Source organism: Canis lupus, chromosome 2 (genome assembly GCF_003254725.2).
Source record: "Canis lupus dingo isolate Sandy chromosome 2, ASM325472v2, whole genome shotgun sequence".
In the NCBI taxonomy this organism is placed as follows: Eukaryota; Metazoa; Chordata; class Mammalia; order Carnivora; family Canidae; genus Canis; species Canis lupus.
This window is the reverse complement of record NC_064244.1, coordinates 7,970,775-8,229,533: the sequence shown is the minus strand read 5'-3', so window position 1 is coordinate 8,229,533 and position 258,759 is coordinate 7,970,775. Positions and strand designations below refer to the sequence as shown.

The window sequence follows — 258,759 nt, the reverse complement described above, 5'->3', positions numbered from 1 at the left end:
TTTTTGAGGCTTAAAATTGTGAATTCAATTTCCATAATTGTTAGAAGGCTGTTCAAAAATCATTTATATCTTATTAAGTTGTGTTTGTGGGACACCTGGGTGGCTCAGCTGTTGAGCGTCTGCCTTCGGCCCAGGGCGTGATCCTAGAGACCCCGGATGGAGTCCCACGTTAGGCTCCCTGCATGCAGCCTGCTTCTCCCTCTCGATCCCGGGACCCCAGGATCATGACCCCAGCCAAAGGCAGGCACTAAGTCACTGAGTCACCAAGGGATCCCTCTGCTTGCTGGTTTTATGTCTAGTTGTTCTATTAATTGTTGAGAGTGAGATATTGAAGTTTCTGACTACAAATTGAATTTGTCTTTCTCCTTTTAGCCTTGTCAGTTTTTGCTTCACATTTTGCAGCTTTGTTGTTTGGTGCATGCTACACATTTAGGATTACTCCATCTTTTTGGTGGAATGACCCTTTTATCATTATATAATGTTCCCCTTTGGCTTTGGTAATTTTCTTTGTTAAATCTACTTAGTCTGATACTAATGTATATATGAAATATCTTTTCTATCCTTTTACTTTCAACCTATTTATCCTCTTATATTTGAAGTAAGTTTCTTATAAACAGCAAATAGTTTGGTCATTTATTAATTCACTCTTCCAATATCTGTCTTTTCATTGTTTTTAAAACACCATTTATATTCAATGCAATTAGTTGATATGTTGGGGGTTAATATTACTATTTTATTTTTTGTTTTCTATTTGTTCTCTCTGCTTTTCATTTCTCAATTTTTCCCCATGTGAATTACTTGAAAACATTTTAAAATTTTGTTTTGATTTTTCTATATAGTGTTTTTGAGTATATCTTCTTCTGTAGTTTCTTTAGTTATTCTCTAGGCATTATATTTAATAATTAGGTGTCATCATTACCAGGCCAAGTGAAGTATAGAATTTTTACCTCTCTTTATATTCCTTCACCTTCCCTTGTTTATAACATGTAGTTGATTCTTATTATCATAGTATTTAAGTTTTATAAGGTCTCTATGAACACTAAATTAGCAAATACTAAATCACTGCTCCTAGGGGAAATACAAAGTTAAATTCCTTAAGGCCTCAGGTTACATTTTCATCAACTGACCAATACATAACTGTTTTATGTATGTTTCCATTTAAAGACATCTTATTTAATATATATTGTTGATTCAGTAACATTGAACTCTTGGCTGACAGCACTATAACTCATGCCTGAATGAAGCTTATCTAACAAATGTATAGTCTCCATAAAGCACATTACAGCCTTTTTGCACTTTGGAACGTGAAACAAAACTTTAGCATTATACTTGGAGGCCATTTTAAATAGCAAATTCATAAATAAAAAGCACAAAAATGTCACACTAGGTAGATGGAGAAAACATTTGTATACAGCATGAGAGTTGAAAAGGAGAGTGTCACTTTGTTTGACCTCAGCTTTAAACATGTATGTTGATGACTCAAATTTGCAGCCAGTCAGCACTTGTCTGCAAATACTATACAAATTAATTAACAAATTTTAATAAGACTATGAATTTGCAAATATAGAATCTGTAAACAATGAGGATATATGTAATTGTTTTAAATATTTTTTCGATGTATATATAGAATCACATCAGACAGTGCTATGATTTTTGATAAAATCATAAAACAATTTGGAAAACTCAAGAAGATAAGAAAAGCTTACTGTATTTATTTGCATTTTTGCTTACTTAGTTCTTCCTTACTAATGTTCCAAGTTTCTTTCTTTTATCATTTCTTTTTTGTTTAGAGAGTTTTTCTCTCCATCCTTTTAGGGTAGGTCAGCTGGTGATAGATTCTTTTTGTTTTCTTTAATCTGAGAATGTCTCGATTTCCTCTTCATTCCTCAGGAATATCTTTGCTGGGTGTAGGATTTGAGGTTGTCAATTCTTTTCTTTCAGCACTTGAAAAATGTATCATTTCCTTCAGACTTCCGTGGTGTCTGATAAGAAATTTGTTGCTGTTTGAATAGTTTCCCCCAACTGTAAAATGTTATTTTTCTTTGGCGATTTTCAAGGTTTTTATCTGCCCAAGTTTTCGGAAGTTTAATTATGAAATGTCTTGGCATGAATTTCTTTGAGTTTATCTCTTTTGGGGTTGATTCAGCTTCTTGAATTTGTAGCGTTATGTTTCCTTCCAGATTTAGGAAGTTTTCAACCATTATTTCTTCAAGAACATTTTTAACCCAAACTTCTTCCTCTTTTCCTTTTGAAATCCAATGACATGAATATTGGATAGTGCCACAGGTCTGAGTCTCTTTTAGTTTTTTTCTCTGTTGTTCAGATTGGATAATTTTTAATGTACCATCTTTCAGTTCACTAATTCTTTCCTCTTTCCTCTCCAAGCTGTTGTTGAGTCCATCCCTTGGGCTTATTATTTAGTTATTGTATAAATTTCAGTTCTAAAACTTCCATTTGGCTCTTCTTTATTATCTTCTGACTCTTTTCTAGACTTCCTATTTTTCTTGCTAAGGCTTTCTGTTTTTTTCATTTCAATGCATTCGTAATTGTTTTTGAAGGATTTTTGCTGTGGCTAATTTAAAATATTTGTTAAGTAATTCCAATATCTCTGTCACTTGATGGGGATAATCATTGATTGCCTTTTCACATTCAGTTTGTGATCTTCTTTATGGGGAGGAGTATTATGGTAACAGCAGACCTCTCCATAGAGACCTGGCAGGCCAGAAAGGGCTGGCAGGATATATTCAGGGTCCTAAATGAGAAAAACTTGCAACCAAGAATACTTTATCCAGCAAGGCTCTCATTCAGAATGGAAGGAGAGATAAAGAGCTTCCAAGACAGGCAGGAACTGAAAGAATATGTGACCTCCAAACCAGCTCTGCAAGAAATTTTAAGAGGGACTCTCAAAATTCCCCTTTAAGAAGAAGTCCAGTGGAACAATCCACAAAAACAGGGACTGAATAGGTATCATAATGACACTAAACTCATATCTTTCAATAGTAACTCTGAGCATGAACGGGCTTAATGACCCCATCAAAAGGCACAGGGTGTCAGACTAGATAAAAAAGTAGGACCCATCTATTTGCTGTCTACAAGAGACTCATTTTAGACAGAAGTACACCTACAGCCTGAAAATAAAAGGTTGGAGAACCGTTTGCCATTCGAATGGTCCTCAAAAGAAAGCAGGGGTAGCCATCCTTATATCAGATAAACTAAAATTTACCCTGAAGACTGTATAGTGAGAGATGAAGAAGGACACTATATCATACTTAAAGGATCTATCCAACAGGAGAACTTAACAATCATCAGTATATATGCCCCAAATGTGGGAGCTGCCAAATATATCAATCAATTAATAACCAAAGTTAAGACATACTTAGATAATAATACACTTATACTTGGTGACTTCAATCTAGCGCTTTCTACACTCGGTAGGTCTTCTAAACACAACATCTCCAAAGAAACAAGAGCTTTAAATGATACACTGGACCAGATGGATTTCACAGATATCTACAGAACTTTACATCCAAACTCAACTGAATACACATTCTTCTCAAGTGCACATGGAACTTTCTCCAGAATAGACCACATACTGGGTCACAAATTAGGTCTGAACTGATACCAAAAGATTGGGATCGTCCCCTGCGTATTCATCATCTCATTATGATGCCTTGAAATTAGAACTAAATCACAACAAGAAGTTTGGAAGGACTTCAAACACGTGGAGGTTAAGGACCATCTTGCTAAAAGATGAAAGGGTCAACCAGGAAATTAAGGAAGAATTAAAAAGATTCATGGAAACTAATGAGAATGAAGATACAACCGTTCAGTTTGTGATCTTCTTGGTTCTTGGTATGATGGAGATTTTTGATTGAAATACGGACATTTTTGTATAGTGTTAGGAGTCTCTGGATCTTATTTAAATGTATTTTAATTGGCAGTTTCTGACAGTTCTCTGGAAAGAAAAGAAGAAACAGTACCATATTGCTGCTAGGTGGAGGTAGCAGCCCAGATTCCCCATTGGGCCTCTGCTGGCTTCAGCGCAGGGAGACTCTTTGTTACCCCTGAGCTGGGATGGGAGTTCTGGCGCCCCATGTGGACTGCATGGACACTGCAGTAGGGCTGGCCTTACCGTTGAGCCAGGGTGAAATTTCTGACTCTTCATTAGGCCTCTGATATCTCCCTCAGTGGGATATATGCATATGTTTTAAATATATATATATATATACACATTTATCTCTAGAAAAAAGACATGATTAAATTTCCTTGATGAATTCCTAAACTTTTCATTTCTATCATCTCCTTTTTGATAAATTCTTTTATTTATAGTAAGTCTCTTTGCTATCCGGGCCTGGCAACTGCCCAGATGCTCTGCCTTCACCCATGGTGCATTTTTATATGCACAGCTACCGTTTTCTCCTATCTTTATTCCAGTATTTTCTGCTTCCTTTGCTCCTCCTCTATTTTTTGGCTTCTCATTGTTACCTTTTGAATGTTTGTCTGTTTTTGAGTGCTCTTTTCAGAGTACTTTGCCTTTAAAATAAACAACAACCAAGGAGGGGGTTTAGTTAAAGTGATGAAAGTATAAGTCAGTGCATCTCGATCTGAGGCATTGAGATCGAGTTCAGGGGCCATCTCAAGTTGACCATGGAAAGGTCAATAGGAGAGACTGGGTAAGGAGCTGATTCTGAAGGCAGAAACCCCTTTCCTCTGATAAACATGGCTAGAAGTATCTTAAAGGATCATCAAAGGCTGGTCTTGTTCATGGTATTTTAGAAACTGACATGTTAACAGCTGATAGCATGATCTCTAATTTCACTTTTGCAAATTTTATTCATGGACATCTTTACCCCCTTGTCGATCTCTGGGATTCTCAGAAGTATCCTTTCATTTAATGTCCCATCCCCCTGTTCTGCACATTCTTGGGCTTCTGGCTGGCCAAATAGGATTTGAGTGATTGATTAGCAAGTTTTACTAATGATTTCGATTAACTTTTTTTGTTAAGCGCATAATTATCTTTTCTTGGTAGTTAGGATTTAGTCACAGTATTCATACTTGACATAATTTTGGATAAAGATTACCCCAGTTAAACTCAAGTATATTTATAATTTTCAAATGATTACAGAACAATTTATCCAAACCTACAGTACTTCTGTCTTCTGAGGGAAAAAACTGTTTTGTTTTATTTTAAATTATGTAGTAGCTTTTGTTTATGAAAGATTACTATTAACACAGGGTGTTGGTTTTAAAAATAATGTTTTCTAACAAATTTTTCTGGATAAAATTGGTAATTGGTCTCAGTCTAAGATACAGTAACCTTTTCTTTGGAGAGGCATTTGAATGAGTTGGCCTTTTGGATCCATTTATTAAATTAATCTCTTTTCAGGATCCTAATCATGGCATATCTGGCATCTGAAAAAAAAGAGTAAAGTGTTCCTGTCCACTTATGTTCACAGACCCCAGTAAAGCATATTTGTGGACCATGGCATTCAGCTGGTGTCTGAGCAGGTCTCCTTTTATCCCCTTAGCAAAATGGTTATCTGGATTTATCCAGGTCAACAGAGGAGTGAGGCTGAGCGGGGCTTTAGCTGATCCTTCTTTGAGTATGTGGGCAGCTGTGTGGCTCCCTGAGCCCTTGCTGAGAAGAGCGGAAGCACCAGAGCACCTCCCCGGGGTGTGGTAGTGACAGCCCCTTCTCTGGCTGCCGGGATGGAAAGGAGCGGCTGCACTTTGGAGAGTGTGCATTCTTTCAGCCACGTTCTTTTGCAAGCTCGCTCTTGGAGGCACTAATGATGAGTGTGAACTGCTCTCTAGAACTACTTTAAGGTCATCCTAATTGGCTACTTTGTGTTATAAAGCCTTTCAAAGAGACTAACTACATATTCTTTTGCTCACAGCTGCATATTAATAATGCTTCCTTTGGAATTTGATTAAAGCAGCATCAACTCTGATATTTGTATGATTTGATAGTGGTTACAGAATGATCTAAAGTGAAGCTCCCAGCATGACACAATTCCCCCAGCAACCGAGTGGGGCTGGTGGGTGGAGGGATGGGCTTTGGCACTGACCACTCCCATGTATCTGCTCTGCAGCCACCTGGCTGTTGTGGATGGCAGCTCATGGGCAGGTGAGGGAGCCACGGCCAGGGGGACTCATCCCCATCGGCAGTAATGCTGCTGCCTAAACACTTACACTCCCTCCAGCTTGGTTTTCCCACAGACACTGCTGTCTGGGACTGCTGATAGGCCAAAGAGGGCTGGAGGTCATCAATCCGGAGACTGCTCTTTATTATTAAAGGATCAACACGTCTTAAGGCACACGTCCATGGGACGCTAGTGAACTGAGTCTCAGGGAGACAAGGGTTGTCCTTCTCTTTTAAATTTAAATTAGCAAAACCAAACACACAGAGCAGTGATGGGGGGGTGGTGGTGGTGTGTCTTTCCTATATTCTAATTCTAAATTTGGAACGGAAAATATTGAATGAGGAAGCACCTCTTGCTCTTCACACTCAAGCTGCTGTGTAATAGAGGAGTCTGTCTGCAGACAAATGGGCACCTCAGGAACTCAACCCTGCGTCGGCCCCACACCATGGAGCACTTACACCAAACGGCACCGAGCCTGAGCCAAGCCTGGCGTGACTATCAGGAATTAGCACTCTTATCCTAAATTAAGCTCCTCAACATACAATTATCCATCCCACACATTGAACCTATCTCCAAGGTAAATGTTTCTGCTCAGCTAACGCTGGTTCACAGTATAAAAACAATCCTCCTCCCTCTGCTCCCACCCTCATCTCCCTCACCACCACCAGGCTCGCGGTGAGGCCTTGCTGGGTACTGGGTGCTGGGTGCTGGGTGCCAGGTGCTTTGGGCCGGGTTGCCCTCACATTTTTACTGTGGAGATCACAAAACACTAAAAGTGGGCCTGGGAGAGTGTTGGCTGTGCCTCTTCTCCCCCTTTTTTTCTTTCTTTCCATAAATGGAGGGAAAGGTGTTAGGATTTGCTAAGAGCACTAAAATTGTATGGAAGAGGGGAAAAGCTAGGGAACCCTTCAGTTGAAACACCTCCCAATGTTACCAAAGGAAAAAAAAAAGGCTTCATAAAATTAATGGCTGGCTGGTTTATCTCCAGATGCATATTGCTGATGAGATGATGAGACTGTTCTGAAAATTTGACTACAAGGACTAATTGCAAGTATCTGTTCCAAATCCAGGGAGATTAGGTTTCTGGGAGTCTGCAGGAGTATCATAGCAGCTTCCCCATTTAGTTATTGTAATAACGTTGCACATCTATAGCAGAGGAAGAGAAGAACAGAGGCCGACAATTCACCCTGAAGAAACAATAGAGCAAAATGGCCAGTGAACACAGAAGCATGGGTTCAGACAAATTGATAGGCCTAAAATTCAAATGAAAGCAATCTATTTCTGTCTATCAAGTTTGCAAAGATCTAAGAAACAGTCATAGCCCGTGTTGGCAAAGAGTGCTGAGGAGCTGCTAGAATGAGATACCCTGGTTTTGCTTCTTGGCTCTACCTCTTACTAGCAAAGGGGACTCAGGCATGTCACTTATTTTCTCCAGGACTATTTCCCTTCTGTAAGATGCAGATAATATTAGTAAGCATCTCATAGGGGGCTTAAGAGATTTCAGTGAAATGATGCTTATAAAGTGCTTAGTATAGCATCTGACACATAGTAAGTGCTCAATTAATATTAGAATTCTAATGATTGTTATTGGAAGCTAGAAACCCAATACACTGATGGGGAGTATAAACTGGCAAAACCTTAAATAATAATAAAAACTTGACATATATGTGAAGTTTTAATACCCTTAATAATGGGTATACATCTGAGTTAGGCACTACACTTCTAGAAATCTATTTGGAGGAAACGAGACACAATAATATGATTACAAGGATATCATTCATGGTATATATATTTTTATAATGACAAAATGGAAGTAATTTTAAATACCTAACAGTAAGGAAGTGGTTAAAATTAGGGTTTGCACACCTACTAGAGTTTCAGTCAGGTCTCTCTAAGAGCTGCAGAGCATGATATTTTTGAGGACTATTTAATGGCTGAGAGGAAATAATACTATGTGAAAATAATGGGTTTCAATAGTCAGTGAGACTGCTTGTGATTTGTAGCTTTTATTAATACTTATTTGTAATTTTAAATTTGTAATCAGTCAACAAATACTTTTTGGGCATCTGCTGCCTATTGGGCACTACAGTGGGTACCATGGATAAGGTAGTGGATAAAGCAGAGTGCTGCCCTCCTGGGACTTCTGGTCTCTCAACTGAAAATGTATTCCTTTTATAACAAGGAAGACTATTAGTAAAATAAAAGAGGAAACTATATTAGTTGGCTAGGGTTGCCATAACAAAGTACCACAGGTTAGGTGGCTTAGACAGCAGAAATGATTTTTCTCACAGTCCCATAGACTTGCAGCCTGAGATCAAGGTACCGAGAGGGTTAGTTTTATTCCGAGGCCTCTTTCCTGGGCTTGCAGGTAGCCATCGTCTCCCCGTGTCTTCAGCTGGCCTTTCCTCTGTAACTGTGTCCAAATCTCCTCTTCTTATAAGGCCACCGGTCAGAATGGAGTAGTGTCCACTCCGGGGACTTCACTTAACTTAATTACCTCCTGAAAGATCTTATCTTCAATGACAGTCATATTCCAAGGTACTAGTGGTTAGGACTTCAACATAGGGACTTGGGTAGGGAAGACAATTCAGCTCATCATAGAAACCATCTGATAATATTTCTTGTCTGGCAATTACTCTTTTGAGTTATATGGTAAAGCAACCATGTGCCTCTTCCTTTTCCTTTCAGCGGGGACATTGTTAGCCTCTTTGGAGAGCCTCTTCAGGAAGATTAAGAACACATACCTCTCTTTGAAAGCCTCGCATGGGCAGCTGTGGAGATTTTAGTTTAGCAGAAGGTGACCTCAGATGGGAAGTCCTAAACCATCTGTAGATGATTATGATGTTATGGAGACATTCAGGGATTTCCTTGGCACTTCAAGTTTGAGTGAACTTTAAGTATGAACTTGAGACTTCTGTGAGTCCAGGGTCCCTACCTCAGCCCAGAACTAAGCCTTCCACATGGACCGCCCAGGGAGGACTTCCTGAGGGTGGTGTCCCAATGTCTAACCAGATTCAGATGCATAGTCTGAAAATGAAATAATCTTCTGGGTGTGGCAAGGGCCATCCAAGGAGAATGAGTCATTGATGAAGAACAGTAAAACTGGAAGCTTCTTTTATTATATAAATCCAAATTTACTTTCGCTAAAAGAGAGATGAACAAAAGAGGGGATAGAAGTTTGTTTTCAGCTGGAGGATGATCACAGTGTAAGATTAATATAGATGTGGAAGTGAACCTATAGTCATCAAGTTCATCCCCTTGTTTTAAAGGTTGGGAAACTGACCCACCGGAGCCACCTATGTTTGCCACAGGTCACATGTACGATGGGCAGCAAAGGCTGATGGGCTGATCTCAAGTTCAAGGATCTCAGTCTTGATCCAGTGACATTTCTGATACTATGACGGTTGGAGGGAGCACATGTGCTGGAAGAAATGACGGACCAGCTACAGACTGATAGGCACTCTGAGTGCTTTCTCTGGTCTCCTGTTATTGTTGTTCTTTTACCTTCAAAATAAAAGTTAGATAATATGACCCCTTTTAACACTAACCTCCCACAAGTCTTCCATGGGTGTCACTCATCCGACATTCAAGCCAACAGAGTTGGTAGGTGGGTATGGATGTATTTGCCAGAGAATGATTCCAGCACACTAACGCAAGAAACCTTAGGATCATGTCTTGTCTAAGGAAGACTGAGAATCTGGAGGTTAAATAAAAAAACAACCCCCCCCCAAACAAAAAAACAAAATAACAAAACCACACACACAACTTATAAATTTGGAAAACAAACGATAGCAGTTTTCAATCTTGTGTTTGCTGCCACTTACTTTAGAGAGTGAGCTTCTACTCTACCTCACTTCTCACATAGTGATTAAATGCTGATTCATTTCATTTGCTTTTTCAGATTCCTGCAATGCAATTCTTACCTTTATAAGTAAAACATCTTCATCCCATTTTCTTCTCCTCTTGCAATGCTAAGCTATAGTTTTCAGGGTGCCAGATGTCAAGGGATTGATGAAAGTTATTTTAGCTTCACTTTTTGATTAGTTTTTAATTTTTTTTCCTTCCTTTTTCTTTGTGTTCTCTTCAGTGTGTGATTAGATTTGTTTTCAAAAGGTGGAACCTTAGCAAAATTTTCATTAGCATTCCCCATGCACACTTTAATTAAATAAAGGAAACTCATGCTTTGCTTAAGCCATCAAAGAAATGAAAAGTAGAGTCTAATGCTAAACATGCTTGTACTATGCATGAATTTAACCAAACCCCCTTCTCCAATAAGAACAGAAAGAAGGCCATAGACAACACCTACTCACAGAAAAATTCATAAGTAGCATGGTTCCAAGACTGTTTCCAATTATCTCATGTCCTTTTTGGTTTTAAAGGACAAAGATCTAGATGAGGAGTTGTACCTTCCTGGATGAAACAGAGCATTAATTGCTGACATTTTTACATGCTGCTGTAGAGTGTACGTGAGGTGTAATGCATATATTTCTACAAGGTTCCTATGTCAATTGTACAATTTTTACCTGAGGTTTTTGTACTAGTTCTTTTACTAAATTGCTGCCAATTTCATTTATTTTACAAAAGTTGAAATTTCTTTATTTTTTATTTTTATGATAGTCACACACACACACACAGAGAGGCAGAGACACAGGCAGAGGGAGAAGCAGGCTCCATGCACTGGGAGCCCGACGTGGGATTCGATCCCGGGTCTCCAGGATCGCGCCCTGGGCCAAAGGCAGGCGCTAAACCGCTGCGCCACCCAGGGATCCAAAAGTTGAAATTTCAACCATTAGGCATTCCCTCAAATATACGGAAACCTAATAAAATGTATTTTACTTGTCAAACCATCTCTTATCATGCATAGTGATTATGGAAATAGGGTTCTGAGATTTTCAGCTTCTTTTTTATTTCAGCAACGAGAGGACTAGCTATTTTATTTTGATATGAACTCTCATTTTCTATGACTTTAAATGAACATAATACATTGCTGTGGTATCAGATCCAAGACCTATGTTTTGAGTTACCTTCACATGATCACTTTAAAAAAATTACTTTAAAAAAATCTTTCATTTTTGTGTTCTTTTGGCCAATGTGACTTAGAAATTTCTCAGATTGGTGAGTAAATCTTAAAATAACTCTCCCATGTGCCAAAGAACAAAATCTTACAAAAACTGCCTGTTGGTTTGCTGTGGTTCCTTGACAAAGAATCTTGAACTAACCAGGAGTCCAGTGAGAGCTGAAAAGAATTGGCAGTCATAGCACATGACCCCTGTCCCTAGTCCTAACTCTTTCCACCTCCTGTTGTAGGCCTCCAGCACCTTGTTCTTGCAAGTGTTGGCCATGGAACTCAAGAAGTGAAGTAAGAGCAATTGAAATGTCCACGGAGGGGGTTCCTCAAAGAGTTAAAAATAGATCTGCCCTATGACCCAGCAATTGCACTGCTGGGGATTTACCCCAAAGATACAGATGCAGTGAAACACCAGAACACTTGCAGCCCAATGTTTATAGCAGCAATGTTCCCAATAGCTAAACTGTGGAAGGAGCCTCGGTGTCCATCGAAAGATGAATGGATAAAGAAGATGTGGTCTATGTATACAATGGAATATTCCTCAGCCATTAGAAACGACGACTACCCACCATTTGCTTTGACGTGGATGGAGCTGGAGGGTATTAGGCTGAGTGAAATAAGTCAATTGGAAAAGGACAAACATTATATGGTCTCATTCATTTGGGGAATATAAAAATTAGTGAAAGGGAATAAAGGGAAAGGAGAGAAAATGAGTGAAAATATCAGTGAGAAAAAAAAATATCAGTGAGGGTGACAAAACATGAGAGACACCTAACTCTGGGAAATGAACAAGGGGTAGTGGAAAGGGAGGTGGGCAGGGGGTTGGGGTGATTGAGTGATGGGCATTGAGGGGGGCACTTGGCGGGATGAGCACTGGGTGTTATGCTAAATGTTGGCAAATTGAACTCCAATAAAAAAATTTTTAAAGGGATCCCTGGGTGGCGCAGCGGTTTAGCGCCTGCCTTTGGCCCAGGGCGTGATCCTGGAGACCCGGGATCGAATCCCACGTCGGGCTCCCGGTGCATGGAGCCTGCTTCTCCCTCTGCCTGTGTTTCTGCCTCTCTCTCTCTCTTTCTGTGTGACTCTCATAAAAAAAAAAAATTTAAAAATGAAATGTCCACAGAGCAAAGAGTGGATGGGACCCCATCTAAATCAGTTCACAATGATTGCATATTATGACCTGAAAGTAATTCACTAATTCATAATGAGAAATCACTGTCAGAGAGATTTGAAATACTTAGAATCTACAAGTCCTTCTCCTTGCACAGACTGACATGGGAAATCAAATAATAATTACAGAATTGCTACGTGAGTATGGAATTAGAAACTGAGGAGTTAATGGCATCTTGCTAAAAGAGTTGAATGTATCCATTTCATAAAAGGATGCTCTTACTAATGGGACCACAATATGTGAAGTCCATTAGCTAACTCTCCTTTATCCCTGGATATGCGTGGATAGGCATTCTACCATTTACCTTAGTGACTCACCTTTTTCTATGTTTCCTAACTGACCAGTTCCTTTAATGATTTATACATTCTTTATTTAGACATATCAATACATTTAATCGTATCATGGTGAAATTAGCCCAGCCCAGGAGCCATGTTGTCTCCTTAAAATGATGGTCATTCATCCATCAAATATTTATAGAGTGTCTCCTGTGTGCCAGGGCTTGTATTTCGCATTAGGCATATATCAGTGAGTGAAGACAAACAAGTTATACAGTCTTGTGGGGGGAAATAACTAAACAAACAATGATAGTCATGTGTGCAGGTGTTACAGAAGGAAAAGAGCAGGACCTCTGTGAAGAAGGTGGTCTGGCAGGAGCTGGCTCTCTTTGTCATTGAGCTTAACACATACCCATGGCTGAGGATTCACAAAAACTGAAGGTGAATTAGAAAGTAGGACAATTGTAGACCTGGATGCTGTTTCATGCCAACTCTGGAAGTCACCCAATTAACAATGCATATCAGCTACAAAATGGCACCTACCTTTCTTCCACCTACTGAATCTCCCTAGAATCTCTTTGTGGTCCATCTTGGGGCATGGCTTTCAGACCAGACTGCCACCTATTTCTCTTGAAACCTTTTTCTGGGATCAGTTCTTGAAAGCATAGGAACTCGTGGGAAATTAATTCTAGGTAGCATCATCTGGCCTCTGCAGCATGGGGCTTCATCCAAGTGTAGAACTTCTAGGAGAAGAAGCCAAAAACTTTGAGCAGCTGTTGCTCAGGACTGGCATGTGTAGAACGAGTGTTGGTTGGCCCATAGCAACCAGAACTTGGTAGCAAAATGGGCTGTGAGGCAGTATATCTGAGGGAATCTGAAGTGCCTCATAAAATATGGCTATCTGTTGGGAAAGTTCAATAAAATTATACATAAAGGTATCTTTAAGTCTGAATGGAATTTTTAAAAAATGATTCTATTTATTCATGACACACACACACACACACACACACACACACGCAGAGAGAGAGAAGCAGGCTCCATGCAGAGAGCCCAATGCGGGACTTGATCTTGGGACTCCAGGATCACACCCTAAGCTGAAGGTAGATGCTCAACCACTGAGTCACCCTGGCATGCCTGAATGGGAAATGTTTTAAAACTGAGTCAGAAGACTTTGAAAAGTTTATTTTTGTTGGGTAAAGAAACATGACATTTTAGAAGCCTGTCAACTGAAGCTTATAGTTCTTATGTATTGACTCTAAAATTTTTTGTATGATATTTTGCAAATTTGGGTACTTTATCACTAAAGTTTTTAATATACATATACAATTTACATCACCGATGAAACAAGGGTGAGTTTGATGAAACAAGGTAGTGCTTCACTAAAATTGAGAACTATAATTCTAAAAGCTGGTTCTGGATGAGACTAACATTTCACTCAGCTTCTTAAATATTTTTATTTTATTTTTTTAAAGATTTTATTTATTCATGAGAGATGCAGAGAGAGAGAGGCAGAGACATAAGCAGAGTAAGAAGCAGTCTAGTCTCCCTGTGGGGAGCCTGATGTGGGACTCAATCCCAGTACCCCGGGTTCACATCTGAGCCAAAGGCAGATGCTCGACCACTGAGCCATCTCGGCACCCCTTAAATGTTTTATTAATAAAAGTTAATGTTAGAATTATTCCTGTCGATTATAATGACTGGTAGTGGGGAGGGGAGAGATGAAACTTGATCATAATGTTCCTTTGTGGTTTGAAATAGTACTTTATATTATTTTTAAATCAATGAATTATCAATTAGTCAATTTTCATGACTTTCTTGTGGGGTTTAGATCAATTTGAATTTCTTGGCTAACTTTGAGTGAAAACGAGCCATGTGGTACTTTTAGAAAACTAGACTAGAGATGATCACAGGCAGCTTCACAAAGGAGAAAATGGTGGTCTATAGCCATCCTTTGTCTCCATTTCAACACTCACAAAAACTTTTTTAAAAAATAAATTTATTTTTTATTGGTGTTCAATTTGTCAACATATAGAATAACACCCAGTGCTCATCCCGTCAAGTGCCCCCCTCAGTGCCCGTCACCCAGTCACCCCCACCCCCCACCCACCTCCCCTTCCACCACCCCTACTTCATTTCCCAGAGTTAGGAGTCTCTCATGTTCTGTCTCCCTTTCTGATATTTCCCACTTATTTTTTCTCCTTTCCCTTTTATTCCCTTTCACTATTTTTTATATTCCCCAAATGAATGAGAACATATAATGTTTGTCCTTCTCCGACTGGCTTACTTCACTCAGCATAATACCCTCCAGTTCCATCCACATCGAAGCAAATGGTGGGTATTTGTCTTTTCTAATGGCTGAGGAACATTCCATTGTATACATAAACCACATCTTCTTTATCCATTCATCTTTCGATGGACACCGAAGCTCCTTCCACAGTTTGGCTATTGTGGACATTGCTGCTAGAAACATCGGGGTGCAGGTGTCCCGGCGTTTCATTGCATCTGTATCTTTGGGGTAAATCCACAGCAGTGCAATTGCTGGGTCGTAGGGCAGGTCTATTTTTAACTCTTTGAGGAACCTCCACACAGTTTTCCAGAGTGGCTGCACCAGTTCCCATTCCCACCAACAGTGTAAGAGGGTTCCCCTTTCTCCACATCCTCTCCAACATTTGTGGTTTCCTGCCTTGTTAATTTTCCCCATTCTCACTGGTGTGAGGTGGTATCTCATTGTAGTTTTGATTTGTATTTCCCTGATGGCAAGTGATGCAGAGCATTTTCTCATGTGCATGTTGGCCATGTCTACGTCTTCCTCTGTGAGATTTCTCTTCATGTCTTTTTCCCATTTCATGATTGGATTGTTCGTTTCTTTGGTGTTGAGTTTAATAAGTTCTTTATAGATCTTGGAAACTAGCCCTTTATCTGATACGTCATTTGCAAATATCTTCTCCCATTCTGTAGGTTGTCTTTTAGTTTTGCTGACTGTATCCTTTGCTGTGCAAAAGCTTCTTATCTTGATGAAGTCCCAATAGTTCATTTTTGCTTTCATTTCTTTTGCCTTCATGGATGTATCTTGCAAGAAGTTACTGTTGCCGAGTTCTAAAAGGGTGTTGCCTGTGTTCTCCTCTAGGATTTTGATGGAATCTTGTCTCACTTTTAGATTTTTCATCCATTTTGAGTTTGTCTTTGTGTATGGTGCAAGAGAGTGGTCTAGTTTCATTCTTCTGCATGTGGATGTCCAATTTTCCAAGCACCATTTATTGAAGAGACTGTCTTTCTTCCAATGGATAGTCTTTCCTCCTTTATCGAATATTAGTTGACCATAAAGTTGAGGGTCCACTTCTGGGTTCTCTATTCTGTTCCATTGATCTATGTGTCTGTTTTTGTGCCAGTACCACACTGTCTTGATGACCACAGCTTTGTAGTACAACCTGAAATCTGGCATTGTGATGCCCCCAGCTATGGTTTTCTTTTTTAAAATTCCCCTGGCTATTCGGGGTCTTTTCTGATTCCACACAAATTTTAAAATTATTTGTTCCAACTCTCTGAAGAAAGTCCATGGTATTTTCATAGGGATTGTGTTAAACGTGTAAATTGCCCTGGGTAACATTGACATTTTCACAATATTAATTCTGCCACTCCATGAGCATGGAATATTTTTCCAGCTCTTTGTGTCTACCTCAATGTCTTTCAGAAGTGTTCTATGGTTTTTAGGGTATAGATCCTTTACCTCTTTGGTTAGGTTTATTCCTAGTTATCTTATGCTTTTGGGTGCAATTGTAAATGGGATTGACTCCTTAATTTCTCTTTCTTCAGTCTCATTGTTAGTGCACAGAAATGCCACTGACTTCTGGGCATTGATTTTGTATCCTGACACACTACCAAATTGCTGTATGAGTTCTAGCAATCTTGGGGTGGAGTGTTTTGGGTTTTCTTTTCTTTTTTTTTGTTCTTTGTTTTGGGTTTTCTATGTAGAGTATCATGTCATCGGTGAAGAGGGAGAGTTTGACTTCTTCTTTGCCAATTTGAATGCCTTTTATGTCCTTTTGTTGTCTGATTGCTGAGGCTAGGACTTCCAGTACTATGATGAATAGCAGTGGTGAGAGTGGACATCCCTGTCTTGTTCCTGATCTTAGGGGAAAGGCTCCCAGTGCTTCCCCATTGAGAATGATATTTGCTGTGGGCTTTTCGTAGATGGCTTTTAAGATGTTGAGCAATGTTCCCTCTATCCCTACACTCTGAAGAGTTTTGATCAGGAATGGATGCTGTATTTTGTCAAATGCTTTCTCTGCATCTAATGAGAGGATCATATGGTTCTTGGTTTTTCTATTGCTGATATGATGAATCACATTGATTGTTTTACGAGTGTTGAACCAGCCTTGTGTCCCAGGAATAAATCTCACTTGGTCATGGTGAATAATTTTCTTTTTTTTTTTTTTAATAATTTTCTTAATGTACCGTTGGATCCTATTGGCTAGTATCTTGTTGAGAATTTTTGCATCTGTGTTCATCAGGGATATTGGTCTGTAATTCTCCTTTTTGGTGGGGTCTTTGTCTGGTTTTGGAATTAAGGTGATGCTGGCCTCATAGAACGAGTTTGGAAGTACTCCATCTCTTTCTATCTTTCCAAACAGCTTTAGTAGAATAGGTATGGTTTCTTTTTTTAAACGTTTGATAGAATTCCCCTGGGAAGCCATCTGGCCCTAGACTTTTGTGTCTTGGGAGGTTTTTGATGACTGCTTCAATTTCCTCCCCAGTTATAGGCTTGTTCAGGCTTTCTATTTCTTCCTGTTCCAGTTTTGGTAGTTTGTGGCTTTCCAGGAATGCGTCCATTTCTTCTAGATTGCCTAATTTATTGGCGTATAGCTGTTCATAATATGTGTTTAAAATCATTTGTGTTTCCTTGCTGTTGGTAGTGATCTCTCCTTTCTCATTCATGATTTTATTAATTTGAGTCTTTTCTCTCTTCTTTTTAATAAGGCTGGCTAATGGTTTATCTATCTTATTAATTCTTTCAAAGAACCAACTCCTGGTTTTGTTGATCTGTTCCACAGTTCTTGTGGTCTTGATTTCATTAAGTTCTGCTCGAATCTTTATTAACTCTCTTCTTCTGTTGGGTGTAGGATGTATTTGCTGTTTTTTCTCTAGCTCCTTTAGGTGTAAGGTTAGCTTTTGTATTTGAGTTCTTTCCAGTTTTTGGATAGCTGCTTGTATTGTGATGTTTTTCCCCTCAGGACTGCTTTTGCTGTATCCCAACGATTTTGAATGGTTGTATCTTCATTCTCATTAGTTTCCATGAATCTTTTTAATTCTTCCTTAATTTCCTGGTTGACCCTTTCATCTTTTAGCAAGATGGTCCTTAACCTCCACATGTTTGAAGTCCTTCCAAACTTCTTGTTGTGATTTAGTTCTAATTTCAAGGCATTATGGTCTGAGAATACACAGGGGACAATCCCAATCTTTTGGTATCAGTTCAGACCTGATTTGTGACTCAATATGTGGTCTATTCTGGAGAAAGTTCCATGTGCACTTGAGAAGAATGTGTATTCAGTTGAGTTTGGATGTAAAGTTCTGTAGATATCTGTGAAATCCATCTGGTCCAGTGTATCATTTAAAGCTCTTGTTTCTTTGGAGATGTTGTGCTTAGAAGACCTACCGAGTGTAGAAAGCGCTAGATTGAAGTCACCAAGTATAAGTGTATTATTATCTAAGTATGTCTTAACTTTGGTTATTAATTGATTGATATATTTGGCAGCTCCCACATTCGGGGCATATATATTGATGATTGTTAAGTCCTCCTGTTGGATAGATCCTTTAAGTATGAAACAGTGTCCCTCTTCATCTCTCACTACAGTCTTCGGGATAAATTTTAGTTTATCTGATATAAGGATGGCTGCTCCTGCTCTCTTTCGAGGACCATTTGAATGGTAAATGGTTCTCCAACCTTTTATTTTCAGGCTGTAGGTGTCCTTTTGTCTAAAATGAGTCTCTTGTAGACAGCAAATAGATGGGTCCTGCTTTTTTATCCAGTCTGAAACCCTGAGCCTTTTGATGGGGTCATTAAGCCCATTCACGTTCAGAGTTACTATTGAAAGATATGAATTTAGTGTCATCATGATATCTATTCAGTCCTTGTTTTTTGTGGATTGTTCCACTGAACTTCTTCTTAAAGGGGAGTTTTGAGAGTCCCCCTTAAAATTTCTTTCAGAGCTGGTTTGGAGGTCACATATTCTTTCATTTTCTGCCTGTCTTGGAAGCTCTTTATCTCTCCTTCCATTCTGAATGAGAGCCTTGCTGGATAAAGTATTCTTGGCTGCATGTTCTTCTCATTTAGGACCCTGAATATGTCCTGCCAGCCCCTTCTGGCCTGCCAGGTCTCTGTGGAGAGGTCTGCTGTTAATCTGATATTTCTCCCCATATAAGTTAGGGATCTCTTGTCTCTTGCTGCTTTAAGGATCTTCTCTTTGTCTTTGGAATTTGCAAGCTTCACTATTAAATGTCGAGGTGTTGAACTGTTTTTGTTGATTTTAGGGGGGGATCTCTCTATTTCCTGGATCTGAATGTCTGTTTCCCTTCCCAGATTAGGAAGGTTTTCAGCTATGATTTGTTCAAATACATATTCTTGACCTCTGTCCCTTTCGGCGCCCTCAGGAACCCCAATTAAACATAGATTTTTCTTCCTCAGGCTGTCACTTATTTCCCTTAATCTATCCTCATGATCCTTTAATTGTTTGTCTCTTTTTTCCTCAGTTTCCTTCTTTGCCATCAACTTGTCTTCTATGTCACTCACTTGTTCTTCTACCCCGTTAACCCTCGTCGTTAGGACCCCTAGTTTGGGTTGCATCTCATTTAATTGATTTTTAATTTCTGCCTGATTAGATCTAAATTCTGCAGTCATGAAGTCTCTTGAGTCCTTTATGCTTTTTTCTAGAGCCACCAGTAGCTTTATAATAGTGCTTCTCAATTGGCTTTCTGACATTGAATTGTAATCCAAATTTTGTAACTCTGTGGGAGAGAGGACTGTTTCTGATTTTTTCTTTTGGGGTCAGGTTTTCCTTCTAGTCATTTTGCTCAGTGCAGAGTGGCCAAAAGCAAGTTGTATTGGGAAAAGGAGAGAAAGAGAGAAGAGAAAGATGGAAAGAAAAAGAAAAAAAGAAAAGAAAAGAGAAGAAAAAAGGGGGGGAGCAAACAGAAATTAAAAAACAAACAAACAAACAAAAACAAAAAAAAAAAACCAAGCTGGAGTATCCTCTGATTCTGTATACTGTAAATCCCTCAACTTCCCCTGGAACTTCCTTTTTTTTTTTTTTATGATAGTCACAGAGAGAGAGAGAGAGAGGCAGAGACACAGGCAGAGGGAGAAGCAGGCTCCATGCACCGGGAGCCCGATATGGGATTCGATCCCGGGTCTCCAGGATCGTGCCCTGGGCCAAAGGCAGGCGCCAAACCGCTGCGCCACCCAGGGATCCCCCCCCGGAACTTTCCAGTGCTGCTTGGTCAATAACTTGTTTTGCCCCTGTCCGTCTAGCTGGTCTTCTGGGGGAGGGGCCTGTTGTGCTGATTTTCTGGTGTTAGCACTTGGGGGAGCTGCTCAGCACCCCGCCTGGTGCAGGGCTCAGTGGGGGTTGTTTACCCCGTGAGGCCCCAGGAGGAAAACCCCAGTGGCGGCGGCCAGCTCTGGAGCCCTGGAGTCAGCTCCCGCAGTAACTCCGGAGCTCTGGGTCTGCAGGGGCCTGGAGGCTCCAGGGCGGGCAGCTGATCTGCTCAGCTCGGGGCAGGAGCGTCCTCGCTGTCCTGGGCCCTCCCGGCCTCTGTCTGTCCGGGGGAGGGGCGGGGGGAGGCCGGGTCCTGGGCTGTGTCCCGGCGCCCTGTGCTCCTGGGCCTGCACTGTTGGAATCGCGCTCCTGCCTCCGCCCGAGCCCCTCCGAGCTGCTCCGGGTCCCGCCGTGCGCTGCAGCCCTTAGGGAGCTCGGGGCACTCTCCCGGGGCGCAGGTGTCTGTTAGTGTCCCCGGGAGCCCGAGGGCATCCCCGCCCTCCTGGGTCCTGCTCCCCCTCCCTGCGAGCCCCTTTCCGCCCGGGAAGGTCGGTGCTGCTCCTGCTTCTCTGGGACGGGGCCCTCCTGTCCTGGGGACACTCGCCCTGGCCTTAGCCCGGCTCCTCGCGGGGCCCCTCCCCCTTGGAGGCCTTTTGTTTCTTTATTTCTTTTTCCCCGTCTTCCTACCTTGATAGAAGCGCGAACTCTTCTCACTGTAGCTTTCCAGCTGTTCTCTCTTTAAATCTCAGGCCGAATTCGTAGATTTTCAGGATGATTTGAAGGTTATCTAGGTAATTTGGTGGGGACAGGTGACTTGGGGACCCTACTCTTCCGCCATCTTGCCCCTATTCCACAAAAACTCTTCAGATATTAGACAAGACTCTTTATACTTTAAGTGACAGAAATCTGACTTGAAGTATCTTAAGCTAAAAAAAAAAAAAAAATCTATCAGCTCTTTAATGGAATTCTAGAAGATTTCCCATGTGGCTGAATTCAGAGACCAAGTGATATTGTTCAATCTCCCCATCTCTACCTCTTATGAACATGTTAACTATTTCTACCAAATCCATCCTGAGATGTGCTCAGCCCTAAAACCCCTCACTGAGCATTGTCAGGGGATAGGATGTTTCAGTTGACCAATATTGAGTAAGATGGTTGTCTATCCCACTGTGTAATAATGAATTAACTTTGCCCAAAGAGAGATCTGGCTTTTGTCTTGGCCCTTGGGACGTGATCTCTAAACCCTTAGAATTTTGAAGTGATGGGGGTGTCTTTGTTATCTTTGGTAGGCTCCTTGCACCACATCTGATGGTTTATTTTAATGAGGTGATCAAAGTGAAGGGATGGCCACACTATAAAAAGACCAACCATTTGATGAGAAGGTTGTGGCTTGAAGCCATGAGATAGCAGCTTAAAATCAGGGGGAGGGTGGTGGTTAGAAATTGAATTTAACCATGTGGACAATGAGTCAATCAGTCATGCCTAAGTAATGAAATCCTGCTGAAAAGGAGACCAAAGCTTGAGTGAGTTTCCCTGGTTGGCAATATTCTTTAACTGTTGTAACATTTTGATGCTGGAAGTGTAATATATCCCCGGGGATGATAGAAGTTTCATATTTAGAACTGTCTCACACTTCACCTTCTGCATCTCTGGTTCTAATTTGTATCATTTTACTATAATAAAACCATACTTCTAGTAAACTGAGGATGGCCATGGAAGCCCTTAAATTTGTAGTCAGCTGGTCTGAAGTGAGGTTTGCCTTGGGAAACTCTGAACTTCTGGCTCTCAAGTGAGGACAGGCTTGTGTGGACTGCTCCTTCAGACTTTAAAGTTTGGCCTTCTCATTGTAGTTGGTGTCAGAAGTTTTGAGGAGACTTGGTAGTACTCTAGAGGATTGTGCTCTCAACCTTGGGTTTGTCTACCTATGGTACCTACCAGTGCAGAATGGCAGTTTCTGAAAGGAAAAATGCTGGGTAAACAAAAAAGAAGAAGCAAAACAAAATAAATTAAAAACAAAAACAAATGCCCAATTAACTCCCTTTTTAATGTGCCCCATCACTGCCCAAAATACAGTACCTATAACAATGCCCTGTGGCTACAGTTATGGATTGAATACAAATGTATTCCTCCCAAATCCATATATTGAAGCCCTAGCCCTCAGTATGGTGGTATTTTGAGATTGGCTTTTGGGAGCAATTAGGTTTAGATGAGGGGATGAGAATGGGACTCCTATAGTAGGATTAATGTTCTTATAAGAAGAGAGAAAGAAATCAGAGCTCTATCTCCCTGCCATGTAAGGTCTTAGAAAGAAGGTGGCTGTCTACCATCCAAGAAGCAGTCCTTATCAGAAATTGAATCTGTTGACACTTTGATCTTGGACCTCCAGCCTTCAGAACCACGAGGAACAAATGTCTGTTGTTTAAGTCACCAGGCCTGTGGTATTTTGTAACAGCAGCCCAAGGCAACTAAAACAGCTACTGAGACCTTTCAGGAAATACTTACCCAAACCTGTAACCTTTGACAGCACTCTATGTTTTGTACCTTCCCTAATGACCAGTCTTAAAATAAAAATTTGAGTTAAGTTGCTAGTTACTGATAATGAATTAATATGCTACCTTTCTTCTAACATTTGCTTTTGAAAGTCATTGAGTTTTTAACCTAAATCACAGAGTCATCTAGAATGTAAGCTTCAAGAGGGCAAGGAGTTAGAAAGCTGTCTGGTGTCAGAGTGGTCAATGAAGACAATGAGACAAACACTCAAGCCTTTATTTACTTACTGTAATAGTGTCAGCAAAAGACCACAAAGATAAAGAAGGTGCTGGCTTCCCCACTGTTCATTGTACTCATAAATGGAGCTGGGCGAGCACCAAATAAATCCACACTCTTGAGGGAGCACTGAGCCCTAGGTTCCCACCATTTATGGAAGGAGGAATTAGAGGCAGGAAAAGGAGAAGAGCAAGGAGTGGAAAAGTACTGAGTGTGAGTCAGAGTGGAGGAAGAGGTCTTCCAGTACCCTCCCGGCCATCAGGAGGTTCCCTGGGAAGCCTGCCAGGCTAAAACCTTATAATTAGCTATGGTCAGGCCTGAAAGATCACATGTAGGATTTTGGCTTGAAGTGGGACTCCTCAGGACCCTTGGCTGTTTGCTCCCTAATGCATCATCAGTACCTAAGGCAGAGCTAGGCACAGAGAAGGCACTCAGTAAATTGTTATTTTTATAGCTGACAGCATAGAGCCACTGAAGAAGCTCCGGGAGCTCTTCCATTGGCCCTAATGTCACTGAATGTTAGAGCACCTGTCTCCAAAATTGATGAGCTCCAGGAACACATCAGATGCCCAGTCCAACCAGGTCTCCAACACAGCAGTGAACACTGGAACCGTGACATGTGGTTCAAAGTAGAAAAGAGAAAAGAGCTGGCAAGAGAAAAAAAATGTGAAGAAATGAATGGATGGTTACTGGAGGTTTGGGGAAGTGCTCTTTTGTGCTTGTTGCATGAAAAATGTAGCTTTAGAATTCTAAACTCTCATGTGAGGAAAGCAAATTAGGTTGCAAAATTTATAACAACTCCCTGCACCTTCTGCCATTTGGCTTTTGAGCTCATTCACAGTATAATGGTCATGATGCACTTTGTTCCCAGAGGTCACCAGAAGAATGCTCTTCCTGTTTTGGATTATAGCATATTCTCATTTAAGATGGGCCTATCCTGATCTTTGCATGCTGCTCCCCCATCTGTCCTTCCAGTTTGTGCATTTGCCCAAACCCAGAGCCATAATTCACCACTCCATAATGTGGGATGTCTGTGGTGCTCAGCCTTAGCTCACTAAACTGAAAGGATCAAAGAAACTAAACTTTTCTAAACAAGAAAAGCCTGCTCTGTTGAATGCTTCTTGGAAATTTGCATATTTTCATTTCTTCGCCTTATAAATTATTACCAGGAAGTTAAATCTTTGTAGTCTATAAACAATATGATGAAGTGCAATTTTTTCCCCCTCTAATGGATTTGTTTTTAAAGAAACAGAGCTTGGATTCAAATATTTCAAAGATGTTTGCCATGATCCTGTGTTATTTAAAACTCATTCATTAAACATCTGATGAATAGGTCTATTACATTTTTTTAAAGCTGATTGAATGCTCATTTTGGAAGGATGGGATGAATTATCACACAATGATTTCATTTCAATACATCTTTGTAGGTGTCCAGTGTTATATGGAATTGAATCACAATGTGCTCTACAAATTGACAGGCCAGCAATCATTATTTTTCATATAAAAGCAGGATTCTATCTTTAATCTCATCATATTTTCAGTGGTAGAAGAGATGGAGGTGGTGAAGCATTATTATTTTTCCCCGTACAGAAAATTATGCCACAAAATAAATCATGTTCAGGGCTGTCATAATGGCCGCAACAGTTATAGTGACAGAAAAAAAGACTAGTGACAGCTACCCTTCAGTGCACAATGAAATAGTGAACAATTTGTTAAATATCCCTGGAGTCAATTAAACTGGCATATGATCAGTTTGGTGGCTGCCAAGCCTCAGTGGGAGCCAATTAGAATTCACCAAAAATGAAAATGGATGAATCTGGAAAAACAGTGTTAGATTTATGGGAGAAAGCAAACAAGTCATTGAGCCAAGAATAATGTTGGTGAGCATCCTCTGAAGAATATTGGTAAACAGAGGACTCTATAGTTGTTCCATGTTTACAGTGTTTTGCATATTTCTTCTGTAATATTTTAAGCCATTACTGCAAAGGAATTAAATTAGTTGGATTTAGCCTACACAACATGAGAGAACCATTCTGCAAATTGCAGCCATTATTAATTTTGTTCCAGAAGCAGCCTTGCATGAAACATTAGAGTGATTTTTCTTTTCTTTTTGCATTTAAACTACAGATAAACACTGCAGATTGCTCTAGATGAATGCTATGGGGACACTAAAGACTGTCTGACAATTTCTTTTAAAGTCAGATACTTGATTGTGAAAGATGTTCGAACAATCTAATGATGTATGTTCATTAGTTCACCGCCATCAAGGCGAGTTACTACTCCATATCTCTGATACTGACCATGTTTTTGCGGTCGTGATTGAGTTGTTGAAGGAGAAACACTCCACGGAGTGCTCTCGACTGTGTCCATACCAGCACCAACTTTAAATATCATTGGCTTACTCAGCAGCATCAAAGCCCACAAAGCGAATAGGTTAGATCCATCCCAGAGACTTTTCTCCAGCAGTAAATGGATTTGCCCTCTTTAGAGCAGGCAGCGGAGTTCCAACACAATTATTCTTATTGGAACAGACTAAGGAATTTACTTCAAATGAGGTTGCTGGTTGTCCTGTGGAAACTGTGTCAGAATAAATATCCAGCTACTCTTCAGAGGCATAATTTGTTCATTCTCCCATGAAACATTTGTGCCACATGAGCTGTATATAGCCAACTTTGTTTAGATGGAGGAAAAAGTCTTTCACTGTAGCCAACCTCGTATATAGCTCAGGTAGGGTCCCATTTTCATGAAAGCAGTCTAACATTCGGTTCTTTGCAAGGAGCCATTTCCATACGCCAGATGTCCTGAAGCAATAACCCTTTGTTACTTGTTCACAATCAGTTTTATTAAGGGAAAAATTCCAAGTGACAGATGTCACCAGTGAATGTCCACATCAGTTTAATGAAGACGTGGCTTTGAAATGCATCATTGTAGGGTAATTCTTTAAATGGAAAGCCTGTACTGTTACAATTTGACAAGATAGGATACTTTGTAGATTTACAGGAATAGGTACAGACAATTTGTCATGTGGCAGAGCATATACTTTATCCTTCTTTGACTCCAAACCTTCCTAAATTTAAGATAGTGCTTGAATATAATGACTACTCAGGAGGTACTTAATAACGAAAGAGATGATGACTATGGCCCAGTGCTTTTTATGGGGTTGTTTGGCAGCTGAAGGCCAAAACTGGGGTGCCTGGCATATACCATAATAAGTAGGAACAGGATGGGATGTGCTATTAAGAGCCAGCAAAACTTATGAAAGTGAAAACTCATTCATTCTTTTTAAATACAGTGTGTGCCTACTAGGTATAAAATATTAGGATAGAAATTCCAAGTGATATCGAGTTACTCTGTGATAACTTGAATTTCTTGATGTGGCTTAGGCTATGGATGGTGGTGTCTCCTTTCTTTGTATTGAAACTTCAGGTCTTCCAACTATAAGTTTCCAGTTAACAGAAGGTCTTGATATTACATATTAATATTATATAACAATCTGGAAATGCAGTGTTTAGTGGTTAGCTGTGCCTAAAGTGGAGCCCTTTGGCAGGGCTTCTTCCACCAGACTCAAGGTTAGATAATAGAGGACCCAAGGGTAGTAAAAATGACCTTGGAAGCATTTACATAGGTCATTCCTAACAGCAACACCAGTATCTGTATTGAAAGCAACCAGCAAGGGCACTTAATGCTTATTCCTTGTCCATTGACTCTGTTTGGAAATGTCAACACCATTTTGTATTTGTCTGAGAGAGTCTCCGTTTGTATATGTCAAGCTGGGACACACTCTTCAGGACCTCATAAAGTAATGCTCCTTGTCAGAGACATGTGCCCTAATATCCTGGACTTGACTGTTCAAGAGGACTTGAGTGTGAAGTGGTCATTTAGAAACAGGTCCAATCGTTCTTCTCTTTGTGTGCCTTGCTCCGGTAACACAGGTGTTTCTATCTTTTGGTAGAGACTACTCTTTTCCCTTAGACATCCTAATCTTTTAAACATTTAACATATTAAACTGAAGGCTACAGTTGAGCCTGTTCTTTCATTGGTAGCAGGGATAATAGTGGAACAGAGCTGGTTGGGAATATCTCCTTTTCAAAAGTATGGCTCTTTTCTTTTCTTTTCTTTTCTTTTCTTTTCTTTTCTTTTCTTTTCTTTTCTTTTCTTTTCTTTTCTTTCTTTTCTTTTCTTTTCTTTTCTTTTCTTTTCTTTTCTTTTCTTTTCTTTCTTTCTTCTTTTCTTTTCTTTTTTCCCCCCATTTGGTATTTGATTAAATCAGTGCTTCCAATTTATCAGCATATCGGCAAAGCCAGTCAATTTTTGCCAGGGCCACTCCATCTTCTAGTAAAGTCTCTAGGACAAAAGAGAAGATTTATCATGAGAAGATTATAAAGGTTCACTTTGACATTTCAAGGGAGACTGATTATATGTATTCTTTTCATGAGATGCTGAAAAGCTATGTGAATATCAGCTATGCCCAAGGAACTACCAGATCTTGATGTTAGACTATTGGATCTCACAATTAGGGGAAAGGTTTACTTTTCAGATTGCTCTGATCTGAATATTTGCTCCCCTCCCATTCATATATTGAAACCTAACCCTCAAAGTGATGATATTAGGAGGTGGGGCCTTTATGGGGCGGTGCTTAGGTCATGAGATCTCTTATAAAAGTGACCCAAGAGAGAGCTAGCTTGCCCCTTCCACTATGTGAATTTACAGTGAAAAGGTGTCATCTGTGAATCAGGCAGTGGGTTCTCACCAAACACCAAATCTGCTGGCGCTGTGATCTTGGACTTCCCACATTGCAGAACTCTGAGAACTGAGTATTTGTTGTTTAAAAACCACGCACTTTATAGCTTTTTTGTGGTAACCCCAAACTGACTAAGATGCTTCATAGGATTCCTAGCATGTTGTAAATAAACAGAATTTAGAAAAAATATTTTACTTATTTGAGAGAGAGAAAGAGAGAGAATGAACACGGTTAGAGGCAGAGGGAGAAGAAGAGGGAGAAGCAGAGTCCATGCTGAGCAGGGAGCCCGATGCAGGGCTTGATCCCAGGACCCAGAGATCAGGATCTGAGCTGAAGGCAGACGCTTGATGGACTGAGTCACTCAGGTTCCCAAATGAACAGAATTTTGAAAGCTTTAAGCACATTTATAATATACTGATAATTGGGAAAGTGAATATTCTTTACAATTTGTTGTTGTTGTTTAGAGAGAGAGGGGAGAGGCAAAGGGAGAGAGAGAATCCCAAGCAGACTCCATACCCACGGAGCCCAACCAGGAGCATATTCTCACAACCCTGAGATCATGATCTGAGCAGAAATCAAGAATCAAATGCATAACTGACTGAGCCACCCTGGTGCCACTAAACTCTTTTCCTTAATGTTTTTCTGAATCTCTAAATATCTTCCTGTGCAAAGAAATCATTTGCTTTCAAGACTGGGGCTCCATCGGTTATATAAGAATATATGTTATTTACTATTGTTTACCATGTAAAAAATTAACATGTGAAAGTTCATGTATAATTAGTTAGAAATTATTTATTCAATAGCATTCATCTCCTGGGAGGTTCTAGGTGCTTCTGTGTTGCCAGGTCACTGACAAATCACTGCAGTTTCTCCAAGTAGCCTATATGAATCCACAGAACCTTCCAGATAAAGACCCAGCAGGCCTATCAAGAGGATGATGTCACATTGTAATTGTGCAATCTTGCAGCAGAGGGCAAGTTAAAAGGCATCCTGGACCTTACTAGGAGATCTGTTTCTGAAACCCTGACAAATCTGAATTTGGTAGCAAAAGGGGGGGCAGGTGGTAAAGAAAACTGTCAATTTAAAAAAAGGATTGTGTAACCATATTGGGGGAATGGAGAATTAAGAATGCTGTTAAAGAGAGTGCCTTTTTTTTTTTTTAAAGCATCAAATGAGCATGAGTCACAAAGTCTTAAGTATACTACTCATTGACAATAAATCTCTTGTAAGTAAATATGTAATGAAAAGGTGCTCATTTGGAGGAAAGTTGATGGCAAACTTCATAATGGAGACATTAAATTCATACCACAGTAACTCATGCCCTGTGATACGATACAATAGGACTCTGCATCCTCTGTGAAGTAATCTTGTCTCCAAAAATGCAACCTGAATCTAATCAATTTTCTAGACCTGACATTCTGTTACAGGAAATAGGAGGAGAGAAGAACCAGTCAGTTGACATGATGAGGAAGCAACTGGCCACGTTTAGAATGTGTGACATTCCGAGGATATATGTATGACTCAGCTTCTCTAGCAAACTAATGGCACAAATAAAGGGAGGGAGAGAGGGGTGTGGTTGTAAGATTGAAACATTTAACATATTAATTAAATGCTGTGTGTGGACCTTGTGTTGAATGTGATAAAAAAAATAATCCAACTGTAAAAAAAAGATATTTTTTGAGACAATCAGAGAAATTCAAATATCGTTCGGGTTTAAATGCAATTATGGAAATTATTGTTAAAGTTATTATCTGTGATAATGGCAAGGTATTTGTTTTTTGCTGCAGTATGTTACAACAAATCCCAGATATTGTGTTATTTTATATCTAACACTATAGTATGTATTTCTAACTAACAAGGCCTCCCTCTCTATTTTTAAAAAAGAAACATAACAGGGATGGAGGGAATGAAGCATATATAGCACAATGTTCATTATGGCTGAAGTTAGGTATGTGTAGGTTTATTACATTATACTCTCTATCTTTGACTATTTGAAAATTTCCATAATAAAAACCATAAAAGGGGCACCTGGGTAGCTTAGTTGGTTAAACCTCCAACTCTTGATTTGGGCTCAGGTCCTGTTATCAGGGTTGTGGGATAGAGCCCTGCATCAGGCTTTATGCAGGGCACGGATCCAGCTTGGAATTCTCTCTCTCTGTGGGAGACCTCGGCCACTCCTCCTCCACTCACATGCGCTCTCTCTTAAAAAAAAAAAAGAAAGAAAGAAAGAAAAAAGGGGCCAAAAATAAAAAAACTGAAAGAAAAAAGGGGTGTTTAGGTGGCTCAGTCAGTTAAGTGTCTGCCTTCGGCTCAGGTCATGATCCCAGCATCCTGGAAATGAGCCCTGCATTAGGTTCCCTGCTCAGCTGGGGAATCTGCTTCTCCTTCTCCCTCTGCCTTCCACCTCCCTCCCTACACATGCACCCATGCGCTCTCTCTCTCTCAAATAAATGAATAAAATCTTAAAAAAAAAAAAAGAAAACAGAAAAAAAGAAAAGAAAAGAAAAATGGTTTTGGATAATAGAAAATATTCTATAGGCAGCAATTTATCAGGGCAATATTTATTTTTCAGCTAAACCCTTACATTTCCATTAGCTTATTCCCACTTCTGCATGAAGGGATATTCTGCTAAAATAACAGTTACAGCTATCATTCCATGGGTGCCAATCACAGTAACAGACTTCACATTTCTGACGCTCTGAGAAATTACATAATTCATCTGAAACCAAAATCTTTTAGGTATGACAATGCATTGCTCTCCTGTCCAAAAATCCTAAGAAAAGCCATAGCCTCTGCAGTTTGTGCAGTGTACAGATTTGTGCGACAGCCATTAATAATATCAAGAATGCTTAAGACAGAAGGGAGAAGAAATGGGTAGGAAATATCAGAAAGGGAGACAGAACATGAGAGACTCCTAACTCTGGGAAACGAACTAGGGGTGGTGGAAGGGGAGGAGGGTGGGGGGTGGGGGTGACTGGGTGACGGGCACTTAGGGGGGCACTTGACGGGATGAGCACTGGCTGTTATTCTGTATGTTGGCAAATTGAACACCAATAAAAATAAATTTATTATTAAAAAAAAAAGAATGCTTAAGACACGAGATGTCACTCTTAGGGCTAGACTTTGGGTAGCTGCCGATAATGAGACAAAACTCTTTGCAATGACATATTAATGACAGTGCCAGAAAGTCACCAAACCAGCACTTCTCAGTGAGGAGCACATGATTAAAGAATGTGAGTTGAAGATGGAGAAGGGGGAACAGACAACGAAATAGGGCAGTGAGGACAGCATTCTGGCTCCATTGTTCTCGGCCAAGGTCTTAACCAAGAGAGAACAGATGGGTAGCTAATCGCACAAACAGGCTGGACTTTTACTTAAATTATTTGTAATTTGCTGCCTATCTTTGTGGCAAAATAAATAGGTTTAATTACTTTCAAACCAAACTTTTATATATTTTTATTTGAAGACTCTCTTCAGTTTTTATTAAGGACAGTATCTGGATCAGGTGGACTTAATCCATAGATGTAGTCAACTTGTGAGTGCTGTAGGAGGTAGATTAAGTGATAATCACACTTCCAAAAAAGCTCCCAAATTGGAACAGTGTTTCAAAGAACCAACAGTTACACTTGCATTAGAGCAACACACAGACTCATCAGATTGCTTATTCTTATCATCAATAATCAATATAACCATCACAACACAGGCAATTCAGACATATCTGCCTTACTTAACTACTGCAAAGACAATCTAAATTATGTAACTCTTACCATTTAAAAACCAATGCTTTTTTTAAGATTTTATTTATTTATTCATGAGAGACACAGAGAGGCAGAGACATGGACAGAGGGAGAAGCAGGCTCCCTGTGGGGAGTCCGATGTAGGACTCGATCCCAGGACCCCATGATCACACCCTGAGCCAAAGGCAGACACTCAACCACTGAGCCACCCAGGTGCCCCAAAAGCCAATGTTTAATTACACTTGTGATACATGAGTATATTCTCCCTCCCCAAATCCAAAACACTACTACTGGCAAAGCAAAAATTAAACATTTATCCTGGGGTTATAAAGGAATTCTTCCTGAATAGATCTCCACAAGTAAAGGAAAGCAATTAATTCAAATGAGCTTACTTTTTGCAGCCACTGAAGGGAAGTGTTAAGGATGAGTCCCCTGGAATTTTCCCAGTTTTCTGTTTGCTTCCATGAGGGAGCCTGGCCATGTGTTGCATTAGTTAACAACTCATGTCTGAGGCTCACTATAAGGAATTTCAGGGGTCATGGAGTTTATCGGCCATCTGGAAGCAAGACCAGCAGGGATTCCATTTCTCAGGGGATTTGGCAATGGCATACACTTAAAAAAAGACCATGGAGATATTTTCTGTTTTGTTTGTATAAGATTATTTCTCTTTCTGCAGATTCTATAATCAGAATAGTATCCATTCTACTACTTAAAAAAAAAAAAAACAGTAACATTTTCTGTGTCATGATTCTAAAACATATTTTTAGCTTTGTTTTTGTTATCTTTTCCTGTAGGGCTCCCATTAGAGTATGCCAATGAGATGAAAAACAAAATTAAAAGCTGTTCTGAGAAATGAGAAATTAAGATTCTTAGAGGCGGGTTTTTTTCATGTAGAAGAAAAAATGCAAATTTGAGGTTACTTTCATTATTGCTCTTCAAAAAATCACAAATAGCTTTTAATTTTCCCTCTTTTTCTTTTTTAAGTAGTTCAGACAGTCTTATTTTAAAATAACCTTCAGTTTAGAAAAAAATGCAATGTGAAACTTCAGTATGGCAGAGAAATCTGGATAAATGCATAGGGCACTTATTCCCTGGGGAGTTGGGAGACTAGGCTTAACTCCTATATCTGAATTACCAGTGGGGTTTTTTTTTTTTCTTCATACTGTGTTTGCTTAGTAAGAGCAATGCAGAATTTGAGGGGTTGAAGGTGAGGACAGTGGTCCTTTTTCTACAGAAAGTGGTTTAGTCTGCATTTTGTCAGAAATGTTGAGAGATTCTCAAATGAGTAAACATGTGTCTAGATTCCTTCTCCTCTTCTTTTCTTTTTTTGAGAAATGCTATTGAACACCTGAACTCACTTACTCACTTCACACCAAAGATGCTGAAATAAGCCAGGTACTTGTCTCCACCCCACTCCCACCAGCAAAATTTGAGACAATGAGGACCAATCACATACTCTCATTGGAACTTTGAATTAAGAGCAACTGGCACATAAAAAGCAGGACATTTCCAGTTCCCAACAGCACTGGCACCTTGGCCATGCTCAGTGTCCAGAGCTGGGAAGAGGGACCCATATGAATTTCTGGGCCTGGATTTCTGGCCTTGCTAGACGATTTTGGGAGCTACTTAATGTGCTTCTGACACATTGGTTTTCTGCTTCCGTCACTCAGAGTAGGTTTCTATTGTTAAGAAAGCAATCCTCATTGACCCAGGCTCTTTCAGAGATTTGGACCTCAAGATAGTCAAGTGAACCAAAGCACAGAAGCATTTATTTGAGGGTGGGAGCGGCCTTTCTAACATCTGACCTTCTTTCCTGCATCAAATTTCTCTCAGGACACCTTCCTCAACTAAGTACCCCAAAGGAGAATGATGTAATCGCCAACACTTCTCAAGGAACAGAGTCAAAGGGGCATAATTTCAAAGAAGATTAATGGCACTCTTTCCAACCCTTTCAACATTGGTTGAATTCTTCTTCTTTCTTAGCGAGTGGTAGTTCTGGAAAAGGTAGCCATGTCTTGAAGTAGGATGTTGGAGTTCACTTAACTAAGCCTTGTCAAAGACAAACTTGTCAGTAGCTGATAGTTACCTTTTCCTGATCCCTTTCCACCCACCCGCTGAATCCACTTATGGGTGGTGAAAAGTAGCAACCTGGAGCTATGGAGGCCTATTACCTGCTAAGGCATTCTGAGACGGAGCCTCTGAAAATGAGAATATAATTTATCAAGCAGTGTGTGTTCAATGATTCAGAAAGATCCATATGTGCTTTTGTTTCAGCCACTCTAATGAGAATGTGTCAACTTCAGTTATATTCTTCTATTATCAGGCTCACTCCTGACTAAAGCAGAGTGGCTGCTTTCCAGAGAGGCATGTTCTTATTGCAAGGATATGCTAGCTTTGCAGAGAGGCTTCCTTCATCATATGGGATCCTCAGGTTAGGACTGAGCCCCCTTCACTTGTCAAAAACCAGTATTTTATTTCTAGAAGGAATTTGACAACATTCAGCATCATTATCCACCACTGATTTTTAGAAAGGAAAGAAGAAAGTCTAAGGCAATATCTTCAAGAGTGGGTGATTCTGAGGGGTGTGGGATGGGCTGAAGCCAGAGGCCGAGACAAAACAAGATGTCATATTGTTTAACAGACCAAAAGAAAATGACATTTCTTCCAGTTCCCTGCTGAAATGAAGGTCAAGTCTTCCGGTATGGAGACAACTGGTGTCCCAAGGGGACAGAATATTTTACAGTTACAGGAATGTGTTGTCCATCAAGTAGATGTTGAGATACATGAACGGCCAAGGATTAGTATAAATGTGCCACCGAGGGAAAATGATCCTCGCCCGAATTCAGCAAAAACCCAGACGCTTTTGTATCAAAAGAGAAACCCTGAGGATAAAAACGGAAATTTAGTGTGAAGCAAATAATCCTTTTTTTTTTTTTCCCCAACTCAATACCCCATCTGCCTTAAGGGTGAAAAACGCATAAGAGTCTCCATGGCAGCAGAAACTAAAGCAGGGGTTTGTCCTTAAATAGCTCAATGTGCTCTACGTGGGGGCAGAGCCTAATGCTTTATTTGTGACGATGGTCACTTAAGGGTGGAGAATATATAAAGATGTAAGATGAGGTGATCAGTAGGAGCTCCTCAGAATCTATTTCTATGGCATCTCTTGGGGTGTCTGAAACCAAGATTCTTTACCCGATGCTGTGGGATGAGATTTTCATGCTGACTTCTTCCCAGGCAGTTTGCAATGGACAATCTGCAAATCAAAGATGCATCTTCACGCATTTGCTTTGTTTTACTGTTTGGTGGTGATCTCTGTATGAATCACCAGTCTCAGGAAACTTCACTAACAACTGTCAGCCCTCTTGAGGACAACACAGAAGACAGCAAAAACGGAATCCTCCTCGGAAAAAAGTAATCTCATGGATTCTTGGATGGAAATGCCATCTGTAACTTCCTCCATCCCTCTCTTTTGAGTGATATCTGCATGTTCATTGACTAGTTTCTAGTGTTTATGGTTTCAAAACATGCTGATGTAGTCTTGAGACTGTTGGCAGTTTTAGCAACTTACTAGAATTTTGACAGAGTCCGCTCATTCACCCTTTTATGTCCAAATAATAATAAATAGTACTATATACTAATTGTCAACTGTGTGCCAGTCACCGAGCTGGGTGCTTTATGTACGTTATCCTTAATTTTTATAACAAACCATCTCTCATTTTAAGGATTATGGAACTGTGGTATCGAGATTAGCTAAGTAATTTCTGCACACCAGCTGTCTTCTTGTTTGCGATGATATTTGTTTGGTTTCGTTGCATGAGTTCAGGGGGAGTCTTGCTGGCATTGCAGGTTGATTAACGCATGCTGCTGGTATTTCGCTTCTTCATGCACATCTTCCTGCCATGTCAGTAACACCTCATTCGATTTTGTAATTGTTTCTGATCCTTTTCAAGTTAAAGCGGCTTATGTCTCCCTTTAGCAGGGTATCAAAGTTGGCTGCTGGCAGTTGATAGGCATTATCAGAGGCTGCAGATCAAAGATGCTTCATCAAATAGAGTGTGCTTTGGCTCCCAGAGATCAAGTAACTTGGGTATTCCTTTCCATCACAGCGATGAGACGTTAGTAAGAATTAACTAATTTGCTGTCTATAAATGGGTGTCTTTGACTCAAAGCCTTAAAACTATGCTAATGTTGCCTATTATCTATTTGAAACCTTCTACTGAAGGTTCCAGAAACCTTAAAAATGTATTGCCTTTGAGCACACAAAATTGTCCTTTTCTTAAAATACTAGGTTTGTTAAGAATGCACATACATTACTTAGATTTCTTTAAAATTTACCAACATGCTGTCAAATAAAAGAATACATATATGACATGTTTAAACCAAGAATTCTTAAATATGGATACAAAATGAGCATCCTGGGAAAGAACTATAAGATTTTTAAATAAGATTTCCCAAAACGATTATAAAATTTATCAAAGTATATTCTTTGGGACACTAACCCCCCAAGTTGTTCTTTGGAAACAGGAAGTTAAATGGTCATATAAAGCTGGGACACAGCACATGCTTTATTTCTTCTTTGGAGAGTCACAATGCATATTAGCATGTTGTAATTTGTGGCCCTTTGCAGTAGGAAATCTGTGCTTTCCTCAAACCCATTTTTTTCCTCAAATGCACTTGACCATGGAAGATTTTATCGGATCATTTACTTTTAACATTCCTTGGACCATGCTTTGGGATATGCTAGACAGTGAAAATGGAAAGAAAGAGACAAGTTTAAGCTTTTCAAATGTGGAGTCTTCTACCAGAGAGATTTTGAGAATGCTGATTCCTGCAGTCAAGTTTCTTGAAGGTTCAAGACTATGAAAGAAATTTTTGGGTTCTTCAGCAGGGGCAAATTTGTACTGATATGCCCATGGTCAGCTCTGGGCCACCTTCCAACAGCCTGGTGTGTAATGGACCAGTTCCCCATCCCACTCTATCTCCACTCCTTGATGACACTCTCTGCAACTAGAAAGGGGATCCTGTGTCCACTCTCCTCCCCCAACCACATGCAAGAGAGAGGACAAGTTCTGTGAAAACTGGATAATCCACCCCTATACATATTTTTTTATAAGAAATTTGGTGCACGAGAGTTTTTTTTTTTTATCAAAGTACTAGACATATATACTGTTTTCTTAATGGAAAAATAATACTTTTGTGTTTTAAGAATCAGGATCCTGATCTAGGATCAGTCTTAAGGTCAGTTTCTATGCATTGATTTCTTTAGATCTATTGAACAAGAAAGGAATTCATATCTGTCATAATCCATTGCCTTATATTTGTTTTGAAGGTGACTACTGCATTTCATGTCTCATATGCTTTGCCACACCCTGTTATAGCACTCTTAGGAATTTTCCAGGTAGATCATGGCCCTTTTATACTGGTCAGGCCTGCTCCTGAAAAGGAGCTACGTCAGTTTTCATTAGTGCTTTTGCTCATTTAACAAGCAACCAAGTGGAAAAGGTGCAGGGCAGAGTATAGGGAAGCACAGGATGGCTCTATTGTCAATAGATCAACAACTTGAACTTTAAAAGAGATCTCCTGTCTTTCGACTGTCCTTAGAGGGAGCAGATTGGATCAGGGCTTCATTTGTTTGGATTTTCAGGCCGTGGCCTCTGACCAGCTTCCTGGCAGGACCTTAGTCAGCTTTCAGTTTTTCCAGCAGGTTTTCCCAAAGAGGACTTTCTAGTCTGGATGACCACACTGTCACCCTTGTTGAGGTGGAATCTGGAAAGACATTCATGGACCTGTGGAATCTCATTCAGCCTAATGTACTTGGAAATGAATTCACTTGTCAGAGAACAATTGACAAAAGAAAGAAAAATGTCGATTAAATTTTGGGTCTATAAAAAGCTGCTCTTAATCACTTCTTAAAATAGCAGTGCTCCATTTGATCATTGAACCCAGAAATGTGCAGGCCTGAAATTTGGTCAGCCTTGTTTCAAAGACATGCCTATAAAGTCTGTGCAGCACTTCACTACCTACGACAAAGCAAAACAACAACAACAAACAAATCAAATGCACACACACACATACACACCAATTCACTAGAATAAAAAAGTATTTTACTTCCTAAGCCCATCCCTATGATTCTAGTATTATTTGGGAATAAAACTAGCTTTTTCTCCAGTGAAAATGTTTTTTTAAAGGGTATTTTTTGGCATTTGGGGAAATCTCCAGCCCACAGATAGTCAGGCCTGTGGTATCACATCTGTGTCTTCATGTGTGTCAGTCTTAGGAGATATTCATTGAACACCTCTATCAGTGAGGATTACAAAGTGTGACCCAAGCCTGAAGGGGCCTCCACTGTCATTTCTACATGGCCAAATTAATCAGTTCCATCAATGGTCTCTTGCTTGGGTGGAAAGAAGAAACTGGAAATCTGCTAAAGCTAGGATGACTGTTGAGGTTATCGGGTAGAGAGATAAATGGATAGATAGATGATAGATAAATAGATATTAATACATAAATAAACAATAGGGCATGAGAAGAAATTTGTTGCAAGTCAAGTGTCTTGGGGAATAGATTTGACCATAGAAAGTAGCTTACAGGATGCTTCTAAGAGCACTTGGAATCAATCTCCTTGGAAGAGAAGTAACGGCAGCAATGGAGAAGCTGGTTTGTAAAACTTTGATATTGGGGTGATCCTTCAGTGTTGAGCCAGTTGGAGCCAGGGCACTGTCCCTTCACACTATGTTGGTCAGTCATTGGATTGATCTGTCCTGAAGGGCGAGGTGGCTTGTTAGCTGCTGCCATTGCCAAGGGGCCTGAGAGCAGAAGCCAGCAGATCACCCAGCCCTTGGTCCTGGAGGGAGTGTCCACTACAAAACTCTGCAGTTATCTTTCGTAACTCAGCAGTAACTCAGTTAATGACCCTAGGGAATCAGAGCTCTGTTATTTTCAAGAAATATTCATGACTCAGGAGAAGCTGTGGCTCCCCAGGGTCAACGGTACTGTTTTCTACAAATTGGGGACAAGCTCTGCCACAACCACAACTTCTGCTCACCTGAGGGGTAAGAAAGCACTATTTAGGTTGGGAAGAGTTTGGTCAATGATACCCCAGCCTTGGCCTTAGTATTCTCTCTCTGCTGCTATGCTACCACACGCCTCCACCATGACACCTTGTCTTCTCCCCTCTACTTCACTTTTTTTTTTTTCTACTTCACTTTCTCCCATTGCCCCACAGACTCTTTAAGGCACACTTTTTTTTTTTTTTTTTTTTTTTGCGTATTTAACACTATTTTATTTTTAATAATTTTTTGTATATGAACATTCCTTTGATAACTTTTGTATTATATTTCACCCTCGGTAATGAAATTCTGACAATGAAGAATGTGTTGAACTTTTTCTTTTGTTATCATGAAAAACAGCATGCGTAGAACTGAAATGCAAACGGAGGGCCAGGCTTTGAACCTGGCCCCTCCACTCAACTGTGGTGTCAATTGGGCAGGTTGTTCCCTCTCTGGGCCTCAGTTTCTTCATCTGTAAAAGAGAGATAACAACGGCACTGTTCAGAAATTATAATAGGTTTTTCACAAAACAAGTTCTTAGAATGAAATGAGTTATTTGTGAAGTGCTTAGGATAGTACCTGGTAGATAGTAAACACTATAGCAATATGTTCTTACTACAAAGTAAATTAAAATACTCTAGGCATGCTATCCATATTTTTTTATCTGGGTAAGGTGGGGTTTGGAAGTCAGAGGACAGGTTTAACATTGTTAAGCGCCTGGGGTGCCTGGCTGGTGCAGTTGGTTAAGCATCTGACTCTTGGTTTCGACTCAGGTGGTGATCTCGGGGTGCTGGAATCTAGCCCCATGTCCAGCTCAGCAGAGATGCTGCTTGAGTTTCTCCCTCTTCCTCTGCCCCTCCCCCCACTCACACAGCCTCTCTCTGTCTCTGAAATAAATGAATCTTAAAACAAACGAACATTGTTAAGCGCCTAAATGCCAGAAACCACTAAGGCACACAGATTGCTTTACCTAATCCTCATGATAGCCCTGTGATGCAGATATTATTCCCCTTTTACAGATGAAAAAAATTATGATTTGCAGAATTTAGGTTGTCCACTGTCATGGAGCTGGTAAGCGGTGAGCTGGAATTTAAACGCAAGATGACCTGGCATTCATATCTTGCTTTGTTCTATTTTTGCTTGGTTCCTCCTATCCCATTCCCACTCCATGTTTAAGATACCCCCTCACAGTGGCTTTCCATTTTGCAGTGACAAAAATTGATGTACTCAGAAGTGATACAAACCAGAACTTCTAACTCCCATGAGAATTTCCCCTGAAACTGTTAGTTTCATTTTGTTTCTGCTGCAACGTGAAACAAAGAGTAATGGCATGAAAAATATGACTTGACAACATCATTTATCGCATAATTTTTCCCATATTATGAACTTTCCCCCTAAAACAATGCCCTTTATGGCAAAAAGATTAGCTTACTTTTGTCCTATTGTTAACTGCAAAAATTATGCGTTAGCTTTTGGGATTTATTTGTATTCAAAGAATTCATGAGCAAATATTCCTACACAGAAGCAAATTCAAAACTGAGAAGATTAATTCATAATAAGTCAAATTTTGATGCTAAAATAGTTTGATCTGAGATTACCATTGACTACAAATTGCCATCTGTGCTTACTTGTTAAAGATGTCAAGTGTAATTAATTCAGTGGACCCACTATTTGACAACCTCTGTTAGTGGGATCTGCAAAATACATACTGTATGTTAATTTTCAAATTAAACCTGCCAAGGGGTTGTTGGCTTTGTGAAAGTAACTGCTTTCCTCATTTGACCAAACTTCGAAATTCCCATAAGGGGAAAAGATAATTTATTAAAGACTACTGTGTGCCAAGCACTGTGCTAAGTACTTTTACCCATATTAACCTTATTCATCTTCCATGAATTCCTGTAAGGGGCAGCTATTACCTCCTTCAGTGAAGAAAAAAAAAAAAGGCCCAGAAAGCTTTTTTATAGACCCTATATGATGTGAGAACTCTTATTCTATGTGCAAGACTCATTGTAACAGATCTGTGCAGACCAAATTTCCCTTTCCATGTTCTAGGGGGAAGCAGCAGAAGACAAAGAGAAAAAAGGGAATCACTTTACCACCCAGGTGTCTCAATCACCACCAGTGTTTGAAGCTCTGAGAACTCCTCAAGGGGCTGTGTCCTTACCTGAGGGCTAAAAGGGAGAACCTGGTAGATTGATTTTGTTCATGCTTGGTTAGGGAGGAAACATCATCTTGGGTGGAGGCAACAGGTAGTGGGAAGGAGGAAAGATTCTGGTTGGCTACTGCTGGTGAACAGTATTAGAAACAAGGCATTGGTCAAAGTCATAATAGTAAAGAGAAAGACTTGACCCAGAAAATTGACCCTGAAACTCTGTATCTCTTCCCCCAAACGTTGACCTAAGGCATTGCCTCATTTCCTCATTTCCTGCCTGTCTCGCCATTAGTCTTGCCTCCCCTAGCCTCCACACTTACAGAAGCTTCCATGTGTCCTGGGCTGGAGAAGCTCTCACCACGGGCTGACCTCAGATGGGAGAATGGACAAATGAAGAGGATGGTCTCATCCCACCTCAGCATGGGAATAAAGTGCATTTCTGACACCTCAGCTTGAAACAGAATTTATTTCTCATGATATAACTGTAAGAAAGCTTACTGTAACTAAACTCTAGCAATAGTTTGTGAGAAATGGGTCATTTTGTTAGTTGGTTGGTTTTTAAGGAACTGTCTTGAGGACTTAACCGTGAACAACAACATTTCTCTAAAAAACAATATCTTCCCATTTACTAAAAAATTATTTTTAAAAACATTTTAAACAAAAATCTTAAGATGGGACCAGCTTAAAGTTAAAGAGCAATGGATAGTCAAAAGAATCTAACAATTTTCCCCAAATTGGAATGGAACAACTAACAAATGAAATTAGAAATGGCTCATGAAAGAAGATACTAAAATTGACCAAAATGGAGCAAGAAGCTTGTTTTACTTTAAAACAATTAAGTAATTTACAAAATACATTAATGCTCGAATTTACTTTGTTGTTTACTAGCCTTTATCTCAGATAATACGTATTTATCATAAAATAAAATGCATATATATGAATTTATTTTACTAGTTTCTTTCTCTTCTTCTTTTTTTTTTTTTTTGAAAGAGTACACACATTAGTGGGGGAGGAGCAGAGGGCGAGAAAAAGAGAATCTTAAGGAGGCTCTAAGCTCCGTGCAGAACCAGATGCAGGGCTTGATCTCATGACCCTGAGATCATGACCTGAGCTGAAATCAAGAGTCGGATGCTTAACCAACTGACCCACCCAGGTGCCCCACTAATTTATTTTCATTTAAAATTTTATGTATTTTCACAAGACGCATATATATAAATGTGTCCTACAATTTTTTTTTCTGAAACAGATTTATACTGCATTAAATATTGTGTCCAATTTTTCAAGTTAAAAATAGAGATCAAGCCCTCTACTTCTTATAGCCTTGCAATATCTCATTGTACTCTAGCTTTTGTTATTTTCAGTATTGTCTGAATCTGTGCTAAGTAGGGTTTTCTTCTGTATTTCTATTTCTGGACTTCTATATTTTTATTGGACCTTAAATTTATGTATGATCACAAACTAACAGAAAATAAATCCTTGCTTACCTTCTAGGCAAGGTATGGTAGCTAAGGAAATGCTTGCTGTTTCTTTAATATTTTTCTACATAATTGGATCTATTTTAGCAGTCTGAGTTATTGCAGCTATTATAAACTGAACAATGGAGGAAGGCCAATTATTCCAAAGCTGCACTTAATGGCTGCTCACCTAGCACAGATATCTCTCTTCAAAATCAACTGCAATGCAACATGCATTTTCTGAAGAATTCAAGAGGCAAGCTCATCAACACCATTAAATAGGATCATTTTGAGGTCTAGTGGCAGACATTAAGAATCTTGGACCATCTGTACTCTTATCCTGCTTCTTTGAGTTCTTGGGCAGTTACACTCTTGATTGTATTTTAAAAGTAATACAGATTGATGGTTAGGAACTATGTCAAATAATTTTTGTTCATAAAATCTTCTATATGAGCAAGGTATGTTCTCACATGTCCTGTGTTTTCCCAAAATAAGCCTGAAAATTGGCTTGCGCAAACAGCCAAAGTATTAGAGGAAATGTGCCAAGGTTAAAATCCAAATGAAAGGTACTAGTTGAAAGAGACTGGGAAATTAGGCAATAAAACTCAGTTTAGAAATAGCAAGTGAATAACATAAGCTAGTAATATGGCCTCTATGTGTCTAGGGGTGATGCCACTAAAGCAAACCTGACACCTAACAGCTCCCAGGCTATTTGATGGACTCCTCCTCTTTGCCTTAAGAAAAATAGTCACTGAAGGGATATTTGTTTTCAGCACCTCCCTACTTTATGTCATCTACCATCATCATTCACCTCAACATCTTGCTTCAATTTCTTGAGTACTTGGGATCCCTCCCTTCCTTACACCCTTCCTGGCTAGTGTCCCACATCACCAATCTTTCCAGCCTCATCCCCACCAAAATATGTCTGCATGTATTCACTTCCTTGAAAGCATGTCTCCCATTGAGTTAGCACAGCATGACTTGGGAATCAGATAGGCCTGAATTCAAATTCTTCTTGGATAATTAACTGTAAGAACTTAGGAGAAGTATCTATGAGCATCAGTATGTTCATAAGTGAAATGGGTATAACAAAAAGAGTTCCTAATAAGGTTATTGTGAGGATTAAATCATACAGCATATTTAAAGTGGCTAATATGATATTTGAAAAACAGTAGGGCCCAATAAATGAAAGCTATTACACCTGACTTGATGATTCACAGTAAAAGGGAAAAAAAACTTTCATATTAGTGAAAAATCTAGGAAAAGAATACACAAATACTCTATAAAAATTATAAAACTTTATTGGGACATATTGAGGAAAATCTAAATAAATGAGGTGATATGCCACATAAAGGGATTAGAAGTCAATATACTAAATATTTGAACTTTTCCCAATTCAAACTATATTCAATACAATACTAAGAAAAATCTCAATAGACTGATTTTCATCTTCATATTGACCAGTGATATTAACGTTTATGAAGAAATTTTAAAAATCCCAAGAATGTTTGAGACACTCCTAGAGTAGGATAACAAGGGAAGATGATTTATTTTGCCAAATACTAAAACTTGTGAGGCTGTGGCAATTATGACTGTGTAGTATTGTTACAGATAAATAGACCAAGGGAAGAGAATAGGGGTACCTAAGACAGATTCGTGTATATATTGATATACACGTGTATGACAAAGGAAATGTTTTAGAGCAATTGAGGAAATGACTTCTTATTAACTGATGCTAAGATAACTAGGTATCTAAGTGGGAACAATGAAAAAAGACCCCTTCCTCACACCACATACAAAAATCAACTTCAAGTGGGTGGTAACCTTAAATGTGAAAGAAGAAAATTTTAAATGTTTACATATTTAGAAATATATTCAGGGCATTGGGCAGTATTTAAAAATATGATAGAGAAAGAAAAGATTGTAATGACATTAAAGTAATTAAGCTCATGAAAAGACACCATTTTAAAGAGTGTGGAAATAAATATCAGCCACAGAATGAGATGATATTTGCAACACATAATCCACAAAGAACTTGTATCTCCATCCACAAGCCCATCAGAAAAAAAAAAGAGATAACCCAATTAAAAAATGAGAAAAAGATTTGAATAAGTGCTTCACCAAAATGAAATCCAAACAACTAATAAGAATAAGCAAAGATGTTTAAGTTCACCAATTACCAGGCAGTACAAGTTAAATCATCATAAACAGAAAGCCAACGTCACACACACCAGAGTGGCAAATAAAAAATCTGATAAAAACAAGTGTTGGCTGAGATGTAGAAGAATGAGAGCTGTCATGCACTGTTGGTGGGAGTAGAAATTAGTATAATTACTTTGGGATATAGTTTGCATTTTTAAAAGAGATTTTATTTATTTATTCATGAGAGAGAGAGAGAGAGAGAGGCAGAGACACAGGCAGAGGGAGAAGCAGGCTCCATGCAGGGAGCCCGACGTGGGATTCGATCCCGGGTCTCCAGGATCACGCCCTGGGCTGAAGGCAGCGCTAAACCGCTGAGCCACCCAAACTGCCCTGCATTTTCTAATTAAATTGGAGCTACACATAACTCATGATACAACAGTCCCATTTCTGGGTATATCCCTGGAGAAATACATGCATTTGCATATCAGAAGATATGCATAAGAATGTTCTAAGCAAAATTTTGATAATAGTCTTAAATTTTCCATTTAAGTTTTAAAATGGCCATACCATTAAGTGGATGAATAAATTGTGGTATGTACATTATCACACTGAAATTCTTATAACATAAAAAAAAGTTAGAGCTCGTTTTGGTGGAAGTACCCTACAACCACAAGATTGATCAAAAGAAGCAGAGCAGCGAAGAATGTATACAGTATATTCTTCTGATATATATTCTGACATAAAATTGAAAACAGAGAAAACGATACTTCATAAGCATGAAACTTTAAAGAAAAACCATGAGAGCCAGGTCAGAATTGCTGTAAGAATCGGGGCAGTGGTTACGTCTAAAAAGAGAAAGAGGGTTTCAATTAGGAAGGGACACAGTGGAGGCTTCAGAGGAGCAATCAGTATTTCATTTTATATCTTGGACATTGGATACCAGCATATTTGCTACATATTACACTGTGTATTTGAATGTTTTTGCATTCTTCTGTATGTGTGTCATATGTCAAAATAAAAACATTATGCCCACCCCAAAAGAGAATCATGTTGGTATTATTTTAGACTCCAAAATAAAGCAGTTATTATTCAGCCTCTGTGTTTTGAAACATAAAGCCAATGTCATGCTGACATCTTGAGCAGCCTTCCACCTGTCATTGGCAAGCTGTATTTAATGTTAATAAGATAACTTACGTAAATGAAAAACATACTATGTCCCAGGCAATGCGCTCAGGGTCCAGGACACATTAGCTGAATTAATCCTCTCAGCAACCCTGTGAGGTTAAGTGCTATTATAATTTTATAGGTAAGAGTAATGCATGGTCATCAGGGAAGTATTCGTGGAGAGCCTCACTCAGATTGAAAAAATGGCAGAGGTGAAGTCCGACTCAGGTCGGTTTGTCCAGGAGGCATGCTGAGCTACTGTCCTGTGGTACACCCTTGTTAACACAAGACATTGTCATTCACTGCAAAGTCTCAGACATAACCAGACGGCAACTCCACAGAGATGCTTCCTACAGCTTGGCATTCATGCATCCCACAGGCACCTATGTGCCGAGCTCCACGTTGGGCTGTGTGGCTACACGGAGGGAAGGGACACCAGCCTTACCCTCAGGGAGTCTTGGTCCAGAAAGGGTATCAGAGAAGTAAACAAATAAACAAAATCAGTAGTTTATGGGAGCTCTAATAGGGTGAGGACAAATAGGGCTGGAAGAAGAAAATAGGCAAAAGTTAGAGGAAACTCTTTTAACTGACCTATAGCCTTTTAGCCAACCAACTATCCTTCTTTATGATCTGCTCCTTTACTTATCTCTAACTACTTTGAAGTTAAAACTCTGTCCTATCACTTGTTTTTTCACTGGACTCCAGCTTTTCCCATTCTTTGTCTTAGAAAGTTCGATTTTTTTGGATTCCTCTCTGCCCACCCTCCTGCCGCCCTTCCTTGCTCTATACACTTCATCCTTACCTTCCCCCCACCCCTCCTCTGCTTCTTCCTCCTCCTCACCTTCTTTTGGTTTCTCTCTTTTTTATAATTGAATTTTATTTAAATTCAATTAATTATCATATAGTGTATTATTCATTTCAGAGGTAGAGGTCAGTGATTCATCAGTTGTGTATAACACCCAGTGCTCATTCCATCACGTGCCCTCCTTAATGCCAGTCACCTTTCTGTGTAGACCTCTCAATCTGCAACACCCCTCCCCCCCTTGGATGTGAGCATTCCCTTTCTGATATTCCTCCACATTTCATTTAGGCATTTTTTGGAGTGTATAGCATATTTGATTTTGTATTATAATTATTTATGAGCATGTGTTGTTTCCCCTGCTAGAGTGCAAGCTCTTCCAGTGCAGAGACCATGATTAATTTTGCTTTGTGTTTGTCCACAGCCTTGCCTGAATAGAAATGGGCACTCAACCAGAGCTTAGAGGTGTTCGGAAGCAAGCTGACCAAAGTTTTGGAGGTTGGATGGGTCTTTTGGTGTCATGAGTTGTATAACAATAACAACTTACAGTACTTTAACATGTTAAGACATTTTTAGTTGGGACAAATGAAATCAACAAAAAGAGATGCAACTATAAACCAAACACTACTGCTGTATTTTCTCCTTTTGCAAAAAAAAATTATTTATGAGGAAACATAGCTGAGTTTTCACATGTGTAGATTAGGTCAATGGGTGATTAGAATTTAGAGCATAAAAGATATAAAAGACCATATTACTTTATGTTTATAATTGCTTCATTTTTGCTTAATGATGTTGAATACAATCATTAAAATCCTTTCAGTATTTTGGTTTGGAAATTTCTTCTATTTTTGTTTCTTAGTGGATCTCTCATCATTTCTTTATTACAGCTTTTTCTGTGGTTTTTCTCTCTTGGAAAGAATTTCCAGCTACTAGACCTATAGCGTAGTTGGGAATTTAATGAAAATCTATGAAAGTTTGATTACTATCAGAGACCTTTCCTTGAAGTTTCTTTATGTTTGTAAATGTTTAATGTTAAATGATCCCTAGGGAACTCCACTGCATAGCTACCTAGAAGTTCAATTTAAGATACTCAAGTTAACCACATTAGAGGCATACATCCAAAGGAGAGTGAATCACAGAAAAGATGCAATTTTTAGGATGTTAGTCTCAATTCCAAATTCCTCCTCTTGCTGATAGTGTCTGAGAGTGTCTGACTCTCTCTGGGATCGTTTGAGTTACCCCCCCCCCGCCCAGGCTGTGGCTCTGATCTTTCCTTTCACCATCTCTTGACATATAAGGCTGTTGTCCTTGTGACAGCATAGATCAAAACTGGCCTCTACCTGTTGGTTGAGGATTTTTCCAGGGACATACTTGGAGTGCCTCGCTAGTGGGTATTTAATGTGAGGAAGTACATAGAGAGAGGAAGGACAGGCAGGAGCCCTAGCTCTGGACTTCATGGCAAAAAAGGAGCATTGTCAGGATGCAGCATCACTCCCGTGGCTGTCCCAGCAGTAGCAGGTGTCTGCTGCTTCATATACATTTCTGCAGTGGCCGCCAAGTGTTTTGACTTATTCAGCAATGAAAAATTTTGAACATGCTTTCCCCAATATACGTATTTTTTTAAAGATTTAAAAATTTATTTATTTGAGAAAGAGCAGGCAAAGCAGGGGGAGGATTGGAGGGGAACGGAGAGGAAGGGGGAAAGAATCCCAAGCAGACTCTCTGCCCTCACTGTGGGGCCTCACCTAGGGTTTGATCTCAAGACCCTGAGATCATGACCTGAACTGAAACCAAGAGTCAGATGCTCAACCAACTGAGCCACCCACATGCTCCAATATACGTATTTATGAAAATGTACATAAATAAGAACAATGAAGAAACAATAAGATAAAGAAGTGTAAATAGGTGCTCTAAATTTTCTTTTAATGCCTCAGTGGTTTCTCTTGTAAACTTCACCTTGGACATCATTGCTTGTTTAGGGGTATCTCCATGGTTAGGGTATCTCAGCTACCATCTGTTTCTTTTGCTACTCCTGCTGCTAATAGCTAACTTTCTTCTTTGTTATGACTTCTCCTTACTGTGCTCTCTGTGTCTCTCCACTTTTGCTTTGCCTACTTTGGTGCTGATTCCCTCTGTCTGTGTCATGCACAAACTTCCTAAGAAACAGATCCAGGAGGGCCCATCAATCGCTGTGCTGTGAAGAGCTCTCTTGACAGAGTTTTCTTTCCAGGCCCTGGGAGAACTGCTTACCAGCCTAGAAAGCTCTGTGAATTGTGTGGTCAGCTCTGGTCCAGCCATCTATGGGCAGCAGTACTATATTTTAGAATGAGGGCCATAGGAGGGGGCCATGGGTGTGATATTCGCTGATGGGAACTACGTACTGTTCCATTTAAGATGGTGGTGCCCCTCTCCTCAGAGCCTCACAGAGTGTGGGTCACTCTAGGGTTGCTGGTTATGCATCTTAGTTTAATTCTTTCTTTCTTGTATGGTCTTCTCCAAACACCCCTGAGCCCCTCAACTTCAGAGCCACAATTTATATACTAAGGCCACAGTGAAAAGGCCCTGCTACTTCTGTCTTCTAATGTCTCCAGTAAAGAAACATTCATTTAACCCACTCTTTATTAATGAAAGTCCCTGTATTGAGGAAAGAAACAATGAGTTTTCAGTACAATGCGGCATATCTTAGGGTGAATCCTCCTTTCATAATGAACTGAATGGTTCCCAGGAAGTATAGGTGTGATTTTTTGCTCACCTCTTCCACCATGTTGGAGAATTTCAAATCTAGAACCAGCTGATAGCAATAATTTGTCTGGGTACTCTTGTTTCCTGGAGCCCATTGACATTTGTCTAGATTGTAACCATGGCACTGGGCAAAATGTGCTTATTTGTCCCTTGTGCCTTGGAGGCCAAGAAGATAAGGCTGCTTCTGGGCCTCACTCTACTTGTGCAAAGTGGCATACAATGAAGGCTAAGAGCGAGGGCTTTGCATAATCATAATTCATAATCTAAGGTTGGCCACATCGTCACACTGTGATGTGAACAAATCATTTAATTTCTTTGTACCTTGGTTTCCTCCTCTGTAAAATGGCAATCATGATAGAGCTGCCTCATAGTATTATTGTGAGGAATAGTTGAGTCAGTCTATAAATGTTTTGTATACTTAGCATTCAGTAAATTCAGGTTTTTATTTTCTAAAAGGAATAATATATAGCTGACCCTTAAACAATGCAGGTACTAGGGACACAGATCCTCTGTGCTATCAGACATCCATGTATAACTATTGATTTTCCCAAAACCTAATAACTTAGAGCCTACTGTTGATCAGAAAAGCCTTACTAATAAAATAATCTACTAACACATATTTTGTATGTTATATGTATTATATACTGCATTCTTACAATAAAGCAAGCTAGGGAAAAGCATGTTATTAAGAAAATTGTAAGGAAGAGAAAATATGTTTACAGCCCTGTGCTGTATTTATTGAAAAAAATCCATGTACAATTGGACTCACAGAGTTCAAACTCATGTTGTTCAAAGGTCAATTGTATTTTCCATGATTTTTCAGACTAGTGGGGCTTATTACACTTCTTGCTGAAACAATTGAAGATGAACAAAGTGGACAAATGGGTTTCATTACCTATGAAATGCATGAACAGCAAGCCCGTGTCTATCTCAGTCACTACTCTGTCCTCAGTACTGAACCCCATTTCTGATGCCATGTGGACACTCAATAAATATTAGCTATTGGTAGAAAATGTTAGAAAATATAACTACATAAAAATGAGCACCCTTAAAGGGATTTCAATACGTTTTTATTTGTTAAAAGAGAATGTAGTGATGCTCATAGACTCTAGGAACATATATCAATGATCATTTCTGCTTCTTGAAGACTTCCTCCTCCCCCAGCCAGTGTCTTATGTATGCCTCATAAAATCCTCAAAGGTAGGTATTAGGAATCACATTGTCCATGGGAAACTGGTCTTCACAGGGTTTGTGACCTTCATGGAGGTTTCAGGGCATTAAGTGGTATAAAAAGAATTTGAACCAGGACCCCATGGGTGGTTCTGAAATCTGTGTCTTTTCTGCTGCTCTGTTTTCATAGCAGTGAGGACAGCTCAGGGGAAGAACTACCACCCAGGACCTTAAACGTCTAAAAACTTGGGAGTGAGGAGCCACTCTGGGATATAGAGTTCTCAGGTTTTCCCAGATGTGTCACCTAAACCACCCATTATCATTCAGTTCCTAAATTGGTCATGAGAAACTGGTGTTTATCTGATTAGAATTAAGAGAGAGATCAATTACTAAATTCAAGTGTTAGATGAACTTTTCACCATAGATATGTCTTATTTGATATTTCTTACTTTAAAAAAATGCAGAATCCAGTTGACGTATTATGCAAGAAGGATCAAGAAATCAAAGATAGATATTTGGGAGCCAGGGGATCAAGAAATCAAAGATAGATATTTGCAGAGAGTGTGGAATGGGGCAATTAATTTCAAGCTTTTCTTATCATTGCAAAAAGAGTTAATGCCTACTTACCTTCTAAACCAAAGGGGAATTTGCAGGAAGCATTACTTAATGCTTAAAAATTGGTTTTTAAATAATTAAGATAAATGCTAAAAATAGCTAGGCAATAAACCTCTTTTAAATATTTTACCATAGTATATTGCTAACATGACTTACATTCAGACTGTGTCCTGATTTGGGTATTTTGTGTTTCTACAGTTTACTTTGTAGATCACTAATCAAAATTGAATAGTGACTATGCCTAATTATGTTGATATGTTTTCACAGGCCACAAAGAGAATGACAATTTTAGAAATAAATGCTTTTGTTCTGAACGAATTCTCTCTGAAATAATTTGTTGCTTAGATGAGTAATTTGTTGAGATAGTTATGATATAAAGGGGTTACAACCAGAAGTAATGAAGTGAAATGAAATGAAACAGCAGAAAACTTGGGACAAATACCAAGAAAATATAAGGTTTTAAACATTTAGAATGAATGAAAGCCTTTTTGGGGAACAGGCAAAGTCCTGGGTATTTATATTGCTAAGCTCCAAAATGACTGAGTCTGTTTATTCAGCAGGAAATATTCCACTGCTTCCTAAATACCATTCAAGAATATTATCAAGCACATTTCTAACATTATCTCTTAGATCCTGAGCAGGTTAGACTTTGGTGTCTGTGAGTAAACAAGTAGTTATTTCCCAAAGTAATTTTATTTAGAAGTATAAATTATCCTATTCTATCTACTGGGAGGGATGGGGATTTTTTATCTTTAATTATCACCTCTTCTGTTATGGGAATGGAGAACTGAAGGTGGGAAACAACCTCTCTGGGTGAATCTGCTCAGCGTTCTCTTTTTGGGAATTGTTAAGTGACATAAACACAAACCTCCAACCCAGATCATAATACGGTCATATTCGATTCACCTGGGCATTTTTCTGAGCATCAGGAATTTTTCTACATTTCCTAGCAGTTCTACAGAGCAGCTGAGATGGCAAACCACTGCCAGAACAGCTGAGATCTACATCCCAACTCTTACCTGCAGTACAAATCTCCCTCTACTCTTCTGATTCAACTGAGTCTCTGATGACTGCCTCTGTGGTTTTGCCTCAACTCAAGGAAAATGGCCTATAAAACGTCTACTAAGGTTCTTAATTGTGATGGGTTAATTTTATGTGTTGATTTGACCGGGTCATGGTTGCCCAGATTAGACATAGTTCATGGATGTGCCTATGAGGGTGCATTTGTGTTGGCTGGATTCAGTAGAGTCCTCCTCAAGTGGTTGGGCTTTATTCAGTCTTTGAGGAATTGAATGAAACAGAGGCAGAGGAAGGAAGAATGTGTCTCCCTTTTTTCCTGCTTCATCATTTGATCTGGTGCATATCATCTCATATCCTCCTGCCTTCTAACTAGGATTTATGCCATTGGGTCTCCTGATCCTAAAGACTTTGGTCTTGGACTGAATTACACCACCAAATTTCCTGAGTCTCTGGCTTATCAGTTCCATATTGTGGAACTTATTATCCTTAATAATTACATAAGTCAATTCTTCCTTTTATATATATCTCCTGTTGATTGCTTCTGTATCTCTGGAGAACCCTGACCGATACAGTAATGCTTTTAAATTCATTCACACCTTGGGTAATCTGATAAAAGCAATAAATTCTCTCCCAGGAAAATGCACATTATCTTGGATACAATTCAAGAATATTTTAGAACTCCAGAATCTCATCCCTATAAACCCAAATTAAAGTCCCTGTTTTACCTAGATAGTGCCTGAAACCAGATGTCCCATTCTTATCTAATCAGAGTTGTTGCCTCTGAAGCCTGCACTTGAGCCTTGGAGACTACGAAATTGTCATGTCCTTTCACAAAGAAGCAGGAGAGACTACTAATGAAGCCCAATGCCGAACTTCACTGATGTGGCTGTTCAAATACTATCCAGAACCCTAGAGGTACAGACACAAAACTAAAATTCAATATCAGAACAGAATTGCAAAAATGCAGCCCCATAAATGTTACATAAAAATACCATGGGATCATTTGCTTTGTTCTGGTTATCAGTACCAATCTTAGCAGCAGAGCAGATGGGATTAATTTAATTGGTTTATTGGTTCTCACCCCTGCAACCAGAAGACAGTAAATGAATGCTACTGGGGCCACTGTGGAAATAGCCACAAAATCAACACATGTTCTCTGTGGTTAACCTGCTGCAGCTCTAGGGCATGCCAGATTCACTGCAGAATGTCTAACCACATGCTCTTGGAGCTTGTGACTCCAATGAGATGACCACATCTCTAAAGTGTTCATCATTTGTCAGGAATCCCAATGTCTGCATCTACTTCCAAGCACTTTTTAAAAATTGTTTCTTCCTTATTAAAGGGCTTAATTTTTCTTAAAATTTTCTTAAAATTTAAGAAACTAAAATAAATAAATAAATAAAATTTAAGAAACTAGACAATAAGTACATACAGATTTGTCTTATGCCAATTTGAACACATTTTAGAATTGAGCAAGAAGCATTTGAAACTGGATTATTTTGTTTTATAAGTTGCTCAATAGAGAAATATGGTTTGAATCATAGCTGCTCCAAGTACTTGCCTGAACTGGTATTTTTTCCCATTGCAAAGAGGAAAGAAATTATGTTATCTTTAATCCAACCATAAAATGTTCATTGGTCCGTTTATTTGAAACATTTAATTTTTTTGTTTTTGTCTACCCTACTACTTAGCAGTACTCAAAGTTAGAAAATTCAGCTGAAATGAATGATAATCTAAAAGAAATTGGCTCAATAAAGAAAAATTTTAGGTCATTAACTATAGTAGATAGTGAAAGACGAATATCAACAAGTCTCAAAAGGCAATAGATCCAATTTATGGATGAATTCTGCAAAACTGTCAAGTAACAGATAATTAATATTTTAAACTATTGAAGAGTATTTAAAAAGAAAAAGAGATGTTTCCTTATTTACTCTGTATAGCTAATATAAGCGTGGTTTCAAAATTGGACAGGCATGGCATTCAAATAAAAAGAATTACAATCCAGGGATCCCTGGGTGGCGCAGCGGTTTGGCGCTTGCCTTTGGCCCAGGGCGCGGTCCTGGAGACCCGGGATCGAATCCCACATCGGGCTCCCGGTGCATGGAGCCTGCTTCTCCGGTGCATGGAGCCTGCTTCTCCCTCTGCCTATGTCTCTCTCTCTCTCTCTCTTCTCTCTCTGTGACTATCATAAATAAATAAAAATTAAAAAAAAAAAGGGAACATCTAAAAAAAAACCAATTTGAAAATACAGATGCAAATACAAAAGGTATTAAGAAATCAAGTCCAATAGTATTTTAAAAATGCATGCTGACCAAGTAAGTTTCATCTCATGAATAGAAAGGTGGTTCAACATTAGTATACCTATTAATCTAATTCATGATATAACAAATGAAAAGAGAGACCAAATTCAAACCTCAATCATGATGCTGATTGTGTGAAACAAGATAAAATGAATAGAAGGGAACTTCCTTGAATTCCCAAATTAACCTAATGATGAAATATTAAAACCCATTTTCACTATAATTGGCAAAAAGATGAGAAAAACCACTGTCATTGACACTATTCAATATTTTTTGGCCATTCTAATTATTGGAATAAATCAAGAAAAATTCAAGGAAATGATCTGGAAAACTATTAGGACTTATAAGAGAATTACAAATGTGGATAAAAACAAGAACCTACAATTTGATGGCGCCTACAATTACCAATTAAAAATGTAATGAATAAAATAATGTTTTTACAATTAGCAACTCATCTTTAAAATACCAGATAAGAAACGTTAGAACTATATGAATAAAATGAAAAAAAAATGTATAGGACATAAGTCAAGGCACATATATATCATTATATATATATATATATATATATATATATATATATATATATATAATAGTCACATCAAGGCATATCAAGGAATCTATCTATCTATCTGTCTTCTGGATGGGAATATCCAACACTACAAATACATCAAATCTACCTCAAATTTATTGATTAATGAACATGACACTAATCAAAATTCCATCCAAATTTGTTAAAAATTTGAAGTTTATTCTAAATATCACATGAAAGAGAAAAATGTACAAGAGTAACAGAGACATTTATGGAAAAGAAGAACAGAGAAAAGGTGGATCTTCCCTGCCAGACAGGAAAACATGCCTAGTAAAGCTATAATAGATATACCAGTGAGGCAATGCATAGAAATAGACACAGCAATCAATGAAACACAGGAATCCTAAGACAGACTCCTCCTGTGAATATGGGATTTACTTTTGATATAGGTCGCAGTTCAAATATGAGGTAAAAAGTAAGCAAGTTAATAAATAGTTACTGGATAATTTCCCACACATCTGAAAAAATATAAAGGTATAAAGTCCATAGATTTACAAGTGAGGGATTTAAGAAGAAAACAAAATCCCTCTTGGAAGGCAATTTGTCACTCTGGATAAAAATGAGAAAACAAAATTACAAAGCAAAATTCTAAAATTATTAGAAGGAAATATAGGAAAAATCTTTTTTAAAAAGATTTCATTTATTTATTTTAGAGAAAGAGTGCATGTGCACATGCATGTGGGAGGGGGCAGAGGGAGAGGAAAAGGTGGTGGGAGAAAGAATACCAAGTAGATGCCACACTGAACACAGAACTCAGGTGGGGCTTAATCTCATGACCTCCAGATTCTGGGACCATCGCCTTAGCTGAAACCAAGAGTTGGATGCTAAAAAGACTGAACACCCCAGGAAATGCTTTTTAAGTAGGTTCCATGCCCAACACAAAGCCCATTATGGGGCTTGAATCCAGGACTCCAAAATCAAGACCTGAGCTGAGATCAAGAGTTGGATGCTTAATCCACTGAGCCATCCCAGCACCTTGAAAAATGTTTTCATAATATTGAGTTGAGATTGGCCTTCCTAAACAAGACAAAAATTTTAGAAACACAAAGTCAAATCAGAGAATCTCTTCTTAAAAATTAATATAAAAAAGACAGTATAAGTAGAATTAAAATATGAGCAGTAAGCCTGAGAAAATATTGGGGCACTGGGTGGCTCAGTCAGTTAAGCATCTGCCTTCTGCTGGGGTCATGATGCTGGTGTCTTGGGATGGAACCCTGCATTGGCTCCCAGCTCAGTGGAGAGTCTGCTTCTCCCTCTTCCCCCTACTTATACTCTCTGTCTTTCACTTTATTTCTCTCAAATAAATAAACAAAATCTTTAAAAAATGTTAAGACTGAGAAAATATTTACAGCATATTTAATAGGTAAAGATTACTATCCAGGACATGTAAAGAGAATATATAAATCAATAAAGAAAACTCAAAGTAGTTGAAAGATGTGAGCAATTCATGGAAGTGAAGATAAAAAGGGATAAATGAAAAGATTCTTAATGTCACAGGCAATCAAGAAAATACAGATAAAACCTTAAGATATGTTTTAATGGGGATCCCTGTGTGGCTCAGCGGTTTAGCGCCTGCCTTTGGCACAGGGCGTGATCCCAGAGTCCCGGGATCCAGTCCCACGTCGGGCTCCCTGCATGGAGCCTGCTTCTCCCTCTATCTGTGTCTCTGCCTCTCTCTCTCTCTCATGAATAAAAAAATAAAATCTTAAAAAAAGAAAAGATACTTTTTAACTATCAAACTGTCCAAATTGAAGAAAATGCTTGTCTGCACTATTTGGCGAGGACGCGGGAAAATATACATTTACTATAAACTGTAGGTGAAAGAATAACTCGATATAGTTATTTCTGGGATTTAAGTCTTTGGGAATATTTACACTTAGATGTAGAAACATATGTACAAAGATATTCCGGTATTGTTTTTTAAAAAGCTTAAAAAATTGGAAATAATCTAAATCTTCAGCAAAACATGGTATTTCTGCTACTATTGAATACTATATGGCCTTTAAAAACAACACTAGAAATCATCAAGTCACAAAATATATAGCTAGTAGATCCCATTTTTAAATCTTCCACCATCTAAACATCTCTGTGTGTCTGGATGGATGAATGTTGGTGTACACTTTCATAGGAAAGGTTTAAGAAGGATGTATTAAGTATCGACGACCAATACTATGTCATGAGCAGAAAAGAGGGAAGAAGAAATGTTACATTTTCTTCATTTATTTTTATTTCATTGTGGTTTTTAATAGAGAGAGCATATTCATATATTAAGTAATAAAATATAAACATAAAATAACATTCTATAAAAAATTTTAATCATACTACATAGTATGATGTCCAGGAATTCCTATTCTTTCTTGAGACTATAGATACTCTTGACTACCTGGCAGCAAAACAAAAGTGCTTAATCTTCCTCTATATGACAAAATCTTTAGGTTAAGTGGCAAAGGACAAGCTTAGATCCAGAGTGAAAGGTGAGACATGAACTGGGAGAAGATATTCACAATGCATATATTTGACTAAGGACTTGTATCCAGAATCGATTAAAAAGTTAAATGGAAAACTCCTATTAATCAATAAGAATTAAAATAAATGGAAGAAACACATCTAGAATGACAGATTAAGGCTCTCCAAAAATCTTCTCCTCTATTAGAGCAGGCAGATAAAAATTGTCAAAATAAAACTTTTTTTCAGAACTCTAGAAAGTAGTTAAAGGCTTACACGAATCCAAGAAGCAACCAAAGACATCACAAAAAAAGAAAACTATGGATAAATATACTTTATAATATTGACACAAAATCCTCAAGAAAATATAAGCAAACACATAAAATTGAACATAAAAAATAAAATAAAAGCAATACATAAAATGAATTATAAACCATAACCAAGTGGGTTGATCCCAGGAATGCAAGGTTGACTTAACAGACAAAAATCAACCAATGTAAAACACCAAAGTAATACAATAAAAGAGCAAGAATCACATTTTCTTAATAGAAACAAACAAACAAAAAAGCATTTGACAAAATTCAATGCCTTTTCATGATGGAAACACTCAAATACTCAATACACTAGAAGTAGAAGGAAATTTCCTGAAACTTATAAAATCCACCTATGAAAACATCACAGCTTAACACTTTTTTTTAAATTTTTATTTATTTATGATAGTCACAGAGAGAGAGAGAGAGAGGCAGAGACACAGGCAGAGGGAGAAGCAGGCTCCATGCACCGGGAGCCCGACGTGGGATTCGATCCCAGGTCTCCAGGATCGCGCCCTGGGCCAAAGGCAGGCGCCAAACCGCTGCGCCACCCAGGGATCCCCACAGCTTAACACTTAATAGTGAAAAACTGAATTCTTTCTCCTTTAGATTAGGAACAAGACAAGAATATCCATTTTTATCACTTCTGTTCAACACTGTATTAAAGGTTCTAGCCACTGCATTTAGGTAAGAAAAGACTCCAAAAGCCATCCAGATTAGAATGGAAAAAAATGAAACTGTCTCTATACATAGATGACACAAGCTTACATGGAGAAAATCCTAAGGAGTTGCACACACACAATGTTAGTACTAGTAAACAGCTAGTTTGAAAGATATAAGCTACAGAAACAATATGCAAAAGTCAATTGTATTTCTATTCGTTAGCATTGAAAAATCTGACAATGAAATTGGGAAAACAATTCGACTTACAAAAGAATAAAATTTTTAGGAATAAATTTAACAGAAGAAATGTAACATTTGTACAATTGAATCTCAAAATCTTGTTGAAAGAAATTAAAGAAGACTTAAACAGAAAGACATCCTATGCTTATGGATTAGAAGTTTTAATAGTCAGATGGCAATATTTCCTAAATTAATCTACAGATTCAACACAATCGCTACCAAAATCCTAGCTATTTTTTTTTTTTACCAGAAATTACCAAACTAAACCTAAAATTCATATGGAAATTCCAGGAATCTAGAATAGCCAAAACAATCTTGAAAAAGTTGGAAGACATTTCAAAACTGATCTAATTACTACTATAATCAAGAAAATGGGGCACTAGCATAAGGTAGGCATATAGATTAATAGAGTAAATTGAGAGCATAGAAATAAACCCTTATATTTATGGTAAATCAATCTTTTTTTAAAGATTTTATTTATTTATTCATGAGAGGCACAGAGAGAGACAGAGAGAGAGAGAGAGAGAGAGGCAGAGACACAGGTAGAGGGAGAAGCAGGCTCCATGCAGGGAGCCTGACGTGGGACTCGATCCCGGGTCTCGAGGATCACACTCTGGGCTGAAGGCAGTGCCAAACTGCTGAGCCACCGGGGCTACCCGTAAATCAATCTTTGATAAGAATACTAAGAAAATTCAAGAGAGAAAGAACAGCTTTTTCAACAATTGGAGTTGTAGCAACTCTATATTCATAAAATAATGACCCTTGGACCCCATTATACTTTATACAAAAATTAACTCACAATGGATCATAGAACGAAAACTTCAAAATTCTTACCAGAAAACTTGGGAGTAAATTTTAAGATCTTATATTATGCAATAGTTTCTTAGACATAATAACCAAGGCATAGATGACAAAAGGAAGACTGAATAAATTGGACTACATAAAAATGAAAAACTTCTGTGTGTCAAAGGTCACTATCAAGTTAAGTGAAAAGACAAACCACAGAATAGGAGAAAAACATTTACAAATCATTTATCCACCTGTATAGACATGCTGATGTATTATGTATATATAAATATACATAAATATCTAAATACATATATTATCTGTTAACATATAGATATCTTTTATAACTCAACAGTGAAAAGAAAAACAATCCAAGTTAAAAATGGCCAAAGAATTTAAATAGACATTTCTATCAAGAAGGTACACAAATGGTCACTAAGCTCATGGGAAGATGTTCAAATCATTAGTCAATGAGGAAAGAAAAGTGAAAATCACAATGAGATACCAGTTCAAACTCGCTAGGATAGCATACCTTTTTTAAAAATTTTTATTTATTTATTTATTTATTTATTTATTTATTTATTTATTTATTTAACCTTTTTTTTTTTTTTTTTTTTTTTTTTTTAAATAGGCAATAACAAGTGCTGATGAGCACACAGGAAGAATGGACAGTCCATTCATTGCTTGCATTTTTACATTATTTATTTATTTATTTGAGAGATAAAGCAGGAACCGGGAGAGGGGCAGAAGGAGAGGGAGTAGCAGACTGCCCACTGAGCAGGGGACTTGGAAGGAGTACTTGGCGGGGCAGGAGGTGGGGGGGGGGGGGGGGCGGCGGCGCTCCATCCCAGGACCTTGGAATCATGACCTGAGCTGAAGGAAGGTGTTTAACCGACAGAGCCACCTAGGTTCCCCTGCTAGTGGTAATTTAAGACAGTGCAGTTGCTTTGGAAGTTTGGCAGTTCCCCAAAATGGTAAACACATAGTTACCATAGGACCCAGCAATTTTTTGCTGGGTATATATCCAAGAGAACTGAAAACATATGTTCATTTAAAAACATGTATACAAATGTCCATAGCAGTATCATTAACAGCCAAAAAGAGGAAACAATCCAAATATCCCTACATTTTTAAAAAATGTAACATGTTCTTTCTCTTCAACCAGGTGGTGGAGCAGCCGCAGAGATACAGATCTTTAGAAAGACCTTGACAGGCAAGACCATCACCCGCAAGGTCCAGACCAGTGACACCATTGAGAACTTCAAAGCTAAAATCCAAGGCAGGGAGAGCATCTTACCTAATCAGCAACTTATTATTATTATTATTATTATTATTATTATTATTATTAATTTTTATTTTGAGGAAACAGTTGGAGAATGTCCGTGCACTCAGGCTATAATATCCAGAGAGTCCACCCTGCACTTGGGGCTTTGCCTGTGGAGTAGCACCCCTCAGCCTCCCTCCGCCAGCTCACCTAGAGATACAACTGCAACAAGATGATCTGCCCTAAGTGTCATGCTCACTGTCAACTGCCACAAGAAGTAAGGCCATACTGGCAACTTGCACCCCAAGAAGAAAGTCAAATAAACCCCCCCATCTACTTTTCTTTTGCCCACAGGAGGAGTGAGCCTCAAGGCCCAAAAGGGCTTTAATAAAGTTTCTCTTTCATTGAAAAAAAACATGTGGCATAACCTGATAAGATAATATTTTCAACAATAAAAAGGAATAAAATATGACTGCATGGTACAATATGGTTGAACTTTGAAGATACATTTGGTAAAAAAAAAAAAAAATCCCCCCCAAAACTAGTCACAAAGTGTCACACATTGCATAATTTAAAAAAAAATATGAGTGTCTGGAATATGACTATAGACTGAATGTAAATCACTGGTTGCCAGGGGCTGGGGGTGTGGGTAGGCAGTGACTACTAATGGGAATACAGTTTCTTTTGGGAGTGATAAAAATGCTCTGAAATTAGATGATGCTGATAATCGTAGAACTCTGTAATATACCAACACTCAATGGGTTTGTACCTTAAACACCGTGATATTTATAGTATGTGCATTAAGTCTCAATAAAGCTATTATTTTAAAAATGGGCAAAAGACTTTCACAGGCACTTTCTAAAAGAGCATATCTAACTGAGGGTAAGCATGTAAGAAGAAGCTCAACATCATTAGTCATGGAGAAAATTAAAATTAAAACCACAACAAGATACCACGACACACCCACTAGAATGGTTAAAATTAAAAAGATTGACAACACCCAGTTTGGCAACAACATGAACCAACTGGAACCCTCATACATTGCTGGTGGGAGTGCAAATTGGTACAAACACTTTGGAAGATAGAATTCTGTACTCAACTAAATAGATACCTACCTTCAGATTCCTAGTAATTCTACTGCAAAGTGAGTATCCAACGGATATTAGGAGAAATTTCTACAAAAAGACATGTACAAAAATATTCAGAGTGGGTTTTGGGGGGGCTCCCTTTTACCACTCTCCTCCTAGTTCCCTCATTCCTCAGGCCCTGTCAACTACTTTCCTAATCCTTTCCATGAGTTTGACTTTTTTTAGATTCCACATATAAATGATGCTATATCTGGTATATTTCAGTAAGTAGAATTGCCCACCAGTTTTATCCATGTTGTCACAAATGACAGGATTTCTTTTTTATTTTAAGAACTGAGTAATATTCTATATATATTTAAAATATCACATTTTCTTTATCCATTCATAGGCCAATGGACACTGAGGTTGTTTCCATACTTTGGCTATGTGAATAATGCTGCAGTGAACAAGAGTGCAGATAATCTCTTCAAGGTAGTGATTTTGTTTCCTTTGGATATATACTCAGAAATGGAAGTGCTGGATCATATGGTAGTTTTGTTTTCAGTTTCTTCAGGAACATCCACACTGTTGACTATAGTGATTGTACCAGTCTACACTCCCACCAACAATATATGAGGGTTCCCTTTTCTCTACATCCTTGCCAGCATTTGCTCTTCCTTGTCTTCTTGATAATAGACATTTTAACTGCTGTGAGGGGATGATATCTCATTGTGGTTTGGATTTGCATTTCCCTGATCAGTGGTGTTGAGCTCCTCTTGTACCTGTTGACATTTTGTATGTCTTTGCTAGTCAGGTGCTTTGCCATTTCTTCATTAGGTTATTAGGCTTTTAAATTAACCTTTTATCAGGTATGTGGCTTGCAAACATTTTCTCTCTTTCCAGAGGTTGTAGAAGCTCTATAGTTTGATTTAGTCCCACTTGTCTATTTTACTTCTGCTACCTTTGTTTTTGGTGTCAAATCCAGCAAAAGGACACCTGCACCCCAATGTTCATAGCAGCAATGTCCACAATAGCCAAACTGTGGAAGGAGCCATGATGTCCTTCGACAGATGAATGGATAAAGAAGATGTGATATATATACAAATTTCATATGTATGAAAATTACTCAGCCAACAGAAAGGATGAATACCTACCATTTGCTTTGATGTGGGTTGAACTGGAGAGTATTATGCTGAGTGAAATAAGTCAGTTGGAGAAAAACAATCATCATATGATTTCATTCATATGCGGAATATAAGAAATAGTAAAAGGGATTATAATGGAAAGGTGGGACACTGAATGGGGAAAAATTAGAGGGAGAGACAAACCATGAAAGACTTAACTCTGGGAAACAAACAAAGGGTTGCAGAAGGGGAGGAGGGTGGGAGGATGGGGTAACTTGGGTGATGAGCACTGAGGAGGGCACTTGATGGGATAAGTACTGGGTGTTATATGTGGGCAAATTGAATTTATTACTTATTAATTTTTTAAAGAGATTTTTGTCTATTTATTCATGAGAGACACACGGAGGCAGAGACACAGGCAGAGGGAGAAGCAGGCTCCCTGTGGGGAGCCCGATGAGGGACTCAATCCCAGGACCCTGGGATCATGCCCTGAGCCGAAGGCAGACACTCAACTGCTGAGTCACCCAGGTGTCCTGGCAAATTGAATTTAAATAAAAAAATTTTTTTTGAAAGTATTGCTAAGACCAATGTCAACTAGTTTAGCCCTTATGTTTTCTTTTATAAGGTTTATAGTTTCAGGTTTACATTTAAGTCTTTTTGGATTGATTTTTATGTATGGGCCCAAGGGCAGGGGGTCCAGTTCCATTCTTCTGTGTGTCCAGTTTTCCCAACACCATTTATTGAAGGGACTGTCCAGAACAGCTAGACATTCTTTCCTGATTTTTTTCCCCAAAAGACAGAAATCATAATTTAATTTTGTAAGCTCTCCTAATTTTTAAATGTTGAAACTATATCATATTTGGTTTTAAAATCACTCTTCATAACTAACAAAGCATATTGGCATGTTCCATTCGGGTCCATGGACACCCATTTTGCAGCATGTGCGTGACACTATTCTTGTCCTCTTTTCTGGGGTTGAGTAATTATAATAGATTTCTGGATAAATGCTTATTTAAAATGACTTTGTAAGTAGCTACTTTACGATAATATATAATTAGTAAAATTCAACACTGAGAGTTTTAGTTCAGTAAGGATGACATAAAATTAACAGGTAATCCATTTGTCTGGGAGTTAATCTATTGTGGAGCAAAGTAATATTCTTTCTTTTGTGAAAAATTGTAGTAAAATATGATGTATTCTTAGAAGCATTACTGGCAAGTGAAATAGGGAATAAGAAGGAATAATAAGATAGGAATGCCTCTAAAATAATAGCACATAGAGAATATGAGAAAAAATAGGTCTAATGACAGGAAGTCAGACTTGTAAAAAGCATATGAATATATAATCTCCTGAACACAATAAAATACTAATTCTTTCTTGTTTTTCCTGATTTCATTTAAAAATATTGCAGTTTTCTCTGAAGTAGGTTGTAGTTTCCGTGTGTGTATAAATACAGCAGACCTGGCAATCACAATATATTTAACAGGTAGAATTTACTATCTGATAAGGTGTAAAAAGCTCTCCAGGGTCACAGTTCAAGGAAGTAATTGAGTCTGGGGTAAGCAGAAGCCTCTAGGGTGAGGCTGAGGTGGACTTGGACTGAATTCAAAATTGAGCAAAACTTGTAGGTGCTGAGAAAGATGGATGAGGCGAACTGTTGAAAAATAGTGAGGCTGCAAGGCTAATGAAACTTACTTCTAATTATAAGAAAGTGAGCCAATCCTTTTTGTGTTTGAGTGGCAGACAGAACACATTTGACAAGAGGAAAATGTTGGGTTCCATCACTCAAACATTAGTGGGTGAATGTAAAGGCTCTAAGGCTCTAATCGACAGTGCTCTGTATGATTACCTATAGAAATGAAATTGCCCTATTTAAGTGACTGTACTACTTTATGACTGTATTTTTCTACACTTAAACTTTTGGGTAAGTCATAATATAGAATGCTAATTAATGTTTTTCTCCAAATCACCATTGTTCACCTAATTTACTTTATCTATACTGACTTTAACTACCACAATATTCTTCTGTGTCTTTAATCTCTTCTTGTCATGAATTTGCCTATCCCTGAATCAGCATCTAATTCTTTAAATTTTTGTAGTTTTACAATATATGATAAAGTCTTTTCCATCTTTTTCAAATATATCTTTGCTCATTTCAAGTTGTTCTTTTTTAAAAAAAGATTTTATTTATTTATTCATGAGAGAGAGAGAGAGGAAGAGACACAGGCAGAGGGAGAAGCAGGTTCCATGCAGGGAGCCTGAAGTGGGACTCAATGCCGGGTCTCCAGGATCACGCCCTGGGCTAAAGGCAGTGCTAAACCGCTGAGCCATCGGGCTGCCCTCAAGTTGTTCTTCAAGTAGAATCTTAGCATCACTTTTTAAAGCTCTAAATAGATTTTGTTTGGAATTACAAATGAGATTGTATTATATTTATAAAGTGCTGCCAAGGATAGCAGAACCAGAGCAGGTATGGAGGATGTTCATATGGTGCGGAGTCTGGAGTGGGTTATCAGGGCCCAACTAGGATAAAGAGGGAAACCATGGAGAACTGTCTCTTTGTATTAGTTGTCAAAGCCTGAGTACGGCTTGGAGGACAACCACAAAGGTGGGGACAGCCCAGTGGGGAAATCAAGACGCCCTGGTTCATATCTATGGCATTCCTGCTAAGGATGCATAACTTGAGTTCAATCACTAGGAAACATCAGAGAAGGCCAAATTGAGTTACATTCTACAAAACAACTAGCCTGTAGTCTTCTAAAGTATCAAGGTCATGAAAGTCAAAGGAATACTAAGGAACTGTTAAGAGTGAAGGAGATTAAGAGACATAATTAAGTGACATGCATGATTCTGAACTGGATATTTTTGTGGCAAAAGATTGTTGAGACAACTGATGAAACTTGATTATGGGGTTTAACAATTAGATGGCAGTACCACATCAGTAATAATTTCCTTATTTGGCGGGATGAGCACTGAGTGTTATGCTAAATGTTGGCAAATTGAACTCCAATAAAAATATTTTTTAAAATAATTTCCTTATTTGAATGATTGTATTGCCATTCTGTAAAGCCTCCTTGTTTGTAGGAAACACACATTAGAGTCTTAGATGATAGGGAAACAGGGAAAGCAATTTACTTCAAATAATTTGGAAAAAAATAAGTTTTCCGTAACTACACGATTACTTCAAAAACAATTTTTCAAACAGGAAACAATTATGCACTGACAATAAATTTATAGATTAAATTGAAAGAGAACTCAATGTTTTCAATGTTTTCAAGATTGAATTTTCCCATCTAGGAACATCTAATATATTTCCATTAATTCAATTTTTGTGTGTGTGTTTTGATTCTATGTTGTTCAGGAAATTATTGTTTCTTTGGCATAGGCTTTGATTATATTTTTTCTTAGGCATTTTTAAAAAAGATTTTATTTACTCATTCATGAGAGAAGCAGAGACACAAGCAGAGGCTGGAGAAGCAGGCTCCATGCAAGGAGCCCGATGTGGAACTCCATCCCGGGAACCCGGGATCACGCCCTGAGCCAAAGGCAGATGCTCAATCGCTGAGCCACTCAGGCATCCCATTCTGAGGCATTTTTATAATGGTTTTTGCTATTGTGAATTTGTGAATGCAGTTTTTTCTCCACCCTCCTCTTTTTTATGCTGACACATAAAAAATCTATCGAGATTTATGTTTATTCTTACTTCTGACCTTTTATTCTATTCTATTTTCAGTTGTTTCCCTTGTATTTTCTTAGTAATAAATCACATATCTACAAATAATTTTGGTTTTATCTCTTTATTTTATGAATTTTTACCTTATTTATTTTCTTCTCTTATTGCTAGTAATTCTAGAACAAAATAGCAGATAGTCTTAAAAGCTGATATGCTTGTCTTAATATGCTCAGTGGGGGTGCCACTGTTTTACTCTGAACTATGGTTTTACTACTTGTTTTTAATACATACTCTTTATTACATTAAGGGAATGTCTTCTTATTCCTTAATTTGTGAAGATTTTTTTCCCCCTAAGGATTGGGTATTGAATTTTATCAAGTTTTTTTGTGACAATATTCATATGATTTTTCTCACTTAACTCATTTGAGTAATGAGTTGCCTCAGCAGATTTCCTAAAGTTGAGTGACTAATAAATCCTTAGAAAAAATTCAACTTTGGAATTAATATAATGTTGGATCTATTACTTTATTTTTATTTTAAGGTTTTATTTGTTTTTTCATGAGAGACACACCGAGAGAGGCAGAGACATAGGCAGAGGGAGAAGCAGGGTCCCTGTGGGGAAATTGATGCAGGATCTGATTCCAGGACCCAGGGATCACACCCTGAGCTGAAGGCCGATGCTCAACCACTGAGCCACCCAGGTGTCCCTATAATGTTGGATTTAATGTGGTAATGTTCTATATAAGATTTTACAACTATATTTTAAAAAATATATTGGTGCTCATTTGTTCATGTCTATTACATTCTTGTACATCTTTAACTTTAGAGCAATGGAAACCTCATAAAATTTACTGGGGAACATTCCAGTGTTTCTGTCTTTTATAAATGCACAGATAACATAGAATGTGATCAAACCTTCAAGGAATAGAGGGAACTTGTCTATAAAGCATGTAGGTCTATTGTCTTTTCTTTTCCATATCACTATTATTATTTTCTAACCTTTTTGGTTTCTTTCTTAGTTATTATGCTTCATTAATTTGCTGGGCTTTTGAGTCAATTTTGGTATTTTACATTCTCTTATAAAATTATCTCTTTATTATGTGTATTCTTTGCTCTGATGATTTGAAAGCTACGTGTCCAATTTTTTTCTATTACTGGTTATCTTTATGTTAAAAATATATTTAAATTAAAGTTCTCTGTCATTCTCAAGAACAAAATAATGTCTATATGCTTTTCCCACTCTGACTTTCTCTCCTTCCCCAAAAAGCTGTAAGTTAGCATGTTTTATGCTGTGCCTCCTTTAGTCCTTTCTTAGATTCTGTCTAAGTAACTCTAGGTTATTTTAAAATATTATACGTTTTTCCATGAACAATGTTTATAATTGCTTTACCCTTTACAACCATAATTATTATTATTTTTTTAATTTTATTTCTTGGGGTGCTTGAGTGGAGCTCAGTCAGTTAAGCTCCTACCTTCAGCTCAGATCATGATCCCAAGTTCTTGGGATCAGGCCCCACATTGGGCTCCCTGTTCAGCAGACAGTCTGCTTCTCCCTCTCCTTCTGTCCCTCTCCACTGCTTATGTTCACTCTCTCTCCCCCCTGTCTCTCTTTCTCAAAAATAAATAAATAAAATCTTTTTAAAAATTAAAATAATAAAAATTTTATTTTTTTCAACATCAAGTAATAAAAGAATATATTCTAATTGTGATTCAGTCTTTATGCATGAAACTAGTCTTCCTTCATTACCACTGACAATGCCACTTCCTTTCAAAGAAGTTATTGCTGTTACGAATCTGGTTTATATTCTTTCAAGTATATGATGACGTATGCCATTTATACTCAAACCGCGTGTTGCATGTGCAATATTTAGAATAAATAGTTTAATATGGCACAAATTACTACATAACTCTCTTTAAAAAAACTTTCCAACATATATTAGAGATTTTTTTTGTGTTAGAATTTATTACAAGCCTCTTTTTGAACAGGCACAAGTGTAGATCTAGAGTCATATAATAATTGCACTTTAACTCAGGCAATAGAAAATACATTAGGTTTTCCAAACATTAAAGGATTTAATGTAGAAATAAGTTCTTGATAAAATTATTGTAAGTGCTAAAGATGTGGAAATCAGGATATTCCACTGGAACTTTGACTTCCATTTTGACCACTGCTGATGTGATCCCACCATTAGATGATTGCTGCTGTTACCTGCTACCGTCACCGCTGTCCAGTGACTAGACAGGCATGATGAAGTTTGTAACTCACTTACCCTTAACTGTGTGCATGTCTGTCCACACTGTTGCAGAAAAATGGCAGAACTCCTTCTGCCTTTAAAAAAGCTCATGAAATTCCATTGGCAGAACCAAATTTATACCCAGAATCCTAGCAGTAAGAGAATCTGAGGAATGTAGTTAGCTTTCTAATACTTCCAAATAAGGAAAAAGGATGAACTAGGAGTTAAGAGAGTCAAGCCAATCTATCACAGAGTAAATCTTTGCCTACCCAATATCTATAAACAAGTTTTTATGCATATGGAGCCTTCCAGGCAGTCACAATAGCAACAACTTACTCTTATCTAACATGCAAATCTGCCCCATACCAGTAAAACTCTCTTCCCAAAGAAAAGGCACAAATCTCATTAAATGCTCTATCTACCCCTGAAGACGTTCAGTCCTTTTCTAGTTCAATCACATACCCATCTTGGTATCCAGTAACCTCAAAACTAAATTAGAGTTAACCATCACCTCATAGATGTAGAAGTGAAAAGGAGAAGAGAAAATAGAAAATTGGTTAATACATACAAATACACACTTAATAAAGCAAGCAGGAAAAATAGGTATCCCTGAATGTCCTCCAGTCCTGTAACAGGCCAGAAAAACATAACTGGTATTTATTTCTTTGTCCACTACCAATCTTATGGGTCATTTTGCCTTCAGTCATCCGCTCGATGTTCTATATCTTAGTGGGGTGACTCTGAGACTTCCTTCCATAAATGCCTGAGTTTTGTCCATGTTGTGCTCCTGTGGTCCTCCATTAATCTTTAGTATTGGATATAGAAGTATTAGGAGACACCCCCAGGGGATTCTCTGGGTTATAAATACTCCTTCCTGCCCTTAATATGTACCAGTATCTATTTGTGCTTGATAAACAAGGTCAATCACTCAAGCTAGAGCAGCAAATCCCTTCTTTGTCTTTGTTCTTGTTCAGTAACAAAAACATCCAAAGGTGGCCAGCTGGCTAACTCATCTTTTAGTTCAGTGAAATCATTGTCGTGTCATATAGGTGAAAATATATATCCATTGGGAAATAAGAAATTTAGGCCAGCAGAGCTCAAAATCATGGCAAAGAGAGGTAAACATTTTGCAAGTGAGTTTTATAATAGAAAGAGGAACCACTCACACTTGACCCTCTTGATTCTCTGACCCTCATATTTTATTGACAGGGGAATCTGCACCATATTATAAGACTGTCCCCAATATTACAGGAAGTTATCTTTTAGCTGAGGCATAAATTAGTTTTCAATGGACCATCTCACCATTGTATAAAGTGTTGGGATACAGAGTTAAGATCCATAAATCTTGGAAAAATAAGTCCATTGTCACATTTAAAAATACATATATAAAATAAATTCCTTAGTCAGAAGGAATATCATGTGAAATACTATGACAATGAAAATCACATGCAGTAAGATCATGGATGATGATTTGTAGCAAAAGCACTTGGACAGAGAAAGAAAATCCATATCCAGAATTCGATTATTTTCTGAGTTATATATGAGGCTAGACCCAAGCAGGTTATGAGGAAAAATTCATAAACTTCACTTGCTCACTGCCCACTCACAGATTGAATAGTCAGCTGGCACTCAGAGGTATGACCATACCAGATGTAAGAATATTTAAACACTTCTGTATGATTAGTAAATAGTACTTCCAGGGCTTTTTCTCTGAACTCCTTGGCTGCCTCAGCTCCTCCTTTCAGATCAAGGCAGTAGGATGAGGAAAGGCATAAAAACTGATCTGCTTTTGATTTTGTTATAATTGTCTTAGGGACCAAAAAAAGATGCAGGTAAGAACCTTCACTTTTGTTCATATACTATCCCTGGCATTCCAAATTCAACTTTGATAGAAACCTTCTCCTTAATGAGTAATAGCTACTGCAGCTTTTCCTGCTCTACATGTATATATTGCAAATACATAGTACTCCTTCACTATATTTAGTTTGATAAGTTAAAATGTCTTAAATTAAACTTTGATTTGAAACTTTTTCCCTGTGAGTTCCAATTTGAGACTGAAGTTCAGGACTCAACTTCAGCTTGTCTTGGATTTGTCCTATCCCATGTTAAGGAGCTTATGGAAAGGTTAGGGCAGTGCCTCTTACTTACCTGACTCCAGGGCAATAGACACCGATGGGTTGGTAGTGATTTTGTCTCACTATATCCCTCCCTGCTTTCACTGGCCATTCTTCTCTGAGAAGTTCTTAGTCCTTGCACAGATGCTGGCATCGTACTCTGGTTTATATCAGAGTCCTGGAGTTTGTTCTTCTATATAGCTCCCTCCCCCCAGTGGAAAAGTAGAAGGAAGGAATCAGATGGAAAGGTTCAGGCTGCAATGTTTGCCTCAAAAAAAACTCTAATGCAGCAGCAGCACCAGAGTAGCACAGTTGGTGAAGCAATCACTCTTGATTTCAGCTCAGGTCTTGAACTCATGGTGATGAGTTCAAGCCCTATGTTGAACTCCAACGTAGGGTGGACCCTGCTTAAAAAAAAAAAAAAAAAATGTCGGGATCCCTGGGTGGCGCAGCGGTTTAGCGCCTGCCTTTGGCCCAGGGCGTGATCCTGGAGACCCGGGATCGAATCCCACGTCGGGCTCCTGGTGCATGGAGCCTGCTTCTCCCTCTGCCTGTGTCTCTGCCTCTCTCTCTCTCTCTCTCTCTCTCTGTGACTACCATAAATAAATAAAAAAATTTTTAAAAAAATGTCTCTAATGAAGTTTCTTTAAAAACCCTACTATTTAGGGGTGCCTGGGTGGCACAGTTGGTTGGGTGACCAATAATTGGTTTCCATTCAAGTCATGATCTCAGAGTCATGAGATCAAGCCCCACTTTGGGCTCAAAGCTCAATATGAAGTCTGTTTGAGATTCTCTCTCCCTCTCCCTCAGCCCCTCTTGCTCATGCTGTCTCTCCCTAAAATAAATAAATAAATCTTTAAAAAACTTTAATATTTATTCTGATTATAAAAATAATATATGGTCATTTAAAACTGATACCATACAAAAATATATGAGAAGTGAGATTCTCTTTTATTCTCACACCCCTCTTCCAGTGATAACCATTAGTATTAACTTTGTATTTTATGCACACATATATATACACATATGCATGTATGTATACTAGACCATAATAATTTATTAGTATTTTTATTAAAAGAAGTATTAGTATGCATTTTTAAAAATTTAATAGTATGTTTATTAATTTATCCTTCACAGATCATCTTATTCATCTTATTCTTTTTGGCAGCGAGTGGTATAGTATTCCACAGCTGGTCTGCATCATAATTTATTTAATCAATGCAATAGAATGGATATTTAGTAGCTTATATGTTGTGACTTTTTATATCTATGCACCTATGTGATGATTTTTAAAAGTAGAAATTTCATCTTTTCTTCCTTGGATCTTGGACTCTTTACAAAAGTTTGCAAAATATAGAGACCACCTAAACTTATGGATTCACCAATGCATTTGGAAAGTTGGACTTGCTGTTGAGTGTTAATTCAGAATCATTTCCAAGCAAAGCAAAACAGGCTTCTCCGTTTTTGTTTGGAGAGGAAGGAATTGGAGCATGTAGTGTTGGTAAATGTAGTTTGTGTACAATTGTTCCTTAAATAAATGTGTGACATAGAATGCTTTCTAAAGAATTAATGTATCTGTAAGGCACATTTAAAATAGCCTTTATTTTTGTCTTTAAAGACAATAAAAGTAATCTGCATAATGATATTTTAACTGAATACCCCCCGACACACACACACTGACACATACCCCCCCCCCCCACACACACACACATACCAGTTGCAACTGCTTGAATTGGAGAGGTCTTTATACTCTATTTGTGATAACTTTAAGTTTTTTAGTCACTGAACCATTCTATCATCAATTTTCATTTCTTTTTATTTTACTTTGAGGTGGACTGGTTCCAAGCTGACTAAATCACACATTTAAAATAATTAAAAGTTTCATACTGCAGAAGAAAAATATACTCTTTCTTCCACCTTGGTGTGTGTCCTTTTCTCCATTCATTTATCACCATAATGCTGAAAAATAGTAAACCAAAGTAGTGTCAAACCTTCTTGCCTCAAACATCCAAGATGAAACTCTTGAGTCTACAGGTTCCTGTGTATGGAGCCTATAGTCTCAGCAAAGACACTGAAACAACTAAGTGTTTTTGAAACTATATTTACAGATAATGTTTATATGTTTATATAATTGTAATATTTTAAAAAGAGTACTTCACGCTAGAAACGTGGGTCTATACAAACAATAACCAAGGTGAAGGAGAGAAGTGCTATGCACTGCTAAAGGCAAACTCATCTTATTTGAAGACAGATGGCAATGTCCATGATATTAATGAGGTCACACTAGCTTGTGAATTCTCTTCTCTTGCCATCTACACTCCTCCCCTTCCCATCTCCATAAACTGCTCTTGTAGCTACATTGCACTCATATTTATTTCTCTAATTTTAGGTGATGGAGACTCTGGAATTTCTCAGCACAAAGAATTAAGTGGTGGTTATTGTGGGGGAAGAACTGGAAGCTGGATTTATAGTGTTCTTTACAAAAATTTGAGAATTTATTATGTTAAAGAATGCCTTTCTCCACCTGCAATCCAATAATACCATGGCTTTTATTTTATTTTATTTTTATTTTATTAAATATTTTATTTATTTATTTGAGAGGGAGAGAGACAGCACAAGTGAAGGGGAGGGCTAAAGGGAGAGGAAGAAGCAGACTACCCACTGAGCAGGGAGCCCCATGTGGGGCTCAATCCCAAGACCCCAAGATCATAACCTGAGCCAAAGGCAGATGCTTAACCAACTGAGCCACCCAGGCCCAATATCATTGCATTTATTTATTTATTTATTTATTTATTTATTTATTTATTTATACCATTGCTTTTAGAGTAGAAAAGGAACTTAGAATCCTCTCTGATCTCTTACTTCATACATGAGACTGAGGCCCAAGAGCTGCAGCTAATTGCCCAGTCTCACAGCTAGCTAGTCTCCTGCTTCTTATTCCAGTTTGGTATTTATGAAGTATACTCAAAGTGATAAATAATTACCACAAACTTGATATTTGGTTTAGGAAATTGGCTTCATACTTACACTTTAATGTTGCTATTCTTGATTTTTATTTACTGGTAAATTTAGGATTCCACTTTAAATGAAGAATGAAGTCATGCAGCCAAGACCTGACTTAGGGGGCTACAGATTTGAAAAAAATTACTTGTTTCCTGTTTCTCTCTGCAACTTCTCTTGAAATTTTCCTAAAATAGCATTGCAGTTGAATGTCCAAGTGTTCTTTCTACTGCATGACAATTTAATCATTTGGATGCACTAAAAACAAAGTTTCAGCAAAGATAATTAGGGAGTTTATTGTAGGTTCTTTTTTAAAAGTGTTGAAGAAGATTTTCTAGGGAGAAGCTGTAATAAGCTTGAAGGTAGGATGATCGCTTTATCTATAATGACAGTTTAATTTGTGATTATGTGTGGATATTTGGAAAGACTGTCGTGATGGTATCTAAAAGCCCTTCTCGCAGTATAATGTTCCACCTCCCCATTTGTACATTTTCTTAGTCTTTACTTTTACCCAAACAGAAAAACACACGGGTGCCTTAAAAGTACACTCACCACCACACAAAGGTTCCATGCTTATTTGCAACAACACCAAAATTGCTTGTGGAAGTAGATCTCCACATGATAATATGCGTTGGATGTTAGAGTGAGTGGTGTCTCATAGAAATGCTTGTTGTATTTCTGTGTGTGTGCAAAGGTCCAGAGATATGAGAAACCTTGGCCCTTTCAAAAAAAGTGCAAAATTTTTAGTAAAAGTGAGCAGTGCTGTCCAAGAGAACTTTCTTCAGTGATGGAAATATTTTACTCCAATGCAGTAACCACTTGTTAACCATGATAACAGTAGTCCCATGTGGTTACTAGGTGCTTGAAAAATGGATAGTATAACTAAGCAACTGGATTTTAATTAATTTAATTTTTATTCATTTACATTTATATAGCCATGTGTGGCTAGTGGGTACCATGTTGGTCAGTGTAGTTCTAGATCATAAAGGAATGGATGAGAGTAAGAAGTGATGAAGGTAGAATAAGCCATGATAGGAAGTACGGCTTTTGTCCTCTAGGTAAAAGAAGAACTGAATGGCTGATGGCTCAGGGACCTAATGTTGGCATGAAAAAATAAGCTCACTGGCATGGGTAGAGAGCTTGGCCATGGACTACAACACCTCACAGCCTGGGATGAGAGGAAATGGGGCCAGGGTGGTTGTGAGAAAAGCTACCATTTACAGAGGCAAGGGGAAGGGAAGGAAAATTTAAGGCAAGTTATACAGATTCATTTGTTCCCAAGTAGCAAGAGACCAGTTTGTCTACTGAACTTCAGGGAATGAAAGATGAGCAGAATGCTTGGAAGATATGAAGATGAAAGTAGTGTTAGTTTGAAATATCACTTGGGACTGACCAAGTGATATATAAATAATGGGATTTCCTGGTGGCAAGACTGATGATGACAGCACTGGCTTTAAATGACTCCCATCTGCAGTTACACTAGGGTTTGGTATTCATCTGGGTATGAAATGGAAGAAAGTGTATTGGAGTAGGAATCTAGGAATGTAGCCCCAAGCAGCTCCTGCAAAAGGCCTGGGATACAAGAAAATTGAATTAAGCTGGTGAGGGAGTGCTTCAGATAATAATTTGAGGTCCTGAAAGACATAGAAGACTAAGTTAGAGCAAAAACTAGAAGATGAGAGTTGAAGACTTCAGAGGCATGCTTATAGATAACCACAAGATCCATAGTGTGGCCATGGTGATATAAGGCTGAAAAGGATTAGTGAAAGTTACTGGAGTTGAGGTGCTGAGGAGCATCTACATTAAAAGTAAACAATATGGCAAGACTTTGGATAGAAAACAAGGCTTTAATCCACATGTAATTAATAAGTGAGAGAAGTTAAAAAAATAGAGAAGTTATCAAGACCTCAGAAATAGGGCTGGTGGAGAAGCAGTGTTCCTCAGAGTAGCAACACATTTCAGTTAAGGAAGGAGATGAAGTGTTCACCAAGTTAACAATGTCAGGGAGTTTATTTAATGGATATGGAGATTCAAGAGGGGCTGTGGGTTATATAGCAGTGAGGGGACCAGTAAGAGGTAGGAGAAATGATAGCAGAGGGACACGAGCGTGGTCTTTTCATAGTGTGACAAATTTGATAGTAGATACATAGTCATTTTTGCTGATTTTGGAATTTTAGGGAAAAAAAACAGAATTTAGACCCTCCCCAGGTAGACATTGAGTCAAACAGCCTTCGCCACAGGCACAGGATGAAGATGTCTAGAATTTTACTTTTTTTTCTCATCCAGAACAGGGCTATGCATTCAGAGAAGGAGGGTATAACATAAGAGGTTTGTTGATCTGCTTTTCTGACCATCTTTAGGAAGAATAAATTCTCCTTAGTCTCAGATGATTCAGGTGTGACTGCTTACCTGAAAGAGAAGGATAGATTACATTACCTTACAAGTGTTTTTACATTCCAATGATTCTGTGAATCTAAGCTAAATTATCTTAGATTCATAAATATTGTAAACATAGCAGAATATTTTTTGAGGGCTCATGGTGACCTTATTTTATAAACTTAAAATCAGAACACACGATCCAGCAGTAGATGTTTTCCAATCTCTAAATTGAATAATATTAAACCACACTTGGTTAAACATTGAATGCACTGGCTTTGTAGAAAAGAAAAAAAATAAATGTATACTGGAATTGTCCCAGAAAAGTCTAAGATATATGACTACTATGCTTACAAGTGAGAATAATTTATCAGGTGGGTATTTCAGTAACTATACCTTTTTGGATCTAGTTTAACAAACTCTGATCTAGGGCACAGAATGTCCCAGTGAGGTTCCAATGAAGTTTTCCCAACCCAAGGAATGAAAGATATAACTTTAATTGAATGATTTAGACTTTTCTTCTCTACTTCAAGCCCCTCTGGTCTTACCTTTCTTCTGTTTTTCCAAGTATCCCTGCCTTATACAGTTTCCTTGTTTTATTTTACTGCTGAGAAACATTATCTCACTTAAAATGTGGAAGCCAGTGAGAGTAAGTTGGCTTTGTTTGCAGTACTGTAAACTCAAGGAAAATTCCTTCTTCTGCAAATGATAAAGAATTCTCAGCATGTTTAGCCACAGCTAATTCTATTCCTTTGGGTGTAGTGTGATATCGTACATTGGAACATTTTAAGAGCATTACCCAGCTAAGCAATAAACATGCTTTTAAGGGCTTATAGGTAGTATGCTGACTCAAAGCAGAAATAATATTTTAAGTTGCTACATTCTCATTCATTCTTTCTAAAGACCCATGTAGGCTTTTCAAGGTCTTTTGCCCCCTTTGTGACAGTTTGCTTATACAAGAGACATCTCAGAATTCAGTTTGTTTTATGATCTGAAAACAGAACAAATCAAAAACAGACAAGAAAACCTCAGTATATATTTGAAATTTCTTGAGGTGAAGACTTCTCAGTCCAGGGATCAAGGTCAGCCTTTTTTTACTGGTGACATACCTAGAGGCACCTATGAGCTATGGCTGGGACTTATCCACACTGCAGAAACCACTTTTTGGTGACAAGAACTTTGGTTGAGCTTATGGGAACTGGAGGAAAAGGAAAATAAAGGAGTGAGAAGAGGACGAGAGGAAAGATACCTCATTAGAGTTGAAGGTGCAAGTGCCTTGATGAGTTGAAGTAGGTAAGGTCAGAGCTAGACTAGGGGTTTCTGAGATTAAGAACATGGGAACAGAAAGGAATTTTCCATAACTTCTAGAATCTGAGGTAAAAAGATGCTTAAAATACATATTCTTGAAAACTTGGGAGCTTTTTCTGAAAGTTCCCACATACTAAAAACAGGAGTTAGGAGCTATATAGTCCATGAGAACCTTGTAAAAGAGTCTCTGAACCTCATATCATGATCCAAGTTAGTATTATTACAGTTATATGGTAGACTAGATATGTTAAAATCTTGCAACAACAGATCACTTAAAATACCAGGAGATTTTTATTTTTGAAAAAAAATCATATCAAAGGAAATGTCAAGAAAAGCACTGCGGTCAGGGACAAGGTGAGAAAGCCAGTCCTAGGAGAGCAGGGATTGCTGAAACTGCTACAATCACCAGGAACATCTAGACAGCCTCGTGCTTAGCACTTTGCTGAAAAGAGGTTTAGGAACTGTTACTACCTAAGAAAAACAAGAAGAAATTAAATCTAGAAGACTCAGCAAGGAAACTGTCTCAGCCTCAATTAGGAGTGGGGATGAAAAAGAATCTCCCTCAAGATTTCAAGGTCTCCAGCCATGAGGAGGGGTTTCAGTTTTGAACTTGTACTATTTGTGTGATGTATAAAATCGCAAGATAAAAGGGACCCTGGTTAGACATGGCCTCACATGACCTCAGAAAATAAAGTCAAATTCTTCTTCTAGGTATGCACCCTCCACCTAGGACATTCACTCCCAAAAAGGGAGTTCCCACAACTATGAGCCCTTAAACACACACACACATACATAGGCAAAAACAAGCCAACATGAATGAGTTAGCAGAAATAACACACAAAAAACTGCACCCACAAAGAATTATCAGAGGCAATAAAGCAGCTAGGCTCAATACTTTTAAAGAAATGAAAGAGTAACTTTTTTTTTTTTAAGTAAGCTCCACAACCAGCATGGAGCCCAATGTGGGGCTTGAACTCATGACTCCAAGGTCAAGACCTGAGCCGAAATCAAGAGTTGAGTGCTTAACTGACTGAGCCACCCAGGCTCCCCAAAAGAGTAACTTTTTAAAACGAGTAAGGAAAGAGAGGTTGTACAATGATCAGCCAGATTAGAAGAAGAACCAGACTGCAATTTGAGAAATGAGAAGAGTCATATTTAAAGGAGTCACTTGGGGGGGTGGGGGGTGAATGGGTGATGGGCACTGAGGGGGGCACTTGACGGGATGAGCACTGGGTGTTATTCTGTATGTTGGCAAATTGAACACCAATAAAAAACAAATTTATTATTAAAAAATAATAAAATAAATAAGTCACTTGGGATGCCTGGGTGGCTCAGTCAGTTAAACATCTGTCTTCAGCTGGGGTAATGATCTCAGGGTCCTGGGATCAAGCCTGGCATAGGGCTCCCTGCTCTGTGGGAAGCCTGCTTCTTCCTCTCCTTCTGCCTGCTGCTCCCCTTGCTTGTGCTCTCTGTCAAATAAATAAAATCTTAAAAAAAAAAAAAAAAGAGAAGTGCTTACTGGAATGGCTAGATCACCAAATAGACATAGCTGAAGAGAAAATTCTGAGGAATACATGTTATTAAAACAGTAGAAAATATGAAAGGAGGGTCAAAATTCCTGATAGTTTTCCAGGGTTGTTGCAAAACATATCTCCAGTCCAGAAGACCAACAACACATCTCTACCTAGATAAATAGAAAGAAATTCAAACCTAAACTCATCTTAGTGAAACTGCAGAACACAAAAAATAAGGAGAAGCAGTTAAGAACTGCCAGAGGGAAAAAAGGCAATTTACCCAAGAAGGAATAATATGCAGAAGGAAGTCCGAGTCCTCCACAGCAGCGATGGGGACTGCAGACAGCAGAATATTAAAATTTGAAAGTACAGACAGAAAGCAGCTGTAAGACAAGAATTGCGTTCCTTGAAAAATTATCTTTCACAAACAAGAGGGAAATATTTTCCGTATAAGAAGTCAGGGAGGATTTACCACCAACAAATTTTCACTTATAGAACTTGCCAAGGATGTTTTTCAAGTGGAAGGAAGAGATCACCAAAAGGACATTTGAGCTATAGGGAAAATGTCACATGAATGAAATCATAAATATATCTCTAAATCTACTCAATATTAAGAGTGTAAAGCAAGAATGCTTAATTTGTGGGGTTCATGATAACAATATAGAGTTAAAAGACTGGACAAAAAAATTTAATGTCAGCTGGGGGATGGGTTGGCAACAGTAGGAAATAAAATAAATCTCTGTGTGTAATTTAGAAAGTGGGCAAATATATCCACTAAAAATTACAACACCTCTAAAAATATATGTATATGCCTATTATAACAGACTATAAATATGTGAAGGAAAAATTAGCAGAACTATAAGAATAAAGTGACATTTACAACTGCACAGTAGAGAATTTTAACATACCTCTCATTATTTATAGATCATGAATTACAGCAAAAAATATAGAAACTTGAACAACACAATTAGTAAGCTTGATTCAATGGACAATATGAAATTCAGTTAAAGAATACAAGTAGTCTTGGGGCACCTGGCTGGTTCAGTGGTTGAGTGTCTGCCTTTGGCTCAGGTCTTTATCCTAGGGTCCTGGGATGGAGTCCCACAGAGAGCCTGTTTCTCCCTCTGCCTCTCTCTCTGTGTCCTTCATGAATAAGTAAAATCTTAAAAAAATATGAATATTCTCTAACAGCATGGACATTTACAAATTGATCACATACTAAGGCATAAAACAAGTCTCAATGAATTTTATTTTTTTATTCTTTTATTAAGGAATTTATTTATTTATTTATTTATTTATTTATTTATGAGAGTAGAGTAAGCAAGTGAGAACACGAGTGGGAAGGAAGGGGCAGAGGAAGAGGAAGAGAGAAAAGTAGACTCCTCACTGAGCCGGGAACCCAATGCAGGACTTCAATCCCAGGTCTGTGGGATCATGACCTGAGCAGAAGGCAGACACTTAACTGATTGAGCCACCCAGGTTCCTTATTTTATTTTATTTTATTTTATTTTATTTTATTTTATTTTATTCACTTTATTTTTAAAGATTTATTTATTTATTTGAGGAGAGGGAGGGACAGAGAGAGGGAGAGAGAGAATCTCCAGCGGATTCTCTGCTGAACATGGAGTTCAACATGGAGCTCAATCTCAGGACACTAAGATCATGACCTGAAAAAAATCAAGAGTCAAACGATTATTCAACTGAGCCATCAAGTCCCCCCTCAATGAATTTTAATAAGCGGTTATTATATAGACCACATTCTCTGACCATGTTAAATTAACAGTTAATAACAAAAAATGAGTTAAAAATCTCAATGTATTTGGAAATCTTAAATAACTCAATAACTCATGGATCAAAGATGGATAAAATGTAAATAAAAAATACTTAGAAACTAAATGATATGAAAACATCATATATTGAAACTTGGACGATGCAACCAAAGAAGGCTTCAAAGGATATTTATAGCCAAAAAAATGTATATAAGAAAAGGAGACAGTTAAAAATTAATTCAATTTCCAATTTCAAAAGTCAGGAAATGCAATAACAGATGGAGGCAGTAAAGGTAAAAGCAAGAATCAATGAAAAAGAAAACAAAGATACAGTAGAAAGAATCAAAAAAGTGAAATGTCAGATGTCTAAAAAATAAAAACAGAAATCTCATTAAAGAAAAGGGACACAATTAGAGAGAGATACAATAAAGATAGAGAAGGCAGGACAATACCACCAATAATATTTTTTCCAATAAATTTTTAAATCAGATGAAATGGAAAAGTTCCTAGAAAAATATAACTTACTACAAGTGGGTATTAAAGAGATTAAAGCAATTACTAAAACTCTCCTCAGAATCAGAACGGTTTTTAGATGAGCTCTATCAAACATTTCGGAAACAGACCATTCCAACCTTTTATTAACTGTCTCAGATACCAGGAGGCGAAAGGACGATACTCCCAAATTCATTCCGTGAGCCCAGTTTAGCCTTGTATCCAAACAAGATATGAACAATAAATAAGTATATTTGTGAAAATAAAACAAATAAAAGACAACAGAATTAAAAAGCTAGATGACGATGGTATGTAAGCTTTGAGTTCCTGGACTAAAGCATCCTAAGCCTTTATATTATTCAGTATGCTTAAAGATACTGATAACTGTTAGAGTTTTAAATGTAAGATGTTAGGGGCACCTGGGTGACTCAGTCAGTTAAGCTTCCAACTCTTGATTTAGACTCAGGTCATGATCTCAGGGTCTTGAGATCAAGCCCTATACTGGGCTTTGTACTCAGTATGGAAACTGTTTCAGATTCTTCCTCCCTCTCCCTCTGCCTCTCTCCCTGGTCATATGCTCTCTCTCTAAATAAATAAATAAATAAATAAATAAATAAATAAATAAATAAATAAATAAAACCTGTAAAAAAATGTAAGCATGTTAAAATTTCAGGGACAACTACTTGAAGACTAGAAATAAATATGTACCTTCTGGATCATTGTAGGGGAGAAAAAAATGAAATGAAGAGAAAAAAATCAACTCAGAAGACTAGAAAGAAAAAAGGTGAACTTTAGAAAAAAAATGGATAAAATAAGACAGAAGAAATAAAGCCAAATATATTTAGAACCACAATAAAGGTTAAAAGCCTAGATTGATAGTCTAATTTTCAAAAAGTCCATCTGTATATTGTTTACAAATAAAAGTTGATGGAGGTTTTCTTCACCTGGCTTAACTGTCCTAAACTATCTTAATTATGTCTACTCTGCATACTTCAGGTGCCTAACATAATAGAAATTCATAGATGTCTGAGCTAACAAATGTCACAGAAGTCAGAATTAATTTGCCTCCAAGTTTCTTGGAGACCTTCAGAGCCATGTTTTTATTTCATCAGTCACTGTCTTGAGAGTGTGAGATATTTTAGGTCAGCCTGCAGTTCTTTGAGAAGTCTCTCTGGATCTAAAAAAATTGACCACTTGACCAAATACTTGTACAAAGCTCTTCACTGTTACAACACCATGGATCTTGGCATAGGACTTCAGCCTCAAGATGTTATTCTAGGACCTTTTCTGAGGACCGAATTCTTTCTTGGAGAGCCTAAGGGCTGACTTTACTAAAATCCGATTCCACATTTTCTGTCTGCAGTGACATTTAGTTATGTCAATTTTATAATGTCAGGACCAATCTGATTATACAGGCTGGTCGTCAGCTGTCTAGGGCAGCAAAATATTACTGGCATTAAAGTGCTGGGTGACTATTTATGTTGGCAGAAAAAAAATTCTTTTTGAAAGACCACAAAAAAGAAAATAGAGTTGAAAAGAAAACTTTAAAATATAGGAGTTCCTATGCCTTTGCTTCCTTTAAAGAATAAAAGCTGTATGAAGAAGCAGGTCTGAAACTTGAGAATCATGCTGTGCTTCCTTCCTTCCCCAGAAGGAAACTCACAGGGCCAGCTCTAGACCTAGGAAGATTTGAAAAACAGAAAACAGCTTCCCTTTTCTCCAAAAAACATTATTCTGCAGACTGCCACTCTGACATTTTTATGATAGCCAATGGCTGTTAAAAATGTTTAAATTCTCTTTTTATCAAAGTTTAAAAACTGCAAAGCGCATGGGGTTTTAAAAAAAATTAACACAACCCATAAAAAAGAGTTGGCCTAATACCTGAATTGGGTTTCTTAAAAGCACCCTGTTCATTTTTTTTCAGCTCTTTCTTCCAAGAATTACCTATATAACTCTAAATACTACTTTCACTTAGATTTTTCAGTTTTACACATTGTCTGTTGACTTTTTTTTGTTTTTATAATTTTTTTTAATTTTATTTATTTATGAGAATGCACAGAGAGGAGAGAGAGAGAGACAGAGAGGCAGGCAGAGGGAGAAGCAGGCTCCATGCACCGGGAGCCCGATGTGGGATTCGATCCCGGGTCTCCAGGATCGCACCCTGGGCCAAAGGCAGGCGCCAAACCGCTGCGCCACCCAGGGATCCCTTTTGACTTTTTTTGTATGAACAATGAGCATTTGGAACTCTTATGCGATCACTCCCAGCTTCCTCTTTCCTCTATCCACACAATATGCTTATATAACACTTTTTAATGAAATCAGTAATCAATATTACATTTCAATGGCTGTGAAAGTTTTATTTTACTGCTGAGCAAAATCTGGTTCTATGATTGTATTTTCTTTTTCTTCAAACTTTCCATTTTCCTTGGAATTGACACTGCCTCATTTTTATTTGCTAGATTATTTTTCATGTTCCTATCACAAATCCATTTCAAACTCTTCACAAGATTGATTATACCTGTGCTACTATTTTAAATACTTTCCGATGTGGTAAAACATTGCAGGTAGTCTATCAAGTCCAATTTGCTTCCCCCTGGAAATGTATTTCTTGAATCCTTCTATTCTCCTCTTCTAATCTGGTTAGTGTGATCTGGCTTATTGCAGAGATGGCATCCTAGGACTCCCCCTTCCTTCACTTCTGTATTAGATCCCCTGTTGCCTTAGATTTGCTCTCATTGTTTTTCATATTTACTCTCTGATTTTGCTATGTGACATCATCCTGTAGCTTCCTGAGGTAAAGTGCATGGGAACTGCCAGGTACTCAGATGTCTAAAAATGTGTTTATATTACCTTTGTACTTTTGATAGGTTGACTGGATATGGAGTCTAATTTGTTTTTCAGAATTTTGGAGATGGCTCCATTGTCCTCTAGCCTCTAATGTCTCTAATAAGAAGTCTATTGTCAAAAAAAAAGTCTAAAGTCATTCTGATTTTTTAGTCTTTGAAGGCAACTAGTCATTTTTCTCTGGAAACTTTTGGAGCTTTAAGAAAATCTCTGGTGCTTTTTCAATTTGTAACAACATGCTTTGCTTAGTTCTTTTGTTACTCATTTTGCTGGGCTTATCATTTCAATGCTAGGAAATTATCTTGAATTTTTTATTGGCCAAATGTCTTCTTCTTCTGAAGGCAGGCACTAAACCGCTGAGCCACCTGGGCTGTCATCGTCGTCTTCTTCTTCTTCTTCTTCTTCTTCTTCTTTTGCTTGTTTTCTTGTTTTGGATTGTGGTTGTTCTTCTTTCCTATATCATCTATTATTTAGATGCAGAATTTTGAATTACTTATGTAGTTTTCCAAAATTTTTCATGTTTTATATACTTTTTTCTTAGGGTCTATATTCTGGGAGGTATTCCTCAATTTATCTTCTAGCTCTTCTGATATTTTTAATTTTGTTGACTGTGTTTTGTTTTCCAAGGATTATTTATTTTTCTCTAGTTGTCTTTTATTATTATTATTTTAAAAGATTTATTTATTTTAGAAAGAGAGAAAGTGTGCATGAGCAGGAAGACGGGCAGAGAGAGAGGGAGAGAATCTCAAGCAGACTTCCCTGAAGTCCAGTGGGGGTAGGGCTTGATCTCATGACCCTAAGACCATGACCTGAGTCAAAACCAAGAATCCAATGCTAACTGACTGAGTAACCCAGGCATCCCTATTATTATTTTTTTTTATCAAGTCAATATCTTCTCAAAGCTATCTGTGGATATTAAATGCAGGCTTAAACTTTTTTTTCAACTTTCTGCATTGTTTTGTTTCTCCTGAATGCCAATGGCTTCTTGGATGTCTCTTTATATTAAGAAGCTATTTGGAATATATGTGTGTGCAGGTAGGACATATCTACTAGGGCGTCATGCAAGCTGCATAGCATAGGCCCCGCTCCTGCAGTGAGTAGTATCAAATGTCAGTATATGCAAATTTTTCCCTCATCCTCCACTCAATCTTTTTATATCTCAAGAGAAGAGAATTATCTAGTCTCCAGCCTTGGGGAATATGCCTAGTTGCCTGCATTCTTGGAGTTGAGTCATGGAGAAGTGGTGGGTGTCTCAATATTCAGTATATAGATTTTTAAATTTTATTTTTAAATTTATATACAGTAGCATTCACTTTTTTTGGTTTATAGTTTTATGAGTTTTGACAAATGCAAAGAGTCACAAACCACTGCCACAGTAGAAATAGAACAGTTTCATCATCCTACAAAATACCCTCATGCTTGCCCTTTGTAATCAATCTCTCCTCCAAGCCCTAACCATTAGCAACCATTGATCTCTTCAACATTCCTAAGATTTTGCTTTGGCAGAATATCATATTCATGGAATCATTCATTTTTCACCTTTCTTGTCTAGTTTTTGGCATTATGCATTTGCGATTCATCCATCCTATTACACACATTAGCAGTTCGTTTTTTTTCACTGACTAGTATTCCATTATATGGATGTATCACTGATTGTTCATCCAATCCCTTGTTGAAGGACATTTAGATTGGTTCTAGTGTTTGGTGATTATAAATAAAGCTTCTATAAACATTTGCCTACAGGTCTATGTATGAAAATTTTCATTTAAATCCCACCCTCTAGAAGTAAGATCATATGGTAAATGTATATTTAACTTGTAAAAACCTAACAACTTTTTTCAAAGTGGGTGTACTTTTTTGCATTTTCATTAGCAATGAATGAGTTCCAGTTGCTCCACAATCTCACCAGAACTGGCATTAAATTTTGTTTGTTTTTAAAGTCATTCTGTTAGGTGGATAGTGATATCACATAGTTGTTTTAATTTACATTTCCCTAATGGTGCTGATGACTAATGGTGCTGATCATCTTTTCACATGCCTACTTGCAATCTATATATCTTATTTGGTAGAATAGCTTTTGAAACACTTTGCCCTTGTTTCCTAGGATGTTTGTTTCCTTCTTGTTGAATTTTGAGACTTTTTCATGTATTCTGGATGTATCACTGTTTTTTTCAGATATCTGGTTTGCAAATATTTTCTCCCAGTCTGTGACTTGTTTTTTCATTCTTTTGATAGTGGCTTTCACAGAGCATAAGTTCTTAATTTTAGTGAGGTGCAATTCATCAATTTTTTCTTATATAAATTGTGCCTTTAGTGTTATATCTAAGATTTCTTTGCCTACTCAATGTCATAAACATTTTCTTCTGTATTTTCTTATGCAAGTTTTGTTTTCCTACATGCATTGAGATCTATAACCCACATTGAATTAATTTTTGTAAAGATGTGAAGCATAGGACAGTATTTATTTTTTCATACATGTATGTCTAATTTTTCTAGCAATATTTTTGAAAAGATGATTCTTTCATCATTGGATTTCCTTACCCCTTGGTCAAAATAAATTGACCATATTTGTATGAGTCTATTTCTGGACTTTATGTCTTATTCCATTCATCATTCCTTGAACCAATATCTCACTGTTTTGTTGGTTTAGTGAAATTTAAGGTCAGATAGTATGTGGCCTCCAACTTTGTTCTGCTTCTTCAAAATTGTTGTGGTCCTTCTCTTTCCTTCTCTCCACAGAAATTTTATTTTTTTTAAAGATTTTATGTATTTATTCATGAGAGACACAGAGAGAGAGGCAGAGACATAGAGGGAGAGGCAGGCTCCTTGCAGGGATCCCGATGTGGGACTCGATCCTGAACTGGGAACACACCCTGAGCCAAAGGCAGATGCTCAACCGCTGAGCCACCAAGCATCCCTCTCCACAGAAATTTTAAGTCATCTTGTTGATATCAACATAAATTCCTCTTGGGTTTTGATTGGGATTGCAGTTTAAATATTTGTGGAGGATATGTGTAAGATATCTCTCAGAGGCTCTTAGATATAGTTGAGAACATTTTACAACAGAGTCCTAAATCAGCATGTGTTTCCAACAAACTTTGACTTGTGACCCCTGCTTCTAGTCACGATGGAGTAACAGGAATTATTTCCTGGTAGGAACAATGACAACAAAAAAATCTAGAAAAGTATATTAGACAAAGGATTCCAAGAAATTGTACATCAAAGAATGAAAAGTAGTTTCCCCTGAGAAGTGGGAAACAAATGGGGTGAGCATTATGCATGACAGAGTTCAGTATCTGGGGATATGAAGTCTGCTAAAGTTTGTAGAATAAAATACCAGGAGGGAAATGCTGGACTGAGAGAGAAGTCCAGAGATCTCCAGATGTTACCTTTTTAATATTTTTCTGGGTACTGATAAACACCTGCATGTGGGAAAACTACTCTAAGCAGGGGAAAGGACCACTTAAAAAGATTAAAATGAATGTACTTAGTGTTTACATTGGGCCTAAAATAGTACCTGTTGCTACCAGCCAACATGGAAAAACTCAATTCTGGGAGAAATGATAGAGTGCTCAGGATGCTCCTGCCTAAGAATTTGGGTAAATAATTAGGCTTAGATTAGCACTACTCTGAACCTGCCTAACAAATCAGAAAGTCCAGATCCAAACAAATATAACAGTTTTGTTATAACTTAACTGCATCCAAGAACAAAGCTTAAGGAGATTTATAGGCATACAAAAATATCCAGTACCCAACAAGATAAAATTCTTAACTCTTGGCATCAAATCAAAAATTACCAAGCATGCATAGAAGCAGGAAAATATGACTCATAATGAGGATAAAAACCTGAACCAATCAAAGTGGACCCAGAACTGAAACAGATGCTAGAATTAGCAGACAAAGACGTTAAGACAGTTATTATATCTGTATGCCAGATGTTCAAAGAGCTGGAGGAAAGATTGAACAAGTAGAGACATGATATAAATAAAAAGCCTAAATCATACTTCTGAGATGATAACTAAAATCTCAGAGAAGAAAAAGTCACTGATAAAACTATTGGCAACTTAGACATTGCAAAAGAAATAATTATTAAACTTGATGACACGGCAATAGAAACTAGGCAAAATGAAAAACAGACAAAAACCAAAACCAAAAAACAAAACAAGAATAAGAGTCACTAAGATATGGAATCATTCCAATATTTCAATATGTGAACTTGAAGTTTACAGGAGAAAGAACAGTGAGGTTGAGACAGAAAATATTTGAAAAAATAATGACTGTAAGTTTTTCAAATTTGATGAAAGTTAAAACCCATATGTTTGAGATGACCAACGAATGGCAAACAAACAAACAAAAAAACAAATGAACACAGTAACAAAAACGACATCAAAGCACATAAAATCACATTCAAACCATGAAAAGGACAAAATATCAAGAGGGGCCAGAGGGGTAAAAAAGACATGGCAAGTAGAGAGAAATAAAGATAAAGATTGCAGCAGATTATTTATTTATTTATTTATTTATTTATTTATTTATTTATTTATTTTTACAAAAACAATACAAGAGGAAAGGCAGTGGAGCAACATCTGGAAAGTTTATTGGAAGAAAAACTGTCAACTGAGAATTCTATACTCAGTAAAAATAACTTTTCAGTTCACACATAAAGTAGAGTTTTTCAGATATACAAAGGCTAGGGACACTTGGGTGGCTCAGGGGTTGAGCCTCTGCCTTTGGCTCAGGTCATGGTCCCAGGATCCTGGGATCCAGTCCCACATCAGGCTTTCTGCAGGGAGCCTGCTTCTCTCTCTGCCTGTGTCTCTGCCTCTCTTTGTGTCTCTCATGAATAAATAAATAAAATTAAAAAAAAGATATACAAAAGCTGATAAAATTCATTATCAACAGAGACACAATACAAGAGATATTAAATGAAGTCCTTTAGACAGAATGAAAGCACCAGATGGAAATATGGTTATACACAAAGGAATGAACATTGGAAATAGTAACTAAAAGGACTTTTTCCTGTTTACTTAAATATCTGTGAAGGATATTTGACTATTTACACAAAAACAATAACAAGGTATTATGAAGTTTAAAGCATATGTAGAGGGCAGCCTGGGTGGCTCAGCAGTTTAGCGCTGCCTTCAGCCCAGGGCATGATACTGGAGACCCGGGATCGAGTCCCACGTTGGGCTCCCTGCATGGAGCCTGCTATTCCCTCTACCTGTGTCTCTGCCTCTCTCTCTCTCTCTCTCTCTCTCTCTCTCTCTCTGTGTGTCTCTCATGAATAAATAAACAAAATCTTAAAAAAAATAAAACATAGTAGATATAAAACATATGATTGCAACAGCACAAAAGACAGGTTGGCTGAAATGGAAGTATACTGCTACTGTCCTTTTATGACATGTGATGTGATATAACATCACTCAAAGTTAAGGATAAGCTAAAGGTGTATACTGAAGATAAGTTAAAAATGAGTACTAAAGTTCCTAAAGCAACTACTTAAATTACAAAATGAAGAGTAAAGGAGATAAAATAGAACTATAAAACTATTTTATTAATTCAAAAATATGAGTAATGAAGAAAATGAGAACAAACAGATGGGACACGTAACAAGATGATAAATTTAAATCTCACCATATAACTAATCACATAAAATTAAAGGGTTTAAAAACTTCAGTTAAAAGGCAGAGACTTTCAGAATGGCCAAAAAGCATGACCTAACTACTGGCTGCCTACAAGAAACCTACTTTAAATATATTACAGTTAAGAGTAAAGAAATGGAAAAGGATATACCATGCTAATATTAATCTAAAGACAGCTGGAGTGGTTTATTAATATCAGACAAAGTAGACCTCAGAAAAAAAGAATATTATGTTGGATAAATGATAATTTCACAAGGATAAAAACTTTAATTCATCAAGAGGACATGAAAATCCTAAAATTTTATGTACCTAGTATAAAAGCTTCAAAGTATATGAAGCAAAAAACTTACAGAACTGATTGGTGAAAGAGACAAATCCACAACTGCAATCAGATAATTAAATCTAACTGATAGGATAAGTAGACAAAATACTACTAAGGATGTATAACATTTGAATAACACTATAAATCAACCTGATCTAATTGATATTTATAGAAAACTTTAACAGCAATAGAAGGCACAGTTGTTTTAAATGCATATGGAACATTTACCAGGACAGATTGAGTTTTGGACCATAAAAAAGTCTCAACAAGTTCTCAGACCACAGTGGAATTAAGTTAGAAATCCATAACTGGAAGTTTCTGGAAAATTCTGAATATTTAGGTACTGCATAACATACTTCTAAATAACCCATGGGTTAATTAAGATATCAAAAAGAAATCAGTAAGTATTTCTTAAGTAAGTGAGTAACAGAAAATATCAAACTATGTGGGATACTATTCAAGCAGTAATTAGAGGGTGATTTATAGCACTAAATGTCTATATTATTACATAATACAATTCTCAAATCATTGAGCTCAGTTTCCACTTTAAGAAACTAGAAAAAGAGCAAATTAAACCCAAAGTAAACAGAATATAGGACATGATTAAAGATTAGAATGGAAAACAAAGAAACAATATAAAAAATCAGTGAAACAAAAAACTGATTCTTTGAAAAAAAATAAAATTGACAGCCTTATTTATTAGAAACAAAAAGGAGAAGACAAAAGTTACTTGTATCAGGAATAAAAAAGGAGACATAATTGCAGATTTTACAGGTAACAAGTGGATAGTAAAGAAATATTATGAAGACCTTTATGTCAATAAATTTGACAATGTTGAAGAAATGAACAAATCCTTTGAAAGACACAAAGCACTAAAGCTCTCACTCAAGAAAAGAAGTCAGATAACCTGAATAGCCCTATAACTGTCAAAGTTATTGAATGTATAGCTAAAATCCTCCCTTAAAAGAAAAATCTTATTTTCATTGGTACATTTTACTAAACATTTGGGGAAAAAAACAATACCAAATCTCTATGAACTCTTCCAGAAAATTGAAGCAGAGGGCATACTTTCCATCTAATTCTATGTGGATGACATGCCCTTGTACCAAAACCAGACAAATGTGTTACAAGAAAAAAAAAAAAAGAAAACAATATACCTAGTGGACATAGATGTAAAATTATTAACCAGACTAGCAAATCAACTGAACAAGGTATATTTATTTAAAAATATATTGTGACCAAGTGAGGCTTATCCCAGGAATACAATGGTTGGTTTAACATTTGAAAATCTATCAATATAATTCATAATATTAACAAGCTGAGAAAGAAATGTCATCTGAATATCTCAATATACACAGAAAAAATATTTGGGGAAATTCCATTTCTGATTGAAATTTTTTTCTTAACTTGGTAAAAGGCATATATGACAAATCTGTAGCTGATATCACCCTGAGTGGTGAAGGACTGAATGCTTTCCCCCTAAGATTAGAAACAAGGCAAGAATGTGCAATCTCACTACTTCAGCAGATCATTACATGGAGTTTCTAGCCAGTGCAACCAGGCAAGGAAAAGAAATACAAGGCATCAAGATCAGCAAGGAAGAAGTAAAACTGTTTTTATTCACATATGGCATGATTGTCTATGGGGAGAGTTTGAGGAAAATGCATAGAGAAGTTACTGGAACTAATAACAACTTAGAAAATTTGCAAGATACAACATCAATATACAAAAGTCAATGTGTTTCTGCATATTAGCAATGAGCTATTAGAAACTGAAATGAAAAAAATATCATTATGGCAGTATCAAAATTATGAAAGATTTGGGATTGAGTCTGACAAGCAAAGTGCAAGATTACAAACCATGCTAAGAAGAATTTGAGGTAGATTGATTGATTGATTTGGTAGATTTAAGTAAAAGGTATATTGTGCCCATGTGTTAAAAGACTTAAAACTGATCAGATACCCATTCTCTTCAAATTGATCTATAGATTCAACATAATCCCAGTGTAGAAGGGCAAGGTCTGGGCTAACATTCCACTAACACTTTTAAGCCACATCGTAGAATTGGCTAGAGGAGAAATATAGCCATTGTTGCCACTGCACTTGAAAAGACTTGCCTTGCAATCTCAGCTTCTGCTAAAAGCCAAAAGTCTTTGCCATCTCTCTCTCTAGTAAATTGGATGCTCTGCACAGAGGTGGTTTCTCATGCTGCTTACTTCTGGACTGAAGTCCCCTTGAGGGTGTAACAGACTACTGACACCAAGTTACTTGCTTGTGCTCTAGCTGCAAAGGAGGTTGAACAAGTGAGATACCCACATATTTAATCTCAAAAAGGTGAAACTCACAAAGTGGAACATTTCCCCAAATTAGAAAGGTGTTGGAAAGTGTTGGGAAACCAGAAACATGACATATGTCCCATATATAGGCCAAATACTAAAAATAATCAACATAAAATAATTGGACTTTAGCTGTATTTTTAAAAGTAACTACCTACATTAGAAGTATGGGAATCCTTTCGTTAGTCGTCAAGGCAAGAAAAGCCTGTATTTTGATCCAGGATGTATGTTCATCTCCACTTCCAAAAATGTGGATGCAGGTGGCAGTCAGAAAGACAAAATATAAGAAAAAAGACATAGCCTAAGGGATGTGGAAAGTCATCATCAAAAATCTAAGAAGGAATGACCTATTTCCTTTTGCCGGATCTGCATTGTTTTCCAGGGAGTCATAGAGACAGTGGGGACCAGGGATCATATGCAATTAGCCCATGATCAGACATGTAAATCTTGTATATCTATCAGTGAGCCCTACCTTGAATCCTGAAGCTTAGGTAAAGGAAGTGCGGGAAATGAAGTTTGTGGCTTTCCAGCATCTCCAACTCTTTGGGGGTGGGATGATGAATGAGTGAGTCAATGAACAGTACTAGCCACCAGTGGCCAAGAGGAAACTCATACAGATGCTCACTCCATTCTAAGAGAGAGGAGGTGTCTAATGGAGCTGGGCTGCAGCAAGGAAGGGGTCATTTTGAGAACCATAAACGTCTATCATTCAGATGATTCACTCACACCCCATCATCTTGTGTCAGCTACTTGGAAAGAATTCTAATAGAAATGAATGAGCCGTTTCACGGAACCGTTTCTAACTCCCTAAGCAAATGGAACAGCGCTGCTATGAGCCTCAGTACTGAGGTGCATATACATGAGGGAGGGAACTTTCCTTCAATGGAAACACAGCAGAAGTAGGATTGACTATGAATACGATTGGCAAGAGGGAGCACCAGCTCTATCCACTGTGGCAGCATGGCAAACCTGACGCAAGAGGCCAGCTAAGTGGAAGAGCACACCACGGGGAGGTGGCTCTCATGCCATCAACAGCAGTTCAGAGGGCACATCCCCGGTCCCCTGGACCACCCAGGAACCAGACAAGAGGGAAACCACATGTTTCTCAAGGTAGCTGAGAGTAGCTTTTCATGAATATAGCTTAGCAATGATTGGGGTATAGAGGGTTAGGGGCTGCTGATTAAAAGTGATAGGAAGATAGATTCATGCTTCAGGAGCCCTGAACAAGTCTTCTGCCTTTTTATGCACCCTTGGATGAAGAGGAGGAAGGGGAGGAAGGACCAGGGATGGAAAAGTACTGACTCAGAGTTGAGAAGAATGCCTTGGTCAAGGTTCCCATAAGGAGGTTTCTAAATGGAGGTGTTTATGCTGGGAATACAGATGAGGGTGGGCATGGCTGGGCCTTGGGGACCCCGAATCTTGGATTGCAACTGCTTCTGGAAAACTGAAATGCAGTGGCTGTGTCACCAAGACTGGTGTGGAGAGGATAGCTTCCCCTCCACAGGACCTGCCAGGCAAAGCCTTGGTAATCTCTCCTTGGCCCTGGAAGATCCCATGTAGGATTGTGGCCTGGAGCTGGACTCCTCAGGACGATGCAAGGAATGCTCTTTAGGTGGAGGACTGGAGTCTTGTAATAGAGTGTGGGGGTGGGATTATATAAATGCTCTATATGTGTGTGTGTGTGTGTGTGTGTGTGTGTGTGCCTATTAAGTCTCCACTTTTATGGTGGCCTGGACAAACAGATTACATATTTTTAGATTACATCCACTTAAAGCTATATAAAAAACTTTTTTTTAAGCCAAGAGGCTTTTTTAAAGCCAAGACTTACCCATAAAGAAATGTACTATTCTTCAAAGCTTACTTGCTTATTGTTCTCCAAGACTGCCAATAATGCCTTAAGTTATAACAGGGATGTTAACAATGACTCTGGTGCCTGAATTTTTCTTCTAGAACTTCTGAAATCCTTTTAAAACAACAAAAACAACAACAAGAAACAGGTGAGGGGAAAAGCCCCAAGAGCCAAGCACTAACTCTTCTGGAAACATGTCCAAAGAGGTGGCCCATGAAGCAGGTAGTCACCTTCTTCCCAGCTTTGGGTATTTCTGCTAGCAGAGAAAGTCACAGAAATTACCATTTCCCTGCATGGGCAGTCTTTTGTTTTCTGAATATCCAGAAAGAGCTGCACCAGTTCAACAGAGGTAGAACATATTTTTGAACTCATCACTCCTGTGGCATCCTCAGAGGTCATGCCTGGCCTAGAAGTTTGGTTTGGTATTTTTTTTACATGGGATTTCTGGAATCTTAGGTCGGTTAGAACTTTTTCCTCTAGATCACCAAGGATTTGGTGAGCCCTTAATTCTGGACACTGAGTCACTGTTTCTCAAAATATCTGAAGTACTTTCTGTTTCTCCATCCCTCTTGTAAGTAGACCTCCGGGATGCAAGTTTAAATTCAAGCTGGAACATGTTTCACCTTAAACCCACCTACCTCTGCCACTATAAATATTTCTCCATGGATATATTTTTTCCTGCCCAGGACTGAGTAGCATATAGCCTCCGATGGTGTTTTAAGTAAGAATATACATAGTTTAAAACTTCAGAAGCTTTTGCTATAGAACAGGTACAGTCACTGTACACTTCTTCTTTAATCATTTTAATGGGTATGTTCCAGAGGGCATTTTGACTTGCATTTCTCATTTGCCATGGTGTTTTACACACGTTTCAGGATTAGGTCAAGACAGCTTTTTATTATTAAAAAATTTTTTCTTTTTTAAGCAGCTGCAAGTGAAAACATACACACCTAATGATTATTTTGGTGGATTGGATAATGTTTCAAATGATAAGATCTTCCAAAGTCAGCTCCGTGTACTGTAAAAATCAATGGGTTTTGCTCTGCTGGAGAGAACTCAGAGAGCCAGGATTGCTGCATACAGACTCGGGGGCTGTGCCAGAGGCTCTCAGCTCTGTGGCCAGCCAGCGGTTCTTTCTGGGAACTATGCCTTAGGTATTTCTGTGGCAGTGTCAAAGGGATTTTTACTATATGATGCTATATCCAATTAATGCAGAAGACTAAAAATACAGCCTGAGACACTGGAATTTTTGATGGCAGAAGTCTCTGGCCAGGGTTCCCATTTTGGCACATTAGAATAACATTACTGCCTTAGAAGAAAGCCCCTGGGTACAAAGTGAGAAAGGCAGGGAGCTCCCTCTTCTTAGGTAGTCAAATTATGCGAGGTTTTCCATTTTATGTGGTACTGCTCTTTCAACACCGTATATTTTCAAATGCCATGGGTATTTTTGGGTTCAGAACCTGTCTGCCTAATGATTGAAGCTGGGGGGCTAACTTAATTACCTCAACCTGGCAAATTTGTTGCAGGAAGATATTGGCAGTTGCTGCTTACTGCAAACCAAGAGGTATTTATCAATTGTGTTTTCCCCAGTTTTTTTTTTTTTTTTGTTTCCTCTTTTCCTCTGAGTTTGAAAATGGGAGGCAGTTAACTGTTTTTGCCAAAAGTCAGACTAATTTTCTGGTTGCTGTTGAATTAGACAGTGAAACCTCAACCCACTTAGCTATGGCCGTTGGTAGTTACCAGTGGCTAAAGCTTACATGAATGCCCCAAGGCCGTAGATTTCTTCCAATAGGTGAGTGTGGCAATCTATAACTCTCATGCTCTCCTTTATGCTCTCCTTTATGTGGGGCAAATTATACACTCCCATCTTCTTGCTCAAGGTACTCCTTTAGGACACAGAAATCTTTTTTTTTTTCTTTTTAAGATTTATTTATTTATTTATTTATTTATTTATTTATTTATTTATTTATTTATAAGAGATACCGAGACAGAGGTAGGGACACAGGCAGAGGGAGAAGCCAACTCTCTACAGGGAGCCAGTTGCAGGACTTGATCTCAGGACCCCAGCATCACGACCTGAGCCAAAGGCAGATGCTCAATCACTGAGCCCTCAGGCATCCCAGGACACATTTATCTTAGCCATACTTAATGCTGGCTGGGTTTTGGGGAGGAAAAGGCTGAAAAGGAGATTACTTTGAATAGTTTGCAACATGAATACAACTTGAGTATCACCCTGCCATTTCTGTATCTTAGAGGTGGGTGGAGGAAAATCACAGGTGCATCTCTCTGCCAGAATATATAGGAACATATTTTTGGAAGATTGTATAATGTAGTGCCCATTATACCATTGGTTTCATGAGATAATTATGAAGCACTAAAGTAAATCAGCATACTCAATTGGTTGAATATGTTAACATTCTAATTTTGTATAGAGGGTGATTACTGTTATTATTATTTATAAAGTACTTTAAGTATACATAATGCTTTATAAACACGTAGGCAGAGGAGGGCTCTGCTCAAAGGTACCTAAGTTCTAATTGCTTGCATTAGACAATCTAAATGAAAAAAAGAAACAATAAAAACAACAACAAAAAAAACTACTCTGTGCAAAAGCAGGAGGAGACCAAGCAGAAAATGGGGTTAAAGAAATAAGTGCTCTAGAAGGACTGAAGGATAAAAGCAAGTGTACTTTCGGACTTTGATTGAAGCTGCTCCATGCCATTCAGGGAGAATCAAAGCACTGTAAGACATCCACTTAAAAGGACTTCCTGGCGCCTCTTAAGAAATTCTAATTGGCTCCTATAAATTCAGTCCTCCCTACTTGTCCAGGTACAAACTCAAAGCATAGCCCACAGGGAGTCACATGGAAAGCAGGAAAAGATATCAGATGGTAGCCTCTTTGAGGGCAGGAACCAAGTCTGGTAAGTGCTTGACCTTCTAAATCTATTCTCTTGACCAAGATTTTTCTTGACTTGATACCAGTGATGGGAAAAATAAAAACTTTAGCTCGCAGCATTGTGTCCACACAGAAGCAAATCTATATATAAAAGCACCCCTTATAAGGGCTACCCTTTGAGGAAGCCCTCCCCAAAATTTGAACTGAAAACAACAAACTGACTTTTTACTATTTCTCATTAGGTTGTATAATGTGACAAAAATGTTCTTTGGTGTCAATACAGTCCTTTTAGGATGAGTAGTCCATAATTTATGAAAAAAGCAGATCTAGGGGATGGTCTAAATACTGTTTGAATAGCTTTAGTAAAGTAACATGATAACATATGAACACATGTGTAAGTTAAATGTTGTAATATTTTAAAATAAAATAACACCAGCCAATTCCAGTTTTTAATCACAAAATTATTGTTAATTTGCAATAGTACTTTAGGAATACTACTTATAAATATATCATGTTAATGACTTGTTTTGGCTATGACATTTTTGAAATTTGAATTTATCAGTTTAGGACTTTAACTTTTTAAAAGAAATCAGCCACTTAGATTTTATCTTTGAACTTTACTAGGATTAGAAGTTACTATACAAAGCTATACAGTTCAAATACAAATATATCATGAGGCATAAAATATTAAGAGTAAATCCAAGTCCTGAGAGAAGTTACAGGAAAATGCGAGTGTTTTATACCAATTTTTACTACATCCTGATAACAAATGTTTACACTTTTTTGGTGCTTCCTTTATTATCAGCTATTTTAGGCTCTTTATATCTTTTAAAAAATATATTAAATAATTAGACAGATTTGTTAAAATTATTTTGACCATAATCTCTCTTTATAAACATATATAATAGAAATATACATGATATATGTGTTAACCGGTTTTTTAGGTAAGCCCTATGTGAAATAATTTTTTTCATTTTTTTAGGTTTTTATTTCAATCCCAGTTAGTTAACATACAGTGTTATATTAATTTCAGATATACAATATAGTGATTCAACACTTTCATACTGCACCCTGTGCTCATCATGACAAATGCACTTCTTAATCCCCATTACCTGTCCCCCCGGCCCCCTCTGGTAACCATCAGTTTGTTCTCTATAGTGAAGAGTCTGTTTATTGCTTTGTCTTTCTCCTCTTATTTTCGCCCCTTTGCTCATTTATTTTATTACTTAAATTCCACATATGAGTAAAATCATATGGTAATTGTCTTTCTCTGACTTATTTTGCTCACATTATACTCTCTAGCTCTATCCAGGTCCTTGCAAATGGTTAAGTTTTCATTCCTTTTTATGGTTGAGTAATATTTCATTTCATACACAAATACACACACACACATATACCACATCTTTATCCACTCATCAATCACTGGACATTTGGGGTACTTTCATATCTTGGCTATTATAAATAATGCTGTAATAAACATAGGGGTGCATGTATCCCTTTTAATTAGTGTTCTTTATTGTCTGGGTAAATGCCCAGCAGTGTTATTCCTGGGCCATAAGGCAGTTGTATTTTTAACTTTTTTAACCTCCATACCATTTTCCTATGTGAAATGATTTTAATCTTCATTCATGTCCCCTTTTCCCCCTTTCCTTTTCTTCCTTTCTTCTTCTTTCTCCTTTTTTTTGGGGCGGGGGGAGTTGCTGCAGAAAATGAGAAAATGAGAAGTTGAATCAGTTGAATCCTATAAATTCCAGAACTTGTTTTGCTCTGGAGATGGCTTCCTGGAAAACAGAATTATGAGTCTCCATAGTTTTGCCAACATGTATTTGAGAAAAGGTTTTGTTTAGAGGCTTTAATGGGTACAGAGTGTGTGATAAAAAGCTGCTTTTAAAAAGTGCTCCCTCTGAAAACCCCCTAACAGAGGCGTTCTGACTCCTAATAGAGCTATTCCTTTTTTGCAAACATGATATTTCATAAACATGATATTTTGACGCTATAATAGCTATGGACTGATGTATATGTGTATATAATTTTCCACCTGGTTCCTGGACTGTGCCTGGTAATTGAACTGCCTGGCCATAGGTATTTTGTGTTTGAGAGCATGGTCACAGAAACATTGGCCTGCAGCCTATTGGGCCATATTGGCAGTGTCTGGACCAGTGTGAGCTGTCCTTGCACTGATTAGGGCTTGCAAAGTCCAGGTCAAGTTGAGCTAACAGTTCTTAACTTATCAGAAATGCACGCACCCAACTTAAATGATTTGCTGCATTCTGACCTATGGGAAAAATATTTGTAATGCACTTTGGACAGTGCTTCTGCCTTCAAACACCAAACTTTTAAAACATGTAAATGTCAGTTGACAAACCTGAAAATATTTTTATAGATAAGATCAGCAAATAATGTTTCTCTGGACCATTTAACCCCAACTCAGTCATTGACAGTTATCTTTTTAAGAAGTGATTTTTTCCCCTTTCCTCTCCTTTTCATTTCATATATAAATATATATGTATAAATATATATAAAAGATAGATATAGATATAGATAGCGTATATTTTGTTTCACATAGCCGGCGCGAGAACACTTTAAAACACTTAGGTTTTCAATGTAGTTATTTTATACTCTTTAAAAGACAATTAATTCAATCAACATGTATTTATTAAGTGCCTGTCATTTACCAGGCACTGTGTTGCCTCCTATGAAAAGACAAAATTCCTGCTCTGAAGGAGATTTTGAATTTAGAAAAGAGACAGACCTGCAAACAGCCAATCACATTAGAATGTGAAAAAAAGTTATCCTGGAGCTGTGAACAGAATATAATAGGAAATCAAGGAAGGAGTACTTAGGCCTGCCACATTAAATAGCCATTACTTACTTTGCTCTGTCAGCCAGCTGTCATACTTATTAAGATAGCATTACTAATTAGCTGTTGACATTGAACACTTGGAAGCAAAATTGTGCCCCAACTTAGAAGGTTCATACATACCAGTGTGGCTGCCACTTTACAATCTTGTTTTCAAACCATTCCTTTGTCAATGACTTGCTTATTCCCACACTGTTAATCTGAATTAACATTTTTAGGAACAGTGATTCCTGCTGAGGAATCACTGTTTCTGAAACTTGCATAATTAGGATCTACTTATGTAACTGCTTTGTGATGACAGGGTGTTTTCAAACTTATATTAAAAAAAAAAATAAGGATGATTGCAAGAGGACCTAGAAGCTGATACCCTATGTCCTTCTCTGAAAATTTCCTGTTCTTTTAATTAGGAACAATACTGCATTTTTACTTATTTTAATTATTCTATTGATTAAATCCAACTAGTAGTTTAGAATATCCATGTATTGTCGGATTAGCTAGAATTCTAATTTTCAAATATAGGAATTCCTGGGACTCTTAAATCGAAGTCAGGAGACCAAGATCTCAAACTTTCTTCTATTCTGTTGAGCTTCCATTTCAGTTTCAGGAATGCAATGAAACTTTCTGCTGCTTCGACCAGAGCTGATCCTAATTCTAGGAGCTTTAAGAAGCTGAAGTTAAAAAGTATTTGTGGACAGAGGATCTTTTTCTCCCATTCTGTTTACTTCCCGCTTCCCACCCTTCACCCTTCCCGTTTTAAACAAGTAATTTTAATGAAGACGAGGCATCTGAGAAATCAGTGTTCGGGAAGGAAGACGCCTGCGTTAAAAATCACTGCCACTCAACTGGGGCAGAATTGCTGGCTGCTCCTGCGGTCACTGCAGTGCGCACCTGACAACTCGCTCCGACAGCGGATCCGGCCGCGGCGGGAGCGCATTGCACATTTTGCTCCAGCCGGGAGGCGGCGGGCGGCGGGCACTCGGGCAGGGTACAACCTCGCGGTGCAGAGCTCGGCAAGCGCACGGAACCAGGCACCCTGCCCCAAAGATAGCTGGGTCGCTGCTAAGGGACAAACGCTCCAGGGACAACTTCAGCCATCCCAGAACCTCTTGAAGATCCCTCATGTGGTTCCTCTGCAGAAATTGTCTTCTATTTTTGATCCCCAGGAGAACTTCAGAGAACCAGGAAAGTTGGGTGGCGACGACTTAAGGTCTCTTTCAAGAGTAAGGATTTGGAGTGTGGCCGACTCAAACTGTGGCCTAACCCTGATGATCTCTAGGCCCTCTGCGCAAAGTTCTGACCATCGCATCCTCAGACCCAGAACCCAAGGCCAGGGTATCGAGCATCTAGAGCCCAGCCTGGGCCTTGACCCCCTTCTCTGGTCCCGGGTGCCTTGGTCCAGCTGTGGCGGAAACTCCCCTCTCCCCGTCCCCCCCCCCCCCCCCCCCCCGGTTCACGCGGGGCAGAAAATTAGATGGGTAAGGCCCGGTCCTCTGGATCCTTTTGCAGCAACTTCTCAATACACGGCGGCCGCGGGCTGAATGTCTGAGCAGAGTAGGCGACAGGCACCCTTGGCGGACCCAGGCGGACTCCTTCCTAGGACCTCTTGGCGGGAGTGGAGGACCCTGAGAAGACCCTTTCCATCCCCATGCGCCTCCTTCCTACTGGGGTGAAAATCAACCCTCCCGCACGGTTTACTCCTCTCTGCCTCCTAAGCCTCCAGCGCAGCTTTTTAAGGGCGTCCAGAGCATCCTGCAACTTTGGGGAAAGAGAGTGCCTAACTCCCGCTCTCCCAGGGTCCCTATCGCGTTAATCCGTTTCCTTCGGTAGCCTCCAAACTCGAGGAGGGTAGCATCCTCGCCCCAACCTGGAAGCGAGCGCCCCCGGCTGTTCGCGGCAGCCCCTCGGCGCCTGTTTGCAGGGAGCTCGGCTTCTGGCTGGTCGCAGATCCAGCTGCGGTTCCGACCAGTTCCCCAGCCTCGCGAGGCACACGCGCGCGTGCACACACACGCGCTCACACTCCCGCTCACACTCTCGCGTCCTCGCTCCCGCACCCCACCCTCCGAGCCGCTCCTCCGCGGGGGGGGGGGGGGTTGGGGTGACGTCAGGACTGCAGTCCCGAGGAGAGCGGCTGGAGAGGGTTGCGCGCTCCTCGCCTAGGAAGCTGGAGGCGCACTCGGGCAGGCGCCGCTCCCGCGCTCCTCCCTCTCCTCTGCACCCGCTGTCACGCTGCCCGCCCGCGGGGGAGCATCGCGAGCCTCCAGGTGAATTGAAAGTCGTTTCCGGGGGAGGCCGGAGAGGGTGCTGCAGTCCTGGCATGCCCTGAAACTGCAACTCGGACCGAAACGACCCGGCGGAGGAGCGGGCGCGCGGCGCCGTGCGCAGCCTCCCCGGGCTGCTGGAGGCGGCCGCTGCACAGCTCGCCGCGGGGCGCGGCGGCCGCACCTCCGCCCCGGGACTCCGGCCCCGGCGCCGTCGCCCGGGAGAGACCCCCAGCCCTGCGCATTTCGCAGCTGCGCTGGTGCGGGGAATGCGAGCGCGGTGGCCCCGGGTCGCCGCGGAGCAGCTGCGCGCGCGAGAGAGAGGCGAGGCGAGGGGGCGGCAGGCTCGGCCCGAAGTAAGTGCAGCAGAAGTTTGCGTCGGTTTCCCCGCCGCTCCCTGGAGCGAGTGGGAGGCACTTCTCCTCCCCTCGTTCTCCGAGGATGCGGAGGGCACACTTACGAGGCAGTCTCGCCCGGGAGGGAAAGTGAGCGTTGCCCGAGGGGGCGAGCGCCCCGGGGGGGTAAAGGCAGGGAGGGTCTCCGACCGGGCGAGGGGTGCCAGAGGGGGAGACCCCAGCGGGGCCCCGGGACGCGAACGGAGCCCGACCCGGGAGCTCTCGAGGGGGGTGGGCGGGGAGCGTGCAGGTGGAGGTAGTCACGACCTCCTCTGGTGACCTTGGCGCCCCCCCCCCCCCAGCGGCGAGCCGGGGGTTGTCAGAGGTCGCCGACAGCGCGACGCGGACCTCGCGTGGCTTCTCCCCGGGGCTGCGCCCAGGCCGTCGCGCTCCCGGACGCCGGACGACCGCGCAGGAGGAGCGAGCAGCGGCGCGAGGCGGCGACGCTGGAGGGCGGGGGCGCCGGCGAGTCCGGACCCGGCGCTCGGGGAGACGAGGTCTGAGGTCTTGCGCGACGCTCCGGCCCCGACGGACGAGCCCCGGGTCGAGGGAGGAGGCGGGGGTGCAGCTTCAGGTCGCGGCAGTGGCCTTGCGCGCCTCGGGGGCCCCGGGTGGCGGCGCCCGTCCTTGCGCGGCTCCTCGGAGGGCGAGCGCGCCTGCAGCAGGCTGGCCCCCGGCTGCTCCCCCAGGCCCCGGGCCCGCCGCCGCCCCCCAGCTCCGCAGGCTCTTCCCGCCGCAGCCGGGCTGCCCGACACCCGAGCGTGCAGCTCGCTCGTTCCCGGGGCACGTTCAGCTCTTTTGGGCTCTCTCTTCGCTAACCGGGCTCCCGGAGGAGCTTCTATCCTTTAACCTACCCAACTTCTAATGGGAAGAAAAGTTCACGGAAGCCGCGCGCCTGCCACGGAGCAGAGCCCCGCAGAGGGCGCGGGGGGCGGGGGGGGGGGGCGCCGAGGGCCGGCTCGCCACCCCCCTTCTCACCTGGGGGGGATCTCAGGGAATTTTATGCGAAACGTGCAGCGATTATTCCGGGAAGGCAACGAAGGCATCTTCTTCCAGAGTAGGAGTGTCTGTGCCCAGGAAACCGGTATCCAGCTTCTGGTACCTAGGGCAGATCGACTTTGGAGGAAGAAGGAGATGGTTGATTAAATCTCAGCTTTTAAAAAATCATTCACGATGCATCCCGATTTCCCAATTTCATTTACTCAGATTCATTCATTTATTCATGCAAAAACATTTTATGGGGCTCAGTATGTGCCAGGCATTGGGTTAGATGCCAGGGCGACAGAAACAACTGACTGTGGTTCCAGGACTCAGAGAGCTCACGGTCTGTAAGATCAGTGGTCAGGAAAGAAGATGGGAAAAATACATGTCCTACAGGGAAGGGCAGGTGCTACCTGGTTTTCACCACAGCGACTCACTCTCGGCTCAGGAACTGGAGATCAGGATCTGCTAGGTTTCATCCTCCCTGAAGGCAGGGTCACTATATCTTTCACGTTTGACGCTCAGAGGCCAACACTGTGCCAGCCACATAGTAGGTCATCACCAAAGTCTGTTAAGTGAATGGATGAAGAGATAAATTATGCATAGTGAAAAGTGTCTTTTAAAAAATATTTTTTAAAATTTATTTATTCATGAGAGACACAAAAAGAGAGGCAGACATAGGCTGGGGGAGAAGCAGGCTCCCTGTGGGGAGCCTGATGCGGGACTTGATTCCAGGACTCTGGGATCACGCCCTGACGTGAAGGCAGATGCTCAACCACTGAGCCACCCAGGTGCCCCTACTACTGACCTTTTGACCAGTAGTAAAAGGTCAAAGGTTTTGTGGGGGTAACTGAAGCCTTGGAAAGTGAACCTATGTGTTTTCTACTTTAACCCAATGGAAATTAGCAGGACCCAACTCAGTGTTCTCTCTCTGAAATACATGCATCTCTGTAGATATTTGGATTATAAGTTTTTTAGAGCAAAACCTCGGTTAATTACCATATGGAGGCCATGCTGCCATGTTTGTGTGGATATGTTGGTGATTTGGATGTGTCTAGAACAGATTGATGAAGGCATACTTTATAATTACCAAAATAATTCCTTCAAATGTCTTATAATATTTTGCTACTTAATATGCACATTTCTACTCCTGTATTTTAGCCATATTTAATTTAAATTTGATTAAAATGTTTATATATAGATTTTACCAATGAAGATTAAACACGTATGCAGAGTCTCCTTGGGCTAAAGTAATTGAACTCATTACACAGGTAGAAGGTGATAAATTCCCAGGTGAGTGATAAGGGTTTTATCTCCATTAATTTAATTTTATTACTTTTACCAGGAGACTAAAACTTCATATTTTTTCATTATGTGTGCAACAGAGTTACTCTTTTTAAAACCAGTATTTGTCAACAGTAATAATAATTTGGCAATTTGAGTCAAGAGTTTATAGGCAATAATCCTGGATTTAGTTATTGGAACCTTTGTAGTGCTATGGAGTTCCAGAATTTTTATAAACCCCATTTTCTCTACTTATGAAACAAGATTATTTTACTTAAATGATTTAATTAGACATTTAAAAACAAAATATGTCGGGACACCAGGGTAGCTCAGAGGTTGAGCATCTGCCTTCAGCCCAGGGTGGGTCCTGGGACCGAGTTCTGCTTTGGACTATCCTTGAGGAGCCTGTTTCTCCCCCTGCCTGTGTCTCTGCCACTCTCTCTGTGTCTCTCATGAATAAATAAACCATCTTTTTTAAAAAATCAGAATATGTTAATGTAGAGTATGTTATTTTTAGACATTGTAATCCGTGGTTTATGTCATTAATTTAGTATACCAACACTGACAACCAATTTGTAATTAATAAATAGAAAATACCCATATTTTCCATTATTAGGTATTTTGAAGATGTTTTGGGATATTATCAAAGTTCTAGGAAGACTATTGTGATTGTGGACAATGTACGGTGATTAAGAACTGTATTTTAGACATGAATATAAATGAATACTTTAAAAGGTAGCTAAATGTTAAGATTCTTTAACCAAACACTGAACTGTTTCTTTTGTTGTGGATATTTGACGTGAATTATTATTATAATTGCACTGTTAGATCAAATGACTCTTTCAATGACTCTTGCAGATTTGACAAGGAGTCCATTCTAGAGGGCAGGACTTTATTTTGGGAATGTAGTTAGGGTTAACCTTAATGCTGAGGTTATAGGAGTGTGAGGTCATTAATTACTGAGTTTAGAAATTATCTAGCTTTGTTTTTGCAGGTGAGAAAGCTGGGGCCTAGAAAGGTGAAGGATGTAAATCTCCCAGGATCACATTCACATGCAGAAGAGTCCCAATATAGTGTCCATTGTAGGCTTGACAAGGAGTCACGCCCTCGGGGCACCGAAGCACAGGGGCAGTTTAATGGATCTGCTATCTTTGGATTTCCTCTTTCCTCTTTCCAGCTCGCATCCTCTCTTCTGTCCCAAGTCTGAGAGGGGGTCCCACCTGCTAACCTCCTCCTCTCTCTGTTCCTGCTGCTTTTCCAGGAGCAGTGAAGGACTTGGTCAGGGGTCCAGGTCCATGACTTCCAGCCTCACACACAGGTCTCAATCCAGGCAGAACTGTGGTGTAAGTGAAGTTTGGATTGGGTGCTTCCCACATATACTTTTCTACATTTTGATACCACTGAACATCACAGGATCATAGTTTCAGAGCCAGAAGGGGCTTTGGAAATCATTTGGTCTTTACATTGATTGTCTTATAGAGGAGGGCACTCTAGCCTGGAAAAGGTTCTGTGACAGTCCATTACAGCCATTGTGCAGGACTTCGTGAATCGAGCTCTGATTCTCCTTGGCTGTTGTGTTCTGTCCCCACTGAATGGCACTGGTTGGTGTTTTATCACTCCATTAACATAAGGGTGTGGGCTCCCGAGAGAGACAACTTGCATTTACTTTATTACACTGTCTCTCATCAGCTCTGCAACCATGGGCAAATACTTAAATTCTCAACATCTTTATTTATTAGCAAATTTTTGTTTTGTTTTGTAAATAGGTATGAATGTTTGCATAATGATCTGTTTACTGCTTCTGCTTTAGGTTGTAAGCTTCATAAGAAAAGGAACAAGTGTTTCTTACTTGCTGCATGTCCTAGACAAAGCACACTGTTTGGCATACAATAAACACTTAGTAAACATTTGTTGAAAAAAGGAATGAATGAAGGAGTGAGTAGTGAGTATATAATGACAGAGTGAAGGAGGGAGATGTCCCTTGGGTAGACATCTTTTTCCTTTTTTTAGATTTATTTATTTATTTATTTATTTATTTATTTATTTATTTATTCTTGAGAGACACAGAGAGAGAGAGGAGAGGCAGAGACACAGGCAGAGGGAGAGAAGCAGGCCTGGAGCCCGACGTGGGACTCGATCCCAGGTCTCCAGGATCACGCCCTGGGCCGAAGGTGGCACCAAACCGTTGAGCGACCCGGGCTGCCCTAGAACTGGAATTCTTAATATGAGAGCCATGTCCTTGTAAGGATTCTAAATGTAGAATACTGTTCTCTTTGCATATCTCTTTCTAGATAGGTGGGACCCTGAAATGCCCCTTCCCTGAGCCTACTTCTCTCCATCACTCCTTCTTTCAGCAGATAACAGATCCATTTTCCTGGCAGCTTGGGCCAAAAACTCTGGAGTCATCTTTGACTCCTCTTTCTTTCCCAGCCAGCATTTAGTGCATTCACAAATCTTGCAGCTGTCCCTTCAAGATACATTCGAAATCTGACCAGTCCTCACCACCTGCCTTGCTTCCTGCCTAGACAAGCCTCTATGATTTCTCACCTGGATTACTGCAGTGGCTCCTCACTTTCTCTGCTTCTGTTCTTGCCCCACCCCAAATTCTAGGTTCCCCACATAGCCAGAGCAATATTACCAACACCAAAGTCAGGTCACACTACTCCTCTGCTTACATTTTACATCCTCCCATCTTACCCTTACATTTCATTACACCTTCCTATTTCTTTCAGAGTAAAGAATATAATCCAGCCCCATCTAGCACTCCTGATTTCTCCTGCTTCTCCACAATCACTATGTTTCTGCCATACTGTTCGATGTCCTTCCGGTCTTCCTGTTCCTACAAGGTAACACATATGCTCTCTCTTAAGCAACTTTGAACTTGTTCTACCCTTTGGAATGCCCTCCCCTAAACACCTGCTTGGCACTCTTTCACTCCCTTCAATTTTTTTTTTTTTGAGAGAAAGAGAGCACCACAGGGGCACCAGAGCACATGGGTGGCGTGGAGGGGGGGGTGGCTGACAGGGTGGCAGAGGGAGAGGAGAGCGAGAATCTTTAAGCAGGCTTCACCTCAGCAGGGAGCCTTTCCTGGGGCTTGACCTCACAACCCCAAGATCATGACCTGAGCCGAAATCAAGAGTCAGTTGCTTAACAGACTGAGCCACCCATGCTCCCCTTCAAATTTTTTCTTAAATTCCTCTTCTCAGTAAGGCTTCTCTTGGCTACCCTATTTAAGATTACACCCCTCTAACTTCCAAATCCCTCTCTCTTGTTCTAATTTCCCTTTTAGCTCTTGTGACTATAAATACTGTATATCCTATCCAAGTATGATTTGTGTTTCTCTGTGCACCTGGCATATAGTACATGCTTAATTAGTGTAAGACATTATTCTTATGGTGTCATCTATGGTCTCTTGGCCTTTTAGTCTCTCCTTTGACCAGGATTGTGGTCAGGGGCAGAATTTTGCCAGGATCTTTAGCTGTTATATTTGGAAATGACCTTGAAGGAATCCCAATGGTTGTTTACATCTGCTGCTAGAAATAATTAGGACATAAAATGCAGTTATCTCTCTAAGATATGGCCTAATCATTTCCATGAAATACCTTTTGACCTGGGGCTTCTGGAAGGTTGCTGCTGTAAGGTCCATCCTTAGGGCGACAGTATCACATTTTATCATGATGTCCATGAAAGTCCTTTCTAAATGGGGCAAGGGTCTTCTTCCCCTAAGGGATCACACTGTATTTCTTTCTTTCTTTTTTTTAAAGATTTATTTATTTATTTATTTATTTATTTATTTATTTATTTATTTATTTATGAGAGAGAGAGAGGCAGAGACACAGGAGGAGGGAGAAGCAGGCTCCATGCCGGGAGCCTGATGTGGGACTCGATCCTGGGACAAAGGCAGGCGCTAAACCGCTGAGCTACCCAGGGATCCCCACACTGTATTTCTTAAATGGCATTGTCTATGGGAGGCTGGGGAACGTGGCATTCCAGGAGTCAAGAGTGGAGGTCAGGGCTAAATTGGAAAACAGAGCTGTTTCTGGAACATTATTTCTTAATGGATTCACTTACTGAAGTCAGGATTAAGAACATGAGCAGGAACAGAGAGGGACTTTGTAGATCATCAGTTGACCACCCAGGTTGCATTTTCACTGCTTTTCCTTTTCTTGTCTCTTGCTACTGGGTTTTCTTCTTGCTTGTTTTAACATCACTATTCTTATTGGTTGTCCTCCTGAGGAGGAATTATGAAGCCCTATCAATTAACCAATGGGACATTATGTGAAAAAATAATAATTAAATAAAATGATCCCTGTAAAGCTATCCCCAGGGCTGGGAACAGCCTGTGCTAAATAACACTCCTTAATTGCTTAATAATAGTCTGTACCCGTTTAATGCACTGTTGACTGAACTGATGGGATGTTTTTATGGGTTCACAGTTCACAGGATACTGTGAGCGGATATAACACCTATATGTTAAAGTTGGGTACACTATTATATTTCTGCAAAATTACCATACTAAACTCTGCAACTTGTAATCCCTCCTAGCTCAGAGTAGTCTTGAGCTCAGGGCAACTTGTGAAGTTGACTTAACAGGCAGTATTTTTGGTCCTAAGTGCTCATAATTGTTTTACTTTAACAGAGAAAAATGTTGTGTTGTGCCCATTTTTTGCTCTAGAAATAGAAAGAGAGCCTTGGGTTTAGTGCTTGTAGGTTACCAGTTCTGTTCTTAGCACTCTCTGTGACCTTGTCCAATTTACATTAGTTTAGAGTTGCCTTTCTGGAGCCAGGAAAAGTTACCACAGCAGCAAAAATGGAGCCAACAACTTGAACTATAGCCGTGAGAAATCCATTTTCTTATAACTATAAAAGATGCAGCCAAAGCAACTCTTTAGGGGAGACTGTGTATGTGTGTGTGTGTGTGTGTGTGTGTGTGTGTGTGTGTTGCCAGGGTTGGGGGTGGTGGTGGTGGTGGTTCGAACTGAAGGATAGAAACTCAAACTATCATCACAATGAAAATAGGGAGTGACTTTTAGCTTTTCAAACAACTAGTATACACATAATTTTTTACCTCGTTTACAAACACATTTTGTTCTGAATGGTTTTTGTAAATAGATTGTTTAGAAATATTCTTCTCATAGAAATGTTGCTAGATGTGGAATTTAGGTTCCCAGATGCCTTGGGAAAAGCCTATTTAATTCATTGTAGAGTGTTAAGAAATGATACTATGTTTGATTTTTTACATGGGAAAATGAGTATTAATTTTTAATTACCAAAATCCTTATTTCTTCATATTACACCATGGAGATCTAAGTTGGCATTTTTGTAAGGAGTCTCTCTCTTGACTCCATACAGATTTGTTCAACAGAACAATGTGGGGTCAGGGGTGCCAGTCCCCAGGCATCAAATATCTGCCTATAACTTTTGACTCCCCCGAAACTTAACTAATAGCCTGCTGATCGATGGAAGCCATATCGATAACATAAAGCCAATTAATATATATGTTTTATGTTATATGTATTATATACTGTATTCTTATAATAAAGGAAGCTAGAGAAAAGAAAATGTTCTTAAGGAAATTATAAGGAAGAGAAAATACACTTACAGTATACTGTACTGTACAAAATCCGTGTATAAGGGGACCCAAGAGTTCAAACCCACATTGTCCAGGGGTCAACCGTGTATTTTGTTATTTACAAACTCTTGAAAATAAGTTTGTAAAATCATGTTAAATTAACAGCATAAATAAATAAAATGCATATCAACATTAAGTATGTAGACATCATTGAGAATTAAGATTTGTGTAAGGCAAATATCAGTGCTGATGTGGGGAGTTAGGATGTTCTAGTTTCCCACACTGAGACCTCTGCTGTGACCCCATTCTACATAAGATGAGGGGGCTTTGTTGAAAACTCTGAGAATTCTGATGCCAGTTTTCTCAATTGCACCTGTGTCCTTCTCATCACCAGATGTAGATGTACCTTGTAGAAGACACAAAACATTTATCCTTTTCTCTTTACTTCGTCCTCCTTCCCTCTGTTCTGCAGTGTTCCCCTCCTTCCTTTTGGCTTCATTTGCTGATAAAACCTCAGCCTTCTGGTCGTTCAAGTACGGTTATGCAAAGTGGTAAATGCCCACCCTCTAGTGGTGATCAGGAAATCTTCCCTTCCCTTTGCCTCCCCATCTACCCCCAGCTTTATTGAGATGTAATGGACGTAACATTGTGTAAGTTTCAGATGTACAGAGTATACCATCTTCATCATGTCACATAACTACCATTTCTTTTTTGTGGTAAGAACCACAGAATAGACTCTCTTAGCAATCCATTGCCTGGGTTAATGCCAGGAGCTTGTTTTTACCTACTGCAGTCTTGGCAGTGGCTGGGTCTTTAACCTCACAGCAGCTTCCAGAGACTTGGGCCTGGAGATTCTTCTGGCAGATGCATGAGTATCTGAGTGTCCCAGAATAGCAGGGGCGGGGGGCAGGAGGATCAGAGATAGTCATTGTGAAACTCTAAGGTTTCTTTCGAGGACCCCAAACATTGCCCTATGTACTTCCCTATCTATTCCACTTCTAGTTTTGTACCATGATATCCTACAGACAAATTCCCAATGGACCAGAAAGTAGGTTCAGAGCCTCTTCTTTACCCTCTCTTTTCTGAAAGTATAGAGGGGATAAGATTTTCAGAAGGTTTCATTTAAAAGTGTGCTGGGTCTCTGGAAGAGGGAAAATTGTAATTAGTTTTACTATAGTCAACGTCACCATGCCATCAACTGGCTCACAGAACTCATGAAAATTTAATAATTAGCTCTCACGTATCTGTACAAGCTGGCTTCCACAGTCTGCTCTTCTTATTATGAACAATGATGTTTAAAAAAAGGATATAACTTTTCTTCTTGTCTTCTAATCACCCTCCACCCTGCATGCTTGCCTTTTTCACTCAATGAATCAGAATAAAATTATATAGATCCAAGAGTCATCATATTTGTTTTATAAAGGTTCAGATAGTAAATAAATATATTGGATTTTGCAGCCCACATTTGGTTTTTGGTCACATACTCTTTTTTTTTTTTTAAACAACTCTTTGAAAATGTAAAAACTGTTCTAAACTACAGGGCAGGGCAAAAACAAAAATACACTGAAGGTTAGATTGGGCCTGTGGATCTTAGTTCGCTGACCCCTGGAGTAAATGATCAGGATATATCTTTGGAAATTTTAATTTAAGAAGTTTGAAATTTATAATTTATAATATATAATTTAAAATGATATATATTACAAATTGTATTATATATATTTCAAAGAAAAAGTCCAGACTGGGTGAAGTTATCCTGAACATTTTACTGGAGGACAGTAAATGGGGTTTACTGGGGTCTCTGTTGGAAGAATGAGGTCTCTGGGAATTGAGGGCGGGCAGAGGTGAGGACACACACTGAAGATGGTGAGCCCTGATAAATAAGGAAGAGCATGGCTTCAGGGAATGTTTTTTTTTTCTTCTTTCTTTAAAAAAAAAAACAACAGTTTTATTGAGATATAATTCATATAATATAAAATTCATCCATGTAAAGTATACAATTCAATTTTTTTTTTTTTACTGAATTCATAGGATTCGTGGTCACCACGATCTCATTTTAGAACATTTCCATCTCCCCAGAAAGAAACTCATACTATTTGCCATTCCCTTCCTACTTGCCTGCCTGCTGTGCCAGCTCCTGGAAGCCATGTACCTATTTTTAGTCTCTGTGGATTTGTCTATTCCTGACACTTCGTGTGAATGGAATCATAAATAGGTGGCCTTTTGTGATTGGCTTCTTTCACTTAGTATAATGTTTTCAAGGTTGATCCATGTTGTATCAGCACTTTATTTCTTTTTATTGCCAAATAATAGTCCATTACGTGGATAGATCGCATTTTATTTACCCGTTCGTCAGTTGATGGATATTGGGGTTGTTTCCAATTTTTGGCTATTACAAACTATGCTGTTAGGAAGAGTTGTGAGCAAGTCTTTGTGTGGATATACATTTTCATTTCTCTTGGGTGGATATCTAGGAGGGGAGTTGTTGAGTGCTATGATAACTTAGGTTTAGCATTTTGAGGAACTGGCAAACTGGTTTCCAAAAAGGCTGCATCTTTTTACATTCTCACCAGTGGTATAGGAGGGTTCCCTTTTCTCCATATTCTCGCCAACACTTGGCTTTTGTTTTTGATTACAGTCATCCTAATGGATGGGAAGTGTATCTCATTGTGGTTTTGATTTGCATTTCCTTAATGGATAATGTTGAAGGATAAATGTCTATTCAAATACATTGTCCATTTTTAAAAAAGATTTATTTATTTATGTATTTGAGAGAGAGAAAGAGAGAACATGTGCATGTAAGGGTGAATAGAAAAGGTGGGCAGAAGGAAGCAGACTCCCCACTGAGCGCGGAGCTTGATGCTGGATCCAGGCTCCATCCCACAACAGACCTCAATCCAGACCTGAGCTGAAATCAAGAATCAGATGCTCAATTGACTACACCACCCAGGTGCCTCACATGGTACATTTTGAAATAGAGTTGTCAGATATATGATTTGCAATATTTTCTCCTTTTATGTGGGTTGTCTTTTCACTTTAATGATGGTTTAGTTGGCGGCACAGAAATTGTGATATTTTGATTAAGTACAATTTATCTATTTTTTCTTTTGTCACACAAATCCAAATTCAGTAACATTCATTCTTATGTTTTCTTTTAAGTGTTTTGTAGTTCTAGCTCTTGCTTAATTTAGGTCCAATACATTTTGAGTTAATTTTTGTGTATGGTGTGAGGATAGCATCCAACTTTATTCTTTTGTATGTAGATATCCAGTTGTCCCAGCATTGTTTGTTGAAGAGTTGAATTGTCTTGGCATCCTTGCTAAAATCAATTGAACATAAACAGGGGGGTTATTTCTGGACTTTTAGTTTTATTGCATTTACCCATCTATATGTCTATTTTTATGTCAATGCCACATTGTCTTGAATACTGTGGGTTTGTAGTAAATTCGAATTGGAAAGTGTGAGTCCTCCACCTTGCTCCTTATTTCTCAAGATTGTTTTGGCTATATGAGTCCTTTGAATTTCCATATAAATTTTAGGATCTGTTTGTCAAATTCTGCTAAAATAGCTAGTGGGGATTTTGGTAGGAACTATGTTAAATCTGTAGATAGATCTGAGGAGTAATACCATCGAAACAATACTAATTCTTCTGACACATGAACACAGAGTGGGTTTCCATTTATTTCGGTCTTAATTTTTTCATCAATGTTTTGTAGTTTTAAAAGCATAATTATTACACCTATTTGTTAAATTACTCTTTAGTATTTTTTCCTTTCCATTCTGATTATTTGCTTTCTTCCTCTCCCCCTTCCTCATTTTCTCCCTCTTTTCCTCTCTTCTTTCCTTCCTCCCTCCCTTCCTCTCTTTCTTCCTTCCTTCTTTCTCTGTTGCCCTGGCTAGAGCCTGCAGAACAATACTAAATAGGGGGGTGAAATTGGATATGCTTTTCTTGTTTCTGATCTTAGGGGGAAAGCATTCAGTCTTCACCATTAAAATAATGATATCCATGGGTTTTGCATAGATGCCTTTTATCAGGTTGAAGAAGTTCCTTTTCTCTTCCTGGTTTGTTGAGTGTTTCCATTATAAAATGGTACTTTTTCTGTATTTATTGAGATGATCATACGATTTTTGTTATTTATTCTATTAAAGTGATATATTACATTAATTAGATGCTAAGCCAAAGTTACATTCCTGGGATAAATTCCACTTGGTCCTGTTGTACAACCCTTTTTATATGTTGTTGCATTTAGTTTGATGGCATTTTTAAGGGTTTTCATGTCTATATTCACAGGGGATATTGGTCTGTAATTTTCTTTCCTAGTGATATGTTCATCTCATTTGGGTATCAGTGTAATAGTGGCTTCTTTCCTGTTCTTCATTCTCTATACTGCTATTCTAGCCACTTGAGGGACTAGCACAAATGCCAAGATGAGAAGAGGAGGGAGTCAGGAATGTTGCGGATCCCAGGCAGCAGCATGGATATTAGGAAGAGAACCCTTACAGGACTTTGCAATGTTACATTTAAGGGACTGGAGAACTTCCACCAGGAATTTGGATGTGCTTAAACTAGAGAAAAGGGCTGTGTGGATCCTCCCTAAGAGAGCTGGGTTCTTTTGGGAGTAGATGTGTGGGTTTTCCCTGAAGCTGTTCCACCGGCAGTGGGGGAAAATACCTAGAGAAAAAGAAACTTTGGTCCACCCGAAATGCCATTCTTTCTTTTGTGATGGACAAACGTTTACCTGTTCTTCAAAGACTGTCTCCAATATTTCTTCTCTGTGAAACTTCAAGTTGGTTATGGAACACTTACATAGCATTTATTATGCCTGCCTAGCCCTTCATGCTATGTCTATATAGCTTTTATTGTGCCTAAAGTACTATCATGATTTCTGTTTAACACACAGCAATATGAAGCATGGAGAGATTAGTCACCAAGAGGTGGCCTGGATCCACAGACCCATGCTTAGCCACTTCGCTGTGTGGCTTCTTGCTGGGAGTCCTCTGTGTAGAATTACCGACTCCTCTTGCTTTCAGTGACCTTTGTTATAGCACTTGGCAGATGGTGTGAAGAGCTGATTTCTTAAATGTTTTTCTGTGAACAAATTGAAGGCAGGAACTGTGTATTGTTTATTTTCATGTCTTCAGGGTTGGGCACAGAATAGATGCAGAATGAGGGAATGAATGATGAGCATGAAGGAATGAATGATGTCTGAGGGAATAAGAAAGTAAAGTAGCAGGAGTGGAATGGGGCCTTCTGTTAACCTTCTGCAGCCTGCATTTTTTCTAGGCCAAAGAATCCCTGAGCTGCATTATTATTCAGGCCAGTGTAATTTCTGGCTTTGCCATCATATTGTTTTAGAGTTTCCATTAATGCTTTGTTGTGTCCTAATCAAATAATGCTATTCTGAGTAAAACAGATGATGAAGCTCCTGCTCTGGCAGGTATTATGCTCTTTAAACACAGTCGCTCTGTTGTCACCAAGGACATTTCTGCATCTGATATTGATTTAAATATTCAGTTATGAATGTCATGAAGACGACTTTATTTATAACTAATGAGGATTGTATTGGCTGAAGGAACTGGCAATGTGAACAATGGAGTGCATGCTTCTTAATTCCCTGTGAATGAATAGAATAGCCTCGTTGATCAGCATTCACAAGGCTTTTTGTTTTGTATGGAGAGAAAATTGAAAAATATTGGGTGTTATGATTTTACTGTATTTTAGCATCAAATAGTAAAAGTATTTTTGGAGAATTCATTATATTTTGCAGATGATTCATGCTGTGTTGAACTCTCACTGAAATCTAGATTTATACAGGTGTGTCTTGATTTTGAGAAGTTTGTTTTATGAAACCTGAATTGCAGAATAGATACATTAGAAACAAAGTCTGTCACAAGAGCATGTTTGGGTAGTTCATCAAACAAATATCTATGGAGTGGGTGTAATGAGTTTAGGGGACGGGGTCACCATCTACTCTTCTCATTCTCCAGGATTCTGATCAATAATGCAAACCAACCCTGGCAAGATTGCTAGCCAGATGGAAAAGATGAATAAGAATTTTTGTCTGTATAATCTTCAGTGCAGAGTTTTGTGAACTCTATCTAAGAGTCTGTGCCTTAGGCTTCATTCAAAGTGGGACTTTTTACTCCTACTCTTTATTGAGAATTGGGCCCACAAACTCAATGTGCTTGCAGAGGGCAGAAGGGACTAGATATTCAAAGCAGGCCCTGGTACCACCTGCTTGGACGTGGAAGAGGCTGGCAGGCTGCTTCCAGAGGAAGATATGGCCAAATCATGCCCCCACTCCCTTACCCTGCCCAGTGTCCACATCCTAATTCCCAAAAGCTGTGAATATTTTACCTTACATGGTGAAAGAGACTTTGTGGATGTGATTATATTAAAGATCTTGAAGAGAGGGATATTATCCTGGGTTATCCAGGTGGGCACACTATAATTACAAGGCTCCTTATAAGAGGGAGCAAGAGGGTCACAAAGATGTGATGACAGAAGCAGTGGAGAGCCACAGGTTGTGGATGTGGACCATCTCCAGGAGATGGAAAAGGCAGGGAAGCAAATTCTTTCTTAGAGCCTCCAGAAGTAACACAGCCCTTCCAACACCCTGATTTAGCCTCATGAGACTTCTGACCTATAGAACTCTAAGATAAGTTCTGTTGTTTTAAGCCACTCACTTTGTGGTTATATTTTTACAGTAGCAATAAAAAACGAATACAGAAGGTTGGGGGGGGTGCTGTCCAGGTGTGCTTACCACACGGAAGAAGAAACAAGGAAGAGCCCTCTGGGTCCAAGTGAAAGATGAGGTACTGGGACACCTGGATGTCTCTGTGTTTGAGCATCTGCCTTTGGCTCAGGGTGTGATCCTGGGGTCCTGGGATTGAGTCCCGCACTAGGCTCCCCATGAGGAGCCAGCTTCTCCCTCTGCCTATGTCTCTGCCTCTCTCTCTCTGTCTCTCATGAATAAATAAGTAAATTTTTTTAAAATAAAAGGATGAAGTACCCCTACTTGCTAGTGAAACATTGTCCAATTAATAGCAAGCTTCAACAGATCAAACCAACCACTTCTCTCCTGGGGAAGAGTGAGGGAGAAAATGGAAGCTGATTAAGACATCCCAGTGGGGACAAGTTTAACTCCAGGAATTAGAGATTTACATGACCAGTGGAAGATGGGAGAGCCACACCCAGGACAATTACTTTCAGGAAATCTGGAAATGTAGATCTCTGGGTCAAGCATCACTTCTGTTGTCTGCGGATGCCCATGAGCATACCTCTGGCTGCCATCTAAAAGCAGTATCTTGAACCTTCCAAGTTTCACATGAGGTCCTCTCGATGGTGAACTTTTCATGAGGGCTTTGCAGGTCATGGAGAAGTGTAGTGTCTAGACTCTACTCCTCTAAAGCTCAAGGGCTGAACCATACAGGGTTATTAACACTACCTGGCACAGAAGGTGATCGCAAAATGGTGGCAGAAGTTGTTTGCTTCTCTATAGTTTGAGGGAAGAACATGGAAAAAAGGGTTTAAACATCCGTTCCTTCATTCCCTGGTTTCTTTGTTCTCTTGACCTGTTGAGGTGGGGCTGTAGTCACCATTATGGGGCTGAGGAATGAATGGGCTGGCAAATTCTTTGTTATTGCAGAGCTGTGCAGTAAACCCCTGTTCTGAAGAGAAGAGGTGGATGTGAAATTGAATGCTAGTGGATAAATGTAAAATGATTGTGTTGTAATGTAACTGCAACTTAACCAGGTATCTATTTTGAACCTACATTATTTCAAGGGCATTTTTCTTTGAAGCTTTTAACAAATAATTGAAGCCAAATTAATATTCATTGCAAATGTCAGAAGCAGTTGAATTTTATTTTCATAGGGCCTTTGAACTTATGTGTTTACTGTGAAAGATCAAATGTTATGCCATTTTTCTACTTTTTAAAAATTTGATGAAGTTGTACATGTAACCATAATCTAACTATTAAAAGTTATAAATACCATTTAATTAAATAATGCATGCCTTATTTCTTACTACTCTCAATCGAGTATTTTCAGAATAATTTGCATATTACCTATTCAATCTTTAATTGCCTCTTAAGAGTTAGATTTGCTCCTGGTATGCCAAAAGCAGCAGAGAGGGGTGCTTGGGGTGGAGTGTGGCAGGCAAGCATTTGGTTCTATGTAATCTCAGAGGATGAAGGTAGGGAGCAGCCAAAGTTAGCAACAGGAGATCAGTAGGAATCTACAAATTAAGGGGGAAGGGGAACCAAGTCAAGCCAAGGTTTCCAACTGTGATCTAACGGTTTGGAAAAGAGTGAGAGAGGGATATGTCATGGATTAATTGACATAGCAAATGGTAGGAGTGCAGAGAGCCAGTTGCTAGGGCATTACTGAATAATACTGTTTGAAGCTATCGTAGTTTGGACTGCCTTTACTAGCTCAGATACTCGGGGGTTGCTCTTGCTAGCCCATCGGGCACAGGTTCTGGTCTGTAAAACTGTATTCATTTGGCTTTTTGCTCCTGGTTATCAAACTGAATCATTTCTCCATTTCTAAGACCAGAAGGCCAATATCAAGAGCTGTTGGTTTCCATTCATGGTCACTAATCATTTCAGTTTTATTATATCACCAGAAATTTTGTTTTTGTACTTCCAGCAGATTAGTTTGATTCCTACCCAGGCAGACTATCACAGACCAGAAGGCAGATCCAAATACCGTTCTTCTCTAAAAATACATCAATCAGCAAACATTTTAAAAGCCCTTTTCCTGTTTACTAGCATCATAGGAATGGTCATTTCAATAATCATGACCATTCTACAGATCGTGTTTTCAGTTAATTGGGAAGTTCTGCTCTTCTATGGTCTAATTATTAAGTTTTTGCCTAATTTTTCTCTGTCTAGGAGCTTGTGTTGATTTGCATGGTGATATTTTTGTCATGATCATCATTAGCAGTAGGAGTTATTCTTACACAAGATGGCTGTTAAAACTCTTCAGTATCTCTAATAAAGTCTTTAATTCCCACTAGAATATATATGTCATTCTGGAGTTGAAAAGATTCTAAAAAATAGTCAATTTAGATTATTCTAGTCCTGAGCAAAATTAATGCTTCATGATCTCCGGTACTTATAGGCAATTTCCTTTATATCCTTGGCTTCAAACTTACTCTCAGATCTATTCAGCTTAGAGTTTTCTTCCAAAACCAGACCTGCGTATACACTGATTATTAGGTACCCTATCTGCCTGTGTCACAGGCATCTCATCCGTAATACATACAAATTGGAAATATCACTCCTTCTTCCATTTCTCCAGATCTACTTCCCATTCTATATTTGCTTACCCAGAGATAGATATCAATTAGTTGTCCAAGTCAGGTATCTGCATTTATCTTAGATTTTTTTTCTTTGACCTTATCCAAAAATATAACCAGTAGCTGAGACCCATCAATTAAGGTGTGGGGTGGTTCTTCTATTCCTAGGGTAGCTTCTTCTCCTATGCTTTCACAAGATAGGGAAGCACTTCTATTATGATAGTTATTTTATTATATTGTAACTGTTATTTGCATGTCTGTCTCTTGCTTTTGATAATAGAGGAGAGAGGCGAGGTCTCTTCATTTTTATCCCTTTGGTGGTTAGCTCAATATTTGTTTAGTCAATGAAGTGAGTGAAAGAGTAAATAAATTTGATGAAAGTACTATGACCAGAGTTTGAGTTTGTACATATAATGTCCTAAATAATTTATTTATGATGAGCCTGTGATTTCTTATTTTACCTTACTTCCTCTTTACTATTGAATATTGTACGACTTAATGGTAAAAGTTTTAATATTGGAGTCTCTTCGATGTAGCTATAAGGTTTTACATTTATTTTATGCTTCACAATGTAAAGTTTCAAATATATACCAGGGAGTATTAAAATGACCATGAAGCAGATGGCTATCATGTAACTTTGGGAATTTCATTTTCTCTCATCTGTAGACATGATCTTCACAAAAAATAAGGTAGAATTGATTCTAAAGGAAGTAATCCCATTACCCAAATTTTATGTTAAATTTGCCCGTGAGAAAAAAACAAAGCTTACATGACACTATAACTTTTACAACATTTTATTTAGAGGATAAATGACATTACTAAGTTCACCAAAATGACTTTTGAAGGACATGATCTTTTTTAAAAAAGTTTTATTTTAAAGGGAAACACTTTCCCTCAGTTTGCAAGTTAATGGCTGTATTTTTACTTTAACAGTGGTAAAAAAGCAGAAATTGTGGCACAAATGTTACAAATAGTATGTTTCTGTTTTGAAAGGCACTACTGTTCTTTTCATTTCTTAGATAAGCTTTTATGGGAGCATTCTGACTAATGCCATATATAAGCAATTTATGCTTATACTTCCATTAGATGAGAATGTATCATTAAAATATATGAATTAGTAGATTTGTCCACACAAAATACAGCAAAAGTATGCTCAGGGCATTTGGAAAGTTTCTCCTTATGAAATAAATGAACAATAACTTTATCTAAATCCATGTAAAACAGAACTCTGATGTACAATATAGGGCTTAGCTTGATCATCAAATTCCCTTGGTATTGGATTCTTACACATACATTTTGTAGTGGTTCTAAATAGGTAAACTCATCATCCTTTTTTGCTAGGCATCCCTTGTGCTAAATCGACTCTGTATGTAAAAATTTTGGATTACAAATTACATTAAAACAAATTCAGTATACACAATTAGGATTTCCTGCATTTACAGGGTAAACCTGATTTATCTTTTTTTTTCTCCTTGTCAAGTGGTTTTATTTTTATTTTTTTATTTTTTGTATATTTTTTGTTGGAGTTCGATTTGCCAAAATATAGCATGACACCCAGGGCTTATCCCTTCAAGTGCCCCCCTCAGTGCCCGTCACCCAATCACCCCCACCTCCCGCCCTCCTCCCCTTCCACCACTTCTAGTTCGTTTCCCAGAGTTAGGAGTCTCTCATGGTCTATCTCCCTCACTGATATTTCTCATTCATTTTCTCTCCTTTCCCCTTTATTCCCTTTCACTATTCTTTATATTCCCCAAATGAATGAGACCATATGATGTTTGTCCTTCTCCGATTGACTTCCTTCACTCAGCATAATACTCTCCAGGTCCCTCCAAGTGGAAGCAAATGGTGGGTATTTGTCGTTTCTAATGGCTGAGTAATATTCCATTGTATACATAAACCACATCTTCTTTATCCATTCATCTTTCGATGGACACCGAGGCTCCTTCCACAGTTTGGCTATTGTGGACATTGCTGCTATAAACATCGGGGTGCAGGTGTCCTGGCTTTTCACTGCATCTGTATCTTTGGGGTAAATCCCCAGCAGTGCCATTGCTGGGTCGTAGGGCAGTTCTATTTTTAACTCTTTGAGGAATCTCCACACAGTTTTCCAGAGTGGCTGTACCAGTTCCCATTCCCACCAACAGTGCAAGAGGGTCCGCCCCTTTCTCCACATCCTCTCTGACATTTGTTGTTTCCTGTCTTGTTAATTTTCCTCATTTTCACTGGTGTGAGGTGGTATCTCATTGTGGTTTTGATTTGTATTTCCCTGATGGCCAGTGATGCGGAGCATTTTCTCATGTGCATGTTGGCCATGTCTATGTCTTCCTCTGTGAAGTTTCTGTTCATGATTTTTGCCCATTTCATGATTGGATTGCTTGTTTCTTTGCTGTTGAGTTTAATAAGTTCTTTATAGATCTTGGATACTAGCCCTTTATCTGATATATCATTTGCATGCTTTGTCTCTTTTTGAATAAAATGAAATTTGCTGGACCTTCCCAAGTATTACATTTACAACCAACTTCTCCATCTGAAGATTGTTTCATCCTCATCTCCAGTATGGACCAACATTAAACACAGAATATTGCACAGTCAATGGGGGGAAGCTGTAAGTCAATAGGGGAAAGTGATTTAGTTTACTAGGAGCATCTTTTTTTGTATCTGCATGATGTAAATTGAAGGGTATTTATAAAGACATAAATACAAAGTGACATGTGGCTTTTTTAAAAAAAATCTTTGACATAATCCATAGCTCTTTAAGGTCCTTATTTTTCATTTTCTTCACATTTTCAACTTCTCATATGTAAGGTCTGTTTATACTTGTCATTGTCCCTGTGCCTGTCATGGTGTATATTCATGTTTGACCCCCTTTTTTTTTTTTAAGGAGGGTAGAGGAAGAGAGAAGGAGAGAGTGTGTGTGTGCCCAGGAGCATGGTTGGGAAGAGGCAGAGAGAGAGGGAAGGAGAGACAGAATCTCGAGCAGACTCCCAGCTGAGCCCTCTCTGAGGCAGGGCTGATTCCCACAACCCCAAGACCATGACCTCTGAGAGGAAATCAAGAGTCCACAGCTTAACCAACTGAGCCATCCAGGCACTCCACATGATTCACCCATCATAAAAACACAAACATGCACAAACACACGTTAAACAAATAAACAAAAACCATGCATGAAAATAGCATTTTCCTTAAATACTAAACTCATTGTCTACTTTGCCCTTCTTTTTACAACCTGTCTTTTTGAGAGAGTTGCCTGCACTTGCGGTCTTTACCTCTTTACCTTATCTCCAGGTTTCTCTGAACTCAGAATGCTTCTTGGTATTAAGAAATACTTGGCTACCCCTGTGCCAGTGCATTTTTAAAGGAAGTACATTGGATTTTGCTTTTATATACATATATTATATGTATATATATTTTTTTCCTCTAAATTCAGCTTTCAGGAGGACTTGTTAATATATAGTAGCTAATAAGAGCTGATTTTTTAAAAGATTTTTTATTTATTCATGAGAGAGAGAGAGAGAGAGAGGCAGAAACACAGGCAGAGGGAGAAGCAGGCTCCATGCAGGGAGCCTGACATATGGGACTCGATCTCAGGTCTCCAGGTCACGCCCTGGACTGAAGGTGGCACTAAACCGCTGAGCCACCCAGGCTGCCCCTAAGATCTGATTTTTATTGAGCACTTAGTATAGTCCAGATAGAGTACTAAACTCTTGTCATGGATTGTATAAGCTATGCATCACAACCATGTGATGAGGCAAGAATTTTGCCTCCTGATTACTGAGGGAAAATGAAGCCCAGCAAGTTGTGCTGATGCTTTCAAGCACAACAGTAAAGGTCACCCTAAGATCACCCTAACCTTGAATGATTATAGATTGCTGGAAAGATACCAAATAAGGTTAGAGCTCTAAAAATCACAAGTCCATTTGGGAGTGGGATGGCTGGAGGTGCTGATTTCTTTATGTTCTTACGTTCTTCCTCTAGGTTTTAAGTCTGAGCAATAAAGATATGTACAATGAGAGTGGAAACAGGAGTAAGAAGACAGTGACCCTAAGATGAGATTAGCATACAGAATGTATGCTGTGAAATCTTCCTCCTCAGAGATGTAGGTCATAAAATTGGGCTCTGAGCTCATTAGCAGCCAATGTAAAGGTAAAAGCATCATCGGTGACATGATTCACTGTGTTTACAATCTAAAAGCAAACCAGTTGTGCAGGAACAGTGCAGCTAATCTTGATAATGAGACCCGGATCCTCATAGCAATGATCATAGCGGATTACATATAAATCCTATTAAAATATGTGTGTCTTCTTAAAACATTTTTCCTATGGGTTTCTTAACTTTCTGGAGCTGGTTTTAGTGTCATTTAGAGTCATTATGGTCAGGGTTTCCTGTTGGTTAGCATAAATCCTCTTTTTTTTCTCCCATTTTAGCCTCATCAGGGTATGATTCAGTAGGTGCACAATAAACTCAAGTGTCTGTCCCTCCTCACCTTGTATCCTCATAGCGTGGTGCCAGTAGTTAACATAAGTGACTGCCTCTGAAATGGCCCTTCATCTATTAAATATCTTTGTACCTAGGAAAACAGTTTTCTTTTTCAAAATATTTATTTAAAAAAATTTTTTAAAATTTATTTACAATAGTCACACACACAGAGAGAGAGGCAGAGACATAGGCAGAGGGAGAAGCAGGCTCCATGCACCGGGAACCTGACGTGGGATTCAATCCTGGGTCTCCAGGATCGCGCCCTGAGCCAAAGGCAGGCGCTAAACCGCTGCGCCACCCAGGGATCCCCCTTTTTCAAAATATTTAAATGTGGTTTATAGGATAGCAGAAAATATCCTGAAAAGCCATTTGTTTATAAGCAAGTTTTGTGTCACAGGGAAATATTTTATGATTCAGGATTTGTCTCAAGTTTGTTTTTTCCATGTTTAAATAATTCTTTTTGCTTGCTTTGTTATTCATCATAAGCTTAAAGCAGTTTTAAAATCGCATTATTTTTTAGTTACTGATAAATCCTTTATCTTGGGAGAAGAGTATGTAGGTGGGGAAGCATCAAGACTAGTCGGATGTGGAAAAAATATACAGAGATGGAAAGCAAGGAAAAATCTATACTTTTTTTTAAAACTGATATCTGTTTAGTGAAAGAAGATAAATGATAGGATTTCTCTTTGTTAAAAAGGACTATATTCTTTACAATATTTTCTTCTAGAAATATCTGGGTTTACATAGATGAAGTATCTATTGAATAAGTCAATTTGGAGCATCTAGGGAGGTGTATCAGGAGCCATATAACCTGGAGAGAAAGAGAGAGAAGGAAGGAAGGAAAACAAGCAAGCAAAATGCAAACTTAATTAAAAGGAAGGCCTTCCATTCAATTTAATTTAGTTAGAATGTGTACGCAAGATAAGTGCTTGTGCTTGATGACTCCTCCAAAAGCTAAACATAGAATTACCATATATCCTTACAATTCCACTCCTAAGTACATACCCAAAAGAACTGAAAACAAGTATTCAAACAAGTACATGTATTTGCACAGGTGTGTGCAAACAACAGAATACTACTCAGCCATAATAAGGAGCGAGGTGGTGATAAATTCTACAGCATGATGAACCTCCAGAACATTATGGTAAGAAGCCAGACCCAAAAGCTTATATATTGAATAACTTTATTTAAAGGAAATAGATAAATCCATAGAGATCAAACACAGATTGGTGGTTGCCATGGACTGAGGAGAAGAATAATGGGAAGAAATTGCTTAATGGATAAGAGGTTTTACTTTGAGATGAGGGAAATATTTTGCAACTAGTTAGAGGTGGTGATTGTACAACATTGTGGATGTACTAAATTTCACTAAATTACTCACTTTAAAATGGTTAACTTTATGTTATGTGAAGTTTGCCTCATTAAATCAAGAAATAGCTGCATATACATATTATGTGGAAATGAGGAGATAGGTAAACACCAGTTCAAATAGCTGAGAAATTCAAAAGTGTTTGCCTCCAGGACAGAAGAGTGTTGATTTGGGAAAAGGATGAGAGGATGTCATGATATTTTTTGTTTGTAAACTTTGCAATAGCATTTAACCCATTTAACCAATGTGTGTGACTTGATAAAATAAAATTAAAATTTTAAAGAGGCATTGCTTACCAAGATTTACAATAACATACAGTAAACAACAATAAAATATCTGGATCCCAGAGAAGTGTTGAATAAAGAAACCAATTGGAATACCAAGAGTTATTTTTAAAAATCTTTTTTGTGAGAATGAGCTCTGTGCTGTATTTTGAGGTCCAGCTGACTAGAGGGATGAAAAGAATGGCCTGGGGCAACAGGAGGTGAGACCGGCCGAGGGACTGGCTGAAGTATTGTAGCATCACAGAAAGGACTTCCCCAGAGATGAAAGTAGAGGTCACAGGAATCCAGAAAACCTGTTAGCTCCTTTCCACTTTTTTTTTTTTTTTTACCTGCCCTAAACACTTCTCTTTGCCTTCAATTTTCCATTTGGTTAAACAAAAAAGGATATTGGAGTTTCAAAGCTACCTCTTGGAGATACTATGAGAATACTCTGTTCTGGGATAGGAAAAGCCATCCTAAATTTCAGAGATAAAGATTCAATATAAGTATATTAGCCACTTTAAGCCTAGAATTATTATTATACTAACATTCACAGGTCAACCATATAGAAATGGCTCATGTTCTCTAAGGGATGAAAAACCTGAGAGTCTAGGTTTTGCTTAGAAAATTAAAATGAAAAGGTATGAATTCCACTGACACCTTTTTAACTTATCAAAGACCCTAGGAATATTTTTGGATTCAGGGTATTAATAATAGCTTCTATGCACACAATTTTGTATAGGCTTTTGTTGTCTTTAAGCCCTAGTTTTTAAGGCCCATTAAAAAATCATTTTTAGAATGAAATATGTGAGAATTTCATAAAACATCTGGGAAATTAGCCAGTTTCCCTGAGGGAGTGCCCTTGAAAAGTCAGATAGAACTTCCAAATTGCCATCAGAACCCACTCCTTCATCCCATCCTGACCACTTCTGCCCAAAAAGTGCAATCACTAGGCAAATTGGAAAGTGGGTTAGGGCTTCCTGTTCCCAGTATTATTTTAATTTAATGTCTTAGAGTTGTCACCTTTCACCTGCCTGCCTCTGATAGACCCCATGCACTGCACAGCATGTGGGTAAAATAATAGGTAAAACATTATTATTATCTGTTGGAGTCAGGGTCACTCTTATAAATAACATCTTTTAATCCCTTTTTTTTTTTTAAACCATGATGAAATCCTGCTATTGCTGTCACTGCTGGGGTATGCTACTCCTTTCCAATGCTTATAAAAGTAAATAAAGGTAAATCAATAATCACTGCTGTTTCTTACCTAAACCAATCCAAACCAACGAAGGTAATTAAAAATGTTCTCTTAGTATGTTTACCTTTAGTATAAGTAAGGTGTTAAAAATTTCAAGAAAAATTTCCTCATTTAGGCATCAGAGTGTTTGTTTGCCTTTGGGGACAATAGGAGAAATGTAGTGTAAACCCACCTGTTCAGAGTTGAAGAGAAATCAACCCTGATACCTAAACACATACAATGGGTGCTTCTAATAAAATTTTTGGAATTTTTCTTTTGCATTAAATCAGATACACAAGGTTTCTTTTTTTTTTTTTGATACACAAGGTTTCTTATATTTTCTTTTATTATTCTTGTTTCTATTCAGATTTCCTATCTTTTTTGCTTTAAAAATATTTTGCTATTGCAACCCAAGTGTCCATTGACAGATGAATGGATAAACAAAACATGGTAAACACACACACAAACACACATACACACACGCTCACACTAGAATATTATTTTTTAAAAGGAAGAGAATTCTGACACGTGCTACCATAGGCATGATCCTTGAGGACATTATGCTAAGTGAAAGATGCAAGTTACCAAAAAAAAAAAAAAATCAAATATTATGAGGCACCTTGAGTAGTCAGATTCACAGAGACAGGAGTAGAATGGTAGTTGCCATGGCCTGGGGGGAGAGAGTTTGGGGAGTTAGTGTTTAACAGGTACAGTGTATCAGCTTTGTCAGATGAAAAGAGTTGTGGGTTAAATGGTGGCGATGAGAACCCAACACTGTGAAGGTACTTAATGCTACTGAACAATACACTTAAAATGGTTAAGATGGTGCGAGTGCCTGAGTGGCACAGTCATTAAGTGTCTGACTCTTGGTTTCTGCTTAGGTCATGATCTCAGGGTATTGAGAGCAAGCCCCACATTGGACTCTGAGCTCAGTATGGAGTCTGCTTGAGATTCTCTCTCCCTCTGCCTGTCCTTCTCATGTGCTCTCTCTCTTTCTCTCTCACTCTCTAAAAAAAAAAAAAGAATAAATCTTTTAAAAAATGGTTTAGATGGTAAATTATGTTGTGTATTTTACAATTCAAATTATATATAAATTACAATATGTTATATGTATTAATAGCTTTTGTTCTTTCCATTAAATCTATTATTAGCTCTTGGAATAGGATAACTCATTGTCATGTTAAAGAAAAAGCTTCTTAATATTTATTATTCATTATCTTAAAATTAAACTGGATAAAAATATTTTCCAAATGTATCTAGCTTCTGAAGTATGGTCTATTTATAGTCTTGATTTTTGGGATGTGCTAGCCTTTGCAGGAGCAGACCGTATGTGATGCAATATGCTTTTGCTCTGTTTTCTCTTTAAAATTTCTCCTTTCGTTTTCACAATTGTCAATGAGGAAACTTTTATCAATGAAGACTCTGAGGCTCAAAGAAATTAAGTAACTTACTCCAAGTCATTCACAGTGCCGCAGCCAGGTCTTGAGCTAAGTCTGTGTAATGAGAAGCTTTGGACTGCGTGGAATGGAAATCCCAAATGAAAAAGGCTTCAATGAGTAGATACTATAGTTCATATATTACAGTTCCTGATGGGCAGGTTTCTGGTCCTGTATCTTGGGTCTAGATGTTCCTCTGTTCCTTGCTTAATTCTGCCCTCCCATTGTGTTTGGCACAATTCTCTATCTGTGGCCAATCGCCAATGGATTCTTGAGGGATCATCACACAGATCTCGTTGGCCAGGATGGATTCACATGCCCATTTTTAGACTGGTCACTGGCCAGCAGAAACTGATGAACTTGTTATAATTTGGGGTCAAGTTGGGATGCCTGGGTGGCGCAGCAGTTGAGCATCTGCCTAATCCTGGGGATTAGTCCTGCATTGGGTCCCCATGGGATGCCTGCTTCCTCCTCTGCCTATGTCTCTGCCTCTCTCTCTGTGTCGCTCATGAATAAATAAATAAAATCTTAAAAAAACTTGGGTCAAGTGGATATTGAGGAATCCACCACCAAGACCATTAGCCTGTTTGATTTTCAGGGTCCGTGTCACTTTCTTAGGCTATTGATATCTTTGATCTCTTTATGCACTGAATGGCCCTAAACTTTTTTGCTTTTTTATGATTGTGTCTGGTTGACTAGTTTCTAACTCTTGCTGTCACTGTAAACTGCTGCTACCAGTTTGTCAGTGCACCTGTTCCCAGCAGTATCGCCCTTCCCCCTCTGATTATTTAATTATCTGCTTCTTAGCTGGTGTGTCCTAGGAAAATGAAAAAAAAAAGTCACCTTATTAGGGCTTTATGTACAAATTTAAAAATAGACAAATAGTAATGGCACATTGGTCTCTTCTAAGACAAAAATATGTGAACTTTAATGCATGTAACTTGCATTATCACTTTTTGCTGTTCACATTCATTTTTGCACATTTTAAAAAATATTTTATTTATTCATGAGAGACACACAGAGAGAGGCAGCGACACAGGCAGGGGGAGAAGCAGGCTCCATGCAGGGAGCCCAATGCAGGACTCGATCCCAGGACCCCGGGGTCATGCCCCAAGCCGAAGGCAGACACTCAACCCCTGAGCCACCCAGGCATCCCCATTTTTGCACATTTAATCCTGCTTTGTAGGTTTCTCAACAGTCAATATTGGCTAATGAGTAACTTCTGTGAATTTTATAAATTATACAAAAGAGAACATAATACTTATACATTTTTAAAACTTGTTTTTTAAAGATTTCACTTATTTATTTGAGAGAGACACAGAGCATGAGCCAGGTGGAAGGGCAGAGGCAGAGGGAGAAGTAGACTCCCCACAGAGTGGGAGCCCAATGTGGGACTGGATCCCAGGACCCTGAGATCATGACCTGAGCTGAAGGCAGATACTTAACAAACTGAGCCACCCAGGTGTCCCAATACTTGTACATTTTTTACACAGAATTAGTAGAATTAGAATTTTTAGCATTCTTTTAAAAAATTTATTTATTTGACAGAGAGAAAGAACCAGAGAACACAAGTGGGGGGAATGGCAGGGAGAACAGGAGAAGCAGGCTCCCCGCTGAGCAGGGAGCCTGATGCAGGGCTTGATGCAGGGCTCCATTCCAGGACCCTGGGATCGTGACCTGAGCCAAAGGCAGACGCTTAAGGACTGAACCACCTTGGTACGCCAGTTTTTAGTATTCTTAAAATGCTGTTCAAGCTTCTTTTTTTTTCACAGTGTTATTAGATTGATTGACTGTAGGGGAAGATTTATTTATTATAGGGGAAGATAAGGTTGAATGGTATGGAAGAAGCTGATTGTGGAAGATTTTTATTGCCATATTGGGTAACTTAGCAGATTCTCTTCAATTTTACTCCTAAGTAAATATCCTTAAGGGAGGAAGAGAATGAAGTCACACTACCAAACTTGGGTTCAAAATGGTGGATAAAATTAATAAAGAAATACTTCCTTGAATTCATATAAATGGTTAAAAAAAGCCCATCAAAATTTATTTAAGCCCTTGTGTTGCAACTTAAAAATTTATCTAATTTTGTATTCCCCTCCATAATATGTGTGTAATTATTTTAATATGAGTTATGCTTTGATTACTTGTCATTGAGTTAATTGATGCACCAGAAAGACATGCTGTGTTTATCTGATGACTTTGCCTGCAGACTGTCCCACATCCAGGAGAACTTGCACGTCTGGCCATGACCTTGGTCCTGAGTGGAAGTTGAAGCCCTCCAAGTCTGGTCTTCCAACTACTAAAGCCATTGTGTCTGCCTCACTTTTACACAGTGGGATCCCTCTTATACCCAGTATTTTACACCAGCTTTTCTCACAAAGTGCTTACCTCCAGCCTGCTGACATTACCGGTCTTCTTTCCCTCTTATGTCTTCCACTATAACTGCTTTGATGTTTCTGGCAGTTTTCTACCCTTCTGAACTTTGGATTTTGACTCTAGCTACCCTGCTGTCTGCACCCTGACTCAGCCCATGCGGGAGAACAGTACTGAACACGGAAGGTTTTCATAAAATAGTGTGACTGAGTCTGAGTCTTTCTGGAAACTTGCCCTGAGAATGGTCTGTGAGAAGCGCTTAAATGGGCAATAGTATAGTCAGGGACACCCGTTAAAAGACATATAGAAAGCCTCTTTGGCAGGAAGGCTGGCATGATTTGGTGTCTGTTCTATGTAAAGACTATGGAGACCCTGTGAACTAAGACTTGAGTCAGACTTTTTCCCTCTTTAGATTAAAGACGGTCATGTGGGTGAAATGTTGATCCATGTGAAAGGTGTAGTATTTCCCTATGTTTAACTTTATGATTGCAATCATATATGGGATCTATGAGAATAAGACATAATTAAATATAACTTAACAAATGAGCTAGTTTCCCCCTTTCTTCCAAGTAGAATAAAATTAAGAACACTGTAGTTAATGGAATAATTACTGTCCACCACTGATTAGAGTGAATTCTTTGGTTCGGAACAATAAATGTCATTCTGCTTACATACAGGGCTTGTTTATTCATTGAACTTTTGACTTACGGAAACTAGCATTTTACTGTAATAAACACTCGGTTACATCTGTTATAAATTGAACACAACTGGTTATTCCAAGAATAGTGTTCCAACTCTAAACCAAAATTATAAGCAGCTGTCTGCTAATAGATAGGCACATTAACTTCCCACCTTTGTGTCCTGTTATTTAAAAATGTGTATACCTCAAAAAGTCAAGTTCAAATGGATGTACTTTCTTATTTGAGAAATATGTTTTAGGGGTTCATGTTCTTTTCTTTGCTCCCTCTGAAAAAATGAATCATTCTGTGTGGAGAGAAAAAGGCCGTTGCAACTTTTTTTCTTTGTGTTGTCCTTTTATATGAATTCAAGGAAATATTTCTCTATTAATTTTATCCACCATTCTAACTAAATTTAACTTTCTTTCTGTTTTTTAATTCTTACAAAATTTAAATTCACTTTGTTAGGTGATTTAAATTCACTTTGTTAGGTTTTCTTTTTTTTAGTATTTATTTTTTTTTGGTGTTTGCTTTTCTTTAGTACCAACTTGGATAATATTCCTACAACTTTGGGGAAGGTAAAACTAATTTGTTTGTAAATGATAAGCCTGATATTTAAGCATTAGTTTTTCATTTTCTTTTTTTTTTTTTTTTTTTTTTTTTTTTTTTTTTTTTTTTTTTTTATTTATTTTTATTGGTGTTCAATTTACTAACATACAGAATAACACCCAGTGCCCGTCACCCATTCACTCCCACCCCCCGCCCTCCTCCCCAGTTTTTCATTTTCTTATTAACTTTCTTAAATGATAAAAGAAATAAAATATGAAAATCTTGGAATGTAGAGAAAAGTAAAAAATTACTTATAGTGTTATCAACCCAACAAAACTATTGTTATAATTCTGGAATATTTAGTTACATGACTTTTTATAGGCTTGTTTCTTTTTAAAAGAATGGTTGTCATCTTGATGTGTATACATCCTTATATTTTTTTCATCCAAGGTTTATACACATTGCTTTTTTTGTTATATAATGTTCAAAACTTTCCATTTTTTATGCCTCTGAGGAGATAGATGTATGATGGTTTTCTTAATATTTTTTATATTGTTTAATTTACTTTTCACTATGATGAATAAACTATAAAATAAAGATTAGCAAAGGTAAGATATTCTTAAAGTAATAATATTTTCAGATGCTAAAATGTCTTGATAATTGACTTTTCAATAGTATACTAGTATATTAAACTTCTAGGATTTTAAGTGTATAATAGAATTATAACTATACAATAGCTGATAATTTAATTGGGAGTAATATGTGTCTTCAAGAGGCAATTTTCTGGATTTTAGGTGAGACTGAATCTTTTTCCAAGTTTATTTTCATGGTGCATTTGGTCTTTTGTAAATTGTTCTTTGGTACCTGACAACTTATCTACTGCGTTTCTAACATTTGTCTTGTTTATCTGTATATTAACTGACTGCTCCTTATCATGCTAAGAAGTATAAAATTTTTCTTTCAAATGTTTTTTTTCATGTAGCACTTGATACATAAAAAATATTGGAGCACACATGTAGGTTATAAAAATAAATCTATGTTATTATATTACCTTGGTAACTGGAACCACGCAGCTTACCGCTTACCTGGAATCCAGCTTAACCAGAACATCAGCATTCAACTTAATGGAATCGTAGCCCAGTAAATCCACTGGTGTGTTCTTTTTAGCCTTTTTTTCATTGGTAAGCTCCAGTCTTTGGGATTTATTGTTCTCTTAGACTAAGTCAGAAGAAATAGAAAATCTGAACAGTTTGATTACTAATAATGAAATTGAATCAGTTATCAAAAACTCTCGGGGCCCCTAGATAGTGCAGTCAGTTAAGCATCTGACTCTTGGTTTTGGTCCAGAGCATGATTTTGGGATTATGGGACCAAGCTCTGCAATGGGCTCCAAGCTCAGCAAGGAGTCTACTAAAGTTTCTCTTTCCCCCTCCCTCTGTCTCTCTGCTCTCTCTCCCTCTCAAATAAATAAAGAAATCTTAAAAACAAAATGCAAGAAACAAAAACTCCAAACAAATGTCAAAGACCTGATGACTTCACATGTGAATTCCACCAACCATTTAAAAAAGAGTATCTATTTTTTCAAACTTTTCAAAAAACTCTAAGAGGATGGAATGCTTCCAAATTCATTCTATGAGGCCAGTGTTACCCTGAGACCAAAAACCTGGGCAACACCACAGAAAAAAAAAAGTATAGGCCAATATCACTGATGAACATAGATACAAATATTATCAATAGTGTATTAAAGGAATCGTATGCCATAATCAAATGAAATTTATTCAAGGATGCAAGCATGACTCAATATTTACAAATCAATCAATGTAATACATCACATTAGTAAAATGAGAGATAAATATATGATCATCTTAATAGATCCAGAGAAAGAATTTAACAAAATTCAACATCAATTTATGATAAAAACTCAACAAAGTGGGTATAGGGGGAATATATCTCACCATAATAAAGACCAAACATGACAAACCCACAGCTAATATGATACTCAAAGATGAAAAACTGAAAGCATTTCCTTTAAGATCAGTAACAAGACACGAATGCACATTCTTGCCTCTTTTATTCAACATAGTATTGAAAGTTCTGACCACAGCAATCAGATAAGAAAAAGAAATAAATGGCATCCAAATCAGTGAAGAAGGCGTAAAACCATCAGTATTTGCAGATGACATGATACTATATATAGAAAACCCTAAAGACTTCACCAAAAAACTATTAAAACTAATAAATGAATTCAGTAAAGGCACAGGACACAAAATTAAAATACAGAAATCTGTTTCTATAATGAATCATCAGAAAGAGAAATTAAGAAAACAATCCCATTTATAAAGGCATCAAAAAGAATAAAATAATTATGAATACATTAAACCAAGGAGATGAAAGACTTGCACATTGAAGTTATTTTTAAAGTTTTGTCACATATGTTTGCATTTTAAGCAATATTTTGTTTACTTTTGCTTTTTCTAGTTTTTAAAAAATTGTATCCCACTCTATGCAACTTGGTACTTCTGCAATATGATATTTCTATGAATTATCTGTGTTGTTGCATTTAGATATAGTATATCCATATTTATCCTGATAAATTTTTGGTTGAAAGAATATACTACAATTTATTCATCTGTTCTCTGGTTGATGAGCATCTGAGTTTTTTTCCAGTTTGTTACTATTATAGATAATCCTTCTATGAATGCTGCTGTAGGCGTCTACTAATGTGCACATGCAAGAATTTTTTAAAGTGTGTTCCTGAGAACAGATATACTTACTGGGTTACGGGGTATGAAGAGCTTCAGTTTTAATGTTAAGGTTGCATTTTTTTAAAAAGACTTTATTTATTTATTCATGAGAGAAACAGAGAGAGAGAGAGGCAGAGACACGGGCAGAGGGGGAAGCAGGCTCCATGCAGGGAGCCTGATGTGGGACTCAATCCCAGGTCCCCAGGATCACGCCCTGGGCTGAAGGTGGCGCTAAACCGCTGAGCCACCCGGGCTGCCCAAGGTTGCATTGGTTTTTGAAGTGACATACCATTTTAATTTTCCCAGGGATTTCTAAGAGTTTTTATTGACCTGCATCCTTTCCTGTGCTTTGTATTGTTATACTTTCAGTTTTTTATAAATATATGGAAGTAAAATGGTACATTGTTATCATTTTAAAATTATATTTTCCTGATTACTAATCAGACTGAGCATCTTCTTATTAGTTTATTTATCATTTGTAGTCCCTCTTCTGTGAAATGCCTGTTGTGTCTTTTGCCTATTTTTCTCCTGTATTATTTGCTTTATTCTCATTGGGTTCAAGGAATTTAAAAAATATGAATACTATTTCTTTGATGGTTATATGTGTATATAGTCTTCTTCCAGTGTTTGGCTTGTCTTTTTACTTTCTTTATGATATCTTTTAAAAAAAAGTTTGAGTTATAATTAACATACAATAAGCTGAACATATTTTAAATGTGCAACTAAATAAAATTTGACATCTGCATACATATGAAACCATGAACACAATCAAGATAGTGAATTTATTCAGCATTCCCAAAAGTTTCCTTGTACCTTTTAGTAATCCTTTTCTCTTGTTTCCTACACTCCCATCTCCATTGATCTACTTTCTGTCACTGTAGATTAATTTAGATTTTTTAGAGTTTTATACAAATGGAAGCATACAGTGTGTATTCTGTTTTGTCTGGCTCCATTCACTCAACACAATTATTTTGGATTCATTCATGTTATTGCATATATAGTTAATTCATTTTTATTACTGAATAATATTTAGTTCTATGGGTATGATACAATTTGTTTATCCATTCCCCCCCCCTTTTAGGAGATTTTGTTTATTTATTTATTTGAGAGAGAGAGAGAGCATGTGCATGAACGGCAGTGGGGGAAGGGCAGAGAGAGAGGGAGAAGCAGACTCCCCCCCCTGAGCAGGGAGTTCCACCGGGGCTAAACGTGGATGCTTTACTGACTGAGCCACCCAGGTGCTCCTGTTCGTACCCCTTTTGTTGTATATTTGCATTGTTTCCATTTGTAGGCTATGAAAACCAAAGCCATTCATAAAAGCCTGTGAGTAAACTTGTGTTTTTTTTTTTTTTTCTCTTGGCATACCTAGCAGTAGAATGGTTCGGTGTATGATCCATGTACATTTAAATTTTAAGAGAGTGTCCAACTGTTTTCCAAAGTAGTTGGACATTTTACAATCCAAATAGCATTGTATGAAGTTTTCTTCATGGTATCCTTCTATGAATAGAAGTTCTGAATTTTAAGGTAGTTGAATGTATTGATAATTTCTTTTTTTTTTTTTAAAGATTTTATTTATTTATTCATGAGAGACTCAGAGAGAGAGGCAGAGACATAGGCAGAGGGAGAAGCAGGCTCCCCGTGGGGACCCCAATGCAGTACTCGATCCCAGGATGCCAGGATCATGCCCTGAGCCGAGGCAGATATTTGCTTTACCACTGAACCACCCAGGTGTCCCTATACTGATAATTTCTTTCATTACCTCTTTTTTTCATGTTATTTAAGAAGTTCTTCCTTACCCGAGACCATAGTTATATTCTCCTATATGTTTAAGTTTTTTAGGTTTTGACTTTTGAATTCAAGTCTTTAATCCTTTGGTGTGGTGAGGGTGCTGTGATATGGAATCCATTTTATTTTTCCCATGTGGAAAAAGTTGTCTTAGCACCAGATATCAAACATCTATTCTTTCTCTTATGATGTTTAATGCCACCTCTGCCATACATCACATTTTTATGTATGAGAGGCTCTAGAGTGTCATCTCTGTTCTATTTCATTTTCTATCCCATCAGTGCCACACTATGGTGTTCAATCACTACAGTTTTATGATAAGTTCTAAGATCTGGTAGTGAAAATCTTTTTACTTTTTTTGTCTTTCAAGGGCTGTTCTTGCTTTTTACTCTTCCATATGCAGTCTGGAATCAACTTCCCAAGTAGTATTAAAAAATCTCTGGGATTTTTTAATTCTGATGGAATTGCATTTAATTCAAAGTTCAATTTGAGAAGAAATGAAATTTTTAAAAAATTGAGTATTCTGACCCAGGACATGACATTTCTTTCTCTTTGAGTCTTTAGTGTCTTTCAAAAGAGTTTTATATTTTTCCATGCATGTTTTGCACATATTTGTTAGGTTTATTCCAAAATTTTATATATTGAAGGGAGGTAGTCTCTTTTAAGTTCTACTAGCACTTACATTAACATTTTAAGGACAATTTAGTTTCTTGCTTTTCATTTTTCCCTCCCATTATCTACTCCCTCAGTGTGCACCCAGATTTATCCTCCTATGAATTTAATCTGGAAGTTAACACACAAAAAACTAAATCTTTTGGAATAACATGTCCTTTTTTTTCCAATAAATGTATGTTTTGCATTGTATTCAGTTACCATAATTGTAATAATTAAGATATTTGTTAGACTGTATTTTTTCCTCATAACTATTATGTATTTATTGAATTATCTCTAGGCAGTTAACCAGTTTTTATAGTACTGATAGTTATTTCTATTAAATGCCTTCAGTTTTTGAACTTACAGTTTTATTAGCCTCTTGCTGAGCTGGACTACATCATCATTCAATTTTTGTAAAAAACTTATTGGGTGGTAAATTTATTTTTCATCTTCTAGCTGGTATTTTTTATAACATTCTTCATTTACAGGTGTAATTATTTAACAGATGTTATCCTAACATGAATAGCACATAGATATTTATAAAATTCCTAAATCATAAACTTTCCTCCTCCATGTGCTATAAACTGCCTTGTAGTCTGGCATTTATTATTATAGAGGAGATATTGGAAGAGAAACTGTAGTTGGTTTTTGTCCTCCAGTTTGGTTGATTTTAGGACTCCTTAAAATTTTTTCTAAGTTCTAAATTTTTATGAGGCCATGTAATAATATTTATTTCTACTTGTTAAGTTTCTCTAGAAGATGTTAAACTATCAATTTCTGATGTCAAGTTTGCTTTTTTAGCTCTGGAATATTTTATCCTCTCCTACTTCTTATTATTGCTTCTCATCTATACATTTATTCTTATACTGGTGGGTTTTCTGTCTAAGATTTGTCCTTCGAGTATGCCATTCTCTTTCTGCATGTATTTTTTTACAACTTTATTCATTTTGGCCTTTATTTGGGGGATGCTTCTCAAGTTTATTCTCTATGGTATGAATTGATTTTATGTATATCTACTGATTTTATTTCAGTTACTATATATTTAATTTTGCTATGTTTGTTTCTTATTTCAAATAGTTCTTATTTAATACATTCTTTTATCATATTGGGCTCAAAAAAACAGATGCTCTTAAAAATGTTTTTCTGCTTCTTAAAGTATGCGTATGAGACAGAGCAGGAGGAGGCAATAGAGGATTTTTCTTTAAGCCATATACTTTGCTTTTTCTTTTCTCAGGCAAGAGAAATTTACAGATAGATAATTGATTAATTTAGCATATATTAATTGCATATATTTATTGAGCACCTACTATATACCAGATACAGTTCCAGGCACTAGGGATATAGTGGTGAACAAAATACGCACACACACACACACATACACACACAAACACAAATCTCCACTCTCATAGAGGTTATAATCTACCGAGGAGACCCAAGGAATAAGCAAACCAATAAAGCATTTATACATCAATGGAGAGATGTGATCTAGAGAAAAATAAAGTGAAAAACAGCATGGAGGGTGCATTTGGGCTGCTTGGAAACTAAGAAGGTAAAGATATTTGGGGGAGAGGATTGGAGGTGGAAAAAGCTGCTAGTCCAAAAGCCTTCAGCAGGAGCATGCATGGTGTATATGAGGACTGACAAGATTGCAGAGGTGGGCACCTGGGTGGCTCAATAGGTTAAGTGTCTGCCTTCAACTCAGGTCATGATCCTGGGGTCCTGGGATAGAGCCCCGAATCAGTCTCTCTGCTTGGCGGGAAGTCTGCTTTTCCCTCTCGCTTTGCCCCTCCCCCTGCTCATGCTCAATCTCTCAAATAAATAAATAAAATGTTAAAAAAAAAAAGAATGCCAAGGTGACTTAAGTTGAATGAATGAGGAGCCTAGTAGCAAAAGTGAAGTCACGAAGGCACCAGAGACCAATCACACAGGGCTCCTTGGATTTGACTTTTGTCTTCATGAGATGGGCATGTAGCTGAGATTTGACAACAGAAACGTGACATGATTTTACCTTTTATTTTCTTTTTTATCAGGATCACTCTGGCTTCTGGATTGGACACTGACTGCAAAGGTCAGAAGACCAGCTGAGAGACTGCTACTGTGGCCCAGGTAGGAATGCTGGTGACTTGGGCCAGGTGGTAGTGGTGAAGTGCCAGGTCTAGTTCAATTTTTTATATATTTTGAAGCAGAGCCAACATGATTGGCTGAAGCTTTGAATGTCAGGTGGGAAGAGTGAAGAGTTAAGGATAAGTTCAAGGCTATTTGCCTGAGAAGTGAAATGGAGTTGCCACCTCTGAGCAGAAGATACAGAGAGAAGATCAGATCTGGGAAGATAAGCGCTTCTTGTTTTATATGTAATAGGTTTGAGATGCCTCTTGAATATGTTAGTGGAGCTGACATGTAGAAAATTAGACACCCCAGTGTGAAGTTCAGGGGAGAGGTCAGTCTAGAGAAATGACTTGAGAGTTATCTGTGGATGACTTGTCTCTAAAACTGTGATTCTGGATGACTCCAAAGGGAGAACTGTAGATAAAGAAGTATGCTGGCATTTTCACCTGTTTAATTCACTTTTGAGTTTGCCTTTTTGATCTTTACTTCTTTCTGCCATTGTCCTAGAGGATTGGCTTTAGGACTTCTCCTGCATTTGTGAGCATGTTGGATTGCTTTGTTTCATTCATTTTGTGAACATAGAAGGTCCATCTGGGTCTGTGTGGGAGCAGATACAGAGTGGGAGGTTTGTGCTCACCTCATCTTTACTGAGTGCAAAAATTTTCTTCTAGACCTAAAGGTTGTGTGCAGGTTGATATAGAAAACCTTGGTCGTACCTGGGATAAAAGAGACATTTATTGCATCCTGTTTTGTTTTACTAGAGATGAGTTTCCCACTCCTTCAGTTCGGTTGCCTAGCACATTGTCCAGCCCAGCTCTGTTGCTCTTCAGCTAACAGACCATGGGGGTGAGCACTGCACTCAGGCCTAGGTAGTCCTTGTATTCCTGAACAAGGTATGTGGTGGACATATAGGCCCCTTGAGTCATTCCTGGGATTGATGCAAGGCTGTTGGAAGAAAGAAATCCTCTTTCCACTGGAATTACTTAATGAATACAGTCCTGGAATTGACAGCTATTACTCCCCTGCTTCATAAAGGGAACATATTTACAGCAGGAGAGAATACAGCTTTTGCAAAGAGGAAAAGCCAGGCAAGAGATGGGAGAGAAAATGTGCCCTAATAACATTGTTTAAAGATCCTTCCCTGAGCAATATCTGAAAACACTGTTGGATGACTGCTTACTTGCTTGCTTCTTTCCTTTCTCTTCCCTCTCCTTCCTTCCTTTCCTCTCTCCTTCCCTCTCTTCCTTCCTTTCTTCTTCCTGGAATATGCTTCTTGACTTTCTGTGTATTTGGAATTGGAATAGTTCTAATTTCATGCCTGCTCGATCCTTCAGGCAATCCTCAGGCACAGGTGTGGGAAATAAAGGTCCTTACAAATGGTTCATTGCATGAAAGAAAGCACGTTCAGATGCTTAGCTAAACTCTTTTTTCTGTATCTCAGGGATGCCATCACTAAGTAGTTTCAGGATAGGTTTTTCTGTAGGCACACAGGCTGGGCACACAGAGCCAGCTCTGGGCACCTTGAGCTGCCAGCCAAGACTGGAATGTGGGTCAGTGGTGAATGAGTTTGCCAAAGTCCTTTCTCCCTTGTTTTTATTTTAGTGGAGGAGGCAGATATCAAACAAATTAATGTAATTTAAATAATAAAACAGAAAAGGGATAGAGAGCTCAGGCTCAATTATGGATAGGATGGGCCACTCTCAGGCAATGTCTTCAAATATCATAGAAGCAAAGTAAATGTGTGATCATGTGGTGATCTGGAAGGATGGAATCCAGGTAAAGAAATAGTAAGGGCCTTAAGGGGGAATGAGCTTGTGTAAGCAATTGCTAGAGTCTGGTATGGGGAGAACAGAATGAAGGATGGTAGGAATGGCAGTAAGAGTTGTAAAGGGACCTAGTCCTGTCCAACATTGGGGTGTGATATAGTAAGAATTTGGGGTATTTTGAAGAGATGAACTCCATGTGGGTGAAATTAGGATGTTGGGCTGCTGGGAGGAGATGGTAGGGCAGAAATGCTAGCTTGAGCTCTTCCCTTCTCATCTAGGCTCCTTTCTCCATCACTGCAGTCTTGGGGTGGGGGAGGAGGGGAGTGGATCAGGGTCTGCAGGCCACAGCAGGATCTTGGTATTTGTCCAAGAGCAACAGGGAACCATGGAAGGATTTTAAGCTGCAACAGGATATGGTTGGATTTTCATGTCAATATAGTACTTGGAACCAGAGGAAGGGAGCATTATATAGTAGGAATTCCTGTTATTCATTCCCCTGAAAATATGTTTAAGACTGTCAACAACAGAAATAAAATTTCCTCTAATCTACACCTTCCCCCACCCCCTCAAGAAAAGAAAAAGAAACCAAACCACTTCTGAGTTTAATGAGGAGCTTTAGGTTGGCACCTTTTTATTTTAGAGATTTATTTATTTATTTACTTACTTGTTTGAGGGGAGGAGGGACAGAGGGAGAGTCCCAAGTGGACTCTGTGCTGAGCATGCAGCCCCAAGGCAGAGTTCAGTCTCACGACCTCGAGCCAAGCAAGAGTGGGCATCAGCCCACTGTGCTACCTAGGCACCCCTGAACTGGCTTTGGATAGAAAAGTGATGTGATACAATTTAGCTATAAAACCATCACTAGCGTAAGGGGCTGACACCATGGTCCAGGAGAGAGGCAATGGTGACATGGATGGAGTGGTGGTGGCAGAGAGTCATCAGAAAGCCAAAACTAAAGCTAATGGGATTTGCTGATGGAGTAATCATGGGGTTTGAGCACATGACATAAGTCTCATATTGCCTGAGTGAGTAAGTCATGGTGCCCTTACTGATATGGGGAAGCCTAAGGGGCACATTTCCAGAGAGGATGTAAAAGAGTTTTGAGTGCTGTTTGTGCTGACATTATAGGCTTGCACAGAGATGCTCTATATGTCCAGCTTGTAGGAGATGTCTGCTGTGTGGATTTGTCTAGAGTTTTGGGAAGAGGCCACAGAATGAGATACTTGAGGAAGTCAATGACATGCAGGTGGATAAGATGGTCAGACTGGATGAGAGGTCCTGGGCTGTGAGTATGAGAAGTTGGAAGCCTGAGTTCCAAGAAGGTCTAAAAGAAGTGGCTCCTAGACTTGAGAAGGGCTGCCACAACAAGAGGACACCAGCTAAGTGTGGCGTCCTGGGGACCATGTGCACAGGTGTTTTCGGGAGAAGACAGATCTGTATTAAATGTTGCTGAGTGGCTGGGTATAATTGGAGTGGGAAATGTTCATTGGATTTGCCTTTATCATCATGTAACACCAAGGCCAGGGTTTGAGAGAGGTGGAAGAGAGTCCAGCCAGGGTCGATTCTTGACCAAGCATGGAAGGGGCAGCCCCTCTTATGAGCCAACCACTAATGCAGAGCATGATGTGCAGAAGCTGCCTGAACCCAGTCCTGCCTCTGTATTAGACGTATTACAAGTGATGTGTTGGCTTATGTGGTGTAAAAGCCAAAATGGCACCCCTAATGCTGTGGTGGAGAAAAACACAGATTGCTGGAGTTTCAGAAAGATTAAGATTATTTTATCATCTTGATGTAATGTTGAGTGTGACATGCAGAGGAAACCTGAATGTTAAGCCCAGGACAGAACTGAAACTGCCTCCTGGGGGCTCTAGGTGACAAATGAACTTTGTAAAAATCAGTGAGTGTTTATGGCAGTTCCTAGCACAGTCTTTTGGTAATCCCATCCACTGTCTATTTCTACGATTAACTCAGATTTGTTGTTTCTTTTGCAAATCACATTTAAGTTGAACACACGATATGTGCTAAAATCAGTCCGAGGAAGAAAAACTGGCATTTACATGGATTTGACATGTGTTAGTTTGGAAAATTGGGGGGACATTTTGTTAGGACTTTCCACTGGAATAGATTAATAGTTACTTGAACTATTTTGAAGACAGTACAATTCCATTCATTCTTAGGGATGAAGAATCTAAGAACAGAGGTAACGAGGGTGGTTATAATATAAATAATTGTAATTATGGTGCTTGCACTGAGCTAAGTGGAATGAAATGACCAAGGACCTACCTTATGAACACTGCACAATAAGTTTTGATATTATGGAGTTCTAATATTTGAGGGTTATGTAAGATTTATGACCTACCTAATCTCTGGGAAGTAGCCTGTCACTGAGCTATCCAGTGCTGTGAGCCTCTGCTTACAAATTGCATTTTAAAGACTGTTACTGAGAGAACAAAATATAACTGGTAAAACTTGCACCTTCTCATATTTAGACCAATTTTCTCGAACAGATTTCATTGGGTTGATGTTTGAATGTTTGGTTAATATGACCATGTTTTTAATGTGTCCTTTCTAATCTTCAGAAGAAATTTAAAAGTTAAAGGAGTAATTAACTTTTTCTGGTCAGGATAGACTTCAGAAAAAAATGTAACATTTGAGGCAAGGCTGGAAGAATGGATAGTTGTCTGGTAGAAAAATGGAAGAAAGTGTTCCAGGCAGACCATGTGGAAGTGCCTAAGGCCCTTGGACCCAGACCAATCCCAATGAGAAAATGACTACTTTGGAATTAAGAACTTTAAAGACAGGAGCAGACCTTTGTGATGTCCAGGGTTTCTAGTTAGCAAGTACATGAGCTGCTAGGTGGCCTACTGTCTCTGGGACAGGACTGATTGCCATTTCCTACTGTGGCACTTTCCTGCTGCTTTGACATTTGCATGAACCCAGCAGAGGATGCAAACTGGTGTGACTCAGAACTAAAGATTGATTTTCAGTACTGGGAAGGTTTGTAGGTGACCTTTATAGCCAGCTGAACTGGGTGATTTCTCAGAGAACACACTCTGAGATGTGATGTGAGTGATGTTAAGGAGACACCAGTGGTAGGTGCCCAGGGGTCTGAATTCCAAAGGGCAGGCTTTCCTTGATAACTGTTAACCCAGGTGGGGTCATACCCAGAGTGTATCATGAAGGCATTCAGAGGAAAAGCAGGTAAAACCAGTTCCTCCAGCATCAATGCTGGCAAGTATGTGAGGGATGCCACCATGGAAATGAGTATGAGTATGGGTATGCTAATATTGGAGACTTGCCCATCAAAATCAGAATATCTCTATATTAGTCAGGGTTCTCCAGAGAGATAAAATTGGTAGAATGTGTGTGTGTGTGTGTGTGTGCATGTGTATACATATACATACATATAGATAGAGAGAGAGGGAGAGATTTTTAAGGATTTAGCTCATGTAATTTAAGGAATTAGCTCATGTGATGGCTGAGACTGGCAAATCCAAAATCTGTAGGTCAGGCTGGGGACTCAGGGCAGAATTTGTATTGCAGTTCAAGTTTGAAGGCCGGGACACCTGGGTGGCTCAGTGGTTGAGCGTCTGCCTTCAGCTCAGGGCCAGATCCTGGGATCTGGGATCAAGTCCCTCATCGGGCTCCTCACATTGGGCTTCTCCCTCTGACTGTGTCTCTGCCTCTCTCTCTGCATCTCTCATGAATAAATAAATAAAACCTTTTAAAAAAAAGTTTGAAGGCTGTCATCTACTGCAGTTTCATCTTGTTTGGGGGAGGTTGGTCTTTGATTTTTTAAGGCCTTAAGCTGGTTGGATGAGGCCCACCTACATTATGGAGGGTAATCTGCTTTACTCAATGTCCACTGATTTAAATATTACTATTTAAGTGCTTGGTGGTACAGTCAGTTGAGCATCTGACTCTTGATTTTGGCTCAGGTCATGATTTCAGGGTTGTGGGATTAAGCTCTAAGTCAGCAAGGAGGAGTCTGCTTACCCTTCCCTCTCTGCCTATTAAATAAATAAATAAATAAATAAATAAGTAAATAAATTAAAAAAATCTTTAGAAGTAAAATTTTTAAAATGTTAATTTTATCCAAAAAACACCCTCCAAGGAACATTCAGAATAGTGTTTGGTGAAATATCTGGGCACCATTAACCATCCCAACCTCTAAAGACTGATGTAGAGTGAGCATTGTCTATAAACAGTATCTGTTTATCATCTTTTTGCCAACAAAACAGCAGGGATTTTTTATTATTCTTTGCCATGTTGCTGTATCCCCAGTACCAATAATGTTCCTTGGCACATGGTGAATGCATAAGAAGTGTTTTATAAATGAATGATTAATAGAATAAACATTTGATTTCAATTATTTGGAGACACAGTACCTGATAGTTTTTTCCATCCTGGCCAAAATGTTTGTGCTAAAGTAATATGATTGCACAGAGCTGCTCTGTATGTCTGACTTGAGTCTCTTTGTCTTCCTAGATGTAAATTAGGCATCTATGGAAATTGATTATAACTTTTTTCATGTTGCTGATTACCATGGTGACACTGGGAATAGACTTCCCTGCATCTTGGTTTGGCAGATCTCTTTGAGCAGTAGCTCTCCACCCAGTGAACAACCCCAATGAACAGTCTGAGGAACCTCAGTTATTTTAGCTGTATGTATATTATAGCACTTTGAAAACACGAAGAGATGATCTCTTTTCCTTCACCAGCAAAGCTTGTGAAGGCTATTTGTAACTGTACCTGGCCCACAGATCATTGGTAGCCTTGGAACACAAGATGGACAAGATGGATGTGGGGAAGCTCTCACAGAACCCACAGTAAAGTGATAAGTGGCAGCCAGTGCGTGGATGGTGAAGCAGAGGGAGAATGCGAAGAGGAAGTCCATCAGGCAGTGGGTACAAATGCAAAGGGTAATGAATAAAGACATCTGCTTCTGATTTTGTCCACCTGTGAGTGAAGACTGATCCATGCTTCTGTTTCGCCTGTGATTCGGATTTTCCTGTTATTTTGCACCCTTCATCAACACTGACATTATTCTAAGGACTGCACTGAATATTCACATGCCAAGTTCCCTGCCCAAACATCCCAGATAGGTGTTTGGGACAGAGGTGCATATTAATCTTTTCTATAAGTTTTTTTAAAGATTTTGTTTATTTATTCATAGACACACACACACACACACACACACACACACACACACACACAGAGAGAGAGAGAGGGAGAGACACAGACAGAGGGAGAAGCAGGCTCCATGCAGGAAGCCTGATGTGGGACTCGATCCCGGGTCTCCAGGATCACACCCCAGGCTGCAGGCGGCGCTAAACTGCTGCGCCACGGGGGCTGCCCCATATTCACCTTTTCTACCTCGTGTGATGACATTTTTTTTGTATGAGTTAGAATTTGAGTGAGAACTCCTTCTTTTTTAAGATTTTATTTATTTGAGACAGACAGAGAGAAAGAGAGAGTACAAGCAAGGAAAAGGGGCAGAGGGAGAAGGAGAAGCAGACTCCCCACTGAGCAGGGAGCCCGATGCAAGGACTCCACCCCAGGACCATGAGATCATGACCTGAGCTGAAGGCAGATGCTTAACTGACCAAGCCACCAGATGGTCCCGAGCCACCATATGGTCTATGGAAAACATAGAGGCCAGGGTGATGGATTAGAGGGTCATTCTCTGCCAGCTGCAGTGACGAAGGGGGTCTGGAGATGGGGTTGGGGGGATTAAACAAAGTACCAAACAGTATTTGTTTGGTTGAGGTGAAGGAAGGTAAAAGACAATAGAAGGTGAAGAAGACAGCCAGAAAACTGGCATAACGCCTTTAAGCCACCTGAGGTAGCACTTAGGAAGCTAAGACTACAGGGCCAGAGAACCATTCTGACTTATTAAAAATATTTCTTTTGAAAAGCACTGTATGTAATGTAGCACTCAGCTCATAGGGATGTGATATGATCAAAATATTTGGCAAGAAAAAAGACCTCTTTGTGTCTCCACAAATGAAACTAGCAAGAAACAAGGGGATAGCTGAGGAGATGGCAGTAGCTAGAGTTCTGTCTTGAGGAATAAAAGAGAAAAGATGGCAATGAAGGTGTTGGAGAAAGTATTGACACTTTATTTCTTCTAGAATTTGGATGAGGATGGTGATGCATTCTTTTATTTTCTGGTCTTCTGACCCTGGGTGACTGGGGTGGCCCTCAGAAATTTTATGAGGTGATGAACAATGTGGTGGGCTAAAGACTCTGGTCTTTAGGCAACAAAGAGTTCAAGAAAATATACTAACAACACAACTGCAGATCAACATCTTGGGTCAGACTAGAACATGTCAGGATGGGGTGACTATCAAGACCACGGCAGTGGAGATAATTATGGGAGCACATTTGTTTTTAGGAAAGAATCAGAACTGGATCTTGGAGGAAGAGTCACATATGGTGAGGAAAATGATGAAGATGAGCATCAAGAAGATACAAAGGTTCGAAAGATAACCAAGGTCAAAAACTGGATTCCTTCAGAACCACCATCTAGAACTGGCTGGCTTCTTTACAAAAGGTCCGGCTTCCTCCCGAGCACTAAGGCTGTTTCTGTCACAGACACTGGAGATAAAGATCCTCATGCCTCCCACTGTCCTGTACTCAGGAAATCCTGGGCACCCAGTCTAAACAGGTCTAGGGCTGGTTTTGTAATGAGAACCAAGTCCCGGAAACTACCATCATGTTCCACATTTGAATTCCTTGAGAAGCCCTATTAATCAGGATCTGCCCATTTGAGATAAATTACACTGGAAACCCCAAGGCCTATTAGCCAGTTCCTCTAGGCTTCTTCTGTGCAGTCCAGCCTGCTCTGCCCTTCCTCCCCCTGACCCTACCTCCTCTGCTGCGTTTCTCCAAAACCTAAGCACTGTGCCTTATGAAGGACCAGTTTCCTAGTGCACAAAAGTCCCTTCTTTTGCCCTCCTTTTTGATGGAAGCTATTATCTTTGGATTTTATTTTAAGATTTATTTATTTATTTGAGAGAGAGTGAGCTAGAGGGAGCATGAGCTGGGGGAGGGATCAGAGGGAGAGGGAGAGGAAGAAGCAGATTCCCTGCTAAGCAGAGAGCCCAACTCGGGGCTCAATCCCAGAATCTTGGGACCATGACCTGAGCCAAAGGCAGATTCTTAATTGACTGAGCCACCTAGGAGCCCCTACTTTTGGGTCTTAACTGACATTTTCCTCTATCATAAGACTTCTGCGTTTACAGCAGCCTCCCTACTGTAGCTTCTGGGAAAGCAGGAAGCACATGTGATTTGTTTATTAAGAATATTCGCAGCATCTAGCACAGCCCCCAAAGTAGCAGCTATTCAAGAAATACGTCTTGAATGAATGAATGAATGTAGAATTTGCTCATTTGCTGCCACATATGTTCTGAAAGCCAGAAATGGGGGTTGTGATTCCTTTGTTTCCCCATCACTGTCAATAGCTATCCTCACTTCTATCCCCTGTGTTATCAAAGTCTTTGCTCTCTGGCTCCTGCCTTGCCGCTACACCAAGCCTGGAGTAATCTCAGTGCCATGCCACCACTCAGAATTATGCCACAGCTGACATGTTTGTTTTCTTTGGTGGAAATTTCCAGAAGTAGGCATTCACAGTTCATGAAAATGTTCTATGCACTCTTACCTCCAATCCCTCACTTCTGAGTGAATCCTAATTCAGTCCACCGAACATTTGTACAACCAAGATTCCCAACTCATCCATCATCCTTCTCCTTTTCTATTATATCCACTTTACTCTTCAAGTTCAATTGACAACTAGACAGCACTTGCCAGTTTTGACCACGACTGCCTTCTTGAGGTCATTTGTCCTTGGCTTTCTTACTCTTATAGTTTCTTTCTTCTTCCCCTTCTCTCTTGATTGTCCTCCCTCTGTGCCCATTTCTAAAATGTTGGTGCTTTCTTATTATTTAGTCTTCTGCTCTTTTTTTTCTTAACCCTAAAGTTTCTACCTGTGCTGTCTCTGCCACCCCTTGAATAATTATTTACGTTAGAGATGTCTTCCAAATTTATGATCCCCCTCCCACTAGCTTGTGAGGTCCACATAGGTATCTCACTGCTATGCACTGACTAACTGTACATAAGGGACTAATATTGACCCCAGATGCAACCTGTTATAAATTTAACACATTATTTCCCTACCATCTTTCCAAATTTGCTTTGTTCCCTTTTTTTTTTTTTTTTGGTAACCCTCATTGTATGTCTTGATTCTGTTTCATTCTTTTGAACCTTGCTCCCACAGCCTTCTTCTAGCCATCAACATTTATTGCCTGGCCTAATACAGTCCTTCTTAAGCTGCTTTCTGGGTATCTACTCCTATCTGTATCTCATTTAATATCCAAACTGTCATCCTTCTAAAAGAAAAATCTGATCATGTCATTCTCTTGCTCAAAGCCCTTCACTTCCTCTGCTTTGCCCTTAGTAAAAATCTACTTTTTGGCATTGCCTGCGACAGTCCTTCAAAATCTAACACAGCATATACTTGTCGAATCAATGAATGACTAATTTAAGAGTGTGAATGAGAAGCTGTGATGGAGTAATGGTGGCATAAATGCAGGAGAGCTCCAGGAGCAGCATCCTGGCAGAATGAACTTTGTCTTGTTTTATATTATCATTAATATATTCAAGTACTTCCTTAGCTGGGAAATATTTGAAGTTTAGTGCTTTATCAGCAAACATGCACATTGTCCTTCCTACCTGTAAGAGGCTGGCCATTAGAGTGCCTCTTACAACGCTGTGTGCAGTGTCCCATGCCCAGGAACTGATGTGTTGTTGGGGAGGTTTATTCATTCACAGATTTTAATAATTTAAACCAATGAGAGTTTTATGTGCTGAAGCATTTTGAAATGTAAGCAGAAACTGTGTCTTCTAGTTTCCACCTCCCCACATCATGAGTCATGAGGTCCTTACAGGAGCTAAAATGTCTTTTGGAGAATAGGATACCATTTCTCCATCTCTTCCCTAGTGTCCTTAAATTTACTTTCAAGATGAAAAAAATATATATTCAATTTCATCCCATTTTACTGTGATTGATGAAATTAATTTGTCAGTGTGGCTAATGGTCTTGCAAATCAAATAATTTCCTTGGTTTAGTAACTCTGGTTGAAGAAAAATATGAAGAAGGAGTTTTAACCTCCTGGCTTTGTTTACTACATTTGGAGACATCTCTAGGGGCTTCCTGTCAGATTATGTGTCTTGAAAGTATTTGTGACTAATTATGGGCAATGGAAGCTCAGGTTCAGGTTTTGAAAAATGTTGAGAGGAGGGAACGTCAGCAGACATATTTTATTGTGTCTCCTTTTAAAATAAATTTTCTGGAAAATTGTCTTTATAGGCAAAAAGTGGGTCTGGTGTGTTATTATTTGTTTTGCTTTTGACAGCAGATTCTGTGTTTCACATCCCTCAGGTTAGAGGGAAGACAGAGAGGCAGTTTGTGGGCATTTGTGAGCCTTTGCTAGAGCCAGCTGGATCCTGGCTATCTATGTTCAATTATCCTATGGTATATGTTCAGCCCAAAATAGTTTTCATAAAGAAGCAGATTGAATTTCACTGTGAACATTTTCATCAATTCCTGGAATCTCAGAATGTCATTAATTAGCAGTTGGAAGTGTTGTGCTATGTGTCAGGAGCAATTTAATGAATTGAAATAGTATTAACTTTGACTTTTTTTTTTTGATTCCTAAGACATTTACATTTTATTTACTCTTTAAGTGGGCTCAAGCAAGCCTTTTTTTTTTTTTAGAGTGGAAATCATTGAACAAAATATTTGTTTGTTTCAAAGGTATGTTTATTTTATTGCTTTGAATTGCATAGGGAAAAATTGTACTTTGATCCAAATGTTAATTGAATGCTGAAGAATTGTTTCTGAAAATTTGACTATTTTTAACCACCTTGATATAAGCTCTAATTAAAATAACCACATATGACATTTACCTTTATTTTCATTAACTCAAAATTAAGAAGCATGTTATAGATATAATTTTCCACTATTCATGCAATATTGCACTTTCTCTATTTCCAAGAGGTATTTTATGTTTGATTACATTTATGTTGAAATGATTTTTCTTCCTCTTGTATCAAAAGCATTAGTTATGACATGTTACTAATGAATGTAAGCATAAAGGAGAGACATTTTTATTAAATTCTAAGCATTAGATTTTATTCAGTACCTTTGGGTTGTTAGCTTTTTAAAAAACATCATCATGAACCAAAGTAATTAGGTATTTGCTGAGTGCCTTCAGTGGGTCAGCCCTGTGCTAAGCTATGTATGCTACATATGTTATTGCATTAAACCATATAAGAGCCCTATAAAGTACTATCTCTCCACTTTCCATAGAACACAGCTAAGGCACAAAGAGATTGAGTACTTAACCCAGGTTTGCATATTGATGTATTTGGGATCATAGACCTTTGACATAAGTGATAAATGCTCCGCAAACCTATTCACCAGCTTAATGCTTCTTATTTTTATGGGTCTTTAAATCTTATATAGAGGCTATTTTTGCCTAGTTGAAAAAGATTCCATATTTGATAAACAGTGGTACCAATGAAGTAGATGTCAAACAATAATAGAGGACAAACTGGCTAAGACCAGTGTCTTTGGTTATAATCAGAGTAACAGAGAAGATAAAATCCTCAGTACAAGGAAAAGGAGATCATTGTACCCAAAGAGGCATGACCACTAAACTCACAATTAATAGAAATAATTTGGGAGCTTTGGATTGCAACATGCTCTATCTGTTATGCCTGTTTCATCTGTATATTTGCTTGTGAACATAATCAAAAGTCAAATAGCTATCCACCTGTTTCTTGGTTGAAGAAACTATCATAATTGTAGAAAATTTAGGATGCAAGCTGGGAATTAAGTTTGGAGCTTTGCACTTTGCATGCATTTGAGTTGACCCAACTCTCTATAATATACTCTCAAAACATTTGAGAACAGGAATCTCATTGATTGAAGCAAGAGTTATCCACACTTCCAGTTTTTAGAAGAATGTTGGAGAATGGAATTGTGGTCTATTCCGTAGTAAGAAAATTAATCTTTTTTAATTATTGAAAGCACCATATGTCCAAACTCTGAACTGATCTCAACAGTTAATGAAAAATAATAAAGATCTTTTGATGTATCAACCTAACAAGAGTTTTAAGATATCTGTGCTTTAGAACATAAAGGAAATCATAGATCATAAAACTTTGAGACTTTCAACAATACTTTGGCAGCTTAATTATTCTATTCCCTCCTTGTCTTCCTGGCAAACTCCTACTTACCTGCAAGACCCAGCTTAAAAATGTCCTCATTTATGAATTCTCCCTCAACTACTTGCTCACTGTTCCCTCCTCTGAGCTCCCATCAGAATTAAACCCTCCCAGATGTCCCCTACACTATTTAATGACCAGCCTTCCTGGGCATCTGCTCTGCTGAGCTGGGAGTGCCTGGGGAGGAGTGGGATTTATTTCAGAATCTGCAGGGTATGGTACAGTGCCTGGAACATAAGAGACATTCAGTGTTTGTTGCACAAATGCATCAGTGACACGAGGTAACCGATGTGTGTGTGTACTGGAGACAATCATATCAAAAAAGAGAGAGAAAAGGAAGGGGAAGTTGGTTTCCCAGAAGAATTCAAAGACAGAAGAATCCCATTACTGATTAATCTCTATTTTAAAGGAAACAGGTTGATTCCTAGTGGCAGAGTTCTCCTGGCACCATGTGACCCTCAGAAGGAGTTTCTTTGATTGAAGCTTCACTAAAAGAGTTTTGTTGTTCTGCTCAGGGACTTTCCCAGCACTTTTCCAGATAGCCTAACAGACCGACTCTCCCTCCTTTCTTGTTATGATCTTTGATTAATCCTTTTGGATATTCTAATCCTGGCAGTCTTTAATGGAGCACAGTTGAGGCTTCCAGGTGGGAGTGCCGGAATTCACGGCTGCTGCCTCCATATCATCCCCCACCTCTCTCGATGCCTCCCTAAATCCCTATAACCATCTATCCCCTTTAGATTCTACTTTCTGTCTTCTCTTTAGGACCCTTGAATTCTGACATTCGGCTTCCAAATGCTCCTTTTTTGTTACGTTCTCATGTTTCTTTAATCTCTGGGCATCCTCTGAGGGAAGGAGCTGTGGGGTCCATTGTAACATTTCCTACAAGTTTTTTAAAATGAGGACTGCTATTTCTTTTCACTTGTGAGCCATAATTGGTGGTATTTAATTGCTGCATTAAGAGGAAGGATAGAATCAAAGGAAAAGGAATTTTAAAATACCATTGGCAAAAGATTTAGAATCACCAAATTATCAAAACAATAATTAAATACAAACTGAATTTCATCCTCATTATACAAATACTCAGCAAATCACAGACTATGTAGCCGCCAGGGTTGATGCTTCCGATCCAGAGGTCTGCAGCTGTACTGCCCCCACGCAGACTCTTGTAGGCCCAGCTGCCTCAGGCTGTGGCCCACATTCTTTCCTGAGCTGCAGAGCAAATGGAACAAAAATGTTTGGGAAAGAAAATAACTTGGATCCTTAGAACTGGCCAAGAGAAATTAAAATCCTGAGGAAGTCCTCTGAACCCAAATCTATGGATAAAGAAATTTTTAAGAATTAAAATCCCGAGGAAGTCCTCTGAACCCAAATCTATGGATAAAGAAATGTTTAAGAATATATATATGGCAGTTCCTAAACATGGATCTTTTGCCATGATCCAGTGAATGAAGACTCCTGGTTTAGTCCCAATACAGTTGAGTAACTCAATTTTATTATTCAGCTGACCATATAATTTTATCCGAGGCGCTCCATCTCTGTCATCTTCAGTGATCATAATAGTTCCTAAGAGTGATGAAGTTCAATACCTCTGTGATCCTATTGGTGAGAGCATTCAGGATGTGTAGCATAGAGATGAATGGAGATTATCTTTTCTCTCCAGGGGCCTCGAGTGAGGAGTGAAATACTTACAACTACATGAATGCAAAGCAAAAACAAATGAAGAATGAAAAGAGAGGAGAAACAGAAAACAATAAGCCTGGAGGGAGAAGATTATATTGTGTGGGAGTACCAATACCAGCAGGGAAAAAATAGAAAAGTCAATAGTCAACACAAGAAGTTTGGTTGTGCTGTGTGTCACTGAGAGCCTGATGGACCGAATGTGAGCTAATGATTACAAAAAGAATTTCAGTTTGCCTCAAGTAGCCATCTACACCTCTTGTTGTTTTTGATTATGAAGTGGTACATTATCGCATTGATATTTCCTTTTGCTTTCTATTGGTTCACATGGATTTGTATTACCAGGTTATTATGTGAGGTTGTTAGGTGATTCTGAGGCCTGCTTTAAAGAAGTTTAAGGTTAAAAAAAAAAAAAAAAGAAACCTTTTGAATTAGTATTTTCATTTTCTTTGGCTAAATACCCAGAAGTGGAATTACTAAATTGTATGGTACTTCTATTTCAGTTTTATTGCAGCATTATTTACAATGGAATGATGAAGGGATGAACAAGATGTGGCATATATATACAAGGGAATATTAATGGAATATTACTCAGCTACACAAAAAAAGACTGAGATCATGCCATTCACAACAACATGGATGGACCTGGAGTGTTTTATGCTAGATGAAATAAGTCAGACAGAAAGACAAGTACCAGAGGTTTCACTTATATGTGGAATCAAAACAACAAAACAAATGAATGAACTAATAAACAAAGACATAGACTCATAACTATAGAGAACAAACTGGTGGTTTCCAGGGGGTAGAGGAGCTGAGGAGCAGATGAAAGAGGTGATAGGCCTGAAGAGGTAGAAATTTACAGTTATAAAATAAATATGTCATGGTGATGAAAAGTACAGCATTGGAAATATAGTCAATAATACTATAATAACTTTGTATGGTGACACAGATAGTAATTAAACTTATGGTGAGCATTTTGTTATGTATATAATTGTTGAATCACTATATTATACACCTGGAACTAATATAATATTCTGAGTCAACTATGCTTCAATTAAAAATTTTAGAAAGGAACAAAGAGTAGAAACTTATAGATAAATATATAAGAATTAATGTGGATTAATATTTTGAAAAATAATATTGGGAATGCTAAAGATAAGCTTGATGGTTAAATAGATGGTGTTTTTAGTGTTTGTTTTTTAAAGAATTGCTATCGATTTTCAGATTATAAGTTAAAATATTTTTACATTTTCCATTTTTTACTGGAAAACACACATAACATACAATTTATCTTAATCATTTTTAAGTGTCTAGTTCAGTATTAATACATTCATATTGTTGTGCAACCATCTCCACTATCCAACTCCAGAATGTTTTTTATCTTGCAAAACTGAAACCCTATACTTATTAAGCAATAACTCCTCATTCCCTCCTTCCCCCAGCTGGTGGCACCCAGCATTCTACATTTTGTCTGTGTGATTGTGACTGCTCTAAGTCCCTCATATCAGTGGAATCATATGGTATTTGTCTTTTCTTGACTGACCTAGTTCACTTAGCATAATGTCCTCAAGCTTCATCCATGTTGTGGCACAGAGCAGGATTTCCTTCTTTTATTAAGGTTGAATAGTATGCCATTTTATGTATATACCACATTTTGTTTATCCATTTGTCCATCCAGTGATGGACACGAATTGTCTCCACATTTTAGCTATTGTGAATAATGCAGCTTGAACATGAAAACAGATATATCTCTTCCAGATACTGCTTTCAGTTTTCTTTTGGTTATATACCTGGAATAGGAATTGCTGGATCATGTGGTCATTCTATTTTAAAATATTTGAGGAGCCACCACACTGGTTTCCACAATGGCTATACCATTTTGCATTCATATTAACAATGCACAAGGATTCCTTTCTTCATATCCTTGCCAAAATTTTTTTTCTGTTTTTTTTTTTTTCTTAATAGTCATTCTAATGGGTCTGAGGTGGTCTCACATTATAGTTTTGATTTGCATTTCCCCAGTGATTAGTGATGTCTAGCATCTTTCCAGGTGCTTATTGGTCACTTATATATTTTCTTTAGAGAAATGTCTATTCAAATTCTTTGACCATTTTTGAATCAGGTTGTTTGATTTTAAAATTTTCATGGAGTCCAATTTGTTTACCTTTTCTTTTGTTGTCTATGCCTTTGGCATCATATACAAGAAATGTAATACTGTGAAGCTTTTGTTTTCTATTGTCTTTTAAGAGTTTTTTTATATTTTCGGGTCTTACATTTAGGTCATGGATCCATTTTAGGTTGATTTTTGTATACAGTGTTAGGTAAGAGTCCAACTTCATTCATTTGCATCTCTGGATATCCAGTTTTCCTATAACTATTTGCTGAAAATACTATCTTTTCCCTGTTGAATGGTCTTGACATCCTTTATCAAAACTCATTTGACTGCATATTCAAGGGTATATTTTTGGAGTCTTTTCTATATCCTTGGCATATATGTCTCTTTTTATGCCAGTACCACACTGTTTTGATTAGTGTAGTTTTGTAGGAAGTTGAAATCAGGAAGTGTGAGAATTCCAATTTTGTTCTTCTTTCAGGATTATTTTGGCTATTCGGGGTCCCTTACAATTCCATGTGAAGCTTAGGATGATTTGTCCTATTATTGTAAGAAATGTCTTTGGGATTTTGATAGGGATTGCATTGAATCTTAAGATTGCTTTGGCTAGTATTGACATCTTAACACTGTTAGGTCCTCCAACCCATAAATAAATGCTTTTCATTTGTTTATGTCTTGTTTAATTTCTTTCAAAAATGTTTTGTAATTTTCATTGAACAAGTCTTTCACCTCCTTTGTTCAGTTATTAGGGAGGAAATTATTTTTGGTGGTATTACAAATGGAAATAATTTTTTTCAGTTGTCAAATTCTTTTTTTTTAATTTAAATTTGCCAACATATAATATAACACCCAGTGCTCATCTTACCATGTGCCCTCCTTAATGCCTATCCCCCAATTGCCCTGCCCTCCCACCCCCACCTCTCCTTCTGCAACCCTTTGTTTGTTTCCCAGAGTAGGAGTCTCTCATGGTTTGTTTTCCTCTTTAAGTTTTCTCCACTCAGTTTTCCCCCCTTCCTTGTGGTCCCTTTCACTGTTTCTAATATTCCACATATGAGTGAAACCATATGATAATTATCTTTCTCTGATTGACTTATTTCACTCAGCGTAATACCCTCCAGTTCCAACCACATTGATGTAAATGGTAGGTATTCATCGGAAATTGTTTTTTAATCTCCCTTTCAGGTTGTTCATTGTTAGTGTTTAGAAATGCAGTTGATTTTTGTGTGTTGACTTTTTATCCTGCTACTTTGCTGGATTTTTTTGTCAATTCTAACTTTTTTGCATGGAATCTTTAGAGTTTTCTGTGCATAAGATAATGATATGTGAACAGAGATATTTTTACTACTTCCTTTCTAATTTAGATGCCTTTTATTTCTTTTTCTTGCCTAATTTCTCTGACTAGTAGTTCCTGTACTATATTTTTAAATCCTCCCCGTTTTATTGAGAAATAATTGACTTACATTACTGTGAAGTTTAAGGTGTACAGCATGATGGTTTAATTCACAAATATTGTGAAATTATTACCTAATAGGTTTAGTTAACACTCATCGTCTCATATAGATACAGAGAAAAGAAAAGAAAAAATACTTGTTGTGTTGAGAACTCTAAGGATCTACTCTCTAACAATTTTCTTGTATACCATAGAGCAATGGTGGCTATAGACACCATTATATCTGTAGTACTTATATATCTTACAACTGGAAGTTTGTAACTTTTGACCACCTTTCTCCAATTCTCTCTCTTCCCACACTCCACCTCTAATAACCACAAATCTGCAAATCTGACCTCTTTTTCTTTGAGTTTGGTGTCTTTTTATTTTCATATTCCACCTCTAAGTGAGATCATGTAGTATTTGTCTTTCTCTGTCTAACTTATTTCATTCAGCATAATGCCTTCAAAGTCTATCTATGTTGTCACCAGTGGTAGGATTTCTTCATTTTTTATGGATGAACAATTAATTGTCCCTTGTACATGTGTACCACAACTTGTTTATCCATTCATCTGGTGATGGACATTTAGGTTGTTTTCATGTCTTTGCTATTGTATATAATGTTACTGTAAACATCAAGGTGTAGATATTCTTTTCAAGTTAGTGCTTTTATTTCCTTTGGATATATTTCTAGAAGTGGAATTGCCGAATCATATGGCAGTTCTATTTTAATTTTTAAAGGAGCCTCCATACTGTTTTCCATAATGGCTCTACCATTTATAATCCCACCACCAGTACATAAGGATTACCTTTCCTCCATATCCAAGCCAGAATTAGAATTACCTCTTATCTTTTTGTTGATGGCTAGTCTAACAAGCATAAGGTGATATCTCATTGTGGTTTTAATTTGCATTTCCCTAATGACTAGTGATGTTGGGCATATCTTTATATACCTGTAGCCATTCATACATTTTCTTTGGAAAAATGTCTATTCAGATTCTTTGTCTATTTTCCACTCACAAAGACTAGCTCAAAATAGATTAGACTTAAAAGTAAGACATGGAACTTCTAGAAGAAAACAGGAAAAATACTCCTTGAGATGGCTCTTGGTTGTGATGTTTTTGGAAATCCCACCTAAAGTACAAGCAACAAAATAAAAAATAAAGGGTAGGACTATGTCACATTAAAAAGGTTGCACAGCAAAAGAAACCATTAGCAAAGTGAAAAGCCAACCCACAGAACGGGGAAAAATATTTGTAAATATATTTATGATAGAGGATTAATATCTAGAATATATAAAGAACTCATACAATTCAACAGCAAAAAAACAATACTTTGTTGAATAGAAGTGGCAACAGTGGGTATCTTTGCATTGTTTCTGATCTTAGAGAAAAACTTTCTGATTTTCACCATTAGTATGACGTTTGCTGTAGGTTTTTCATATATGGCTTTTATTATGTTGAAGTATATGAATGCTTAATTTTGAATGTCACAATGTCTCTGAAGGCCTGATTTCAGAATAGGTAGCTTTATTGAGTAGAAGGCAATAACAGGAGCAACAGTAATATTAGTAATCATGATTGTTCATGATTACGTTTTTGGGTCTTAGTATGGTCTCAGGCACATACTTAATGCTCAGTAATGATAATGATGTAGGGAGTGAGGATAATTATGTCTGATAGACCATGGGCTGATTCATAACTCTTCTGTTTTCTGGATATCTGATTGGAACAAGGTGCCATCGATTTCCTGTCTGTGGAATTTCGCTCAAAAAATTGTATGTGTACTTTCAAAGTTTCAGGTTGTTTCTCCATCCACACCTGCAATGCATATATGAAGAGTGCATTACTTTCCTTTGCTTCTTAAGTAGAGGGAGGAGGAAATTATTTCCTTGGATTTGATACCACATTCCCATTTAGTCCCTTTTCCCATTGCCCCATGAATGCCTTTTTAGGGGACTAGCCAATTTTATTTTATTCTGAGCTTTTTCTCTCTTCTCAAGTTTAGTGAAGTTTTAACTCACTTGTCCAGGCTGTCACATATATTTTCAGGCAATGTCACACACAAGTTAGTAGATATACATGAATACAAACAAGAGGGTGAGAAGCTGAAGATACATTCTACCATATATTTGCTCCTTCACAGGTCAGGCTCCTTTTCATCTGAGGCATGGAGGGTATGAGGACACGGGCACTGGCCATGACAGGGCTACAATCATGCGTGGGGGAGATGGAAGTAATTCTTTTCACCTTAGTGCTGGTTGATTTAGATTAGTCTTCAGTGTTCCCATACCATCTGAATAGGACTGGAGGTCAAGTTAGTAAAGAATTTGTGATATCCTAAAGTTGCATCAACATACACTGAGATGGAAATGTTCAGTAATGATCAAAAAGTGATTGGAATGGACAGTAGTGCAAAAGTTGAATTCTAGCAGCTGCAGTTGAATGTTTACACTATTGTCCAAAGATTTTTTAAAAAACCTTTTGCCAACAATAAGGAGAAGCCTTATTGCAATAAGCAATAAGAACCAAAATAAGTAGCAAATTGAAATGAAAAAAATGAGTCAAAGGTTAATAGTAAGACCAAGGCTCTGCATATGCTTATGTTGAGGCTGTTTACCAGTTGGTAAAGAAACAAAAGCTACAGAGTTGAATAAGTATCCACTTCCAAAGCTGATCTAGTCCCAAATTCAGTCACTAAAACTTTAATGTGATTTTTAAAAATTTAATTGGGCAAGCCATGTACTTTGAACTTCCTTATTAACACATTGCAGTGTTAGTAATGATAAACACTGTAGAACAGCTGGATAGAAAACTCTTTCCCTTCTTTTCTCTTTTCCTTCTTTTATCGCTTTTTTCCAACCCCAGAAATATGCATTAAACATTAGAATAAAAAGCATTCACTTACTATGCTACCTAACATTTGCAACTTTCAAATTCCCATGCCTTATCAGGGTTACTTAGTAATTTAATTTTTTGAATATTTCCAGTAAGGGAGAATTTGAAGGTGACTTGCAGAAAAAAAATGTGGCTAATGAGAAGTAGACGGCAGTTAAATTTCTTTAATTAACAATGATTTCACTATTATTCTACTCTGTAGGAGATTGGAGTCAGATGACAAGTTGGAAATCATGTATTGTAAGAGAAAACTGGGTCCTTCCCCAAAAGACTTTCACAGCTTCTTGTAATATTTAAAGAATAGCTTTTATTTATGGCAGTGATCTTGACATTCAGACAAACAGATGATAGTTTAATCAAGTTTATCATGATGTGATTTCCTCCAGGCACCACTTAACAGCAAAGAACAATAATCTGTTTTTCAACCCCAGTGTTAACTGGAAGTTCATTCAACAAATATTTAGGTTCACGGAAGCCATTTGACAGCAGAGGCAGGGTTATCACTCTGTGCTCATGTGGCCTCTCTGGCAACATGCCATCCTTAACTCTCATCTCTGTTAGTCATTCTTTCAGCAAACATTCATCCAGAGCCAATTCTGTGCTAAGCAGAAGAGATACAGAGGTAGTCATGCAGAATCCTACTCCTTAGGACCTTATGGATTAGCTGGTAGATGCAGGAATATTCAGAGTACTGTGGGAACACAGAGAAGCAGGGAATAGTTAGATACTGGGGAGAAAGGGTGGTCAGAAATGGTTTCTAAAAAGAGATGGATAAATAGATTGGTAAGTGAGTGGGAATAGGCTGAACATGTTTGTAATGCCCCCTGAAAATTACAGTGGAGGATGAGAGAAGATTGGATAAGACAGGCATGTCACATGAAGAAGCTTTGAGGAGACAGAAGGGTTCCAAGCAAGAGAGTGATATGATCAAGTTTGCACATGCCTGGTGAGAGGTGCTAACGCCCCAACTAAGGACATATTTACACTCTACCAGGAAAGAATTGGAAGGGCAGAAGTAACTGACTGTGAGTAAAGGAGAAGAAGGACACTAGGACTGCTTGAGAAAAGAAAAGGCTGGTGATGAATTGGGGTGGGGATGGCATTTTAATGCCCTTCTCCCTTCTGTAGTTCCCTGACATAAAAGTGTATACATAAGAAAAAATTTGAATGAGACATAAAGCACTGCTTTGGTAATAATCAGGTAAGTAAGTACCTTACTTACAATAAGCCCAGACACAAGGCCTAAGTCTGAGACTCCAAGAAAGGTTTTCTCCTTCCTCCTTGAACAGGGATGGCTCAATCTAGGAGGCAGATGCTGGGTCGTCTTCTTCTTCTTCTTCTTCTTCTTCTTCTTCTTCTTCTTTTTTCTTCTTCTTCAGATTTTATTTATTCATTTAAGAAAAAGAGAGAAGAGATAGAAAGAGAGAGAGAACATGAGCAGGGGGAGAGGCAGAGGGAGAAGCAGACTCCCCATTGAGCAGGGAGCCTGACATGGGCCTCGATCCCAAGACTCAGAGAACATGACCTGAACCGAAGGCAGATGCTTAACCATCTGAGCCACCCAGGTGCACCAAAGCTGGATCTTCCAGTAGAGGAGACGAGAATAAGTGGGATGGCTGGTTACCCCCAGGGAGTACTAACCTTGGAAGAGCAAGATATGGGAGAAAAGTTTTCTCTGAAGTAAAAAGTGATAATGATCTGAGTGAAGCCTCATTTTGTCTCCAAAAACAGTAGCCCACCACTTTCTCAAAATGGGTCTCAATTAGTATTTCAAGAGCTTACCAATAAGATTTGTAAATTTTCTGTCAAGGAATAAGCAGTAAGGAGGTGGAACAATGCAGCAGGGACATTATGTCTTCTTTGGTCAGAGGTACAAGCATAAGGACGGTGACAGAAGCATGTTCCTTTTCACATAGCCACCACCAGCACTGGACACAGTGACTCTGGAGGCTCTGACACAACCAGGAAGAAACATGGCAGGGATTTTTGCTCTGAAGAGAAAGAGTTGCATAGGAAGTCATCAGAATGTTGGTTGTAGTGAAGCTTGGGAATGGGGGAGGTCACTGAAGAAGAATATTTCATGAATAAGAAAGGAAGTTTGTTGAGGATGGAACATGGAAGCACCAAGTATTTAAGGGATAGATCAAAGAAATAGTGTCTCAAAAAGTAATTAAAAGCAGGAAAAAGAAAAACATCATCACTGAATCCAAGAGATGAGAAAGTATCAAAAAGTGTCAAGAAGGGGATAATCCAGAAGGCAAAGTGCTGTGGACAGATCAAAAGTGCCCATTGAAGTTTTCAAATGGGGACCACAGGTAACTGTTATAGTGTTGATGGATAGTTGGAAAGAGAAGACAGATTCTGTGTACATCTAAGGAAAGAAGAGAGGAAAGGTCTGGAAATGCTTGGGGCAGTAGGGATAAAAGAAGGAGCAAAGTTCTCTGATGGCTGGGAAAAGTGGATGGGAGCTGGAGTCTCACCTGTACCATCTGCCTTCCTGTCTCAGGGACTTGACATCTGTGATCGAACTTCTGATTCTTTAACCTGCCAACTCCTGCTCATCTTACATGTCACTTCCTCAAAGAACATTCCCCAGAAACCTCAATCTAAATTAAGAACTTCTATTTTATTCTTTCATCAACACCATACATCTATTCTTGGATTTCAGAGCACTTGCTGCTGTTGGCATTTACATAACTTTCTTTATACTTATTTGTTCAATGCTTGCCTCTCTTACTAGACCAAAAGCTACACGTGAGCAAGGATCACACCTGGTTTTGCTCATGATTATGTTTTTGTGTCTTAGTATGGCCTCAGGCACATACTTAATGCTCAATAAATATTGGTTGAATCCATCAATAAAATTTCTCGGACTACTCCTATCTACTAAAATATACTTTTATTTTAATGTTCAGAAACAAAGGTATATTTGTGATATTTGTGAACTCTTTAAGGAAGTATAAGCTGCCATTTTAAGAATATAGGGAAAATTAGTCCTGATTTTTTTAACATAGCATTTGACCTTCACTGTGTTCAGTATTATAAGAGATGTGTGTGGGGGGGATCCCTGGGTGGCGCAGTGGTTTGGTGCCTGCCTTTGTCCCAGGGCGCGATCCTGGAGACCTGGGATCAAATCCCACATCGGGCTCCCGGTGCATGGAGCCTGCTTCTCCCTCTGCCTGTGTCTCTGCCTCTCTCTCTCTCTCTGTGACTATCATAAATTAAAAAAAAAAAAAAAAAAAAAAGATGCGGGGTTGAAAAAAAAAAAAACCTGAATATGTCTCTTTACTATTTAGCCCAGAAATGGGTTAATTCAAGGATCATTGACTTGCCCATTGGCAGTCTGGGGCTGAATTTGCCTGGAGCAGAAGGTGATGCAGGTTTGCCTGGAATTTCTGGAGCTACACAGAACTATAGCAAACAATCTTCCAGAACCATCCCAGAGAGGTCAGTGAGTATTGATCCCTGCGGTGAGCTGTTCCCACTGCTAGGGGCTGGGTGTCCTCAGCTGAACAATGAGTAACCCCTCATTCCCACAGAATTTCAAGTCTGGTGAGGACTTAGGGTAATGGAGAAGGAGGTGAGCCAGCAAATGTGTTTTATCAAAGGAGTGGGATTGATTGCTACTACATTATTCTTTCATTCCAGCTCTCTCACTGGTTTTGCTTTAATGACTTTGGAGTCTAAGAAGCTCTATTCAGAACACCAGAGCACATTTGGTTCTGACATATGCAATCAGTGCATGCCATGGGAACTCAACTCCCTTTAAACTCAAAATTAATTATAGACATTTATATTTTCAGAAACCAAAATGGGTAATCAGACTTAATTAAGTGGTAATCAATCAATGCTTCTCTTCCTCACCTTGTACAATGGCAAATGAGTGAAGATAATTTTGATTCTGAGATTAAAAACCCTTTGGAGACTGGGGAGAACCATTCTAACATTATGCATACGGAACCTGATGTGTGGTTTCCACTATTGTTAATGACATATGGTAGATGCATGGCCATCTTTCTCATGCTCCAAACCCACTCCTGCTAGTGGTTTTCATGTCTTCTGTGCCAAAGGCTGTACTAAAATTTACAAATCCCATTTTTCAAGTAGTTACACCCTGGAAGGGTCTTGATACTTGCTATCTTTCTTGTTCAGGCTGCAGTTGAGTTAAATTGAGTTGAGTTACACATTGTTTATGATTGTTTCAAAGATCCTTTCCATCTAAGCTTAATTTTCACCAACTACTTACTAATAGGTAAAATTCAGTGAGTTCAGATATATGGTGCTGGAAGGGAAAAAGACAAGAGCTGGTGACATATCACAAGAACAGTAGCAAAACATTGCTACATTAGCTTCCAAGGATGGAGAAGACCCTTTGAAGAAAGTTATTATATTTTAGCAGCAATCTAAAATGTTATTTTCTAAAAGAAAGTTATGATATAGTAGCACCAATCTAAAATGTTTCTAAGAGATCATAAAAGTTCTCATTTCAAGAAAAAAAAATGTAACTATGTTAAAAAAAAGAAGTCGATTTTCAGTGATCTTTTTGAGTAAATGGTAGTAGCTTCCCTCTTATTCACCACTGTGTCAATCTAGATCCTCTAGAGTTTCCATGATGCACAGGTCTTCCCAATTTCCCCAAATAAATTGCAAGACAGGACTAGTTTCTGTGCACAGATTGCCCTTGTGAGTCTCCAGAGTCCCCCAAGAGCCCATCTCTTTTTCCAATGTCATGAAACTCAATGGACTGGGAAGCCTGATAGAATTAAGAAATACACTGGTTATAGAACACAAGTCAACTTTTTATGACTGGCAATATTAGTGCTGCACATTCAAGGTACTTCTAGTCAAGTTTGAGGCACATCCTTAATATGACAACATAAATTAGCATATTATCAACCCAACATTCTTTTGATGATCAGTCTTTCTCTCTTTCAAGCCCTTCATTACTTTGATAGAAATCTTTGAGTTTTTCAAAGTTTGAAGGAAGTGTACTCTGTAAGAGCTGACATATTATTGTAGTGATGGCACCCGGTACAATATGTAATGTAATGATGCCACCCAGTCTTTCTTATGCCACTGTTAGATCTACTCCAGAGATGGTTTCCTTTTTTTTTTTTTTAATTTTTTATTGGAGTTCAATTTGCCAACCTTTAGCATAACACCAGTGTTCATCCCGCCAAGTGCCCCACTCAGTGCCCATCACCCAGTCACCCCAACCCCCTGCCCACCTCCCTTTCCACTCCCCCTTGTTCGTTTCCCAGAGTTAGGTGTCCAGAGATGGTTTCCAAAGACATAGCCTTGCCTCCTATGTAGTGTAAGTTGAATAAGCTTTCTCCTCCTTCAAATTACCTAATTTGTAGTTTCTGCAGTGAATTGTAGAACCTAGTTGTTTCTCCGCTTTATACGGTGTGTTTTTGAACCACTTCCTTGTGCTAGAGGTTTTGATTTAGGAAATGCAGGCAAACTTTTAATATTAGTGTGAGTAAGATACAATTGGAAAAATACATGTCTTACTACCAAATCTCCTAAATTGTATTATTCTAATTCAGGCTGTTAATTTGTGGAGGGTAATGGTGCTTCTTGATGATACTTTGTAATGTTTATGATGTTATATATGGCAACCCTGGCCACCGTACAAAAGATAACATTGAAAAAAATTTTTTAAATTGAAAATTTTAAGGGCTAAACAAAATAGACTTTATTTCCCAGTCACATGGTGTGTGTTCCCGATTAGTGGATAATACCCTTCCAAGTAGTAATTTAGAGGCTCTGCCTTTTCTCTTCTTGTGGCCATGTTACCAAGAAAGAGGAAAAGGCTCAAGGGATCACATGTATTCAAGGACCAGACTTGCAAGCAGCACACATAATTTCTGACTCAATTTCCTTGGCCAGAATTAAGTCACATGAATAGAAACTGAGACTGGAGTCCAGCGGTGGAAGACACAGCTGTAGTCCATGGCCAGCCTGTCTTTGTCACGATTGTTTCCTCTTTTCCTTTATATCCTCTCCATTCGTTTGCAATTTGTCTTTTTTACTTCTAAAATGTAAAACTTGGCAGAGTAGCCCAAGTGTTGAAAATTTAAGAAAGCTTTTAGAAATATACAATCTGTCAAATTTTATGAATTTTAAACTATGCGAATTTAAAAAGTGTGATTTAAATGTTAGTAAATATTAGCAGAATCTCATTTTATGTGTAAAATTTGAGAAAACCAAAATATACCAAATTTAAAACTAATCTAAAATGTATAATTTCAAAGTTGGCTGGCAAAAGGAATTGTGAAGTATTTCTGCCATTGACACAGTGGATGCTCTCTACCTTATGCAGTAACAGAAATAGCCACCATCTTTGTTTGGTATAACATCAGTCATAAAGTTCTTTATGTGCCTGTGAGCTTCTGATGATTATTTTAATGACTGATGTCCTTTCATCTTAATGTCCATGGTAATTCTAATTTAAGATCTTTTTTATATTCTAAAACAATCTTAAAGACTCATCAAATGGTGGTATTAGGGACAATGTTGGAAATGTGCTTAAAAGTCAATACCATTGAAACGGAAAGTGAACAATAGTAATCAGGAGGTGAAGAGAATAAAAAGATACAAAGGAAGAACAGAAGGAAAAGATTAGCTAACATTTGTGAGTACTGTTCTAAGCCCTTGTGTTGTATTGATTCTTTTAATCCTCACACTAACCCTCTGAGGTAGGTAGGAAGTTACTATTATCACTCTCGTTTTATAATACTCTGGGTAGAAGGCCACACGCTGCCATATTGTGCCATGCTATGGTGTTAATTTAGAATGAACAGTCTATCAACTATTAGGGATATTGCAGAAAAGAATTCTGTAAAAATTCATAACAGAATGATAGCAATCTTTTCACCCTACCCCATTCTAGAATTAATCCTTTAGGATAATTAACAATTGTTTGTTGTGATAATATTATTCCTCAGAAACTAATCTCTGGTATACAAGCAGCTGCCTTCTAACTTTCTTTGTATACAACCAAGAAGACACACCCTTGTGAGTTCTTTATATTTACCGTTTCTAGCTTCCCTTCCTTCTGTGTCCTCCTGTCAACAGCCTGTTTCACTCCCATCAGTGGAGTAGTTTTATTTTTAATTCCTGGAACACCAGATGGATTTAGAAATCCAAATATGAGAATGGAAATTAAGGAGGAGAACAGCAGGGATGCGCTAAGATAGAGACATAATTGATCGATTCATTCATTAATTTCCTCATTCATTCATTCATTCATTCATTCAACTGTTGTCAAGGGTGCCATAGCACCCAGGCATTTTTGTAGACTTGGGAGATTCCAAGATGAGGGAATAGGCAAGGTCTTGGGGTCTACTAGGGAAGAAGACTGTTAGAATATAAAAAGAGAACTACAAGATGTTTCTAGCTTCCTTGGGAAAAGATTTCACGTGCTTCTTAACCAGACAGGAAGAGGTGAAAGGGCACGACATATTCCAGAAACCAAGAGGCATTCCATGTTGTTGGTCTGTGGGGTATGCTGAAGAACCACACTGCCCTGTCACCCTTCCTTGATTTGGCTCTTGTACTTCAGAGGGTGTCACTTGGGTAAGAAGTTCGTGGAGCTGGGGTAACCTACCAACCTGGAGCTCATGCTCCCTATCCTCCAGGTACCAGGTACCCCAGAATACCCTGCTCAGATAGCCCCCAAGCTCACCTTCAAGGTCTGTGCTGACCGCTTCCACTGGCAGTTCTCCCGAAGGTGGGAATGCATGGTGGACATAAGCATCTCTAAGCCTAGGTGGCTGTTTTCAGTGGTGTGTGATTGAGCTCTGATATCAGCCAGGGGTGTCCACTGCCTGCCCAAAAGATTGTTCAAGGAGGAATCCTAGGAATAGAAGCAATGGGGGATGGGGTGATGGAGTACAGGCTGGAGGCCCGGAGTATTCCTATGCTCCTCTTTTCCATGTGAAACTCTTTTTCATGTGAGGACTTCAAGCATTCTAAATTCCTCCCTGGTCTCCAAGTCCTTTAAGTGGTTATATTTGTTAAGATAGAAGACTTGAGTGTATTTAACAGTTTATTAACCTGATTTATAAGTTTTAATCCTCATACACATGGTATGTGGGCCTCCATTTCTGCTCTTGCCTAGGCCCTCAAGTGGGAAGGGTGGGCTTCTTGCAAAACATGACCCTGATGAGATAGATTGCCATAAAATGATAAAGATCTTATATGCCAAGTAGCAACAGGGAGTCAACAGACATTTTTAAGAGGAATTTAAAAAATTCTCAATTTTTATAAAAGACAACCCTGGAGGAAAGATGAGCGAACTAGGGCAGACCTTCTGGCAATAAGCCAGTTAGAAGCTGTTGCAGTTGATTAGCTCATATATGAGGAGGAACTGAGTAAAGTCTATGGGAAAGGCAGAGAATGAGAAAGTAGGATTGTGTGGAGTTTCTGGGTTTGAGGGACATTTACGAGGTGGCATCAGTGAGCTTTGCTGATGGATTAATAGGTGTATGGGTGGAGTGACAGAATGGGATAGAGGGTATTAGAGAAACAGCACTCAGGGGAGATTGAGAGGGCTTATTTTGTTGTTGTCTGAGAAACTGTAAAGGTGGTGGTGCCATTGGTGGAGACTGAAAAGCAGAGGAGGTTGGTGGGGAGACATACACGAATTTAGTTTCAGGAACCCTGAGTTGACAGTGTCGCTAAGACATGCAGGAGCAGGCTTGATGCAGTCAGTGGGCAGTATGGCACACACACTGGGGGAGAGGTCAGAGCTGCAACACGACCTTCACCCTTCCACATCCTTTAAACCACACACGTGTTGTCATGTGTGAGGATTGACCAACATTTCATATAAAATGAATGACCAACATTAATGATCACTTTGACTAAATGGAATAAATGCTTGAGTTAATTCAAGATTGTTACCTTACTTTTTGGTTGACTTAATGTTTTAGGTCATGCTAGTATTTCATATTATATGAAGCTTTGGTGTGATTAAATTACCTGTCTCTAAGTATTGGATGAAAATGGGATAAATCTGCATTTTTTTCCTTTGATGTAACTGATGTAATTGATGCAAGGCATTTCCATCATAGACTTTTTCCTACTGATCAGTGGCTTCTCTCTGTGTTTTATATAGTCTTAATTTACACCATTTTATGTTGTAGCCCTGTTAGCTTCTATAACTATAAAACACAGTTATCCCTCAGACATATCAGAAAATGTTATGAAAGTAACATTGAATCAAAATGACTTTCACTGAGTCAGGTAAAGATCTCTAATGATTTCTTTAAAATTATAGGGCAGGCTATGTTCAGAAAAGAATCAAATATTAAGTAGAGGAATTACATTGGATCAGTGCCCAGATTCTTGAGAGACCACTGAAGATGGTAATCTGGTTTCCTTTGGAGCCTGAATCCAAATCATCTCTTCTTGATATAGCAGTCCCTGACAGCAAGCTTGAAGATGAGCCTTATTCTTCAGATTATTTTCCTTTTTAAAAAAAATATTTTATTTATTTATTCATGAGAGACACAGAAAGAGAGAGGCAGAGACATTGGCAGAGAGAGAAGCAGGATCCATGCAGGGAGCCCAATGTGGGACTCCATCCCAGTACTCCAGGATCACACCCTGAGCCAAAGGCAGACACACTTAACTGCTGAGCCACCCAGTCATCCTTTCAATAGTGGTAATAGTCTGGTTTATTACTTGATTCTTTAGGGAATTTAGTCAATGCTGAAGATATGAACTTTGGGGAACTATTGGGTTCCCCCCAATATGTATATACACATACACACATATATACACGCACAATTTATATATATGTATACACACAATATATGTATATATACCCACAATATATATACATACACACATATACATATGTAAACATATATAAATATATGTACATATATACACAATATATATACATATACACACATCTATATACATATCTATATACACAATATATATACATATATACACAAATACACATACATAAATAAATGTATATACTTTTCACCTATAAAGATGTAGATGGTAATATTCCTATGCTTAACTCATTATTGCTTAATTCACAAATTTATTTCATAAATTTATTCATAATATTATCTTATGTCAGGCTCTTCTTCCAGGTGACAATTATATACACTGTAAGGAGCACGTGTGGCTAGTACTTCAATTAAATATTAATATTCATAACACCTAAAGACCCATTAGTATTTTAAGACATATAAATAAAATTCCTAGAAAAAATACATTGGAATTACTAGTATGTACACTGAATGGAATCACAGTGGGTACTTTTTTTTTCCTTTATACAATATCCTATATTTTCCAAAACTTCTCCAATGAATGTACTATTCTTATATTTGGGAAAAGCAAATCTATCATTTAAAAAAGAAGAAACAAGATGCATAAGGGACACATATTGTTAAGGGACAAAGTGATGAGATCACAAGAAGTCATATGAAGGCTCATGTGCATGTATGTTCATGCATCCACTCAAAGGAAATAAAAACAAGAAAAAGAAAAAAAGAGAACAACTGTAAATATCTCACCATCCTTGTAGGATGGAAAGGAGGTTGAATTACAGAAAATACTTGCTTTCTGTCTTTAAAGTCACCAACTACCAATATTAACAAAAGATGTATTTGTGGCAGATAGAAGCATGAGTTCCTGCATAAGAAATATTTTCACTTCACAGCTGGAAGAGTTACCATTACAATTGCTTTTTTAGTATCGTTAAAGATGTAAGTACATGGAAAAGTATAGAGAAAAATGTAACAACCATCAGCCCACAATCCAGCTTTGTCAAAATGTGGCATTTTGCTAGATTTGCTTCAGATATTGTATTTGTGTTAAATAAAATATGACATCTGTGGAGTGGGAAAAGTGAGTTCAGGTATGCCCTGACTGGAGGCTCTTGGTGTGGGGGGGAACTGTGGATGGGCTGAGTAGAAGTGGGGCACCCTCTGTGATTGGCTAGGGGTGTATAGTTGGCTTTTTCTGGTTAGTCCTAAGTAGGGAGCAAGACAGAAATTAGAGAAGTTATTAATCAAGTCCTGGCCATCATAGACCGCCTGTTATAGAAATTATTGTGCAGCCTTCTGAGTGGTCACTATTGATAGCTATCTGGCTTCCTGAGAATCTGACTTAAAGCAGGCTGGCTTCCTGGACTGTTTATTGGAGATAAGGGGTTGCTTTCCCGGGTTGTTGGTCAGAGTTCTGTTCTTATATGTGGTTTGGCCATTGTCTGTTGATATGTCTGTCTCTCATGATACACAAGCCTCAAATTCATTTCTGTTTACCTGTTGAATATTTCAGTATATGAATATACAATGTTTATCCATCTTGCAGTTGATAAATTTGTACTCCAGCTTTTTACTATTATGAACACGGCTGCAATTAATATTCATGTCTTATTTGTAGAAGAAGTAATGTTTCATACCATGACTTTCCTGCTGTATATCTTCTTTTTGGTTATGAGCAAGACAAAGACAAGAAGCCATTCTTTTTGTCAGATCTAATGTCTAAGATCACTAGAATTAGTAAATACTATTCAGGACTTCTGGAACCTACAGAGGTAGGCCAGCAAATCACATCTGCCTGGTGTTTACATTCTTCTGATAAAAAAAAAAAAAAAAAAGCCCTATCTCTTCACCTGTAAAAATACGAATTTCATCTTCTCTTCCTCCTTCTCTTCTCTTATTCTGGAATTAATAAGAATGGCAACTTCAGCACTTCATCAGCATAAGTATCTCTTTAAGCTAGCCATTATAAATAGCCTGCAGTGTTGCGTATTCAGGACATTCTCACATAAAGCTTACTGAGTGTGAATGTTTTCAGTCAAGGCCATGTGACTAATAGATACTTAACTAGGAGTTAAATTGACCGCAAGTTCTAAGACGAACCCTTGGTATTGAATAATTGTCAACACACTTATTTTATGTCTACCCTCTCCTTGAAAAGCTCTACTATGTATTGAATATTAATATTGTAATACAGCCTTTTTATCTGTATACGCTTTCGAGGATTTTCATAGTTTTTCTCTTCACTCCAGGTAATCACTTAATGCACAACTCATGTAAACAGTGAATATTTATTTCAAAGAAATAGTAAAAAAAATAAAAACATGCCTGATAGGAAAAAATATGAACTATGATCCTTATTTATGTAACCAGGTTTTAAAAATCGATCTCTTTAACTCACAAACCCTGTTCTCTTTGGTATATTCCGTTGCCTCTGTTATTTCTTGCCTGAAGAACAAAAAAGGCACTTTTTTTTTGTTTTAGGATCCCATGTTTAATATAATTTCTAAATAAAATCGTACATACACACAATTATTTTTGTTCCGATTTAACATTTTTGCATGGAAATTTAAAAAATTAGTCCTAGTGAATAAGTATTTAGTCAGTATTTCTACCTCTCTTTCAACAGCTGTTTTTTTTTTTTTAGGGATTATTGGATTTACAATGATATCATGTAGTTTTAATTCTTTCTTTCTTTTTCTTTCTTTCTTTCTTTCTTTCTTTCTTTCTTTCTTTCTTTCTTTCTTTCTTTCTTTCTTTCTTCTTTCTTTCTTTCTTTCTTTCTTTCTTTCTTTCTTTCTTTCTTTCTTTCTTTCTTTCTTCTTTTTCTTATAAATATATTTTTTATTAGTGTTCAATTTGCCAACATATAGAATAACACCCAGTGCTCATCCTGTCAAGTGACCACCTCAGTGCCCGTCACCCAGTCACTCCCACTCCCTGCCCACCTTCCCTTCCACCACCCCTAATTCATTTCCCAGAATTAGGAGTCTTTCATGTTCTTTCTTTTTATTGGAGTTCAATTTGTCAACATATAGCATATCATCCAGTGCTCATCCCGTCAAGTGCCCCCCTCAGTACCTGTCACCCCAACCCCCCGCCCACCTCCCCTTCCACTATACCTTGTTCAATTCCCAGAGTTAGGAGTCTCTCATGTTCTATCACCCTCACTGATATTTTCACTCCTTTCCCCTTTATTCCCTTTCACTATTTTTTATATTCCCCAAATGAATGAGACCATATAATGTTTGTCCTTCTCTGAATGACTTACTTCACTCAGCATAATACTCTCCAGTTCCATCCGTGTTGAAGCAAATGGTGGGTATTCCTTGTTTCTAATGGCTGAGTAATATTCCATTGTATACATAGACCACATCTTCTTTATCCATTCATCTTTCAATGGACACCGAGGCTCCTTCCACAGTCTGGTTATTCTGGAAAATGCTGTTATAAACATTGGGGTGCAGGTGTCCTGGTGTTTCACCGCATCTGTATCTTGGGGTAAATCCCCAGCAGTGCAATTGCTGGGTCGAAGGGCAGATCTATTTTTAACCCTTTGAGGAACCTCCACACAGTTTTCCAGAGTGGCTGTACCAGTTCCCATTCCCACCAACAGTGCTAGAGGGTTCCCCTTTCTCCACATCCTCTCCAACATTTGTGGTTTCCTGTCTTGTTAATTTTCCCCATTCTCACTGGTGGAGGTGGTATCTCATTGTGGTTTTGATTTGTATTTCCCTGATGGCCAGTGATGCGGAGCATTTTCTCCTGTGCTTGTTGGCCATGTTTATGTCTTCCTCTGAAGTTTCTGTTCATGTTTTTTGCCCATTTCATGATTGGATTGTTTGTTTCTTTGCTGTTGAGTTTAATAAGTTCTTTATAGATCTTGGAAACTAGCCCTTTATCTGAGACGTCATTTGCAAATATCTTCTCCCATTCTATAGGTTGTCTTTGAGTTTTGTTGACTGTATCCTCTGCTGTGCAAAAGCTTCTTATCTTGATGAAGTCCCAATAGTTCATTTTTGCTTTTGTTTCCCTTGCTTTCATAGATGTATCTTGCAAGATGTTGCTGTGGCCAAGTTCAAAAAGGGTGTTGCCTGTCTTCTCCTCTAGGATTTTGATGGATTCTTGTCTCACATTTAGATTCATTTCATCCATTTTAAGTTTATCTTTGTGTATGATGTAAGTGAATGGTCTAGTTTCATTCTTCTGCATGTGGATGTCCAATTTTCTCAGCACCATTTATTGAAGAGACTGTCTTTCTTCCAATGGATAGTCTTTCCTCCTTTATTGAATATTAGTTGACCATAAAGTTCAGGGTCCGGCTTCTGGGTTCTCTATTCTGTTCCATTGATCTATGTGTCTGTTTTTGTGCCAGTACCACACTGTCTTGATGCCCAAGCTTTGTAGTACAACCTGAAATCTGGCATTGTGATGGCCCCAGCTATGGTTTTCTTTTTTAAAATTCCCCTGGCTATTCGGGGTCTTTTCTGATTCCACACAAATCTTAAGATGATTTGTTCCAACTCTCTGAAGAAAGCTCATGGTATTTTGATAGGGATTGCTTTAAATGTGTAAATTGCCCTGGGTAGCATTGACATTCTCCCAATATTAATTTTTCCGTTCCATGAGCATGGAATATTTTTCCATCTCTTTGTGTCTTCCTCAATGTCTTTCAGAAGTGTTCTGTAGTTTTTAGGGTATAGTTCCTTTACCTTTTTGGTTAGATTTATTCCTAGGTATCTTATGCTTTTGGGTGCAATTGTAAATGGGATTGACTCCTTAATTTCTCCTTCTTCAGTCTCATTGTTAGTGTATAGAAATGCCACTGATTTCTGGGCATTGATTTTGTATCCTGCCACACTGCTGAATTGCTGTATGAGTTCTAGCAATCTTGGGATGGAGTGTTTTGGGTTTTCTATGTAGAGTATCATGTCATCGGCGAAGAGGGAGAGTTTGACTTCTTCTTTGCCAATTCAAATGCCTTTAATGTCTTTTTGTTGTCTGATTGCTGAGGCTAGGACTTCCAGTACTATGTTGAATAGCAGTGGTGAGAGTGGACATCTCTGTCTTGTTCCTGATCTTAGGGGAAAGGCTCCCAGTGTTTCCCCATTGAGAATAATATTTGTTGGGCAACCCGGGTGGCTTCAGTGGTTTAGCGCCGCCTTCAACCCAGGGCGTGATCCTGGAGACCCGGGATCGAGTCCCATGTGAGGCTCCCTGCATAAAGCCTGCTTCTCCCTCTACTTGTGTCTCTGCCTCTCTCCCTGACTCTGTGTCTCTCATGAATAAATAAATAAAATCTTTTTTTTTTTAAAGAGAGAATGATATTTGCTCTGGGCTTTTCATAGATGGCTTTTAAGATGCTGAGGAATGTTCCCTCTATCCCTACGCTCTGAAGAGTTTTGATCAGGAATGGATGCTGTATTTTATCAAATGCTTTCTCTGCATCTATTGAGCAGATCACATGGTTCTTGTTTTTTCTCTTGTTGATATGATCTATCACGTTGATTGCTTTACAAGTGTTGAACCAGCTTTGCATCCTGGGGATAAATCCCACTTGGTCGGTGAATAATATTCTTAATGTACTGTTGGATCCTGTTGGCTAGTATCTTGTTGAGAATTTTTGCATCTGTGTTCATCAGGGATATTGGTCTATAATTCTCCTTTTTGATGGGGTCTTTGTCTAGTTTTGGAATTAAGGTGATGCTGGCTTCATAGAACGAGTTTGGAAGTATTCCATCCCTTTTTATCTTTCGGAACAGCTTTAGTAGAATAGGTATTGTTTCTTCTAAACGTTTGATAGAATTCCCCTGGGAAGCCATCTGGCCCTGGACTTTTATGTCTTGGGAGGTTTTTGATGACTGCTTCAATTTCCTTCCTGGTTATCGGCCTGTTCAGGTTTTCTATTTCTTCCTGTTCCAGTTTTGGTAGTTTGTGGTTTTCCAGAAATGTGTCCATTTCTTCTAGATTGCCTAATTTATTAGCATATAGCTGCTCATAATATGTTTTTAAAATCGTTTGTATTTTCTTGGTATTGGTGGTGATCTCTCTTTTTTCATTCATGATTTTATTAATTTGAATCCTTTCTCTTTTGTTTTTAATAAGGCTGGCTAATGGTTTATCTATCTTATTAATTCTTTCAAAGAACCAACTCCTGGTTTTGTTGATGTGTTCCACAGTCCTTCTGGTCTCTATTTCATTGAGTTCTGATCGAATCTTTATTAACTCTCTTCTTCTGCTGGGTGTAGGTTTTATTTGCTGTTCTTTATCCAGTTCATTTAGGTACAAGGTTAGCTTTTGTATTTGAGGTTTTTTTCCAGTTTTTTGAGGGATGCTTTTATTGAGATGTGTTTCCCTCTCAGTACTGCTCAAAAAGGCACTTTGTAAAGAATCTCACTGTCTCTGGACATGTGTCCTTCATTGTCCTCTTCCAACTGCTATCAGACTGAACTTTCTAAAATGAAAATATAATTCTTCTCCTACTTAACATCTATGAAGTCTCTTTATCACATGTAGGATAAATGAACAACTACTTAGTCTGATATGAAAGGCCCTTTGTGAGCAGAATATTTTTTCTGGAAACTCCCCTTCTGGCATGCCCCAGCATAGCCGTACAGCAGGCAGCTCTATTCCCCAGCTACATCCAGGGTTCCCTGGATTCCAGAGAGCCCTAGACCCCTTTCCTGGAGTATTCCTCCTTCCCCTATTCATCTAACTAATGCACCCTTCAGGACTCACCTCCAGAGTGACTTGTTCCATGAAGCTGTTCCAGAGCTACTCTCTTGCCCGCTGAGTCAGGAGCGCCCTCCCCCTCTGTGCCCTGGCCCTACCTATGCCAAATAGGTTTGTAATTGAAAACGTGTTTGCCTCCCCCAGTTTGGCTGTGGGCTCTTTGATAGTAGAAACTGTCTTGAAATGTTAATCTATTTTTGTTTTTCATAGTTTGGAATTTAAAATTTAAAAATATATACACATATATACATGTATACAGACACACACACACACACACACACACACACACACACACACGTATACTTAACCTCAAGGCTTCAGTTTTCTTATGAGGAAATTGAGCCTGGTAAGATTTGGGGACCTTGGAGAAGTCATTGAAAATCTGAACCAAAGATCTACCAATAATCCAAGGCCATTTCTCTGGATTCCTTTTTCTATCCATTGCACCTAGGGAATACCTAGCTCAGCTCCTATTCACGAACCTAAAGGAAAAAAGAATGAAAGAAGAAGGAGGGTGGGGAAGGAAGGAGGAAAGAAGAGAGGGTAGGGGGAAGGAGAAGGGGGCAGAAGGGGTGAGGGGGGGAAGGAAAGGAACATGTAACAGTATGAAGTACTTCTTGAGATTTGTGTGAGTGAGGGAGATACCTAACCAATATTGGAATTTCATTGGAACGAAGAAACTGAGTCTGAGTAAGCAACAAACAGTGCCCATACCAAAAATGTTTCTGGGATATAAAACTAAATCAGACCTGAAACTTGCCCCCAAGGAACTTTCTCTCTAGTAAAGGAAGATTAAAATATGTGTCAACACGGGACTGAAAAGCAACTGATGAGAATTATCTGGGGCAGTAGGCCTTCTGTAAAAGTCTATTGAATGAATAAATAAGTGTGCAAACAGAAGAACAGATAAAGTTCTTCTGGGACTTCAGAGGAAGAATAAATTTTATCTAGCTGAAAGACTCTGGGAAGATGAGAAACAAACTTAATTGGGCCTTGAGGACAGGGAGGATTCAGAGAAAGTGAGTAAGAGGCAAGGTTTTGGGGTGAGCGAGGATGAGAAGGGGAACTTTCCAGGTAAAGTGAAGAGTGGAGAGGAGTATATGGGGATTGGAATGAATTCTGTTTGGCCAAACAATTCATTTTCATGGCTCACAATGAGGATGAACATGCCGCTATCGCCACAAATCCTATAAATTAAACATGCATTATTCTCTTGTCTTGGCTTTTCTACTGCTATGGTGCTATCAGGCACCACTTCTACCCCTCCAAAATCTTGAAAATATAATCAGAAGTAACCAAAGGAATAGTAGTCAAAAGGTGATAGGTGACTCTTGTACCTCTGGTCCTGTTCCATGCTCCAAACCTGGGGACTAGGAGGCATGCTCCCAAGTGTTGGAAGTGTCAGTTTTCATAGCCTTGTTGCCTAATGGGCGATTAAAGAAAGATTCTTTAGCCAGAATCAATGAAAGGTTAAATGGGGTGCTGAGATCAGCGTGTGCTGCAAACCCGGATAGAGACTGAGATGTGCCCAAATCTGATCACATGGCATTGTACTTTCTTCTTGTGCTGCTCAGAAGCTGGAGTTAAAAAAAAAAAAAAGAGTACTTTGCAGTCATCAAACCTTAACCTTTAATGGTCATGACAGCTATGTTTGTGTGCCACTTACAGGTCCATATGACAATGAGAAAGGAAAAAATGTTTTGTTTTATAGACAGTTAAAAAGTGTTAACATTTAATAGCATGATCTTTTTCTTTCTAGTAACATTTAAACTTTGAAATAGATCCATGAATCACTTTGTACTTTAAGCAATTGTATAAGAGATAGCAAAAGGGGAAGTTCAGTATATTTTTTAAATGTTAGGAAAAAAACTAATTTCCTGATTATCAATGGTTATCTCATGTTTTTAAATGTTCACCAATTACATTGATTCTCTGGAGTAGTTTTTTTTTTAAAAGGTTTTATTTATTTATTAATGAGAGACAGAGAGAGAGAGAGAGGCAGAGACATAGGCAGAGGGAGAAGCAGGCTCCTCTCAGGGAGCCCGATGTGGGACTCGATCCAGGACCCCGGGATCATACCCTGAGCCGAAGGCAGACTCTCAACTGCTGAGCCATCCAAGCATCCCTGGGGTAATTTAAATATAAGACTTGATAAATGGGAAATCCTTTTGCCCGACAATAGAATGAGAGTATATGAGATCCTAAGAGATTTATCTTACTCAGCTTTCAATAGCTGCTGGCTACCTGCTACTGTGTCTGCTCCTAGGCTGGGTGTTAGGGGTATAATAGTACAGACACTTCCCTGGCAGTTGTCACAGGGGTGTCAGGAGGAGGACAGAGCCCACACAGTTCTGGGCCATGCAGATAGAGACAGTGGTAAACACAAGTCTTCAGGAGCTTGCTGGAGGGCAGGTAACCCAATCTTGAGGACAGAGGAAGGATCCTGGAATGACACCTCATTGAGAAGAGATGTTCTGGAACAGAAGTTAGCATATTTGGAGGCTCAGAGGTGAGAAAAAGCAGTATTGCAAGCTGCTGTGAGAAAACCAAACCAACCAAACCAAAATCCATTATGTGGCCCATATATCCCATGCTGCTACACACTGTATTTTCTGAAACAGAAATAGCCTTCCTTGACTGATATTTTGCTACTAAACTGGTTGGTGAAGCAATGACTTTTAAAATATTTATCTATTATAATTTATTCCTTCTGGAGTATATTCTTTAGGACAAATATTTGTGAAAAGTCAGTTGTCTCATGTTTAGATCTTGTCACTGGCAATTACTCTTTTAAACATCCTTGGCTATTTGAGAAAAATTAAGATCCCTTTTCTTACTATTTGTAGATAGCCTGATGGGAGAAACAGGGAATATCTATCTGTGCTGGAATTTCTCATGGAATTTATAGGACTCCAATCACCGAGAAGGCCACCAAATTCCAGATGGAGTAAGCACCTTGACCAAGGTCACTCCATTTCTGCAGCTAGAGATCTATCCATATACAGCTCAGGTTTTTAAAGTCTCCATCAAGTGCTCCTCCCCAATACCCGATGTTTAGTCCTAAATTTTCCTACAATGGCTTTGTAGGGATCTGCTTGTTCTTTTGTTAGGTGTCTACTGTGATGTTATCCTTTGCTCCCACTTCCGTCCTCCCCCATGTGGAGCTCTCAAGTAATTAATGAAAGGTCAGGTGACAAATGATTTGCTTCTTGATGGGATTTTGATAAGAATTGTTGAACATGATTATGTGTGCATATTTTGGGGACAGTGGTTTCCTTACAGCCCTCATTTGCTTGGCTAATTAACTGCGTGCAACACTTTTGAGCCAACTCTGTCGGGTAGGGCAGGACAGTGACAGGGAGACACCACCAAGGGCATTAACACAAGACACCCAAATTATGCTCTTTTATAACTGGACAATCAAAGGCACATTTTAGATAAAGCTGAGTGAATTGTTATTACCATTCTCTAAGTCCTTTTACTTGAGGTTGTAGATGACCATAGAACGCAATGACATGAAAGATGAGCTGCAGGGCACAGGGGCCTGCTTTTGATAAATTTCTTTACAGCAGGAGGGGGTAAGCGAGCTCTCGATTACCAATAAAATGCAAAGCGCTTTTTACAGCTCTTTAATTCTTAATAAAACTCTTATGGAGACCAAATGAGAAAGCCTTGTTTTTTTTCTATTTCCCTCCAACTGCCAAATAAATGTGTAAGAGAAAAGGGGAATGACTTACATTTTATTCTTTTGGGGTTTTTTGTTTGTTTGTTTGTTTTGTTTTTTTGGTATTTTTATTCACTGGACCTAGTTAAGTCATCAAAGTTAGAGCCTTGTGATTCTTACCAGTGTTGGTGACTTTTGTTTTTAATCTTTGGCGACTAAACTTTTGTATTTTGATTTCTGAAACAGACCACTGTGTGAGTCATCTGGGATCACACAGTACACTGGTCATGTCCAACAGAAAACTGCCATTTCTTAGCTTCTCCTTTTTCTGTAGACATGTGGTTCAGTGCCTCTTTTGAAATCTGACATTTTTTCATTCCTTTCCCACCTGAACTTCACAACCTCTGAAAAACACTAGATAAGTTTACTTAAACTTTCTAAGGCTCAGTTTTCCTACCTGTACAAGTGGCATTACAATAGTGTCTGTATTAGATGCTAGATTCTCTAGCATCTTTGCTAAGCTGTCATATGAATGCTTGCATGTTGTTATATATAAACACGTATTTTAAATGAATCTTATTACCTTTTTATGTAGAATGCATATTTTTAAAACTCTGGGATTTTGTTTTTAGTTTGGAAGAACTACATTGTGCATATAATTTAAATTACAGTAGCACAATATTGACTACAAAGTTTGATTTTGCTTTGCAATTGACTACCAGTCAAGAAGTAATATGGAACTTTGTTTTCCCCTTTGGTTAAAAAAAATAGTGTCCATATCACAGGCTCTAAGGATTCAAAGAGATAAAGTGGATAAAGCCCCTTAGCAAAGTACCTAGACAGACCATTATAAGAACTCAGTAAATGCTATCAAAGTATAATGTGACTGCAAGACATAATTTTTTAAACATTCTAGATTGTACTTGATATTTTAAACTTTCATAATGCAGTGACCCTGAATTCTGTTACTGATAAATGGCTAACTTTATAAATTACAAAGTTATTAGTGCTGAAACATCTATTTCTCTGACATTTACTAAGTTTTCAGTAAGTGATCATGTTGTTGATATTTGTAGTAAATGCTGTGCAGAAATTTTGGGGTTGAATATAGATCATTTTTATTTTTATTTATTTATGTTTTAAGTAGGCTCCACACTCAGCATGGAGCCCAACATGGAGCTTGAAGTCATGACTCTGAGATCAAGACTTGAGCTGAGATCAAGAGTCAGATGTTTATCCGACTGAGCCACCCAGGCACCTGAGGGTGAAAATAGCTCATTTTTAAAGAATAAGTGATGTTTTCTCATCGTACTACCAAGTAAAATGACAGAGAAAGGACTGCTTGGTAGATCTGTAAATCTCTTGATGCACAGTCCTGTTGATTTGTTTTATTGATGTAGATATCCATAAGCTAATAATATTATGACTTCTGCTCATAATAATAACCAAATCTTTGAATGCTTCTTCTGAAAACTTTGTAGCATGAAAAGTTTCAAACATATACAAAAATGGACAGAATGTTATAATAAATCTCTATGTATATATCATCCAGCCTCTATAATTCATATATGGACAGTTTTTAAAAGTGTTTTGTTCTGTTTTTTTTTTCTAGCTTTATGGAGAGAGAATTGACATATAATATGTGTAAGTTTAAGGTGTGCAATGTGATGATTGATACATGTATATATTGTGAAATGACTACCCCAATAAGGTTAATTAACACCTCCATCAGGTCACATACTTACCATTTTTGTGTATGTGGGGTGGGTAAGAACAGTTAAGAGTTAAAATTCAAGCACATAATACAGTATTGTTAACTATAGTCACCATGCTGAGCATTATATTTCCAGAACATATTCATGTTATAGGCATAAGTTTGATCAATATCTTCCTGTTTCCTCTACCCATCCCTTGGCAGCCATCACTCTACTCTCTCTTGCTATGTGTTTGGCTTTTTAAAATTGCACATATAAGTGAGATCATAACAGTATTTGTCTTTCTCTAACTGTCTTATTTCACTTAACATGATGCCTTCAAGTTCCATCTATGTTGGTGCAAAAGGCAGAATTTCCTTCTTTTTATGGCTGAATAATATTCCTGTGTGTATGTGTGTGTGTGTATTCTTTATCCACTCATCTGTGCATGGACACCTTGATTGCTTCTGCCTTGGCTCTAATAAATAATGCTGCAGTAAACATAGGGGTGCATATATCTTTTTGTGTTAGTATTTTGTTTCCTGTGGTTTTAGGTCTTGCATGTAAGTCTTTAATCCATTTCAAGATAGTTTTTGTGTGTGGTGTAGGATGGGATTACAGTTTCATTCTCATGCATGTGAAAATCCAATTTTCTCATCACTGTTTATCAAAGAGCCTATCTTTTCCCCATGAGTATTCCTGGCTCCCTTGTCAAATATTAGTTGATTGTATATGCACGGGCTTATTTCTGTTGTATTGGTCTGTGTGTCTGTTTTTATGCCAATACCATTCTGTTTTGATTACTACAACTTTGTAATATAATTCAAAATCAGGAAGTGTGATGCCTCCTGCTTTGTTCTTTCTCAGAATTGCTTTGGCTGTTCAGCGTGTTTTGTGATTGCATACAAACTTGAGTATCGTTTGCTCTATTTCTGGAACAAATGCCATTGGAATTTTGATTCAGAGATTGCTCTGAATCTATAGTTTTGGACAGAATGGACATTTTAACAACATTTGTTTTTTTGACCCATGAACAAAAGATATCTTTCAATTTATTTATTTTTTTTAAATTTCTTTCACCAATGTCTTACAATTTTCAGTATGCAGATCTTTCACCACCATGGTCAAATTTATTTATAGGTATTTATTATTTATATATGCATATGAGTATTTTTGATGATACTCTAAAGGAGATTGTTTTCTTTATTTTTCAGATAGTTTGTCATTAGTGTAGAGAAATATAAACTGATTTTTGTATGTTGATTTTGTATCTTGCAATTTTACTGAATTTGTTTATTAGTTCCAGCAGGTTTTTGGTGGAGCTTTTTAGGATTTTCTACATAGAAAATCATATCATCTGCGAACAGACAATTTTACTTCTTCCTTTCCAATTTAGATGCCCTTTCCTTTTCTTTCTTCTTTCTTTCTTTCTTTCTTTCTTTCTTTCTTTCTTTCTTTCTTTCTTTCTTTCTTTCTTTCTTTCTTTCTTTCTCCTTCCTTCCTTCCTTCCTTCCTTCCTTCCTTCCTTCCTTCCTTCCTTCCTTCCTTCCTTCCTTCCTTCTTTCTTTTTTCCTTTCCTTTTCTTTTCTTTTTTCTTTCTTCTTTTTTGACTCATTGTTCTGGCTAAGACTTCCAGTGCTATGTTGAATAGGAAAGGTGAGAGTGAGTACTTTTGTTTCTTATTGCAGAGGGAAAGCTTTTAACCATCATAGAGTATGATGCTAGATGGGGGGTTGTCATATATGGCCTTTAAAATGTTGAAGAACCTTTCTTCTATACCTAATTTGTTGAGAGTTTTTATTATGTAAGCATGTTGAATTTTGTCAAGTACTTTTTTTTGCATCTGTTGACATATCACATGATTTTAACCTTTCATTCTATTAATACTGTGTATCACATTGTTTTATTTCCATATGTTGAACCATCTTTGTGTTCAAGTGATAAATCCTGCTTGAATGTGGTGTATGATCATTTTGATGTGCTGTTAAATTCATTTCACACTTTTTTCAGGATTTTCACATCTATATTCATTAGGGATATTGGCCTATATTTTCTTTTCTTGTGTTCTTATTTTGTTTTGGTTATCAGGGTAATTCTGGCCTTGTAAAATGAATTTGGAAGTGATCTCTCTTCAACTTTTTGGAAGAATTGGAGAATAATTGGCTTTAATTATTCTTTTTAAAATGAAGTATAATTAGCATACAGTGTTATATTCATATCAGTATACAGCAAAATGATTCAATAATTCTAAATTTCTCAGTGCTCATCATGGTAAGTATACTTTTAATCCCCTTTTTCTATTTCACATACCCCTATCCACCTCTCTGGTAACTACCAGTTTGCTCTCTGTATTTTTTGTTTGTTCATTCTTGTTTTTGTCTTTTTCAGTTTGCTCTCTGTAAGAGTAGTTTTTGTTTATTTCATTTTTTCTTTCTTCATTTGTTTTATTTTTAAATTCCACATATTAGTGAAGTCATATGGTATTTGTTTTTCTCTGACTGACTTATTTAATTTAGCATCATACCTTCTAGGTCCATCCATGTTGTTGCAAGTGGCAAGGTCTCATTTTTTTATGGCTGAGTAATATTCCATTGAATATATACAAACCACATTTTCTTTATCTATTCATCTATGGATAGATACTTGGGTTGCTTTCATACCTTAGTTATTGGAAATAATGCTACAATAAACATAAAATCCTGCATATATTTTTCAAGTTAGTGTTTTTGTTTTCTTTGGGTAAATATCCAGTAGTGAAATTGCTGGGTCATATGGTAATTGTATTTTTAATTTTTTGTGGAACCCCTACACTGTTTTCCACAGTGGCTGCTCCAATTTTCATTCCCGCCAATGTTTCTTTTTCTCCATACCTTTGCCGACACTTGTTATTTCTTTTTTTTTTTTTTTTTTAATTTTTTAATTTTTTTATTTTTTTTATTTATGATAGTCACACAGAGAGAGAGAGAGGCAGAGACATAGGCAGAGGGAGAAGCAGGCTCCATGCACCGGGAGCCCGACGTGGGATTCGATCCTGGGTCTCCAGGATCGCGCCCTGGGCCAAAGGCAGGCGCCAAACCGCTGCGCCACCCAGGGATCCCAACACTTGTTATTTCTTATCTTTTTGATCTAGCCCTTCTGACAGGTATAAGGTGATGTCTCATTGTGATTTGGATTTGCATTTTCCTGATAATGAGTGATGTTGAGCATCTTATCTTGTGTCGTTTGGCCATCTTTATGTCTTCTTTAGGAAAATGTCTATCCAGGTTCTCTGCCTATTTTTAAATCAGATTTTTTCTCTTAATGTTCAGTTATATAAGTTCTTTATATATTTTGGATATTAACCACTTATCAGTTACTTCATTTACAAGTATCTTTTCCCATTCAGTAGGTCACCCTGTCATTTTGTTGATGGTTTCCTTTGCTGTGCAAAAGCTTCTTATTTTGGTGTAGGTATAATAGTTTACTTTTGCTTTTGTTTCACTTGGTTAAGGAGATATATCTAGAAAAATATTTCTATAGCCAATGTCAAGGGAATTACTGCCTATGTATTCTTCTGGGAGTTTTATGGTTTTGGTCTCATATGTAAGTTTTTAAACCATTTGGAGATCTAAAAAAGTGGTTCAGCTTTATTCTTATGCATGTAGCTGTCTAGTTTTTCAAGTGCCATTTGTTGAAGAGGCCGTCTTTCCTCCATTGTGTATTCTTGACTTCTTTGTTATAGATTAATTGGCCATTTAGTATAGGTTTATGTCTGGGCTCTCTGTTTTGTTTTATTGACCTATGTGTCTGTTTTTGGGCCAGTACCATCCTGTTTTGATTATTAAAGCTTTGCATATATCTTCAAATCTTGGATTGTGATACCTCTAGGCTTTGTTATTTTTCTCAAGATTGCTTTGACTCTTGAGGTCTTTTGTGGATCAGTATGAATTAGTATTATTTAGAAAGCTACGGTCAATATCTCTGATCAATATAGACGTGAAAATCCTCAGCAAAATATTGGCAAGCCAAATTCGACAATACATTAAAAAATTAAATTACCACAGTCAAATAGGATTTATTTCAGGGATGCATGGGTGGGTTAATATTTGCAAATCAATCAACATGATACATCACATTAATAAGAAAAAGGATAAAAATTCTATGATCATCTCAATATATGCATAAAAAACATTTGACAAAGTATAACATCCATTCATGATGAAAACTCTTAACAAAGAAGGTTTAGAGGGAATATACTTCAACATAATAAAGGCCATATATGAAAAACTCATAGCTAACATCATGCTCAATGGTGAAAACCTGGGGTTTTTTTCCCTCTATTATCAGAAACAAGGCAAGGATGTCTACTCTCACTACTTCTATTCAAAACAGTATTGGAAGTCCTAGCCGCAGCAACCAGACAAGAAAAAGAAATAAAAAGCATCTAAATTGGTAAGTAAATAGAGTAAATTGGTAATTGAAGTAAGTGAAGTAAACTCATTATTTGCAGATGACAGGATACAATGTATAGAAAACTCCGAAGACTCTACTAAAAAAAAAACTACTAGAACTGGTAAATGAATTCAGCAAAGTCACAGGATACAAAATTAATGTACAGAAATCTGTTGCATTCTTTACACTGATAATGAAGTAGGAGAAAGAAAAAAAAATGAAGTAGGAGAAAGAGAAATTAAGAAAACAATCCCATTTCCAATTGCACCAAAAACAATAAAATACCTAGGAATAAATTTAAGCAGGGCAGGGAAAACTATATTTTGTTAAAAATGTCCATACTACCCAGAATCTACAATTTAATCCAATCTTTATCAAAATATCAATAAGATTTCTCATAGAACTAGAACAAACAGTACTAAAATTGGCATTCATTCTTTAAATATTTGGTAGAATTCACCTGTGAAGCCATTTGGACCTGGGCTTTTCTTTGTAGGTAATTTTTGATTACTGATTCAATCTCCTTGACATTATTGGTCTATTCAGATTTTCTATTTCTTTGTGATTAATCTCAATAGGTTGTATGTTTTTAGGAATTTATCCATTTCTTTTAGGTCTTCAAATATGTTGGTGTATAATTATTCCTGGTGGTCTCTTATGATCCTTTGCATTTCTGTGGTATCATTTGTAATATCTCCTCTTTCATTTCTGAATATTTACTTGAGTTTTCCCCTAGTCTATCAGAGGGTTTGTTTATTTTTTTCATCTTTGCAATAAACTAGCTCTTAGTTTTGTTGATCTTTTCTATTGTTTTTCTGGTTTCTATTGATTTATTTATGCTCTGATCATTGCTATTTTTTTCATTTTGTTAATTTTGGGTTTAGTTTTTTTAGTTTTAGGTGTAGAGTTAGGTTGCCCATTTGAAATCGTTTTTTATTCTTAATATAGGTATTTATCACTAACAACTTCCTTTTTACAGTTGCTTTTGCTGCATATCATACATTTGAGTGTGATGTATTTCCATTTTAATTTATTTCAAGATATTTTAGATTCCTCTTTTGATTACTCCTTTGACTCACTGGTTGCTCAGGAATGTTTGTTTAATTCCATATGTTTGTGAATTTTCCAATTTTCATCCTGTTCTTTTTTTTTTTTTTTTTTCATCCTGTTCTTGATAATGATATTGACTTCAGGCCATTGTAACTGGAAAAGATACTTGATCTGATCTCAGTCTTCTTAAATTTGCTAATACTTGTTTTGTGATCTAACATGTGATCTATCCTGGGGAATTTTCTCTATGTGTTGAGAAGAATGTGTATTCTGCTAGTGTTGGATGAAATGCTCTGTATATGTCTTTTAGGATCATGTTGGTCTAAAATTTAGTTTAAGTCCAATGTTTCCATATTGATTTTCTGTCTTGATAATTTATCCATTGTTGAAAGTGGGGGTGCTGCAGTTCTATTATCATATCTATATATCTATATCTCCTTTAAGATCTGTATTTTTGTCTCTTCTTACCATTTTTTTTCTTAAAGTCAACTTTATTTGATATAAGTATAGCTACTTTGTTCTCTTTTGGTTTCCGTTTGAGCCTATGTGTGTCCTTAAAGCTGAAGTGATTCTCTTGTAGGCAGCATATAGTTTGGTCTTGTATATTTGGGTTGGAGAATTTAATCCATTTACATTTAAAATAATTACTGATAAATTAGGACTTACTTATGACATTTTAATTGTTTTCTGGCTGTTTTGTATTTCCCTTGTTTCTTTCTTACGTATTTGCTGTTTTCCTTTGTGAATTGATGATTTTCCTGTCTCTGCTTCCCACATTTTATGTTTTTCATATCACAGCTTACCTATTTTCATATTGTATATCCTTTAACAAATTATCATTATAGTTTGCTTTAATACTTTCATCCTTTAATCTTTACACTATAGTTAAGTAATTAGCACACTGCCATCTTATGATATTAGAGAATTCTCAATTTGACTCTTACTTACCTTTACCAACAAGTTTTACATTTTTACGATAGTAAAGAGTTTGCATTGTTTTATTTCAGCTTGAAGAACTCCTTTTGACTTTTCTTTTAAGGTATGGTGCTGAATTCTTTCAACCTTTGCTTTTCTGGAAAGCTTTTTACCTCTCCTTTAGTTCTGAAGGACAACTTTGCAAAGTATTGTTGGTTGGCAGGTATTTTGTTTTCTTTTGTTTTGTTTTCAACATTTTGAATATATCATTCCATTCTTTTCTGGACTACAAGGACTGCTGAGAAATTGGCTGATAGTCTTATTGTGCTTCCTGTATGTGTGAGGAATTTTTTCTCTTGCTGCTTTAAAATTTTTCACTTTGTCTTTGATTTCAGTTTGAGAAGATTGTTTTAGGCTGGAATTTTGGGGTGACCAATTATCTTTGTGAATTTGGATGTTCAAATACCTTCCCAGATTTGGGAGGTTCTTCTCTATTATTTCTTCAAATGAGTTTTCTGCCCCTTTCTCCTTCTTTTTCTCTTTGGGATTCCAATGAGTATAGATTGTTCTGCCTAATAATATCCTGTAATTTATATAGGCTTTCCTACATAAATTTTTCTTTTTTTCTTTTTGTCCCTCTGACTAGATGATTTCAAATGACTTATCTTCTAGTTCACTAATTTTTTTCTGCTTCGTTTAATCCACTACTGAAGCTTTCTATGGAGTTTTTTTCAGTTCTATCCTTAAACTCTAGGATTTCTGTTCAAGTTTTTTTTTTTTAATGTTTTCTGTTTCTTTGTTGAAATTCTCATTTTGTTAATGCATTGTTTTCCTAATTTCTTTTAGTGGTCTACCTGTGTTTTCTTGTAGTTAATTCAATTGCTTTAAGAAAATTATTATTAATTCTTTGTCAGTTCATAGATTTCCATTTCTTTAGAGTCAGTCATTGGAACTTTATTAGTTTCCTTTGGTGTTTTCTTGATTATTCATGATCCTTGTGGTTTTGTGTTGGTTTTTATTTGTTTGAGGAAGTAAACAGCTCTTCCAGTTGTTACAGACTAGACTCAGTAGGGAAAGCCCTTCATGAATCAGTGGGTTGTCTGGTGGTGTCTGTGGACAGCATGCTGCTGGAGTTCTGATGCCTGGGTAGGCTTTGCACCTGGATCCTTGGAGGCAGGCCTATAATCTACAATTACTGGAGTGAATTAAGTGCTCAAATCTATGATGATTGGACCTGGACCTGTGTGAGTGGACCTGGACCCTGGGTCCATGGGGCTGATACAGTCTTAGGATAGCCTGCACCTGCATGCTAAGGTTATAGAGGCTGGTCTGAAGCCTGGGCATGCAGGAGCAAGTCTAGAGGCTAGGTCTGTGGGGGCTGGCCTGGCCCTGGGACGGACTGGGAGCCTGGGCCCATTGGAACTGCATGGAGCCTGGAGCTGTAGGAACTGGTTTGGAGCCTGGATCTTCTGGGGCCTGCCTGTAGCTATAGTAGGCTGGGAGCCTGGATTCACAGGAGCTAGTCTGAAGGTTAGATCTGTGGAATGGCAGCCTGGTACTAGAGTGGGCTATGAGCCTGGGTTGTAGGAGCCTTCCTAGACCCTAGGGCCTGGGTCCATGGGGATTGGCCTGTGCTGGAAGACTGGGAGTGTAGGAGTTTGCCTGGAGCTTGTGTGGGCCTGGCACTGAGATCTGCTGTGAAGTCAGTTGCTTACTTCAATCTTTCTCCATGGGGACAGGATCTTTCTTCACCTTGAGCTGCCAGGGCTTGGAGGAGAGGTGATGGGAGAAATGTAAACTCTTTCCTACCCTCTTCAATGCATCTTTTCTTATTTCTGTGCTTTATCCAGGTGCTGTGATCCCTCATCTGGAATACTTAGCTCTTATGAAGGTATTTTTGTGCATGGATAGTTCTTGAAACTGATATTTCTGAGAGAAGATGAGCTAGAAATTTCTGTATTATCATCACTGAGACTCCACTACACTGAGGCCTGTCTTATTTCATCTAAATCCCCACTATGTCCCTCCTGCCCCATCAACACTGGGTTCTTTTGAAACAAATGTCAAATATCATTTCATTCCTAGGAATTTATAACTAGAGGATAAAGACTCTTTGATGGTCGTATAACTACAATACCATTATCACACCTTAAAGCCATTAAGTTTTCAAGTTCTTACCATTGTCAAATATTCAGTCAGTTCTCAAATTTCCCCAAATTGTTTTATTCATATTGTTAGACAGTTTGAGAACTACTTTTGAATAAAGGAAAAATTTAAAATATATTAAATAAAAAATAATTTTACTGTGAATTTATGTTCATGTAATACACCCTAATTTCTGGCAATTGCCTCTTAGAGAGTAAAATTACACCACCTGAAATATGGTAAATACATCTTATTACATGAATTTTACCATTCTATGGAAGGTTTCATGACCTTCCTGTGTAAAAGTGCTGAGTATCCTAGGGATGAATTAAACACCAACTCTTATCTTTTGGGTGATTATTTTATGTTTTATCTTTGCAAACTATGACACTAGAAGGCAAAATAAATATTTAACCCATCCAGCGGGGTTAGGAAAAGCACCAACCTCTTCCCTTTATATCATATATATTCTAGAATGGTTGCAGGTAAATAATACTTTCAGAGTGAAGCCATGGTTTCAATGTCTACAGAAGTTGGCTTTTAATGGAGAACTACAGATAAATCTTTCTCAAAGTGAGGAATAGATTGTTCTGAACCTTGAACAAATATTATTAATTTAATTCTATTATAGTAAGTTTTCATATATTAGCCCTTTTCAAATGGATCCTATTTGAATGTTACTATTAAAATATTATTCTTACCCTTTTTGTCTTAAAGTGAAAATGGATACAGATATAAATTCTAAGCTTCTATGGCATTGTAACTGCTCTATTTTGCAGAATTGCATTTCCCTGGGAACAGTTTGCTTTCTTTTCTCTGAGCCCGTGTTAGGCCATACCAAAGCCAGTGCACATTCTTTATTTCTGGATGCCTCACAGATCATTAGGCCCTTGAGTTGAGTGATTGTCCAGAAACCATTACTTTCCATGTGGGAGAAGTGAGGACAGGAGGGATACACGATCATTTAGGCTCTAGACCAAGTCATGGAAGAAATGAGTGAAGTCTTGTGCACAGTTCTCTTTCAATGATTAATAATTGTGTGTATTATATCCTCATCACTCTATATACCCTACCATTGGAGCAAGACCTCTGACTCTATTCAGTTGTCCCACTGTGGTCCCAGAGGGAACCCCACAAGCAAGCATGACCAGCTCAAAGAACCCACTTGCACATGGGAAAGCAGCTCACAGGGTGTGCTAATTAGGCATTGGCATCACCTTGTGCCATCCCCAGATAGTGTGTGTCCAATATCCGTTTGGTACTTTTTGCTTGTTCTATATTCCATGGACTTGGAGCTGATGACTCCCTCACTGATGGTTAGATGTCTGTGTGGGCCAGTAGCCACATTCCCTTTCATACCTTCTGTCCTCTTTTCCTTCTTTTCTTCCAGTCATGATGGTGTTTTCTTCCTTGACAGTATGCACTGCTTCCAGTGGAAAATTCGGTCATTCAATGAGGGTTTAGCACTGTTAAATGTACTTCTACTGAGAACATTCTTGGCAAGAGAAACAGTGCCTTGGCCGGCAATCCACTGCCTGAAACACTCGGATAGTTCCTAACCATGAACAGTTTTGTGTATAAAGTGTCTAGTTTGGAAGCACCTGCTTCTGGGCCTGGATTATTTGCTTTCTCTAGTGCTGGAGCTGCTGCCACCACCTTCTGACTAGCAGCACAGGCTAGCCATGGACAAATATGATGCATATGTCTGTGTGAGCTGTGGGCTCAAAGCCGGCAGAGGTAATTTAGGCTTCTGTCAGTAAAAGCACTTAAAAGCAAAGGAGATGATGTCAATTTGACCTTTTCTCCCCACAGTTCAAATCAGGTGAAATTAATTTTTATAGTCATTCATCAAAAGCAGTTTGGCTATTATAATAAAATCATGGCTTTTAAAAGTAAGCAAATGCCTGTTAAGAGGAAATTATTGGGCTTTCAAATAGTCTTCAATTAAAAAAATCCTTTAACAACATAAAATCATATAACTTCTAGAGCTTTTTCAACTTTGCTTCACAACTTGCTTTTTTTTTTTTTAAAGATTTTATTTATTTACTCATGAGAGACAGAGAGAGAGAGAGAGAGAGAGAGAGAGAGGCAGAGACACAGGCAGAGGGAGAAGCAGGATCCATGCAAGGAGCCTGATGTGGGACTTGATCCCAGATCCAGGGATCACGCCCTGAGTGGAAGGCAGGTGCTCAACCGCTGAGCCACCCAGGGATCCCCACAACTTGCTTTTAAGCCATTTATTTATAGACCAAAGTACAGAAAGAATATATCATTTCTTCCCACCTGCTTGGGAGGTTGCTTTTTTAAGTGGATGCTTATGCATTATCCGTTTCTTCTGAGGTGATGGTTTCTGGTTGATGGTCATGATCGCTAATCAGAAAGTACTTAAATATTTGGGGGAATATCTAACACATGAAATGAGTTTTAGGGGGGAGGTAAAAATCTTTTATACAATAGCTTGACTTGTGGGTAAGTTGAGTCATAAGACATCTGTTTGGCTGGTTCTGCTTTCTTCCTCCTCCTGATTATAAGGGACCAGGCAAAGCTCAAGTTTTCACTAAAGGGGAACACGTTTTTTTCCTCAAGCTTTTGCTTACAAAAGCAGAAAAAGCTGTTGTTCGTGTTTTCATGTAGCTGACAAAATTGCAGTTATCTATTTTAGGGAGTATTTGATTTTTGTTAACAACTGTGAGTCATTTCATATATAATACATGCTTTGGTTTTCATTCTGTCAAATTTCAGAACAAAACCCTAGATTTCCTGAAATAAACATGGAGTGTGTGATTTAGTCAATGTAGTATAAACCAGACATACAAAGGTGATGAAGTAAAAATAAATGCGTGATGACTTCCCTTCACCTGGGAACTAGGGATCCCTGGATGATCTGAAAATGTCCTGGAAAATTTATGCTGATTTTAATGGATATGTGCATGTCTCTTTTGCTGATGAGAATATAAAGATACATTTTTTTTATCTGATTGTCAGAGGATAGTTGACTATCACTTGATGTTACCCCTTGCAACACGATGTCAGGGTGGCCTCCTACACTGAAGAGCTACTTACACTGACCTGTAGCAGCTTGTGACACCTCAAAGTCTGTGGGAGAACCAGGAGGCCTTGGGGCTTCCTTCCCCAAGGAAGGAAGTTGGAGTTGTTGGAGCTAAAGATGTAGTTGTTGGAGCTAAAGATACAGACTACAGGGGAGACCTCAGCCTTAGAGCTCCCAGGTTTGTGCAGTAGTTCTTGCCTCCCCTGGCCCAGGCTGGCCATATAACATAGCCTCTTTCCCAGTCAGGTTACAAGAAGAACTCCCATTGATAACATTCCCTGATTTGAATAGCCATTACTGGTGATTTGGGGGACATGGGGAGGGATCATTCGAGAAAACCTCTCTCTGTGTCTCCCTGGTTCCACCTCACCTTCTCCTGATCACTTTCCTGTGCATTTGAACTAAAGAATCAGATTCCTCCACTTTAGGCCTCACTGGTCCTCTTGAAGTTCTCAGCCTCTAGATATTTTATCTGGTATTTATCTAGATATTTTCCAAAGGAAACATGGAATATAAAATGATCTCCATCTTGTTACATGCTACACAAGGATATTGGCCTAGGTTCCCAAGGGGCACAGTGGCGGGTTAGGGGAGAGCATTTGTCTCTCTAAACCTCAGTTCCCCCACTGTACAATGGAGGTAACATCACTGGCTTTGCCTTCCTCAGCAGCTGCTTGCCATGTTTGCATCTTTTGTCCTACCCTCCCCCTGCTCCTGTCCCATATCCTGGAGGGTAATGCTGCTCTAGTCTTCTCCTTCAGCCCACTGCCTATGTGATTACAGGACAGCTATACCCTCAAAGGCCATAGGGTAGGAGCCTTCTTTGGAGGAGCAGAGTACTTTGGGTAGTGACTTAAGCATTTTGTAAAAAGCACATTTTATTTTATTTTACTTTATTTTTTAAAATTTTTATTTATTTATGATAGTCACAGAGAGAGAGAGAGAGAGAGAGAGGCAGAGACAGAGGCAGAGGGAGAAGCAGGCTCCATGCACTGGGAGCCCGACGTGGGATTCGATCCCGGGTCTCCAGGATCACGCCCTGGGCCAAAGGCAGGCGCCAAAGCGCTGTGCCACCAGGGATCCCAAAAGTACATTTTAATACAATATTGGCCATGCTATCATCTATGTCTGAAATATTTCAGCCATATCACCCCTTTTGTGAGACATAAGGGTATTATCAGGCTTGATGGAGTGACAGTGAAGAACCTTGTCCCCCTTGTGATAGGGATGTCTTCACTGAACACTCCTGGTGCCATGGGCACTTTATGTTCATTTTGCATTTACTACTCAACCACTTTAAAGATAAAATATTTTTATCTCTAGTTCAGGAAGAAAGAAACCTGGATTTCTGAGAGATTAAGCAACTTGCTCAAGGTCACACAATTAAGAAGTATGTCTGATTCCAAGCGTGTGTATGCCTGACTCTAAAACTCATGGTCCTCTTATTCCAAGTTAGGGTGGAGATTGTCATTCATCTTTGTGGACAAATAGCATCTGTACTTCCTACAGCCATTGGTTCTCTCAAACCATAGAAGATTTAAACTCAGAGGAGCAATATATTAGAAGACTTTTCAGGTCACTGCCACTTATAGCATTCTGAAGGGTTACAAATCCAATTCTTCAGCCACACGTTAAACTGGATGTTCATGAAAGGGATTTCTTTATACCTTGCTTTGTCTTTTCCTTTATAACAATGCTCTCTGGAATGTGATGTGAAAGACATTTGGGTGTGGGAAGAAGATACCAGGCCAGAAGAGGAAGTTGCCAGGCTCTTAAGACATAGCCTGGAAACCAGCATTCTGTATTCTGTTGGTCAGATGTTCACAGCACTTTTCCTGACTCAAGAAGAGGAGGGAGGCCCCCATCTCTAGATGGAAACAGCATCACAGAATACCTTGCAAACAGCTTTTTGTTGGCTATATGCTATGCTTCTGTTTTCCACCACCCCCATCCATGGGCTGGAGCAACTGACCCTCTGACTACTCCAGGGTGTTATTAAAAGATGTATCCCAAGTTGTTGGAACTAAAGATGTAGGCTACCATTTGAGTTTAGCAATCTTCAGCTATGAACTAAACAGAAAACTTAATGGTGTAGTGAATATTGGTTCCCTAGAGTTAGTGGTCTATTTCATGATACTGGAAAGCAAAGGTACAGATTATGTCTCCCCAAGTCTTCTGAAATATGTAGTGATCCCTATTGTGTGAAGCATTCTGCTTCTATGGATTAACATCATAGTAGCAGGTAGCAGATATTCTTTGCAGAGTCCTGACTAGGATGTTCAGTTTGGCTACAATGTAGAGTCCACTAGAAGGAGGGATAGGGATGATGCCAGAGAGGAAAGAGGGGCAGATCACAAAGAACCTTTGTATTGGTTTGCTAGGGCTGCTGTACCAAAGTACCACAAACAACAGCTTACACAACAGAAAATTACTGTCTCACAGTTCTGGATGTTCCAAGGCCAAGATCAAGGTATTAGCAGGGTAGGCTCCTTGTGAGGGCCGTGAAGGAGAATCTGTTCCTTGCCTCCTGCCTAGCTCTTGTGCTGGCAATCTTTGGCATTACTTGCCTTGTAGAAATGTCACCCTGATCTCTGTCTTCATCATCACATGGCATTTCCCCTTGTGTATGTGTCTGTCCTCAGATTTCTCCTTTCAGTGAGGACACCAGTCATTTGGAATTAGAACTCACCCTACTGACCTCATTGTAACTTGATTACCTCCCTAAACCCCTATCTTCCAATGAGGTCACATTCTGAGGTACTGGGGCTTAGAGACTTCAACATATGGATTATGGTGGAGGGTAAGGGAATTCAACCCATAGCAGCCTTGTACACCAGAAGAGTTTAAACTTTGTCATCAGAGCTTTTATTAAGATTATGTAAGATAATGTTTATGAAAGCACTTCACAAAGTGTGAAGCACAACACAGATGTGGGCTATTGCTATTGTAATTGCTATGTATTTAAGTTTCTCAGCCTGTTTCTTCCAAGTTTCCTTTGATTTTGGACATGGCAGAGCATTCTCCAGAAAATGTGAAGAAGGCAAAATGCTTCTGCTAGTAGAGGATTATTAAAAGAGTGAAAGCTGCCCTTAGCATATTTTTCTAAAGAATTAAGATCTACTAATTAATTTCTGATTTTCTGAGGGAATTTGAGAGACTTCCTCCAGAATTTTTATTGGACTTATTAAGACTCACTCTTGTATTCAAGGCCACTGGGCTTATGTATGAAATTGAAATGTTCTGTTAAAGGAAACTTAGCAGATTCCATTCTCTGCTTAAATGAAAAAGCCTGAGGACCACCTTCTTTGTAATGTCAGATTGAAAATATAGGAAAGGGTTTATATTAAAAGAAGCAGCAAAGAGAATAGGGTTCTAGTAGACTAAGAATTAAGAATATATTAGCCCTACAAGAAATGCCTTTCCAAGATATAAACAAGATTAATTTTAAAGTGATTTCTTTTTCTTTGCCTGTATAATATTTTTCCGGGAGCAATTTTGTTTGCTTTGAAAACTATCACCACCGGGTGTCTTAGAAATCTCTTGATTGCTTTTTCATTTGTTTATGGCCCACCAGTCCTCCGCCCTAGCCTCACGTTTTCACAATAGAAGATCAAAATTCATTTAGACAGGATAAAGAACACCCATAAAACAGAGCAAATAGCAAAATAGGAAACAAGACACTCATCCATTCTATATAGATTTGTTGTTCTGTTTAGGTGTACAATACCTTTATTACTCAATGAATTTGCTGTGGTTCACAAAACCACATAAATTACAACAGGATTAAATAACAACTGAGGTAACAAGAGCCAAGGAGGGAACATGGGTGGTGAAACTATAACCTAAGGGTAGGTTTAATATAGTGAAATGCATAGTATATGGCGATGTGTCCTTACTGGAGCTGGCCTCAGATGGTCCGTGGTTTCTCAGAGGCCATGGCATTCATCAGGAGTTGGCTAGACTCTCTAAGATAATAAAGCTAATGAGCTCTTCACCTGACAGCTTCCTTGTTTCTTTGCCTACAGAGAGATTTCTTCTGAAGACAGGCAGGGCCTGTAGATACGCAGTGGGTGCCATGTGGTTGGCTTCTTGTGTCATCCTTCAGTGAAAGCCAGTGGTATAGTACTAAGGCCTAATTCAAAAAGAGCAAGGACCGGAAGGACATAGTCCAAATAAAAACTTTCTGATGGCCTGACTCCATTGAAGTTTTAACTGAGAATATCCAAAGCAGTGTTTCTGATCTTTTTGAAGTTACAGACACCTTCAATAAGAGGAATAGTGGCAAATCTAAACTGAGCACGTGGTCAGGCATTGTTTGAAGTGGCTCAGCTGGATACCTGAGATTTTTCTTGTTAATTCTGCACAGCAACCCTGAGCATAGGTACTATTATCTTCCTGATATAGATTAAATATTTGAGGCCCTGAAAGATAAGTAACTTACCCAAAGACACACAGTAGTAGAAGTACATATAGTTCAGGGTCCAGGATCGAGTCCCACATCAGGCTCCTGCAGAGAGCCTGCTTCTCCCTCTGCCTGTGTCTCTGCCTTTCTTTCTCTCTCTCTCTCTCTCTCTCTCTGTCTCACATGGATAAATAAAATCTTTAAAAACAAAAACAAAAAAAACAGGTCCTTTGATATCCTGATGAATATCATCATGCTGTCTCTCTAGAACAATACATACATGGACATAAACATAAAAATGCACATCTCATCTTTATGGTATTCATATATTCCCTGAATTTCTCCCAAATACATGAAGAGCCCCCACCTGTGAAGACTGAATGATGAATGTCATTCAGATATCCTCGGGAATATTCGTCTCATCAGGACCCCAGGGAATAGACCTGCTAGGTTGCCAATTAAGGACAGGTTTTTGAGCTTTTAGTCAGGTAAATTGTTGGGAATGCAAAAGTTCTCTCAGTAAAGCTGAGGATGGTCGCTGAGTGGGTAGCCCCTCTTGCCACACAAAGCAGAGAAGTTAGTCTGGGAATATCTGCAAAAATATGTTCCACGTCTGCCTCCATGAATGGATGAATGAGTGATTAAGGCCTGTCATGTTTTTTGCCAACATAATCATTTTAGCCAGGAAATATTGCCCCAGTAACACAAGATGGCCATATGAAAATTTCAGTAAAGCAGCCACAGTGTATCTTTCTTTTATTTTTTTATTTTTTTATTTTTTTTTTAATTTTTATTTATTTATGATAGTCACAGAGAGAGAGGGAGAGAGAGAGAGGCAGAGACACAGGCAGAGGGAGAAGCAGGCTCCATGCACCGGGAGCCTGATGTGGGATTCGATCCCGGGTCTCCAGGATCGCGCCCTGGGCCAAAGGCAGGCGCCAAACCGCTGCGCCACCCAGGGATCCCCGTATCTTTCTTTTAAATGGTGCCATTTCCTGGCAACCTCCTTAGATAACTGTCTCCAAATAGGGCCTCCAGGTATCTGAGTGACTTTACTTGTTGTATAAAATTAATGCATATGAGCATTAAAAGTTAGGGAACATCTGACAGTGATAATAGATTTTGGCTTTAAAATATTTGAACTGATGTTTTCGTTTCTGCTATTCTCAATTGTCTAAGCTGTGTCTCCTGACAACAAAACCAAGAACAGAGGTTTTTTTTTATCAGTGCCATGGAAGTCAACCAGAGGTGGTGTGCAATCATTGGGCTACCACCAGAAAAGAGGTGAGTGGGAAACATATCACAGGAACCTAAAATGCTAGGAGACTGAGCAGGCTTCTGCCTCTGACCCTTGAAGTAACTTGTGAAGCAGATTCTGATAAGGATTAGTAACCATGAAGTGATACTGAGTTCAGAGTTTTCCAAAAATAGTAATGCTGGTTATAGCTAAATGTGTGACAGGTGCTCTTCAAGACCTCTGCATGGATAATTTAGTTTATTCTGCACACCCATGAAGTAAGTACTATTATTACCTTCCCTGTTTTACAGATAAAGCCTCTTCCACAAGTGGGCAAGCATTTTATGCCAGTCAGATTTCCCTTCAAGGTGATTGAGGGCACTTTTCCATGTGGAAAACCTGGAGTAAAATTGACTCACTAGCCCTAAGAAACAAGATTATCAAGAAGACAAATCATAAAGTTTAATTGGAATATTTCATAGAAGAGTGGACTTATAATTTAGAGTAGGAAGTAATGGCCCTCATTAAAAATGAGTCGGGGGCACCTGGGTGGCTCAGACAGTAAGGGTCTGCCTTCTGCTTGGGTCATGATCCTGGGGTCCTGGGATCGAACCCCGTGCCAGACTCTCTGCTGTGGGGGGGGGGGGGTAGTCTGCTTCTCCCTCTATCTCTCCATTCATCCTGCTCCCTGCTTACGTGCACACATGCTCTCTCTCAAATAAATTTAAAAAAATTGAAAAGTGAGATGGACCATGAATGTCTTGTAGTGATGCTGTGGTACACCACCCAGGCCCCCCAGCTTTTCAGGTCCAAGGCTTGCATTTTCCCAGCTTCTTGGTGTGTCACTTTTAATGGCTCAGAGCTGAGTCAACCTCCAGGCATTACCAAGGTTGTGCCCCTTCACGAGGGGCAGCCAACACCCTAAGACTGGCCAAGACAGGAGTGCAAGGACCCAACCTCCTTTTGAAACTGAAAGCCACTCCCTTCCAACCTCTGCCCTAGCCTGCTGTCATCACTCCCTATAAAGGTGCTACTTCCAAGGGTACTCTCCAGTAAACATCACACAGACACATGTAATCTCAGAATCTGCTTCTTGGGGAACCTAACCTATGACATCTATGTTTGTTTACAATATTCCCTTCTTCAATTTTAAATCAATGAGAGATTGCTTTCTCATTTCAGATAGGATATCTATGAAATCAGTTTTTTATGAATAAATTTATTTTTCTTGTATCCCAGTGCTTTGTGGAAGAAATACATCTTCAATTGCAGCTTAATAAGATTGCCATGAGAATACTGTGAATTTACTTGGTGGATTTATACACACACAATACACCTCTAAGGACCAAGAAAGTGATGCAGATTCATACACATATATGTGTGTTTATATAAAATTAAAATTACTATTATAACTTCATGAAATAGAAAAAAAAAATAACTTCATGAAATAGTGTTATAAACATGGACAAAAATATAAACATGAAAATAAAAATATTTTTCAAACAAAATCATTGTGCATGGTTCTATAGACATACAGATTTAAATATAAACAAAAATGTAGACTTACAGACGAGAGAATAGCCAGGGATATAAATACAACTTTTGATGTTGGCCCATCCTCTTTTTCTCTTCACTGCTGGTACTTCACCTTTATTAGGAGAACAGGTGAAGTGAAACTGTTCAATTGTGGCTTAAATCAACTGCTGGGATACTTCAGGGAAGGGTATAATTATATGTTGCAGATATGCTGCAAAATCCTGCAGGGCAGTGAGTGTATCTTCCTGAACTCCTTGTCAAGTGGCTTTCTTTCTGTAGAGTTGAGGGTGACAGGGAGTTGGTGAGAGGTGCCTTTATACATTCTGAATTTCTTCTCCTTGTGTGAGTGCAAGCTAGAGGAACCACTCACTCAGATGCTTTGCCTTTGTTAACGTGACACACAACCAGATTTCTTGCCTATGTGAATAAATATTGGCTTTTTTCACGTGGGCAAACTTTAAATAATTTTTTAAAAACAGAGAATATGTGCTTGGGCAGCAAGAGCATGAGTCTTGCCCTTGATGTCAGTCAGCTTTGTGCTATGAATTACTTTTCTAGGGCAGTGCTGGAGGTATCCACCCTTGCCAGGGTTTCCTGCACTGATGGTATGTGTTGAGAGGTAGCTGGTTGGATGAAAGTATGTAGTCTCAGATGGAGGACCAGATGATGTCATTCCCATTAGTCCTCTAGTCAGTTAACCAATTTTCATGTATTGAATGAAACCTTGATTTGAACTCAAGATCAGGGGCCTGGAAGAAGACACTGTAAAAGGCGAAAGATTTATACGATCTGAAGAGAAACCAGAGTATGGAAGAAGACACTGTAAAGCAAATAATTTTAGTTAAATCTTTTATCATCTGAGGGTGCCTTGATTGCATAGTCAGTTGAGTGTCTGACTCTTGCTTGCTTCTGGAGTGGTGATCCCAGGTCGTGAGATCAAGCCCCCTGTCCAGCTCTGAGTTCAGTGTGGCATCTGCTTGAGATTCCCTTTTTCCCTCGCTCTCAGTCCTTCCCACTTATGTGTGAGCTCTCTCTCTCTCTCTCTCTCTCTCTCCAAAATAAATAAATGCATGTTTAAAAAAATGAAAATAAATAAATCTCTGATCAGATAAAATTCCCCATCTTGAGAATTCCTAAAACGTTCAACCCAGAGATGCCTGAGAGGTGATTAAGGTATGTGTGTGAGAAGGAATGGAATGGGAAATGTATGTTGAAAAGAATCTTGTCATTGATGAGTTATAAGACAATATTCCCCCCAGGTAAAAAGCATGCATATCTAAGTGCAAATTAAAAGTAATGGAGAAACAAGCCCAAATATAAAAATAAATAAGAAATGAATGATAAATGAGAATAATTTTTTACACTAAATTGACTCTACTTTTAGGTAATAGCATAAAACTGGAGAGGCAGTTATTTTTCATTTCTTCAGATTCTGTTCTAATTACTAAAACTCTGTTTACCTTGGTGATGACCTTCTATTTTAACATTCATCAGCCTTCCTAAGAATACCATTCTGCATTCTTATGAATCATGCTATGAAAAAAATTCTCAAAACAAACATCTTTTTTTTTTTTTTTAGTATTCACATTTCATATTCTATTACTTTCCTCTGTCATCTCTTCTAGGAATAATGATTTTTTGCTGGCCTAGTTGAATCTTCTTAGGTTTGAACCAACTGTCTTTACTCTTTTGAATGAGTTTAATTTGCATTGCTACTTTTTTTTTTTTCTGCAAACTCTTTGAAGATTGCAATCAACTCCTTTTTGGCCTTCACTGTACATTTTCAAGTTATTGATTCACTTGCTATGTGGTATATAAATGAAGCTTACAAATGCAATTTCTTTGGTTCCTAAGGTGTTTTTTTTTTTCCTCTTCAGTTCTCTGATGTCCTAGCACTTCTAACTCCACATTCACAATATTTTGGCCCATTAGTGTCCAGGATTTGTTTGGGCACAGTGAACTATATTTCCTTGCTCTAATGAAGCACACAAAATATAACTGCTATCTCCTCAGCAGGCTGCTCTTCCTAAGGAGGGAAGAATGAATGTTCCCTGAGAGCCAGGAGCTCAGCCCTGAGAACTTAATGAACTCCAAGGTACTGTCTACATGGGACAATTGCATCTGAATGAAACTCAGCAACTCATTTCAGCTAGATCAGCTGCTCCTGTCCTCATAGCCTTCCTGGCCTTTTGAATGGACACTCTCACTGTTCTGTTGGGTTTAGTTTAGTTTAGGTTTGTTTTCTTTTTCAAGATTTTATATATTTATTTTAGATAGAGTGAGAGAGAGAGCACAAGCAGGGGGGCAGAGGGAAGGGGAGAAGTGCGCTCCGCCCTGAGCAGGGAGCCCAATGCAGGGCTCGATTCCAGGACCCTGGAATCATGACCTGAGCTGAAGGCAGACACTGAACTGACTGAGCCGCCCAGGCACCCTTGGGTTTTGTTTAGCTTTAAGGCATTAGTGACCTCAATGACAAAAACACAGCCCAGCTGTGCTTTTAAACCCCAATTTATATTTTTCTGGAATGGAAGATTCACAGAGTTTGAAAGTTCACAGCCTTGATGAACGTAACAAAACATCATTATAAGAAATAGAAATTGGACCTAGAAGCCACCCTTCAATGACATTCTGAAAGATGTGATGCTACATGGAATATTGGGGAATGAGCTCTGGGTTGCTGTTGCTGAAGTAGGGGGTGTGGGAGTTAGGGATATGATTGCAGGTGATATTTGGGAGCCAGAATCCCACCTGGATGTGGAGTTTTAAAAATAGCCAGAGAAAGAGGTTGACTTCATTCTTCAAGCAAATGGGTACCCATTAAAAGCAATATGATCACACTGTGTTTAGAAATTTAGGATGAGTTTGACGGAGTTGATGTGAAACAGCTTCCTGGCCTTTCATTTCAACACACAGGAATGTCAGCTAGATGTGAAAATGTAAATACTGAGCCCAGGTTCAATAATCAAGAAATGGAAATCCCAAGCTGTCAGAAATGAAGAACTCAAAGCCAGATCAGTGAGCAGGAACTGAAGCTTAAATGGGCCATGAGAGAAAGCAATTAAAATGTAGGCCTTAACTGTTGGCAACTGAAGTTTTAAGACTCTCCCTCCCGAGAGGGAGGTCAGGCCACAGTCTCAGATCTGAGCTACATTCACCAAACCAGGAATTACAAAAGGCTGCCTTGCTCACCAAAAAAAGTACTAAGAAGAAAACTGTGCATAGGCTCAGAGAATTGGTGACAAAGCTTACTGTACATCTGGAGCCACAGAGAAAAATATCACCCAGGAGAAATGAGAACTCCAGGCTATTGTTACTACAGATTCACATTATTCATGGGGTATGGACCCCAATATTGAGAAAGTAACATGAAAACATCTGGGGCAGGAGGAATTAGTAGACCTCTGGCAGAGGCACCTGCAACCATCACACTGGTATTCTTCCCAACAGAACTCTGATGGAAAACAACTCCCATTGAAAATGAGCTCACAAAAAGTACAAACCATTTGACTAACAAAGTGCAACAGGACTAGAAGACCCAACAAATGGAACAACATAAGCTCTAAAAACTAGAAATGATAAAATAACCAGGAACATCAGTAAAATATATTTACAATGTTCAAAGAAATAAGGTAAGTCCAGAACCATGTACAAGTACGTGTATTTGAAAATAACCAGTAGCCTTTCTAAAATTGGAACTGCAGCCATTTTAATTAAAAAGTGGGTTGCATAATCAAGAAAAATACAAAAAACGGTAAACTGGAATATTAATTGATGGAAATTATGGAGAATTAAGTGCCGAAAAATGGAGGTGGAAGATATATAATAGAAGTTAAGAGAAATGGAGGCCACATTGAGAAAAGTCAACACACATTAAATACAGGTACCGAGAGGAGGGAAAATAAAGAATGAGAAAGAAGCAATAGTCAAAATGGTAGTGGTGAGAATATTCCAGGTTTAAAGTGAAGGAGCATTGAATAGAGTGAACAGATAATAAAATAAAAATATAAACTGACACAAGTCACATGACTGTGAAAATATAGAACATCAATATAAAAGAAAATTTTATAAAGTTTTAGAGAGAAAAGTAAACATCTAAGAAAGAAGGATAGTTAGAATAACAGGACTCTTTGCATCTATAAGAAGACTTGTCATAAAACAATGAAATGATTTATTCAAAGTGCAGAGGAAAAATAATTGTCAGCTTAGAATAATATGCCCAGATAAATTATTTAATAGTGATAAAATAAAGATAATATCTGACTTACAAAAAAAAAAAGCATTTACTACTCTCATTCCACAGTTGAATGATGTTGTTCAGAAAGAAGAAAATTTAATCCAAAAAATAATGGTCAATGAGAAATTTTATAAATAGACATGCAAGTAAAGTAATATTTAAAACATCTCATTATGGAGATTTAACAAAAGTGTAGACATTAAACAGTAATAACATAAGATGTTGGGGATGGACAGAGAATCAAGTCCTTTGTTATTCAGAAGGAGATTTAAAGACACAGGTTATATATAGACATATAAAGATTAAGGTTAATTGTGAAAACTTTAAAGGTAAATATTCTGAGAAGTGGAATGTATAAATTTGAAAAAGAGAAGATTTAGCAGAAAAAATTAAAGAAAAAAGTTAATTCACCAAAAGTGAGTTAAGGAGGAGAAAAGAAAGAAAAAGCAAGGGATGTTCAAAATAGAAAATAAATTGGTGCAGTTAGGCTAAATGTGTAAGCTATCACAGTAATTATAAATACTTTAAGCAGACTTTGTGAGTGATAAACCCTCTCACAAAGAATTATAAATTATTAGGAATTTAAAAGGTCACTAAATTGAAGTTCAGTATATAAAAATTGCATTTCTATAATATATAATGGTAACAAAATACATTTTTAAAGATAATACAGACAATGGCTGCTGGGAAGAGGACAGAGTAGGGAGCACGGAAAATGTGTTTCCCCACCTAAACAGCAAACTGCCCTGGCAGGGTCTGTCTAATGTAACTATTTGGAGACTCTGGAATCTGTGGAAGGCTTGCAACTTCCAGGGAAAGGGTTGAATGCTAAATTATAGTCAATTTCAGCTTTTAGCAAGGTAGCAGCTACCTACCCCCCCACATTGTACCCCTGTCTCATGGCAGGCAGCTGTGCATGTGTTCCAGGAGCAGCTTGCTTCCAGCTTGGGGCAGCCAAGGTGGATGGAAAAGAACCCTCTCCTTCGAATATCAGGGATATAGACAGAGTCAGTAAGTCATCAGTTGTTGTATCTCCTCTCATTTTTGCAAGCTCCTCCTCTCTGGCCCAGGTGATTTCCAGGGGGCTTAAAGGGGCAGATCCCTTTTATTCTCCTTCTTTTTGTTTTTCTTATTTTCCTCTTTTGGGAGCCAGACATTGAAGACTAAGAAACTCAAAAGTAACTACGTATAGAGGGGAAATTAGAAAGTCACTGTACTTGTCCATGGAAAGGCACAGGGTCAGAGAAGACCTGAGAAGACCTTAAATTTCATCTCTGGCTAATCTTCAGCATAGAGACAACCTACAGCAAACAAACACAATAACCAAAGGACAGCAAACCCTGCAGAAGTTTACCCTTGATTGATAGATGGTTTCTAGATTTATCATATTATTAGATGCAAATGTCTGTTTTTTAACAAAAAAAAATCACAAAACATACAAAGAAACAGTGAAGTATGGTTCATTCGAAGGAAAACAAATAAAATTAATGGACACTATCCCTAAAAAAAGACCAGATTATGGATCTACTAGGCAAAGACTTTAGAACAATTGTCTAAGGAGGCTCGACGATCTAATAGAAGATGTGGATAAAGCCAAGAAAATGATGTGTGAACAAAATGGAAATATCAATAAAAAGAAAAGTTGGAAAGAAACCAAAAATAATTCTGAAGCTGAAAAGTACAATAACTGAAATGAAAATTTCACTAGAGGGAATGAAAGGCAGCTATGAGCAGGAATAAGAAGGAATCAACAACTTGAAGATGAGAATGGAAATGATCAAACCTGAGGAACAGAGAGAAAAAAATATCAAAGAAAATTGAACAGAACTGAAGGAACCCACAGAACACCATCAAGTGGGCCAACATACATATTTTAGGATTCCCAGAGAGAAAAGGCAGAGAAAGTTGCAGAGAGAATATTTGAAAAAATAATGACTGAAAACATCCCAAATTTGATGAAATACATGAATATAAACATCCAAGAAGCTCAATGAACTCCAAATAAGAGGACTATAAACAGACTCACACTGAGACACATTTTAATCAAACTTTTAAAAGCCAAAGACCGAAAGGGACACCTGAGTGACTCAGTTGATTAAGCATCTAACTCTTGGTTTCAGCTTAGGTCATGATCTCAGGATCTTGTGATTGGGTCCTACATCAGGCTCTGGGCTCAGCAGGGAGTCTGCTTGGGATTCTTTCTCTCTCTCTCTCTCCCCAAACCCCCCCGGCCCTCCACTTGCTCTCTCGCTCTGTCTCTCTTCCTCTCTAATAATTAATCAATCAATCTTTTTTAAAAAAGCCAATGACAGAGAGAATCTTGAAAGCAGCAAGAAGTGACTCATCACTTATAAGGGATCCTCAATAAGATCATCAACAGATTTCTTCTCCTCGGAAGTCTGGAGGCCAGAGGCAGTCAGCCAATATATTTGAAGTGGTAAAAGAGAAAACCATCAACCAAGAATCCCTTATCTGGCAAAATTGTCCTTCAGAAATGAAAAAAAAAAAAATGAAAGCATCCCCAGATAAGCAAAAACAAAGGGATTTCATTACCATTAGACTACCCTGCAAGAAATGCTCAAGAAGTTTTGCTAGTTGGAATGAAAGGACTCTAGACAAAGCCTCAAAACCATATGAAGGAATAAAGATCTCATAAAGGTCAACACATGGGCAATTAGAAAAGCTAGTATTGTAATAGTGGTTTGCAACTCTACTTTTTGTTTTCTACATGATTTAAGAAACTAATACATTTTTTAAAAGAAATGTTTCTAAAGCAGTTTCTTCTTTCTTTGGGACCCTACAAATTATACAGATATTTCTGCTTTCTCAGGTTCTTCTGAATCTGTTTATTCCTTCTGCTTAGCTCTCAAATTCCACTGAATTCTACCCCCCACCAAACTCAAATCTCTGCCTTAAACTCATAGCAATGTCCCAGTTTCTTCTTTCTGACCTCACTGTATTATAAAACTCTACTTCTCAGCCACCCCTTACATGTACTATTCTCTTTTTCATCCCCTCTCACCTAGACGAAACTCATTCTTTGTCAACAAAATTGTTCTGAACTTTTACCCTTTCTTCAGAAATTATCTATTAACATTTTCATCAATACTTTCTCCAACCTTTCCTATTAATGATATGGGCCTCCTCTTCTTCTATGTATGAAGCTCTGAAAGGTAATTCTAGTCATAGTCACTAATGATGAATTCACATTTCAAATTCATCTTCCCCTGTGTCTCAGTTTACAGTTTCTGCTGGAAAATACAGACCCATTTAATAACATCATTGCTTATATTTTACATGTCTAATCTGAAGAACCAAAAGTTCTTTACATGGAGATATTTGCACAACATTGTGAATATAATCAATACCACAGAGCCATACACTTAAAATGGCTAAAATGGTAAATTTTGTATCATGTATATTTTATAATGATAAAAAATACAACAAGGAAAAAATTTACAATAGTGTCAAAAAATAAAATACCAAAGATTAAGTCCAATAAAGATATGCTCGACATTCACTTAGTAAACTATTAAACATTGTTCAGAAAAGTTAAAGAAAAGCTAAATAAATTAAAAGCCATTTCAAGTCCATAGATTGGAAAACTCAGTATTGTACAGAAATGAGATTATCCGAAATTGATCTAAAGATTCAATGACATACTAAATAATAATCCTGTGAAGTATATTTATCAAAATGGAATTAACTCTTCAAAAATTATATAAAAATACAAATGGAAAAAGATATTTAGGATCGTTTTGAAGAAGAAATTAGGAAAACAATGATGTAAGATAATCAAGACTTTTTATATGGTTATAGTAAATAAATGAGCTTGATATTGGCACAAAGACAGGCAAATGGACTAATGTACAGAATAGAGAGTCAGAAACAGATCCAATATATTAGTAACCTGACTTACAATGAACGTGCCACTTCACCGTAGTACAGTAAAGATGGACCTGTCTTTATGGAAAAATAGGCGTTGATCTCTACTCATACCATATACCCAAATTGAATTTTAAATCAATCATATATCATCATAGTACAACAATAAAATCTCTTGAAGAAAACGGCTTGATGGTATAGAAAAAAAGTATAAGGAAAGATGGATAAGACTTCATTAAAATTAAGAATTTCTGATTACTCTTATGATTAAGAGAATGAAAAGTATGAGAGAAGATATTTATAACTGGCATATTTCTTAAATGTCTAACATCTAGAATGTATAAAAACACCCTCAAATCAGTGGGAAAAGGAAAACAACCCAATAAGAGATGAGCAAAGGACTAGAACAGGCACTTTGCCAAGGAAGATCAGCATGGCCAGTAAGTATACAAAAAAGTGTTCGAAATAATTTATCAGGGAAATAAAATTAAAACTATGAATAGACCCATCATAATGGCTTTTTATTTTATTTTTTAAAAGATTTTATTTATTTATTCATGAAAGACACACAGAGAGAGAGGCAGAGACATAGGCAGAGAGAGAGGCAGGCTCCATGCAGGGAGTCTGATGTGGGACTTGATCCCGGGACTCCAGGACCATGCCCTGGGCCCAAGGCAGGCACTAAACTGATGAGCCATCCAGGGATCCCCATAATAGCTTTTTAAAAGGGGAGGGCCAATGCCACATACTTGTTATGATGAAGAGCAATTAGAACTTTCATTTACTACTTTTGGGATTGTAAAGGTGGAAACTGGAGTTACCTGCTAACACTGAACATGCACAGACTTAATGACACACTAGTTCCATTCTAGATACATGCTCAGCAGTAATATATACATATATGTTTCAAAAGATGTGTATAAGATTATTCATGGCAAAATTATTGCTTATAGTTCAAACTGGAAACATCCCAAATGTCCACCATGGAGTATATACATAAAATGGAACCCTATACAGTAATGAAAAATAGTTACTATCTACTATACTTAGCAACAGGGATAAACCTCATAGCCATGTTGAATGAAAGAAGTCAAATACAAGATAGAACACATTCACTGTATTCATTTATTTCCAATCAGATGACATTCAAAAACAGGCAAAATTAGTCTATGGAGATAGAGGTCAAAATAGTGGTGATGGAAAGTAATGACTAAGACCAGGGGCTGATGCAAAGGAAGATTCTAAGGTTCTTGATCTGAAAGATGGTGATACAAGTGTGTTCACTTGGTAAATCCATCAAGGCATACCCTTAAGATATGTACCATTTATTGTATTTATGTTATACTTCAATGAAAAAGTTAACAAATTTAAAGCATATAAAGCAATATATACATTGTACATATGTATATATGTGTGTATTAAAAGTAGGTACTGGAACTATGCACCTACATTTATAAAACATTCATAAAAACACCTTTGGAGCAGGAAGGAAGAAAATGAGACTGGAAAGAGAACAAGGGTAAACTTAGTTTTGGTCAAAATCTCCATTACTTCTTAGAAGAAAAAGTATATTTACAGCAAAAGTTACATTGTGTTAAGATGTGTTAGTTCTTTTCTTCTTATATGATTTTCTGTACTTAAGTGCGTTTTCACCTTTTAAAAATGCAGCTTAGAAGAGAAGAGAATTAACTGTTACTGTAACCTGAGGACAAGAATTGGAGGGAGAGACTGGAGTGAGAGGTGTGATTTAGGAAGTGGTTGTCCTGTCCTAAGTGAAGATGGGGAAGGCATGAACCAGGTAGTGTGAGAGAATGGAGCATTCCCTACAGCAAAATTTAAGAGATAGAATTATAAGACCTTGGTGATGGCCTGGGTTGGGAGCTGAGGCAATGAACAGACTTAGGTGATTCTGAGATTTCTAGACCTGATTTCTGGGAGGATACCATGCCATGCTCTACATGAGAGGTGGAAATGGGAAGAGGTGTGCATTGGGTAGAGCAAGGAGGGGGTAGGAATGGAGAATTAAAATACCCCCCCACACACACACACGCACATAACCCTTCTCTCCATCCACCTTCCACCCCTTATTTCCCATATCTCTAGATTTGCCTATTCTGGATGTTTTGTATGGTTAGATGCATGCAATATATAGTTCTTTACCACGGACTTCTTTCACTTAGCATAATGTTAGTAGGATTTACCCATTTTGTAGCATGGATCAGTGCCTCATTTCTTTTTATTGTCAAGTAATAGTTCATTACATGGCTATATCACATTTTATTTATCCATTCATCAGTTGCTGAATAATTGGATTGTTCCCACTTTTGGCTATTATGAATAATGCTCTTAAGTACATTCATGTACAAGTTTTTGTGTGGGTGGACTTATGTCTTTATTTCTGTTGGGTAGATACCCAGAGGTGGAATTACTGGGCAATATGGTAACTTACTGTTAAAGCATTAGAAGAATTGCCAGATTGTTTTCTTTTTTTTTTAATATTTTATTTATTTATTCATGAGAGAGACACACACACACACACAGGCAGAGACATAGGCAGAGGGAGAAGCAGGCTCCATGCAGGGAGCCTGATGCAGGACTTAATTCCGGGACCCCAGGATCACACCCTGAGCCCAAGGCAGAGGCTTAACCACTGAGCCACCCAGGCATCCCATCCAGATTGTTTTCCAAAGTAGCTTTACCACTTTACATTTCTACCAGCAATGAATGAGGGTTCCAATTTCTTTACACTCTCCTCAATATTTTCTGTATTCTGACTTTTCTATTATAACATCTTACTGGGTGTGAAGTGATATCTTACTGTGGCCTGGTGGCCTGGGTTTGTATTTTCTTGATAGCTAATCATGTGCATACATTTTCTTTTTTTATTTTATAAAAGTTTTATTGATAATACACACCCATATAATTCATCCTATTAAATTGTACAATTCAGTAGTTTTAACTCTATTTACAGAATTGTGTAACCATCACCACAACAAATTCTTACCTCATTTAGTCATAATAACCAGTGTCTCAAGGTTATTATAATTGTTATTTTTCTTACATTTGTTTTTATTTAATTTTGATAACCCAGTGCTCATCCCATCAAGTGGCCTCCTCAGTACCCATCACCCAGTTATCCCATCCCCCTGGCTACCTCCCCTTCCACAACCCTTTGTTTCCCAGAGTTAGGAGTCTCTCATGGTTTGTCTCCCTCTCTAATTTTTCCCATTCAGGTCCCCTCCTTTCCCTTATACATTTTCATGTGCCTGTCATACAGTTGTATATCTTCTTTAGATAACTTAATTTCTTTGGCTATTTTAAAAATTAGGTTGTCTTTTTTTAATGAGCTGCAATACTTCTTTATATATTCTAGATACAATTCCCTTACGAGACATGATTTGCACAAATTTCCTCCCATTCTGTAGGACGTCTTTGCACTTTCTTGATGATATCCTTTGAAGCACAAAATATTGATGATGTTTATTTTTTCATTTGTTGCTGGTACTTTTGGTGTTATATCTAAAAAATATTGCCTAATCTAAGTTCATTCTCTTTTGATTTTTAAGAAATAACTTTTATTACTTTTTGGTTATTTTTTTTAGCTTGAAATTTTTTTTATAAATTTATTTTTTTATTGGTGTTCAATTTGCCAACATATAGAATAACACCCAGTGCTCATCCCACCAAGTGCCCCCCTCAGTCCCCGTCATCCATTCACCCCCACCCCCCTTCCTCCTCCCCTTCCACCACCCCTAGTTCGTTTCCCAGAGTTAGGTAAGTCAATCGGAGAAGGACAAACATTATATGTTCTCATTCATTTGGGGAATATAAATAATAGTGAAAGGGAATATAAGGGAAGGGAGAAGAAATGTGTGGGAAGTATCAGAAAGGGAGACAGATCATAAAGACTCCTAACTTTGGTTACTTTTTTGTTGTTTAATTATAGTTCTTTTTTATGCATATTAATCTTGTCCTTTTCCCTCTTTCTGTAATAATCAATCTTTAGAAAAGGTCTTCATGCATACAGTGGTTTATATGTTTTTGTATATTTTTCCATATCATAACACTATTTGGAAAAGATCACATAAAATGGCTGTAAAACTTGATGTGTAAATTATGTATTATAATATACATAATCACTTACATATTCTTACACGTTTATAAACTACTTTCAATGTTGTGGTATTTCTATTAAGAGTTAGAAAACATGCATATAAATATACCTTGGTCCAAATATCTAATTATTTCCCTGGAACAGATTCTAGTTAAGAGATGGAGTTACTGGGCCAAAGGACAAGCATCTTTTTAGACTGAATGCAAATTGCTTTCCAGAAAGTTTTGTAAATTCACCCTCTCCTAGTCAGTGCCTGTTTCATTGCATCTGCATGAGAATTATTTTTAAAACTCAAGTAGTGACTATAAGGATCTTACTTTTCTTTGTCCCTTTATTTATTTAAAGCTGAGAATGCAGCTGCCAATTCCAGTATGATGTAGTCCCCCTGGGAAACCATAAATTCTGCCAAAGCTTTTACAGTATTTCTGTGACTTTTTGGTGACTTCACACTTCGTTTTAAAAGACATAAAACAATTACCAGGTCATTAGCAAGCACTTTTTGCAAGGAACTTCAAAAAAGCTTTTCTAGAAATGGCTTGTGAGCTGGTGTTTTATTTTGGAGGGAGAGGTGGAGGATGGAATAGTGATAGTTAACAGAAATGAACAATTTAAAGTCAGTATCACATTATGGCAAGAATGAATGGATCATCCTGCTCACTGGATCTAGGTGATTCTTTTCAAGGCAGTGGTTCTAAGTTTACTCTTATAATGAGAGGCCCTTAACAACATAGCCTCTAGGCAGACAGATGCGTGTTAGAACTAGACACAACCATTTTCTGGCTGGGTGACCTTATGTTGGCCTTACCTATACACAGAACGCTTACCATAGCTAAGCACATACTATGTGTTCGATAAATATTAGCTATTTTTGATTACTTTTCATGTCTGTATCCCCAAAAGGACAGCAAACACTGGGGATAGCTGATAACAGTACAATTATTAAATAAGTAAATGAATAAGTTATGGAAAATCTAAAAAGAATGTGTATGGAAGAAAGCTTCCAATTTCCATATTATAGGCCACTCATAATTCTCCATCTCAAATTTGAGCCATCTCACATTTGAAACTTCCTTAGGCTATTATCCACTTAGGTTCCTTGGTGAGATTTTACTCTGAAATAAACCATTATTTGTAGCCTGTCATGTTTCTGTTCTTGAAGGGATATGCATTGTACTTTAGTTCTGCTATTTTAAATCATTTAGCAGATAACACCAAAAAAAGAAAAAAAAGAAAAAAAAGAAAGAAATCACTTAGAGTCTGATTTAATCAAGAGGCACAGGATGAAGTGTGAAAAATCCAGTGTTGTTCTGATCCTTAGCTTTATTGAGGGCTGCTAAAAGGTATAAATTAAGTGACCTTTCCAGGTCAGGATTTTATGGCTCTGATAAATTCCCTAGGCTTAGCAGTTGTCAGTGAAAAACATGGAGTGAGAATATGAAGATCCCTTTTCCCAACCATATCTTTCCAATGAGTAGTGAGATAATGGCTTTGAAAGTGCCTCGAAAAAAGTAGTTTTATAAATTTAAAACATGATTATTGTAAAGTAGATGATATAAGCATAACAGAAATTTGAGAGGGTTAGAATTGAGGAAAAGATTTTTTTTTTTCTAAACTATAAGATCTTACAACTAAAGGGATTGTAAGGGATTTTGTTGTCTCAATCTCCCATTTTTATATATGAAAAAAGCATAAAGTTACAGTCAAGATCACATTATTTAAAACTAAAGTCTTATTACTTTATATAAAAATAACAGATCGTAAGAATTAAAATTTAAAATGTTCCTAAGAGACTATATTAGTTATCTTCACAATGCAAGAAAATATAAACTTACAAGAATGTGGTTTATTTAAAAATGAGTTTTAGTGCATTTTAAATGTTACTAAGGTAACATTTTGTCCTAAGGTAAATTTAAAAATCTGAAATGAGAAATTTCAATTAAGAAGGCTTTCTTGGAATTGATTTTTGTGTTTTGCAAATGTTTTTGCTGCATAAGCAGCACAAAGTTTAAATTCCCAGTCTCCACACTCCTGGTCAGTTAACTGAACAGCATCTTCCTTTGGAAACCTGCTTACAAGCAGGGTGTAATCTTTCCTGGAGGTTAATTTACACTGGAATTAATAAAGGTTAATGAAGTCTTTTGGGAACTCCCCTTTTCCCGTGGGGTGCCGTATTTAAAGTTAAGCTGCTTCCCTTAAGCAAAACTTTAAGAAAGTGATTTCCCAGTAGCCAGCATTCACATTACCTTCAGCTATAAAAGTACTGTATGCAAGGTATTGAGTGACATTTTGAATGTACAAAAGCAAACACTACGTTGCCAATATTTTTTTGCAAATATTACTTTGGTTCTTAGGAGGAGCAGTTTCCCACACTCACTTTTGGATGGTATTCTATTTAAAATACAATTCTTTTTTTGTCCAGGTCTATTTGGAAGAACTGAAGGGGGGGGTGTCGAGGGTGAGAAATCTAAACCACTTTAGAGAGCTCTAGAAAAACTACATTTTACCATTGTAATTTGAAGGACAAATGGACAAATGGTTGAATGTTAAAGCTTTTGTATCACTTGTCATTAGCTGGAGCGGCCCAACTCAAGAGGGGAGCACTGGGAATTGTCCAGTTGGACACTGTTTTTCTGAATCCAAGTGGGGCACTCACAGATTCTGGAAAAGAAGCAAAAGCAAAAAAAGGGAAATGGAAAATGACTGTGCTCTTCTCTATACTGCTGCCCCTTCTCTGAACTTGAATGCTAGAGTATGTATTGCATAAGTATTTGACGTCAGATTATCTTGCATAGTTGTGAACCAAGATGATTCTTTTCCCCTTGAAAAAAGAAGAAGTACTTGTTCATCCAAAAGCAGTACTCTAAAACTATTACATAACACTCAATTTTAAATGATTTGAAATAATTTTAATTGGTACTTACCTGGGAGCCTATATCACTTTCATTTCACCAAGTCTCCCAAAATGGCTTCGAGAATTGCCACTCATCAGCAGCTGTGAAAGTATGATAAGACAGGATGATGTATACAAACGATTTCTTCTTCAGAAGAATTCATCCGGAAGAATTGTCAAATTATTTTTAAATGGCTGTAGTTCTTATTGAGACATTGCAAAAGGAGTTTAAAGCTTCACTTGCATTCTGTGACCTTGCTATTTGGGAATCCTACGGTAGAATCATGGGATATATTTGAGCTGGAACATGCTTTGAGGACTATCTTTTGTAAAGCAGTCAGTTTTTTCAAATGAGACAGAGATCCAGAGAAGTTAGGTAACTTGAGAAATATAAAGTCAATTCGTAGCTAAAAGGAACCTTCAGAAATCCAAAAGATCATAGTCACTTATAGAACTGATTGCGAAGCAGATTGAAGGATATTTAGTTTCTTCAGTTTTGACAATGGGACATTGGAGGTCAGAGCAAGAGAGAAGGAACCAGGTTGTTATGAGAACAAGTACTCCATTGATTTTGGTTACAATTCCAATAATACTAGTTTCATTTTGAGATAGTGTTTCAGTAGTTTTGGGCTGATAGTAATGCAGGTTTTCTATATGCATGCGGGGATCAGGCTTTTATGCTGAACAGCTATCTGGGAAGGGACATACTAGGTCCAATGTAAAAAAACATTTTGCATTTGTTTAAAACTTAAATTTTGAGTGAAATTGTTTCTAGACCCCTCTAGGTAGTGTCCCCAGCATAAGGAATAGAACAGAAGAATCCACAATTTTAATCTCTGTAGTTTAGATATAGACACCAAGACACAGGGCATACTGTGACAGGAGCAGAAACCAAACCTCAGTCTGTGACTTCTTCCTCTGACATACTTGTCTGGACATAGGCAACCAGAATCAGCTGGGGAGAATGAAGAGCCTCAGTTGCCTTGGCAATGATTTGACCTTTGGCAGGGTTTAAGGGAGTAGGAAAGAGGCAGATGAGTTGGGTGGAAGGGGCTGGCCAGACTCTTGGAGAAATTGCCCACTGTTATAAGCTCTCTTGACAAATATCATGACCTGGTGACTAATTTCTTGCCCTTTGAAAGATTTTCTAATAGCCCTGGGATTATTTTGCTGCTGTTAGTATCAGTAAGGCAAAGATGTGAACTTATAATAATTGCATTCTAATAAAATATTCCTTATGTACAAATGTGTTTAAAATGATTGTCATTGTGCTGGTTCATATTACTTTATCCCTATAAATCACAGCAGTCTATTTTAGTACCTGGATTATTTGCATAATATTAAGGCCTTCTTTGAATTTATCAAGAAAGGCTTGTTGAGCAGAGATTCTGTGAAAAAGCATGCTGGTAGTTCCTCATATTTACTCTTTCCTTCTTGCCTAGTAACAGAATGCTGATATTAGTGGGGGCGCATGGCCACCATGATAAAACACTACGTGGTCCAGAGTCCTTTGCAGCCAGTTGGGGCCACATGACTAGGTTATAGTTAAGATGACGTAAACAGAACTGTTGTTCACAAACTCCAAGAGAGCTTCTAAAGGAGCGAGGTGTGCCTTTTCTCTGCTCCTTTTCCTTCTTACTGGATGAATTCAGAGGACATGGATAAAGCTCCAGGGGCAACTGGAGCTCAAGTGTAATATGGGAAAGACTGGGGCATAAGGGACATGGCGCATACCAGTCTTGGGCCTCCTGCTGCTAGACTTCTTTAGGCGATAGAAAAATTAATATCATTTTTGTTTAAACCATAATTATTACTTGGAGATCTCTAGATATGCTCAGCCAAATATAATCTTAAACAATATACATCTTAAAATATTTTGCAAAACATTTAGCCCATATAATAAAGTCATCAAGCAAAAGGTTTTGACAATAGACACACAAACATGATTTCATTTAAGTGTCAATTTTCCCTGGTGGTTTGGAAGTTTTTATATTATAATACTGAGTACTTGACCCTGATTTCCTGTTACATGCTATAAGGGGACTCTTAAGAGCAATGTTGGACTAGTGTACAAGAGCATGAATTCTGTGCCTTAGGAGTCACTTATTTGTGCTTTGTTCTTGAATAAGCCATCCTGACCTCAGTTTTTCCCTCTATAAAATAAAAATTCTAGGCTAAGTAGTCTCCATAATTCTTCCAAGCTCTGCAGGCTATACAATTATAATATTGTCTATGTCCTTTCAAGATGGCTCCATGCCCAGCACAGAGCCTAACTCAACTCAGGGCTTGAACTCCTGACCTTGAGATTAAGACCTGAATCAAGATCAAGACTCTAACATTTAACTGACTGTGCCACTTAGGTACACCCTGCCTATTTCCTTTTAAAACCACTAAAACTAAATGGCCCTAACTACATATGCAAAAATGTGGTAACAAATACTTACAGTGTGCCTGATATATGCGGATATATGCAGATGGTCAGCCAGCTTTGCATTATATGGGATACATCTCTGTTGGGAAAGGAGGGCCACAAGCCCATTTTCAACGTATTTCCTTTCTAAATGTGTAGAAAAACTAGGCAAACATCAAGTCACAGGATTTTGAATGACCTGTGTCTCCTGGATCCTCATTCAATGGTATTTCATGCCATCTCATCTCAGAGCTATCTTGTCTCAGTGCTATCTCATCTAATCTATGTTCCTTCTCTAACAAAACACATAGTTGACAGAGGCCTACTAGCTTGTGGTTTATAGAGTTCTTATTAAACTCTAAACATTGTATTTAATGTAGAACAAAATACAGTCCTACTCTATTATTACTCATCTAAGACTGATCTGTTTGCTGTGATAACTGTCATCCAACCACTCTCTAATTAATATTAGCTGTGCTTTATCTCACTTAGAAAGCTACATGTCAACAAAGGTGAAAGATTCTGTTCTTAACTGGATGCCCATGTGTTGGAAGAGTTCATGAAACAGTTAAATCAGAAAAGGCTTTCTGGAGAAGGTGAGTTTTGATCTAGAGTTCGAGAGGTGACAAATGTGAGTTGTTAGAAAAGTGGTCAAGTCATTTTAAAGGGTGTAAATGATATTTGCAAAGAGACTGAGTAAAAATTAATCAAGCAGTGTGGGCAGATGGTGGCCAGATTGGCTGCAGTGGAGTGTAGAATGGAGCTGTGGGGAGTCCCACCTGAAAGTTTCCCTGCCGTTCTTTTTCTGCCTTGACTCTTCTTCTTGGAATGAAATATTCCCCTTAAGTCCAAGTTTGTTTGGAGTATGGAAAGAGCTCATTTGGAAGAGAGGTGAATGAGAGTATGACTCTGGTGGAAGTAATTTTAAAGAAACAGAGCAAGAGATGGCTAAGTCATCACTGCAAGAATGTGTCCCTTTTGTACAAAAGATACTCCATTTGCATATTTAGGTTTCATGCTTCACTGTGTGCTTACGTGGTGGGGATGAGATAAAGTTGTAGAAGGAACTTAGAATTCCCTGACTTTTGAAAGTTAAGTCAGCTGTGACTTTCTACTAATAAAGTATCTTCATGGGCTTAATTTTCTTGAGGGGGTATGTGTATGTGTGTGTGTGATATTTAATGAAGAAAATAAGCAGGCAGCTGATTTATCACAAGCAGTGTATTTACCCGGGTGTATCAGCACTGAAATTATCATTGACATTGGAGGTGGAAAAACATCATGGTGTTTAGTGTCAGCCTCAGCCTCTTCTGTTGGCAGCACAAACCTGCCCAACAGAGTCATGACAGCTCCTAAGCACTGATTTGACTTTGTCACAGGACTAAAACACATAGCCACATGTTCCCATAACACATCACAAATTGTCTCCAGCAAACAAAATTGGCCAAATGGAAAGGACTGCATGCACACTACAACTCAGTATTAGTATTGGTTTATGTTTTCTATCAGAGCCATAGAAGTTCTTCTTCCTTGGTCTTCATCCAAGCTTCTCTGCAATCTTGCTTGATTGTGTCTAGTAAATACCCATGAACATGAGCAAACACAAACAACAGAGAAAACCTTGAGAAGAAGGAGGAAGCAGGGCCCTTTCCACTTTCCTTATTTTTTTAAAGTAACTAATTTCCTGGATCCCTTTCATTTACTCTCTCTCTCTCAACTACCCATCCATGCATACCCACATAATTGGCATGAATTTCTCTGCAACAATCATATACAAAAACATCACATTACTTTATGTTTCTATTTCTAATTAAATCTTTGTTTTAGCATCTGTTTGCTAGGGTAGCCAGAGATCCAATACCAGTCATTATTGGAGGCCTCTGCACCTGAGAATGGCCTAAGGGGCCAATGGTATTGTGCAGTTTAAAAAATTGAGGAGGGCTTCCAACTCTTTAGGCAGTTGCGGTTACTGACATGCACATTGTTCAAGCACTTGTGGTCAATTCCAGGGAAGGAGGCCCTTCTTCTACAGTACCAAATGTGGACCTGAGTATCATTCTCCACATCAACGAAGGCCATAGCTCCTATGCTCAGGCTTCAGCATCCCAGACCATCCCATCCGACATACTGGACAGAAAACAGGCAGCGCCTGGCACTTACACTACTCTCTTCTTTTAGTTTTGACTCAAAGCCACATCCAGTTTTTTGTCTAATAATAGACTTAAAGGCCTGGATAAAGGTTCTATCAATGTCTATTTTCATCTCCTAAACCTAAGATTTCTGAAGGCCCTGAACTCGGAACTCAAGAGTTTGTTCTGTTTAGAAGATGGGGGGAGGCTACAAAATATGCCTATTTCTCCTAGATCCTGTTGTAGTAGCAGGAATGAGAATATAAATTCATATTTTCATAGACTATCTTGCCATATATCTACTATAGGAATTTGGGGCAGATGGGAAGAAAAACAGGAATTCTTTACCAGAGAAAACTGGCAAAACTTTTAATTTGTTTTAATTTTTGCTGTTGATGTTGTTTGATGTTATAAGGCGCAAGAATTTTCTTAAGGTTAATGTGACTGAAAAATTGAGTCAATAGGGCAGAATCAACTAGTTGTTTCTGTATCATGGGTCTAACAACCCGTTCTATTTATAAATTTAGGTTAATTATTCTTACATTCTGGTAGTGTGGTGGAGGATAGTATATCCCTTGAATGCTTGAAGAAGCAAAATGTTTTGCTTACATCTGTTACAAGAATGAAGAAGTATTTAGAAAAAAAAAAACAAATGAGGAAGTTTTTCCCAGATAATTTTGTGAGAATGATAACCAGCTAAGTGTTGACAGTAATGATGTGTGTTTTGAGAATGAGTCCCTCTAGATTACTAAGTTTATCCTTTGATCTGAAAACATGACAATGATTGTAAAATCAATTAGCACATGCACCATATGTCCAAACAGCCTAAAATAAAAATGAGAGAGGCAATTCTTTTATTTATGAGAGCCACCTCTCCTCCCCAAATCAAACAGGGTAAATATAATGTATATATACCATATTAGCTTTCAATTGCTTCTGTAACATACTGCCACAAATTTAGTGGCTTAAAACACCCATCTATTATCTCATAGTTCACCCATCTATTATCTCATACTTCTTGAAAGTCCTGATACAACCTGCCTCAACTGGGTCCTCCGCTTAGAGTCTCCCAAAGCCAAAATCAAGGTGTTGGCAACTGGGGGCTCTCTCTGGTCTTTGCATATGGCTTCCTCCATCGCATGACCCTCTCCAGCAACAGCTTTGAATCCTTCTCAAGCTTAGAATGTCTTTGACTCTCTTTTTTGCCATGTCTCTTCTGTCTCTACCTGGAGAAATTTCTCCACTTTTATAGACTCATTAAGTGAATTGAGGTTACCCAGATAATCCAAAGTGATCTTCTTCTTTTAAAATCTATACATTAATCATGTCTTCAAAATCCCTTTTGCCATGTCATTTACATATTAATAGGTTCAGACATTTGGGTATAGATCTTTGAGGAGTCTATTCTACTTACCAAAATGCCTTTTTTTGTAGAAAAAGAAATATGAATGTCCAATTCAGCTGCTTTTAAGTTAAAAAACAAAAAACACAAAACTATTCAATAAACATGAAACATTTTAACCTTTATTTAAGTCCCAGGTAATGGCAAATTGGGATGGGCTTGGCAGGATGGAGGCAATACAGAATCTAGAAGAGAGTTCATCATAAAAGGGAAGAGTGGGTGGAGTATCTGGCTGGCTCAGCGAGTAGAGCATGCAGCACTTTTTTTTTTTTAAAGTAGACTCCACACCCAATGTGGAGCCCAATGCAGGGTCTGAGTTCACAACCTTGAGTTCAAGACCTGAACTGAGATCAAGAGTCAGACACTGAACCACTGGGCCACCCAGGTGCCTCTAGAATACGTGACTCTTGATCTCAGTGTTGTGAGTTAGAGCCCCATATTTGGTGTAGAGATTACTTTAAAAAAATAAAATCTTTAAAAATAAATAAATAAAAATAAATAAATAAAAGGGAGAAGAGGGAAGGAGAGAGCTTCATGGATGGAGAAGGACAGAGCCATGGAAAGAGAAGAGAGAAAGGGAGGGAGAAAGAAAGGGAAAGGAAGGGTTGGAACTAGAAGTAAAGATGAAGAGAAGATGAAAAGGAGGGATAATATGTAAAGGTTAAGAAAGATACATAATTATCCAAAGGAAATAAAATCAGGATGTCAGGGAGCTCTCTGCCTTCCTTTGTTCACTGCAGCATTATTGTAAATAGCCAAGACATGGAAAAAAACTAAATATCTTTTGACAGATGAATGGAGAAAGAAGATGTGGTCCTTATACATGATGGAATATTATTCAGCCATCAAAAAGAAGGAAAACCTGCCCTTTGTGTCACCATGAATGAACTAGAAGTACATTATGCTAAGTGAGATAAGCTAGTCAGTGACAAATACTGCAAGATCTCATTTATTTGTAAAATCTAAATTTTACAATACAATACAATACAATTGTAAAATCTAGTTCTCACCACACCAAAAAAAAAAAAAAAAAAAGTAGGTAACTGTGAGGTGATGGATGTACTAATCAACTTGGATTGTGGTAATACTTTCACAATGTATACATATATCAAGCCATCATGATGTACACCTTAAAAATATACAATTTGTATTTGTCAATTATACCTCAATAAAACAAAAAAAGAAAGATGTATAAAAGTAGTTAAAGGAGAAAAGAGATGCTTGAGGACATGTAAATAGAGTTCAGTAGGCTGTAAAGTGAAGGTCAGTTGAAGACCTTTTGGGCATTTAGGGCATTTGTCATCTATTATGGTGACCATACCAAGACAGTTCCAGGTTACAAAGGTTGTCCTGGCATATTTGCTTAGCAGCATCCCTTCACGCTCACAAGTATCCTGATTTAGACCACATATTATATAGTAATCCTCCCTTACTGGGGTTCCATCTGGAGGTATATTAGCTTTTTACCATTTTTCATAGCTCTTAACATGATATCAGAACATCTGCTCCACATGCATTTGGTCTCAGAATTCTGCAAAATGCATGACATTCATTAATGACAGACTCAAGTCCCTGAATCAGGTTTCTAACTCCTGAATTTATCTATTGTTTATTTGTTTCTAACATTAACAGTCTGTAAGCTCTACTAGTGATATTAGAAAATGGCTGTTTTTTTTTTCTTTAAACAAGTTTCCTCTCTCCCTTCAGTATATCATCATATAACATGCAATTTACAAGGTAATGTTATGCTTTTTGGAAGGAGAAAAGTGAAAACTTAATATCTCTTAGATATTAAAATATGTTTTCTAGTATTTTAGTTTTTCCACATTAAAATCTCAGCTTTTCCTAATCATTTGTATGCACTTTAAGTGATTTAAGTGCATCACATTAAGTGATTTAGAAGCCATATTCATGTTTGCCTGCCAATTAATCTGTATTGATGAATGCAGATATAAATAATGATGATAAATAAAAGAGCATCAGGTGACCAACAGAAAAATTAGCTCTGGCTTTAATGAGGCTGTATTTCAGGTTGTTTTTGGTTATTAAACAACATATAAAGCTCTTGCCTTACAGTTAATACACTCAGCAAGATCGGTTATTTGATTATGAGATAGCTTAAATATTGGTTTAAGTAAAATTGATTTTCACAGACTGCAGTTTACTTCTGAATGATCTGTATATTATTCTGATTTGTAATGCATTTAGGAAGTAGCAGAAAAAGGAAATATCCAGTTTGGCATAGCTTATCATGGCATGCTTCGCCCAGGTCTGGTAACATGGCAAGGTGGTAAAATAAAGCAAACTCGGAGTCACATGGACCAAATGCTAGTTTGGGTCCTTAGCAGTTATGTGACCTCAGACAAATTGCTCATCTTGTCTAATACCCAGTATCTCTGTGTGGAAAATGAGGACACTGGCATCAACCTGGGCAGGTGGGATGGATAAGGGTTAAATGACATTAATGAGAAATCCCTAGTATACTTGCTGATACTCAGGCAGGGCTCAAGACTTACTAGTTATCATCTTGCCTTTTGGAGTAGCTAGTACACTAGTATGCTAACATATCTTCATCACCCAGTCTGAACAGAAACCCTAATTTTGTGATGAAAAAGTTGGTCTATTTAGATTTAATATCCTTTTACATTGTTTTACTGTATTTGAATTTTTTTTCAGCTACATCCTCAGGGCATATTAAAATAAGTTTAAGTGTTTCATATGATCATTTGCTAAATCAATAAAAAGTGTATTTTTAAAAAATATTAGAAAGTGAGGGATGCCTAGGCGGCTCAGAGGTTGAGTGTCTACCTTTGGCTCAGAATGGAATCCCAGGGTCTTAGAATTGAGTCCTGCCTCAGGGTCCCCACGGGGAGCCTGCTTCTCCCTCTGCCTATGTCTCTGCCTCTTTGTGTCTCTCATGAATAAATAAATAAAATCTTAAAAAAAGGTTATAAATTTGAAATTTCATAGCAGGGCCAAAAACAATAAAATTTTATTATCTTAATTATTATTTAATTATTCATTATTAATTGTTTTATTATTTATTATTTAGATCTGTCATTTCAATAACAAATGCTCCTCATTGAAATGTCTTACCACGAAGAACTTAATGTTACTCATTCTTCTGAAGAGTAGCAAAAATCTCTTTATGTTACATGTTTTTTTGAATAAAAGAAAATGGTTTTGATTGGTGATTTGGGAGTAGGGCCATTGTCTCTCTACAGTTCCTTTGGTGCTTCCTTTATGACTCCTTGGAGATGCCTTGTCCATGGTACTGACCTCCAGATAGTCTGTACTACAGTTTAAGTATTTGCTGGCCCAGGGTGCCAGAGACATAAAGAATGTCCTTTGGTTTGTAGCTGCTGTTCTTCTGTGTTGGGTCTGTTGTCATTTTAAAGCTCTTCTTAGACTCCTCCAGTGTTCAAAGGGCCCATTTATTCCTGATTACTTACTATTTTTTAAACACTCCAATTCAGTGTCTTAATTTCGTGTTGGGGTTCAGATTTCTTGAAATGTTTCTTGGCCCAACTAACTCCTGGTTGTTGAAATCCAAGTTACCTACAGTTCTATCCACTCATTTATACCACAAAATTTTACTGATCCCCTCCATTTAGTAAAATCTCAGTCATCCTCCTGTGTTTCTCTTTTAGTCTCACACTCACAATACTTCAGATGCCAAGTGCCAATAGCAAGTCTTGATTGTCACCGGCACTTCTGACCAATTGGCTACAGATCCCAGGTTCCAATGACTCCACTCCTTGGGTCCCATTTATTTGCTAGAGCATTTCACAGAACTCAGAAGTATAGATTATTGATTTATTATAATAGGATATAACTCAGTGATGGCCAAATGGAAGAGATACATAAGGCAAGGTATGAGAAGAGCCAGGGAACTTCCATATCCTCTCTGAGTACATCACTCTTCAAGCACCTCCATGTGCTCACCAACTTGGAAGCTTTCCTAACTTGTCCAATTGGGTTTTTATGGAGACATCTCCACATAGTCATGATTGATTAAATCATTGGCCATTGGCAGTTGTTTCAACCTGCTGCCCCTCCTCCCTCCCTGAGGTCAGGGAGTGGAACTGAAAATTCCAACTAATTACATGGATTACATGGTGGGGCCCGAGGCAATTAGTTACCATACTTAGATTACCTAACAGCTTTCCAAAAGCCACATCATTAACATAACAAAAGACACATTTATCACTCTCATCACTTAGGAAATTCAGAAGATTTGGGAGGCTTTGTGCCAGGAATGGGAATGAAGACCAAATATGTATTTCTTCTTACATAACATACCTCTGAAGTATAAATTCCTATTGCAGGCACTATAGGAAATTAAAATAAAAAGTGAAAGTGATTTGGGATGCCTGGTTGGCTCAGTGGTTTGGGCGTCTGCCTTCAGCTCAGGGCATGATCCCAGAGTCCTGGGATCGAGTCTCACTTGGGGTTCCCTGTGAGGAGCCTGCTTCTCCCTCTGCCTATGTCTCTGCCTCTGTGTGTGTGTGTCTCTCATGAATAAATAAAATCCTTTTTTAAAAAAAAGGTGAAAGTGATTTGATAACTGACTTCAAGAAGCTTAGAATCTGGTGAGAAGTGGTGGTGGTAGGGGAATTAGTAAAGAGATTCAGAAAAAATGAGGTGAATAAACTAAGTATTGTAGGAGAGATACAAGTAGTGTACTGTGTGATCCTACAGCAATGACTCTCAACTCTGCCACCCAGAAGAATCACTCAGGGGAGGGAAAGCTTTTAAAAATCTTGATTCACATGCTCAATCCCAGATATATTCAGAAACTCTAAGGTTGGAGGTCAAGGCATCAGTAGTTTGCAGTCCTCAAGTGATTCCAGTGTGTAGATCTTTGTTTTTGTTGATTTCATGTACCTGTCTTTATGCTCCATATTGGATTTTGATGACTACCTTTTTCAGTGTCAGTAGAACATTGTATAATTATAATATACTTAATAAACATTTGTTGATAGAGGAATACCCACTTTTTAAATCCCCCCATTAACAACAAACATTTATTGAACAGCTACTATGTTTGGGGCACTGTACTGAGTGGTGGAGATAGGGCAGCAAGCACATGAAAGCCTGAAGGTGCTGTTATGGTACTTACAAAGCCACACTGGTGGGACAGACTGGGTAAGGAGAGCTGTGGGTGCCACCACAGAGAGGCTGACTTCTGGGGAGCCAGAAGATAGTGCCGGGAGGGGGTGGCCTTTGAACTGGGTCTTCAAGGATAGGCTGTGCTCACATGGAGGCAATAGGAGAGAAAGCATTTCAGGCAAAGGAAGACTGAGTCAAGTCATGGAGACATGAAAGAATAGGGCACAGTGAGGAGATTTGAGGCTATGAGGGGCCTTTTGTAATTTTAAGCTAATTAACTTTTATTGATTTCCTACAGTGTTCTAAGTATTGAGCACAGAGGATGGCAAACTGCTCAAGGTACAAGGTATTCTTGGATCTGGCTCTTAGCTCTTGTTTGGTTCAGCAGAGTGGTGCAAGCTCTGGAAGTCTCCCAAGAGCCCAGAGGGCTTCTTGATTCAGAGTACTGAAGCCACACCCCGGTGTGGCAGTGTCTCTGCAGGAAAGGCACAGAGTTCTTTCTGACTCATGTGATCAAGATCACCTCTTCCTGATGCAGCCCTGACAGGTGGGTAGGGACTTTCCATCTCCAAGCATCCCGAGGCTCTAGAAGGAGGCAAGAGTCTGGTCTGGGAGATTGGGCATGGGGGTTGGCTCTCAGAAGTAACAGCCGGTAATCCTAAGAAATTGGTAGGTTGGTTTTATAATACTATTAATGCCAGGCTATAAACATTATGAGTAAAATAGGCTTTGGTATCCTAACCTGGAATTTTAACCACCATTTACAACTTGTCTGAGACAAAGAGTAAAACCATATTCCAAAGACTAAAATTTTTTGAGTAACAATAGTAGATGCTCTGAGTTTTATCTTTATTTCTCATAACTGCTTATCTACTTTTCTCACCAACCTTCTGAGATATGCCATATTATTCTGTTTTACAGATTTTGTGACCAGTAACTGGCAAAGTTGGGATTTGAACCCAGTGTGTAGCATTGGAAACTGAGTATGTAACACCATTTGGGGCCATTTTTGGAATGGAGATTTTTTATTAAATTGATCATTTTCTCTCCTTTCTTATTTTGTATACATATCTCATAGTATCTGTAGAGGCTTTGGTGAAGAGTGAAGGTAAAACAAATTGAGAATAAATAAAATGCCCCAAATAAATAGGAAGAAAAATGCTGCCCCCTTTCTTCTATTCTTCCGCAATGCTCATTGCTATACACAAAAGCTTTCCTCCTGAGTACTTTTGCTTAAGGACTGACAGATAAAGGGTTAAGAAAATGTAAAGCTATTCAGTTAAGCAGGAATTTCAGCTAAGGCTGTAAATCTGATTACTCCAAGTAATGTTTTCAGATATAGTGGCTATAAGATGATTCTGCTTCTGTAAAACAAAACTTGGAAGGTTAGGATGAATTCAACAGAGTTGTGAAAACAAGCATTGGGATTTGCTATAAGTATTTTCCTTGATCATCTACTTTTGCCCCTGATACATAGATAATTGTGTAGGGCTTGAATCAATTTACACCTAGCCATTTGATTGTCTGCAGTAGCTGAAGGGAAGAGTAAACTATTGACTCTGGATTCTATTTGAAGGTTTCTCCACGGGAGAAGCACAGAGACTGCTTTGGTGAGAATTTGTAGTTGAAATACATGAAAGGGGAGAACTGCAGAAACAAAATGACTTCACAGTGATCTGCAGTTTCAGTAATATCCAGTTATGATTTATTTGCTCCTTTTTCAAAAGTTGAATTATTCACACATTTACAATTTTCTGCATGGCTTGACATCTAATCCAACTGTTTTATGTTTATTCATTGGATAGTCTAAACATGTTCCCTCTTTCTAAGCTATTGCTGATGTTTATAGTCATTTGATATGATTAAATTATGTCCTATATAATTTAAATAACACTCTACTGAGTGCCTTCTATATACCAAGTATTGTATTTGTAACCTTTTTTTGTACATGTGGTAATTTCTGGTACCAAAGGATTAACAAAGCATTGCATTGTTGTTAGACATCTCAAAATATTTTTAGTGAAGATATGAGTTGACACAACCTCTTAGTAAAGAGAAATTAATTGAGCTCATGCTGTGAAACTAAATAAATCAGTAGGAAGAAAAATGGCAGCGTTTACTAGCGGAAGTAATTAGATCAAAAGATTCTTCTCCATTGTACTAAGTTGCCTCTGTTTGTTTCTGAACTGCTGCTAATGTTTAAATCTTTGGGCTGCCAGATTTTCACTATTTTGCCAACAACATTTTCTCTACTCCAAGTGTTACTGGAAAACTAATCAGATGCAGTAATTGATTTAATGACAGAATGATTCAATAGTTGCAATCTTCTGTAAAATCTCCTTTCTTCTTTATTCTTAAGGTAAATGATCAATTCCTGGGTCTTCACAAAAAAGCAGTTCTCTTTGCTACCTTAAAAAAGAAGAGTTGTCTATGCTCAAATTTGTTTTGAGGTAGAATATTCCACCTATGAAGCCCTGTGCTGGGGTGCAAATGCTTCATGAATGATTGAGCCAAAAATGGTAGTCCTATGTGATAATTAGATGGTTGTTTCAAATTGCATGTAATCAAAATTATCCAGCCCTGATAGAAAGATGACCTTGTCCAGGGCTGAGAAGAATTCAGTTGTAGAAGTTTGTGTACTTGCCTGTTTCTGTGATAAAGGGTCTAGGATTTTGTTTTTGGGAGCCTTCGCTGTATCTGAACAACCCCTAGTGCCAGTCTTTGGATGGACAACATGCAGTCCTCCCCTTACAGGCATGTGTAATGTAAGGATATACACATAGCCACATAGATGTACATGATTTGTATGTATGTACATATGTATAATCACTACCGAAAGTACCAAACAGACATGAAAATTGCAGATTTCATGTCTAGGCTCCTCCATGTTAAGTGTCTTCCAATGCCCACAGGTACTGAGTGAGGGCTGTAGTGAGGGAAGGGGGCAGGAGACACCATTCTCTAGAACCCTAAGCTGAATTGACCACCCCTGTTTCTAGAACTGCCTTTTGTACTGATTCCTGGGTAATTGGCATCTTTTTTCCCAGCAGCCAGGGACTCTCTTGCTTTCTACATGCCTCCACTGCCTCCATAGCTGCTGTTTCATACCCCATTTGTACACTTGAAGGATTTGTATTATAAATGTCATATGCACACTGATAATAAAATTTGAATAGTACAGAGATCAGAAGACAGAAAATAAATATCCCTCCCCAAACAGTATCCTTCCATTTCTGTTTTTAGTTCTTGTGGCTAAATCTATAGTGATCCCAGGTAATGTGTTGATACTTCCACCTTTTGATTTATCAGCACTAGACAGTAGATATTCTCTGAAAGATTATGAATATAGCATAATTGTACATTGCTTCCGCCTCTTAAAATGGTTTTATTTTTATTAATGGTCCATTTATTAATTGACTTTATAACTCTAATACATACTTAAGTCTCTTTTTCCTGCTGTATCCACCTCAGGCACTATATCTAGACTCTTCAATATATCTATAAAATGGAGATAATTATTTTATAAGGCTGTTATAAAGGATAAAATGAGAGAATACGTTTGAAGAGTTTAGCAGGAGCCTGGCATTTTAGCAAGGGCCTGGCACTTAGTGAATTCTCGATAAATTTGGCCAGTAGCATTCTGTGAGGGCAATTGCTAACCTTCAGCTCTTCACTAAACATCCACTTTAGCCAGTCAGGGAGCATGACTTACACATTATCAATGTGAATGTCATTTACATTCCAAACTGCAGCATTTCTTGTTGACATAAAAACAATTGGCTGCCTTCAACTGATTTCTAGCATCATCCAGCTCATTAATAGCCCAGTTTGTTACATTTGAAGACATTCCCTTTGGGTCCTTTGCTTTTCTACTGGAGTTTGGACTGATAATTTTCTAGCTCTGCTAGATGGTCGTCATCTGATTATCTTATATAAAATGCTTAAGGAATACCTAACTGGAAAAGTGATATTTGAGCAAGGAACCAAAGAGGGGAGAACTCTAGGCAGGAGAAGCAAGTGAGAAGGGCCCAAGATGGGAGTACCTTTGTCTGCTTGGGACATGCCACAGGGTCCAGTGTGGCTGGAGTGGAGTTAGCAATCAGGCAGGAAGCAATGCAGGTAAAATGAGAAGTACTTTGAAGACAAAACTAAATGAATTAGATGTGGATGAAAGGAGAGAAAACCAGGACAACTCTAATAATTGAAACCATCAGGGTGCTGTTTACCATGAAAACCTTGGGAAGAACAGGTTTAGGCCATGTGGGGTAGAAGCACATGTGGTGGGAGGGGGCAGAGAGCAAAAGTCCCATTTTGGAAATATTCATTTAGAATGATACCCAAATGGAGATGTGACTTGCAGCATTGGATGTGTGCCCTGGAGTTCAAACATGTGGTAGGTAGGCCATGAAATGGGTGGAGTCATGGAGGGGAAGAATGAAATAAGAGATGAGAATAACTAGAGCTGAGGGTCAAGCTCTGGGTTATGCCTAAGTGTAGAGGTGGAGGAGATGCAGAGGAGCCAATAAAGAAGACAAGGAGAGGCCAGTGAAGTACAAATAGAAAGAGGTGGTTTGGGGGAAGTCAAGTAAGAAAGCATTTCAAGAGAAGAGAGTGAAAGAATTGCAAGGATTAAAAATGGAAGAAGAAGGAGAAGGAGAAGGAGAAGAAGAAGAAGAAGAAAGAAGAAGAAGAAGAAGAAGAAGAAGAAGAAGAAGAAGAAGAAGAAGAAGAAGAAGAAGAAGAAAGAAGAAGGAGGAGGAGGAGGAGGAGGAAGAAGAAGAAGAAGAAGAAGAAGAAGAAGAAGAAGAAGAAGAAGAAGAAGAAGAAGAATGAAAAGGAGGAGAAAAGGAAGAAAGGAGGAGGAGGAGAGTGATCAAACAGATTGAATGCTTATAATAAAAAAAGACGGGAATTTTGAGAACTGACTGGTGGATTTAGTTAAATGGAGCTTATTAGTAAACATCATAAAAGCTAAGTGATATTTTTTAACTTCTCTAAGGAGAGAAGGGGGACTATCCCTAATCCTTGCAGCATTTTTATTCCCAGAGATGATGGACACCCTGCTGCCTGCTAGCATCTGCATTAGCACTCAGCAGGGCTGGGCATTAGCCATTGATGTTTCTGCTCTGTTCCTAGTCCAGAGTGATATTTATTTCTTTAAAAGTCTGCCTATGAACCACTCCTGGCCTGGCTGGGGCCCAACTTCACCACAGCCTTGTGGCAGCTCCCACTGCCTATCAGCTCAGCCCCTCTCTGTTCATGTTCCTAAAGGAGGAGCTGAGTGTCCCAGGCTGAGGACTGGCCGACTCTGCTGCCAGTCCCACGCGTGTGGGCAGGACACTCGCCGTGACACCTGGGGAAGCCTACCCCCAGCAGGGTAACTGCTCACACGTAATTCCTGCTACCTCTTTTATGATTTTTTTATACTTAAATCCTTCATCTACCCACATCCATTTTTATTTATTTTTTTAAGGATCTTTAAATGTGTTTGTTCATGAGAGACACAGAGAGAGAGGCAGAGGGAGAAGCAGGCTCCCTGCGGGAGGCCTGATGCGGGACCCCAGGATCATGACTTGAGCCACCCAGGTGCTCTCGCAATTAATTTCTGAATCTTTTTTGCTGAGCTCCCCAAAAATGTCGTAAAAAAATAAAAAATAAAAAATAAATAAAAGTCTGCCTATGTTGTCTTTGTTTGCTCTTTTTCTATTTGATCACATTGGCATGTGTTTAGAGAAGTGGAAGTATGAGAAAGTATGAACCTCCTAGATTATTTTGACTTAAATTTCTTTCAGCTAAATCTTTAACTTGTTTGCTAAATATTCCTTTCATCTTTTGACCTTACTTGCCTCACCATTGAGGATGTGATTTTTGTGGTCACTTTCTCAAATGGAGAATGCTTTTTTTCCCTCCCTCTCCACATACAATTGAATTAGTGAAATTGGTGTCTCACTGTACCACAGTGCCACTAAAAGTCATTTTTCCTTCATTTATGCTCATCTCATTTGATACTGTCCCCTCTGTACCTCCTAGTTTTGTCACTTATCAACCTCCTGGGCACTGCCTGTTATGGGCTGAATTATGTCACCCTCCCCAAATTCAAATGGTGAAGTCCTAACTGGCAGCATTTCAGAATGTGACTGTTTTTGGACATAAGGTTTTTAAAGAGATAATTAAGGTTAAATGAATTCATTCAGGTGGACCCTAATCCAATATGACTGGTGTTTTTACCAGATAAAGAAAATAGGACACAGATATACAAAGAGAAGACCATGTGAAGACAGCCGTCTGCAAGCCAAGGTAGAAGAAGTCTACCCTGTCAACACCTTGATCTGGGACTTCCACCTCCAGAGTTGTGAGAAAAAAATCATGTTTCTTAAGCTACATACTATATGGTACTTAGTTATGGCATCCCTAGTAGACTAATTTACCCACCTTACCCACGGAAGACTTTGGCACTTAGTTCACAGACCTTCTTTCCACCCAATATCCTGCTTTCCTCATGGCTAAATTCAAGGCCAGTAAAAATGGTTCATTCAATTTAATCATCCTGAGGCCCTCTTCCACTCTACTCAAGCCAAGCACTACCAAGGCTGGTCTCTGGTTTTCACTCAGAACCCTTTCACCATTGAAATGACATGCTCATTTTTCCAGCAGTTTCATTCAATTATTAATATATTGATTCTTCAACGACTTTGTTATACAGACTATTAAAATCCTCTGGATTTTCTCTGTTTAGGCAACTCTTTCCATGACTTCCTCCCTACCCATCTTAGACTCCATGAACCATTGCTTCAACCAAACTCTCTACTTTTAGCCTCACTTTCTTGTTCTGTTGTCTTTCTATTGCACCTGCTGAGCAAACCTCAAACATGGATGGATCTGAATGCGCATGTTCTCCATGTTGGCACTGAGACACGTTATAATTTGTTCCATGATGATTGAACATATGGAGATTGTTTCCCTTTTTACTAATAAACGAGACTATGATGAGTATCATTCATTGTATATATATTTTTGTGTGTTTTGATTACTTAAACTAAATTCCTAGAAATGTAGTTACAAGATCAAAAGGCTTAAGACTTTCAAAATATATCTGATTGCCTTTCAGTGAATTTGTAATGATTTTTCATCAATGATGTATGAGCATACATATTTCACTGTAAATTTCCCGGAGTTGAGAAAAGTGAGTTTAAATTTCTTTTGCTCAACTAGCCAAATGAAAAAAATAACACCATTAAGATATTTTTGGGGATCCCTGGGTGGCTCAGCAGTTTAGCACCTGCCTTTGGCTCAGGGCATGATCCTGGAGCCCTGGAATTGAGTTCGGTGTCAGGCTCCATGCAGGGAGCCCTGTGTCTCTGCCTCTCTTTCTCTGTGTCTCTCATGAATGAATAAATAAAATCTTTAAAAAAATATATTTTCTTTTATTGCTAAGAAGATAATAGATTAATATGTTTATTTATAATTCATCTTCTTGGGGTTTTTTTGTTTAATTCTATTTCAGATATGTGGCTTTTAAATTAATTTTATAAGAGACCTCTTTCTCATTAAGTAATTATTTGATGTATTGGTGACTCAGGACCTTTCTAAACTCAGAAATGTTCTATTCTATTATGAATTTGAATGTTGTTTCAATAATCTATTGTATATTTCATCTTTAGGATTATGGATTGTACATATATAAGTTTTTTTTCTATTTCATATTTGTCATACTCTTTATCAATGTTTATGTCTACCCTTTTCCTCTATATTCTGGAAGATCATCTCCATTTTTATTTCACATTACCTTGATGTTTTGTATTTTTTAGTTCTTTTTTAAATAATGTCACATGCAGATTTTTAATTCTACCAATACATTGGTAATTTTCTTATAGCATCTCCTTATTTTACCTATTTCCCTTTTCTTCTCTTCTTATGTCTTAAACAGCTTCTTTTTAATTTCTTGATGTCTAACTCTTCTTTTCTTGTTTGACAGCCTGTTTAAATTTTGGCAACACAAAGCTATATTGCTGGAAATCATGTGAATCTTATAGTTGACCTTTTTCTGAAGCATTTAGTTCCTCTTCATCTTACATATGACATTCCTCTTCTTTTGAGTTGCAGAATTTTTTTATTTTGGTTTTATTCTTTTCCTGTTTGCTCATCTTAATGAGAAGGTCACTCTTTAGGTCTGATTTTGTCAACATGGGGTGAATGAGTTCTTTTTGGTGGCCTGCATTTTTCACTCGGTTGGGCTTAAAATTTCTCTGTCACATAATAATAGCCTGGATTATTTTACACAAATCTTTTCTGAATTTCCTGAGTTTAGTGGTCATTTATTATACAGTATGATTATGCTGCACTGCAAGAGGATCTTCTGCTCTCCCATTGTCTATTAATGTGAGGAGGAATTTATTCTAGATTCTCTGGTGACCATCCCTTTCCAGAAATAGTGTGAGAAAACTATCCACTTCCCAGTTTGCATGGCTTTTCACACAATAGATTTTGTGTCCCAGGATTGGTGCTCCACAAATCTGTCTTTTCCACCCCAAATCGTTTTTTTTTTTCCCAAATCGTTTTATTGAAAATGCATGTGTCCGAACAAGTATGAAAAGCTATTCTTTTAATTGACAGAAATGGGTGGGGAAAGGGGACCTGCCTGCTGCATGCCACAGCTTCTGCATTTGGTTGATGGCTTCCCTCATTTTGTCCAGAGAATATTCTGAAACCTGAGGCAGGCCTACTCCATGAGCAGTAGTGGAAATCATCTAATGTCCTCTCCTTGAGTTCTGTCACTGTTTGGTTAGTATATCTGATATATTATTGACCAGTATTCCTTATTGCCAGTGCTCTTGTAATGATGCCTCTCTTAGAGTGTTGTTGCATTTCAATAAAAAGGTAGAAAAGGGTGAATGGGAACTACTAACTCTTCTTCATCTTAAGATGGAAGTCTGTTTTTCTTAGAAGTTACAGAATTTGGTTTTATTTATTTATTTATTTATTTATTTATTTATTTTTTTTTTTTTCAGAATTTGGTTTTAAAAGTAAGTTTAATAGAAGGAAAAAAACATAGAAAATATAATGAAGGATTAGTGATCTGTTTACATTAGCTTCCATTACATCATGTAACAAAACACTTAAACATGATTGAACTTTTATGGATGAAAGTTTTTCACCTATTTAGCACATTTTTAAGTTTTATTTTAATTCCATGTAGTTAGCCTTCAATGTTTTATTGGTTGCAGATATACAGTATAGTGATGCTACCGTTCTATATATTACTCAGTGCTCATCATGATAAGTGGACTTACAATTCTCTTTACTTATTTTATTTTAGATTTTTTTTTTAGTTGATGAAGGTACATTTATTGTAAGTTATAATACATTAGCCATAATTCTTAAGTATTTGCAGATCATCTTCAACCTGTAAGGAAATTCACGGAAATGGACATAATCACTAAGACAATATGAAATATTTAAGTTTCCTAGATAGTAAGAACTCAGGAGAGCTAATAATAGTTGACTTTCTTCATATTACTCTACTGGTAGTCACATTTCAGCCATATCTCATTTTAAGAGGAAACTGCATAGTGGTTAAAAGCATGATCTCTGGGGCCAGACTCCCTGAATTCAACTTTCATGTTCCCCAATTACTAGCTACAGGTCCTTAGGTAATTTTACTTAACCTGTCTGTATTTCCATTTGCTCCTGTATAATGTGGAAATAATAATGGTATATGTACATAAAGTTGATAGGAAGATTAAGTAAGTGTGTGGGTATATATTTTAGCTATGGTAAGCACTATGTACATGACTTTTATTAGTATTAGTTCTTTGTGATAAATGTAGGACTGTTTAGCAATTCCTATAAATGTAATTTTTCCATAAGATTGTGCAGAAACCTGAATATTGGGAAGACAGCTGCAATATGAGACTAGAAGGAAAACCATGTCTAGAAGTAACAACTGCAAATGTCCTGAGGCAGGGGTGAATTTGCCAGATTCTTGTCCACTGTGTTCTTCGGTGTAGGATAACATTAGTTGACCATTTTCCTTCTAGAAAACCAATGTCAGTTTCTGTGGGCTTTTTTTTCTTGGACTGGGCAGATTTTCCAATGAAGGCTCAACTAATCTCTTCCTAACCATACAACAACAATATATAAATCAAGAAAGCTTTCCATACATTTTGACTTAAGTTTTCTTTCATTCAACATGGTACTCTATTTCAATTTTGACTGGAGTCTGCCAGTCCAGAGATCTTGTTTTAACCTGCAGAGAATAAATATCCCTTTGTGTGCTGGCATGGGAGAGGGACAGCTGTATAGCTACATGGTGTAAAAGGGGGTAAATGAAGATATAATTGCTTTTATTTTCCACCAATTCTTCTATGTTTAACAATCCTTCCAACCACATGTCCAAAGGGACACAGTGTCACAATTTCTTGAGACTTCTGGTATGATCTGAGATATAATTTGTGTTGCTTTTTTTTTTTCCTACCAGGTTAGGATCCAGATTTTTAGAGTGTTCAATGATTCTATCTTCTCTTCCTTTCTCTTTATAGTTTATACCTTTTAAAAAATCCTTTAACTTCTGTTTTAGTGAGGTTTTGGAAAAGAGATAAAAGTCTGTTTCAACCCATCATCTTTAATTGGTGGTCTCTCATTCTCTTTTACCTTCCTCAAGATAAAGTTTCTGTCTCCATTATACTACTAAAATATAATCCCTTGCTAAGTTACTGATGACTTATGTCATAATGGAAATACAGGTCTCATTATGATTTTACTTGATATTTTAGCAGCATTTCATTATGTTGACAGCTTCTCTTTGAAAGAGTCTATCTTCTGAATTTCAAGATAGCATACATACTCTTTTGGTTTTCTCTGTCTCTTTGGTCCTCTCCTTCTCAATATCCTAAGCTAATAAATGTTGGAGTGCCTCAAGGCTCAGTTCCAGGCCTTTTTCTGAGCTCACTCTATACCATCTTCATAGACATCCTTATCCATGATTCTGCCTTCAGTTTTCTTCTCTTTCCTCATGGCTTTCAAATTTATCTCTCTAGCTGGGAATCACCTCAGAACTACAAATGCCCACCCAGCACCTCTATTTCAATGTCTCAAAAGAATCCAAAATCAGCATGTCCAAACCTGAACTTAGCATGAAACACATGCACTATCTGTCCCCAAATAATAGGTGTCTTGTAGCCTTTCATATTTTAATGGATGACAACATCACCCATGAAGCTTGACAAGTCTCAGGGGATACCAACCTGTTTGTCACCTTGCATATCTAATATATCTCCATTTTCTCTGGTTTTGAACTCCCATCTATACAGTGAGTTGCCATTTAGAGGACACTTGCTGCCTACTTGAAGAATTGAATGGTTCCATAGCAACTTTTTTTTTGCTGTGAACAAGAAATGTACCCTTGTTGTTGCAATGAGATGTTAAGATTGTTTGTGGCCATGGCATTATTTAGCTCATCCCAACTAATACAATAAATGTCATAATTTGTAATTATGCATTCCTTTTAGTTATTAACCTAATGTCTTCCTCTCTTTCAATTGTTAGCTTGTGTAGGAGAGAAGTTGTGTCTATTTTTTTGTATCCTCAGAATCTGGTACAGTTCTAGCACATAGAAGGGGCTCAGAAGTATATATTCATTAAAAGACAGTAAAAGACAACATCAAATAGGTAGCCATTAGTGTTGATAGAACAAATGAATAAAAGAGTTGATTTTTTGCTTTAATTTATAACATTTTGCCAATGGAAGCCTTAAAATATGTAAAACTTTAATGGAGAAATAGGAATTTATGTTGAAAATGTTGAAAATGAGCAAGCTGGCATTGAGTTGTATTTTCTGGGAACTAGGTCTCATTTACAGATGCAATTGGCATCCATTCAAATTCTGATGTTTAGGGAACTTCAATAGCAGCTAGTTCTTGTGAAAAGTTTTTTTGCTCACCCTCTTCTCAGGACAAGCCCTCTGGGTCTGTGTTGAAATTAGAAGTGAGGCAGTTGCTCTAAAATCACTTAGAGTAGCACTTGGTTAATAGCATGTTACTTCATCAATCCCTCCTAAGGAATATTCTGAAAGTTCATATCAAGATAACATTCTCTTAAATACAGTTGAACCTCACACCTCACTAATGCTTATGAATTGCTTTTGCTGGCTTTTCTTTTCCTTCCAGCTCTGCTAACTCCCCCTTCATTCCCTAGATTAGTCATAAGGCTTTCTCTTTGAATTCACTGTCTGCTATGATGGCCTAAGGTCTTCTGGTGTGTCAGTCTCTTCTTTGTTGACCTTTCTCTCTTCTCTCAGGAGTCTCCTACCAATCTCTAGCCACTTGTAAACATTCATGCATATAGCAGACACATTGCAATCTTGCTTGCTTTCTTGTCTGAAAGCCTATATATCCATCCTTCAGGGACTGCTGTGAATTTTTTATTGTGTGCTCAAACCAGGAGGCTATTTTTAAACACCATTTACAAATTGTACTTTGGAAGATGAGGTGGACCAAATTCTAGAATTTACCCAAAGTAAATGCCTGCAAGTCCATTCCATTAAAGAGTTTTTAATTAAAAAGAACAACCCACAGGTGCCTCATTGTTCTAGCGCACAGGATCATTCAGCAGCTTTTGGAGAAAACAGAATAGTTGGATCCATGGTTAATGTCTTCCTGACAGAATTAACCCTAGGTATGAGCTGGGATGGCCATTAGAGGCCAGGGTAATTTTGTTTGAAGTGCTATCAGCTCCTCCCTTTCACTTCTTTAAGTTTCCTAGAGTAACAAAGAAAAGAGTAATTATGGTCTCAATTCTTTTATTTTCTCCAGACAGTATTTTAATATGAGTCTCAAAGGATGCCAGCTGACAATACCACTGTAGGAGAAATTCAATGCAGAAGTATAAATAAGGATAGGAGAATTATTTTTACTACTAAACTGTGATCATGAAGGAGAGGCAAAGATTAACACATCGGATAGAGTACATCCAATGTAATAAGTTTTCAATCAACAGGTGTTGAATGGAATTTACATAAGATTTTGCAGTTTTCAATTAATAAATTATGATCTCAGAATGATAAAGTCTCAGTGATTTATTAACTTATAATGGATTTCAGGGATCAGTAAATTTTATTTTTCGGGCTATGAGAGTTTCCTCTGTCACCACTACTAAGCATATTGTCCAAGAGAGTTGATCAGCTCACTATATTTATTAGAGGAACAATGACAGGACTGAATAGGAGGCCAGAGATAGAAAGGGGTGGGAATTGGGGCATCTGGATGGCTCATTGGTTGAGCATCTGCCTTTGGCTCAGGTGATCCTGGGGTCCTGGTATTGAGTCCCGCATCAGGCTCCCCACGGAGAGCCTGCTTCTCCCTCTGCCTATGTCTCTGCATCACTCTCTGTAACTCTCGTGAATAAACAAATCTTTTTAAAAAGAAAAAAGAAGTTGGAATCAAATGGCCAACTAAAGAAGGCAGTTGCTAGAAGCAAAGCTCTCTCATAAATAATGACCATCTTCACTTGTAATCAAAACTGCTTTGTAGATTCATTCACACCTGTGTGCCTTGGAGGAGAGGTCCTCAAGTCTGTGTTTGTATCAGAATCATCAAAGGGAATAATGAGTTCAAGTAAATGGTGTTGAATCAGAAACTTTAGTGCTAGGACCCAGGAATCTATATTTTATAAGTGGTTCACGTGTCTCTGATGCACAGCTAGTTAGGAGACTACATTCCTCTAAACATATCCAGTATGAGTGGAGTGTCATGCCCTCCCCTTTAGGGAAGGAATGGAGAGTCATTTCTCAAGAATTTGACATTGATAGATGAATGAATAAAGAAAATTTGGTATAGGTACACAATGGAATAGTATTCAGGCATAAAAAAGAAATCTTGCCATTTGTGACATTGTGGATAGAACTTAAGGGCATTATGCTAACTGAAATAAGTCAGGCAGAGAAAGACAAGTACCATATAATCTCACTTATATGTAGAATCCTAAAAAAAAAAAAAAGACATGGTGATGTAATGTCACCAAGACTATAGTTAATACCATATTGTATATTTGAAAGTTTCTAAGAGAGTAGATCTTAAAAGTTCTCATCACAGGACCTAGGTGAGGAATGTTAACTAGACTCATTGTGGTGATCATTTTTAACTTAAGGCAAATATCAAATCATGGTGTACACTTGAAACTAATATAATGTTATATGTCAATCATATCCAAATACAAAAAGAAAACTTCAGAAAGAATCAGTTGTAATACACTGAAAGAGAAAAGCAATTTCATGATTGAGAGAAAGCTATGGATATGGTAAAAATTCTTCTGATGTGAAAGTTCAGAGAAAATAAAAATTTTATTGAGTCTATGTCAAAAACATTTTAAACTTTAATCTAGTTGAAAGAAGGCAGTAGTTCAAAAGACTTCAAGCAGGAGGCAGCAGAGAGGAGACAGGCCAAGACAATCAGATAAGGAAGTGAGAGAACTAACAAGCAGGTGCTACCCTGTAGCTTTCACTTGGATGCAGGAGGAAGAGCAATCAGAGGATTGCCCTGACCTCATAGAGGGGCAGCCAGGACGAGATCCCCTGCTTCTATTGACTCCACCTATGATATAGTGGGATAAGCTGGGCTCTGGGATGGCTCAGACAGTATTTTGCCATGTTGTCAAGGGAAAGTAACTTAATTTTGCCAAGCCCGTTTCCCATCCTGAAAAATGAAAGGGATGAGAAAAGCAATGATTTTTCAATTCAGCACGAGAATCTGTTTTTCCACATCACCGTTTTTATGTCATGGTGAGGAAATCAGAATGATGGCCATTGTCATTTTAGTGACTGTTGATTGAAAAATTCACAATACTGCAGCCACTCTGGAAAACAGTATGGAGGTTCCTCGAAAAGTTAAAAACTACCTGATGATCTAGCAATTGCATTACTAGGTATTTACCCAAAGGATACAAACATAGTGATTTGAAGGGGCACATGTACCCCAACATTTGTAGTAGCAAAGTCAACAATAGCTGAAGTATGGAGAGCCCAGGTGTCCATCAACAGATGAATGGATAAAGATGTGGTATATATAGTTATATATATGGGTGAGTTGTATATATATATACACATACACCACATGTACACACATGCATACATATATATATACATATATACATATATATATATATACTCACCAATCAGAAAGAATGAAATCTTGTCATTTGCAATGACATGAATGGAATTGGAGGGTATTATACTAAGCGAAATAAGTCAGTGAGAGAAAACACCATGATTTCACTCATATGTGGAATTTTAGAAACAAAACATGAACATAGGGGAAAGGAAGGAAAAATAAAATAATACAAAAACAGAGAGGGAAGCAAATCATAAGAGACTCTATAGGAAACAAATTGAGGATTGTTGGAGGTAAGATTCTGGGGAGATGAGATAACTGGGTGATGGGCATTAAGGAGGGCACATAATGTAGTGTGCATTGGGTGTTGTACGCAACTGAGGAATCACTAAATTCCACCTCTAAAACTAATCATACAGTGTATGTAAATTAAGTTGAATTTAAAAAATTTTTAAAAAGAGAGAAATTCATAATACCTGAAGAATGACAGACATCTTGCTTCTTCTAATTAAATTTTATTTCATTTACCACAATAGCATCTACATACATTGTCAGAGAAGTTGTATATATGTGTTTATAGCACATATCAGTATTACTCCATAAATTCTGGTACATATGAAATGTCACTTTTTAAAAACACTGAAATCTGGCTCTGAATATCATAAAAATGATTTTGCCAGAATAGTAATTTATCTAATTTCAGTCATTATTGGGATTACCACTGAAGCACTCAGTGTGCAAAACCACCACTCTTACAGTCATATCATTTGCTGGCTCTCTGGGAATGGTAAGCCTTGCCAAGCCTAAGAGTCCTGGTCGTCGGTTGGCAAGCCTTCCCAGACACACCAATCCTATTAGAAATCTAGAAAATTCCCTACCACATAGGTTCTATCACTCTCCCAGTCTACAGACTTCTATATCTTTATCAGGATGGAAAACCTTCCTTTGATTTAAAGCTTCTGCCTCTCTTCTCTGCTTGTAACTTAATTCATTCAGGGAGCTTAGAAATAAAAAAACCTGGAAGAAATTCAAACCTATTCTGAGCCAATGCTGTACAAAGAGCCTGACTACCATCTTGGAAAGGAAAAGAGAACACAAATGATTTCAATGTCTTATAATTGAAAATGTAATAAGTCCATGTGGATGTATTTGTGTGTGTCTGTTCATGGACTATACATACGAGGCTTGTTGCATTTATAGATTTATAGTTCCTTTGTTGTGCTAGCAGCTGGAAGCCCATGGATTGGGATCCTCTGGATTAGAGGATCTCTAGGATCCATTCAGCCCTAGTGTTTAGTGCTCCTAGGATCTATTTGCCTTTTGTTATTGACCTTGATTGAAAGCTGCTGCAACCTACAGCTTCCAAAATTAGGCATTAAGCTCTCCATGTGTAATGACAGGAGTAACTTCGGATAGGATTGTCATTGTTGGTTGGTTGATTGGTTGATTGGTTTTCTAACCTGAGGTGAAATAAAAATATATTAAGAGTGATATCTGCAAACGTAATGGCAACAACCTTCCACTAACCACATGCCTTGAGGCATTCTTTGCTCTCATACCCAAGGGATAACCACTGCCTACAACAGTCAGGCTGTGGGGCAATGTTTCATGGGTTCTTCTACATATAAGCAGCTGTTCTTTAATATTTCACATTTAAATTTGAACTTTATTTACTTCTGGCCATGGCATGTTGGGAAGCTTTCAATCCAGAAAACAAGTACAGTGTGTACTTCAGAAAAGGTTATATGTCTACAGCAGCTTTTCTAAATACACCTATTTACAACATTTTAGAGATGGGTTTATTAGCCTCATAAAAGCATCACTGTGGTTAGACTGAAGTGTCTAAAATGACTTTACTCTGATTTTTTTGGAAGCCAGTACAAAAACACTTACTCAGGGTCACAGACGTATCAGACTTTCGCTTCTGGTTTAGAATAGCATATAGACTTTCAGTGGCATACACGCTCACTGCCATATGCTCATTTGCCTAATGGCATTTGCAGCCACTGTGCTGAATGTCATTCGTCTAAGGATAAGAGGGGTGAGGGTAAGCTGGAGGACTCAAGTACACAAGCAGCTCTGCCTCTCCCATGTGCTGACCTCCACAGCCTTTTCATCTCAACACAGGGAGCAGTGCAGACTAGACCTCATGGCCCAGCACAGGATCTTGCTTGCTTTTGCTCTTGCTGCCTGACTTGCTTCTCCTTGATGCAGCTGAAGGAAACACAGGTTTTTATCTTGACAGGAAACTCAAACTGACCCTAATGGTGAAACCTTTAAAAGTTTATACCTCTGGTTTCCTAGGTGATCATTTAATATCATTCCAATCTAGCTGGAAACTATTCCATTTCACTTTGGTCCTTTTTCTTAGTGTCGTTTCCGTATTACCCCCAACAAAGCTGCCAGGAATCCCTTGCCACCTGTAAAAAAAGTATAACATTTAATGACTATTAATATTACACCTAGTAATGGAATGTCTATATATATGCAGGACTAACCATGTTTAAAATAAATATATTTAATAGAGCTTTGGGGTGAAGAATTGTCATTCTAGGATAAAGAAGATGTGATATATATATATATATATATATATATATATATATATATACAATAGAATATTATTATATTATATTATAGAATATTATTCAGCCATTGGAAAAGTCGAATATCCACCATTTGCTTCGATGGGTGGAACTGAGGGGTATTATGGTGAGTGAAATAAGTCAATCAGAGAAAGACAATCATGGTGTCACTCATGTGTGGAATATAAGAAACAGAGAAAGGGATTATAAGAGAAACGAGGGAAACTGAGTGGGGAAATATTAGAGAGGGAGACAAACCATGAGAGACTCCTAACTCTGGGAAACAAAGGATTGTAGAAGGGAAAGTGGGTGAGAGGATGGGATAACTGAGTGACAGGCACTAAGGAGGGCACTTGATGGGGTGAGCACTGGGTGCTATACTATATGTTGGCAAATTGAATTTAAACAAAAAATTTTTTAAAAAGAATTGTTATTCTAAGTACTTCCTCTGTTCCTTTATTTATAAACAATTTAAGCATCCATTTTTAAAAACTATTCAAATACATTACTGCCACAGTACTAAAATTAAGTAATAAAATAGCACTAATCATGCAGACTATAACTAACTTTATGGTCTATTTTCAGCTTGCTATGGGCAAAATAAAGGTCAAGAAACATTAATTTTTTTTTTAATGTTCTTTCCTATCTTTTCTTCCTCTCCCCACACTCCACCCCGGGAAAGATTCTCTATTCCGGTTATGCAAGGAATCTGAATCTTCAAAGTTCTTGGTAAGATTCATAGATAGAATGTTTATGTCTCCCTAAAATTCATGTGTTGAAACCTAATCCCTTCTGTGATGGTATCTGGAGGTGGGGTCTTTGAGAGTGATCCCTCATGAATGGGATTAGTGTTGTCATAAAAGAGTCTCCAGAGAGCTCCCTGCCCACTTCCCCCAGGTAAGGACATAGAACAGACATCCATCTATGGAGGAAGCAAGCACCAAATCTGCCAGGGCCTTGATCTTGGACTTCCTCTACTCCAGACTGTGAGAAATAAATGCTTATTATTTAGGCCACCCAGTGTATGGTATCTCTGTTACAGGAGCTCTAACAGACAAACCGTAGAATGTACCTTGTCTGATAACACAGGCATGAAACCTGCATGAAGGAAGGCACACTTTGCAAGATTTCAAGTTAACTTGGGTTAAATAATGAAATACACAGACATGGGGAGGGGAGTTAGGGTCAACATTTCATGGACTAGAGCAGTAAGGAAGGCAGAATGGATTCCAAATATGTCCGTGCTTGAATCCCTGGAAACCATGAATATTACATGACAACACAGATTTTGCAGATGTAATTAAGGTTATAGACCTTAAAATAGGGAGATTACCCTGGATTATATGAGTGGGCCCAATTTAGTTGCATTAGTCTTTAAAAGCAGAGGACTTGCTCCAGCTAGGATCAGAGAGGTGGCAAAAGGGAGATTCAAAGTATAATGAGAGAGTCTGGGTGCCTGGGTGGCTCAATTGGCTAAGTGTCTGACTCTTAGTTTCAGCTCGGGTCATGATCTCATGGGTCCTGAGATCAAGCCCCATGTCTGGCTCCCTGCTGAGCAGGGAGTCTGCTTGAAGAGTCTCCCCCTCTGCCCCTTCCCCCCTCAAATAAATGAATACATCTTTAAAAAAAAAATAAGAATGCCTGCTGTTGCTGGCTCTGAGAAAGAGGGGATTTTATCATGGAGATGTAGCAAGGAAAGGAAGAACCCAGTCCTACAGGCACTTGGAAATGAGCTCTTCCTATAATGGGAATGACCCTGAAAGTGGATTCTTCCCTCAGAGCTTTCTGATAAGAGCCCAGACCAGCTGACACCTTTATTTCCACCTTTGGAACCATAGAGTAGAGAAATCAGTCAAGCCACTAGAATTTCTGACCATGATAACTAAGGGAACCAAACAGAAGAGCATGAAAAACAGTGTTTCAAGCTACTAAAGTATCACCGATATTTGGGTGCTCAGGGATTCCATTTGGGGTGAATGCACTAACTCTGTGGTTCTCAGTCTGGATGCATTGTATTAGCACCTGAAGAACCTTGTGAACCTATCACTGCACAGACCACACTCTCAAAGTTCCTGAATTAATTGGTTGGGGCAGGGCCTGGCCATAAGTATTCATTAAAGCTCTCCCAGTGACTATAAATTGAAATAAGAATTGAGAAGTGAGGGCATTAGGTAACACAGGAAGTGACTTAGATGCGCTTTCCATGCCTCCTGAATACAAGTGATGTAAAACGTCATCAAAATTTTTAAAATCACATTAATGCTGAATGATCTGCCATAAAATTTCTTGAAACTTCTTGGAGGAAGGCATATATAAATAAAACTAAAGGGCAAACCCCAGTTTTGCTAGAGGAATTTCTTCAGTGCTGCGTATATGTAAGAGAGAGAGAGAAAAAAATCATTAATAATATATTTTGAGCCCTCCTGAGAATTATCTCCACATGACTTTCTCTTTGAATCCCCCTCACCCTCAGTCTTAAGATAAAACATCACTCATTCCTCATTTATACTTCCCTTCTTGCAAATGCAGCTTTCTGTCCTCTTCCCCCCAAATCTGACTTGAGCCTTTTCACTTGTACAAAATGTTTCCTGGTTGACCTCAACCCACTGTCTATCCAATGAGTCTCATGTGCTCTGTTTTAGCACTACATCAACTTGTGGTTCTTCAATATTTTGTGTGTGTGTGTGCGTATTATATACACACAATTAAATTACAGGCTTCCTGAGAAGAAGTACACATTATCTTAGATAAATTTAATTCCTTTAACAAACAATTTTGAGTTTCTATGGTGTATCAACAACTGTTTCAGTTGTTGGAGATACTTTAAGGAACAAAGTCTCTCTTCTCATGGAGCTCATATTTGGTGTTGGAAGACAAATGTTAAACAAATATATGGCTATGGTGATGAATGATCTGAAGAAAAATAAAACAAAATAAAACAAAAAGAACAATGGAGGGGCACAGTGGTTAAGCAACTGACTCTTGGTTTCAGCTCAGTTTGTGATTTCAGGGTAGTGAGATTGAGCCCTGTGTTGGGCTCCATACTCAGCATGGGATCTGCTTATGACTCTCCCTCTCTCTCTCCTTCTGTCCCCCCACCATGCTCACCCTCTGTCAAATAAATAAATCTTTGAAAAAAAGAACAATGGAAAATAATGGGATAAAAGGAATACTATTTCGAATAAGTTGATCAGGGAAGGTTTCTGACAAAGAGACATAACAAACATCCTGGGGAATAGTGGTTCTGGCCAAAGGGACAGTTTCACGGGGAGTGTAAAGTCCCCACGAAAGGAGAGCATGTGTGCACCAGGATCAATGAGGAGGCCAGTGAAGCTGCAACCCTGAGTAAGTTGGTTAATGTCTCTGTTCTTCAATTTTGTCATCTGTGAAATGGTGAAGGTAATCTTAACAACTGTATAGAGTGTTGATAGGGTCATAAGAGATAAGCATTCAATAAATATTAGTTATTGTTGTGTCCCAAACCAAACTTTTCTTTTCTTTTTTCTTTTCTTAAAGATTTATTTATTTATTTTGGAGAGTGAGAGAGAAAAAGAAAGAATGCAACAGTGGTAGGTGAGGAGGAGCAGAAGGAGAGAGAGAATCTTAGGAGGCTCCCTGCTTAGTATGGAGCCCAATGTGGAGTTTAATCTCACGACCCTGAGATCATGACCTGAGCCAAAATCAAGAGTTGGTCACTTAACCATTTGAGCTACCCGGGTGCCCCCCAAACGTTTTATCTTATACCCTTCTCCCAAACCTGCTTCTTCTCCTTTGGTCACAACACTATCAACTCTAGGAACTTTGATAGCATCTTTAATGTTGAACTAATCTTGCAGCTTTTACATCTGAGGTCCTCCCTTTCACTCATTCCTACTGCCTCCACCTCTTCCCTCTAAGTGTGTCAGCTATATGCACACACACACATCCTTTCCCTTATGCTACTCAGGGTATATTGAAAAACTCTACCAACCACTGAACTACTCTTTGCAAATTTTGATGGACTCTTTTAATGGTCCCCCAGTAATCTCACACGATCTCTAATAACAATAACAAAAATTATGCGAGTAATAAAGGTACTACTTTGTGCCAGCACACCAGCATACTGAGTGCCTTTCATATATGATCTCATCGGATACTCAGAAAGGCTTGTGGAGGTATTATTATCAATCCCATTTTATGGATAAGGCACTGGATCTCATACACAACAGATCACACTCAAGGAAGTCTGCTTATTTAAATGTCAATCACATCTAAAAAATGATCTTCAAGGCACTGTCTAGACTGGTGGTTGAGCAAATATCCAGGCACCATAGCCTAGTCAAACTGACTTAGAAAATTAAGCATCCACCATGCATTTCTTTATAACTGGATCTTTCTCACAAACAAGGTATTGATATTCTTCTATGTCAGTAGCTACAGATATCACTTATTCTTCTTAATAACTACACAACATTTCATGTTTTACATATTTTTAACAATATGATGCACAGTAATTTATTTAGCCTTTTGTCAATTGATGGATATTCAAGTTATTTTCACTGATTACTTTCCTCTATTTTTACAGAGGGAGATCAGTACAAATAATGCTACACATTGCAGTTGTTTTGCTAGATATCATTGAATTATTTTTTAAACTACAGTATCCATGTTTTCACCTGCCATATATAAGAGAAATATTTCCTCTGTCCTGACTGGCACAGGGGGCTAGTGTTCTTTGTTATTAGTACCAATCTAATGGATATGATATGGCATCTTATGGTACCTTTAATTTGTATTTTCCAATTAGTGAAGTTGGGCATTTTTTATGTTCATTAATCATTTAGATCATCTTTTGTGAATTGTATTTTAAGAATTGCATTGTATTCCTTTCCCATTTTTGCATTGATTTCTATGCCTTTAAAAAAAATCAATGAATATAGAATTGAATTCTCAAATCTCTCATGCAATTTCAAATAATTTTTGCAGTCTGTCATTTGTCCTTTGATACTGTGGAATCATTTATCATCCCAAATATTTTTTTAAATTTCTTTTTTAATTAAAACTGCCTTATGGATTACAGCTTTGGAGATCCCCATTTTGCTGGAGAACTCTAAGTTTCATCTTCTCTTTTAATTTTTAAACATGTATGTCTTTAGTTCATCTAGAATTTATTTTTGTATCTGGTGTGGGAAGAAGACTAAATTTGTTTTCCTCAAAATGGTTAGTTAGTTATGCTAGCCAAATTCATCAAAAAATTATTAAATTTAAAAAAAAATTATTAAATTTTAACTTAGAGGGGATGGTTAAGTAAGCTATCCTTTCTCCTCTGAATTAAAATATCATTTTGTCCCATGTCAATTTCCCAAGGATACTCAGATCTTTCCTAGACTCTCTATTGATTTATATATTGCTTCTCTGTTGGTTTGATCAAAGAAACTTTAAAATAAGTTTTATAGCTGGTAAAGCAAATCAACAATTTCTTCAACCTCAAACACATTATGGTTTATTCCTGTTTCTCATAATTTCATAATACTATTGGAGGCTTATTTCTCCATGCAAACATCAAATTGCTTCACCCAATTCCAAAAATAAAATAAATAAAATAACCCCTACTCTACTAAACCAAACTCACAACCCTCTAGGATTCTACTTATAATTGCATTATGTGTTATTTCAGGGAGAAACATTGCTGTCTTCATGATATTAAATCTTGCCATCTCAATAAAAGTTGCTTATTTGCTGAACCAATATCATAATAGTTGCTTCAAGTTGATCAGGTCTCAAGGAGGACACCCCCCTTGAGTCTGGGTGATTCTATTTCATTGATTTAAAAACATTAAAATAAAAATAGGTGAAATTTAGTAAAATAAAATTTATATTTTATAGTTTCTCTCATTGCTAGACAAAGACCTAATACTTCCTGCCAGTATATCCACTCTTTAGTATTCCAAAAAATAAGAAATCCCCAGAATGTCAAAAGATGTCGAGGTGAGGAGGCGTCGGGGGTAGGACAGTGATGAGAGGGCAGCTACTGATTTCCCATGTGCAGCTGCACCCTTGCCCCAAGCATGTCTTCCTCCAGTGCGGGGAGGGACCTACCTCCTGTGCCCCTTTGCAGGCTTAGGATGGAAGGTGCCAGGAGAGGTTCTCTGATGGGTTCTCCCTCACCTTCCTGATCACCTGAGCCTCCTGGCTTGGCCATACTGTTTTCAGAGCTTTGTGTCCTGTAGATCCTAAGCCATCAGGCCACAGCAGAGGCAGCAGGAGTGAGCCTGGCACCCTGGAGCTCCTGTCCTTGGAGCCATCCTGGTATGCACCTCCTCATGTTTCTTCATTTCCCTCGGGTTCAGGCCTGTTTGTTTTTGTGTTCTTTTTTACCCTTTCTCTCAACACACCAAATAACTCCCGACCACATGGTTTTCTTCGTCACCAAGAAAGCCACCCAGCTAGATGGCTGCTCAATTAAAGCCAGTCTTGGCATGAAGAATTTGAGGACAGACCAGCAAACAGTCTGAGCAAAGCCTAAGCAAAGATTGCCCTCACCCAAGGGCACAGTGACACTCAAACCAGGCTTACATTGTGCCCAGGGCTCTGGAAAGAATGGGCAAGAGTATTTGCCTAAATCTCTGTCCTTGTCTGTATTCTCTTTGTATTGATATTAAAAAAAAAAAAAAATGTGTCCATCTGTCACCAAACCATGGCTCTTCTGGCAGTCTGCCTGAGTCAAGCTGCAGTGGTTATTTCCTTATTCCTTCTGCAGGTTGACATTTTCCAACATCTGCAGCCTCAATGTTGAGCAAATAAATGGCTGTCAATTCACTCAGAGGGAATATCCTTCATTTCTCTCATGACCTCCGTCTAGGACACATGGCAGGCCTGAGCTGTCCTATCTTTGTTATTAGCCAAGTATCCCAGCTCTCAGGCCTGCTGCATGATCCGGATGTTTGCAAAAACACTTTGTCAGATGTAGTAGCTAATAAAAAGTTAGCACTTGGTATCACAATTTGGGACTACACTTTGAGTGCATAATTTTGAATAACAGTTGAAAAAGCGGCTTTCCTTTGGAAAAGCTAGAATGCCTCTTATAAAAATAGACCTATTCTAATGTCAATTTTCTGCCTGAATAAAAGTGAATGAATATTAAACATTGCTGCAGGCCATCTTGTCATTGGAATTAAAGATTTTCTGCTATAATAAATAATTCTATAAAAACACAAATTTTGTCTAAGCAACGTTCAGCCCCAATTTTTTCTAAATGTATTTTCAGTCCAGGGTACATATATTTGCAGCCTAATGTTGTGAACATGAAATGGATGTTTTAGCATGAATAGCATGTATTTTGAAATAAGTTGTTTAGTCCTGTATAAACGTGGTTCTGGGGCTAAATGGAGAGTAGACGATTCTTCCTAGTGGGAAGGTAGTGTCTGTCTCAGAGGAAAAGTGAGTCACATCCAGCACTACTAAATTGTTATTCATTTGAAGAGCTCATTAGGTGTGTGCTTGGGGAAATGTGATGTGTCCTGTAGAAAGAGCATTGGATTCAGCAGCCTTGGTTTCAGGTGGGTGATGGCTTTGCTACTCGCTAGCTGCATGACCCCAGGCAACTTATTTATGTCTTCTGAGCATCACTTTCATCGACTACAAAAAGGAAATATCCGCTATGTGGGGGTTCTAAACCACATTATTTTACACATTGGCACGTCTCAATCGATTCTGAGGTGAGTAATTTATTGCTACTAGAAACAAAGTCCTGACGTTTGCAAACAATTTATGGTTGTAGTGGAGATAAGTTTAGTTAGCCCTGTGATGTCATTCTCACCAACTTGACTTCTGAAGTGGCTTTTTGAGAAAGAGAGAGAGAGAGAGAGAGAGTGAGTTGTGGTGGCCACACTGGTAAGACAAGTGACCCTGCCACCAGATACTTCCAAATGACCGATTTCATTATATTTACCATAAAATGTTTTCACGGATATCATGCCCATAAAGTTTCTGGATATTTGCCTTGCTTCCATACAAATATTTCTTGTCAATGTTGTCTCAGTATTTTTAAAAAGATGTTATTTATTTATTTGAGAGAGAGAGAGAGAGAGCAGGAGTAGGGAGAGGGGCATAGGAAGAGGGAGAATCAGACTCTCTGATGAGCAGGGAGCCCAATGCAGGGCTCAATCCTGGGACCCTAGGATCATGATCCAAGCCAAAGGCAGATGCCCAAATGACTGAGCCACTCAGGCACCCCCTGTTTCAGTATTTTGTCAATATCCGGGCACAGTGTGAAGGCAGTGTCTCTTAAAGGTGGTCCACCATGCGTGAACTGATGGGCTGGATTTTCCCCTCATACTCCATCCAGTTACTGCCTTGATCAGTAGCCTAAGCACTTTTATGTGGTCACCAATCTTCATTCCAGGGTTCTCAATGCAAGGTTTGTGAAAATATAGCATTGCAGGAAAAAAGCCAGCTGACTAAAGTGAAAGTTGAATTTCTAATGACTGTCCTCAGTGGAAGTTCCTTACGCATTTACTTACAATTAATTTTTAGAATAGAAATAGAGATATATCTTCAGTTGTTCTTCCTGGAGTTTGTCAAGGACATTCAGTATTTGAGATCAGATTTCCAGCATTTGCAGAATAAGCAAGTGAACAGTCCAAAATGAAGTACCAGTAAGTGACAAAAGTCTGTTAACAAAACCCATGCATTTTGTCCAACCAGAAATGTAGAGAGTCTCATGGGTTAGAAATTATGCAAAAGAAAGAAAGAACCAAATTAAAAGCAGGATATTCTGATAATGGAAATCAGGCTCAGAACAACACAGTATAAGGACAATAATCTGGAGCCACTAAATGTAAGGACAAATGATTTTTCATACCTGAACATCTTTTCTGAGCACCACAGCTTTTAAATAAAACAATTGCTAGTCATACTCTTCTCAAATAAAATAGAATTAGATTTAGCATAGACTAAGAAAAACAGGGTCATGATTAATGTTCTTTATAAATAATTCAATAAAAATAATAATATTTTTCTGAAAGATGATTCAAAGGAATATGATTTATCAGAGAAATGGATTTGTGTGGAATACTTCTGTGAAGATGCTAGATGATGCATTAGTATTTATCATTGAGCATGGTGCATTCTATCTTACTTATAAGTTAGGTATTATACTCCCAGTTTTAAGATGGAGCAATGGTAAGGTGAATGGACTTAAGCAGTGTTTGCACATGCCAGGGCCAATGCAAGATGTCATTACTTCTCCAGTTGCTAACCTCATCCTATGCAAGTGCAACCTAGAAGGTTGAAGGGAAAACATGGAGAGCCCCATTGCTATCTTCTTTTGATCATCCAACCAGTCTCTCTCTCTCTCTCTTTTCTCCCCCTATGCTCTCATTGCTCTAAATTAAATTGAAAGTTAAAATATTCTTTGCTTTATGGCCACAATAGCCAAACTGTGGAAGGAGCCTCGGTGTCCAACGAAGGATGAATGGATAAAGAAGATGTGGTTTATGTATACAATGGAATATTACTTAGCTATTAGAAATGACAAATACCCACCATTTGCTTCAACGTGGATGGAACTGGAGGGTATTATGCTGAGTGAAGTAAGTCAGTCGGAGAAGGACAAACATTATATGTTCTCATTCATTTGGGGAATATAAATAATAGTGAAAGGGAATATAAGGGAAGGGAGAAGAAATGTGTGGGAAATATCAGAAAGGGAGACAGAAAGTAAAGACTGATAACTCTGGGAAACGAACTAGGGGTGGTAGAAGGGGAGGAGGGCGGGGGGTGGGAGTGAATGGGTGACGGGCACTGGGGGTTATTCTGTATGTTAGTAAATTGAACACCAATAAAAAATTAAAAAAAAAAAAAGAAAGAAGCTAGTTACAAAAAAAAATATTCTTTGCTTTAGGTAAATGGAGATTATAAAATTTCGGTCTTATGCCACTGTAAGGCAAGAAAACATGAGTACACAGCCAGTACAGTAAAGTATTCTAATTATATGAACTAGCACCATACAATTTAGTTGGATTTTGCATAGTGGTAGCAGTGAACTGAAGCAGCACCTATCACTAATTGAGCACTTACTGTATGCCAAGCATACACTGTATGTGGTACATGCTAAGAACATATCCAATATGACCTTTACTTACATGGTGAGAAAATATGCAATATTTGTAGAATCATTTTTGTAATTCATCCAAACCTATATTCCTTTTGATATTAATCAAATCATATTTGGTTTGATTTTTACCTTGACCTTCACAACTCATGGTTTGCTATCATGTCAAGCCCACCCCCTGCCCCCAGCTTCTCCTACAAGTCTGCTATGAACCGTAATAGATTTATCTAATAATATGTCCTTGAATGATGTTATGACTTTCACCTCTTGATTGCCATATGTATTTTCTGAGTAAAGCTATCACTTCCTTTAATTTATATTCTAAGTATTCTCTCCTAGCTGTCAAGGATTGTCTCTTCATTGTTTAGTCGTTTCACAAGGTCATGTGACCAGAGTTCAGGCTCTGCCACTAGTTTTGAAATCTTGATTTGTTGTTGTTGCGTTTTTGTTTTTGTTTTTACAGAGAGTGTGTGTGCAAAAGGAGTGGGGACAGAGGGAAAGGGAGAGACAGATCTTAAGTAGGCTCCACACCCAATGGGGAGCCAGAGGAGGAGCTCAGTTGATCTAATGACCCTGAGATCATGACCTGAGCCGAAATCAAGAGTTGAACATTTAACAGACAGAACCACCCAGACACCCCTGAGATTTTTTCTTTTTTTTTTTTTTAAGATTTATTTATTAAAAAAAAAAAAGATTTATTTATTTATTCATGAGAGACACAGGGAAAGAGAGACACAGGCAGAAGGAGAAGCAGGCTTCCTGCAAGACTCGATCCTGGATCCCACGACCAGGCCCTGAGCCAAAGGCAGACACTCAACCCCTGAGCCACCCAGGCATCCCATGAAATCTTGACTTACTCAGTATCCCTTGACTTCAGTTTCCTCATCGTTATAATAAAAGGTGATCCTTAAGCTTCTAATGTCCCTTGCAGCTCTAAAACTGTGTTGTTTTACGATTCAATTCATACCCTTCATGATTTCATAATCCTTGCTTGTATCTCCTTTATCTAGAACAGTGCTGTAATTATAAAGACACTATCATTTGGAAAATATCTGATACAGGACCCCCACTCCAGGCCAATTAAATCTGGGGGTATAGTCCAACATATTTTCAAAAGTTCTTCAGTTTATTTGAATCTGCAGCTAGAATCTGGAACTCCTGGTCTTCACTAAAGCATCCTGATTTTATCTTTGATGCCTCTACCTCTCACTACTACAAATAAACAGCCAGAAGGAAAGGGGAAAAAAGTGTTTTCAGAACCTACTTTATAGAAGTAAGGGGCCAGAAGTCTGGTAGGAGGAAGGTAGCCAATAGCAGAAGAGATATCATGGCTGTGGAAGATATTATAAGGGAACCATTATTATTTAGGTACAGAATATAATCCTTCAAAGTCTTCACTGGTGGAGTTCCAGAATAACCAAGAGAAAGAGTGTTGGGTCTCCACTTTAACCACCGTTTAAGTTTGAATTATCCCCACAAACACACCTCCAGTTTTATAAGGCACAGTGGCGGATATGGAGTATGCTTTATAAATGTGCTTTGGGGTCAACTTTGCTGGAACAGAGCACCGCAAACATGAGGCATGCACACATCTGTGACAATTCTGGCCTGTGTCCCATGTCACATGGCCTCCCCTTTCATATGGCCTCCCCTTTCATAAATTCCATGTCCTCCATTTTGCAGTAGTTGAACTGGAATCTCTAATTCAATGCTTCTTTTCTTCACTATAACTTTTACCTTTTTTTTTCCCATAAAAAGAAGTGGTTGGATTTAAAGCAATATATGCTCAGGGCTGAGACCACCATGAAATTCTACAACTATTTTTAATGACAACAATAAGGGGTGAGTTATGAAGAGTTTGGTTTAGAGTGAGAGGTGGCATGGAGCCATAGAGATAGTGACTTATGTGTCCCTTAGTCTGGAAATTAGACTCACTCTGCTACTGAGTGATTTTATCCTGTAGTCTTCTTTTTAACTTCTAAAAGGTCTCCATTTTCAGAACTGGGGAATAGGAACAGGTGATAAGGTTCTCTCTAGGGTCCCTTTCATCAGTCAGGTTCTTCAGTTTTAAGCTTATGTGTCACTAGCTGCACTTTCTTTGGCTAACAGATGGATTGTCTAATTTTCCTCTTTAATTGGTACTGAAGTTTCTAAAACTTCTATGAGATGGGGTCATGTGGAAGGCAGAGAGCCCAGTTGCTGTCTTCTCCAGAGTAGGCATTAGACCAAGGGACTTAATAAGCCCCAGCCATGATGCTACATCTTGATTGACTCCTCGCTTTAATTTTATATAGACTTTTATTTCTGCAGGACAAAATTTGTTTTTTATATGTCCTGATGTGTGAAATTCTATTTATCATTTTTAACATTTCTAGGACAGTTCCCCTTGACCTTCAGGCTAACATTTTCCATCCATGAGCAAAACTCTTTCCATAGCTAGAGATATTGAATACTGGGTATGTGACACAACTCCATAATTGACATGTTTGTATTGACAATGTGCATGCCTTAGTATCTTGAGAAGTTAATATATTTTTGCCTAAAGTAATTATAGTTTCCCTACGAGTACATGGACAACTTTCAGTGAGCCATATATCTTTTTCCCTGTCATATATGTACAATTGTCTTTAAAAATTAGGAAACTAATTCTCTTTGATAGCTTCTGAATAAATGTTCACTATCAAAGGCTTTAACATTAGATATGATCTGACATGGGAATATAAAATAGGCTTTAAAAAATCTCTCTTCTCACTTGGCTATCATCTGTTTTGTTATATACCACATAAACATGGGTATATAAATGATTCATATTGGGATGCCAATGTTCCTGATAGAGGGGTTCATGGATACAGAGAAATCTTGATTTGCAGCCACATAAAGGCACCAGTTTTCCACTGTTTCTTGTCAAGCTCCTGCAGAGGCACCATGGGAACCAGATTGCCCAGGGCACATAGTTCAGCCACATCTACAGCAAGTGCAGGAGAGTTACCGTAACACAGATGCATATTGTCACAGTAAAGAGCCACAGATGCCTTCCACTTTTTTTCCTGGCAGGAAGGCTCTAAAACACAAAGACTGACTTATGAGACAGCTTGGCTCTGAGCAGCGTGAGACATTGAGTCAGATCACAGCAAGAAAAAACCCAGACATGATTTATATTGAAATAACATACTCTTCACATACAACACTTTTTTTTTTTTTTTTTTTTTTTTTTTTTTTGCGGAGGCATCGGTATGTGCCAGAATTTTTTTCAGTATCTCCAAACCACTGGATAGCATCAAAAGGTGGTGCTCCAACCACGGTTTGGGTCAACTCTTCCTTCTTGCTTAAAAGGATCATGCTATTTTTCTCTTTATTTAGTTATAGAAGTTTATTTCCAGAGGAGTTTGTTTGCTAGGATATAAAAGATTCAGTCATTCATTCAACAAGTATTTATGTTCGTGTTCTAGGTTCTATTTCAGATGCGGGGACCTTTTGAGTCTGTATTTGAAGGGAGTGATAGAATTAATAAACAAATAAGTAAAAGACGTAGTATGTCACGCTGTGATAAATGCGACTGAATAGAGTCAGGCAGAGAGCAGGAATAGGGCATGCAGTGTGGGAGAAGGTGCTTTTTAAAACAGTGTGGTCAAGGAAGGTCTGTGTCTCCCTGAATTGGTGATTTCTGGGCAATGAGGTGAAGGAAGTAGGGAGCAAGCCATCCGCATGTCTGGGGGAAAGTGATGGGATTTGGAGCGGGGTGGTAGTAACAGAGGTGGTAGGAAGTTACC

The 258,759-nt window shown here is 38.2% G+C and overlaps 1 long non-coding RNA gene across 2 annotated transcripts; it reads left to right on the top strand.

The window, feature by feature from the left end:
* The first annotated feature begins 101,845 nt into the window (after positions 1 to 101,845).
* LOC125753416 (uncharacterized) lies at positions 101,846 to 234,187 on the top strand. Of its 2 annotated transcripts, XR_007405185.1 has the most exons (5): positions 101,846 to 102,368; positions 139,139 to 139,214; positions 219,063 to 219,166; positions 228,135 to 228,196; positions 233,445 to 234,187. It is a non-coding gene; the product is annotated as an uncharacterized LOC125753416 (long non-coding RNA). The 2 variants fall into 2 exon arrangements; XR_007405186.1 differs by lacking the exon at positions 219,063 to 219,166.
* Positions 234,188 to 258,759: the final 24,572 nt, after the last annotated feature.